This window comes from Acipenser ruthenus, chromosome 43, assembly GCF_902713425.1.
Source record: "Acipenser ruthenus chromosome 43, fAciRut3.2 maternal haplotype, whole genome shotgun sequence".
Taxonomy (NCBI): domain Eukaryota; kingdom Metazoa; phylum Chordata; class Actinopteri; order Acipenseriformes; family Acipenseridae; genus Acipenser; species Acipenser ruthenus.
The window spans coordinates 9848227-10136584 of record NC_081231.1 but is presented as its reverse complement, the minus strand read 5'-3'; the positions used below and the strand labels follow the sequence as shown (position 1 = coordinate 10136584).

Below are 288358 nucleotides of genomic sequence, written 5' to 3'. Positions count from 1 at the left end.
GCACGTTTGACTCACTCGGGGTTGGGTGTTCGAGAAGGGAGAACGGGTGAGAGAGAAGGAGAAATAAAAGCTAAAGTAAAGAATAACAATTGCTACAGCGTGCTGGAAGTGCCAGCACGGTACTTGTTTAAACGTTCGTCCGCTTGTTTTGTGTGTTAGTGCATTTTGTTTATATATTTATTTTGGCCTAAGTGCCGTGTCCTGTTTTTTGTGTTCTTTTGTTTTGTTTATTAAATGCTGAGCACAACCAAGTGCTCAGCTTCACCAACCTCGCTGTCTCTGTCTGTCTGTTTCTTCCGGGTCTGACGTGTCACCACTCAGCCAGCCTTGTGACAGAGCGTAACCTCACTTCCTGAATACACTGCACAACCAAGAAGGAAAGTCCCTGGAGAGCCTAGAGCCCAGTCTACAACTCTGCAATGTGCAATGGTGAAGCACGCCAACCTGAACTGAGAACTAATGGTTTACATCACAAGTTAGCATCAACTACCTGCAGCTAAAAAGAGCATCACCACTGAGGGACACACCAGTCATATCCAGGACATTATCGACGATTGGGGACTGACAAGTGATCTGAATAAGGCCAGACTGCTCTCTCTCACACTTGTAGACACAGTACTGGAGTGGACATCTGCATTGTCAGCTGAGACCAGGAAAATCTTTGAGAAACCATGCACTGCCTTAACAAGGAAATGCTCCAAGTATGGTGATCCCTGCACAGCCCTGCACACAGCCTGTCTCAGATAATGTAAGAAGGATGAGGACCTGAGAGACTTCTACAAGGAACTGAAACTCCTTTACTATGCAGGTGAAGCACATCCAGGGGACAATGTAGACAAGAGCTTCAAGCTGCTGTTCATACGTAACCTGTCTGCAGAGGTCAGAGTTGCCAGAGGAGTGAACATGGGAGGAAGGAAAGTGAAGAGAAGGAGCAGCACGGGAGGAAGGAGAGTGAAGAGAAGGAGCAGCACGGGAGGAAGGAGAGTGAAGAGAAGGAGCAGCACGGGAGGAAGGAGAGTGAAGAGAAGGAGCAGCACGGGAGGAAGGAGAGTGAAGAGAAGGAGCAAGGACGGGAGGAAGGAGAGTGAAGAGAAGGAGCAAGGACGGGAGGAAGGAGAGTGAAGAGAAGGAGCAAGGACGGGAGGAAGGAGAGTGAAGAGAAGAAGCGAGCACAGGAGGAAGGAGAGTGAAGAGAAGGAGCAGCACGGGAGGAAGGAGAGTGAAGAGAAGGAGCGAGCATGGGAGGAAGGAGAGTGAAGAGAAGGAGCGAGCATGGGAGGAAGGAGAGTGAAGAGAAGGAGCAGCACGGGAGGAAGGAGAGTGAAGAGAAGGAGCGAGCACGGGAGGAAGGAGAGTGAAGAGACGGAGCAGCATGGGAGGAAGGAGAGTGAAGAGAAGGAGCAGCACGGGAGGAAGGAGAGTGAAGAGAAGGAGCGAGCACGGGAGGAAGGAGAGTGAAGAGACGGAGCAGCATGGGAGGAAGGAGAGTGAAGAGAAGGAGCAGCATGGGAGGAAGGAGAGTGAAGAGAAGGAGCAGCACGGGAGGAAGGAGAGTGAAGAGAAGGAGCAGCACGGGAGGAAGGAGAGTGAAGAGAAGGAGCAGCACGGGAGGAAGGAGAGTGAAGAGAAGGAGCAGCACGGGAGGAAGGAGAGTGAAGAGAAGGAGCAGCACGGGAGGAAGGAGAGTGAAGAGAAGGAGCAAGGACGGGAGGAAGGAGAGTGAAGAGAAGGAGCAAGGACGGGAGGAAGGAGAGTGAAGAGAAGGAGCAGCACGGGAGGAAGGAGAGTGAAGAGAAGAAGCGAGCATGGGAGGAAGGAGAGTGAAGAGAAGGAGCAGCACGGGAGGAAGGAGAGTGAAGAGAAGAAGCGAGCACGGGAGGAAGGAGAGTGAAGAGAAGGAGCGAGCACGGGAGGAAGGAGAGTGAAGAGAAGGAGCAGCACGGGAGGAAGGAGAGTGAAGAGAAGGAGCAAGGACGGGAGGAAGGAGAGTGAAGAGAAGGAGCAGCACGGGAGGAAGGAGAGTGAAGAGAAGGAGCAGCATGGGAGGAAGGAGAGTGAAGAGAAGGAGCAGCACGGGAGGAAGGAGAGTGAAGAGAAGAAGCGAGCATGGGAGGAAGGAGAGTGAAGAGAAGGAGTAGCATGGGAGGAAGGAGAGTGAAGAGAAGGAGCGAGCACGGGAGGAAGGAGAGTGAAGAGAAGGAGCAGCACGGGAGGAAGGAGAGTGAAGAGAAGGAGCGAGCATGGGAGGAAGGAGAGTGAAGAGAAGAAGCGAGCATGGGAGGAAGGAGAGTGAAGAGAAGGAGTAGCATGGGAGGAAGGAGAGTGAAGAGAAAGAGCGTGCACTGGAGGAAGGAGAGTGAAGAGAAGGAGCGAGCATGGGAGGAAGGAGAGTGAAGAGAAGGAGCGAGCACGGGAGGAAGGAGAGTGAAGAGAAGGAGCGAGCACGGGAGGAAGGAGAGTGAAGAGAAGGAGCGAGCACGGGAGGAAGGAGAGTGAAGAGAAGGAGCAGCATGGGAGGAAGGAGAGTGAAGAGAAGGAGCAGCACGGGAGGAAGGAGAGTGAAGAGAAGGAGCGAGCACGGGAGGAAGGAGAGTGAAGAGACGGAGCAGCATGGGAGGAAGGAGAGTGAAGAGAAGGAGCAGCATGGGAGGAAGGAGAGTGAAGAGAAGGAGCAGCACGGGAGGAAGGAGAGTGAAGAGAAGGAGCAGCACAGGAGGAAGGAGAGTGAAGAGAAGGAGCAGCACGGGAGGAAGGAGAGTGAAGAGAAGGAGCAGCACAGGAGGAAGGAGAGTGAAGAGAAGGAGCAGCACGGGAGGAAGGAGAGTGAAGAGAAGGAGCAAGGACGGGAGGAAGGAGAGTGAAGAGAAGGAGCAAGGACGGGAGGAAGGAGAGTGAAGAGAAGGAGCAGCACGGGAGGAAGGAGAGTGAAGAGAAGAAGCGAGCATGGGAGGAAGGAGAGTGAAGAGAAGGAGCAGCACGGGAGGAAGGAGAGTGAAGAGAAGAAGCGAGCACGGGAGGAAGGAGAGTGAAGAGAAGGAGCGAGCACGGGAGGAAGGAGAGTGAAGAGAAGGAGCAGCACGGGAGGAAGGAGAGTGAAGAGAAGGAGCAAGGACGGGAGGAAGGAGAGTGAAGAGAAGGAGCAGCACGGGAGGAAGGAGAGTGAAGAGAAGGAGCAGCATGGGAGGAAGAAGAGTGAAGAGAAGGAGCAGCACGGGAGGAAGGAGAGTGAAGAGAAGAAGCGAGCATGGGAGGAAGGAGAGTGAAGAGAAGGAGTAGCATGGGAGGAAGGAGAGTGAAGAGAAGGAGCGAGCACGGGAGGAAGGAGAGTGAAGAGAAGGAGCAGCACGGGAGGAAGGAGAGTGAAGAGAAGGAGCGAGCATGGGAGGAAGGAGAGTGAAGAGAAGAAGCGAGCATGGGAGGAAGGAGAGTGAAGAGAAGGAGTAGCATGGGAGGAAGGAGAGTGAAGAGAAGGAGCGTGCACTGGAGGAAGGAGAGTGAAGAGAAGGAGCGAGCATGGGAGGAAGGAGAGTGAAGAGAAGGAGCGAGCACGGGAGGAAGGAGAGTGAAGAGAAGGAGCAGCACGGGAGGAAGGAGAGTGAAGAGAAGGCGCAGCATGGGAGGAAGGAGAGTGAAGAGAAGGAGCGAGCACGGGAGGAAGGAGAGTGAAGAGAAGGAGCGAGCATGGGAGGAAGGAGAGTGAAGAGAAGGAGCGAGCACGAGAGGAAGGAGAGTGTAGAGAAGGAGCGAGCATGGGAGGAAGGAGAGTGAAGAGAAGGAGCGAGCACGGGAGGAAGGAGAGTGAAGAGAAGGAGCGAGCACGGGAGGAAGGAGAGTGAAGAGAAGGAGCAGCACGGGAGGAAGGAGAGTGAAGAGAAGGAGCAGCACGGTAGGAAGGAGAGTGAAGAGAAGGAGCGAGCATGGGAGGAAGGAGAGTGAAGAGAAGGCATAACAAGTTGGCCAGTAGAGGATGAGCGGAGAGGGCGAGAGGGACTATAAGGAGACACGAGGGACTGGAGATAGGATTTGGGAAGTGTGATGAATAGAGCAATAGGCAAGAGCAAGGGTCTTAAATGTTTGCAAGCTGTAATAGTTTGAGATATTAGATTTTCAAGATTTTCAAACCCATACAAGCTCCCCTCACAGGGATGCTTAATAATTATAAGAACTAAAATAAATGAATAATCAATTGCAATATCGCAACAATTACGTCTTTACCTTTGTAGCACATGAAGGCTTTCTGAAGGTTGCAGGGTAAATCAATCCACTTTCCGTCTGAATTGACTGAAGCACAGAAGAGGTCTGCCCTCCAGTTGGAGTAGATGACATCATCGCTGTTAGACCACTGCCAGTTCTGTGTGTCATCACGATACAGCCCGATCCAGGAACCCCAGAGAGAAGCTCCTGTAATATTTAAGAGCTGCTTTGCTTCTTCCTGGCTGCGCACAGTGGCCAGGTCTGTGTGCTTCTCTCTACAGTAGCTCTGAGCTTCAGACCAGCTCGTCTCAGTTTCCACAAACACGTGTTTTCTGATCTGGTTGTACGCAGGCACACAAAACCCTGATAAACAAAAAAACAACATCATTAACACATCTCATTATGTCTAAAAGCAAAGCAAAACATTTAAATGAATCTCACAAATCCTGACTAATTTAGCTGTCATACTAAATTCAGCTTCTTTTCATATAATATTGCCATATAATCCAAACACAACATGCTTTGAAACAAAAGAAGGTAATGTGTAATAGATTTAAAACAAAAACATCGAACTGAGGGACAAACAAAACACGATTGGGAATCATTCACACAAGCACCCTGAGGTCACGCCTCGATCCCGCTCCTCCACCCCCACAGGTGCACTCGCTCACACGCACAGGCACTCAGGACATGACACAAAACACTCAGTACAGATCACTACAGTATAAACACAAATGTGATGCAGGTTCCGTTAACAAAACTAAAAAACAATAATAATAATTTTGCCGCCCCCTGAATTTCGTCGCCCTAGGCATTAGCAGACTCCGCCTATCACTAAGGCCAGGCCTGCCCCTCGGCCATAGTCTGCACGAGTATAATAATGATGCTAATTCAATAATTACTAGCTCACAGTCACGCATTCCCACGAGGTATTTAAAAATACAAAACACTAACAAATAAACGGCGGACGGAATCTCCCTCGTCCTTAAATCAAAACAGCGCCTTCATATCTAAAATATCTAAATCATAACAACAAGACATAAACATACAAATTAATAGAAAACATGCACAGGGGCGGGGAGTACCGCGTCACGAGGACATACGTAAAGCACACATAACATACATTAAGAACCACTATTGTTAGAGTATTCAAAACTGTTCAGTCATGAATTGCAACCATTAACTGAGAACTGAGCTAAGAATATAAATACAAGCTGATCATCTTAAAAAAGAGACAGAAATGTACGTCTTTTTAAATGAAGCAGTTGCTTTAAGGGTATTAACATAGAATTAAATCTGAAACCATTTATATTGATCCCAATTCAGATCATCAGACATTATGTCAATTCACACAGATAAACATTAAAAACAGATATATAATTTATACAATAGATGCCACTTATTAGCAACTCCAATAAAGACAACTTTTGGTTTTTAAATTTTTTTAAAAGGAACCAATCCTATCCTATGGTTTTTCTCTTAACAACTCTCAGATAATGACAACTTTTTGATGGCTACCAAGCAGCATCTACTATATATAAATAAAAAGCTGAATTCAGGAGTTGTAAAACTTACATTCCGTGGAAAATTGAAAAGGGAGATATTACTATTTTTTTTACTGTGTTGTCACAATTGAATGCATTTGTGACCCCTGGTCCTTGTTTCTTTTTTCAGGTCAAAAAAGTACCCTGGGTTGACGTTGTCAATACCTATTAGAATTTTGAATGCTTGAATAGAATCACTGTGTAGTCTTTTTTGTTCAAGACTGAATAGATTCAATTCTTTTAGCCTGTCTGCATACGACATGCCTTTTAAACCCGGGATAATTCTGGTCGCTCTTCTTTGCACTCTTTCTAGAGCAGCAATATCCTTTTTGTAACGAGGTGACCAGAACTGAACACAATATTCTAGGTGAGGTCTTACTAATGCATTGTAAAGTTTTAACATTACTTCCCTTGATTTAAATTCAACACTTTTCACAATATATCCGAGCATCTTGTTGGCCTTTTTTATAGCTTCCCCACATTATCTAGATGAAGACATTTCTGAGCCAACATAAACTCCTAGGTCTTTTTCATAGATTCCTTCTTCAATTTCAGTATCTCCTATATGATATTAATAATGCACATTTTTATTGCCTGCGTGCAGTACCTAACACTTCTCTATTAAATGTCATTTGCCATGTGTCTGCCCAGTTCTAAATGCTGTCTAGATCATTTTGAATGACAGCATTAGGCATGGATGGAAGTTCCCATGTTAAATCAGTGGAATTGACCATCTTGTGTAGATAGATTGAAGGTCTGTATCCTTACTAATTACCACCCGTGAATACCTATTTTATACACCTGTGTCTGGAGCCTAATTCATCACTTAATCATGTATTCACTTGTCAGCTCCAGCCACATTCCCATGTGATCTGACAGGGAGAAATGTAACCCCCTCCCTCCCTGCCAACCCCCACCCCCTACACACACACACACACACACACACACTGACACACACACACATGCACACACCCTGTGACAGGCAGACTGAACACCAGAGGGCTGGGAACCTCTCCAGATACATGGAAAATAATGTGTAACATACCAGCAGAGAATGTGGGAAATATCAAAGCAAACAGTGAGAAAAACAGAAATGAAGGAAACCCACCTGCCAGCAGAAGGATGAGGAACCCCCTCTTCTCCATCACAACAGACTCTGCATTAGAAACAGAAGACTTCCTATTAATCACCTTCATAGAGGGAAAGCCTCAAATATAAAAAACAGCAAAACAAAATAAAAACAGAATACTCAATCACATTGGAACCGCAATAGAAACGTTTATTTCACCTCAATAGAAATGTTTATTTTTATTTATTGAGGAATTACATTGCATATGTGTTCCATGTTCCAAGACTGCTGTTTACAAAATAAACACCACAGTATATTTGATAGGTCTGTGATACCACAGTGCTGAAGAGAAATAATGTAATTAGAACTGAATATTTTCATGTGTTCAGTTCAGTGTTCAGTATTGAAGAGTTTGATGCATGCCCGTGCTTAAACACATAACAATTCCTCATCTGCATTGCTTTCTTTAGGTTCATGATGTATTGCTGCTTTCACGGTAATGTTTTACTCATTAACAATTACAGTAGAACCTGCAATATCCGATTTAATAGAGACGAACAAAAAGGCAAAAACAAAACACTGTACATGGACAGGACGGGAAAACATGCTGTATTACAAAACAACGGATCCGCTTCTAACAGATGTGACAGCGGTCGTCATGGAAACGAGTTCAGAACCCCAGCACTGTCGATTTAAACATACATGAATGTGGACAGGTATATCGCATCTGTATCTGTACTGTGCCGGTACTGAAAAGTGAGTTAGGACAGAATATCGCATCTGTATCTGTACTGTACCGGTATTGAAAAGTGAGTTAGGACAGAATATCGCATCTGTATCTGTACTGTACCGGTACTGGAAAGTGAGTTAGGACAGAATATCGCATCTGTATCTGTACTGTACCGGTATTGAAAAGTGAGTTAGGACAGAATATCGCATCTGTATCTGTACTGTACCGGTATTGAAAAGTGAGTTAGGACAGAATATTGCATCTGTATCTGTACTGTACCAGTATTGAAAAGTGAGTTAGGACAGAATATCGCATCTGTATCTGTACTGTACCGGTATTGAAAAGTGAGTTAGGACAGAATATTGCATCTGTATCTGTATTGTACCGGTATTGAAAAGTGAGTTAGGACAGAATATTGCATCTGTATCTGTACTGTACCAGTATTGAAAAGTGAGTTAGGACAGAATATCGCATCTGTATCTGTACTGTACCGGTATTGAAAAGTGAGTTAGGACAGAATATCGCATCTGTATCTGTACTGTACCGGTATTGAAAAGTGAATTAGGACAGAATATTGCATCTGTATCTGTACTGTACCGGTACTGGAAAGTGAGTTAGGACAGAATATCGCATCTGTATCTGTATTGTACCGGTATTGAAAAGTGAGTTAGGACAGAATATTGCATCTGTATCTGTACTGTACCGGTATTGAAAAGTGAGTTAGGACAGAATATCGCATCTGTATCTGTACTGTACCGGTATTGAAAAGTGAATTAGGACAGAATATCGCATCTGTATCTGTACTGTACCGGTATTGAAAAGTGAATTAGGACAGAATATCGCATCTGTATCTGTACTGTACCGGTACTGAAAACTGAGTTAGGACAGAAAGTGGTTTCGTGCGGGTATATTCTATACCGAAACAAACTGTACCGATACAAGTGTGAACAGCGCTTAAAAACACTGTTGCGCTAGCTGATCTGATTGAGATCAGTCGATTGAATGGGACGTTATCAAGCAAAAATCATCCCATAGGAATGGGCCAGTAGGTACTACTAGCTTCTTAACCCCTAAATCTACCCCCTACCCGTAAACCTAATGTCTACAACTAACCTAATCTCTACCCCTAAACCTAACTGAGTTACTATTAAAGTTTACTATTATTTCAACACCGCTTGTTCAGCGCTCTCTAGCGTCTACTACATCCGACGCCCATTAAAGTGCTTGATCCGGACCTGCTCTACCTGTTAGCAGGCTAGTAGGTATCTACTGGCCCATTCCTATGGGATGATTTTTGCTTGACAATGCCCCATTCAATCGACTGATTTCAATCAGATCGGGTGGTTGTTCATAATAGTTAAACAAAAAAGCAAAACATGCATTCAGATTGGAACACTTATTAAAAAAGAAATACAAAGGACTTGAGTTTTTAAAAACTGTAAAGAATATGCATGCGTCCGCATCGGATGTCACTTAAACACGAGAACCGCCGTGGTTATACGCACACCTAAAACCAACGCAGCCAGTGATTATGACAGTTATATTTTAAACAACATCAATATTAAATAAAAGAAAATATATCATGCACGTCATATCAAACATCTGCACAGCGTAAACGCCATATTTAAATGAACAATTAAACGTAAAAGGGTTTATTTTCTAACTTACCACATATAAAGCACTACTTTGAAAAATGAAAAACTATAATAAAATAAACATTTCAAAAGAAAGTAGTGTGTAAACAGATATATGTACATACAAAATGTAAAATGAATGTATTTTGTAATTTAAAACGAAAGTAAAGTAGCATGTTGTCTCTGCGTGTCACTCTGTGTAGCTCTGAAGCCCGGTTGAGCTGCTGCAGCCTGACTGCAGCTTTGCAGTTTTTTTGCTCAATGTTTCTTCTGTAACGCTTTTCTCTTTTAAAATGTAAAGATATGCGGTTGTCCGTTCTTTACTTTTCCTAAATCCATGTATTAAATACCCTGATGGCGTTTGAAAGGCAGCATCTCAAAAATAAAAAAAAAAAGTTATAATAATCCCCTGTACCTAGAACAGCCAAAGCCGTCACTTTGACTGCCTTTTACAATACATGTTATTACTTTGAATATAACCTACAATATTATATATATATATATATATACACAAGCCTGTTGTTATCTCTATGGGGCCTGGCAGCCACCAATTCCTTCGTTTTGTACAAGGAATGCACCAGGAATATATCATCTTGAACTGCGCTTCAGCAGAAACATTTCCATCACAACACTGCAAAGCAGCAGACTGCTGCAGCTCAGCCTGGATTCAGTGCAACAGAGAGACACACGCGAGAGAAAACATATGCTACTTTCATTTGAAATTTTAAAAATACTTTCATTTTTACACTTTTGTATGTACATATTGCTGTTTACACACTAGTTTCCTTTGAAATGTTAATTTTATTATAGTTTTTCATTTTTATAGTGGTAACTTAGAAAATAAACCTGTTTATGTTTAATTGTTCATTTAAATACGGTGTTTCTGCTGTGCAGGTGTTTGATATGATGTGTTGTATCCGTTAGTTTGTCTTTCATTTTAATATTGATGATGTTTAAAATGTAACCATCTTAATAACTGCCTGCGGAGGTTTTAGGTACGAGTATAATAATGTCTATCTGAACTATGGTTGTTCATTACTGTTGACATCTTATGTCCAAAAGCAAAGTAAAACATTTGAATTAATCTCACAAATCCTGACCAATTTAACTATTGTACTAAATGCAGCTTCTTTTTATATAATATTGCCATATAATCCAAACACAACATGCTTTGAAACAAAAGCTAAAAATCGGTAGATTTATAGATTAAAAAAAAAAAAAAACGTTTTGCCTTAATTTTTAAATGAAGAAAACGTGATACAACAGGCCTATTTCTGATTTGGCTTGTCCAACGTGAATGTAGAGGCCTAAAGTATGTATCCTAGCAACGCGCTAATCTACCGTACTGGCATAAAAGAAGCGCACTCTCACACACTCAAGGTTTTAATGCAAACCGGCAAAAGGAGACTTCAAACTGGGTTCTGTTGCATCGATTCAAAAGATGACAGACTAGTCTAGTGCATTAACATTAAACCACAGCACCACCCACCACCCCAGACTGGAACCCAGGCCTCCAGAGAAAGTTGACAGACTAGTCTAGTGCATTAACATTAACCCACAGCACCACCTAGCCATCCAGATTGGAACCCAGGCCTCCAGCGAAAGGTGACAGACTAGTCTAGGTCATTAGCATTTACCCACAGCACCACCTAGCCATCCAGATTGGAACCCAGGCCTCCAGAGAAAGGTGACAGGCTAGTCCAGTGCATTAACATTAAACCACAGCACCACCTAGCCATCCAGATTGGAACCCAGGCCTCCAGAGAAAGATGATAGACTAGTCTAGTGCATTAACATTAACCCACAGCACCACCTAGCCATCCAGATTGGAACCCAGGCCTCCACAGAAAGATGACAGACTAGTCTAGTGCATTAACATTAACCCACAGCACCACCTAGCCATCCAGATTGGAACCCAGGCCTCCACAGAAAGATGACAGACTAGTCTAGTGCATTAACAATAGCCACCCATAACTATTACACACTCAATAGTGCTACATTTAGAAATACTAAAAGAAAGTATTTCTTAACATTAACATAAACCCAGTGCAGCACCTAGCCCCCCGCCCCTCCCCCCGCTAGGACCCCAGGCCTCCACAGCAAGGTGAAAGGCAGGACACCAGTATTGATTTGCAGACAGGTTGCTTTCCCCCATGTGACATATCTCGAGTGTTTTGCATGATCACATTTGAATCAAAGGTGAGCCACAGGTCTGGTGTGCTGTGGAGTGGCTTTGATTCAAATATGATAATGCAAAACAGTTTGTTCTTTTTTGCTTGTTCTTTTTTTTCTATATGCAGTGAATCGCAGAACCTTTATTGATTTATTTTTAAACGTTTTTTTAATGATTTTAAGTTATAGACCCAATTAAGGGATTATTTAACCATTCAACAGTTCACCTGGGTTTCCAAATGGCCAGTGTTAAGTTATATCCATTTATAAACAACAATGATAAGTACAAACGATTTACAAAGGATGTGTCGATAAGGACAGGGTATGACCCGGCTGTCAGGAGGCTCATCAATATGGTAACAATATCTCAGAAGGGTGATACAGCAAACCTGTGCAGGTACAGACCTATCAGCCTTACATCCAGGACATGTTACACTATGGAAACAATAATAAGACTATCCTCAGTATACAGTCACAACACTGAGGTCTGCTGATGGACTACAATCTGCACATTTTATAAAAGAAAATACAAGTCAGGCTGATCTAACTAATGGGCTTGAGAATCCCTTTAAATATCAATTGTGGCTAAGTCGCTTATTTTTAAACAAACTAATATTCCATAAGCTCCCATTGCCTCTGCTTGTGTTACCCCTGCTCTGTGGAGACATAAAGAGGACTGGTCTCCAATCCACCACCTTCAGAGGAATAGAAGAATAAAGAAATGAAAGAACATTTGAAAAATCACTGAGATGTGTGCTTACCGATTACTAGTGAGTGGAGTAGCTGCTCTCTGTCTCTGTGTCCTGCTCGTTCGATGTGAAGGTGCTGCTGTATTAACACCTGCACATGAATGAGATCACACTGTCAAACCCAACCCAACATGCAAATCAATACTGTGCAAGACATCGAGACATCTTTTATTATAGATTCACAAAGAAACCCATTCCCAATACAACCTGATTGCTGATCATTAACTTCATTTACTAATTAACTATCAACAATTTAAAAAACAAACCTTTACATATGTATCCATGGAAATACACAGTGGTATAAAAAACATATTCAGACAGGTCCCCTAGGTTTCAATATGACTAATGTTACACTATATCAATAAAATGATAAGTAATCAGTATTTACAAATAATTTGCTGAAACAAAAAAATACCTTCAGTAAATCTGACACTTTACCTACACATACCCTGAACCACCTAGCCTCCCAGATTGGAACCCAGGCCTCCAGAGAAAGATGACAGGCTAGTCTAGTGCATTAATATTAACCCACAGCACCACCTAGCCATCCAGATTGGAACCCAGGTCTCCAGAGAAAGGTGACAGGCTAGTCTAGTGCATTAAAATTAACCAACAGCACCACCTAGCCATCCAGATTTGAACCCAGGCCTCCAGAGAAAGGTGACAGACTAGTCTAGTGCATTGACATTAACCCACAGCACCACCTAGCCATCCAGATTGGAACCCAGGCCTCCACAGAAAGATGACAGACTAGTCTAGTGCATTAATATTAACCCACAGCACCACCTAGCCATCCAGATTGGAACCCAGGCCTCCACAGAAAGATGACAGACTAGTCTAGTGCATTAAAATTAACCAACAGCACCACCTAGCCATCCAGATTTGAACCCAGGCCTCCAGAGAAAGGTGACAGACTAGTCTAGTGCATTGACATTAACCCACAGCACCACCTAGCCATCCAGATTGGAACCCAGGCCTCCACAGAAAGGTGACAGACTATCCTGATGCATTAACAATAGCCATCCATAACTATTACACACTCAATAGTGCTACATTTAGAAATACTAAAAGAAAGTATTTCTTAACATTAACATAAACCCAGTGCAGCACCTAGCCCCCCGCCCCTCCTCACGCTAGGACCCCAGGCCTCCACAGCAAGGTGAAAGGCAGGACACCAGTTTTGATTTGCAGACAGGTTGCTTTCCCTCATGTGACATATCTCGAGTGTTTTGCATGATCACATTTGAATCAAAGGTGAGCCACAGGACCGGTCTGCTGTGGAGCGGCTTTGATTCAAATGTGATAATGCAGAACAGTCTGTTCTTTTTAGCTTGTTCTTTTTTTTCTATTCGCAGTGAATTGCAGAACCTTTAACACTTTGTATCCAGGATCCCCAAGCGAAGGGCTTGTAGACTATTCATTTATTTTTACAGTTATTTAATGATTTTAAGTATGGCTGTCAATTAATCGCAGTTAACTTCTGCGATTAATGCATAAATGTTTTTAGAGATTAATTATTTTAACGCGTATTAATCGCATTGCTGTGTCTTGAGCCTTTCGGCACACCGTACTTCAATCCGGCCGTGGCAGCATTGTATTGAGTGTCTGAGTGCAGTTATTGTTTAAATAGAAAGTTAGTCCCTGAACCTCTTAATGGAGCAAAGCACTAAAAATGAATGGGATTTTTTTTTTTTTTACGGCTCACTGGACAGAAAGACGCTTTCTTGTCTACTGTCAAAGTGAGTTCCAGTATCACACACGAGTACATCTAGTCTGCTGCGTGCTGAACACGCCTTCATCTCTCAAAATACACGAGCAGCTCTTCAGCTACAGATAACAACTAAAAACTAAACCCACCAGTTTCGATAGAAATGCAGGATCACTTCAAGCCCATATCAAGCGAAGAATGATCATGATACTAAATGAGTTAGGCTGCGTTGCTCCTTTTTTTCATGTAGTATGTAAAGCCTGACAATTGTTAGTTTGCAGTTTTTGGATATGATGACAGTGTTTTTTGTATGTTCTCTTCACAATTAACAGTTCATTTCCTAGAAGTGCTTACTATAGCTACATATTTATAATTTTATTAAACAAAAACTCATTTATTTCAGTTCACAATCACATTTAAAAATAGATCTCCTATGTATTATGTTTTCTGATCTCTGTGTGCTGCTGATCAAGCTTGAACCGCACATGTTATTGTGTTGGTTGTATTTGTAATTTCTAAATTCTTGCCCCTAGTACATTTTGGTGGTGCTCTCAAAGGGTACATTTCCTGGTTAAATAAATACATAAATAAATACATTTTAAACAATTTTATTTACAGTTAAGGATAATAAAAACAATAGCATCAGTAATAAAACACATTTAAATTCAATGGATGTAGTAATTGTTACAATTTAATATGCTGTCCCTGAGGCTGGAGACGTGGGGACAGCAACCGCTGTCCCTGAGGCTGGAGACGTGGGGACAGCAACCGCTGTCCCTGAGGCTGGAGACGTGGGGACAGCAACCGCTGCCCCTGAGGCTGGAGACGTGGGGACAGCAACCGCTGTCCCTGAGGCTGGAGACGTGGGGACAGCAACCGCTGTCCCTGAGGCTGGAGACGTGGGGACAGCAACCACTGCCCCTGAGGCTGGAGACGTGGGGACAGCAACCGCTGTCCCTGAGGCTGGAGACGTGGGGACAGCAACCGCTGTCCCTGAGGCTGGAGACGTGGGGACAGCAACCGCTGTACCTGAGGCTGGAGACGTGGGGACAGCAACCGCTGTACCTGAGGCTGGAGACGTGGGGACAGCAACCGTTGTCCCTGAGGCTGGAGACGTGGGGACAGCAACCGCTGTCCCTGAGACTGGAGACGTGGGGACAGCAACCGCTGTCCCTGAGGCTGGAGACGTGGGGACAGCAGCCGCTGTCCCTGAGGCTGGAGACGTGGGGACAGCAACCGCTGTCCCTGAGGCTGGAGACGTGGGGACAGCAACCGCTGTCCCTGAGGCTGGAGACGTGGGGACAGCAACCGCTGTCCCTGAGGCTGGAGACGTGGGGACAGCAATCGCTGTCCCTGAGGCTGGAGACGTGGGGACAAATTTGAACAGTAGTGCTGAGAGCAGTGATTCTTCATGTTGTATGGCTCTGTCCACTCTCTCTAGAAAGATCATGTAAGAATCGTGCAGGTTTTTAGGCAGTCTGATGCGTTGTGTGCATGGCTATCATTACATTGAAACCATTGCTCATCTTTTCGCACCCAGGCAACACAGTGACCGTGGCTGATTGTTTCCCTTTTGCGGGAATTACAACACTGTCATGCTTGAAATTGGGAAGTGCTGTATTAATTACAATATCATATTATTTTAATAAATTAATAAACAATATGGGGATAATGAATTCCGCATTTGAATTTTAAAATGGTGCTGTATGAATCTGGTGATACATAGAATATGCTATAATACATCAAATACAATACAGATATTCATATACAAATATATAAATATATTTAATAATATACACAAATAACACATGCACGCGATGCCTAGAAATGCAATATCATATCATTTTAATAAACTCATAAACCATATGGAATATGGGGGATAATTCCGTGTTTGAATTTTAAAATGGCGCCATATAAATGATACGGAGCACTATGTTTATTTTCTAATTCAGCACAAGTGACATTTCAGAGAAGTCATTTTTCGTATGAATAAACGTATAAAATGCATTCATTTCTTTACAAAATCATTTTCATTTAAGAATATTCTTTTAAAAACTGTCGACAGGATCATGTTATTATTTATGTTTGGTTGTCAACCAACATTTTGTTACTGTTAAACTTCCTACATAAAGCACAGATAAGTTAACAGTTTTAATAGCGACAGCAACATAGATTTGTTTGTGGAATGGAACGGTATCTTTGAACTCCGACCGTACCATAACAACAAAAGTGAGAGGGGGGAAATGAAAATCGTTTTTCCTAAATTATAAAAAAAATGTGTATTATTAGTTTCCCCAGTGTTGAAGCACAAACACAAAAATACTATTATCACAGATTACCAATTTTAATCCAGATAGAAACACAGATGTGACCCGTGTGGGCTGAACTATATATTCCATGTCTCCCTATTCAGTGCAATTGAACAGTCGCAAGGCACTCTGCCTAGCAATGACGTCAAGCAGCAGTGACGTCACACCGTTATCGTTGACGTTTAGTTTCTGTAAAACTAGTACCCCCAAAATATATATATATACCCCGTTGCACATGTACACCCCCGGGGACTGTGTGTATGCCAAGCATGGTTCTTTAATTTGCTATACTTTGAGATACAGGTGTATAAAAAAAGCATCTTAATCATTAAAAAAGAATGAAAGAAAAACAGCAGTTTTTTCGCAGCTCTGTATCTCAAAAAGTATTCAGCCAAGTGCTACCCCGTTCTCAGGGTTTGTTGAGCCTGTCAATCCGACCACACATAAACATTTTCATGCATATTGGTGGGGTTTCACTCCCCTTTTGAGCTGCTTGTAAAATCGACTTTAAACAGGACCTTCATTCAAACCTTAACGATGCCTGTGCGACCGCACAGACAGAACATAAAACAGCCATCTCCATTCTTAAAGAACAACACCTGATCACAAAACTGTGTGAAAAAAATCTACATATTTCAATAAGAAACTGGGATGTGATGATAAAGTAAATACAAGAAACTAAGGTTTACTTTACTGTTTTATTCATGCATTTGTTAAATATACACACTGGCAACTGTTTCTGTTTTTAAATCTTGTGAGGCATAATAACTAAAATAACAGTTATTCACATTTTGGTTTAGTGTAGACTCTTAGTTTAGATACTACAGTAATCCGCCATGATCAAGCTCTTCAGCAACGCTAGTTTATTATTGAACAGAGAAGATTAGTTCAGAGATTGCAGATCCCACCACAGTTTTCGTACACTGTGTTGTATGTGTTCCATGCACTGCCATTGCTGGTAGTGTCACGTGAGCTGTTCAGTGTGTTGATATGTAAATAAATCCTCTTCGTCTGCAGGGGGCGTATGAACTTCAACCTCCGTCTCGATCTCCTGTCTGTCACTCACCAGTGAATGCACGCATCAACACGGCAGACGGCTACTCTGTCACAAACAATAATATCTTTCTAAACAAGGTATTTAGGGGAGCTCCCTAATAAAAGCTGAATCTCAAAACAAGAATTGTGTGAATATAGTAATTGTTACAGCTGTGTGTAATGGTATTTAAAACAGGATTCATTCATCCACTTTTTGCATGTCCGCCCTTACTCTGGTCCCACCGCAGTCAGATATGAGACGGATTACTGTACTTTGCAATTATTTCTGTTTAGTGGAGTTATATACTTACAATGTGACATACTGCAGTAAGAATCAAAGTGTAATATGCATCATTTGGAACTAATTTTATTATTATTATTATTATTATTATTATTATTATTATTATTATTATTATTATTATTATTATTCCCTTCTTGTTTGAAAAGAAACAAACTGCAGTTATATCACTGACCTCTTGGTGTCTGTCTCTCTGTGAGTCCAAATAATTATCTCTACTGAAATTATTCAACAGTTTAGATACCATTCCTAAAACTGTGTATTAGGACACTTTTTCTTGCACTAATTAAACAAATTATATTCTAGCAAAAACACATATAAAATGTATAACCACGTGTGCTGTAGAGGTGAAATTAACCCACAGCACCAACTAGCCATCCAGATTGGAACCCAGGCCTCCAGAGAAAGATGACAGGCTAGTCTAGTGCATTAACATTAACCCACAGCACCACCTAGCCATCCAGATTGTAACCCAGGCCTCCAGAGAAAGATGACAGGCTAGTCTAGTGCATTAACATTAACCCACAGCACCACCTAGCCATCCAGATTGGAACCCAGGCCTCCAGAGAAAGATGACAGGCTATCCTGCTGCATTAACATTAACCCACAGCACCACCTAGCCATCCAGATTGGAACCCAGGCCTCCAGAGAAAGGTGACAGGCTAGTCTAGTGCATTAACATTAACCCACAGCACCACCTAGCCATCCAGATTGGAACCCAGGTCTCCAGAGAAAGGTGACAGGCTAGTCTAGTGCATTAACATTAACCCACAGCACCACCTAGCCATCCAGATTGGAACCCAGGCCTCCACAGAAAGATGACAGGCTATCCTGCTGCATTAACATTAACCCACAGCACCACCTAGCCATCCAGATTGGAACCCAGGCCTCCAGAGAAAGATGACAGGCTAGTCTAGTGCATTAACATTAACCCACAGCACCACCTAGCCATCCAGATTGGACCCCAGGTCTCCAGAGAAAGATGACAGGCTAGTCTAGTGCATTAACATTAACCCACAGCACCACCTAGCCATCCAGATTGGAACCCAGGCCTCCAGAGAAAGGTGACAGGCTATCCTGATGCATTAACAATAGCCACCCATAACTATTACACACTCAATAGTCCTACATTTAGAAATACTAAAAGAAGGTATTTCTTAACATTAACATAAACCCAGTGCAGCACCTAGCCCCCCGCCCCTCCCCCCGCTAGGACCCCAGGCCTCCGCAGCAAGGTGAAAGGCAGGACACCAGTTTTGATTTGCAGACAGGTTGCTTTCCCTCATGTGACATATCTCGAGTGTTTTGCATGATCACATTTGAATCAAAGGTGAGCCACAGGTCTGGTCTGCTGTGGAGCGGCTTTGATTCAAATGTGATAATGCAAAACAGTCTGTTCTTTTTAGCTTGTTCTTTTTTTTCTATTCGCAGTGAATCGCAGAACCTTTAACACTTTGTATCCAGGATCCACAAGCGAAGGGCTTGTAGACTATTCATTTATTTTTACACTTTTTTAATGATTAAGTTATAGCCCAATTAAGGGATTATTTAACTATTCAGACAGTTCACCTGGGTTTCAAAATCACCAGTGTTGAGTTATATACATTTATAAACAAAAATGATTAGTAAAAATGATTTACAAAGGATTTGTCGATAAGTACAGGGGGTGATCCGGCTGTCAGGAGGCTCATCAATACGGTAACAATATCTCAGAAGGGTGATACAGCAAACCTGGGCAGGTACAGACCTATCAGCCTTACATCCAGGACATGTTACACTATGGAAACAATAATAAGACTGTAACACGTGTGTTTTGTGTTTCTTTTTTTATTAGTAGTACTGTTTTGTTTTAGTTATTGATTGGTTTGTTTACATTCCTGTCCCCTATTGCACAGCTGCTGCCTGTCACACTGCTGGCTCCTTCATTGTGTGTCTGTTCCCCTCCCTCCACACACGCCGTGGAGGGAGGGGAACAATCTGTGCTCATCTACATCGGTACCTGTACTAGAAATTCACGGTAGTGGAGTGTGTGGAGCTGGTCCTTTTGGACTTCTTTCTTATTGTTGTAACCTAGTCGGTATTTTTCTTTCCTCTCTGCTAGCACTCTCGGCACCGCTGCAGCAGCGCCTCAGTCTGGTGCTTGTGTGGATGTGTGGGATTTTAAATATTGTGCGCGGCCGGCACATTGTTTTAAACTGTTTTGTTTAGTTTGTTGCATTATAGGAGTCTCAGGAGTGAGTTATTGAAGTATATTCCTACCATTGTATATTAATGCAATTAGCCATTTTCTCTGCTAAGTCGCTGTTAACTCGTACCTAGCTACTGTAGTTAGTTTTGTAAAATGAACTACACTGAGTTACATCAGGTTGTTTTATAGGGTTCTTTTGTATCTTAGTTTTGCTGTAGTTTTTGTTTTAGTTTAGAAACACTTATTATTTGTGTGATTGCACGTTTGTAATTGATACTGCTTCGTTTTGATTGCTGTGTTTATTTTATTATTGTTGGGTTTTATCTTAATTGATTTTCAGAGTGTTTTGGTTTGTTTTGGTTTTCATCATTTTGTTCTATTGTACTATCAGTTGACACTGACCTGCCTCTGCCCCCTCTCTGGGTTGTCTGGAATTGTGAAAGGGTTAAATTGTCTTTTGATTTTGTTAATATTATTTGTTGAATTTCTCCTCCTGTCTACAGTTCTTCTCTTCTGTAATAAAAGACTTGTTGATTTTTAACTTGCCTCTCTGGTATTTGTGACAAGGGAAGGACTCCTATTGAAAACACAATAAAAGAACCTGTGTGCTAAGCATAATATTTTTATTCAATTATTTTATATATACATTTTGGGATTCAATCCCAAATGGCGTAGCCGACTACAACAAGTATTTTAAATTAATTAAATTAATTAAATTAATTACTGTTATCCAGGGTTACAAAACTATCCTCAGTATACAGTCACAACACTGAGGTCTGCTGCTGGACTACAGTCTGCACGTTTTATAAAAGAAAATACAAGTCAGGCTGATCAGATTAATGTGATGGAAAATCCCTTTAAATATCAATTGTGGCTAAGTCGCTTATTTTTAAACAAACTAATATTCCATAAGCTCCCATTGCCTCTGCTTGTGTTATCCCTGCTCTGTGGACACATAAAGAGGACTGGTCTCCAATCCACCACCTTCAGAGCAATAGAAAAATAAAGAAATGAAAGAACATTTGAAAAATCACTGAGATGTGTGCTTACCGATTCCTAGTGAGTGGAGTAGCTGCTCTCTGTCTCTGTGTCCTGCTCGTTCGATGTGAAGGTGCTGCTGTATTAACACCTGCACATGAATGAGATCACACTGTCAAACCCAACCCAACATGCAAATCAATACTGTGCAAGACATCGAGACATCTTTTATTATAGATTCCCAAAGAAACCCATTCCCAATACAACCTGATTGCTGATCATTAACTTCATTTACTAATTAACTATCAACAATTAAAAAAAAACCTTTACATATGTATCCATGGAAATACACAGTGGTATAAAAACATATTCAGACAGGTCCCCTAGGTTTCAATATGACTAATGTTACACTATATCAATAAAATGATAAGTAATCAGTATTTACAAATAATTTGCTAAAACAAAAAAATACCTTCAGTAAATCTGACACTTTACCTACACATACCCTGAACCACCTAGCCATCCAGATTGGAACCCAGGCCTCCAGAGAGAGGTAACAGGCTAGTCTAGTGCATTAATATTAACCCACAGCACCACCTAGCCATTCAGATTGGAACCCAGATCACCACAGAAAGGTGACAGACTAGTCTAGTGCATTAACATTAACCCACAGCACCACCTAGCCATCCAGATTGGAACCCAGGCCTCCAGAGAAAGGTGACAGACTATCCTGATACATTAACAATAGTCATCCATTACTACTACACACTCAATAGTGCTATATTTAGAAATACTAAAAGAAAGTATTTTTTAACATTAACATAAACCCAGTGCAGCACCTAGCCCCCCGCCCCTCCCCCCGCTAGGACCCCAGGCCTCCACAGCAAGGTGAAAGGCAGGACACCAGTTTTGATTTGCAGACAGGTTGCTTTCCCCCATGTGACATATCTCGAGTGTTTTGCAAGATCACATTTGAATCAAAGGTGAGCCACAGGACTGGTCTGCTGTGGAGTGCCTTTGATTCAAATGTGATCATGCAGAACAGTCTGTTCTTTTTAGCTTGTTCTTTTTTTTCTATTCGCAGTGAATCACAGAACCTTTAACACTTTGTATCCAGGATCCACAAGCAAAGGGCTTGTAGACTATTCATTTATTTTTACAGTTTTTTTTAATGATTTTAAGTATGGCTGTCAATTAATCGCAGTTAACTTCTGCAATTAACGCGTAAATGTTTTTAGAGATTAATTATTTTAACACACGTTAATCACATTGCTGTGTCTTGAGCCTTTCGGCACACCGTACTTCAATCCCGGCCGTGGCAGCATGGTATTGAGTGTCTGAGTGCAGTTATTGTTTAAATAGAAAGTTAGTCACTGAACCTCTTAATGGAGCAAAGCACTAAAAATGAATGGGATATTTTTTTGACGGCTCACTGGACAGAAAGACGCTCACTTGTCTACTGTCAAAGTGAGTTCCAGTATCACACACGAGTACATCTAGTCTGCTGCGTGCTGAACACGCCTTCATCTCTCAAAATACACGAGCAGCTCTTCAGCTACAGACAATAACAACAACAAATTAAACCCACCAGTTTCGATAGAAATGCAGGATCGCTTCAAGCCCATATCAAGCGAAGAATGATCATGATAATAAATGAGTTAGGCTGCGTTGCTCCTTTTTTTCATGTAGTATGTAAAGCCTGACAATTGTTAGTTTGCAGTTTTTGGATATGATGACAGTGTTTTTTGTATGTTCTCTTCACAATTAACAGTTCATTTCCTAGAAGTGCTTACTATATCTACATATTTATAATTTTATTAAAAAAAACTAATTTATTTCAGTTCACAATCACATTTAAAAATAGATATCCTATGTATTGTGTTTTCTGATCTCTGTATGCTGCTGATCAAGCTTGAACCGCACATGTTATTGTGTTGGTTGTATTTGTAATTTCTAAATTGTTGCCCCTAGTACATTTTGGTGGTGGTCTCAATGGGTACATTTCCTGGTTAAATAAATACATAAATAAATACATTTTAAACAATTTTATTTACAGTTAAGGATAATGAAAACAATAGCATCAGTAATAAAACACATTTAAATTCAATGGATGTACTAATTGTAAAAATTTAATATGCAATTAAAACTGAGATTAACTAAAATATTTTTTTTTTAATCGTGAGATTAATCGCAATTATTATTATTTTTTAATCGCTTGACAGCCTAATTTTTATTCATAGGACCAATTAAGGGATTATTTAACTATTCAGACAGTTCACATAGGTTTCAAAATCACCAGTGTGGAGTAGTGGTTAGGGCTCTGGACTCTTGACCGGAGGGTCGTGGGTTCAATCCCAGGTGGGGGACACTGCTGTTGTACCCTTGAGCAAAGTACTTTACCTAAATTGCGCCAGTAAAAACCCAGCTGTATAAATGGGTAATTGTATGTAAAAATGTGTAAAAAAAATAATGTCTGGACGTCTGCTAAGAAATGAATAATAATAAAAATGATTGACAAAGGATTTGTCGATAAGGACAGGGGGTGACCCGGCTGTCAGGAGGCTCATAAATACGGTAACAATATCTCAGAAGGGTGATACAGCAAACCTGGGCAGGTACAGTCCTATCAGCCTTACATTCAGGACATGTTACACTATGGAAACAATAATAAGACTATCCTCAGTATACAGTCACAACACTGAGGTCTGCTGCTGGACTACAGTCTCCATGTTTTATAAAAGAAAATTCAAATCAGGCTGATCAGATTAATGTGATGGAAAATCCCTTTAAATATCAATTGTGGCTAAGCCGCTTATTTTTAAACAAACAAACTAATATTCCATAAGCTCCCATTGCCTCTGCTTGTGTTATCCCTGCTCTGTGGAGACATAAAGAGGACTGGTCTCCAATCCACCACCTTCAGAGCAATAGAAAAATAAAGAAATGAAAGCACATTTGAAAAATCACTGAGATGTGTGCTTACCGATTACTAGTGAGTGGAGTAGCTGCTCTCTGTCTCTGTGTCCTTCTCGTTCGATGTGAAGGTGCTGCTGTATTAACACCTGCACATTAATGAGATCACACTGTCCAACCCAAACCAACATGCAAATCAATACTGTGCAAGACATCGAGACAACTTTTATTATAGATTCACAAAGAAACCCATTCCCAATACAACTTGATTGCTGATCATTAACTTCATTTACTAATTAACTATCAACAATTAAAATAAAAACCTTTACATATGTATCCATGGAAATACACAGTGGCATAAAAAACATATTCAGACAGGTCCCCTAGGTTTCAATATGACTAATGTTACACTATATCAATAAAATGATAAGGAATCAGTATTTACAAATAATTTGCTGAAACAAAAAAATACCTTCAGTAACTCTGACACTTTACCTACACATACCCTGAACCACCCAGCCATCCAGATTGGATCCCAGGCCTCCAGAGAAAGATGACAGACTAGTCTAGTGCATTAACATTAACCCACAGCACCACCTAGCCATCCAGATTGGAACCCAGGCCTCCAGAGAAAGATGACAGACTAGTCTAGTGCATTAACATTAACCCACAGCACCACCTAGCCATCCAGCTAGGACACCAGGCCTCCAGAGAAAGATGGCAGGCTAGTCTAGTGCATTAACAATAGCCACCCATAACTATTACACACTCAATAGTGCTACATTTAGAAATACTAAAAGAAGGTATTTCTTAACATTAACATAAACCCAGTGCAGCACCTAGCCCCCCGCCCCTCCCCCCGCTAGGACCCCAGGCCTCCACAGCAAGGTGAAAGGCAGGACACCAGTTTTGATTTGCAGACAGGTTGCTTTCCCTCATGTGACATATCTCGAGTGTTTTGCATGATCCCATTTGAATCAAAGGTGAGCCACAGGACTGGTGTGCTGTGGAGTGCCTTTGATTCAAATGTGATAATGCAGAACAGTCTGTTCTTTTTTGCTTGTTCTTTTTTTCAATTTGCAGTGAATCGCAGAACCTTTAACTCTTTGTATCCAGGATCCACAAGCGATGGGCTTGTAGACTATTGATTTTCTTTTTACACTTTCTTTAATGATTTTAAGTTATAGACACAATTAAGGGATTCCTTAACTATTCAGACAGTTCACCTGGGTTTCCAAATGGCCAGTGTTATGTTATATCCATATATAAACAAAAATGATTTGTAAAGATGATTTACAAAGGATTTGTCGATGAGGACACGGGGTGACCCGGCTGTCAGGAGGCTCATAAATATGGTAACAATATCTCAGAAGGGTGATACAGCAAACCTGGGCAGGTACAGACCTATCAGCCTTACATCCAGGACATGTTACACTATGGAAACAATAATAAGACTGTAACACGTGTGTTTTGTGTTTCTTTTTTTATTAGTAGTACTGTTTTGTTTTAGTTATTGATTGGTTTGTTTACATTCCTGTCCCCTTTTGCACAGCTGCTGCTGGTAACACTGCTTGCTCCTTTATTGTGTGTCTGTTCCCCTCCCTACACACACGCCGTGGAGGGAGGGGAACAATCTGTGCTCATCTACATCGGTACCTGTACTAGAAATTGACGGTAGTGGAGTGTGTGGAGCTGGTCCTTTTGGACTTCTTTCTCATTGTTGTAACCTATTCAGTATTTTTTTTTCCTCTCTGCTAGCACTCTCGGCTCCGCTCCAGCAGCGCCTCAGTCTGGTGTTTGTGTGGATGTGTGGGATTTTAAATATTGTGCGCGGCCGGCACATTGTTTTAAACTGTTTTGTTTAGTTTGTTGCATTATAGGAGTCTCAGGAGAGTGTTATTGAAGTATAATCCTACCATTGTATATTTCTCTGCTAAGTCGCTGTTAACTTGTACCTAGCTACTATAGTTTGTTTTGTAAAATTAACTACACTGAGTTACATCAGGTTGTTTTATATGGGGCTTGTGTATCTTTTTTTTGCTGTAGTTTTTGTTTTAGTTTAGAAACACTTATTATTTGTGTGATTGCACGTTTGTAATTGATACTGCTTCGTTTTGATTGCTGTGTTTATTTTATTCTTGGGTTTTATCTTAATTGATTTTCAGAGTGTTTTGTTTTGTTTTGGTTTTCATGATTTTGTTCTATTGTGTTATCAGTTGACACTGACCTGCCTCTGCCCCCTCTCTGGGTTGTCTGGAATTGTGAAACGGTTAAATTGTCTTTTGAATTTGTTAATATTTTTTGCTGAATTTCTCCTCCTGTCTACAGCTCTTCTCTTCTGTAATAAAAGACTTGTTGATTTTTAACTTGCCTCTCTGGTATTTGTGACAAGTGAAGGACTCCTATTGAAAAGAAAAAAACCTGTGTGCTAAGAATAATATTTTTATTCAATTATTTTATATATACATTTTGGGATTCAATCCCAAATGGCGTAGTCGACTACAACAAGTATTTTAAATTAATTATGATTACTGTTATCCAGGGTTACAAAACTATCCTCAGTATACAGTCACAACACTGAGGTCTGCTGCTGGACTACAGTCTGCACGTTTTATAAAAGAAAATACAAGTCAGGCTGATCAAACTACAAATATCAATTGTGGCTAAGCTGCTTATTTTTAAACAAACAAACTAATATTCCATAAGATCCCATTGCCTCTGCTTGTGTTATCCCTGCTCTGTGGAGACATAAAGAGGACTGGTCTCCAATCCACCACCTTCAGAGCAGTAGAAAAATAAAGAAATGAAAGCACATTTGAAAAATCACTGAGATGTGTGCTTACCGATTCCTAGTGAGTGGAGTAGCTGCTCTCTGTCTCTGTGTCCTGCTCGTTCGATGTGAAGGTGCTGCTGTATTAACACCTGCACATGAATGAGATCACACTGTCAAACCAAACCCAACATGCAAATCAATACTGTGCAAGACATCGAGACATCTTTTATTGTAGATTCACAAAGAAACCCATTCCCAATACAACCTGATTGCTGATCATTAACTTCATTTACTAATTAACTATCAACAATTTTTAAAAAAAAACCTTTACATATGTATCCATGGAAATACACAGAGGCATAAAAAACATATTCAGACAGGTCCCTGAGGTTTCAATATGACTAATGTTACACTATATCAATAAAATGATAAGTAATCAGTATTTACAAATAATTTGCTGAAACAAAAAAATACCTTCAGTAAATCTGACACTTTACCTACACATACCCTGAACCACCTAGCCATTCAGATTGGAACCCAGATCACCAGAGAAAGATGACAGGCTAGTCTAGTGCATTAACATTAACCCACAGCACCACCTACCCATCCAGATTGGAACCCAGGCCTCCAGAGAAAGATGACAGGCTAGTCTAGTGCATTAACATTAACCAACAGCACCACCTAGCCATCCAGATTGGAACCCAGGCCTCCAGAGAAAGGTGACAGACTAGTCTAGTGCATTAACATTAACCCACAGCACCACCTAGCCATCCAGATTGGAACCCAGGCCTCCAGAGAAAGGTGACAGACTAGTCTAGTGCATTAACATTAACCCACAGCACCACCTAGCCATCCAGATTGGAACCCAGGCCTCCAGAGAAAGGTGACAGACTAGTCTAGTGCATTAACATTAACCCACAGCACCACCTAGCCATCCAGATTGGAACCCAGGCCTCCAGAGAAAGATGATAGACTAGTCTAGTGCATTAACATTAACCCACAGCACCACCTAGCCATCCAGATTGGAACCCAGGCCTCCAGAGAAAGGTGACAGGCTAGTCTAGTGCATTAACATTAACCCACAGCACCACCTAGCCATGCAGATTGGAACCCAGGCCTCCAGAGAAAGATGATAGACTAGTCTAGTGCATTAACATTAACCCACAGCACCACCTAGCCATCCAGATTGGAACCCAGGCCTCCAGAGAAAGGTGACAGGCTAGTCTAGTGCATTAACATTAACCCACAGCACCACCTAGCCATCCAGATTGGAACCCAGGCCTCCAGAGAAAGGTGACAGACTAGTCTAGTGCATTAACATTAACCCACAGCACCACCTAGCCATCCAGATTGGAACCCAGGCCTCCAGAGAAAGATGATAGACTAGTCTAGTGCATTAACATTAACCCACAGCACCATCTAGCCATCCAGATTGGAACCCAGGCCTCCAGAGAAAGGTGACAGGCTAGTCTAGTGCATTAACATTAACCCACAGCACCACCTAGCCATGCAGATTGGAACCCAGGCCTCCAGAGAAAGATGATAGACTAGTCTAGTGCATTAACATTAACCCACAGCACCACCTAGCCATCCAGATTGGAACCCAGGCCTCCAGAGAAAGGTGACAGGCTAGTCTAGTGCATTAACATTAACCCACAGCACCACCTAGCCATCCAGATTGGAACCCAGGCCTCCAGAGAAAGGTGACAGACTAGTCTAGTGCATTAACATTAACCCACAGCACCACCTACCCATCCAGATTGGAACCCAGGCCTCCACAGAAAGGTGACAGGCTAGTCTAGTGCATTAACAATAGCCACCCATAACTATTACACACTCAATAGTGCTACATTTAGAAATACTAAAAGAAAGTATTTCTTAACATTAACATAAGCCCAGTGCAGCACCTAGCCCCCCGCCCCTCCCCCCGCTAGGACCCCAGGCCTCCACAGCAAGGTGAAAGGCAGGACACCAGTATTGATTTGCAGACAGGTTGCTTTCCCTCATGTGACATATCTCGAGTGTTTTGCATGATCACATTTGAATCAAAGGTGAGCCACAGGACTGGTCTGCTGTGGAGTGCCTTTGATTCAAATGTGATAATGCAGAACAGTCTGTTCTTTTTTGCTTGTTCTTTTTTTTCTATTCGCAGTGAATTGCAGAACCTTTAACACTTTGTATCCAGGATCCACAAGCGAAGGGCTTGTAGACTATTCATTTATTTTTACAGTTTTTTTTAATGATTTTAAGTAGGGCTGTCAATTAATCGCAGTTAACTTCTGCAATTAACGCGTACATTTTTTTAGAGATTAATTATTTTAATGCGCGTTAATCACATTGCTGTGTCTTGAGCCTTTCGGCACACCGTACTTCAATCCCGGCCGTGGCAGCATGGTATTGAGTGTCTGAGTGCAGTTATTGTTTAAATAGAAAGTTAGTCACTGAACCTCTTAATGGAGCAAAGCACTAAAAATGAATGGGATTTTTTTTTTGACGGCTCACTGGACAGAAAGACGCTTACCTTTCTACTGTCAAAGTGAGTTCCAGTATCACACACGAGTACATCTAGTCTGCTGCGTGCTGAACACGCCTTCATCTCTCAAAATACACGAGCAGCTCTTCAGCTACAGACAATAACAACAACAAATTAAACCCACCAGTTTTGATAGAAATGCAGGATCGCTGCAAGCCCATATCAAGCGAAGAATGATCATGATAATAAATGAGTTAGGCTGCGTTGCTCCTTTTTTCATGTAGTATGTAAAGCCTGACAATTGTTAGTTTGCAGTTTTTGGATATGATGACAGTTTTTTTCGTATGTTCTCTTCACAATTAACAGTTCATTTCCTAGAAGTGCTTACTATAGCTACATATTTATAATTTTATTAAAAAATACTAATTTATTTCAGTTCACAATCAGATTTAAAATAGATATCCTATGTATTGTGTTTTCTGATCTCTGTGTGCTGCTGATCAAGCTTGAACCGCACATGTTATTGTGTTGGTTGTATTTGTAATTTCTAAATTCTTGCCCCTAGTACATTTTGGTGGTGCTCTCAAAGGGTACATTTCCTGGTTAAATAAATACATAAATAAATACATTTTAAACAATTTTATTTACAGTTAAGGATAATTAAAACAATAGCATCAGTAATAAAACACATTTAAATTCAATGGATGTAGTAATTGTAACAATTTAATATGCAATTAAAACTGAGATTTAAGATTAATTTTTTTAATCGTGATTATTTTTTTTAATCGCTTGACAGCCTCATTTTAAGTTATAGGCCCAATTAAGGGATTATTTAACTATTCAAAACATTTCTTCCTAATTGAGAATTGTTCAATAATGAGAGTAATTGAACTCTAATTAGATAATTGACATTTCTATTAATAGGCTACAGTGTGTATCCGTTTGCTGGTGTGCCGTCATGAGTTCGGAGTCTGAATCTGAAATCACACTGACACAGACAACATATTGTGTTATAAGTGAAGATAGCAACGAGGACTTTGTTTTAAATTTAGACCTTGAAGGTGGCATTAGAAAAATAAAAAGAATGAAAATAACAAAGGAGAAAGCGGAAAGTAAGCGTTTTGCTGCCCCTAAAACAGATGAAGAAGTTAATATCTTTGCAAGCGATCGATTTTCTGGAAGTACTCGCTCAAAATGTAAATGGGCTGTGAATCTGTTTGAAGTTTGGTTAAATGAAAGGAATTCAAAAGCTGACTTTAAATCTGAGATGCGTGTAATTAGTGGAGATTTAGTCAATATGGATCATGCTGCTTTGTCATACAGCCTTAGCTGTTTTGTGACAGAAGTAAGAAAATGTAACGGAGAGGAGTACGGTGGTAATTCACTATACGAACTTGTAATGTGTAGACAGCATTTTCTAAGACTGCAGGGACGCACTTTAAGTTTCTTAAATGACCCAGCAATGAAGCACAAGAACATATATTGTACTGAACTGTGTGCTGAAATTGGAAATCAATTATGTTTAAACGGTATAAAAGTATAGCTAATTGTTGTTTTAATTGCTGCTTATTAAAAAGACACGCGCTTTTTTGTCAATTATTTGTGACTGTGGTTTGTTAACGAATCCACAGTTTTCTGTGGATTCGTAGCTCAAAGTGTGTATTCGTTTATCAACAATTCATCTGCCCCGCACTCCCCTTCTCTTCAAAGCCACACTGCCACTTTAGTTAGACGATTCGTAGATATAATCTACTGAAAGATCAAAGGCTGACGTCACAGAAATTTTTTAAAAATGGGATAAACCACGGTAAGTGTTGAATCGGTAAAATAATCCACAGCATCTCGTGCCTAACGGCACTCGAAACGGAGGATTATTTTACCGAGTCAACACTTTCCGTGGTTTATCCCTTACAGACAGTTCACATGGGTTTCAAAATCACCAGTGTGGAGTACAAATGCTACACTATGGAAACAATAATAAGACTATCCTCAGTATACAGTCACAACACTGAGGTCTGCTGCTGGACTACAGTCTGCACGTTTTATAAAAGAAAACACAAGTCAGACTGATCAAACTAATGGGCTTGAGAATCCCTTTAAATATCAATTGTGGCTAAGTCGCTTATTTTTAAACAAACTAATATTCCATAAGCTCCCATTGCCTCTGCTTGTGTTATCCCTGCTCTGTGGAGACATAAAGAGGACTGGTCTCCAATCCACCACCTTCAGAGCAATAGAAAAATAAAGAAATGAAAGAACATTTGAAAAATCATTGAGATGTGTGCTTACCGATTCCTAGTGAGTGGAGTAGCTGCTCTCTGTCTCTGTGTCCTGCTCGTTCGATGTGAAGGTGCTGCTGTATTAACACCTGCACATGAATGAGATCACACTGTCAAACCCAACCCAACATGCAAATCAATACTGTGCAAGACATCGAGACATATTTTATTATAGATTCCAAAAGAACCCCATTCCCAATACAAACAGGGTGAATATTTATCTAATGAAGACTTTTTAGGTTTTTATTTTTAATTGATTTGTTTTTTCACCCCCCCCCCCCCCATTTTTTCACACATTGAAAGTGTTGAGTAGATTGTGTAAATCAAAGGGAAAAAAATCTCATTTAAATGCATCAAGATTTCAGGTTGTAACACAACAAACTGTGAAACTCGTCCAAGGGGGGGTGAATACTCACTATAGGCACTGTATATAGTGAAAAGTGTTGAATTAAAATCAAGGGAAGTAATGTTAAGACCTCACCTAGAATATTGTGGTCAGTTCTGGTCACCTCACTACAAAAAGGATAGAAAGAGTGCAAAGAAGTGCGACCAGAATTATTCCAGGTTTTAAAGCCATGTCGTATGCAGACAGGATCAAATAATTGAATCTATTCAGTCTTGAACAAAGAAGACTACGCGATGATCTGATTCAAGCAGGACTTTTTTTTTTACCTGAAAAAAGAAACAAGGACCAGGGGTCACAAATGGAGATTAGATAAAGGGGCATTCAGAACAGAAAATAGGAGGCACTTTTTTACACAGTGAATTGTGAGGGTCTGTAACCAACTCCCCAGTAATGTTGTTGAAGCTGACACCCAGGGAACCTTCACGAAGCTGCTTGATGAGATTCTGGGATCAATAAGCTACTAACAACCAAACGAGCAAGATGGGCCGAATGGCCTCCTCTCGTTTGAAAACTTTCTTATGTTCTAACCTGTGAGCTCCCCCACTCTGCCACTGGATCCATGTCTCACTGCCCAGCCAGTCTGTGACATCTCTTTTGGAGGCTGCCTGCAATGATGCACGAGGCAGGGGCAGCTTCAGGCTGGAATGAAGTGACTGTTTGTCCAGGAGGTCCCCCTCTGTCCCAGCAGGGAGTCTCCCTCAGAGGGGTGAGGCTCTACAGTGGCTGAGCCTTTGAGGAGGGGTGGCAAGAGCCCCCAGAGCAGAGACACACAGAACACCACACTTGTAGGTTTGCATTCAACAGGAGAATAGTTAGAGTGAAACCCTGCTTCAATGTTACCCCTCAGATTTTCACATGAATTGTTTTTCATTATACCACAGCTTTATAACAGATCTTTGCTTAATTCTAGCTGAATAAATACATCATCTGTGTGTGACTGCCAGGGGGTGCTGCAACCCCAAAAAGTTAGTCACAATAATAATAATAATAATAATAATAATAATATTAATTAATTAATTAATTAATTAATTAATTAATTAATTAATTAATTAATTAAGCAATAGAAAATAAGTCAGCATATTTTCCTTTCTACATGAATCTATGTATATAATCAGTTTATCATCATACAATATCAAACTTATCTAGAATTGTCTTTATTTTGCCATGTTCTTACCATGGTTTTCTTTTACAATTAACTTTTCTAAGCAGCAGAGCAGACCTCGTCATCTAAAGATGATTGAGGGCATGTTTGGTATCAAGCTGCTCACCTCAATCCGGGGCAGCAGTGTGGAGTAGTGATTAGTGCTCTGGACTCTTGACCAGAGGGTCATGGGTTCAATCCCATGTGGGGGACACTGCTGCTGTACCCTTGAGCAAGATGCTTTACGTAGATTGCTCCAGTAAAAAGCCAACTGTATAAATGGGTAATTGTACGTAAAAAAATAATGTGATATCTTGTAACAATTGTAAGTTGACCTGGATAAGGGCGTCTGCTAATAAATAAATAAATAAATAATAATAATCAATCTCCCCTTTTCAGAATTCCCTCTTGTCAGTTTAACAGGGGGTGCAGGGATGCATTCCAGTATTCAGGCTCAATTTAAACCCTGCCTGCCTTCACTTCCTCTCACTAACCACAGACACGTATTTCCTTCTCAGAAATGAATGCAGAGCAGAGCTGACTGCAGAAGTGTGTTCTGTTTAAACACTCTTTACATTGACTTTTGCTGGGCACATTAAAATTACTGCAGCATCGGAATATATTTTAAAAAAGAGAATAAAAAGGGGTTAGACCTGACCACTAGGATTGAACTCTAGTCATTACCATTGCAGGCATGGAGATTACACACACAGAGCAATGAACTGGGTGAGGAGGTGATTGAACTCTAGTCATTACCATTGCAGGCATGGAGATTACACACACAGAGCAATGAACTGGGTGAGGAGGTGATTGAACTCTAGTCATTACCATTGCAGGCATGGAGATTACACACACAGAGCAATGAACTGGGTGAGGAGGTGATTGAACTCTAGTCATTACCATTGCAGGCATGGAGATTACACACACAGAGCAATGAACTGGGTGAGGAGGTGATTGAACTCTAGTCATTACCATTGCAGGCATGGAGATTACACACACAGAGCAATGAACTGGGTGAGGAGGTGATTGAACTCTAGTCATTACCATTGCAGGCATGGAGATTACACACACAGAGCAATGAACTGGGTGAGGAGGTGATTGAACTCTAGTCATTACCATTGCAGGCATGGAGATTACACACACAGAGCAATGAACTGGGTGAGGAGGTGATTGAACTCTAGTCATTACCATTGCAGGCATTGAGATTACACACACACAGAGCAATGAACTGGGTGAGGAGGTGATTGAACTCTAGTCATTACCATTGCAGGCATGGAGATTACACACACAGAGCAATGAACTGGGTGAGGAGGTGATTGAACTCTAGTCATTACCATTGCAGGCATGGAGATTACACACACAGAGCAATGAACTGGGTGAGGAGGTGATTGAACTCTAGTCATTACCATTGCAGGCATGGAGATTACACACACAGAGCAATGAACTGGGTGAGGAGGTGATTTAACTCTAGTCATTACCATTGCAGGCATGGAGATTACACACACAGAGCAATGAACTGGGTGAGGAGGTGATTGAACTCTAGTCATTACCATTGCAGGCATGGAGATTACACACACAGAGCAATGAACTGGGTGAGGAGGTGATTGAACTCTAGTCATTACCATTGCAGGCATGGAGATTACACACACAGAGCAATGAACTGGGTGAGGAGGTGATTGAACTCTAGTCATTACCATTGCAGGCATGGAGATTACACACACAGAGCAATGAACTGGGTGAGGAGGTGATTGAACTCTAGTCATTACCATTGCAGGCATGGAGATTACACACACAGAGCAATGAACTGGGTGAGGAGGTGATTGAACTCTAGTCATTACCATTGCAGGCATGGAGATTACACACACAGAGCAATGAACTGGGTGAGGAGGTGATTGAACTCTAGTCATTACCATCGCAGGCATGGAGATTACACACACAGAGCAATGAACTGGGTGAGGAGGTGATTGAACTCTAGTCATTACCATTGCAGGCATGGAGATTACACACACACAGAGCAATGAACTGGGTGAGGAGGTGATTGAACTCTAGTCATTACCATTGCAGGCATGGAGATTACACACACAGAGCAATGAACTGGGTGAGGAGGTGATTGAACTCTAGTCATTACCATTGCAGGCATGGAGATTACACACACAGAGCAATGAACTGGGTGAGGAGGTGATTTAACTCTAGTCATTACCATTGCAGGCATGGAGATTACACACACAGAGCAATGAACTGGGTGAGGAGGTGATTGAACTCTAGTCATTACCATTGCAGGCATGGAGATTACACACACAGAGCAATGAACTGGGTGAGGAGGTGATTGAACTCTAGTCATTACCATTGCAGGCATGGAGATTACACACACACAGAGCAATGAACTGGGTGAGGAGGTGATTTAACTCTAGTCATTACCATTGCAGGCATGGAGATTACACACACAGAGCAATGAACTGGGTGAGGAGGTGATTGAACTCTAGTCATTACCATTGCAGGCATGGAGATTACACACACAGAGCAATGAACTGGGTGAGGAGGTGATTTAACTCTAGTCATTACCATTGCAGGCATGGAGATTACACACACAGAGCAATGAACTGGGTGAGGAGGTGATTGAACTCTAGTCATTACCATTGCAGGCATGGAGATTACACACACACAGAGCAATGAACTGGGTGAGGAGGTGATTTAACTCTAGTCATTACCATTGCAGGCATGGAGATTACACACACAGAGCAATGAACTGGGTGAGGAGGTGATTGAACTCTAGTCATTACCATTGCAGGCATGGAGATTACACACACAGAGCAATGAACTGGGTGAGGAGGTGATTGAACTCTAGTCATTACCATTGCAGGCATGGAGATTACACACACAGAGCAATGAACTGGGTGAGGAGGTGATTGAATCTAGTCATTACCATTGCAGGCATGGAGATTACACACACAGAGCAATGAACTGGGTGAGGAGGTGATTGAACTCTAGTCATTACCATTGCAGGCATGGAGATTACACACACAGAGCAATGAACTGGGTGAGGAGGTGATTGAACTCTAGTCATTACCATTGCAGGCATGGAGATTACACACACAGAGCAATGAACTGGGTGAGGAGGTGATTGAACTCTAGTCATTACCATTGCAGGCATGGAGATTACACACACAGAGCAATGAACTGGGTGAGGAGGTGATTTAACTCTAGTCATTACCATTGCAGGCATGGAGATTACACACACAGAGCAATGAACTGGGTGAGGAGGTGATTGAACTCTAGTCATTACCATTGCAGGCATGGAGATTACACACACAGAGCAATGAACTGGGTGAGGAGGTGATTGAACTCTAGTCATTACCATTGCAGGCATGGAGATTACACACACAGAGCAATGAACTGGGTGAGGAGGTGATTGAACTCTAGTCATTACCATCGCAGGCATGGAGATTACACACACAGAGCAATGAACTGGGTGATGAGGTGATTGAACTCTAGTCATTACCATCGCAGGCATGGAGATTACACACACAGAGCAATGAACTGGGTGATGAGGTGATTGAACTCTAGTCATTACCATTGCAGGCATGGAGATTACACACACACAGAGCAATGAACTGGGTGAGGAGGTGATTTAACTCTAGTCATTACCATTGCAGGCATGGAGATTACACACACAGAGCAATGAACTGGGTGAGGAGGTGATTGAACTCTAGTCATTACCATTGCAGGCATGGAGATTACACACACAGAGCAATGAACTGGGTGAGGAGGTGATTTAACTCTAGTCATTACCATTGCAGGCATGGAGATTACACACACAGAGCAATGAACTGGGTGAGGAGGTGATTGAACTCTAGTCATTACCATTGCAGGCATGGAGATTACACACACACAGAGCAATGAACTGGGTGAGGAGGTGATTTAACTCTAGTCATTACCATTGCAGGCATGGAGATTACACACACAGAGCAATGAACTGGGTGAGGAGGTGATTGAACTCTAGTCATTACCATTGCAGGCATGGAGATTACACACACAGAGCAATGAACTGGGTGAGGAGGTGATTGAACTCTAGTCATTACCATTGCAGGCATGGAGATTACACACACAGAGCAATGAACTGGGTGAGGAGGTGATTGAACTCTAGTCATTACCATTGCAGGCATGGAGATTACACACACAGAGCAATGAACTGGGTGAGGAGGTGATTGAACTCTAGTCATTACCATTGCAGGCATGGAGATTACACACACAGAGCAATGAACTGGGTGAGGAGGTGATTGAGCTCTAGTCATTACCATTGCAGGCATGGAGATTACACACACAGAGCAATGAACTGGGTGAGGAGGTGATTGAACTCTAGTCATTACCATTGCAGGCATGGAGATTACACACACAGAGCAATGAACTGGGTGAGGAGGTGATTGAACTCTAGTCATTACCATTGCAGGCATGGAGATTACACACACAGAGCAATGAACTGGGTGAGGAGGTGATTTAACTCTAGTCATTACCATTGCAGGCATGGAGATTACACACACAGAGCAATGAACTGGGTGAGGAGGTGATTTAACTCTAGTCATTACCATTGCAGGCATGGAGATTACACACACAGAGCAATGAACTGGGTGAGGAGGTGATTGAACTCTAGTCATTACCATTGCAGGCATGGAGATTACACACACAGAGCAATGAACTGGGTGAGGAGGTGATTGAACTCTAGTCATTACCATTGCAGGCATGGAGATTACACACACAGAGCAATGAACTGGGTGAGGAGGTGATTGAACTCTAGTCATTACCATTGCAGGCATGGAGATTACACACACAGAGCAATGAACTGGGTGAGGAGGGGATTTACAAAGAAAAGAAACAGGAAGATTCTTAGAAGTTACATTTTTTTGATGAGAGTTAATTACGTTTCACAAAATAACAAAGATTTTGTTTCGATCATCCATCAACTTTTTTTTTTACATTTTCCCATTAGTATCACAGTAGAAGATTGAAGGTATCATTTAAAAAGATAAATGGGTTAAACATAATAATCTAATTATTAGAAGACTTAAACACTAAACTCAAATGTTTGTGTCCATTCACTTTATTATGCAGCAGTTTAAACTAAGAATTAAAGAATGCTTTATATTGTGGATCACATTGTTTTTATGTGTGTATTGTATCACAAAAATATCAGTAATGCTGTTTGAAATATCTAGGCCCGCCCCTTTTTACTGAACTCATTTAAGGAGGAATGAACATTATCAAGCAATGCAGTCTAAACTGTACAATGTAAAAGCTGAACAGTGTTTAGGTGCCACCTACTGGATACATTGAAGCATTGCAAATTTGACGTTTGTAACTTTTGAAGGGCTACAAGCTAACGCCGCTCAAATAGAATATCGGTGTTATTAATAAAACCTGAGAGATGTCTCGTCATGTTTTAATAATAAACGCTTTCTGCAATGCACACATTCTGTAGGCTGCTTATTCACCTTCACTTGTGTTGCTTCTCCTGAATGAATACACTTGGTACAGACCGGGGACAACAACTACAGACCCAAATACAGCTTTACAGAAAGTACTGTTGGGCGCAGTAATATAAATGCAGAGTATTGTATGAGAATATTTACTTTTCCAATCCTTGCAGTCATAAGCAGTTAAACTACTCAAACATTTTAAAAATACTGTAACTGGACTGTTTAATCCAAACCTCTCACTCTCTGACCTATATGATCTGATTTCTTTATTCATTTAATACATTTAGTTTATTAACATGCTCTGTCACTCCACTGGGTAGTTATTCATATAATAAAAGCATTTCATTCAAAGAGCTTTAGTTTTCTAACGCCTCTCAGGGTTTTCTTGTGGAATGGGACGCTTTTTAATCACAATAAGACACCTTTAATTAACTCCTATTTATTTTAAAGAGGTAAACCACCTGTTCATTTTACAAAACTAGAACCAAACAGCTGAGTAATACACTGTATTTCAAGCCCTCTTCAGCTCTCTCAGTGTGTTTAGTTTTTCATGTTGTAATATTAACATGGCGTTTTGTCCTTTTTTAAATCAATAGCAGTTAATTAAAACCTGGAGGAAGCGCTTTGATAATGCGGCCCATCGAGTCTCACAGAGCAGCGCACTCCTTGGTGTGTCTCATTGCTGATTATTATTTTATTATTATTTATTTCTTAGCTGACGTCCTTATCCAGGGCGACTTACAATTGTTACAAGATATCACATTATTTTTACATACAATTACCCATTTATACAGTTGGGTTATTACTGGAGCAATCTAGGTAAAGTACCTTGCTCAAGGGTACAACAGCAGTGTCCCCACTGGGGATTGAACCCACAACCCTCTGGTCAAGAGTCCAGAGCCCTAACCACTCCTCCACACTGCTGCCCTGATGACTCTTCTGCTGCTGTGTTTAAGAGAAACTAAATAAAAGCATGGGGTAGAAATAGCAGAGGTTACTGCCTGGAAGTTTACTCGTAAAGAATGACCTTTCTGCGACCCTGTGCTGTATTTATCAAAAACAAGTTCACACGCCCTGAACCTCTAAGACTAGCGAAGAGAAAGCTATGAAACTGCGAGCATGCCTGCGCCATTGTGGATCTGTTTGTGACAGCGGGGCTGAACTTAAATTAACATGATATATTTCTAAAATATATAAATATCGGTACACCAAACACAGATTACATATCTGCAAAAAACTTCATCGGTGCTGCTGCCTTCAGCCACAGCGTCCCGGTTGATAATAGAGGGCTATACCAACTCCGGCATGGGTGAGGGGGTTACTTGAATTCAAATTGTATTCGCTGGGAAAAACTATATGAGCTATAAACACCTCAAATATGATGTTAAAATTTAAAGCGTTTTTATTAAAAGATCCCCTGTATCACGATTCATGTTGCATTCATATTAGATGAATTGTTAAACCGCGCTGATCAGTTTGTATTTTGTGATTGGTATATTCCTGGTTCTGTGGGAGACAGACCCGTTCAGACACTGAGGGAGAGCAGAGAGGAGGTGAGAGAGTCTGCATGGAGCTCTACAATGTGTTTATAAACTACAGAGCGCTGTTATATTGTATTATTTTGAAAGGTCCGGGTTGTAGTGTGGTAGGAGCGTGTTGTTTTATCCGTTCAGACACTGAGGGAGAGCAGAGAGGAGGTGAGAGAGTCTGCATGGAGCTCTACAATGTGTTTATAAACTACAGAGCGCTGTTATATTGTATTATTTTGAAAGGTCCGGGTTGTAGTGTGGTAGGAGCGCGTTGTTTTATCCGTTCAGACACTGAGGGAGAGCAGAGAGGAGGTGAGAGAGTCTGCATGGAGCTCTACAATGTGTTTATAAACTACAGAGCGCTGTTATATTGTATTATTTTGAAAGGTCCGGGTTGTAGTGTGGTAGGAGCGCGTTGTTTTATCCGTTCAGACACTGAGGGAGAGCAGAGAGGAGGTGAGAGAGTCTGCATGGAGCTCTACAATGTGTTTATAAACTACAGAGCGCTGTTATATTGTATTATTTTGAAAGGTCCGGGTTGTAGTGTGGTAGGAGCGCGTTGTTTTATCCGTTCAGACACTGAGGGAGAGCAGAGAGGAGGTGAGAGAGTCTGCATGGAGCTCTACAATGTGTTTATAAACTACAGAGCGCTGTTATATTGTATTATTTTGAAAGGTCCGGGTTGTAGTGTGGTAGGAGCGCGTTGTTTTATCCGTTCAGACACTGAGGGAGAGCAGAGAGGAGGTGAGAGAGTCTGCATGGAGCTCTACAATGTGTTTATAAACTACAGAGCGCTGTTATATTGTATTATTTTGAAAGGTCCGGGTTGTAGTGTGGTAGGAGCGCGTTGTTTTATCCGTTCAGACACTGAGGGAGAGCAGAGAGGAGGTGAGAGAGTCTGCATGGAGCTCTACAATGTGTTTATAAACTACAGAGCGCTGTTATATTGTATTATTTTGAAAGGTCCGGGTTGTAGTGTGGTAGGAGCGCGTTGTTTTATCCGTTCAGACACTGAGGGAGAGCAGAGAGGAGGTGAGAGAGTCTGCATGGAGCTCTACAATGTGTTTATAAACTACAGAGCGCTGTTATATTGTATTATTTTGAAAGGTCCGGGTTGTAGTGTGGTAGGAGCGCGTTGTTTTATCCGTTCAGACACTGAGGGAGAGCAGAGAGGAGGTGAGAGAGTCTGCATGGAGCTCTACAATGTGTTTATAAACTACAGAGCGCTGTTATATTGTATTATTTTGAAAGGTCCGGGTTGTAGTGTGGTAGGAGCGCGTTGTTTTATCCGTTCAGACACTGAGGGAGAGCAGAGAGGAGGTGAGAGAGTCTGCATGGAGCTCTACAATGTGTTTATAAACTACAGAGCGCTGTTATATTGTATTATTTTGAAAGGTCCGGGTTGTAGTGTGGTAGGAGCGCGTTGTTTTATCCGTTCAGACACTGAGGGAGAGCAGAGAGGAGGTGAGAGAGTCTGCATGGAGCTCTACAATGTGTTTATAAACTACAGAGCGCTGTTATATTGTATTATTTTGAAAGGTCCGGGTTGTAGTGTGGTAGGAGCGCGTTGTTTTTGTGTGTGTGTGTGTTGTATTTGTGAAGCGGCGTGTTTGTTTTTATTCATATCTCCTCAGTTGCAGTCTCCGTGCCGCGGGCTCAGTGCTGCACGAGTGGCGGGTTTGCAGACAGATTGAGCTCGTGTTGAAAACATCTAGCGGGTAAATGTTGTTGGTCGTCTGTCTATTTTTTGTCGTTGTTATTTTTCCTATTCATGAGACAGCGTGGAAGTTAGCCTAGCAATTGGGAATGTTTATATATATATATATATATATATATATATATATATATATATATATATATATATATATATATAAACATGTTTTTAAAATGAATAAAAGCAGTAAGTATCATCTTTATTGAGGGCTGGGAAGTAACAGCACGCTCGCTTGCAGAAAGCAGAGACATTGCTCTGCACACGTTGGCCGCGTTGTCATGAACACAAGCTATTAAGTCTGTGTTTTTCTGATTGATCGCTTCTGCTAAATTCACAGCTCTGTGTCTCTCCTAATTTTCGTGTCTTTAATACTTTTGACTCAAGTTGCCAGTTTTGTGTAATGTAATGGCAGGTGACTGTTAAACACGCTTCTTGTGCCATGCTTGTCCATACATTGGTAGTGATGGCCATTGAATTACACTCCTGACTCAAATCCTGTCCAAGCTTTTCCTTTGCTCGTTGGTGATCCAGAGTTATGAATTTGGAGATTGTCTTTCGACAGGGCATTTCATAGCCCGGAGCAAGATTCGCAATCAGATTTTTAAACGCAGCGCCCTCTACTATACTAACAGGGCTGATATCTCGTGTGACAGCATCCACTATCAGGCCTGTTATTTCTGTTGCTCTGACACTTTCTGGATCAACTTTCTTTCCACAATAAGCTGTCACTGAAGGTATTGCTTCCTTTTGTTTTTTCTTGTGTTCCTGCTGTCATGTTTTGTCGGATGCTGTCTTAAATGATCCTGCAGGTTCGTGGTGTTGCCACAGAAGTAGGGATGTCACAGTATCAAATTTTGACGGTATGGTAACCATCAAAAAATATACCACGGTTATTGTCGTACCGCGGTATCATGTCATTGTTCTGTAATCCGTGTTTAAATGGCTATTTAAAGAAATACCCTCTAGTCAAGTCATTTTTTAACAAGAAAAATAATTAATTTAATTTAAAGTTTTAAAACAAATACAGCACTCTGGTACTACAGTTCTGTCAGGCACTATCTAACTGGAAGTAGTGTTCACTCCAGCGCACACAGGCTCAGCAAAATACTGCTGCTTTTTTATTTCAAATTACTGTGGAGAAACACCAGAATATCAACATGTTCTGGGCTCAGTCTGGAACGATAGGGAGTAGTGACCACTGCAACTGAATACCCTCTTCATCTTTATCAGTTTGGACGGCATCCTATTAGTTAAGACAGGGGTTTTCAGCCGGAGGTACGCGTACCCTTGGGGGTCCTTCTAAGGGTCACAGGGGGTACGCAGGACGACTCAGAAATGCACAAATAAAAATTAAAGTAACGGAAAATTATGATCTTGAATTTTTTAACGGTATTATATATTCTCTAAACCATGGTGTATACTTATTTAATCTTTGTTTAGCAGCTCAAAGTGAACGGCTAATGAAAAAAAAAAACACACAGAATCTATCACGTCCTCATTTTCCACCTGCACGCATGCGCAATTTCAATTGCGTGGATCTCTACTCTGATAGACAGGTGAAGCAGGCGTTTGGCCATCGCGTGGATCTCCACTCTGATATACAGGTGAAGCAGGCGTCTGGCCATCGCGTGGATCTCCACTCTGATATACAGGTGAAGCAGGCGTCTGGCCATCGCGTGGATCTCCACTCTGATGTACAGGTGAAGCAGGCGTCTGGCCATCGCGTGGATCTCCACTCTGATAGACAGGTAAAGCAGGCGTCTGGCCATCGCGTGGATCTCCACTCTGATGTACAGGTGAAGCAGGCGTCTGGCCATCGCGTGGATCTCCACTCTGATATACAGGTGAAGCAGGCGTCTGGCCATCGCGTGGATCTCCACTCTGATGTACAGGTGAAGCAGGTGTCTGGCCATCGCGTGGATCTCCACTCTGATATACAGGTGAAGCAGGCGTCTGGCCATCGCGTGGATCTCCACTCTGATGTACAGGTGAAGCAGGCGTCTGGCCATCGCGTGGATCTCCACTCTGATGTACAGGTGAAGCAGGCGTCTGGCCATCGCGTGGATCTCCACTCTGATGTACAGGTGAAGCAGGCGTCTGGCGATCGCGTGGATCTCCACTCTGATATACAGGTGAAGCAGGCGTCTGGCCATCGCGTGGATCTCCACTCTGATGTACAGGTGAAGCAGGCGTCTGGCGATCGCGTGGATTTCCACTCTGATGTACAGGTGAAGCAGGCGTCTGGCGATCGTGTGGATCTCCACTCTGATAGACAGGTGAAGCAGGCGTCTGGCCATCGCGTGGATCTCCACTCTGATGTACAGGTGAAGCAGGCGTCTGGCCATCGCGTGGATCTCCACTCTGATAGACAGGTGAAGCAGGCGTCTGGCGATCGTGTGGATCTCCACTCTGATGTACAGGTGAAGCAGGCGTCTGGCGATTGTGCCTGGAGAGCGCTCTGTGCTGCTCATGATCCTTGCTGTTTTCAGCGTGTCGTATCAGTGAAGCACAGCGTTTCTGTGTTTTTCAGAAGTGTAAATGCTCTGGTAAACAGGAATAGTCATTGCAGTAATCATACTTTGACGGTTTTTGTTTATTACCACGGCTGCATTTTATTTACAGCAATAGTGACTGATTGAATATGTGTTCGGTGTTTGATACATTTCCTACTTTCAATAGAAAAAACCAAGGAAAACACAAGTCAGAAAGTGCAAAGCAACATAAAGTTATAGAGAGTCTCTTTGGATATTTTTTTTTAGTAATTAATTATAGTTTTATCTTGAGGTTAATGTTTTTGATATTGTAAACATTTTAAACGGCACACATAATTATGCTGAGGTGGGAAGTAAATCGTAACGTGACACACATTTACCGTGCAGACTATTTGGTATTATTTATAATGACTTTTCCCAATAGAAAGCGAAAAATTCCTAAATACTACCTTTTAATTCTTTGCATCCAAAGACATGTAATTAATAAACGGGAGAAAAAGGAAATGTGTTGACCAGATTATTCTGCCTTTTATTGCAACTGTGGAGCCATTCAGTGAGTGAATGGGGTACAGTTTCAAAAAAAGGTCGAAAGCCCCTGAGTTAAGAGAAGGAAAGTGTTAGAGTGTGTATTAGGACATGCAGCACCCGCCCACTGATCTCTCAGCAGAGTGCAAAACTTAATGATGAGAAGACGGCGCTTGCAATTAATTTTTTTCTGTTAACAGCAACGAACACAAAGGAAAGAAGAAATGTTAAGGTGGGTCTGACACCGTTGCAAAGTAAAGCGGCTAGGGGACTTTTTTTAAAATGGGAATAAAATTGTATTCATTAATTTGAATACATAAAACCAAAATCCCTACAACACTATCAACTTGAGGAGACGGCAACATCTTTACAATACCATTTAAAATAAAAAAGAAATAAATCAAATGCCTGTAGCATCTTAGACTTTGTTATATAGTAGTAAATCTAGACTTTTTACTGCATTTCTCTTGACCCATACAATAGATAATAGATGCTGTTACTTCTTTGGTTTGGTAAATTAATAGGAAGGCAGTGATGAAAAGTTACAGTGCCTTGTTCTTGCTGAGTATTTGTGTTTCATTTACTGACAATCACGTTTGCGAGCTATTATTGTTTAGTAGGGCGGTTTATATTAAATATGACGTCACTTATTTATTATAGCCTACTCGGATAGTCTCATGCATGGCAGCTTTCAGAACTTGAGATGTCTGTGTTCATTAGTTAGTTCTAATGGATACAGTGGCTCACCAACAGAGAAATGGTGAATACAAAAACGCACCCATATCACCTTAAACCATGTGAACTTGGTAATCATGGTATAGAAACATGGTTGCGGTTTCAAACCCGTGGCAGTTTATACCGCGGTTTAATGTAAAACTGGTATATTGTGACATCCCTACACAAAGCTCATTAAAACAACACAAACAGCGCGTTTTACCTTTCCATTTTGTACTTAAAAATAAATAAATAAAAAACTTCCGAACGTCTGACGGCATTATTTTAAATTACATTAAATTGACAATTTAACTAGTGAAACCATTCCTGAAATGCAGCCTACCTCTCCTCTAGTTTTTTTTTTTTTTTTTTGTCACACTTACTCTGAAAACGTTCGTGCTGTGTAGCGGGCGGGGAGGTTTTTTATTATTATTTAAAGGAACCAAAGGAAAGGCAAGGAATGAGAGTGTAGATTTACATTTTGCCAGTCCTAATAAAAAACGGCCCTATTAATGAATAAAAAGTGTTTTTTAAGCCTAAAGGTCTATTTCAACCATGCTCTGCTTGATTTGAAAAATAAAGAGAAAAGACGGTAAAATAAAAAATAAAGAACAGACCTCTGGATATTAAAGATTGGTGGCATTCCTGATGCTCCTTCCAGATAGTGTCCAGCGCGCTTCCAGATGTTGGTTTTAGGGCTCTCAACAGAATCATTATACCAATTTCAAAGTTAAGTTAATTACATTATATACATTATTAAAAATGTTACAAGCACTAATGGCAGCGTTAATTACAAAATATTTATCCTCATCGTTGATCTTTGTGGTTGTTTGGCTGATGGTATCAAAGCAATTGAAGGAAATGTTTTCTTGAACCTGAAGGTGACCTAGAGAACAGATTGTAATACTTCATTTCATTTTCTGTTTTCAGGACTGCCTTTCTTGGTGAAAGCCAAAGAACAAAGATGGAGTCTGTTCACAAACAGGAGGAGGTTCAGGAATTGGTACCTATCTGCATTAAACAGGAGATGCCTGAACTGGAGCCTGTCCACATTAAAGAGGAGACTGAACTGGAGCCTGTCCACATTAAAAAGGAGACTGAACTGGAGCCTGTCCACATTAAAGAAGAGACTGAAGTGGAGCCTGTCCACATTAAAGAGGAGACTGAACTGGAGCCTGTCCACATTAAAAAGGAGACTGAACTGGAGCCTGTCCACATTAAAAAGGAGACTGAACTGGAGCCTGTCCACATTAAAGAAGAGACTGAAGTGGAGCCTGTCCACATTAAAGAAGAGACTGAAGTGGAGCCTGTCCACATTAAAGAAGAGACTGAACTGGAGCCTGTCCACATGAAAGAAGAGGAGACTGAACTGGAGCCTGTCCACATTAAAGAAGAGACTGAACTGGAGCCTGTCCACATTAAAGAAGAGACTGAACTGGAGCCTGTCCACATCAAAGAAGAAGAGACTGAACTGGAGCCTGTCCACATTAAAGAAGAGAATGAACTGGAGCCTGTCCACATGAAAGAAGAGACTGAACTGGAGCCTGTCCACATTAAAGAAGAATCTATTTACTTTTTGTTGTTTAAGGATTCAGAAAACATATCCTGGCCAAAAATATCACATCAATGTATTAAATGTGGGAAGAGCTTCAGTCAGTTAGGAAACCTAAAAACACACCAGCAAATTCACACTGGAGAGAAGCCGTATCACTGTGTTGAATGTGGGGAGAGCTTCAGTCGGTTAGGACACCTTAAAACACACCAGCGAATTCACACTGGAGAGAAGCTGTATCACTGTACTGACTGTGGGAAGAGCTTCAGTCAGTTAGGAGACCGAAATAGACACCAGCAAATTCACACTGGAGAGAAGCAGCACCACTGTCCTGAATGTGGGGAGAGCTTCAGACAGTTAGGAAGCCTAAAAACACACCAGCGAATTCACACAGGAGAGAAGCCATATCACTGTACTGACTGTGGGAAGAGCTTCAGTCACTTAGGAAATCTAAAACGACACCAGCGAATTCACACTGGAGAGAAACCATATCACTGTATTGAATGTGAGAAGAGCTTCAGTCAGTTAGGAGACCTAAAAAGACACCAGCGAATTCACACTGGAAAGAAGACGTATCAGTGATTTGAATGTGTGCTGAATTTCACGGTCAGGACACCTAAAAACTAAGGGTGGGTATTGGGACTAGGAATCTGTATTGCAATACTGAAGACAATATTGCAATACATATTAGAATTAAACGCAGAATGATGTTGATTTTTAGCTACCAAACTAAGTCTACATATATAAACTGTGCTTTATGTCATTCTTTATGGAATTTAAAGGATTTGAGTGTAATATGACCAATTAAACTCTCCTATGAAATGCCCAATAACTATTTTTCTTGACTCCTCTGAAGTATGTACATGTGCTCCCAATTTGCTGGTTTGAAAGCTATTTAAAATTCTCTCAAACTGATTTTAAATGTAATTTCTATAATAAATAATATTTTGATTTCATTTTATATTAAATATGTTTTTCAAAACTGCATCCTATGACTGTGGCCATAAACACAGGTCTAAGCTGCTTTATATATCGGTCAGTGCAGAGACCCGGGGTTTGGAATGAACGACTGACCTTGCTTTGAAGATTTCATATATATTACAAAAGCATAAAGAAGTGCTACACATTTATTTAAAATAAAAAGACATACTGGTAAGTAATGTTATAAACGTCTGCTTTGCTTGTGTTTCTCACAACATAACAGTACCAGAACTGCTGTTTTTTTTATTTAATCTGATGAGATCAAATGCGGTAGGTGCAGGGAAAAAAAGATATTCAGAATATCGTGTAAAATTATATTGTCGAGAACTGTAGGCAGAGAGTCTTTAACCCTTTTGCGGTCCATTTGTTCAGCGCGTCTCAGGCGCGTCAGGTCCAGGTCTCACGCGCAGTTTATTTTAGACGCACTGTTTAAAAGTATTTTTTTCACAGTAAAACAGGTTTAAAAGGCACTGCATATCAACAGGACACTCAGTACTGCATGTCCAGCCTCGCCCCAGCCCTTGTTCGCTATATTTTTAAAATACCTCTTAATAGTACATACCGATAAATCATCTCTTGATCACTCATTTTTATCACCAAACTCCTCAATAATGCGATCCAAGTCATTATTTTATTACTATAACATCTAAAAAAAGCTCTGTAAATGTCTGTGATGTTCTTTGAGCGCTGGATGCAGAAGCAGCTATCTTGTTTGTTTATGTCCGTGTTATCTCTGTGTATTCATGAGATACTCCCTTTTTTTCCCCGGCTTCTCTCGGCTCCTATCTGTCTCACTCGGCCATTGAATGATTTTCTCGGCTTTTTCCAGAGAAAAAACGACTAGAGACCTGTTTTTTGTGTCTTTTTGATGATGTCGGACAGGGTCCGACGTTGGACCGGAAAGGGAAAATTGCGATGTCGGACCAGGTCTGATATAGGACTGCAATGGGTTAAAAATAAATGTGTTAACAATTCAAATTGAACAGATGATGAATAAAAAAAAAATAACTGAGCATTTGTGTAATTCGTAATTTTATTGGATGAAGAGCTCCAGATAAAAAGGTGGGAGGGGGAGGATGTGATATACTATACAGAGCATCGTGGGGATTGAAGTTATGCACTGGAGATGACCTCATAATCAAAAGGAATAGAAAAAAAAAGTAAAAAAAATAACCAAATCACCAAAGGCCACATTTACCCGCTAGATACTTTCAAAACAAGACAAATTTACCTGGAAAACAGCTAATCTGACAGCACTGATCAAGGGGGAGTAGCCTAAAAATCGCTTAGTTGAATTCGTATAATTTGTTTTAGAAAAACTATTTTAATTGGTGTTCCAGTACTTTTTAGATGTAGGGCTACACCACTGTCAGGTTGGTGGTGCCACCAGCATATTTGACTTCAGCCTTGCATAAACAACATACTGCAATGTTTGATGCTATACAGCCATCTGTGACAGAGTGTTTGCCGTGCGCAGGTGTGGTGACGTCACGGACCAGGAGCACAAAACCAAAACAATGAATGGCGGGTGAAAACTGAAACGCAACGGCGTTCAGTTATTTTATTAAATAATAAAACAAACAAAACAAAAGGGCATGTTGGCCAAACAAATAAAATAAACAAACCACAGATACGAGTACCTTCAGGATGGTTCACAGTAAGTAGCAATCGTTTTTTTATTTTCCACAGACTTGCATCTCTCCTCTGACCCTCTACCCTGAGCGCAGACAGCTGCAGGATTTTATATTTTGGCTGAGGGGTTAACTAGCTGTTAATTACACCTCAGCGATAGTCTGCACAAGTTTAATAAAGATGTGTGACTGTCAGCTGGTTAAATAAATCAGTAGCTAATCAGGCACGCATCCTCACAAGGTTTTTAAAATATATATGTAGTGGGTTACTACACGGCTTAAAAAGGGGTTAAATTGTTTGAACGGTCCTATGACCAAAAACCGACTACGCCACTTTGTGTTTAAAGAGGGCAAGGTCCTCTTGTAAACCTTAAAGTTCACTTTAGAATTCAAAATACTGAGGTTCTTTAATTGGGTAAGCAACAGCATGGTGCATGCAAGGAGGCAGAGACACAATTGAAGTTTCAAAAATAGTTTTATTTTTAAATAGCAAGTGGTAAAAACACAGGAATATTATTGTGCAAAATAAAGTTTCTAAAGTTAGAATAAATGTACTAATTGCAGACACAGCAATGCTATCAAACGCTCAAGATTCAACCAATTAACAGAGCTCTTAATGGATTTACAAATATTCAGTCTTAACTCAATCGGTGTGTCGAGGCAATATTATATTAACAGTATTCAATACAACCTTCATTACTTTGCAGGAGGAGAAATCTTCAAGCAGCAACTACAAAAGGTGAAACTCGATACAATAATACTACACAAATCAAAGTGAAATCAAATACAACAATATTACCCAAATCCCAATTAGTATTCAAATCAAAAAGATAAATTCCAAAACGTGCAAACTACCACTCACGTTTTCCCAATCCTTTACAAGTAGCTAGTATAGAGTATAAAATTTCAATATCAGTGGTGTATATCAGTTTTGCAGGTAACCTTTAATTTTAAATAGATTTTAAGAAAAACCCAATAGTTTAGAAACAATTATCTAGAGAACATCTTTTTGGAAGTTTAATACCTCTTATAAATCTATTGCACAATATCCACAGCGTCACAATATCTAAATCTATTAGTTTAAAATACAAAAAGGCAGTAGCATAGATACATATTAGTATTAGTATACCAAGGGGGGATGGTACCTTTTAAACCGTCTACCATACAGACTAAAACAATTCAAAAGCAAACCATAGCATACAGTACAAAGCAGTGCAGACCTGCAATCACTAGCAAGCGCTTCACAGAGCGGAGAGCGAGCAGTACTATATAACAAATAAACAAAACATTCAACACTCGCCTCGCAAGACAAGGCTTACCGCTACCGGAAATCAAACAGCGAAAACTCAGATGCGGTGCTGCAGCTCACAGGATGCTACTCAGCTGGATGCCGGCTTAGTTAGAATAGCTTTCTTTCAGCACGAAAAAGATCAATAAGAAAAACGACAAAAACAAATATGACGCTCCCTCTCACCTCTCACCTCTCACCTCTCACCTCTCACCTCTCACCTCTCACCTCTCACCTCTCACCTCTGCCCAATGCTTTCACAATGTGTTCCCCCTCCTCTGCTAGTTTCCTTCCCCATTTTTAAATGCCACGGGTGAGTATAGGCTTCCTGAAATTAAGCCAATAGCAGGGCAGCATCAGCGGTTGCCGAGGTGACAGGTACGCAAACTAATCAAGCACAGGCAGGCAGCATGAAAGCAGATTGCAAGGCTGGGTTAGAGACAGGACAACGTTGCAGAAATCCATAATGTCAGCACCTGAATGACAGTAAGAGTAGCAAAGAAAAAAACACACAAGCCTACCATGCCAATTGGCCTCTTAATTATACATATGAAAAAACCACTACATTACCAATTATCTTCCCACAAAGGACAGGGTGTTACTTCAGGACACTATGTGTCTGTTCTTGCTGTGGGTGCTACTGGAAAATGGGTGCATGCAAATGATGCACTTATTGAAGTCAAACCATGGTCAAGAAATGCAAAGGACATGTATATGGCCTTTTATGAAGAGATCTAATGCTTTACAAATGCCTTACATTGGCCTAAGTTCATAACACCACTATATCAAGGAGGATAATGTTTTTTTCCAGCATTAAAATGTGTTAGTATACTACCCTTTAGCACTGACATGCATATGTACCTTTTGAACCATTCATAACATTGTAGTTTTGTACCTACGTAAATATCAATATATCAAAACCTACCAAAATATACATATTGTTTTCACCACTGATGGATGTGCAACTGAAAGATTAAAATGTTTACACTTTCATTACTGTCAAAAAGTCCCTTACTTTAAAATCTTTTCTCATTTCTTTTATATTACTCTACTTATTACTCTCTTGTCTTGTCTGTCTGTCTGTCTGTTTGCCATACATATTCTCTAATATCTTTCCCTCACTTTATTCATTATTTTATTAAGTATAAAAAGAAGTGATCACTGTAACAAAAACATTGTCAATGTAAAAAGAAAGTTAGAAAAACCCAACAGCGTGTTTAACACTAGCACCGCCAGAGCCGCTTTTGAACGACTTTTGCAATTCAAATTTAAATATCTCTGCGTATGTGAATATCTCGTTGTGGCAATGTGCCCCGCCCCTGTGTGCATTTCTGTGTTATATGTTGTGTGTGTTAATGTTGGCTGCATGGGATATTGCGCGTGTGTTGGAAAGGTAACCATACAAATAATGCGCGGTGTAATTCAGAATGTACGTGACAACACGTCATTTCTCTTGTTAAATGTTTTTATCTGCATGGCAACGCATTAAGCTGTCCTCATGATATTCAGAGTCGTTCTTTTTCTACTTATTAAGCAGACACGTACCCTAAATGACTATGAATTGACTCATCTGCATTCGTACGGACGCTTTTTTCCACTTAAATCAGAACTGCATCGCAACGCAAGTCCTGAAAAGTACGGCAAACTCCTCGCGAGGAAAACTGCCCTGACTTGTGCGCGTGAACGCCGCCAGTGATCACTTATGTGTTTTTTTACCTCGTCACTGGTGGCAGAAGGAACCATTTCAAAATCACAACACCCAAGCATCTGGGTGCCTCACTTGCAGCAACCAGAGTGGCACTTCAGTATTCAAACAGAAATCTTGATTTCAGATTTTGAGGTTGTTTCAGCCTGACAAACTGCTTTTTATTAAAGGGGTTTACAGAAATTCACATTAAACTTGTTTTAGACAGTGAATTTGGTGGAATCCATACCAAAATATAAAGCAGTTGCTCACTATATCAGCAGATTCTTGCAGTCCCTGGTGTGATTGAATTGTACTTCCTGCAGTTAGTGAATCTGTACCTGATGATGGCTCTGGAGCGGAGGCTGGAAGTGCTTGTATTCCCATCAGAGGTGACTGTTTTTAACACTACCCAGCACATGTGAACTGCTGTGAGAAAGCTGCTTGTTTTCCAAACCGAGAATTGATTTCCACGACTGCAGAGATGGAGATATGACTCCTATTGCACAGCAATGTCAGCCATTCCAGGTTTTAAGAAGAGCTTGATTAGCTACAGTGTGGTGAACAAGCTCAAGTGTATTTTACTAAACCAGTGGGGGCCAAAACAGCAAACACTGCGATGCATTGTGGGGGATCTCAACGCGATCCGCGATCCACCCGTCAGCTGTGAGCAACAGTTATTAGCGGGATTTCATATAATAGCGTCCAATGCGTAACAGCAATAATGAAACAAAACAACCACAACAACAAACACCTAACAAACGCTCTACGCGGTATCTTTTAGGCACATGTGCGCCTAATTAAAAAAAAGATAGACGCGCACTTCAAAAGTTGAATATCTACAGATCTTTGTTTCCTTCCTTTCTTACACACACTTGTGCAGTTCAATACGTTTGCATCAACACAATTAAAATGGACGGTTGTTTGTTTTTAGCTGCCTGCTCGCATGCTCCTCAGAAGGCGCTGCTTGCTGTTCATGGCAGCGCGCTGAGCTGCCTCTCCGCACACTGCGTGTCGTTTTGAAGCGCTGTGTTTAAGATATTTTCATGTTTCAACTCCTGGCTCCCTGTTAAAATGCAGTCTGTCCTGCCATCAGTTCCCCTGCATCCTGATAAAACGAGAACAACATGGAGTGTTTTTATTTTTTTTTAACGCTGTCAAACTGAAGCCAGGGGAAATCTTTTATCCCCTGTTGGTTGAACTGTCGGTTGATAATTCAGTGAAACTGGCGGGTATGGGATTTGTAGTTTTTAATGTGTAATTAACAGTGGGCACCAATAAACTACATTCCCAGAGTGCATTGCGATTGAGCTTTGAGTTTAGATCCGACTGTGAGGTTCTTTTTTTCTCTTTTGTTTTATACTTTTCAGCTTTATAAATAAATCTCGTTAATTGTTTATAGTAACCCTTTAGGGATTTCTGGTCGCATCCGTGCGTCTAAATTAAAAAGTACGTTCACACATCATTGTGTTCGTCTCTCATATGCAGAAACCGGACCATAAAAACTATAACGAGTAGATCTATCGACGTTTGAATCAGACACAAGAACGAAATATCTACAAATATCTATTCTAACAAGTATACCGGTAGATCATTACTATAAGGGTCAGGCTGCACTCCCGATAGCTCTAGACGCATGTTCGGAACATTTTACATTCCTTAGTGTAAAGAATATTTATCAGATGTGATTGTCACTCTCCTCTTCAAACTGTCCGCCCAGCAAGTTCTCTCCTTCCCGCTGCTGGGTTGTTACCAAACCAGCTAATCAGAGCGCCCCTCTTGTCACCAAACCAGCCATTCAGAGCTCCCAGCTAGTCACCAAGCCAGCCAATAGGAACTCCCCTCTTGTCACCCAACCAGCCAATCGGAGCTCCCCTTTTGTCACCAAGCCAGCCAATCGGAGCTCCCCTCTTGTCACCAAGCCAGACAATCAGAGCTCCCATCTTGTCAGCCAGCCAGCCAATCGGAGTTCCCCAATCGGATACAGTCACTGTAATAAGTGAATTGCGCATTGAAGTGAATAAAGACAGACTCAGGGTGCGTTCACGGAGATCATTCTGTGCAGAATCTGACCAGTTTATCCAATGATCTTCTATGAACTGGTCAGATTCTGCACAGAATCCGCGCATAATGATCTCCGTGAACGTGCCCTTAATGTCTCCCTTTCACAGCTGCCCGGTTCAGCGCAGTTAATTCAGAAGCGGTTCATATATTAAGGAAGCGCAATGCTACCTTACATAAATACATAAATAAATTCAAATAAAAATAAAATAATAATAAAAAAAAATCACGTATATAGAGAACCATCACTCAACTATGTGTTAAAAAATGGTCATGTAAATGCGTGACAAAATAACACGTAATTACGAGAAATGAAATTATCACGTAACTACGTGTTAAAATGTATGTTTTTTTTTTTACCCCCGTGTTGTTTGAGTGGACGCGCTGTAAGCAGGATCCAGTCACTCTAATAACACGTGTACTGCCCTGAATCACGAGGAAATCCTTTACCAGCTTTGAAAAACGAAACTGTGCGATTGTAGTAGGGTCTTTTATTATTATTATTATTATTATTATTATTATTATTATTATTATTATTATTATTATTATGTGGTTTGATGTATTTGCTTCACTGGACCCCCCTAAACTACTTTCTCTCTTTCCTCTATGGAACTATACGAGCGAAACTCCGATTGGCTGAAGGACTGTCTGCCCAATGCACGCCCCCCCCCTGTTGCTTAGCAACCGCGTCTCCCGTTCCACGGCTCTGCTTGCCAGCGGCTCGCTGCTTGATCTCCCCGCCCTGCCAATCATCTACTGCCTTTATAAATGCGGAGGAATATTGTGAGAGGGAGAGCCGGACTTGTGAAGGAGATTCCGCGCTGCAGACTGGAGCTGGAACGCGGAGAGACTTTATGAAACTGATAGATCTGAGTATTTTATATAAACTGCAATAATATAATCTGTGGTAACTAGTTTAATTAACTTCACTATAAGAAACTGATCGATTTAGAGTTTGTTTTAATGTATCATCCCTATATATACTAGACAATTGTTATAGACTGTGAAGTGAAGGTGGCATTGTCATATGGTTTACATTATTGTCAATGTGTTTGAGATTTTTTAAAATAAGTATTACTAATAAAAAAAAAGCTTGTAAAGATTATTTTTGGTATATGATTAGGGAACCAACCACTCGAGTTCCTTGTCCTCGATAAACACAAGGTGGCGCAGTCACATTATTAACATCGATTTAGCTCTTCTAAAGACCTGTTCCACTCGTTCTGTCGAATCTCTCCAGAATGTTATTCCTCAAGTCTGTGTGTTAAAGTGAAAGGCAGATTGAAGTTATCTTGATCGTTGATCGCCGATGTGGGCAGACTGGCTCCGACTCCTGGTTCTGTTCTACTTTCTAATTCTTCAGCCCCGTTATCTGGAACAGCAGCGCCGCCTAAACTCTCGCTGACCAGTTGTTCAGGTTCTTTAGTTGTTGTCGTTACTTCATTTTTATAGGATTTAAACCCGTAATGTGATAGTCTCAATGTTTTCCAGCAGGCATTTTCCTTTTGTTTTATTCATTTCGCTGCACCGCTAAGTTTTTTCCATTTTCTCTCTCTCTCTCTCTCTCTCGCCGTCCTCCTAGTGCGATCACGGGGCAAGTGGATTTGATTTTAAACTGTAAAATAGCCATTTTTATTTACGTATTTATTTTAACCAGGCTGTCTCGGTCTATATCTGTGTGTCTGTCTGTCTCTCTCTGTGTGTTACTGATTGGTTTATTATTTTTTTCTTCAGATTAACGGATTGGCGTCGACTGGATCTTACTTTTTTTTTTTTTTTTTTTTGTAAATTCTCACAGATGTTTTAAATACAAGGTGAACATATTTACCATGTACGCTGAATAAAAATGACAATTTAAACACATCTGAACTGAATCTGTTCTGTTTCTTTCAGTATTTCTAAATCAGACTGAAGTAAATCTGTGCTTTGAGGAGGAGGGGGGATATGTAAACTAACTGGAGTGTGTACAGGGCCTGCAATCCTCCGCAGATCCCCACTCTGAGTTTCAAACAAAGTAGAGATATCATCCATTACAATTAAACAGGCAAGCTTAGACATACAAAAAAATCCCCTATTACCAGCGGTGTGGATCTGTAGTGCAGCACCAGCTGTCTCCCCCTCCCTCCCTCTCCCCCTCTCCTCTCTCCTCAGCGGTGTGGATTTGTAGTACAGCCCCAGCTGTCTCCCCCTCCCCTCTCTCTCCAGCGGTGTGGATCTGTAGTGCAGCCTCAGCTGTCTCCCCCTCCCTCCCTCTCCCCCCAGCGGTGTGGAGCTGTAGTGCAGCCCCAGCTGTCTCCCCCTCCCTCCCTCCCTCTCCCCCTCCCCTCTCTCCTCAGCGGTGTGGATCTGTAGTACAGCCCCAGCTGTCTCCCCCTCCCTCTCTCACCAGCGGTGTGGATCTGTAGTGCAGCCCAAGCTGTCTCCCCCTCCCTCCCTCTCCCCTCTCTCCTCAGCGGTGTGGATCTGTAGTACAGCCCCAGCTGTCTCTGTGAAGAATCTGCTCATGGTCCCAACAGGCTTGTTATTGTTGAGAATTATGTGGGAAGAATCACAATTGAAATGTCCAGTTTAAGGATACAATTCATTCATATGTGTAATGGTCTCATTTAATCAGCACTCTGCTGTCATGAATGTCCTTCTTTTTACGAGTTCAAGATTGCCGAGGTAAACAATTGAGCAGTAAATCACACAACACCGTTATATCTTTTATACATTTTATCAAGAAAGATAGAAAATAGATGCGCTACAAAAACAGAGCAGAAGATTCATATAAAAATAGCAGAAATCAGTTCACTGAGTTTAGCAATGAATAATATTCAGGGAGCATCTCAGCTTCAGTGTAAATATTGATTACATGGAAAATAATGCATTCATTTATTGTCTAGAAAGTCTATTATCATTATTTATTTCTTAGCAGACACCCTTATCCAGGGAGACTTACAGCTGTTACAAAATATCACAGTACAAAATTAGAGGGGGCAGGGAGGAGAGAGGAGAGAGGGAGAGTAGAGGGCAGGGTGGAGAGAGGGAGAGTAGAGAGGAAGGAGGAGAGAGGGAGAGTAGAGAAGGCAGGGTGGAGAGAGGGAGAGTAGAGAGGATGGAGGAGAGAGGGAGAGTAGAGAGGACGGAGGAGAGAGGGAGAGTAGAGAGGATGGAGGAGAGAGGGAGAGTAGAGAGGATGCAGGAGAGAGGGAGAGTAGACAGGGCAGAATGGAGAGAGGGAGAGTAGAGAGAATGGAGGAGAGAGGGAGAGTTGAGAGGATGGAGGAGAGAGGGAGAGTAGAGAGGGCAGGGTGGAGAGAGGGAGAGTTGGAAAGGGAGGGGATTAGCATATCAGAGGGAAGGGAGAGAGAAAGAGGAGGGGAGAGCCATAGGGGAGGCAGAGAGGAGAAGGGGAGAGGAGAGAAAGAGAGAGAAGGAGATGGAGAGAGGTGGAGGGGAAAGAGAGAGGGAGACAGGAAGGGAGAGTAGGAAAGGGTGTGTTGAGAAATAAAGAGGAGGGGCTCAGGGTAAGAGGGTGGAAGAGAGGATTTCTTCTCATCAGCCCAGAAGAGTGCAGAGAGAGTGTCAGTGAAAGTGAAGAGGAGATTGTCTGAGCTGTTTGAACAGTTTCCTGGTTCAGACAGCAATGTGTGTTTAATCTGCAGCGCTGACAGGGTCAGGGTCAGGGGACTCCAGCACAAGGGCTGTTACACAGTAAGTATAGAAGAATGGGTAGAGTTTCTCATTGGGATTGAACTCCATGTCAGTGAAAGTGTAGATGTGAGATCTGGTCTCCACATTGTAAAAGGAGAGCTGCCCTTCCTCATAATCCAGATACACCCCCAGCTTCTGGGGCTTCAGGCTTTGGGGGAGGGGGGTCTGGGGGTCAGTGAGAGCAGTGAACGCATCTCTATATCCATACCACCCCACAGTCCAGTAACCCTTCTGGGGGGTCATGTTGATCCCCCTCTTCCTCTTGGCAGACTCTCTGCTGACTCCTAATATCCACCGTGTATTCCCCCCCACCTGCACCTGCCAGTAGTGTCTCTCCGAGGTGAAGCTCTCCCTGCCCAGCACACAGGGCCAGACATCAAATCTCTCTGGATTGTCAGGGAGACTCTGCCATGTCACTCCCCATCTCACTTGTTTCCCCTCCGCAGACAGGATGAGCGTGGACTGTGCTGTATCAGGGTCCAGAGTCACATCAACTGTGGAGCAGAGAGGAGACATTATTATTATTATTATTATTATTATTATTATTATTATTATTTTTTACACAAAAAGGGTTAAAAAAAAAAAAACTGGCCTAACAGCCAAACCACAACCTAAAATAACCTTAAAATGACTTCTAAGACAGATTATTATTATTATTATTATTATTATTATTATTATTATTATTATTATTATGAGCAGTATTATTATTATAAAATAATATAAAAGAGGAACGAATGAAAGAAAGAAAGAAAGAAAGAAAGGGAAAGGTGACGAAGGCAGAAGGCGAGCATCTTACCTCAATTAAAATGAATCTTGAAATAATAATATTTTCTAGATATAAATATTAACTAAACCCCGAGATCGCCTCGTACAGTAAAGTCTCTTAAATCGAGCCGAGCCGAGCCGAGCCGGACCCGAGCCAAGCCCCCCCAGCGCGGGTGTGTTCACACTGCAGCTCAAAGAAGAAGCTGCACTGTGGAACGTGACGTCAGATTCCGCGGACACGCGCGCACAGAGGAGTGCTGTGGATTTGTTTTGAGAATGGATCCCGAGGTCGGACTGTCCCAAACGATAAAGTACCAAAAGATTTCACACGAATACACAAATATGGGTTTGTGTTTCACATGCTGCTGACTGCAAATACAAACCGAATAATTTCATTTCATATTATTAAAGTTCAATTGACTACTACTAATAATAACTTTAAAAAGTTACAGATAGTGTATAAAAAATGTCAGTAAACACGTCAGAAAAATAGATTTAAAGCAGGCCTGTTAAAAACAAAATCTAAACGAAACATTAAAGAGATTTTTCTGTACAGCTTGTTTTTATACATGCAATGTTAATAGATGGGATTTTTTAAAATGACCGAATTGAATGTGATTTTCAGATACTTTCACATTTCCAATATACGGAGCTTATTTCTTTAATTATTTATTTTCTGTTAAGGACTGGTTTATAAAGTAACCACAAAATAATATGCGTGATTACTGATCACTTTATTCATTAGAAAAAATGATAATGCTTTATATTACGTGGCATAAATTAATATTAAACTGATATTAAATGAATGTTAAATTGCATATTAAATTTACGTTCAATTATTCCTTGTTACTTTCCATTGACATTCAAGTCAGATTAACTGTATTTTCAATAAGGAGAAATTATTACATATTTTCAACGGTAACAAAACGTATTATAAATGGACGTGACGTGGCATTACATTATCAATCGATATTTGGTTAACATTTAGCAAGAAACCAGGTATTGCACATTTATTAAATATTAATTTAACATTCATTTAATATCTATCGCATATCTATTTAATATTAATTTATGCCACGCAATATAAAGCGTTACTGATAAATACATGAAACCCAGTTAATGAAGCAGCAGCAGACCTTGCAGTTCACACACTGTAAGGTTTGATTTGTCTCTGTTTGAAATGATCCCTGTCAGCGTTAAACAATTTAAAGGAGAAATACTTTCCAGAAGACAAGTCTCTGAATTCAACACATCGACGCCGGTCGCTGCAGGTCTGTGACCAAGAACTGCGTCCATTAAGACATAAGATTTACTTTTTCTGCGGTCTGATGCTTTTATTGTTATTATCTTTTATTTCTTTTTAATCCTGTTTTATTATTTTTATTTTTTTCCACGCAGGAGTTCAGAACTCCAGAGTTGTCATTTCCACAGAGCAGACACCCCCCCACACATCACCAGTAATATCAACGCTGAGATCGTCCGGGGCTGTGCTCTGATGCCCAGCGTCCACCTGGCACACCCCCCCACACTGAGCCCCTGGCAGCTGTACGACAGAGTGCACCTCAACCAGGAAGGCATCCGGGTCTTTGATAAATCCCTCAAGGATACAGCCATGGGCCACAGCCCAGCCCCCCCCCCCCCCCCCCAGTGCAGCATACAACCAGACAACGTTGCATACTATTTTTAACGTCTGTATTACAAGACAAAAAGTACTCCTCACACAGACTGCTATTCTCCATCGCGCGTCTTTTTTCAGGTCTTATAGGGCTCTATGGAATCTGTGTTAACGAGAGAACAGACGGAATCAAAAGAATATTAACGCGGAATTAAGCGATGTACGAAAAAAATGCATTTGGCAGAAGAGCATTAAGCTTGAGATTTACATATTTGAAGGGAACATGTGAAACTAATGGTCAGTACAGGCAGTGGTGTAACTTTGGTTTCAAAGTGGGTGAATGGGTGGCGGGGGGACGGTTTCTGTAGCTGGGTTATAAATGAGACGGGGTATTCTGTAAGGGATAAACAACGAGAAGGGATGAGTCAGTGAAAATAATTAATTCACCGTTCGAGTGTGTTAAATAAATGCAATCATGGAAAATAAATAGAAACCTTTTTAAGGGCTTAAACAATTAGACAACACTGTTTTTAACGTCTGTATTACAGGACAACAAGCACTCCTCACACAGACTGCTATTACAGCCGTCACTTTGAACAATACAATCCCAGTGTTCACACAGAGAAGATTTATGGTAGTGAAACCACGGGTATAGCAGTGATATAGAAATGATCAAGTTCAAAACTGAAAGTTATGAAACACGCCCTTCTGTTTGCTTTGGAGCGCCCCACACTGCACTAAAACAAATACAATTAGATAAAACAATACTTAATCCAATGAAGACGAACGCAAACCAAATGGAAAAAGTAGAAGCCTGTAGGTTTACGGTTGTGTGTTGTTCACCTTGCCCGAGGTGTGAATAAATTCATTTAAATTAACTGAATTACATTTTTTTTAAACGGTAAAAACGGAAATCTGGAAAAAAGGGAATCGGAACAAAATAACACCAGTTCCATAGGGCCCTAGTGTTAGTGCTGTACATTATTTCAGTAAAGTGAATAGCCTGTGTGATTCCATAGGGCCCTAGTGTTAGTGCTGTACATTATTTCAGTAAAGTGAATAGCCTGTGTGATTCCATAGGGCCCTAGTGTTAGTGCTGTACATTATTTCAGTAAAGTGAATAGCCTGTGTGATTCCATAGGGCCCTAGTGTTAGTGCTGTACATTATTTCAGTAAAGTGAATAGCCTGTGTGATTCCATAGGGCCCTAGTGTTAGTGCTGTACATTATTTCAGTAAAGTGAATAGCCTGTGTGATTCCATAGGGCCCTAGTGTTAGTACTGTACATTATTTCAGTAAAGTGAATAGCCTGTGTGATTCCATAGGGCCCTAGTGTTAGTGCTGTACATTATTTCAGTAAAGTGAATAGCCTGTGTGATTCCATAGGGCCCTAGTGTTAGTGCTGTACATTATTTCAGTAAAGTGAATAGCCTGTGTGATTCTATAGGGCCCTAGAGTTAGAGCTGTACATTATTTCAGTAAAGTGAATAGCCTGTGTGATTCCATAGGGCCCTAGTGTTAGTACTGTACATTATTTCAGTAAAGTGAATAGCCTGTGTGATTCCATAGGGCCCTAGTGTTAGTGCTGTACATTATTTCAGTAAAGTGAATAGCCTGTGTGATTCCATAGGGCCCTAGTGTTAGTGCTGTACATTATTTCAGTAAAGTGAATAGCCTGTGTGATTCCATAGGGCCCTAGTGTTAGTGCTGTACATTATTTCAGTAAAGTGAATAGCCTGTGTGATTCCATAGGGCCCTAGTGTTAGTGCTGTACATTATTTCAGTAAAGTGAATAGCCTGTGTGATTCCCTAGGGCCCTAGTGTTAGTGCTGTACATTATTTCAGTAAAGTGAATAGCCTGTGTGATTCCATAGGGCCCTAGTGTTAGTGCTGTACATTATTTCAGTAAAGTGAATAGCCTGTGTGATTCCATAGGGCACTAGTGTTAGTACTGTACATTATTTCAGTAAAGTGAATAGCCTGTGTGATTCCATAGGGCCCTAGTGTTAGTGCTGTACATTATTTCAGTAAAGTGAATAGCCTGTGTGATTACATAGGGCCCTAGTGTTAGTGCTGTACATTATTTCAGTAAAGTGAATAGCCTGTGTGATTCCATAGGGCCCTAGTGTTAGTGCTGTACATTATTTCAGTAAAGTGAATAGCCTGTGTGATTCCATAGGGCCCTAGTGTTAGTACTGTACATTATTTCAGTAAAGTGAATACCCTGTGTGATTCCATAGGGCCCTAGTGTTAGTGCTGTACATTATTTCAGTAAAGTGAATAGCCTGTGTGATTCCATAGGGCCCTAGTGTTAGTACTGTACATTATTTCAGTAAAGTGAATAGCCTGTGTGATTCCATAGGGCCCTAGTGTTAGTACTGTACATTATTTCAGTAAAGTGAATAGCCTGTGTGATTCCATAGGGCCCTAGTGTTAGTACTGTACATTATTTCAGTAAAGTGAATAGCCTGTGTGATTCCATAGGGCCCTAGTGTTAGTGCTGTACATTATTTCAGTAAAGTGAATAGCCTGTGTGATTCCATAGGGCCCTAGTGTTAGTGCTGTACATTATTTCAGTAAAGTGAATAGCCTGTGTGATTCCATAGGGCCCTAGAGTTAGAGCTGTACATTATTTCAGTAAAGTGAATAGCCTGTGTGATTCCATAGGGCCCTAGTGTTAGTACTGTACATTATTTCAGTAAAGTGAATAGCCTGTGTGATTCCATAGGGCCCTAGTGTTAGTACTGTACATTATTTCAGTAAAGTGAATAGCCTGTGTGATAACATAGGGCCCTAGTGTTAGTACTGTACATTATTTCAGTAAAGTGAATAGCCTGTGTGATTCCATAGGGCCCTAGTGTTAGTGCTGTACATTATTTCAGTAAAGTGAATAGCCTGTGTGATTCCATAGGGCCCTAGTGTTAGTGCTGTACATTATTTCAGTAAAGTGAATAGCCTGTGTGATTCCATAGGGCCCTAGTGTTAGTACTGTACATTATTTCAGTAAAGTGAATAGCCTGTGTGATTCCATAGGGCCCTAGTGTTAGTGCTGTACATTATTTCAGTAAAGTGAATAGCCTGTGTGATTCCATAGGGCCCTAGTGTTAGTGCTGTACATTATTTCAGTAAAGTGAATAGCCTGTGTGATTCCATAGGGCCCTAGAGTTAGAGCTGTACATTATTTCAGTAAAGTGAATAGCCTGTGTGATTCCATAGGGCCCTAGTGTTAGTGCTGTACATTATTTCAGTAAAGTAAATAGCCTGTGTGATTCCATAGGGCCCTAGTGTTAGTGCTGTACATTATTTCAGTAAAGTGAATAGCCTGTGTGATTCCATAGGGCCCTAGTGTTAGTGCTGTACATTATTTCAGTAAAGTGAATAGCCTGTGTGATTCCATAGGGCCCTAGAGTTAGTGCTGTACATAATTTCAGTAAAGTGAATAGCCTGTGTGATTCCATAGGGCCCTAGTGTTAGTGCTGTACATTATTTCAGTAAAGTGAATAGCCTGTGTGATTCCATAGGGCCCTAGTGTTAGTGCTGTACATTATTTCAGTAAAGTGAATAGCCTGTGTGATTCCATAGGGCCCTAGTGTTAGTACTGTACATTATTTCAGTAAAGTGAATAGCCTGTGTGATTCCATAGGGCCCTAGTGTTAGTACTGTACATTATTTCAGTAAAGTGAATAGCCTGTGTGATTCCATAGGGCCCTAGTGTTAGTACTGTACATTATTTCAGTAAAGTGAATAGCCTGTGTGATTCCATAGGGCCCTAGTGTTAGTACTGTACATTATTTTAGTAAAGTGAATAGCTTGTGTGATTCCATAGGGCCCTAGTGTTAGTACTGTACATTATTTCAGTAAAGTGAATAGCCTGTGTGATTCCATAGGGCCCTAGTGTTAGTACTGTACATTATTTCAGTAAAGTGAATAGCCTGTGTGATTCCATAGGACCCTAGTGTTAGTGCTGTACATTATTTCAGTAAAGTGAATAGCCTGTGTGATTCCATAGGGCCCTAGTGTTAGTGCTGTACATTATTTCAGTAAAGTGAATAGCCTGTGTGATTCCATAGGGCCCTAGTGTTAGTACTGTACATTATTTCAGTAAAGTGAATAGCCTGTGTGATTCCATAGGACCCTAGTGTTAGTGCTGTACATTATTTCAGTAAAGTGAATAGCCTGTGTGATTCCATAGGGCCCTAGTGTTAGTACTGTACATTATTTCAGTAAAGTGAATAGCCTGTGTGATTCCATAGGGCCCTAGTGTTAGTACTGTACATTATTTCAGTAAAGTGAATAGCCTGTGTGATTCCATAGGGCCCTAGTGTTAGTGCTGTACATTATTTCAGTAAAGTGAATAGCCTGTGTGATTCCATAGGACCCTAGTGTTAGTGCTGTACATTATTTCAGTAAAGTGAATAGCCTGTGTGATTCCATAGGGCCCTAGTGTTAGTGCTGTACATTATTTCAGTAAAGTGAATAGCCTGTGTGATTCCATAGGGCCCTAGTGTTAGTACTGTACATTATTTCAGTAAAGTGAATAGCCTGTGTGATTCCATAGGACCCTAGTGTTAGTGCTGTACGTTATTTCAGTAAAGTGAATAGCCTGTGTGATTCCATAGGGCCCTAGTGTTAGTGCTGTACATTATTTCAGTAAAGTGAATAGCCTGTGTGATTTCATAGGGCCCTAGTGTTAGCGCTGTACATTATTTCAGTAAAGTGAATAGCCTGTGTGATTCCATAGGGCCCTAGTGTTAGTACTGTACATTATTTCAGTAAAGTGAATAGCCTGTGTGATTCCATAGGGCCCTAGTGTTAGTACTGTACATTATTTCAGTAAAGTGAATAGCCTGTGTGATTCCATAGGGCCCTAGTGTTAGTACTGTACATTATTTCAGTAAAGTGAATAGACTGTGTGATTCCATAGGGCCCTAGTGTTAGTACTGTACATTATTTCAGGAAAGTGAATAGCCTGTGTGATTCCATAGGGCCCTAGTGTTAGTGCTGTACATTATTTCAGTAAAGTGAATAGACTGTGTGATTAAGGCACCTCACGGCTCCATTCACGCCACAGTAAAACACTGCAACACATTGGAAAAGAAAAACATGGAGCTACAGTTTATTTATTTATAAAAAGAACGGTGAATAAGATGTCTGTTACAAAGTGCGCACACCTTTTTATCTGTCCATATTTTATTGTGTGTTCAACAGGACATCTGCAATTACAGAACAGCTTTTAATTATTCAAGCGAGCTGAACCGAGAAGCCGTGAAAGAGAGGGACGCTGGGAAATGAAGTCTTTATTTTTTAATGTGAATGCGCAAGCGCCGTTGTGAAGGGGAGGGACTCTGGGAAATGAAGTCTTTATTTTTTCACGTGAATGGTCATGCGCCGTTGTGAGGGGGAGGGACGCTGGGAAATGAAGTCTTTATTTTTTCACGTGAATGCTCATGCGCCGTTGTGAAGGGGAGGGACGCTGGGAAATGAAGTCTTTATTTTTTCATGTGAATGCTCATGCGTCGTTGTGAAGGGGAGGGACTCTGGGAAATGAAGTCTTTATTTTTTCACGTGAATGCTCATGCGCCGCTGTGAAGGGGAGGGACGCTGGGAAATGAAGTCTTTATTTTTTCATGTGAATGCGCATGCGCCGCTGTGAAGGGGAGGGACGCTGGGAAATGAAGTCTTTATTTTTTCATGTGAATGCGCAGGCGCCGTTGTGAAGGGGAGGGACGCTGGGAAATGAAGTCTTTATTTTTTCATGTGAATGCGCAGGTGGTGCTGTGAAGGGGAGGGACGCTGGGAAATAAAGTGTTTATTTTTTCATGTGAATGCTCATGCGCCGCTGTGAAGGGGAGGGACTCTGGGAAATGAAGTCTTTATTTTTTCACGTGAATGCTCATGCGCCGTTGTGAAGGGGAGGGACGCTGGGAAATGAAGTCTTTATTTTTTCACGTGAATGCTCATGCGCCGTTGTGAAGGGGAGGGACGCTGGGAAATGAAGTCTTTATTTTTTCATGTGAATGCTCATGCGCCGCTGTGAAGGGGAGGGACGCTGGGAAATGAAGTCTTTATTTTTTCATGTGAATGCGCAGGCGCCGTTGTGAAGGGGAGGGACGCTGGGAAATGAAGTCTTTATTTTTTCATGTGAATGCGCAGGTGGTGCTGTGAAGGGGAGGGACGCTGGGAAATAAAGTGTTTATTTTTTCATGTGAATGCTCATGCGCCGCTGTGAAGGGGAGGGACGCTGGGAAATGAAGTCTTTATTTTTTCATGTGAATGCTCATGCGCCGTTGTGAAGGGGAGGGACGCTGGGAAATGAAGTCTTTATTTTTTCATGTGAATGCGCAGGCGCCGTTGTGAAGGGGAGGGACGCTGGGAAATGAAGTCTTTATTTTTTCATGTGAATGCTCATGCGCCGTTGTGAAGGGGAGGGACGCTGGGAAATGAAGTCTTTATTTTTTCATGTGAATGCTCATGCGCCGTTGTGAAGGGGAGGGACTCTGGGAAATGAAGTCTTTATTTTTTCATGTGAATGCGCAGGCGCCGTTGTGAAGGGGAGGGACGCTGGGAAATGAAGTCTTTATTTTTTCATGTGAATGCTCATGCGCCGTTGTGAAGGGGAGGGACGCTGGGAAATGAAGTCTTTATTTTTTCACGTGAATGCTCACGAGTGTTGTATCAGACAACGGCTTTGATTTTTAATGAAAAAAAATACATCAAGTTTTTTGGTTCTGGACATGTCTTGTCTGTCATGTTCGAGGCCCTACAGTTTACATGAGACTCACTGGATTAATTAGGCTGCCGTTTCAGCTCGTCTGGTCTCATTGGGTCTTCACAGTCCTTGTAGTCTCTATAAAGTAGAAACGTTGCTCTGGATACACGACTCGGACAGGTGTAACTTTGGAACAATACCTCAAGTTTTATTAGCGAGTCATGTAACGCTGCATACAAATCCGAACATGCTCTCCGTCTAAACCTAGCCCCGCGCCAACAGCACAGTTCCGTGCTGCGTAGTGACGCGGCTCAACATGATGCATAATGCATTATGTGACATTGTCACCGTGTTTTAAGTTTAATTTAAATAGAGTTGTTTTTTTTAATGTTTTTTCAATGTTGGATACACACACTTTTTATGGAGCTTCTGCAGAAATGGTACGTTGTAAAATCGACTATGAATGTTTATTTTGCTATTAAAATAGATTACATTTTAGTGCTAACGTAAAGGCCTCCTTTATGCTTTTATGTTTACCATTGGTACGCACTTTCAATAACAAACTGAGGTTAAAATAGGACTTAAAATAGTGGAAGTAAAATATAAAAATATGAGATGAGTGAAACATCAAATTTACGGCCGGTTAAATGATTAACAATGGGTTTAAACGTGTAGTCAATTAAACGTAGATTTACAGCCCTACAAACTACAATGAGGAATATTTTCATACCCTCCACACAGAGATCAGCCATTTCCAGACCCAGGGAAATGTCCTGCTCTGTGGGGATTTCAACACCAGAACAGGAACAGAGCCTGACTGTAGAAGCACACAAGATAACAGCCGTGTATTTGGACAAACCCCTCTGTACCTCACACCTACCTCAATCCACAGAAACAACCCTGATTGTATTGTGAACACAAATGGGAGGCAGTTAGTGCATCTCTTTCAAGCCTGGGGTCTGTACATCATTAATGGCAGGATCAGAGGGGACTCTTTAGGTAGATTCACATACTGCTCAGCTCTTGAGACTAGCGTAGTTGATTACGCCATCACTGACCTGGACCCCTCCTTTATTAATGCATTCACTGTCAGGCCACAGTCAAATTACTGTGTTCCTACAAAGAAAAGCACAGCCCAGTAACACACTAATACAGCCATGCAAGCTGTACCATCTGAACCATACTTATAAATGGGCTCCAAACAGCACAGAGGAATTCGATAAAGCAACTGGGTCTCCTGAAATCACTAACCTTACTGACACCTTCCAAATTATTATATTTGTTAGAGTTATTATTAATATAATAATTATGATCATTGTTATTATTTTTGTTATTGTAATTATATTTTTCATATGATATGTAATGTAATTGCTTTAGCAATACTGCTGATGTCTGTCATTCAAATAAAGCAACTTTGAATTGAATTCAATTGAGAAGACGGAGGGAGAGAGGGGAGGAGAGAGAGGGGAGTGGAGAGGGAGGGAGGGAGGGAGGCGAGAGATGGGAGCAGAGAGAGAGTGGAGATGAGAGGAGAGGGGAGAGAGGAGAGGGAGGGAGGGAGAGGAGACAGTGGCAGAGGAAGGAGAAAGAAGGGAGGAGAGGAGAGATGTGTGGAAGAGAGGTAAGAGGGAGGTAGAGGCTAGAGAGGAGAGAGAGGGGACAGAGGGATGGAGAGGATAGAGAGGGGAGAGGACAGAGGAGAGAGGGAGGTAGAGGGGAGAGGAGAGTAGGGAGAGGACAGAGAGGGGGAGAGGATAGAGAGGAGAGAGAGGGGGGAGAGGTAGGGAGAGGAGAGAGGGGTAGAGGAAAGGGAGGGGAGAGGGGGGAGGGGTATTTGCACATAAACATAATTAGGGCTTCGGATTTCTGTTTTTTCATCCTGAGCTTTCTCATCTACTTAAGAATCTAAGGAATTTGTGCTTCTCAATCACAACTGTACAATTGATTTAATTTACGTTTTTTTTTCTAAATGGGCTTTTAAATTGTAAGTCTTACTTTTTCATTGCAAAGCAGAAGCGACTCATCTTTATTAATGGCAATACAGTCACGCACAGCGATTGTAATAAAGTGAGTCCAGCATAAAATACTTTATTGTTCATTCTAGCTTTAATGAAGAGGAGTCTCTTATTAACATGTCGCGATCTCGTTTGCACGTCCTGCTTGTAAATGAAAAATGAAGGCTTGGCTGATTGAAAAGCCCATTTAGTTGTTTCACAGAATGAATCAAGTTTACTATGAACACGTTTCTCAGTTGTGATTGAGAGACACAAACTGCTTCACAGGATCAGATGAATTCTTAAAGCAGAGTAGAAAAGTCGGGTAAAACACTGACAATCAGAAGCCCAGCCTCGAGTATACACTGGGATATGCATCCCCACTGAGGAGAAGAAGAGAGGAGAGAAGGATAGAGGGAGGGGTACACTCATGAGAGGAGAGGTGCAGACAGGCTCCAGATTGTGATACTCTTAATAATGTGTAGAAAGAATGTCTGTACCAAGTTTCATCACAATCAGATCAGCAGTTCTCTAGATGCATGTCAAAGTGTAACATATGGAGCCCTGTAGTGTCTACATGTGATCTTCACAGGGAGTTCACAATCTGGGGCATTATAACTAAACAAACTTTCTCCTCTCCTTTTCAGTGTTTCCTTTGGGAGGCACACAAGGCTGGCGTTGCTGAGCTGGGAGTGCACAGTGAGGTTTAAATTCTGGGTCAGGATCATAGGTTTCTGTGTCATATTACACACATGAATGTGCATCAGGGCAGACTGAGGCTGATAGGCAGGATCGATATTTGGTTTTTAAAATGTGGAAACCCACGCTCACAAGCAGCACTGCTTAACTCTTTAAGGACCAAGCATTTATAATGTGGTTAACCCTTCAAAGACCAAGCAAGTTCTTTTCTTCTGAACACTCTGGGGAGCATTATAAAGCACTTCAGAAACCAGACAAGCTTTTCACTTTTTTTCAAAACGATATTTCATTTATTTTCTTTTTTAACGTTACGTATTTTTCTATTATTTTGTATTCTGCTTAGAGATACAAATATAAAAATGTCTTATTCTATGACCCGAGGGACCTTCCAATACTTCCTGAAAGTTTTGTTGAAAAATATTGATGTTTTTTTGGGCAAATTACAAAAGACACTGTTTCACCTGAAGTGATTGCAATGACAGAATACACGTTTATCCTCAGGGTCTTTAGAAGCAATAATGGACACTACTCTCGATTAATTACTCAAAATAAATATGTATAAATAAAATAATAGTTCTTCACTCCATTATTATCAGCAATAAGGACAAAATAATAAATAAATGTAGTTCCTGAAACATGAACCCTTATATCCACTCGTTTGATATTTAGAAATGTTGTAAAATCATATATATTAAAACACACGACAGAATAAATGTTCTAATATAACTATAAGTCAAATATATTGAATTTATAGTGTAGTATTTATAGTGTATTGCTGTAAACAAGTTCCTGTGTCATGTTTTGACTCTGTGTGCTGCTGTGAAATGCCTCTGTCCTTTACAAATTAAATGTCCGTCTCAGTGACGTCACACGAATAAACAACCAATCAGGCAGTGAAGTTCAACCCCTCCCCTATCCAATGACATGTGTTAACAAGCTGTACTGCAAAGTATGGTGTCCCAGCAAGTCAAAGAAACGAAGTGTGTTTTAATCGTGTTTACCTGGTCACGGGCCCAGAATGACACTTCAGTATGATCGTGTTACACCATCACATCCTTAAAGGGTTAATGGCAGTGTCAGAGACAACAACTAGAGTTTCTGAATGTTTAACTAGGAGTCCGGATTGCTGGTTATTACAATTTAACAAATCCTCTCACAGTCTCTGTTTATTTCAATATCCTATCACCACATTCCAGCCCTGGGGATTCAACAGCAAGAAACAAAACACTTCTTCACTGTATTAGTGCTGTTAAACACGTTAGCTTGACGACACAACAGTATCTATAGAAGGATATAACTGAGGGAACAAGATGTTATTTTAAGTGAAATGCTGAAGTAAATGTATTTTTTAAACTCATGTTTAAATGTAACGGCTCTCAAGCATCGACTCCTCCTCTCATCCGCGCTCAGTCTGTGAAGTGAAGCGTCAGTGAGCTTTCACAATGCCACTCCCCGGAACTACACCCCTCTTCTCTGAGTGGACAGCTAAACCGAGATCCCTGCTATCATTGGATGCTTCAAGTGTCCATTAAAGAAATGATTGATGTTATGAACTGGAGTGATTCCACCTATTGCTCTCCATTTTGTTTTATTAAATCTTGAAGCAGCCAATGATAGCGCTAGCAGGGAGGGACTTTTTAGTGAATTGGAACCCTCCGTCCTAAAGTGAAATATGGGGACTGGGATTTAGTTATGATCAGTGATAATAAGCTCAGTTACCCGGAGATCATTGAAAGATCTCAGAGACCATGAGACTCAATAGAAAACCAACAGAAAGGCAGGTATGAGTCACAGCCAGATAATACGCACCCTCGCTGCCTGGATGAAAAATGCTTTCCTGTTAGAAATGCACTGATGGTATGGAAGTCCGTATTTGTTTTTATGGGTGCGCGTGCGTAGCGGCGTTCCAGTTATGTGAACCCCTGCCTATTAGCATCCATGACATTTTTATGAACCATTTCAGAATGTTCCATTTAAAACTAAATAGCTGCACAACTAATATCTCATCGTTGTTATTTTTCAGACTCTTCATAGTGTGTAGAACAATTTGCGATCCTAATGAATATCACTACACTGTATCAGCATCATGCACATCCCTATTTAAAACAGAACATGTGTGAAGAGTCAGGCAGGTACACATGGAGGTGTGATGCAATCCACACACTGTGTGAAGAGTCAGGCAGGTACACATGGAGGTGTGACACAATCCTCACGCTGTGTGAAGAGTCAGGCAGGTACACATGGAGGTGTGACACAATCCTCACACTGTGTGAAGAGTCAGGCAGGTACACATGGAGGTGTGACACAATCCTCACACTGTGTGAAGAGTCAGGCAGGTACACATGGAGGTGTGACACAATCCTCACATTGTGTGAAGAGTCAGGCAGGTACACATGGAGGTGTGACACAATCCTCACACTGTGTGAAGAGTCAGGCAGGTACACATGGAGGTGTGACACAATCCTCACACTGTGTGAAGAGTCAGGCAGGTACACATGGAGGTGTGACACAATCCTCACACTGTGTGAAGAGTCAGGCAGGTACACATGGAGGTGTGACACAATCCTCACACTGTGTGAAGAGTCAGGCAGGTACACATGGAGGTGTGACACAATCCTCACACTGTGTGAAGAGTCAGGCAGGTACACATGGAGGTGTGACACAATCCTCACACTGTGTGAAGAGTCAGGCAGGTACACCTGGAGGTGTGACACAATCCTCACACTGTGTGAAGAGTCAGGCAGGTACACCTGGAGGTGTGACACAATCCTCACACTGTGTGAAGAGTCAGGCAGGTACACATGGAGGTGTGACACAATCCTCACACTGTGTGAAGAGTCAGGCAGGTACACATGGAGGTGTGACACAATCCTCACACTGTGTGAAGAGTCAGGCAGGTACACATGGAGGTGTGACACAATCCTCACACTGTGTGAAGAGTCAGGCAGGTACACATGGAGGTGTGACACAATCCTCACGCTGTGTGAAGAGTCAGGCAGGTACACATGGAGGTGTGACACAATCCTCACGCTGTGTGAAGAGTCAGGCAGGTACACATGGAGGTGTGACACAATCCTCACACTGTGTGAAGAGTCAGGCAGGTACACATGGAGGTGTGACACAATCCTCACACTGTGTGAAGAGTCAGGCAGGTACACATGGAGGTGTGACACAATCCTCACACTGTGTGAAGAGTCAGGCAGGTACACATGGAGGTGTGACACAATCCTCACACTGTGTTTTGCCATCGCCTTCATTTCTCAGTTAATTTATGCGAATAAAAATATCAAAACAATTGATATCATGTTGTAAAGATCTCTCTGCAATGTGTTTAGCACAGGAGATAGCAATGGTAAGAGTGTGTTTGTTATAAACACTAAGGCGTGTTCTGTAATAATTTATAAATTATACATTGCTGTTATTGTATAAGGCTGTAAGAGTTTAAATGGTAAGTAGATAAAAAATATTTTCGTTTAAATAAAATTAGTATACGTTTAAACCCCACTTGAGAAATAAAGAATGTGTTTCCTTATATTACGTCTTTTTCTACATCTGTAACTTACAGTAGTTTTGCCTTTTTACATTTGCGTCAACCCCCAATCCCCCTCCTCTCCTATCCTATCGTGGTGTTCTCTCATGTGATCGGTCCTCAACCAATCAAAGTGATGTGCATTAATCAACTATTTCCTCTAATGCGGTAGTAAAGACTGTAATAACACGTGTGAAAGTACTGTCAGGTGTACAGTTTGTTCAAGCAGTTTAGTTTATCGGGGAGGCTCCACTTGTACAATGCTGAACCACCTTCGACTGATGCATCCACAGAGCATCACTGAAGGATCAGTCACTGCAAGCCAGGCACGGATTACACAATTTACGCGCCCGCGGTCTTGTGACCCAGTAAAAGCTGAAAGGATATCAGAACTAAATGCAGAAATGATTGCACAAGATTGCTTGCCCATTCGCACAGTGGAAGGTGATGGATTTCGCCAGTTGCTGTCTTTCATTGAGCCCGATTACAAGGTACCATCATGTCTATTCGTACTAAATTGAATACACGTCTGTATGACACTGTGAAAACTAATTTGCAAGAAGCCCTAGATAAAGCTACACACATACGCTTGGCGACAGACTGCTGGTCATCAAGAGCACAAGATTCTTACATTTTGTTTCTCGCGCTCTACATCGCTGATGAATGGGAGTTTAAAACTGCAGTCTTGTGTACAACAGAAATAGAAGAACGTCATACATCTGACCTACTTGCCAATTTTGTTCAAAACGTAGCAGACTCTTGGAATCTTCACGGCAAAGTTGTAGCTGCTGTTCATGATAATGCTTCAAACGTGCGGAGGCTTGGAGAAATGAGCTGCAATGCTCAGGATCATGGTTGCACTGCACACTCGCTGCAGCTTGCAGTTCAGGCTGGTCTTAAAACTGACCACATCTCTCGCCTGCTTGGAGAAGCACGACATCTTGTGGGTCACTTTAAGCACAGCACTTGTACTTGGAACGCGCTTCAAGAACAGCAACACGTAATGAATCTTCCTCAACATCAGCTTGTTCAGCATGTTAAAACACGCTGGAACACCGACTTTCTCATGTTGGAGCGTCTCTTGGAACAAAGGTGGGCAGTTTGTGCTGTCTTCAGTGATAGGAGAATCACCAAGCTTACAGATGCCCGCACACTTGAAATGAAAGACGAGAGCTGGCAAATTGCTGAATATCTAGCAAGCACATTAAAGCCGCTGTACTGTGCTACAACTGTTCTGTCTGGCGAGACCACTTCAAATGTGTTTGCATCTTTCATACATCCACTAATGCATGGGTTAATTAGCAACCATCTCGTTGTTTCAAATGAAGATTTGCCTTCCATCAAAACGTTTGGGACGATAAAGAATGAAATGCACACAGCGATCTTCCCAGCCACTGAAAACACACTCGCAGCCGTCGACAACGAAGCCTCCACCTCTCAAACAGAGAGCGAAACAACCCCACCTGCAAAGAAAGGCTGTGAGGATCCCCGCTCAACTCTGTGTTTTCTTCTAGGGAGACAGCGCGAAGCTCCACCGGCATCAAATGTAAATGAACGAGAGCTTGAGCAGTACCTATGTGAACCCCATTTGGATGTTGAAAGTAACCCACTGAAGTGGTCGGCAGTGAATGATCACAAATACCTGCGACTGGCAAAAATTGGACGCAAATACCTCACCGTGTCAGCTATTTCAGTACCAGTCGAGAGACTTTTTTTAAAGGCTGGGAATATTGTGACAGAGCTGAGAAGTTCACTGGACCCAGAAAATGTTGACAAACTAGTTTTCTTGCAGAAGAATCTAAAAAGTGGATTTTACCGTTGAAGTACGCTATCTAAGTTTCTTCCCCTTACGTTTTCATTTTATTTTTTGTAAATTATTTGGTTATTTAGCAGACGCCTTTATCCAAGGCGACTTACAGAGACTCGGGTGTGTGAACTATGCATCAGCTGCAGAGTCACTTACAAGTGCGTCTCACCCGAAAGATGGAGCACAAGGAGGTTAAGTGACTTGCTCAGGGTCACACAGTGAGTCACTGGCTGAGGTGGGATTTGAACCGGGGACCTCCTGATTACAAGCCCTTTTCTTTAACCACTGGACCACACAGCCTGTAAATACATAACAAATGAAAGAAACTCTTTGATTTTGGACTAAAGTTTTCTGACATGGATTATTTGAAGTTTGAGGACTGCAGTTTAATGTAAAAAAGTTAAATGTATTCTCTGAAAAAAGGCACAAGACAAGTATAAAGGTAAGATCAGTTTTTCTTCATAATATATATTTATATATGCTTATTATGTTTGACTGTGTGAATCTGTCAGAAATACTTAAAATACAAAACAGATTAAAATGGGTCTTAAAATAATGCAAGTAAAATATACAAATGTGAAGTTACTGAAACATAAATTGTTTGCCCGTTTAAACGGTTAAACGACCGATTAACTCTGGGTTTAAACGTTTAGTCAATTAAACGTAGATTTACAGCCTTATTATTGGAACAACTGCAGACTTTTTATTATGACATGAACTGATCAATACTATAAAATAATAAAACATGCATGACCCATGTTGTTATTATTATGAAAAGCAATGGTTAGCTGTGTGTTTGTTGAAAACACTAAAGGGTGTTCTGTAACACTTCAAACCAGATAGGAGTTATAGAAATGAATAATAAATCAACAAGCATATCAGCCTCTAGCAAACAAGTAGTAAAGTGAACCAGTACCTGATGCAGCATGAATCTCTTCCCAGACTAGAAGTAAGAAAGAGCTGTCATTCATCTTCCCCGGGGACACCAGTGCAAGGTCTTTGTATTCCAACGACCAGAAGAATGGATAGAGTTTCTCATTGGGATTGAACTCCATGTCAGTGAAAGTGTAGATATGAGATCTGGTCTCCACATTGTAAAAGGAGAGCTGCCCTTCCTCATAATCCAGATACACCCGCAGCTTCTGGGGCTTCAGGCTCGGGGGGAGGGGGGTCTGGGGGTCAGTGAGAGCAGTGAACTCATCTTTATCTTCATCTCCACTCCACCCCACAGTCCAGTAACCCTGCTGGGGGGTCATGCTGAACTTCCCCTTCTTCGGGGCAGACTCTCTGCTGACTCCTAATCTCCAGAATGTATTCTCTCCCACCCCCAGCTCCCAGTAGTGTCTCCCTGAGGTGAAGCCCTCCTTGCCCAGCACACAGCGCCTGTAATCAAATCTCTGGGGATTGTTATGATCCTGCCTTTTCCTTCTCACTTGTTTCTCATCCACAGGCAGGGTGAGCCGGGGGTGTGCTGTATCGAGGTCCAGTGTCAAACTGTCAACTGTGAAGAAGTGAGGAGACAATAATAATAATAATAATAATAACAATAATAATAATAATAATAATAATAATCCATCCATTATCTATAACCGCTTAATCCTATAGAGGGTTGCGGTGAGCCGGAGCCTAACCTGACAGACACAGGGGTGCAAGGTCTACACCCTGGATTGGACGCCAGTCCATCGCAGGGCAACTAAGAGGCAATTTAGAGAGGCCAATCCACCTAGCCAGCATGTCTTTGGACTGTGGGAGGAAACCAGAGTACCTGGAGGAAACCCAGCGAACACGGGGAGAACATGCAAACTCCACACAGACAGACCCCTGAGTCCGGACTCAAACCCAGGACCCTGGAGCTATGAGGCAGCAGCGCTAACCACCACGCCACAGTGCCGCCCATAATAATAATAATAATAATAATAATAATAATAATAATAATAATAATAATAAAGTGAGTGTTTATAGTGTGCTCTCTGTATCAATTATATGGCCAGAGGTAAAAAAGCAATGTGGCAGAACACACCACACAATATACATACCTAGGCCTGACCATCAGTGCATCACGGAGCTTTAACCTGGCAGTGAATGCACTAAAAGAAAAAAGCCTGCAGAGCTTTTTATACCATCAAAAGGAGGCTTTATAAAATAAATCTACCTGTCAGAATCTGGCAAGAGTTATCCAGTACAAGGCCCTTCTAACCCAAGAGCTCAGCCCAGGGTCCTGAAGCTCAATGCACTAACCCACACTAACACTAACCAGCTTCAGGACAGCTCTGCTACAGCACTGCCAATCAGAGTCAACCAAACTGTAACACAAATCAAAAACTCCTATCTGGAACATTGGGACAAAGAAACAAAAACCCCAAATAAACTGGATTGCTATCGAGCCCTAAAAAGAGACTTTACTCTGGAGGGGATCTCTTCACTGTCAGAGATACAAAGCAGAGGCAGATCCTGACCAAGTACAGGCTCAGTGACCACAGCCTGGCCATTGAAAAAGGCCGACACAGGCAGACCTGGCTACCCAGAGAGAACAGGCTCTGTGGTCACTGTGAGACAGGAGAGGTCGAGACAGAGATGCACTTTCTCCTGCACTGTGAGAAATACAACCAAACAAGAGACAAATTCCTTAAAAAAAATGACTATTTCCCTCCCACACTTCCCACAATTGGCTGACCCAGAAAAACTGGCAGCCCTACTGGGAACGGGACACACAGCCCCACTGGCTGCCCAGTATGTGTGCGCCTGTCACAGCCTGAGGGACACACAGTGAACACTCTGCACAGGACGTTACTTCAATAACACTACTCTGAGTTACATTCTATATACCAGCGGTCATTATTATTATTATTATTATTATTATTATTATTATTATTATTAGTAGTAGTAGTAGCAGTATTAGTTTTGTTGTTATTGTTGTTGTAAATCTATTGTTCATATGATATGTAATGTAATTGTTTTGGCAATACTGCTGGTGTCCCATGCCAATAAAGGAGAGGGAGGGAGAGAGGGAGAGATGGGAGAGGGAGGGAGGGGAGAGAGGGGCAGATGAGAGAGTAGAGAGGGAGGGGAGGAGAGAGGGAGAGGAGAGTATGATGGAGGGAGGGAGAGGACAGACAGGTGAGGGGGACAGTGGAGAGGGACGGTAGGTAGGGAGGGAGAGTAAAGGTGAAGGAGGTACAGGGAGAGAGAGGGAAAGGGAGAGAGAGGAGATAGAAAGGAGGGTATGATCGTGGGAGGGAGAGGACAGAGGAGAGAGGGAGGGAGAGATAGAGGAGGGTATGGTGATGGGAGAGGAGAGAGATGGAAGAGGAGAAAAAGGAGAGGGAGGGAGAGAAGAGAGAGGAGGGTATGATGGAGGGAGGGAGAGGGAGAGGAGAGGGGAGGAGAGAGAGGAAGGACTAGTCACATGACACCCCCCCCACTTCTCCACATACACAGGAGAGAAGGGTTTTGTCGTGTGTGAAGTTGTGAGGGGGCTCGATTAGGGCGGGTTTGATAATTTAAAGCGATTTGCACCCCTGTCAAGGATGCTGGGTTCAGGATCAAAGGTTTCAGTGTCATCTTACACACATGAATGTGCATCAGGGCAGACTGAGGCTGACAGGCGGGATCGATATTTGGTTTTTAAAATGTGGAAACCCACGCTCACAAGCAGCACTGCTTAACTCTTTAAGGACCAAGCATTTATAATATGGTTAACCCTTTAAGGACCAATCATTTATAATGTGGTTAACCCTTTTTTGGTAGTAGTTGACTCTCTTCCTATAAAAATTCACTAAACTTCTATTTTTACAGTAGCATCTTGGAACTCTTATTTTCTTCTGAACACTCTGGGGAGCATTATAAAGCACTTCAGAAACCAGACAAGCTTTTCACTTTTTTTTTCAAAACGATATTTCGTTTCTTTTCTTTTTTAACGTTACGTATTTTTCTATTATTTTGTATTCTGCTTAGAGATACATGTATAAAAATGTCTTATTCTATGACCCGAGGGACCTTCCAATACTTCCTGAAAGTTTTGTTGAAAAATATTCATGTTTGGGCAAATTACAAGACACTGTTTCACCTGAGTGATTGCAATGACAGAACACACGTTTATCCTCAGGGTCTTTAGAAGCAATAATGGACACTACTCTCGATTATTTACTCAAAATAAAGATGTATAAATAAAATAATAGTTCTTCACTCCATTATTATCAGCAATAAGGACAAAATTAGCTGTGTATTTGTTGAAAACACTAAAGGGTGTTTGTAACACTTCAAACCAGATAGGAGTTATAGAAATGAATAATAAATCAACAAGCATATCAGCCTCTAGCAAACAAGTAGTAAAGTGAACCAGTACCTGATGCAGCAAGAATCCCTTCCCAGACTAGAAGTAAGAAAGAGCTGTCATTCATCTTCCCCGGGGACACCAGTGCAAGGTCTTTGTATTCCAACGACCAGAAGAATGGATAGAGTTTCTCATTGGGATTGAACTCCATGTCAGTGAAAGTGTAGATGTGAGATCTGGTCTCCACATTGTAAAAGGAGAGCTGCCCTTCCTCATAATCCAGATACACCCCCAGCTTCTGGGGCTTCAGGCTCGGGGGGAGGGGGGTCTGGGGGTCAGTGAGAGCAGTGAACTCATCTTTATCTTCATCTCCACTCCACCCCACAGTCCAGTAACCCTGCTGGGGGGTCATGCTGAACTTCCCCTTCTTCGGGGCAGACTCTCTGCTGACTCCTAATCTCCAGAATGTATTCTCTCCCACCCCCAGCTCCCAGTAGTGTCTCCCTGAGGTGAAGCCCTCCTTGCCCAGCACACAGCGCCTGTAATCAAATCTCTGGGGATTGTTATGATCCTGCCTTTTACTTTTCACTTGTTTCTCATCCACAGGCAGGGTGAGCCGGGGGTGTGCTGTATCGAGGTCCAGTGTCAAACTGTCAACTGTGAAGAAGTGAGGAGACAATAATAATAATAACAATAATAACAATATTATTATTAATAATAATAATAATAATAATAATAATAATAATAATAATAATAATAATAATCCATCCATTATCTGTAACCGCTTAATCCTATAGAGGGTTGCGGTGAGCCGGAGCCTAACCTGACAGACACAGGGGTGCAAGGTCTACACCCTGGATGGGATGCCAGTCCATCGCAGGGCAACTAAGAGGCAATTTAGAGAGGCCAATCCACCTAGCCAGCATGTCTTTGGACTGTGGGAGGAAACCAGAGTACCTGGAGGAAACCCAGCGAACACGGGGAGAACATGCAAACTCCACACAGACAGACCCCTGAGTCCAGACTCAAACCCAGGACCCTGGAGCTATGAGGCATCAGCGCTAACCACCACGCCACAGTGCCGCCCATAATAATAATAATAATAATAATAATAATAATAATAATAATAATAATAATAATAAAGTGAGTGTTTATAGTGCGCTCTCTGTATCAATTATATGGCCAGAGGTAAAAAAGCAACGTGGCAGAACACACCACACAATATACATACCTAGGCCTGACCATCAGTGCATCACGGAGCTTTAACCTGGCAGTGAATGCACTAAAAGAAAAAAGCCTGCAGAGCTTTTTATACCATCAAAAGGAGGCTTTATAAAATAAATCTACCTGTCAGAATCTGGCAAGAGTTATCCAGTACAAGGCCCTTCTAACCCAAGAGCTCAGCCCAGGGTCCTGAATCTCAATGCACTAACCCACACTAACACTAACCAGCTTCAGGACAGCTCTGCTACAGCACTGCCAATCAGAGTCAACCAAACTGTAACACAAATCAAAAACTCCTATCTGGAACATTGGGACAAAGAAACAAAAACCCCAAATAAACTGGATTGCTATCGAGCCCTAAAAAGAGACTTTACTCTGGAGGGGATCTCTTCACTGTCAGAGATACAAAGCAGAGGCAGATCCTGACCAAGTACAGGCTCAGTGACCACAGCCTGGCCATTGAAAAAGGCCGACACAGGCAGACCTGGCTACCCAGAGAGAACAGGCTCTGTGGTCACTGTGAGACAGGAGAGGTCGAGACAGAGATGCACTTTCTCCTGCACTGTGAGAAATACAACCAAACAAGAGACAAATTCCTTAAAAAAAATGACTATTTCCCTCCCACACTTCCCACAATTGGCTGACCCAGAAAAACTGGCAGCCCTACTGGGAACGGGACACACAGCCCCACTGGCTGCCCAGTATGTGTGCGCCTGTCACAGCCTGAGGGACACACAGTGAACACTCTGCACAGGACGTTACTTCAATAACACTACTCTGAGTTACATTCTATATACCAGCGGTCATTATTATTATTATTATTATTATTATTATTATTATTATTATTATTATTATTATTATTAGTAGTAGTAGCAGTATTAGTTTTGTTGTTATTGTTGTTGTAAATCTATTGTTCATATGATATGTAATGTAATTGTTTTGGCAATACTGCTGGTGTCCCATGCCAATAAAGGAGAGGGAGGGAGAGAGGGAGAGATGGGAGAGGGAGGGAGGGGAGAGAGGGGCAGATGAGAGAGTAGAGAGGGAGGGGAGGAGAGAGGGAGAGGAGAGTATGATGGAGGGAGGGAGAGGACAGACAGGTGAGGGGGACAGTGGAGAGGGACGGTAGGTAGGGAGGGAGAGTAAAGGTGAAGGAGGTACAGGGAGAGAGAGGGAAAGGGAGAGAGAGGAGATAGAAAGGAGGGTATGATCGTGGGAGGGAGAGGACAGAGGAGAGAGGGAGGGAGAGATAGAGGAGGGTATGGTGATGGGAGAGGAGAGAGATGGAAGAGGAGAAAAAGGAGAGGGAGGGAGAGAAGAGAGAGGAGGGTATGATGGAGGGAGGGAGAGGGAGAGGAGAGGGGAGGAGAGAGAGGAAGGACTAGTCACATGACACCCCCCCCACTTCTCCACATACACAGGAGAGAAGGGTTTTGTCGTGTGTGAAGTTGTGAGGGGGCTCGATTAGGGCGGGTTTGATAATTTAAAGCGATTTGCACCCCTGTCAAGGATGCTGGGTTCAGGATCAAAGGTTTCAGTGTCATCTTACACACATGAATGTGCATCAGGGCAGACTGAGGCTGACAGGCGGGATCGATATTTGGTTTTTAAAATGTGGAAACCCACGCTCACAAGCAGCACTGCTTAACTCTTTAAGGACCAAGCATTTATAATATGGTTAACCCTTTAAGGACCAATCATTTATAATGTGGTTAACCCTTTTTTGGTAGTAGTTGACTCTCTTCCTATAAAAATTCACTAAACTTCTATTTTTACAGTAGCATCTTGGAACTCTTATTTTCTTCTGAACACTCTGGGGAGCATTATAAAGCACTTCAGAAACCAGACAAGCTTTTCACTTTTTTTTTCAAAACGATATTTCGTTTCTTTTCTTTTTTAACGTTACGTATTTTTCTATTATTTTGTATTCTGCTTAGAGATACATGTATAAAAATGTCTTATTCTATGACCCGAGGGACCTTCCAATACTTCCTGAAAGTTTTGTTGAAAAATATTCATGTTTGGGCAAATTACAAGACACTGTTTCACCTGAGTGATTGCAATGACAGAACACACGTTTATCCTCAGGGTCTTTAGAAGCAATAATGGACACTACTCTCGATTATTTACTCAAAATAAAGATGTATAAATAAAATAATAGTTCTTCACTCCATTATTATCAGCAATAAGGACAAAATTAGCTGTGTATTTGTTGAAAACACTAAAGGGTGTTTGTAACACTTCAAACCAGATAGGAGTTATAGAAATGAATAATAAATCAACAAGCATATCAGCCTCTAGCAAACAAGTAGTAAAGTGAACCAGTACCTGATGCAGCAAGAATCCCTTCCCAGACTAGAAGTAAGAAAGAGCTGTCATTCATCTTCCCCGGGGACACCAGTGCAAGGTCTTTGTATTCCAACGACCAGAAGAATGGATAGAGTTTCTCATTGGGATTGAACTCCATGTCAGTGAAAGTGTAGATGTGAGATCTGGTCTCCACATTGTAAAAGGAGAGCTGCCCTTCCTCATAATCCAGATACACCCCCAGCTTCTGGGGCTTCAGGCTCGGGGGGAGGGGGGTCTGGGGGTCAGTGAGAGCAGTGAACTCATCTTTATCTTCATCTCCACTCCACCCCACAGTCCAGTAACCCTGCTGGGGGGTCATGCTGAACTTCCCCTTCTTCGGGGCAGACTCTCTGCTGACTCCTAATCTCCAGAATGTATTCTCTCCCACCCCCAGCTCCCAGTAGTGTCTCCCTGAGGTGAAGCCCTCCTTGCCCAGCACACAGCGCCTGTAATCAAATCTCTGGGGATTGTTATGATCCTGCCTTTTACTTTTCACTTGTTTCTCATCCACAGGCAGGGTGAGCCGGGGGTGTGCTGTATCGAGGTCCAGTGTCAAACTGTCAACTGTGAAGAAGTGAGGAGACAATAATAATAATAATAATAATAACAATAATAATAATAATAATAATAATAATAATAACAATAATAATAATAATAATAATAATAATAATAATAATAATAATAATAATAATAATAATAATAATCCATCCATTATCTGTAACCGCTTAATCCTATAGAGGGTTGCGGTGAGCCGGAGCCTAACCTGACAGACACAGGGGTGCAAGGTCTACACCCTGGATGGGACGCCAGTCCATCGCAGGGCAACTAAGAGGCAATTTAGAGAGGCCAATCCACCTAGCCAGCATGTCTTTGGACTGTGGGAGGAAACCAGAGTACCTGGAGGAAACCCAGCGAACACGGGGAGAACATGCAAACTCCACACAGACAGACCCCTGAGTCCGGACTCAAACCCAGGACCCTGGAGCTATGAGGCAGCAGCGCTAACCACCACGCCACAGTGCCGCCCATAATAATAATAATAATAATAATAATAATAATAATAATAATAATAATAATAATAATAATAAAGTGAGTGTTTATAGTGTGCTCTCTGTATCAATTATATGGCCAGAGGTAAAAAAGCAATGTGGCAGAACACACCACACAATATACATACCTAGGCCTGACCATCAGTGCATCACGGAGCTTTAACCTGGCAGTGAATGCACTAAAAGAAAAAAGCCTGCAGAGCTTTTTATACCATCAAAAGGAGGCTTTATAAAATAAATCTACCTGTCAGAATCTGGCAAGAGTTATCCAGTACAAGGCCCTTCTAACCCAAGAGCTCAGCCCAGGGTCCTGAAGCTCAATGCACTAACCCACACTAACACTAACCAGCTTCAGGACAGCACCGCTAAAGCACTGCCAATCAGAGTCAACCAAACTGTAACACAAATCAAAAACTCCTATCTGGAACATTGGGACAAAGAAACAAAAACCCAAAATAAACTGGATTGCTATCGAGCCCTAAAAAGAGACTTTACTCTGGAGGGGATCTCTTCACTGTCAGAGATACAAAGCAGAGGCAGATCCTGACCAAGTACAGGCTCAGTGACCACAGCCTGGCCATTGAAAAAGGCCGACACAGGCAGACCTGGCTACCCAGAGAGAACAGGCTCTGTGGTCACTGTGAGACAGGAGAGGTCGAGACAGAGATGCACTTTCTCCTGCACTGTGAGAAATACAACCAAACAAGAGACAAATTCCTTAAAAAAAATGACTATTTCCCACCCACACTTCCCACAATTGGCTGACCCAGAAAAACTGGCAGCCCTACTGGGAACGGGACACACAGCCCCACTGGCTGCCCAGTATGTGTGCGCCTGTAACAGCCTGAGGGACACACAGTGAACACTCTGCACAGGACGTTACTTCAATAACACTACTCTGAGTTACATTCTATATACCAGCGGTCATTATTATTATTATTATTATTATTATTATTATTATTAGTAGTAGTAGTAGCAGTATTAGTTTTGTTGTTATTGTTGTTGTAAATCTATTGTTCATATGATATGTAATGTAATTGTTTTGGCAATACTGCTGGTGTCCCATGCCAATAAAGGAGAGGGAGGGAGAGAGGGAGAGATGGGAGAGGGAGGGAGGGGAGAGAGGGGCAGATGAGAGAGTAGAGAGGGAGGGGAGGAGAGAGGGAGAGGAGAGTATGATGGAGGGAGGGAGAGGACAGACAGGTGAGGGGGACAGTGGAGAGGGACGGTAGGTAGGGAGGGAGAGTAAAGGTGAAGGAGGTACAGGGAGAGAGAGGGAAAGGGAGAGAGAGGAGATAGAAAGGAGGGTATGATCGTGGGAGGGAGAGGACAGAGGAGAGAGGGAGGGAGAGATAGAGGAGGGTATGGTGATGGGAGAGGAGAAAAAGGAGAGGGAGGGAGAGGAGAGAGAGGAGGGTATGATGGAGGGAGGGAGAGGGAGAGGAGAGGGGAGGAGAGAGAGGAAGGACTAGTCACATGACACCCCCCCACTCCTCCACATACACAGGAGAGAAGGGTTGTGTCGTGTGTGAAGTTGTGAGGGGGCTCGATTAGGGCGAGTTTGATCATTTTCAAAGTGATTTGCACCCCTGTCAAGGATGCTGGGTTCAGGATCAAAGGTTTCAGTGTCATCTTACACACATGAATGTGCATCAGGGCAGACTGAGGCTGATAGGCGGGATCGATATTTGGTTTTTAAAATGTGGAAACCCACGCTCACAAGCAGCACTGCTTAACTCTTTAAGGACCAAGCATTTATAATATGGTTAACCCTTTAAGGACCAATCATTTATAATGTGGTTAACCCTTTTTTGGTAGTAGTTGACACTCTTCCTATAAAAATTCACTAAACATCTATTTTTACAGTAGCATCTTGGAACTCTTATTTTCTTCTGAACACTCTGTGAAGCATTATAAAGCACTTCAGAAACCAGACAAGCTTTTCACTTTTTTTTCAAAACGATATTTCGTTTCTTTTCTTTTTTAACGTTACGTATTTTTCTATTATTTTGTATTCTGCTTAGAGATACATGTATAAAAATGTCTTATTCTATGACCCGAGGGACCATCCAATACTTCCTGAAAGTTTTGTTGAAAAATATTGATGTTTGGGCAAATTACAAAAGACACTGTTTCACCTGAGTGATTGCAATGACAGAATACACGTTTATCCTCAGGGTCTTTAGAAGCAATAATGGACACTACTCTCGATTATTTACTCAAAATAAATATCTATAAATAAAATAATAGTTCTTCACTCCATTATTATCAGCAATAAGGACAAAATATTAAATAAATGTAGTTCCTGAAACATGAACCCCTATATCCACTCGTTTGATATTTAGAAATGTTGTAAAAACATATACAGTGCCTATAGAAAGTCTACACCCCCTTTCAAAATGTTCACCTTTTGTTGCCTTATAGCCTGGAATTAAAATGCATACATTTTTTTTTCATTTATCTACACATCCTATCCCACAACTTCCAAGTGAAAAAAATATTCTAGAAATTTGTAGAAAATGAATTAAAAATAAATACTGAAATAGCTTGGTTGGATAAGTGTCCACTCCCCTTGTAGCAGCAATCCTAAATTAGCTCAGGTGTAACCAATCGCTTTTAAAATCACACACCAAGTTAAGTGGCCTCCACCTGTGTTAAATTGCAGTGATTCACATGATTTTAGGATAAATTCAGCAGTTCCTGTAGGTTCCCTGTGCTGGGTAGTGCATTTCAAAGCAAAGACTCAACCATGAGCACCAAGGAGCTTTCAAAAGAACTCTGGGACAAAGTTGTTGAAAGGCACAGATCACGGGATGGGTATAAAAAAATATCAAAGGCGTTGAATATCCCTTGGAGCACCTTCAAGATGGTTATTAAGAAGTGGAAGGTGTATGGCACCACCAAAACCCTGCCTAGATCAGGCCGTCCCTCCAAACTGGATGACCAAGCAAGAAGGAGACTGATCAGAGAGGCTACCAAGAGGCCAATGGCAACTTTGCAAGAGCTAAAGGCTTTTATGGCCAAGACTGGTCAAAGTGTGCATGTGACAACAATATCCCAAGCACTCCACAAATCTGGCCTGTATGGTAGGGTGGCAAGAAGGAAGCCATTACTCAAGAAAGCCCACCTTGAATCCCATTTGAAGTATGCAAAAAAACATTCAGGAGATTCTGTAGCCATGTGGCAAAAAGTTTTGTGGTCTGACGAAACTAAAATGGAACTTTTTGGCCTGAATGGAAAGCGTTATGTTTGGCGCAAACCTAACACAGCGCATCACCCAAAGAACACCATCCCTACTGTGAAGCATGGTGGTGGCAGCATCATGTTATGAGGATGTTTCTCATCGGCAGGGTCTGGGGCACTTGCCAGGATAGAAGGGAAAATGAATGGAGCAAAGTACAGAGAAGTCCTTGAGGAAAACCTGCTGCTCTCTGCAAGAAAGCTGAAACTGGGACGGAAGTTCACCTTTCAGCATAACAATGACCCAAAACACACAGCCAAAGCTACACTGGAGTGGCTAACGAACAAAAACGTAAATGTCCTTGAGTGGCCCAGTCAGAGCCCCAACCTAAATTCAATCGAAAATTTCTGGCATGACTTGAAGATTGCTGTCCATCAACGCTCCCCAAAGAACTTGACAGAGCTTGAACAGTTTTGTAAAGAAGAATGGTCAAATATTGCCAAATCTAGGTGTGCAAAGTTGGTAGAGATCTATCCCAAAAGACTCACAGCTGTAATTGCTGCCAAAGGTGCTTCCACCAAGTATTAACTCAGGGGGGTGGAGACTTATCCAATTATGATATTTCAGTTTGTATTTTTAATATATATTTTTTTTCTCAATAAAAACTTTTTTCCCCTTAACAGTGTGGAGTATGGTGTGTAGAGAAGTGGGAAAAAAATCATCATTTAAATGCATGAAACTGGGGTGTAGACTTTCTATAGGCACATGTGGCAATGTGCCCCGCCCCTGTGTGCATATTATGTGTTGTATGGTGCGTGCGTGTGTTAATGTTGGTGTATAGTCATTGGTACACGGGATATAAACGGGTCTGTGTTTCACGTGTATTTAAAAAGTGTAGATTTGTATTTAGGCACGAGGAGGGCACAAATCACTTCACGTGCTGGTTAAATGTAATATGTGAGCACGGGGTTGCACAGAATTAATTCACGTGCTGGGATTCAAGTGAATAATTAATTAGTAATTGAATCCCAGCACAACAGTATATATAGATGCACATTTCATTCAGTCGGGGTTAGGTGTTCGGTGAGTGGAGAACGGGATAGGAGACGGAGAAACTAAATAGTAAAAAAGTAAGAGCGTAAATATAAAGTGAATAACTGTCTCACTCACCGTGTTTCGTTTGTCTGTCTGTGCACTGTCTGTTCACTGTTTAGTCTGTTTTGTTTGTCTCTTTATTTTGGCATATAGTGCCGTGTCCTGTGTTTTTGTTTCAAACCTTTTATTTTCTGTTCTGTTTATTAAATGCTGAGCGAAAGCATTCGCTCAGCTTCACCAAACCACAAATCTCTGTCTGTTTATTTCCTGCTTCTGGTCTGACGCCACCCACTCCGGCCGTCTTTGTGACACGTGGTGTCATCGTGGGATAAACAGCGCCTTCAAGCGTCAGACCAGGAGAGGGGGTTTTGTGTTTAAAAAAAAAAAAAAAAAAAAAAAGTGAAAATGGAAGGCTGGAGAGACGGCTGCCGGGACCTGGAGGACCTCCTCGGGGGCCTCGAGGACCAAGGCTGGTGCATGGCCTGTGGAGTCTACGGACACACGGTGGCGATCTGCCCCTTCCAAGGTGAGGAGGAGGAGGAACCGGCCCAGGAGAGGAAGGTGGGGAGGAGGAGTAAGAAGAGAAGGGGGAAAGGAAAGCGGCAGCAGCAACAGCAACCACAACACCAGCCGGAGGAACAACAGCCCGGGTGTTACTGCTGCGCTGAGCCTGGGCATTCCAGCACCAACTGCCCCTGGTACCCCCTCGGACAGCTACCCCAACTATGCCCCATCTGCAGAGGTGAGCACTTCGTGGCCCACTGCCCTGTCCATTAGGAGAGGGAGGAGCAGGGGTCGCCTCAGTCTCCACCACCAGCAGGGGGGGGTAGACTGCTGCTCCCACCGCCCCAACCACAACTGCAACAGCGGCCAGAGGAGCCAGAGAACCTGTTCCCCTGGTGCACCTGGTGCGGAGAGGTGGATCACCGCTGGAGGGACTGCTCCGAGGTGCCACCGAGCTGGTGCGGGCGATGTGAGGAAGGGGGACACGACTGGTCGGGATGCCCCTATGCCAGCTCGCCAGTACCCGAGCGGGAGGAGCCAGAGCGTCCACAGCCCGAGCGGGAGGAGCCTGAGCGTCCACAGCCCAAGCGGGAGGAGCCTGAGCGTCCACAGCCCAAGCGGGAGGAGCCTGAGCGTCCACAGCCCGAGCGGGAGGAGCCTGAGCGTCCACAGCCCGAGCAGGAGGAGCCTGAGCGTCCACAGCCCGAGCGGGAGGAGCCTGAGCGTCCACAGCCCGAGCGGGAGGAGCCTGAGCGTCCACAGCCCAAGCGGGAGGAGCCCGAGCGTCCTACGTCTGAGTGGGGAGCCCGAACGTCCACAGCCCAAAAGGGAGGAGTCGGTACGTCCACAGCCCAAAAGGGAGGAGTCGGTGCGTCCACAGCCCAAAAGGGAGGAGTCGGTGCGTCCACAGCCCAAAAGGGAGGAGTCGGTGCGTCCACAGCCCGAAGAGAGGGAAGTCGGGGCTTCCACAGCCCTAGGACCCAAGCTGCCAGCAGAGGGAGAATGCCTGCTAGTTTCCCCGTCAAAAGCGGAGCCGCACCAGTTCCCTGCATGAGAGGCAGAGCAGCACCAGTCCCCTGGAAAAGGGGGAGACTACACGCTGCTCCCACCTCCATCGGCAGGAGACTACACGCTGCTCCCACCTTCACCGGCAGGAGCACAGCAGCCGGAGCTGCCTCTGCCTCCGCCACCTACACCGGCAGGAGCAGAGCAGCCGGAGCTGCCTCTGCCTCCGCCACCTCCACCGCCAGGAGCAGAGGAGCAGGAGCTGCCTCTGCCTCCGCCACTGCCAGAAGCAGAACAGCAGGAGCTGTCTCTGCTTGCCGTACCTCCACCACAGGGAGTACGGTGGCCGGAGCCCCAGAAAGGGGAGCTGTCGGCCACGAAGAAGGGGGAGGAGGTCTGGAGACCACCAACCCCAGCAGCAGTTTCGCTGCCGGAGATCGTGGGGGAGGTCCGGAGACCTGCTCCCACTGCAGCAGTTTCGCTGCCGGAGATCGTGGGGGAGGTCCGGAGACCTGCTCCCACTGCAGCACTTGTGCTGCAGAAGAGACTGTGGCCGGAGCCCCGGAAGAGGGAGCTGCCGGCTACGAAGAAGAGGGGAGGTCAGGAGACCATCCCCCAAGCAGCCTTTCCGCTGCCAGGACTGCCCCGGCTGAAGGAGTCAGTCTGGGAGCTGTCAGCACGTCTGCTGACAGCATGGCCAGTAGCAGCCTGGCTACTGGCAATATTGCCACCTGTGGGCCCCTGGAAGCCTCCCTTCCCAGCCCGAGACTTTGTCCTGGACTGCTGGATTTTTAAGGGGGGAGGTGGCCGTTGAGGCCATGTGTGCTGCGCACAGGGGGGGGTATATGTGGCAATGTGCCCCGCCCCTGTGTGCATATTATGTGTTGTATGGTGCATGCGTGTGTTAATGTTGGTGTATAGTCATTGGTACACGGGATATAAACGGGTCTGTGTTTCACGTGTGATTTAAATTGTAGATTTGTATTTAGGCACGAGGAGGGCACAAATCACTTCACGTGCTGGTTAAATGTAATATGTGAGCACGGGGTTGCACAGAATTAATTCACGTGCTGGGATTCAAGTGAATAATTAATTAGTAATTGAATCCCAGCACAACAGTATATATAGATGCACATTTCATTCAGTCGGGGTTAGGTGTTCGGTGAGTGGAGAACGGGATAGGAGACGGAGAAACTAAATAGTAAAAAAGTAAGAGCGTAAATATAAAGTGAATAACTGTCTCACTCACCGTGTTTCGTTTGTCTGTCTGTGCACTGTCTGTTCACTGTTTAGTCTGTTTTGTTTGTCTCTTTATTTTGGCGTATAGTGCCGTGTCCTGTGTTTTTGTTTCAAACCTTTTATTTTCTGTTCTGTTTATTAAATGCTGAGCGAAAGCATTCGCTCAGCTTCACCAAACTACAAATCTCTGTCTGTTTATTTCCTGCTTCTGGTCTGACGCCACCCACTCCGGCCGTCTTTGTGACAGCACATTATATTAAAACACGAGACAGAATAAATGTTCTATGAGTCGAATATATTGAATTCACAGTGTTTCCCGGTTATTTTCTTTGCTGTAAACAAGTTCCTGTGTCATGTTTTGTCTCTGTGTGTTGCTATGAAATGTCTCCGCCTTTACAAATGAAATTAAAAAAATTAGTATACGTTTAAACCGCACTTGAGAAATAAAGAATGTGTTTCCTTATATTACGTCTTTTTCTACATCTGAAACTTACAGTAGTTTTGCTTTTTTACGTTTGCGCCAACCCCCAATCCCCCTCCTCTCCTATCCTATCGTGGTGTTCTCTCATGTAATCGGTCCTCAACCAATCAAAGTGATGTGCATTAATCAACTATTTCCTCTAATGCGGAAGTAAAGACTGTAATAACACGTGTGAAAGTACTGTCAGGTGTACAGTTTGTTCAAGCAGTTTAGTTTATCGGGGAGGCTCCACTGGTACAATGCTGAACCACCTTCGACTGAGGCATCCACAGAACATCACTGAAGGATCAGTCACTGTAAGCCAGGCACGGATTACACAATTTACGCGCCCGCGGACTTGTGACCCAGTAAAAGCTGAAAGGATATCAGAACTAAATGCAGAAATGATTGCACGAGATTGCTTGCCCATTTGCACAGTGGAAGGTGATGGATTTCGCCAGTTGCTGTCTTTCATTGAGCCCGATTACAAGGTACCATCATGTCCATCCGTACTAAATCGAATACACAGTCTGTATGACACTGTGAAAACTAATTTGCAAGAAGCCCTAGATAAAGCTACACACATACGCTTGGCGACAGACTGCTGGTCATCAAGAGCACAAGATTCTTACATTTCGTTTCTCGCGCACTACATCGCTGATGAATGGGAGTTTAAAACTACAGTCTTGTATACAACAGAAATAGAAGAACGTCATACATCTGACCTACTTGCCAATTTTGTTCAAAACGTAGCAGAATCTTGGAATCTTCACGGCAAAGTTGTAGCTGCTGTTCATGATAATGCTTCAAACGTGCGGAGGCTTGGAGAAATGAGCTGCAATGCTCAGGATCATGGTTGCACTGCACACTCGCTGCAGCTTGCAGTTCAGGCTGGTCTTAAAACTGACTGCATCTCTCGCCTGCTTGGAGAAGCACGACATCTTGTGGGTCACTTTAAGCACAGCACTTGTGCTTGGAACGCGCTTCAAGAACAGCAACGAGTAATGAATCTTCCTCAACATCAGCTTGTTCAGCATGTTAAAACACGCTGGAACATCAACATTCTCATGTTGGAGCGTCTCTTGGAACAAAGGTGGGCAGTTTGTGCTGTCTTCAGTGATAGGAGAATCACCAGACTTACAGATGCCCGCACACTTGAAATAAAAGACGAGAGCTGGGAAATTGCTGAATCTCTAGCAAGCACATTAAAGCCGCTGTACTGTGCTACAACTGTTCTGTCTGGCGAGACCACTTCAAATGTGTTTGCATCTTTCATACATCCACTAATGCATGGGTTAATTAGCAACCATCTCGTTGTTTCAAATGAAGATTTGCCTTCCATCAAAGCGTTTGGGGCGATAAAGAATGAAATGCACACAGCGATCTTCCCAGCCACTGAAAACACACTCGCAGCCGTCGACAACGAAGCCTCCACCTCTCAAACAGAGAGCGAAACAACCCCACCTGCAAAGAAAGGCTGTGAGGATCCCCGCTCAACTCTGTGTTTTCTTCTAGGGAGACAGCGCGAAGCTCCACCGGCATCAAATGTAAATGAACGAGAGCTTGAGCAGTACCTATGTGAACCCCATTTGGATGTTGAAAGTAACCCACTGAAGTGGTCGGCAGTGAATGATCACAAATACCCGCGACTGGCAAAAATTGGACGCAAATACCTCACCGTGCCAGCTACTTCAGTACCAGTCGAGAGACTTTTTTAAAGGCTGGGAATATTGTGACAGAGCTGAGAAGTTCACTGGACCCAGAAAATGTTGACAAACTAGTTTTCTTGCAGAAGAATCTAAAAAGTGGATTTTACCGTTGAAGTACGCTATCTAAGTTTCTTCCCCTTACGTTTTCATTTTATTTTTTGTAAATTATTTGGTTATTTAGCAGACGCCTTTATCCAAGGCGACTTACAGAGACTCGGGTGTGTGAACTATGCATCAGCTGCAGAGTCACTTACAAGTGCGTCTCACCCGAAAGATGGAGCACAAGGAGGTTAAGTGACTTGCTCAGGGTCACACAATGAGTCACTGGCTGAGGTGGGATTTGAACCGGGGACCTCCTGATTACAAGCCCTTTTCTTTAACCACTGGACCACACAGCCTGTAAATACATAACAAATGAAAGAAACTCTTTGATTTTGGACTAAAGTTTTCGGAACTAAAGTTTTTTTGGACTAAAGTTTTCTGACATGGATTATTTGAAGTTTGAGGACTGCAGTTTAATGTAAAAAAGATAAATGTATTCTCTGAAAAAAGGCACAAGACAAGTATAAAGGTAAGATCAGTTTTTCTTCATATTATAAATTTATATATGCTTATTATGTTTGACTGTGTGAATCTGTCAGAAATACTTAAAATACAACACAGATTAAAATGGGTCTTAAAATAATGCAATGTGAAGTTACTAACACATAAATTGTTTGCCCGTTTAAACGGTTAAACGACCGATTAACTCTGGGTTTAAACGTTTAGTCAATTAAACGTAGATTTACAGCCTTATTATTGGAACAACTGCAGACTTTTTATTATGACATGAACTGATCAATACTATAAAATAATAAAACCTGCATGACCCATGTTGTTATTATTATTAAAAGCAATGGTTAGCTGTGTGTTTGTTGAAAACACTAAAGGGTGTTTGTAACACTTCAAACCAGATAGGAGTTATAGAAATGAATAATAAATCAACAAGCATATCAGCCTCTAGCAAACAAGTAGTAAAGTGAACCAGTACCTGATGCAGCAAGAATCCATTTCCAGACTAGAAGAAAGAAAAAGCTGTCATTCATCTTCCCCGGGGACACCAGTGCAAGGTCTTTGTATTCCAACGACCAGAAGAATGGATAGAGTTTCTCATTGGGATTGAACTCCATGTCAGTGAAAGTGTAGATGTGAGATCTGGTCTCCACATTGTAAAAGGAGAGCTGCCCTTCCTCATAATCCAGATACACCCCCAGCTTCTGGGGCTTCAGGCTCGGGGGGAGGGGGGTCTGGGGGTCAGTGAGAGCAGTGAACTCATCTTTATCTTCATCTCCACTCCACCCCACAGTCCAGTAACCCTGCTGGGGGGTCATGCTGAACTTCCCCTTCTTCGGGGCAGACTCTCTGCTGACTCCTAATCTCCAGAATGTATTCTCTCCCACCCCCAGCTCCCAGTAGTGTCTCCCTGAACTGAAGCCCTCCTTGCCCAGCACACAGCGCCTGTAATCAAATCTCTGGGGATTGTTATGATCCTGCCTTTTACTTTTCACGTGTTTCTCATCCACAGGCAGGGTGAGCCGGGGGTGTGCTGTATCGAGGTCCAGTGTCAAACTGTCAACTGTGAAGAAGTGAGGAGACAATAATAATAATAATAATAACAATAATAATAATAATAATAATAATAATAATAATAATAATAATAATAATAATAATAATAATAATAATAATAATCCATCCATTATCTGTAACCGCTTAATCCTATAGAGGGTTGCGGTGAGCCGGAGCCTAACCTGACAGACACAGGGGTGCAAGGTCTACACCCTGGATGGGACGCCAGTCCATCGCAGGGCAACTAAGAGGCAATTTAGAGAGGCCAATCCACCTAGCCAGCATGTCTTTGGACTGTGGGAGGAAACCAGAGTACCTGGAGGAAACCCAGCGAACACGGGGAGAACATGCAAACTCCACACAGACAGACCCGAGTCCGGACTCAAACCCAGGACCCTGGAGCTATGAGGCAGCAGCGCTAACCACCACGCCACAGTGCCGCCCATAATAATAATAATAATAATAATAATAATAATAATAATAATAATAATAATAATAATAATAAAGTGAGTGTTTATAGTGTGCTCTCTGTATCAATTATATGGCCAGAGGTAAAAAAGCAATGTGGCAGAACACACCACACAATATACATACCTAGGCCTGACCATCAGTGCATCACTGAGCTTTAACCTGGCAGTGAATGCACTAAAAGAAAAAAGCCTGCAGAGCTTTTTATACCATCAAAAGGAGGCTTTATAAAATAAATCTACCTGTCAGAATCTGGCAAGAGTTATCCAGTACAAGTCCCTTCTAACCCAAGAGCTCAGCCCAGGGTCCTGAATCTCAATGCACTAACCCACACTAACACTAACCAGCTTCAGGACAGCTCTGCTACAGCACTGCCAATCAGAGTCAACCAAACTGTAACACAAATCAAAAACTCCTATCTGGAACATTGGGACAAAGAAACAAAAACCCCAAATAAACTGGATTGCTATCGAGCCCTAAAAAGAGACTTTACTCTGGAGGGGATCTCTTCTCTGTCAGAGATACAAAGCAGAGGCAGATCCTGACCAAGTACAGGCTCAGTGACCACAGCCTGGCCATTGAAAAAGGCCGACACAGGCAGACCTGGCTACCCAGAGAGAACAGGCTCTGTGGTCACTGTGAGACAGGAGAGGTCGAGACAGAGATGCACTTTCTCCTGCACTGTGAGAAATACAACCAAACAAGAGACAAATTCCTTAAAAAAAATGACTATTTCCCTCCCACACTTCCCACAATTGGCTGACCCAGAAAAACTGTCAGTCCTACTGGGAACGGGACACACAGCCCCACTGGCTGCCCAGTATGTGTGCGCCTGTCACAGCCTGAGGGACACACAGTGAACACTCTGCACAGGACGTTACTTCAATAACACTACTCTGAGTTACATTCTATATACCAGCGGTCATTATTATTATTATTATTATTATTATTATTATTATTATTATTATTATTATTATTATTTTTGTTGTTATTGTTGTTGTAAATCTATTGTTCATATGATATGTAATGTAATTGTTTTGGCAATACTGCTGGTGTCCCATGCCAATAAAGGAGAGGGAGGGAGAGATGGGAGAGATGGGAGAGGGAGGGAGGGGAGAGAGGGGCAGATGAGAGAGTAGAGAGGGAGGGGAGGAGAGAGGGAGAGGAGAATATGATGGAGGGAGGGAGAGGACAGACAGGTGAGGGGGACAGTGGAGAGGGACGGTAGGTAGGGAGGGAGAGTAAAGGTGAAGGAGGTACAGGGAGAGAGGGAAGGGAGAGAGAGGAGATAGAAAGGAGGGTATGATTATTATTATTATTTATTTCTTAGCAGACGCCCTTATCCAGGGCGACTTACAATCGTAAGCAAATCGTATGATGGTGGGAGGGAGAGGAGAGAGGACAGAGGGAGGGAGAGATAGAGGAGGGTATGGTGATGGGAGAGGAGAGAGATGGAAGAGGAGAAAAAGGAGAGGGAGGGAGAGGAGAGAGAGGAGGGTATGATGGAGGGAGGGAGAGGGAGAGGAGAGGGGAGGAGAGAGAGGAAGGACTAGTCACATGACACCCCCCCACTCCTCCACATACACAGGAGAGAAGGGTTGTGTCGTGTGTGAAGTTGTGAGAGGGCTCGATTAGGGCGGGTTTGATAATTTAAAGCGATTTGCACCCCTGTCAAGGATGCTGGGTTCAGGATCAAAGGTTTCAGTGTCATCTTACACACATGAATGTGCATCAGGGCAGACTGAGGCTGATAGGCGGGATCGATATTTGGTTTTTAAACTGTGGAAGCCCACGCTAACAAGCAGCACTGCTTAACTCTTTAAGGACCAAGCATTTATAATGTGGTTAACCCTTTAAGGACCAAACATTCATAATGTGGTTAACCGTTTAAGGACCAAGCATTTATAATGTGGTTAACCCTTTAAGGACCAAACATTTATAATGTGGTTAACCGTTTAAGGACCAAGCATTTATAATGTGGTTAACCCTTTAAGGACCAAACATTTATAATGTGGTTAACCGTTTAAGGACCAATCATTTATAATGTGGTTAACCCTTTTTTGGTAGTAGTTGACTCTCTTCCTATAAAAATTCACTAAACATCTATTTTTACAGTAGCATCTTGGAACTCTTATTTTCTTCTGAACACTCTGTGAAGCATTATAAAGCACTTCAGAAACCAGACAAGCTTTTCACTTTTTTTTCAAAACGATATTTCGTTTCTTTTCTTTTTTAACGTTACGTATTTTTCTATTATTTTGTATTCTGCTTAGAGATACATGTATAAAAATGTCTTATTCTATGACCCGAGGGACCTTCCAATACTTCCTGAAAGTTTTGTTGAAAAATATTGATGTTTTTTGGGCAAATTACAAAAGACACTGTTTCACCTGAGTGATTGCAATGACAGAATACACGTTTATCCTCAGGGTCTTTAGAAGCAATAATGGACACTACTCTCGATTATTTACTCAAAATAAATATCTATAAATAAAATAATAGTTCTTCACTCCATTATTATCAGCAATAAGGACAAAATATTAAATAAATGTAGTTCCTGAAACATGAACCCCTATATCCACTCGTTTGATATTTAGAAATGTTGTAAAAACATATACAGTGCCTATAGAAAGTCTACACCCCCTTTCAAAATGTTCACCTTTTGTTGCCTTATAGCCTGGAATTAAAATGCATACATTTTTTTTTCATTTATCTACACATCCTACCCCACAACTTCCAAGTGAAAAAAATATTCTAGAAATTTGTAGAAAATGAATTAAAAATAAATACTGAAATAGCTTGGTTGGATAAGTGTCCACTCCCCTTGTAGCAGCAATCCTAAATTAGCTCAGGTGTAACCAATCGCTTTTAAAATCACACACCAAGTTAAGTGGCCTCCACCTGTGTTAAATTGCAGTGATTCACATGATTTTAGGATAAATTCAGCAGTTCCTGTAGGTTCCCTGTGCTGGGTAGTGCATTTCAAAGCAAAGACTCAACCATGAGCACCAAGGAGCTTTCAAAAGAACTCTGGGACAAAGTTGTTGAAAGGCACAGATCAGGGGATGGGTATAAAAAATATCAAAGGCCTTGAATATCCCTTGGAGCACGGTCAAGATGGTTATTAAGAAGTGGAAGGTGTATGGCACCACCAAAACCCTGCCTAGATCAGGCCATCCCTCCAAACTGCATGACCGAGTAAGAAGGAGACTGATCAGAGAGGCTACCAAGAGGCCAATGGCAACTTTGCAAGAGCTACAGGCTTTTATGGCCAAGACTGGTCAAAGTGTGCATGTGACAACAATATCCCAAGCACTCCACAGTGGAGAGGTAGGGGAAGAGAGGAGAGAGGTAAAGAGAGAGGGGGAGAGGAGAGGCAGGGGAAGAGAGGAGAGAGGTGAAGAGAGAGGGGGAGAGGAGAGGCAGGGGAAGAGAGGAGAGAGGTGAAGAGAGAGGGGGAGAGGAGAGGCAGGGGAAGAGGAGAGAGGTGAAGAGAGAGGGGAGAGGAGAAGCAGTAGAAGAAAGGGGAGAGGTGAAGAGAGAGGGGGAGATGAGAGGCAGGGGAAGAGAGGTGAGAGGTGAAGAGAGAGGAGGAGAGGAGAGGCAGGGGAAGAGAGGGGAGAGGTGAAGAGAGAGGGGGAGAGGAGAGGCAGGGGAAGAGAGGAGAGAGGTGAAGAGAGAGGGGGAGAGGAGAGGCAGGGGAAGAGAGGAGAGAGGTGAAGAGAGAGGGGGAGAGGAGAGGCAGGGGAAGAGGAGAGAGGTGAAGAGAGAGGGGAGAGGAGAAGCAGGGGAAGAAAGGGGAGAGGTGAAGAGAGAGGGGGAGATGAGAGGCAGGGGAAGAGAGGTGAGAGGTGAAGAGAGAGGAGGAGAGGAGAGGCAGGGGAAGAGAGGAGAGAGGTGAAGAGAGAGGGGGAGAGGAGAGGCAGGGGAAGAGGAGAGAGGTGAAGAGAGAGGGGGAGAGGAGAGGCAGGGGAAGAGAGGTGAGAGGTGAAGAGAGAGGGGGAGAGGAGAGGCAGGGGAAGAGAGGGGAGAGGTGAAGAGAGAGGGGAGAGGAGAGGCAGGGGAAGAGAGGTGAGAGGTGAAGAGAGAGGAGGAGAGGAGAGGCAGGGGAAGATGAGAGAGGTGAAGAGAGAGGGGGAGAGGAGAGGCAGGGGAAGAGAGGGGAGAGGTGAAGAGAGAGGTGGAGAGGAGGCAGGGGAAGAGAGGAGAGAGGTGAAGAGAGAGGGGGAGAGGAAAGGCAGGGGAAGATGAGAGAGGTGAAGAGAGAGGGGGAGAGGAGAGGCAGGGGAAGAGAGGAGAGAGGTGAAGAGAGAGGGGGAGAGGAGAGGCAGGGGAAGAGGGGGAGAGGTGAAGAGAGAGGGGGAGAAGAGAGGCAGGGGAAGAGAGGAGAGAGGTGAAGAGAGGGGGAGAGGAGAGGCAGGGAAAGATGAGAGAGGTGAAGAGAGAGGGGGAGAGGAGAGGCAGGGGAAGAGATGGGAGAGGTGAAGAGAGAGGTGGAGAGGAGAGAGGTGAAGAGAGGCAGGGGAAGAGAGGAGAGAGGTGAAGAGAGGCAGGGGAAGAGAGGAGAGAGGTGAAGAGAGAGGGGGAGAGGAGAGGCAGGGAAAGATGAGAGAGGTGAAGAGAGAGGGGGAGAGGAGAGGCAGGGGAAGAGATGGGAGAGGTGAAAAGAGAGGTGGAGAGGAGGCAGGGGAAGAGACAGGGAGAGGTGAAGAGAGAGGAGGAGAGGAGAGTCAGGGGAAGAGAGGAGAGAGGTGAAGAGAGAGGGGGAGAGGAGAGGCAGGGGAAGAGGGGGAGAGGTGAAGAGAGAGGGGGAGAAGAGAGGCAGGGGAAGAGAGGAGAGAGGTGAAGAAAGGGGGAGAGGAGAGGCAGGGGAAGAGAGGGAGAGGGAGGAAAGTAAAACAGAAGGAAGGAGAAGAGATGAGGGAGAAAAGGAGAGATGAAGAGGAGGAGAAGAGAGGGGGAGAGGTGAAGCAGGGGAAGAGGGAGAGGGAGGACAGTAAAACAGAGAAGGAAGGGGAAGAGATGAGGGAGAAAAGGAGAGATGAAGAGGAGGAGGAGGCGGTAGATAAAAGGGGAAGGGTGTAAGAGAGCGAGAGGGAGGACAGTAAGATGGGAAGAAAAGAGAGAGGGGAGAACATGACTTTAAAAAAACTGTAGAGCAGAGAGGAGATGCCCACTGTCAACGACCAAATTAAATCAGTTGTTGACAGTGGGCTGTCCCTCTGTACTAGAAAAAACTGTTATACCAAAAATCAATCAGAAATATCAGACTTCAGAAACACATAGTAAACTTAAAGAGTACCTGATGCCTTGTGAATCCACTGCCAGACTAGAAAAATGAAAGAAAAATAGATGAAATATTCTTAACAGTAGAATGCAACACCTGAAAATCAACAAAACTGCAACAGTGAGAAATACCTGAATCAGGGATGCATCTCCCAGCACCTGTGTGAAGAGATAAAGACAGAGTCGGCAAAGAATTGAATCAATATTCCAGCTGGAAGTACAGATGAATCTCTTTAAAGATCCAGTATCACAGTCTAAACTTCATAGTGTTGTTCATGCATTCATTTTCAATTATTAACAATGCTACCTTCCCTGTAAAAGTTCCCATGCTGTGTTCTGCTTGTGAAAGTTCCCATGCTGTGTTTTGCTTGTGAAAGTTCCCATGCTGTGTTTTGCTTGTGAAAGTTCCCATGCTGTGTTCTGCTTGTGAAAGTTCCCATGCTGTGTTTTGCTTGTGAAAGTTCCCATGCTGTGTTTTGCTTGTAAAAGTTCCTATGCTGTGTTTTGCTTGTGAAAGTTCCCATGCTGTGTTTTGCTTGTGAAAGTTCCCATGCTGTGTTTTGCTTGTGAAAGTTCCCATGCTGTGTTTTGCTTGTGAAAGTTCCCATGCTGTGTTTTGTGATTCTCTCGTTTCCCATTTCGGAGAGACTCGTCTCCTTGTTGGGTTCCCTGAGTGAATCCTTCATGGATTTTCAATCTCCATCCCGGAAATACAATTCCACCCGTCAAAGTGCAACTTGAAATAACATCGATAAAATACTGCCTCCTTGTCATTGGAGGAGAACGACACTCAGGCTAGCGCTGTTCTAAAATGACTAGTGAGGATATCAATACTGAGAATCATGTTTATTATAAACATTGCTGATTATTTATCAAGAGATGTCTTCTCAAGACAGGTGGTCCTGACCACAGTCGAGAATAAAAGGATAAATACAGACAAAATAAAATATAGAAATAATGTCTAGTCTACACAGTCAAAAGTGACAGTTATTAAAACTAATAACAACAACAATACACATTTATTAAAAAAGAAAGGTGAAATGCTGTTTTATTTATTTTAGAGACGCTTTTCAGAGTTAGTTGTTATTTTAATAATTCAGCTGTGTTTGTAAGTCTTTTTTTCGATTATTACAGTAACATAAAAACCTGAATTAATGAATAAAACGACAGCACACAGTGCCAGAATGATAGTTCAGAGAGACCAGGCTTCTGGTTTAGAAAAGGGCACGAGATGATAACTGCACACTGGTTCTGACTGATCTTGGTAATTCATGTTCTGTATACAATTACCCTTGCAGTAGCATTTACAGAAATAAAAAACGATTTAATAGTGTGTAAAATACAAAAAACATGTCTAAACCAACGGGCCATTGAGTTCACTCATCCCAGGTGACACGGCTGCACTTGAACCAGGCAGACCGTTTCCTAGCAGCCTGAGCAGCTACGTGTGGAAAAGTGAGCTCAGGGAAACTCTTCATTGAGAATAATAGGTGCATCTACTGAAGTTTATCATGGTGCTACCTGACTGGAAAGAATGAAGGCGCTAATTCAGGGACTGCAGCCAAAAATGAAAACAATAACACCAAGCTTTGAGTAATAATGATAGATACACTCATAGAAATACAGAGTGAAGCCAAAAATGAAAACACCACCAAGCTTCTGGACAGTAAAACTGCCAAAAAAGTCCTGAAAGTTATTTCAAGTGAAACAGCACAGCAAGGTCCAATACATCTTCCAGGTATTGTTATAACTTATATGAACGTGCAACAGGGCGAGCAGCCCTGTACATTGTTTTGTTTATTTTTAGAATGCAGTGTATTCTGTATTTGTTTTGTTTTATGATTTGTTTTATTGTATTTATATGACGGCGAGCGCCGTATGTTTTGTTATTGTTTGTATTTTGACGGCGTAGCCGGTTTGTTTTGTTTAGCCCCATCCACAACATAATTAAAACTCGTGCAGAAGGTGGCCATCTCCCGAATTAATTAGGTGATTTAATTTGTTGCTAATCGGGAGATGGTCACCTGTTATAAAAGCCTGCAGCTCTCTAGCTCGGTGTGGGTGTTTGGAGCGAGAGGAGAGAACGAGAGGAGAGAACGAGAGGAGAGAACGAGAGGAGAGAACGAGAGGAGAGAACGAGAGGAGAGAACGAGAGGAGAGAACGAGAGGAGAGAACGAGAGGAGAGAAACAAAACGAAACAAAACGAAACTTAAAACTCCAGGAACAGTGAAGGCATTTGCTCAGCCTGACCTGGGTTTTGTTATTTATTTTGTGTTCGAGATTTGTTTCTGTTTAACCTTTTTATTTCTGCTCTGCGAGCAAGTGTTTATTTTTGTTTAAATATTTATTTTTGGATTATTTAAATAAAACGGCGCCCGCGCCACTGCACCGTACCTTTTGTTTTGTTGTGCCTTCTTCTGGTCTGACGTCACCACTCGTCATCCCTGTCACAGAACGCTATTGTCTTTCAAACAGGAATGTGAGGATTCTGAGTTCTCTGTCATCAAGACAATCTTGTGCTTGGACTGTCAGAGATGAATTATAACATGTTGCAGGTTTGCCGTACTCACCAATATTCTGAGATTTCAGCATTCCCTAAAAAACAACGACAATTCAGTCAAGAGAGAAACAACTGAATGTGTACCAGCTGTCAATTCATTACACATTGCCCTGTGTTAATATATGTGACTGTCTGAGTGTTTTCTTTATCAATTCATTATACTTCATTATACATTGCCCTGTGTTAATATATATGTGCCATTTGACAGAGACTTGTAGTAGTTGACGTGTTTGTAAAATAGCACAGATATTAACACAGGGCAAAGTATTATTAAGTGCAGTTTAATAAAAGGATTGCTTGTCTGCTAATGAATAGAAATGATCATCTCCCTATCCCTGTGTGCTCCACTGTGACACAAAGCACATGTACAAGTATATAGCTGAGTTCTGCTGTGGGTTTATCTTGCTGCTCTCACCTTGTATGTCTTCTTCTTGATCAGGGCCCACATGATGAACTCCATGATGGGTAAGATGTTACTCAGCTTGCCTTGTTTCCACTCCTTCACCAGCTCTGCAAGACCCTGTTCCACAGCCTCCCCCGCTGAGACAGAGTTCTGGTTAAAGAGAAAATAGATTAGGGGATAAGGAGTGTTCACTCCAGACCACAGTGTGTCAGGAACTCCAGAGAAGGTTTTGGGCAACGTTTTAAAATGAATCACACAAGTATGTCAGTATCATACATCCCTGCCATGGCTGTGAATTCAAAACAGTAGAGCACTCTGCTATCTCCCTGTCAACACTGCATACCAATCTAAATGGAGCCTCACTGTGAAAAACTACCTGATATCAGAGGTGAAATTTACTAAATTCATCTATCCCCATTGTAGCAGCAAATGACTGCATGTGCTTACATTATAGCAGTGATTAACTCATGAATGAAAAATAAAAAGATATCCTGTTCAGAACAGATCACTAGCAGTGTGGGTGTGTAGGAATGAGATACAGGAACCTCTTTTGAGATGCACTCATGGACAGTGTGTTCAGAACAGATCACTAGCAGTGTGGGTGTGGAGGAATGAGATACAGGAACCTCTTTTGAGATGCACTCATGGACAGTATGTTCAGAACAGATCACTAGCAGTGTGGGTGTGGAGGAATGAGATACAGGAACCTCTTTTGAGATGCTCTCATGGACAGTATGTTCAGAACAGATCACTAGCAGTGTGGGTGTGGAGGAATGAGATACAGGAACCTCTTTTGAGATGCACTCATGGACAGTATGTTCAGAACAGATCACTAGCAGTGTGGGTGTGTAGGAATGAGATACAGGAACCTCTTTTGAGATGCACTCATGGACAGTATGTTCAGAACAGATCACTAGCAGTGTGGGTGTGTAGGAATGAGATACAGGAACCTCTTTTGAGATGCTCTCATGGACAGTATGTTCAGAACAGACCACTAGCAGTGTGGGTGTGTAGGAATGAGATACAGGAACCTCTTTTGAGATGCTGTCATGGACAGTGTGTTCAGAACAGATCACTAGCAGTGTGGGTGTGGAAGAATGAGATACAGGAACCTCTTTTGAGATGCTCTCATGGACAGTATGTTCAGAACAGATCACTAGCAGTGTGGGTGTGTAGGAATGAGATACAGGAACCTCTTTTGAGATGCTGTCATGGACAGTGTGTTCAGAACAGATCACTAGCAGTGTGGGTGTGGAGGAATGAGATACAGGAACCTCTTTTGAGATGCTCTCATGGACAGTATGTTCAGAACAGATCACTAGCAGTGTGGGTGTGTAGGAATGAGATACAGGAACCTCTTTTGAGATGCTGTCATGGACAGTATGTTCAGAACAGATCACTAGCAGTGTGGGTGTGGAGGAATGAGATACAGGAACCTCTTTTGAGATGCACTCATGGACAGTATGTTCAGAACAGATCACTAGCAGTGTGGGTGTGGAGGAATGAGATACAGGAACCTCTTTTGAGCTGCACTCATGGACAGTATGTTCAGAACAGATCACTAGCAGTGTTGGTGTGTACGAATGAGATACAGGAACCTCTTTTGAGATGCTCTCATGGACAGTATGTTCACAACAGATCATTAGCAGTGTGGGTGTGGAGGAATGAGATACAGGTGCCTCTTTTGAGATGCACTCATGGACAGTATGTTCAGAACAGATCACTAGCAGTGTGGGTGTGTAGGAATGAGATACAGGAACCTCTTTTGAGATGCACTCATGGACAGTATGTTCAGAACAGATCACTAGCAGTGTGGGTGTGGAGGAATGAGATACAGGAACCTCTTTTGAGATGCACTCATGGACAGTATGTTCACAACAGATCATTAGCAGTGTGGGTGTGGAGGAATGAGATACAGGTGCCTCTTTTGAGATGCACTCATGGACAGTATGTTCAGACCCAGCTGTTGAAATGTGTTAATATCACCTCTGGCACTGTCTTCAGCTCTCTTGCCCACTGCATAATGATGTCATGACCGTCCTTCAGTCTTTGCTCCTCCTCTTGGTCCAGCTCCTCCCCCTGTTTCTTCCCCGCCCCCTCACTCAGCTCCTCCCCCTCTGGTCCTGGGAGATCCTCTTTGTTTCTCAGCTCTGCTCCTTTTCTTTGCTCAACCTGTCCAGCACTCTGGCTTTGCTTTGGTGTCTATGAACACAACAAATCCAGACTAGATATCAGTGTTCTCAGGGCAGCAGCTCCCCTTCTCTGTGAAATCAGCCAGCAGAACAGAGGGGATAACACTTGCAATATCTAGCTCACTGACTGACTGATTAATTTGGTCGTCAGTCTGCATCCTCGTCACGTCCCTTATAATGGTTTACTTTTGTATGAGATGGTGAAGGCACATGCAAGCATGGGAAATTACAGCAAATACAACACATGGTAGAAGTATTATTCGGATCAAGCTGCTTACAATCAGGTGAGGGTCATTGGTGTTGATTGAGCTGATTTACCATCAGAGTGAAATGAGTGAAGAAACAGCTGCTTGGGTTTGTGCTGCTTTATTAGAACATGAAATCCACACAATTACTGTGCAAAGTGTGACTTTTTCTTCAAAGCATCTTCTTCAGTTGTTTCACTTGGAATGGTCAAACAGCCCAATCAAAACCAATGAGAACCACCAGTGATGAGCTTCATCTGAATAATTAAATCCCTTTATGCAGCACTATGTAATAATATGGGAAACTGCTAAATTACTCTGAAAAGTGTGACTTTAAGAGTATTACTTCTGTACTATATAAAAGAAAATTACATCTCCCTGACAACCTGATTGTCTGTGAACCTGATTCTCAGCTCTCACTGCACCCTGCCTGTGAACCTGATTCTCAGCTCTCACTGCACCCTGCCTGTGAACCTGATTCTCAGCTCTCACTGCCTGTGAACCTGATTCTCAGCTCTCACTGCCTGTGAACCTGATTCTCAGCTCTCACTGCACCCTGCCTGTGTACCTGGTTCTCAGCTCTCACTGCCTGTGAACCTGATTCTCAGCTCTCACTGCACCCTGTCTGTGAACCTGATTCTCAGCTCTCACTACCTGTGAACCTGATTCTCAGCTCTCACTGCCTGTGAACCTGATTCTCAGCTCTCACTGCCTGTGAACCTGATTCTCAACTCTCACTGCACCCTGCCTGTGAACCTGATTCTCAGCTCTCACTGCACCCTGCCTGTGAACCTGATTCTCAGCTCTCACTGCACCCTGCCTGTGAACCTGATTCTCAGCTCTCACTGCACCCTGCCTGTGAACCGGATACTCAGCTCTCACTGCACCCTGTCTGTGAACCTGATTCTCAGCTCTCACTGCCTGTGAACCTGATTCTCAGCTCTCACTGCACCCTGCCTGTGAACCTGATTCTCAGCTCTCACTGCACTCTATCTCCACTTCGAGCTTCATTCTCTGTGACTCTCTTTACCTGGACCAGCTTGTCCAAATCGCCAGCCCATTTCATGATGAAGCAGCGACACTCTTCCAGGCTGCACGTATCCTCACTGGACACAGGGGTAGGTATGGCAGAGTTCTGAAATCAATCAATAAGAAATCTTTAAAACAATGAATTTAACCACAAGCACTGCAGAAACCAGTGATTTTAATTTAAATTGAACAGGAATGAAACAACAAAGAAACTCCTAAACTGCACCTAACTGTTGCTGTCAAAGCTGCCTCTCTGTATCTTCAAGACACCGTTTAACTTCTTCGTTAGGTAAATGAAGGAGAGTCAACCCCAAAGACACACACACTCCCCTCACCCCTTCAAACACACACACACTCCCCTCACCCCTTCAAACACACACACACACACACTCCCCTCACCCCTTCAAACACACACACACTCCCCTCATCCCTTCAAACACACACACTCCCCTCACCCCTTCAAACACACACACACACACACTCCCCTCACCCCTTCAAACACACACACACACACCTCACCCCTTCAAACACACACACACTCCCCTCACCCCTTCAAACACACACACACACCCCTCACCCCTTCAAACACACACACACACACTCCCCTCACCCCTTCAAACACACACATACACACACTCCCCTCACCCCTTCAAACACACACACACACTCCCCTCACCCCTTCAAACACACACACTCCCCTCACCCCTTCAAACACACACACACACACACACACACACACACACTCCCCTCACCCCTCCCTCTCTCTACCTTCAAGACACTGTTTAACTCCTTTGTTAGCTCTGTATAATAATCTCATGTGTTTTCTGGTTTCATCTACAGGAGAGATGGCACGGAACGGCATCCCACAATTCAAGCTAAGATAGAACTCTTTGGCATTTCAAACAGCAGTAACTCATTTAAGACACAGATACTCACTGACTCTCGAGGTTAAACTGGTAGTACTGTAGTCAGGAATATTAGGCTGTAACAGGGCGAGCAGCCCTGTATATTGTTTATTTATTTTTAGATCGGGGTCTCCCCCTCCGCCCCTGTGCAGATTGTTTTGTATTGTTTATTTATTTTTTTTGTATTTAAATGTATGACGGCGAGCGCCGTATGTTTTGGTATTGTTTTGTATTTTGACGGCGTAGCCATTTGTTATTATTTAGTAACGTGGAGGGGAAGCCCCATCCACATGTTGTAATTAAAACCCGTGCAGATTGTGGCCGAGGGGTAATAGGATGATTTGCTAATTGGTTAAACCCCTCGGCCATGATATAAAAAGCCTGCAGCTCTCGGCACTCAAGGTGGGTGTTGTAGGTGCGGAGAGAGCGAGACGGAGATTGAAAACGAAAAACGAAACTAACCAAGGATAGCGTCAGTGAAGGCGATTGCCCAGCCTGACGGGTTGTAGTGTTCGTGACTTTATTTTGTTTAAACCTTTTATTTTGCTCTGTGAGCGAGTGTTTTGTGTTTGAATATTTTATTTATTTTTGGATTATTTAAATAAAACGGCGCAAGCCTTTTGAACTGCAGTACTTCCCCGGTGTCAGTATTTTTGTTCCTGCTTCTGCCTGACGTCAGACCACTCGTCATCCCTGTCACATAGGCATATAGAATGCAGATGGACACTACATTTGTTTATTAGAATTGGTGCCTCTGTGGGTTTGAATTGAACTGCTAGACTCTCTCAGTAGAGGCACAAAGATGAGCCGTGTGTGTGTTTTTGTGTTGCTGGGGTTTAAATGATTGAATAGCCTCTTCCCACAATCCTTTTCACAATCCTCAAATCACATGCCAGTGTTCTTTATTGCTTAATTACATTTAAAAATGGAATTCAATTAAACTTGGACTACACCTACTTGTTGCTGTCAATGCTTTTTCTACTCTGTTCCGTATTCTATACATGAACATCTTTGTTGGCTACATTAATTACCAATCCCCCCACCCCCTACACACACACCCCTCCCTCCGTACCTTCAAGACTCCTAAGCTTTTTGCTTTATCTGACACGATGACATGCTGACACCCCTCTTTAGCCCCTTTCTTCCCCCTCTGCCTCTCTTCTCTCCTGTAACCTCAGGACTCGCCTTTTCACCCCCCTCTCCACCTCTCTGTAATAACCAATACTGCTCACTCCTCTATCCCTCCTTCCCTCTCTCCCCTCCCTCTCTGTACCTTCACGACTCTGTTCATCTCCTTTGCCAGCTCCATGATGGAGTGTCGACACTCTTCCAGGCTCCATTCACCAACCTCTTGATGTCTGGACTTTCTATCAGACCCCTGTGGAATGAGTGAATAATTACAAACCTTCAGGATGGGTTCAGATCTTCACTATTCTACTGTAGATGCTCACATGCAGATTACTAAAATAGATTCATATATAAAACTACTGTAGTTTGGCATGGCTAATACAAGTTGTCAATTCAGTCAAGCTAGGAAAGGGCTAACAGAGGTGGGTTAGTGAAAACCCCTGTATAAAAGCATAGGTGATTACAGAAGGCTGCAGCATTGCTGGTGTGCAGGGAAAGCAGAGACACATGGGACTCAGATTGATCCAGAAGGCTGCAGCATTGCTGGTGTGCAGGGAAAGCAGAGACACATGGGACTCAGATTGATCCAGAAGGCTGCAGCATTGCTGGTGTGCAGGGAAAGCAGAGACACATGGGACTCAGATTGATCCAGAAGGCTGCAGCATTGCTGGTGTGCAGGGAAAGCAGAGACACATGGGACTCAGGTTTATCCAGAAGGCTGCAGCATTGCTGGTGGTGAGTAGCGAGTGTGTTCTATTTTATTGCTTGGTTTGAGAACTTGTTTATATATTTATGAGTATGTTTTGGTTTAAAGTGCAGGGAAGCAGAAACACACGGGACTTCTGGATATATTGCTGTGCTCGTGGGGGTGAGTAGATTAGCTCATTCTCATTTTTGTGTTATTTATTAAATCGCAGACTCACCATTGTTTATTTTCTCTTAGTGCTTGTTGTAATCATACAGTATTATACGTGGAGAAGTGTTGTGCACACAGAGTAGCTACCTTGTGCTTGGAGTCGGTTAAGGTATTCTCTGAGGATACTTGATTCTGTTTCATTACTTTTTAAACATTAAGCTGCTGTGTTTTAGCTACATTGTAGAATGCCTGTTTTCTACAAGGTTTTATATATTTGAAAGGAGAAAGAGCAGTACAATACATCTGCATGTATGTGAACAAGGTGGTCAGTTCTTTACATCCATTATGTTCCTTGTTTTTCAGTTTTGTATTAGATTTGTCATGGTTTTAATTCATGTTAAGGATTTTAATTCATGATAGCAATTTTATTTTGCGTGTCACTTAGTTTGAATTGATTTGATATTCACTTTGCTTGTTTTGTATTTGACATGTTGCACTGAGTCTTGATTAGATTTTATTAGAAGTTTACTTTTAAAGATTCGCACTACATACAAAAAGAAACGGTTACAATTGTATCCAACTTGTTGCATAAGAATCACTTCAAACACTATAAAAACCTTTGTCTTTCTAAATAAATCATTGGTTTTACTTATATACAGACGTGCTCAAATTTGTTGGTACCCCTCCACAAAAAACGAAGAATGCACAATTTTCTCTGAAATAACTTGAAACTGACAAAAGTAATTGGCATCCACCATTGTTTATTCCATATTTAATAGAAATCAGACTTTGCTTTTGATTTTTTATTCAACATAATATTGTAAATAATAAAACAAATGAAAATGGCATGGACAAAAATGATGGGACCGCTAACCTAATATTTTTTTGCACAACCTTTAGAGGCAATCACTGCAATCAAATGTTTTCTGTAGCTCTCAATGAGACTTCTGCACCTGTTAACAGGTAGTTTGGCCCACTCTTCCTGAGCTAACTGCTCCAGCTGTCTCAGGTTTGATGGGTGCCTTCTCCAGACTGCAAGTTTCAGCTCTTTCCATAGATGTTCGATAGGATTCAGATCAGGACTCATAGAAGGCCACTTCAGAATAGTCCAATGTTTTGTTCTTATCCATTCTTGGGTGCTTTTAGCTGTGTGTTTTGGGTCATTATCCTGTTGGAGGACCCATGACCTGCGACTGAGACAGAGCTTTCTGACACTGGGCAGTACGTTTCGCTCCAGAATGCCTTGATAGTCTTGAGATTTCATTGTGCCCTGCACAGATTCAAGGCACCCTGTGCCAGGCGCAGCAAAGCAGCCCCAAAACATAACCGAGCCTCCTCCATGTTTCACTGTAGGTATGGTGTTCTTTTCTTTGAAAGCTTCATTTTTTTGTCTGTGAACATAGAGCTGATGTGACTTGCCAAAAAGCTCCAGTTTTGACTCATCTGTCCAAAGGACATTCTCCCAGAAGGATTGTGGCTTGTCAATATGCATTTTAGCAAATTCCAGTCTGGCTTTTTATGTTTTTCTTTCAAAAGTGGAGTCCTCCTGGGTCTTCTTCCATGGAGCCCACTTTCGCTCAAAAAGCGACGGATGGTGCATTCAGAAACTGACGTACCTTCACCTTGGAGTTCAGCTTGTATCTCTTTAGCAGTTATCCTTGGTTCTTTTTCTACCATTCGCACTATCCTTCTGTTCAATCTGGGGTCGATTTTCCTCTTGCGGCCGCGCCCAGGGAGGTTGGCTACAGTTCCATGGACCTTAAACTTCTTAATAATATTTGCAACTGTTGTCACAGGAACATCAAGCTGCTTGGAGATGGTCTTGTAGCCTTTACCTTTACCATGCTTGTCTATTATTTTCTTTCTGATCTCCTAAGACAACTCTCTCCTTTGCTTTCTCTGGTCCATGTTCAGTGTGGTGCACACAATGATACCAAACAGCACAGTGACTGCTTTTCTCCATTTAAATAGGCTGAATGACTGATTACAAGATTGGAGACATGTGTGATACTAATTAAAGAAACTAATTAGTTTGAAATATCACTATAATCCAATTATTTATTATCTTTTCTAAGGGGTACCAACAAATGTGTCCAGGCCATTTTAGAATATCTTTGTAGAATAAGCAATAATTCATCTCTTTTCACAGCTTCTTTGCTTTATTCTATGACATACCAAAGGCATGCAAGTATACATGATAAAATAGCTTTTAATTTCATCACTTTTCAGGAGGAATGAAGCATTATTTCAATGAGCTGTAACTCATTGAAATTACAAATAAAGGGTGACCTATAGTACAGTAGATTAATAACAGCATGAATATCCTTTGAAGAAGAAACTCTTAATTGATGATATACATCGTGACACTTAACTACACCCACCCTTCTCATCTCTCTCTCTCTTTCCCAATTCTCTTTCACTCACAACCTCCCCTTTTCTTCCCCGCTGTCTTATTCATCCGTCATTTAACAATACCCCCCCCCCCCCCCCCTTGTACCTTGAAAACTCTCCTCAGCAAACCAGGAATCTGCAAAAGTAAAGTTCATTCACTGAGTTACTATAATATGAAAACAAGTGCATACAGTTCATTAAAAGTCTGATTTTAACATTCACTTGGGACCAGACTATTATCAATCATAAAATGAGTTTCATGGGGAGCTGTAATCTGGTTCAGCATCGAATGGGCATTTAACTCTATTGTACGCAGAAAAATACATTTTAGATAGAAATTCACAGAACAGCATTCTGGTTTAGTTTTACTTTGTTCCAGAGATCTCACACAGCTGCTCCTGACCTCACACAGCTGCTCCTCATCTCACACAGCTGCTCCTGACCTCACACAGCTGCTCCTCATCTCACACAGCTGCTCCTCATCTCACACAGCTGCTCCTGACCTCACACAGCTGCTCCTCATCTCACACAGCTGCTCCTCATCTCACACAGCTGCTCCTCACCTCACACAGCTGCTCCTCATCTCACACAGCTGCTCCTCATCTCACACAGCTGCTCCTGACCTCACACAGCTGCTCCTGATATCACACAGCTGCTCCTCATCTCACACAGCAGCTCCTCACCTCACACAGCTGTTCCTGACCTCACACAGCTGCTCCTCATCTCACACAGCTGCTCCTCATCTCACACAGCAGCTCCTCACCTCACACAGCTGCTCCTCATCTCACACAGCTGCTCCTCACCTCACACAGCTGCTCCTCATCTCACACAGCTGCTCCTCATCTCACACAGCAGCTCCTCACCTCACACAGCAGCTCCTCATCTCACACAGCTGCTCCTCATCTCACACAGCTGCTCCTCATCTCACACAGCAGCTCCTCACCTCACACAGCTGCTCCTCATCTCACACAGCTGCTCCTCATCTCACACAGCTGCTCCTGACCTCACACAGCTGCTCCTCATCTCACACAGCTGCTCCTCACCTCACACAGCTGCTCCTGACATCACACAGCTGCCCCTCATCTCACACAGCAGCTCCTCACCTCACACAGCTGCTCCTCATCTCACACAGCTGCTCCTCACCTCACACAGCTGCTCCTCACCTCACACAGCTGCTCCTCATCTCACACAGCTGCTCCTCACCTCACACAGCTGCTCCTCACCTCACACAGCTGCTCCTCATCTCACACAGCTGCTCCTCATCTCACACAGCAGCTCCTCACCTCACACAGCTGCTCCTGACCTCACACAGCTGCTCCTGATATCACACAGCTGCTCCTCATCTCACACAGCAGCTGATCACCTCACACAGCTGCTCCTGACCCCACACAGCTGCTCCTGACCTCACACAGCTGCTCCTGACATCACACAGCTGCTCCTGACATCACACAGCTGCCCCTCACCTCACACAGCTGCTCCTCATCTCACACAGCTGCTCCTCATCACACACAGCTGCCCCTCACCTCACACAGCTGCTCCTCATTACACACAGCTGCTACTGACCTCACACAGCTGCTCCTGATCTCACACAGCTGCTCCTCATCACACACAGCTGCTACTGACTTCACACAACTGCTCCTCATCTCACACAGAATACACACCTAGAATACTGTGGACAGCTCTGGTCCCCTTATCATAAAAAAGACATTGAGGCATTGGAGAGAGTACAGAGGAGAGCAACACGATTAATTCCAGGACTGAAGGGTATGTCATATGAAGATAGACTGAAAGAGCTGAATCTGTATAGCCTAGAAAGGAGAGCCAGAGGCGACTTAATAGAGGTATTTAAAATGGTCTAGGGTTTTAACAAAGTAACTGCTGAGAATTATTTTCACAGATCACAGAGAACAGAACCAGGGACCACGGGTGGAAGCTGAAGAAGAGCATATTCAGAACTGAGGGGAGAAGGTGCTTTTTCACAGAAAGGGTGGTGAACCATTGGAACAGCTGCTGGACAGAGTTGTTTAAGCAGATCCTTCAAGAACAGACTGGATGCTGTCATGAACAATACTGTATAACCCTCTCTGTGACCACAATAAGACCTTTAGTCTGTCTAGCCACGGATTCCCAGAGGTTTCATTTCCCGTGCTAACCTGGTTCGGGTTTTTTTTGTTTTTCCTCTCCTGAGCGCTAACGGACCACGCTGGCACCAAAGTGACCGAGCATAGGTGGGCCAAATGGCCTTTTCTCGTTCTTGAATTTCTTATGTTCGTATGATTTCACTGTCTAAACTTAAATGCCTGGTAAACACTTTATGAATACGGCCCTAAGCTTTCTCTGAAACAGCAGGTCTGTCCGTGTCTGAATACAAATAATATGTGGTCACAGTCAACCAGAATTTGATGATTACATTGTTCTTTAAATAGTGTGATTGGAAAAACAGATTTTTGCATATATTGTGGATTTTACATTGTTAAATCATAGACTTTTTACCAATGGAAACTAGAATCTCTTCTAATGATCAGTGTCACCATACCTTAGGGTTGCTGAGATTAGGTTTATTCCAACTCATGGACCTGGCATCACGTGCAGGGATTATACCCTTGTAGTCACGGCCGAAACTGCCAAAACTCTGAGAAACACTGAGGATTCCTGATGCACCTGTAACTGTGGAGACAGAGAGGGAGTGAGAGACTGAGGATTCCTGATGCACCTGTAACTGTGGAGACAGAGAGGGAGTGAGGGACTGAGGATTCCTGATGCACCTGAAACTGTGGAGACAGAGAGGAAGTGAGGGACTGAGGATTCCTGATGCACCTGTAACTGTGGAGACAGGGAGGGAGTGAGGGACTGAGGATTCCTGATGCACCTGTAACTGTGGAGACAGAGAGGAAGTGAGGGACTGAGGATTCCTGATGCACCTGTAACTGTGGAGACAGAGAGGGAGTGAGGGACTGAGGATTCTTGATGCACCTGAAACTGTGGAGACAGAGAGGGAGTGAGGGACTGAGGATTCCTGAGGCACCTGTAACTGTGGAGACAGAGAAGGAGTGAGGGACTGAGGATTCCTGATGCACCTGTAACTGTGGAGACAGAGAGGGAGTGAGGGACTGAGGATTACTGATGCATCTGAAACTGTGGAGACAGAGAGGGAGTGAGGGACTGAGGATTCCTGATGCACCTGTAACTGTGGAGACAGAGAGGGAGTGAGGGACTGAGGATTCCTGATGCACCTGTAACTGTGGAGACAGAGAGGGAGTGAGGGACTGAGGATTCCTGATGCATCTGAAACTGTGGAGACAGAGAGGGAGTGAGGGACTGAGGATTCCTGATGCACCTGTAACTGTGGAGACAGAGAGGGAGTGAGGGACTGAGGATTCCTGATGCACCTGTAACTGTGGAGACAGAGAGGGAGTGAGGGACTGAGGATTCCTGATGCACCTGTAACTGTGGAGACAGAGAGGGAGTGAGGGACGAGGATTCCTGATGCACCTGTAACTGTGGAGACAGAAAGGGAGTGAGGGACTGAGGATTCCTGATGCACCTGTAACTGTGGAGACAGAGAGGGAATGAGAGACTGTCTCAGAGAGAGATGAGAGAAAAGGAGTGAGGGACTGTCTCAGAAAGAGAGTAGTGAGAAAGGGAGGGAGTGAAGGATTGTCAGAGAGAAATGGAGGGAGTGAGGGATTGTCTGAGAGAGAAGAGAGAAAGAAATGGAGTGAGGGACTGCCACAGAGAGAAGAGAGAAAGGGAGGGAGTGGGGGATTGTCAGAGAGGAGAGAGAAATGGAGGGAGGGACTGACTGTCAGAGAGAGAAGAGAGATGCAGTGATGTAGGTAGAGACAGTGCAGGAGAGGTAACATTCATATTAGAAACAGTAACTGTGGAGACAGAGGCAGTGATGTAGGTAGAGACAGTGTAGGAGAGGTAACATTCATATTAGAAACAGTAACTGTGCAGACAGAGGCAGTGATGTAGGTAGAGACAGTGCAGGAGAGGTAACATTCATATTAGAAACAGTAACTGTGGAGACAGAGGCAGTGATGTAGGTAGAGACAGTGCAGGAGAGGAAACATTCATATTAGAAACAGTAACTGTGCAGACAGAGGCAGTGATGTAGGTAGAGACAGTGCAGGAGAGGTAACATTCATATTAGAAACAGTAACTGTGGAGACAGAGGCAGTGATGTAGGTAGAGACAGTGTAGGAGAGGTAACATTCATATTAGAAACAGTAACTGTGGAGACAGAGGCAGTGATGTAGGTAGAGACAGTGTAGGAGAGGTAACATTCATATTAGAAACAGTAACTGTGGAGACAGAGGCAGTGATGTAGGTAGAGACAGTGCAGGAGAGGTAACATTCATATTAGAAACAGTAACTGTGCAGACAGAGGCAGTGATGTAGGTAGAGACAGTGTAGGAGAGGTAACATTCATATTAGAAACAGTAACTGTGCAGACAGAGGCAGTGATGTAGGTAGAGACAGTGCAGGAGAGGTAACATTCATATTAGAAACAGTAACTGTGGAGACAGAGGCAGTGATGTAGGTAGAGACAGTGTAGGAGAGGTAACATTCATATTAGAAACAGTAACTGTGGAGACAGAGGCAGTGATGTAGGTAGAGACAGTGCAGGAGAGGTAACATTCATATTAGAAACAGTAACTGTGGAGACAGAGGCAGTGATGTAGGTAGAGACAGTGTAGGAGAGGTAACATTCATATTAGAAACAGTAACTGTGGAGACAGAGGCAGTGATGTAGGTAGAGACAGTGCAGGAGAGGTAACATTCATATTAGAAACAGTAACTGTGGAGACAGAGGCAGTGATGTAGGTAGAGACAGTGTAGGAGAGGTAACATTCATATTAGAAACAGTAACTGTGGAGACAGAGGCAGTGATGTAGGTAGAGACAGTGTAGGAGAGGTAACATTCATATTAGAAACAGTAACTGTGGAGACAGAGGCAGTGATGTAGGTAGAGACAGTGCAGGAGAGGTAACATTCATATTAGAAACAGTAACTGTGGAGACAGAGGCAGTGATGTAGGTAGAGACAGTGTAGGAGAGGTAACATTCATATTAGAAACAGTAACTGTGGAGACAGAGGCAGTGATGTAGGTAGAGACAGTGCAGGAGAGGTAACATTCATATTAGAAACAGTAACTGTGGAGACAGAGGCAGTGATGTAGGTAGAGACAGTGTAGGAGAGGTAACATTCATATTAGAAACAGTAACTGTGGAGACAGAGGCAGTGATGTAGGTAGAGACAGTGCAGGAGAGGTAACATTCATATTAGAAACAGTAACTGTGCAGACAGAGGCAGTGATGTAGGTAGAGACAGTGTAGGAGAGGTAACATTCATATTAGAAACAGTAACTGTGGAGACAGAGGCAGTGATGTAGGTAGAGACAGTGCAGGAGAGGTAACATTCATATTAGAAACAGTAACTGTGCAGACAGAGGCAGTGATGTAGGTAGAGACAGTGTAGGAGTGGTAACATTCATATTAGAAACAGTAACTGTGGAGACAGAGGCAGTGATGTAGGTAGAGACAGTGTAGGAGCGGTAACATTCATATTAGAAACAGTAACTGTGGAGACAGAGGCAGTGATGTAGGTAGAGACAGTGCAGGAGAGGTAACATTCATATTAGAAACAGTAACTGTGGAGACAGAGGCAGTGATGTAGGTAGAGACAGTGTAGGAGAGGTAACATTCATATTAGAAACAGTAACTGTGGAGACAGAGGCAGTGATGTAGGTAGAGACAGTGCAGGAGAGGTAACATTCATATTAGAAACAGTAACTGTGGAGACAGAGGCAGTGATGTAGGTAGAGACAGTGTAGGAGAGGTAACATTCATATTAGAAACAGGGCTGTATTCATCAGGCATGTTCATCTCTCAGGTGCTTGTAAAATAATGAGCTGTGCTTAAAACAAGTGGTTATTTTCCATCACATATTCATGAAGCATGTTGATCTCTACATGCATCCAGATCTGCTCTTCATTTTAGATGCAGCTAATCAAGATAGAATGTGTTAAACAAGGGCAGGGCGTGTTTGAGTCTTCATCTTCAGCTCTTTATAAGTGAAAACAAATACTTAGTGACTTCAATATAGTTTAAATAAGCACTTCAAATGTAATATTATATCAATAACTTTTAAAACGTAATAGCATAAACTTAAGTCTAAGAATGACTTAAACAAAAACAAAAAAACAGAAAACATGACCAAATATTTTAAATATTCCACTTAGTACATTAATAGGCACGATTCTCTATCAATCACACATTGTATATGACACAGGCTGGGGACACAGTGGGGATTATAGTGAATCTTGCTATTCAATGTTGCTATTTGACAGGGCAGAGGTCCCTCGGGTTGATTGTTCACTGAGGGCTGCGTTCGTAGCCAGTGGTGTGCCCGCTCCCCTGAAGCTGCAGGTTCATCTCCCCTGTCTGATACGCGCTTTCAAATATAGGTTTAAATATAAAGGAATAGTAGAGTGTTGCATCATTAACTATCTAGAACATGGCATCACAAGCACAGTAATACATTTCAATAGAAACAAGTATATATGTATATGTGGCAAAGCGCCCCGCCCCTGTGTGCATTTGTGTTCTGTGTTGTATGTTGCGTGTGTAAATGTTGGTGTATAGTCATTGGTACACGGGATATAAACGGGTCTGTGTTTCACGTGTATTTAAAAAGTGTATATTTGTATTTAGGCACGGGATTGCACATCACGCACGTGCATTTAAAATATAATATGTGAACACGGGGTTTCACGTAATTAATTCACGTGCTGGGATTCAAGTGAATAATTAATTAGTAATTGAATCCCAGCACAACAGTATATATAGATGCACATTTTCATTCAGTGGGGGTTGGGTGTTCGGAAGAGGAGAACGGGTGAGAGAGAGAGAGAGAGGAGAGTTAAAATAAGTAAAATCGTAAACATAAAGTGTTTGTACTCACCGTGTTTGTTTGTCTCCGTGCACCGTTTGTTAAGTGTTTAGTCCGTTTTGTTTATATGTTTCTTTTGGCTACCAGTGCCGTGTCCTGTTTTGTATTCCGTTGTTTAAACCTTTTATTTTGTTATTAAACGCTGAGTGCAGCCATTGCACTCAGCTCATCACAACCACCGTCTCTTTGTTTGAATTCCTTTCTGGTCTGACGCAACCCACTCTGGCCGTCTTTGTGACACGTGGTGTCATCGTGGGATAACCGCGCCTCCAAGCGTCAGACCAGGAGGGGTTTTGTTTAGAAAAAAAAAAAAAAAAAAAAAAAAAAAAGAGGCAATGGCAGAAGACGCCATCAAACTGCGGGGCTGGTTCCTGGAGAATGCTGGGCTGGAGGCCCAGTCTCTGCCCATGGTCGTCCGGGCTCTGTGGATGATGGACTGTGAGAGATGGGAGGCATATCAGGAGGAACACACCCCAAACACCTTGGAGGAAGGTGTGGAGTTTGTCCTCAGCTACCTGGAGGCAACCATAAATGGAACAGCAGCCCAGGTAGCAGGACCACCAGCAGAGGAGTACCTGCTGTCCCCATCTCCACCAGCAGAGGGTGAGTACCTGCTGTCCCCATCTCCACCAGCAGAGGGTGAATGCCTGCTGGTTTTGCCTCCACAGCCCAAGCGGGAGGAGCCTGAGCGTCCACAGCCCAAATGGGAGGAGCCTGAGCGTCCACAGCCCAAATGGGAGGAGCCTGAGCGTCCACAGCCCAAGCGGAAGGAGCCCGAACGTCCTACGCCTGAGTGGGAGGAGCCCGAACGTCCTACGCCTGAGTGGGAGGAGCCCGAACGTCCTACGCCTGAGTGGGAGGAGCCCGAACGTCCTACGCCTGAGTGGGAGGAGCCCGAACGTCCTACGCCTGAGTGGGAGGAGCCCGAACGTCCTACGCCTGAGTGGGGGGAGCCCGAACGTCCACAGCCCAAAAGGGAGGAGTCGGTGCGTCCACAGCCCAACAGGGAGGAGTCGGTGCGTCCACAGCCCAACAGGGAGGAGTCGGGGCGTCCACAGCCCAACAGGGAGGAGTCGGGGCATCCACAGCCCAACAGGGAGGAGTCGGGGCGTCCACAGCCCAAAAGGGAGGAGTCGGTGCGTCCACAGCCCGAAGAGAGGGAAGTCGGTGCGTCCACAGCCCTAGGACCCAAGCTGCCAGCAGAGGGAGAATGCCTGCTGGTCCCACCTCCACCAGCAGAGGGTGAATACCTGCTGGTGCCGTCCCAAGAGCCAGAAGGGGAGGGGTTACAGGCTCAACCCCCTGAAAATTTTTGGGGGGGAGAAGGGCAGGATGCTGGTGTCCCCCAGCAGCCTCTAGCTATGCTGCTGAAGGCAGCACGGCGCGCACATGCCCAGCCGCCACAGCAGAGGGAGCCAGCACCGCCACAGCCTCCCTCTGAGTGGCCAGCATCAGCCCCATCGCCTCTACCTCCGCCACCTCCACCAGCAGAGGGTGAATACCTGCTGGTTCCACCTCCACCGCAGTGGGAGGACTGCTGGCCCCTCCCACCTCCACCAGCAGAGGGTGAATACCTGCTGGTTCCACCACCGCCAGGAGCAGAGGAGCTGGAGCTGCCTCTGCCTCCACCACCGCCAGGAGCAGAGGAGCTGGAGCTGCCTCTGCCTCCACCACCGCCAGGAGCAGAGGAGCTGGAGCTGCCTCTGCCTCCACCACCACCAGGAGCAGAGGAGCTGGAGCTGCCTCTGCTTCCGCCACCGCCCGGAGCAGAGGAGCAGGAGCTGCCTCTGCTGCCCGTACCTCCACAGGGAGTACGGTGGCCGGAGCCCCAGAAAGGGGAGCTGCCGGCCACGAAGAAGGGGGACGAGGTCTGGAGACCACTTTCCCCAGCAGCAGTTTCGCTGCAGGAGTTCTTGTGGCCGGAGCCCCACAGGAGGGAGCTGCCGGCTACGAAGAAGGGGGAGGTCGGGGGACCACCTGCCCCCGCAGCTTTTTCGCTGCAGGACGGGACCAGCATGCTGTCAGCCGTGCCACTACCGGCAGGGGAGCTGACAGCATTTCCAGCCATGGGCCCACTGAAGCCTCCCTTCCCAGCCCGAGACTTTGGCCTGGACTGCTGGGTATTTAAGGGGGGAGGTGGCCGTTGAGGCCATGTGTGCTGCGCACAAGGGGGGGTATATGTGGCAAAGCGCCCCGCCCCTGTGTGCATTTGTGTTCTGTGTTGTATGTTGCGTGTGTAAATGTTGGTGTATAGTCATTGGTACACGGGATATAAACGGGTCTGTGTTTCACGTGTATTTAAAAAGTGTATATTTGTATTTAGGCACGGGATTGCACATCACGCACGTGCATTTAAAATATAATATGTGAACACGGGGTTTCACGTAATTAATTCACGTGCTGGGATTCAAGTGAATAATTAATTAGTAATTGAATCCCAGCACAACAGTATATATAGATGCACATTTTCATTCAGTGGGGGTTGGGTGTTCGGAAGAGGAGAACGGGTGAGAGAGAGAGAGAGAGGAGAGTTAAAATAAGTAAAATCGTAAACATAAAGTGTTTGTACTCACCGTGTTTGTTTGTCTCCGTGCACCGTTTGTTAAGTGTTTAGTCCGTTTTGTTTATATGTTTCTTTTGGCTACCAGTGCCGTGTCCTGTTTTGTATTCCGTTGTTTAAACCTTTTATTTTGTTATTAAACGCTGAGTGCAGCCATTGCACTCAGCTCATCACAACCACCGTCTCTTTGTTTGAATTCCTTTCTGGTCTGACGCAACCCACTCTGGCCGTCTTTGTGACAGTATATAAGACTGGACTTGCACTTCTTTAGATAATGCATAGAAATGGAGTTGATTTATATTTGAATCCTTTCAGATTGCAGGTTTGTGGAGTTCAGAATTGTAAATATCAGTGTTACTGTCGTGTGTTTCAGATTGCAGGTTTGTGGAGTTCAGAATTGTAAATATCAGTGTTACTGTCGTGTGTTTCAGATTGCAGGTTTGTGGAGTTTAGAATTGTAAATATCAGTGTTACTGTCGTGTGTTTCAGGTAAACTGACCCCAGATCAGTCGCTGTGGAACAATCACTCCAAGCCGATGTATCTGTCTAGATAGTTTCAGCACACATGCCCTGTCAGAATAGTTTAGGGGGTGGAATTACTGTATCAACATTCCTATCAGCTTTAACTCAGAGACCGAACTGCATCGTGTATCTGTGAATGAATACTGAACTGTGAAAAAGAGCCAGTGGTTAATATGGTGGTGATGGGTGGTGATGTCCTGATACCTGCTGCACAGGGAGAGTGAATCTACAGTGTGGAGGTTTTACTGTAGTGAAGTGAGAGCCAGTGGTTAATATGGTGGTGATGTCCTGATACCTGCTGCACAGGGAGAGTGAATCTACAGTGTGGAGGTTTTACAGTAGTTAAGTGAGAGCCAGTGGTTAATATGGTGGTGATGTCCTGATACCTGCTGCACAGGGAGAGTGAATCTACAGTGTGGAGGCAGGAGAAACTAGCTTCTATCACAGTCAAACACAAACCAAAAAACCTACAAAAAATGGGAACTTGCAAGAAAGTTCTTTTGCTAATCACAAGCAGTGTTTTTTTTTTTAAGATTTGGATATTATAACTGCAGTGTTCCACAATGGTGTTTATTTTTACACTACAATAGCATTCCTCACTGTCTGTTTACTGCATTCTCATATGGGAGACTTATACATTTACAATATCAATCAATCAATCTTTATTTTATATAGTGCCTTTCATAGTGGACCACCATCACAAAGCACTTTACAAGATGCAGTAACAACACGAAAATCCATAATACTTTAAATACAGAGAAATGCATCATACAAGATATACATTTTAAAAAAGTAATGTATAATACTTTAAATACAGTGGAAAGTGCATAATACATGAAATAGTAGCAGCAACACAGCAGCTAATAGCAGATATCAGGCTTAAAGAGCATAGATAGCAAGAGAGAACATGTGCGTCTTGAGAGTTGATTTAAAGCGAGCGAAAAAGGGCTTATACGTATACTGAAGTCTAGCAGATACATGTCTAGTCAGACAGACACTGAAAAGGCCCTTGTATTAAAAAGTCGGTCTACTGCACTAAGAAGTTTTGTTACTTTTACTCAAATGGTATCATTTATTGTTGGATATCAAAATACTTTTCTTTCATTCTTACCTGTTTCCACGTCTGCAGATTTCTTTTCCATTTTCTGTACTGATCATCCACACAACTGATTAGACACACAAAGACAGTGATATCAGGAATAATGTCCAGCCAACTGTGCTTATATATAAGAGAAACCTGCAATCCTCATTATAATCTAATGCAGCATAGGAAAGAGAGACACACTGAACACACTGCAGAGCTGTAAACAGTCCTGGTCTCAGGCAGGCCCACACATTGTTTGTAACAGAGTAAGACACTAATACAGTGCAATCAGTTATCCAAGGGCTGCTTTACAGTAAAGGAGGTAAGCAATTCTAACAGAATAAAACTAGCAGAACAATCTCATTAAGGAGAAGTCACATGACTGCTCTCTGTGTTCTTACAATACGGCCTGTGGTTGTTCCCTATTGGGGGAGGTTCAAAAGCAATCCTATGTAAAACATTTTCTTTAGTTAATATCTACGAATTCCCTCAATAAAACAGAACAATGTCTACTTACTTACCCTTAAAAGGTTTTGGGTGGCACACAACTTGTGATATCAGTACAAAAAGACTGCAGTTTTGAAGAGCCTTGTTATTAGGTTTTGTTTTCTTTTTATATAACCTGTGACTAATATAGAAACTGCAAAAGCAAAAGCCTGGCAAATATACTTCCTCCTTTCAGTGCGTGTCTCTTCGGGGCTCAGTGGTGCAGACAGACAGATATTCACAAACTTCTCATGCCTTTTACCAGTGGAGGCCAGGTTTCACCCTGCTACCCATAGAAAAATACTACAGTGCTGTCCAGAAACACTATAGTATCATACAGACCTGAATCAATTACAATTGTAATTGTTAATTCATATAAAAACACTACAGTACTGTCCAAAACACTATAGTGTCATATGTAACTTTTTTTTTTTATCAACTCAAAAACAGAACACACTTCTCCTTTTTTGCTGGGAAGCAGTCAGCTCTGCTCTGCGTTCATTTCTGAGAAGGAAATACGTGTCTGTGGCTAGTGAGAGGAAGTGAAGGCAAGGCAGGGTTTACAGACGTGCTCAAATTTGTTGGTACCCCTCCACAAAAAACGAAGAATGCACAATTTTCTCTGAAATAACTTGAAACTGACAAAAGTAATTGGCATCCACCATTGTTTATTCCATATTTAATAGAAATCAGACTTTGCTTTTGATTTTTTATTCAACATAATATTGTAAATAATAAAACAAATGAAAATGGCATGGACAAAAATGATGGGACCCTTAACCTAATATTTTGTTGCACAACCTTTAGAGGCAATCACTGCAATCAAACGTTTTCTGTAGCTCTCAATGAGACTTCTGCACCTGTTAACAGGTAGTTTGGCCCACTCTTCCTGAGCTAACTGCTCCAGCTGTCTCAGGTTTGATGGGTGCCTTCTCCAGACTGCAAGTTTCAGCTCTTTCCATAGATGTTCGATAGGATTCAGATCAGGACTCATAGAAGGCCACTTCAGAATAGTCCAATGTTTTGTTCTTATCCATTCTTGGGTGCTTTTAGCTGTGTGTTTTGGGTCATTATCCTGTTGGAGGACCCATGACCTGCGACTGAGACAGAGCTTTCTGACACTGGGCAGTACGTTTCGCTCCAGAATGCCTTGATAGTCTTGAGATTTCATTGTGCCCTGCACAGATTCAAGGCACCCTGTGCCAGGCGCAGCAAAGCAGCCCCAAAACATAACCGAGCCTCCTCCATGTTTCACTGTAGGTATGGTGTTCTTTTCTTTGAAAGCTTCATTTTTTCGTCTGTGAACATAGAGCTGATCTGTCCAAAGGACATTCTCCCAGAAGGATTGTGGCTTGTCAATATGCATTTTAGCAAATTCCAGTCTGGCTTTATGTTTTTCTGTCAAAAGTGGAGTCCTCCTGGGTCTTCTTCCATGGAGCCCACTTTCGCTCAAAAAGCGACGGATGGTGCGATCAGAAACTGACGTACCTTCACCTTGGAGTTCAGCTTGTATCTCTTTGGCAGTTATCCTTGGTTCTTTTTCTACCATTCGCACTATCCTTCTGTTCAATCTGGGGTCGATTTTCCTCTTGCGGCCGCGCCCAGGGAGGTTGGCTACAGTTCCATGGACCTTAAACTTCTTAATAATATTTGCAACTGTTGTCACAGGAACATCAAGCTGCTTGGAGATGGTCTTGTAGCCTTTACCTTTCCCATGCTTGTCTATTATTTTCTTTCTGATCTCCTCAGACAACTCTCTCCTTTGCTTTCTCTGGTCCATGTTCAGTGTGGTGCACACAATGATACCAAACAGCACAGTGACTACTTTTCTCCATTTAAATAGGCTGAATGACTGATTACAAGATTGGAGACATGTGTGATACTAATTAAAGAAACTAATTAGTTTGAAATATCACTATAATCCAATTATTTATTATCTTTTCTAAGGGGTACCAACAAATGTGTCCAGGCCATTTTAGAATATCTTTGTAGACTAAGCAATAATTCATCTCTTTTCACAGCTTCTTTGCTTTATTCTATGACATACCAAAGGCATGCAAGTATACATGATAAAATAGCTTTTAATTTCATCACTTTTCAGGAGGAATGAAGCATTATTTCAATGAGCTGTAAGGGTACCAACAAATTTGAGCACGTCTGTAAATTGAGCCTGAATACTGGAATGCAGCCCTGCACCCCCTGTTAAACTGACAAGAGGGGATTCTGAAAAGGGGAGCTGAGCTGCTTGATACCAAACATGCTCTCAATCATCTTTAGATGAGGGGGTCTGCTCTGCAGAGAGACTTGGTTCCAGTGGTAGAGTTCATGCTATACCAGCTCTGGATTAAAAACCTCCAGTGTTGCCAACACAGCAGCTTCATGAGCACCAAAATAAAAGTGTAGAAATATAAACTGAATGTTTATTTTAGTATCAGGGCCTTTGCATAATGAGGAAGTTTCAATGTTGTGATGACCTTTTTTTAACTGTCCCTGCAAGTACTTCCCCTCTCCAATGTCAAGATGACTTGTGTCTGTCAGCACAAGTACAGCAGTGATGCTCTTTTCAGGCTCTTCTATCTGGCCCTACCCCTGTTCATTCTATAACATATATTATTAAATGGATAGAAACAATTGGCGAAAATAATCGATTCTCCCCAGCCATTAGATATCTGGTGATAACACAACAGTGCGGAACTTCTTTCTGTGAAGCGGCGTAAATAAAATCAATACACCAACTGCAAGTGTACGCCTGGATAAACAAAACCACTCGAGTCAGTCAGCATGACAGCAATCCCTGAGATTAACTACAACACCACTCGAGTCAGCATGACAGCAATCCCTGAGATTAACTACAACACCACTCGAGTCAGCATGACAGCAATCCCTGAGATTAACTACAAAACCACTCGAGTCAGCATGACAGCAATCCCTGAGATTAACTACATCACCACTCGAGTCAGTCAGCATGACAGCAATCCCTGAGATTAACTACACCACCACTCGAGTCAGCATGACAGCAATCCCTGAGATTAACTACAACACCACTCAAGTCAGTCAGTATGACAGCAATCCCTGAGATTAACTACAACACCACTCGAGTCAGCATGACAGCAGTCCCTGAGATTAACTACAACACCACTCGAGTCAGTCAGCATGACAGCAATCCCTGAGATTAACTACAACACCACTCAAATCAGTCAGTATGACAGCAATCCCTGAGATTAACTACAACACAACTCGAGTCAGTCAGCATGACAGCAATCCCTGAGATTAACTACACCACCACTCGAGCCAGCATGACAGCAATCCCTGAGATTAACTACAACACCACTCGAGTCAGCATGACAGCAATCCCTGAGATTAACTACAACACCACTCGAGTCAGTCAGCATGACAGCAATCCCTGAGATTAACTACAACACCACTCGAGTCAGCATGACAGTAATCTCTGAGATTAACTACAACACCACTCGAGTCAGCATGACAGCAATCCCTGAGATTAACTACAACACCACTCGAGTCAGTCAGCATGACAGCAATCCCGGAGATTAACTACAACACCACTCGAGTCAGTCAGCATGACAGCAATCCCGGAGATTAACTACAACACCAATCGAGTCAGTCAGCATGACAGCAATCCCTGAGATTAACTACAACACCACTCGAGTCAGCATGACAGCAATCCCTGAGATTAACTACAACACCACTCGAGTCAGTCAGCATGACAGCAATCCCTGAGATTAACTACAAAACCACTCGAGTCAGCATGACAGCAATCCCTGAGATTAACTACAACACCACTCGAGTGAGTCAGCATGACAGCAATCCCTGAGATTAACTACAAAACAAAATGTCAACATCTCGCCATACTGAGGTAAATGAAGCAGATTTAGACAACCTAGAAATGAATACAACTGAGGGAAACACCAAGCACCAGACAGAATGGGCTATGAAAGTTTTCCATGACTGGCTAACTGAAAAGAACATTGACATTGATTTAAACAAAACGTCACACCAGCAGCAGCAGCGCCATCTACTGGACAAAACCCAGACATACACGTTGAAACAATGATCCAGTTCAATATCTACAAAGACTAAACAAGAAACTATTATCAAAGTCCCCGAAAAAGAAAATATTATACAAAACGGTTTTAAATCAATGTTTAATTGTTAATCTAACAATGTTAGTTACTGTGGAACTACTTCTCTCAGTGGAAGGGGAGACACATAACAAATATTAAAATAAAGTTTAAAGTCTTCTCCATTTACCAACAACACCACACTCACAGACCAATTTAACAATAGCAGTAATACACTCCAGGGTCTGTGTGTTATCATGAGATATATCACCACTTCCTGGGCGGTTGAAGGACTCCACTTCATCTAGTGCCTCACAACGCACCCAAGGCGTGGTGATATTACCTCATGATAACACACACACACCCTGTCGTGTATTACTGCTTAATTAGCAATAGGTTTAATAATAATAATAATAATAATAATAATAATAATAATAATAATAATAATAATAATAATTAATGTAGTCATTAGGGTTAGATGTCACACTCCTTTGTTGTCACTGTATTGATTTAGATATTCAGGTTGGATACCTCGGGATCCTTATTGAGAAGCCAGCGGAACTCCAGCGTTTCTCCGACCTAGCGAAGGAAGCGTTTGTCCAGGATAACCACTCCCGTGATGAGCGGCGATGCCATGACAACCTATGACATCACCCGCTCGGCTCAGTATACTTTAATAATAATAATAATAATAATGTCTTTATATAGCACCTTTCATAGTGGACCAACATCACAAAGCGCTTTAAGATGTAGTCTGTGAACTGTCACTTCCAATAGGACATTGATTTAACATCTCATCCACAGGATGGAGCACAAGCAGGTTCAGTGACTTGCTCAGGGTCACACAGCGAGTCAGGCAGCGGCAGTGGTGGGATGTGAACCCGTGACCTTCTAGTTACAAGGGATTTTAACCACTGAACCACACTGCCTCCTCCTCAGTCTTTTTTTTTGTAATACAGTATAACGTGTTATTGTTTACACAAAATAACATCAATAAGATTATCAGCTCAGCTGCTAGTGTGTACTAAACACAATCTCAAATATCAGTGAATAGATACAGAGACAAGCCGTGGCACCAGCAAGAGCTTCAAATGAAAGCACCAGTTAAAGTTTAAATAAATAAATAAATTACGACATGAAACAAAAATACATGTGGGTATATTTTAATCAAAAGTCCACACATCTATTATTTGGAGTATTTATCCAAATAATCTTACAGCGAATTCTTTCCAAATGAATCATTTTTGTTTCCCCCGAGTGGTAAGTAATGTAGCGTTTAACGCAGTAAGCAGAGAGAAGGAGACAACACGCTGCTTCCATGTTCAAAGCTTTATTTAAGATGCTATCCCACGCCACGCCTCGCCACGCCACGCCACGCCACGCCACGCCACGCCTCGCCTCGCCTCGCCTCGCCTCGCCACGCCACGCCACGCCACGCCACGCCACGCTTCGCAGCTTTCCCTAAATCAATAAGCGTACAACGCCCCCTTTTATAACTCAGCTCCGCCCCTTTATGCTAATCGAGTGCCGGAGCTAACAGCTATCCCATTGGCCCCCAGCCGCACACCAGGACCAATGGGTACACACAACTAACAGGCAATGACAGGGAGCAGGGCGCACCCTGCGTGCAGGACAGCTCGCACAGCCACAGAGACAGAGCGAACCCGCAGCTACAGGGAATACAGACGAGGGGAGGAACACAATACAGCGGTAATAACAGCACCCAGACAGGGGAGACAAGAGCGAATACACAACACGAAACACAAACACACGGACCGCTACAACACTACTGGATTTTACAAATCACCTATGCGAGTCTGCACCTCAAACACTCTGAAATATCATTTTACATTAATACGGCAGTTAGTATATAAATCCATTTCTAAAACGGGTCGCATTTTGTAATTTAAATACGTATGTGCTACCAAAACGTATTTTTGTTTCATGTCGTTATTAATGTATTTATTTATTTATTTGGTTAAACTGTAATCCAGCCTTCCATTTTAACTTCTTGAAGTTACCACATCGTGTCTATATGAATTACTGACGAGTAATATTGAGATTTGATTACACTAGCAGATCAACTGATAATGTATGGATGTTATTTTGAGAAAACAATAAAATATTAATATTAAAAATGAAACACTACAACATTTTATAAATAAATAAATTATACACCAGACTGTAGCACATTCGTTTACTCTTAATATCATAACAAATATACTTATTATAAATACGTACCTTCTTTTATTTGTTGGAAAAAGGTGTGGAACTGAAGTAAAGTGCTTTTAATACAGTGCTATTTGAGTATTTAAAATATGGTTATCTTCAAAATTAAAATATCAGCAACGGTGTTTTTAATTAAACGAAGCGCCTGACGCCGCTCGGAACTTTGGCATTTTTAAATCCTAACGGTCTCTGCTCAGCGGAGTGGAATGTTCAGGAGCCGGTTGCCTAGCAGCGTCTCCGCCTCCTTCTCTGCCCCGCCCCCTCTCTCCCTCTCTCGTTGCTCCAGCTAGGAGTTCACATTCAGCTTCCTTAGATTATATAGCGCCATTCTTTACTAACTTTTACAAATGAGCTTATTTCAGACCAGCTAACCTCTACGCATTTTGCGTTTCCGCTACGCATTTCGAGTTGGTAATACGCGGGTACGCTTTTATCAGAGATGCTACGCATTAATACGCAATCCATATTTCGCTTATCGTCCATGATGTTGCCTGTAGTTAAAGTGTTGAATCTAAAATCAGGGCCGGCAAGCAAGATAGATTAACCAATCAGGTTTTGAGTTTAGTTACGTAATAGAATAACCAATCAGGTTTTGAGTTTAGTTGACGATCCAACCACCGTTTAGAAAAAAAAGTTATCGTGGGTTGACTGACAGATATTCCCAGCACCCAGTTTCTTTATATAATCACTGCCCTGCTGCTGTAGCCTATCAGGCTTTGTTCAGCTGACACGCTTGTGTTTCAACTGCTAGTTTCGGACACACTGTAGGGAGTGTGAAGTACTGTGACTTGTGAGGAAATTATTTATTTCAAACTGGCTACGATGCCTTTTGTTTTTTAATTAATGCATTATTTAAGCATTCATTTTTGTCTGGGGTAAAAACCCCACTTGCGTTTTAAAGAAAAACGTGCTCGGTTTAGATAACTGCATCCAGGCCCGTATTAAGGTATTTGGGGGCCCAGGGCTACTAACATTTCAGGGGCCCCCTTGGAACCCCTCCCCCCATTAATACTGTACAATCAGCTGATGTTTATTTATTATTATTTATTTCTTAGCAGACAACCTTATCCAGGGCGACTTACAATTGTTACATGATATCACATTATTTCTACATACAATTACCCATTTATACAGTTGGGTTTTTACTGGAGAAATCTAGGTAAAGTACCTTGCTCAATGGTACAGCAGCAGTGTCCCCCACCTGGGACTGAACCCACGACCCTCTGGTCAAGAGTCCACAGCCCTAACCACTACTCCATGCTCTGCGCTCATGCACAATCTCATACAATACCACGTCATTCGAATAGGCAGTGGACAGCGTTACCACTCACATCACAGTAGCTATGGCATGCACAATAGTATGGTAGTCGGCACTACCACTAGCTCTCATTACCGACCGCATCGTTTCGAATTAAATCAACGCGAGTTGTAGTCGGTGGGACCATGTTATCAGGCAGCGCAGCATGATGTGACATTAGACAAAAACACAGTGTAGTCAGCGCTACTCTCAAGCCTCCTTAACAGTGCAGAGTATAAAGACACCGTTGACTTACCATTGCTTGATCTTATGCTTCTTGCTTTCAAACTTGAGAACTCCTTAATAATGTCTGTTAAGTCCATTTGGCGAAGCAGTTCATGTTCAATCGACGTGAGACTTAAATGATTCAGTTATTAACTTCAATAATTCAGTTATTCATTAAATTCTCACTGAGGCCAAAAAATTACTGTCTTTATTCCGGCAAATAAGGGGGCCCTTGCTCACCCAGTGCGATCTCACCTCCTCGGTTATCGGACCCCAACATGCCGTATTGGAGCTAGCAATAGCATTATCTGTTTCGTCAGTTTCTCCCGCCTTGGCAGTTCAATGGCTGGCTCTCATTTTTCTCCTCTGCTGTAGTGGCTGTGCACTCAGCGCTAACCGACTCGCCGCGCTCTGCTTGCTCCTCTGACTCAGGTGGCTCTTCCTCACTTTCATTCTTCTGACACTGACTTTTAAAGAGTTTAGTTAATTTTGGGGTACTGTTTACAGTATAACCTCCTCGGCTTTAGCTAGTTTGAGTTTATTGATTTTTGTTTTTGTTCACACCGCTCTTGTATTTCCGTGACATGTTTGCCGCTAACTACTCAGCTTAGCTTATTTTAGTTGAACGCCAGCTAGCATAAGATTTTTTTTTTATTGTGTCAAGTAACTATGGCATGCAAAAGGACACAAAATGTTTTAAAAATAGGCAAATTGTTTCGTTTAGTCCATGCTTTTTTTATAAGCCAACCGTTATCAGTTTGACTTTACAGGGGCTTAACACGGCCCTGACTGCATCGCATGCAAAGAAAATACAGCTGAATGAGGATTTTACGAGAATGGCGAGGGAGTAAGTACATTTATTATAATAATATAGTACAATATTGAAGTTTAATATTCTGTTTTTGGCTCGTTGTCCCGTTTTTCACAAACGCATGTTACCATACAGGCATGTCAGTAAAATTCGATTTTATAAAAATGAGCACAGCATTAACATTGTTAATGTGGTTAAGATACGTAAGGCTTCTGTTTACTTTGCAAGTAGCGTACAATTACAGTGTAGATAAATGCCGTTTCATTGTGCTTTAAACAAGTCATAAACGGCTGGTTTGTGATTTTATATTGAAGTTCAGTAAGATCATTAATGTAGCATTATGGATTTTGTTAACGGTAAAAAAAAATAAATAAATAATTATGTAAGGACTGGGAATAATCGACCCGCATAAGTGTAATCCTGTTTAACTGTATAGCTAAATATTTATGAAAAAACTGCCATATAAGTAAGCGTGTTAAAGTGGGACTTAATAAAACTACAACTAATAATAATAACGTAATATCAGAACTACTGATATATGCTTACTGATATTAACTTTTTATGAAGCGCTCACTGCAGATGAATGGGTCCAGTCTTTTTTGTTTTTGTCTGGATCAGAAGGAAACTAAACAAAAGAATCGGGCGTTACTGTAATGTTACCGCGCTCGGCATTTTGGTCATCTTCCACAGTAATGCTGAGTGTGAAAGAGTGTTCAGCTTGGAGACCAAAAACAAAACCCAACACAGAGCCAGCCTGAGCACAGACATGCTAAGATCACTGGTAACGCACAAAGTCATGATGTCAGCGAAGCAGCGAGTGTGTCACACACAAACCTTTCGTGACACCTTGCTCAGGAAAGCCAGGTCAGCCACCTATGAAGCTAAACATTCAAGATCTGAAAGTGCAGTTTGACCTGATGGATTCCTTTCTGTTCCTAACACTCACTTTGTGGATAGCTATTGCATTTGGTGCTGACTCAGTGACTATTTACAAGGGTTTGTTTTCCTTTTTTGAAAGTGCTTTGTTTCTCTGTTTTTAGAAGCTTATACATTTCAATGTTATGTTTTGACAGTAAATAAAATACCAACATACTACAAAAATGGCTATTTTCTGTACTTGAAATCATTTTCAGTTGGTATAAATTAAAAAGGTTTCATCTATACAAAGGTAAACAAAATTAAATTTAAACTGAAACAATCATAGCTAATCTCATTATTTTTTTACTGATAATTTCATCCTCAGAACTCTCCAGAGTGTAGCATTTAGCTGTTTGATACCCTAAAGCAATTCTGAGGGGAAGCCGAGATGTCCGCGTGAAAGAGTGCTACTCAAAAAGAAATGTCAAGGTTGGCAGGTCTGGGGCGTTGAGGTCACATTCCCTCTGGGCTCAATACAGCCTAAAGGCAGGAAAGGAAGAAAGCCTTTTCAGGGTCTTGGCCTCTGCAGAATCATTTCCACTAATTCTGTATATTCATATATATTTAGAGAAGCCATCTTCATATTTCTTTATTTAGTTCATGAAAATATGTAAATTAATATCGAGGGAAGACTTTTTCATTCAATTGTTAACATAAATGAAAAAGCTGCTGTAAATGAGCATTGTACAGTTTAATTTGAATGATCTTGAACAAAGCTTTTGGGATGATGTTTTTGCCGTTTAGACTCTTATTTTCAGGGTTATTAATCTCTGTCTCCAGCTCTTTTGTTTTGTAGAAACAGTTTATGGGCCGGACAGACGTGTGAAGGCCAGCGACGTGGAAGACCTCATCGCAGAGACACTGAGATTCACGCCTCACACAGGAGGAAAGGAACGACAGGTGAATCACGCTCATGTTCATTCAAATCTAAATGAACGTACCTTTTTACTTGTGCATGTACTTTCTCCAAACTGTCATTTTAACCCAACCCTTTTCTTTTCAAGGCAACTTCGTGGAACTGACAGTGAAGCCGGGCAATCATTCCTCTGAAGTGAGCTTTTGAATTCTTATAAACACTCTGGGTTTCAAGTTCAGTATCAGTTTTGGATGCATTTCTAATAAACCTCATGTGACCTCTCCACACCTGTGTGTGTGTGTGTGTGTGTGTGTGTGTGTGTGTGTGTGTGTGTGTTGCTGTGTACCCGGAGCTTTTGATATCTCCAGAATCCTCTCATGTAATTGGGTTAGTTGTGTGGTTGTCTTTATTGAAGAGGTCGCTGCTGTAGGAGAGCAGGATCGTGAGATTGGCAGGTAGGATAGTAGGGAGTACATTTACAAGAGGGATTCTAATTAACTGGGAATAAACTCATCATTTTGTGTCGTTGGCAATGTTCCCTGAAAGTAGTGTCAATGTTATTTCATAACATTAGTTACGAACGTTCTCGTAACGTTACTAAAACCTTCAAAAGTAATGTTCTTTAAACATTATTTAATGTTATCCTGACTTTCGAATAACATTCTCCTAACGTTCTGGGAACATCATTGTGTTAGCTGGGTTACTATCAAATCTATTACAGACACCTTGTGGTCATGATACGCAACTGCACATCATTACATTTGCTTAACATTCAATTTCTGCAGGTGTGTCACGTGATACTAGTGTCGCGTTTGCATAAACTAATGGTACAAACAAAAATATGTTTTAAAACAAACAGTTTTTATTTACTTTAACAACATAGAACAGCATAAACATTCTGCATGTGTAAATGTGATCGTGTAAAAGGTCTTTATGTACATAGAGCTAAATCGATGTTAATAATGTGACTGCGCCACCTTGTGGTTATTGAGGACGAGGACCTCAAATTACGCGATAATTTCCCATTACAAAATTACGCGACAGTAATCAAGTAATTGCTTGATATTATTATTATTATTATTATTATTATTATTATTATTATTATTATTATTATTATTTTAAGTATGGCTATGTAGGGTGACCAGACATCCAGATCAAATTAGCATAATCCAGATATTAGGGGCTTTGTCCCGCGTCCGGATCGAGGTACTGTCGGGACGCCATTTGACCAGATTTTTTAGAGTAAACGCTGAAAACCCAGATGAAAAATGTGACATTTTTATTTTCTCGTTAGGAAATTTCGTAGATGTGGCTGCTGTACTGTATGGAGGATAATTTGTGCCAAAATTAAAAAATAAATAAATAAAATTCGAAATAAATAACGAAATAAATACATACAAATATAAATAAATATAAAACGAAATAAATACGTAATATAAGTATTATTTCGTTTTTTTTATTTCTTTATTTCGTCTTTTCATTTTGGCACAATCTTTTCACCCTTGTATTTTGCGCTGCCGTCAATCATGCTCGATGGGCGGGACAGTAAGTGACTCGCTGATCTCCTAACTCTGCCTGGTGGTGGGCAGTTCGATTCCTTTTAGTGACTCCATTCATTTGATTCAGTTCAGTTTGGTGAATCGATTCATTTGATTCAGTTCAGTTTGGTGAATCGATTCATCTCTTTCATTTGATTCACTGATCCAATGACACAAAACCAATCAATGTAGACCGCATTAAGATTGTTTACGTAGGTTTATTTGAACCGGAAAGAACGAGTCGTTCACGAACTGCACATCACAAAAGCTAGGGAGAATCTATATTTGGTTGACTGGGTTCATAAACATTAAGTATAGTTTGAGAATAATAATAATAATATATATTTAGAATCCTGGAGATAACATAACAGTTTGAACCATTAGCATTGTTTAGCCATCAGTATCAATCTAATTTAATTTAATCTTTAAAAAATAAATAGTCAATTTCATTTCTTACGTGTTTTTTTTTCTATACATTTGGAGTCACCCATTGTTTTTTACAACAACAAAAAGAGAGTCTCGAACGAGTGGTATTTGTGGAACTAATCCGTGGTATTTATTCAGCACACAGCAAAACGCTGTTTGCCCAATTCCTCTTCTATCCAGTAAACCTTTAGGGATTAGTCATGTGATCAATCACACGTTGAAGCACACCCATAACCGCAACATGTACATTTTATATAAACAAAGTTTAAAAGTGTATATATTTAGTATTTACCACAGTAAAATAACATTTAGAAAATGTATATTTAATAATGTAAAATATAATAGACGTTTATGAACGTCATCCGTTAGAATGTGCAATATCCTCCTAAAAGGTCGTTGTATCGTAGCTGATACGTGTCACCTTGTGGACTAATTATTAAATTATAAAATAATTTATTAAAATTATAAAATTTAACCGTAGTTGTAAATCATCATGTATAAAATACATTCATTCCTCAAGGTCAAATATGTAATCACAAGTTATATAATTAAGCCTTGGGTACAATAACGTTACAATACCAGTAGATGTTTGTATTTTATTTATTTTGGAAATGAGGTGTATATCTCTACTATTATTATTATTATTTAGTAATTTGGCTGACTTTACTCAAGATGACTTAGAAGTATTAATCATAATTTGTGCAAAATAGTTAACTATAGATATGATTAATTTAGTATGTGTATAAAAAATAACAAACACACATAGGCTACAACTAGTAGTGATTCATTTTATTATTTATTTGTTTGGCAAACTTACACAAGGTTACGTACATAGTAAACTAAGAAGAACTGTAAGAAAAATAAATAATAATAATAATTCTGGTGCACAAACTTGTAATCTGAGTTCCTTACAGCGTGAAGCTGCTCTCTAAAATGTACACACCGTCTGGGTCATAGATACATAGCTCTGGTCTGGAGGATGTAACTGACGCCATTTTGGCTCACACAGAGTTCTTATCATGCACTAAGTAAGCGGGAATTTGGATCCAACATGGCACATACGGTCTTCAGTTTCATAACACTCAACGAGCTGAGACAGAGCCCGGTTTCCTTGTTACAACGAACAAATCAGCCAGACTCGAGAGGTAAGGAATCATTTCATGAGTTTTGATAGGCTGGTAACTCGACTCCTGTGCGCCACGCAGCTTGTTCATGGGGTGAATCAAAAGAACTGATTCAATGGGGACTCTGATCCGATTCCCATCGTTCACCTTAGTGAGTCGTTCAGAAAGAACGATTCGTTCATGAACTGCACATCACTAGTGAGGAGAGGACTCCCCGGGTAAAAATATCTTGGGACGTCCAGATTTTCCCGTCCCAGTTTGGTCTACCGCTGTGGACTCTTCTACTGTACTGTCTTCACTGGTACTGCGTAGAATTTGATGGCGAATTATCTGCAAGTTAGTTCTGCCACCTTCATCAATATGTTCATCAGTACATGCCAATATCTGCCCTATTCTTTCCAACAGCCAATCTACTCGACACAAAATAAAGTCATTTACCGACCCACATTCAACTTGATAAAAGCTCCCTAATCTTTTCTAGGATAAGACTCCTACAAGTCATGCTGCACACATTTGTAATGTATGGAATATTCACAGCATTGAAAAACTGTAGCCCTGACTGCACACCTCTCCGCACTACTACCAGGCAAAGAGAGGAGATCACCGAGTCACTTACTGTCCCGCCCATCGAACATGATTGACGGTAGCTCGAAATACAAGGGTGAAAAGATTGTGCCAAAATGAAGACGAAATAAAGAAAGAAATAAAAAATGAAATAAATATATAAATAAATAGATAAATTATTAAATCTATTTCAGTTTCTACTTATTTATGTATTTATTTCGTTTTATATTTATTTATTTATATTTGTATGTATTTATTTAATTTTTTTATTATTTTTTTTATTTCGAATTTTATTTATTTATTTATTTAATTTTGGCACAAATTATCCTCCATAGTACTGCCTCGGGGTGCAACAGCATACTCTACTGGTTTAGGGCGTGTTGTTTGAGTGAGTTGTTTGCATTGCGTCATGCGGCTATCCAATCACGTTAACCTGCACAGTCACGTGAAGCGGGATGTGTTGTGTGTTTTCCTGTGCGTCCGGTTTTACTGGTGAAGTGTCATGATGGTTGGTGTTGACGAGTCTGTCACTAAAAAGCAAAAAAGACAGCAAGTACCGAACGCAGTGGGGGAAAAATGGATTCAATCATATGACCATGTCCAAGTCATCCAATTAGGATTAGGATTATAATGAGGATTTCACGGACATTTCGCGGACCTGTTTAAACATGAATTACACCTAATATTTCAGAGCACTAAAAAAGTCTAAAATAGCGGTACTTGCTTCCTTACTAAAACAGAGTGCTGGCATTTGTTAAAAGGCAAGCATGCAACATCTCCCAACAGTTGCTGCCGACATTCTCTGTATGAGGTGGATTTGAACATGCATTGAGACTGCACGTCTGTGTAAACGGTGCTTACTTATTATATTAGTTTGGGATTCTACCTGTTGGTCCTGGTATTATGACGACTTTATTGAAACCAATGAGCGCAATATGTTCTGTCCGGAGTCTATTGGATAAATGAGCTGTCTTAATTGACGTGCTGCTTTAAAAGCCGGCTGCTGGATGGTGACTGGGTGTGCCCTTGACAGAGAGAGGTTGTGTTTGTGAACGCCAGGAAAAGACAGAGCGCCTTTGTTTGCTAAATTTAGTTAAGTTTTGTTTTTTTAGCGTTTATTCCAGTTTGATTGGAAAGTGAAATGTTCTATCCACGAATGAGTCGATCCGCGGAAGAGTCGTGATCCGTTAATGCTTGCTGTATGTGGTGAGAATAAAGCAGGTTTGTGTAGCTGAGAGTTTATGGTTAAATCGACGCTTGTAATATATTGGCTCTCTGTTTTTTCCTCGCGTAGGGCTACTATTTATTGTTTATGGGTTAATTGATTTTATGATGTATCTATTAATAGAATTGAAACCGGTAATTCTATTTTAATTATTGTATTAATTGTGCTGGTGGATATGTTTTGTCTGGGGGGTTAATGGAGTGTGAGCTTTGTCTATAGGATTTATCTTATAGTTATTCTTTATGGCACTGTCACTTTGTATACAGTTCATTTGTAAATTGTGGACCTTTTCATTTCTCAACCATTTTGCTTTGCTGTGTTAATGTTGTTTTTGTTCTTTTCTTTTTGCAAATTGTTGATTTATATTGTGTTCATGGTGTTATGTTATATGAGATTTTCCTTTATTTTGATTGTTTGATCTGTTAAATGGTTATTTTTATTTTGTTTGCACTGTGTTGATTTTATTTGAAAAGTGTGTAATTGAGTTGTTTGGGTTGTTCACTCTTTATTTTGGTCCTATATTGTATTGATGTGTTAAGTGAAGTGTCGTTTTAGAATTTGTTATCGACATTGTATCCTCTCTCTCTCTCTCTCCATTCCTTCTGTTCTTTTAAATTGTATTTTTTATTAAAGACATAATTGATTGAATTATCCTTGTTTGTACATTTGTCCTATCTGAGATCGGCTGTCCAATTGAAAAGAGCCTGGCCCTGGGTATTACAACTTGGCGTAGCCGGCAGGATTGGACTCTTTTTCTGTGCTGATCTCATTTAGGATAGGTGTAATATGTCTAATGAGGAAGCGGGGCCTAGTATAGCTTCTGGGTCAATGATGATGTTCCCGTTTATGATGGGGGCTTCATGGGCCCAAAGATTCAAAGGGGGTAATTGTAGTGTGGGGGATGTGAGTTTAGTAGAATGGAAGTCTAGTCTCGAAGCTATGTTCAGAATCTATGCATTACCGGAGACTAAGCAGTTGGATATTGTGCTCTCTAGTTTAGATGGGGAAGCAAAAAGGGAAATGCAGATTTTGCCAGATGAAAGCAAACGTACAGTAAAACAAGTATTTGAGAAATTAGAAGAACTGTATGGAGATAAGACAACTGCCTCGACCTTACGCTCCCTGTTTTTCAGCTGCAGGCAGAAATCAACAGAAAATATTAGGGAATTCTCATTACGTTTGCAAGAATTATTCTCCAGAATGAAGAAACGGGACTCCAGAGTGATTGGTGAGGAAGACATTTTAATCCGGGACCAGTTCTTGAGTGGTTTGCAGGACGTGATGTTGCGGCGAGAACTACGAGCAAAGATCTTGTTAAATGATGGGTTGTCTTTTACAGATATCCGAAGAGAAGCAGTGTTGCGTGTTGAGGCATTTGAGGGAGAAGAATCTACCGTATTGCAGTGTCAAAGCTCAGTTCAGCAAAAGTCTCAGACTGTGGTGGAAGAGATGCAATTGTTGAGAAGAGAATTGCGTGCTGAACTGCAGAGTGACATACAAGGTAAAATGAATGAACTGACCCAGAGTCTGTTAGGAGAATTGCGTGCGGAATTGCAGAGCTGGAGATCGACATCTATCCCTACAGAATCAAGAGCAGATGGAGTGAGGCCCTCTCATAATAGGATAGAAAGTCAGTATTCCACTAACCGTCGACAGTTTAATAGTTATGATCCCCAAGGAAGGCCAATCTGTAGACGTTGTCATCTGCCAGGACATATAGAACGCTATTGCGGGAGGCCAGTAAGTTCATCGACTGAGCCTTTAAACTAGCCCGTCCCACCTTGTTGGACCGAACGGTGGGCCATACTAGTCAAGGTCCAGAAATACCATTGATGGAGGGAGTGATTGGGGATAGCCCTATGGTGGAAGTTTTAATGGAAGGAATTACAGTACCATGTCTGCTGGACACAGGTTCTCAAGTTACCATGTTACGACAGAGTTTTTTTGAACAACACTTTGGGAAGCATGGAAAATATCTGCAAGACCCTACCGCTTGGCTCTCTTTACGTGCTGCTAATGGGTTAGCAATTCCCTATGAAGGTTGGGCTGTGATGGATATTGAGATTGGAAGTGCAAGAATTCCTCAACGAGGCATTTTGCTGGTACAAGATCATTGTTTGCCATCTACACCTGCCTTGTTAGGTATGAATATTATTCAGGAGTGTTGGGAGGAATTGTTCCAAAAGAAACAGACCAGTAAGCTTTAAGGACTGACATGTCTGAATGATTCTGGAAGAAAAGCTTGGGGACAGGTCTTGAAGGTATGTGCTAAGAGGGCTGGGTTTGCAGATAAAATTGGACGAGTTGGTTTTGTTCGTACGACTAACCGTTTTCCTCTCAAGATTCCAGGATTTAGCGACATGCTCATCCGAGGCCGAGCTAGAGCTGGTCCGGGAGGGCAGGATTACAGCTGTCTAGTGGAACCCTTGGTGGAGCAGCAGTCTTTACTGGTAGGCCGCAGTTTGAATACTGTGGAGAATGGACGACTATTTGTGCGGGTTAGGAATACGGGCAGCGAACCAGTTCTGTTACACAGCCATCAGAAATTAGGGGAATTGTTTTTAATTCAATCTGAGGAGGTGACTGAAGAACATGATGTTTTTATGGCGCAAATAGAACCAGGAATAGTAGACGTACGCCTGCTACAGACTGAAAAGGTTGCGTCAGGAGAAAGTGATTGTAATCATGATGCTTTTGATCTTTCAGATGTAGAATTAAGTGAGGAGCAGCGGATCCAATTGAAGCAGCTCCTGGATAAATATCGAGGTATTTTTTCCACCCATGAAGAAGATTATGGACGGACAGGCGCTGTGCGACATCAAATACGGACTGGAGATGCTGCTCCAGTGCGAGAAAGGTATAGACGGATACCGCCCAATCTTTTCGGAGAGGTGAGAACCCTGTTGCAGAGTATGCTAGGATCTGGGATAGTAAGGGAAAGTAGCAGCCCTTGGGCTGCTCCAATAGTTCTGGTCAAAAAAAAAGACGGGACTCTGCGATTTTGTGTCGACTATCGCAAGTTAAACCTAGTAACTCACAAAGATGCGTATCCTCTGCCCAGGATTGAAGAGTCTTTGACATCCCTGAGGAAAGCTTCTTGGTTTTCTACATTGGATCTCGCTAGTGGATTCTGGCAAGTAGAGATGGATCCACGAGATAGGGAAAAGACTGCTTTCACTACTCCCATGGGATTGTTTGAGTTTGAACGAATGCCTTTCGGCTTATGTAACGCCCCGGCCACATTCCAGCGGCTAATGGAGTGCTGCCTTGGAGAACAGAATTTTGAATCTTTGCTTATATATCTTGATGATGTTATAGTTTATTCTCCGGATTTTGTTTCCCACCTTAAACATCTCGAGTTTGTATTTTCTAGGTTGCAACATAATGGATTGAAGCTTAAACCATCTAAATGTTGCTTACTGAAGAAACATGTGCAGTATCTAGGGCACATTGTGTCGGAGAGTGGTGTTCAGGCTGACCCAAAGAAGATTGAGGTTGTCCAGCGTTGGAGCTCTCCGACAACTGTAAAGGAGCTTCGTTCATTTCTAGGCTTTGTGGGATATTACCGGCGTTATATTAAAAATTTCTCCCGGGTCGCAAGTCCCCTCCATGCTTTATTGTGTAATGTGTCGAAGAAAGGAAGAAAACCAGGGTCAGGGTTTGTTCCGTGGCAGTGGACCAAAGAGTGTGAAACTGCCTTTCAACAACTTAAACAGCTACTTACTGATGCCCCTATCCTGAACTTTGCAGATTTTACAGCTCCGTTCATTCTTTATACGGATGCGAGTAGCCAGGGTTTGGGGGCCGTGCTTTCCCAGAAACAAGATGGTTGTGAGAGAGTAATCGCTTATGCGAGTCGGAGTTTGCATCCCTCTGAGAAGAATGACGCCAATTATAGTTCTTTTAAGCTCGAGTTCTTGGCCCTTAAATGGGCTATTACTGAAAAGTTCCATGAATATTTGGCGGGCTCTCACTTTACCGTCTTCACTGATAATAATCCTCTGGCCCATCTACAGACTGCTAATTTGGGCGGAGTAGAACAACGGTGGGCAGCACAGCTGGCTAATTATAACTTTGATGTTAAATACCGACCAGGTAGAAGCAATGCTAATGCCGATGCTTTGTCCCGATACCCACCTGCTTCAATATTGGCTGAGATGGAAGATCGAGATGGATTGGAGGTTCCGGCATTTTGTCTAGTTGTGCCTGAAGTGGTTAAAGCTTGTTGCCATGGGGTGTCAAACTATGGACGGTCAGATAAGATTTTTTGTGGGGAAGTAGGAAGACAACTTTTTCCCACATGGACTGAAGCGGAGTTGCGAGAGGCTCAAAGTAACGATCCAGTGTTGAGTAGAGTGCTTTATTTTTTTCAGCGGGGTCATCGTCCGAATGCAAGAGAGAGATCTCAAGAGACGGAAGATGTGTTGAAGACCTTGCGCCAATGGGATCGATTTATTTTTAGAGATGGCATTTTGTATAGAACTAGGAGGGACCCTCGGGAGCAGGAGTTAAAGCACCAGCTTGTGTTGCCTGCCGTTTTTCGTCCTCAAGTGTGGGAGGACTATCATGAAAAGGCTGGACACTTTGGCGTGGACAAGACTTTTGCAGTGGTGAGTGCTCGTTTTTATTGGCTCAATTCCCTTCAAGATATTAATGATCGATGTGCGGCATGTCCTAGATGTCAACAGAGGAAGATGCCTGTAAGGCCAGATAGGGCCCCTCTTGTGTCCATTCAAACTTCCGCTCCATTAGAACTGGTTACACTAGATTATTTGAGTTTGGAATGTTCATCCGACGGGTGTCAGAATGTGTTGGTTATTACTGACCATTTTACTAAGTTTGCTTGGACAGTACCCACCCGAAATCAGACTGCAGTAACAACAGCGCGGGCTTTGTGGAAGTATGTCATTCAGCCATTTGGATGTCCGGTCCGTCTACATTCCGATCAAGGGGCGAACTTTGAATCTCACCTGATTAAAGAATTGTGTCGTTTATATGGAACTGTGAAAAGCCACACTACCCCTTACCATCCAGCAGGTAATGGAAGTTGTGAACGATTTAATCGGACCCTGCTGAACCTTTTAGGGACTTTGGAAGTGGAAAAGAAAGAGCATTGGACAGAGTACATTCAAGAGATGGCCCACGCCTACAATAATAGTGTGCACAGTACTACAGGCTATACTCCTTTCTTTCTGATGTTTGGAAGACATGGAAGGATGCCTATGGACCTGGTGATAAATCAAGATGTTGCTACAGGGCGTGGTTCATCAGACGAGTGGGTAAGCCAACACTATAAGCGACTGGAGTATGCTTATGTCACAGCAGGGAAGCAGGCGGAGAAGGCGAGAGATCGGCAGAAAGAACAGTATGATAAGAAGATAAGAGGGGTCCCATTGTTACCCGGAGAACGGGTGTTGGTTCGTAGGCAGGGAGTTACAGGTCGGGGTAAGTTAAGTGATTATTGGGAGAGTAATCCATACTTAATTGTTAAACAATCAAATCCCGATATCCCAGTTTATGTTCTTAAACCTGAACATGGTGAGGGTAGAGAGCGGGTTTTGCATAGGAACTTGATTCGCCCCTGTCTGCCTCAAATAGAACCATCTGTGGAGAGAGCACTGGGCCCCGTTGTCCAGGGTGTTGAGGGTAATGTGTTACGGGAGGGGAATGTGGGGGAAATGTTTGGGGGTTTCTTCCCTTTCTTAGGACTCCCAGTTGCAGAGCCTCCTCTGGATGGAGAAGTGGGGGATACTGGCCAAAGAATTGGAGCTACACCTCCCCCAGTTGACCCTGGGCCTAGTGTTGGAGGACCTGTATTGGCTGCGCGAAGGTCTGAACGTACAACAAAGGGGTTATTACCCTCGTGTTTCCGGGATTAGACTTTGATTGGTTTTTTGTTTTGTTTGGGGTATGTTTGTAGATGTGGTTATAATTTAATTGGTTATGTCGTGGGGACACTGACTAATCAGCAGGGAAGGATGTAAACGGTGCTTACTTATTATATTAGTTTGGGATTCTACCTGTTGGTCCTGGTATTATGACGACTTTATTGAAACCAATGAGCGCAATATGTTCTGTCCGGAGTCTATTGGATAAATGAGCTGTCTTAATTGACGTGCTGCTTTAAAAGCCGGCTGCTGGATGGTGACGGGGTGTGCCCTTGACAGAGAGAGGTTGTGTTTGTGAACGCCAGGAAAAGACAGAGCGCCTTTGTTTGCTAAATTTAGTTAAGTTTTGTTTTTAGCGTTTATTCCAGTTTGATTGGAAAGTGAAATGTTCTATCCACGAATGAGTTGATCCGCGGAAGAGTCGTGATCCGTTAATGCTTGCTGTATGTGGTGAGAATAAAGCAGGTTTGTGTAGCTGAGAGTTTATGGTTAAATCGACGCTTGTAATATATTGGCTCTCTGTTTTTTCCTCGCGTAGGGCTACTATTTATTGTTTATGGGTTAATTGATTTTATGATGTATCTATTAATAGAATTGAAACCGGTAATTCTATTTTAATTATTGTATTAATTGTGCTGGTGGATATGTTTTGTCTGGGGGGTTAATGGAGTGTGAGCTTTGTCTATAGGATTTATCTTATAGTTATTCTTTATGGCACTGTCACTTTGTATACAGTTCATTTGTAAATTGTGGACCTTTTCATTTCTCAACCATTTTGCTTTGCTGTGTTAATGTTGTTTTTGTTCTTTTCTTTTTGCAAATTGTTGATTTATATGGTGTTCATGGTGTTATGTTATATGAGATTTTCCTTTATTTTGATTGTTTGATCTGTTAAATGGTTATTTTTATTTTGTTTGCACTGTGTTGATTTTATTTGAAAAGTGTGTAATTGAGTTGTTTGGGTTGTTCACTCTTTATTTTGGTCCTATATTGTATTGATGTGTTAAGTGAAGTGTCGTTTTAGAATTTGTTATTGACATTGTATCCTCTCTCTCTCTCTCTCTCTCCATTCCTTCTGTTCTTTTAAATTGTATTTTTTATTAAAGACATAATTGATTGAATTATCCTTGTTTGTACATTTGTCCTATCTGAGATCGGCTGTCCAATTGAAAAGAGCCTGGCCCTGGGTATTACAACATTTTGAGAAGCCCGTTTTTAAAGATAATGCATTTTAAAAATAAACATTTTATAATTGTATATGCACAGCTAATAATCCCATGATATTTAGCATGTCTGTACACTTGCAGTACATAAACAAGCTGAAACAGTGTTATTCATTTGCAGGTTCCCCGTGTATCACCGGTGGTAAGAGGAGGTAAGTCAGCACAAGTATGTGTACAGACAGGGTCCTCGTCCACTACAGCACTGACAAGCATTTCTCATGACTCAAGGGTTCAACCCCAGCTTCTCTTCCACCTTCACAAACACTTCTTTATTCTGGTAATGGGGTCCATGACTAGCAGTAGTGTCCCTCGACCCCTCAGCACAACGCAGACTGGACAGGAAGTGACACGTCTGGGTAGAACACAAACACAAGAGAATCAATCGCAGAAGCATCCATTCTAACACACAGGGAAGGTTCAAACTAAATAGCTGCTACTGGTAGCCATGGAGACAATATTATGGGAATGAGGAATCCCAAGAGTGCAGCAGAAATGACAAGTTAAAGCACTTTCCGAGCTCATAGCACAGAAACAATACAAATCTTCAGCAGTGGCTCTCAGCACTACTCAGAACAATACAAACATCATACCAATCTAACAGCAAAATAAACTGTTACAATGGTATCTGAAGCTATTTGCTATTTAATATTGTCAGTATTTTTTAATATCATATCATTTGTTTGGGTATCTGCTGATTGACAGGACAGGTAGGTGGCCGCCACGAGGGAACCACAGTCCTAGTGTGGAGGAGCACAGACACAAACACATTGTAATGAAAATAATAAATACAAAAAGGCAAAACAAAACACAGTGGGGGAAAAACAGCCAATATTAAAAGTTTGCCTAAAAGTGGCTCAGCACTGCTCCCACTGTAAAGGAGGTCCCGCTGCAGGAACCTTCTCCCTGACACACCTAAATAAACTCTGGTGGGGTTAACATTCCCTGAATGAATCCCTGTTCTGAGCACTAACACAGCGCTGCCCCCACTACACACACACACACAGACACACAGACACGTGCGCTGCCCCCACTACACACACACACACAGACACACAGACACGTGCGCTGCCCCCACTACACACACACACACAGACACACAGACACGTGCGCTGCCCCCACTACACACACACACACAGACACACAGACACGTGCGCTGCCCCCACTACACACACACACACAGACACACAGACACGTGCGCTGCCCCCACTACACACACACACACAGACACACAGACACGTGTGCTGCCCCCACTACACACACACACACATCACAAGTGGTTGCTTTGTTTGCTCGCCCTGGTTCAGAAACACAGTCGTGACGATTCCCAGCCAATTCACCTCCAGTTTACTGACAAAGAACAACAACCAGAAAACAAAGGACTGGCTTTCCATCCCCTTTGTAAAGGCATGTGGCCAGGGTTAATTGATAAGCAATTACTCCATCAACACCTGGCCACATTCCACCCCTGACTCATTACCAAGTCAAAACAAAACAAATCCCATGTGCAGGGCTTTATACAGAGGAGGGGAGTGTGGAATCATTACTGAAGTGAAACTGATCAAGCCTGGTGTATCTCACTACTGTCACAGGGAACGCTCGGATCAGAACCAGGACCAAGCAGCAGGGGGAGTAGAGCTCTCCAGCCGAGCACAGCAACCTGGTGAGTTACTGACACACAGAGGAGACACCAACCCATTAGTCACACACAATAATAACAGTGAAGCTAGGAATCGACATTCATTTCTAAAATTGCATGAAACCAACACTGAAGACAATATATATTTTAAATGTCCCTCCAGATTCTGAAGACATCGTTTACAGTGCGATTGACACCAGCAAACACAACAATACAAAGAAAGGTAAGAATCTCTGTAAATTGTGTCTCTGAATTCCCAAGCTGAACATCCCTCTCACACTTCCCTAAACGATCAGTGATTGTAACCCATGACAGGTGTGAGTGGCTTCTGCTTGTTTTCTATATCAGTTCACATGTGCAGCTGCCCCTGGCTCTCATGGTGTAAGAGTGTCTCCTCTGAGCTCTTTGGTGAGCAACAGGACTGCGGAGCTGAGCTGCTCTGAAACCAGAAGACCCCCCGCAGTCTGTGGGGAACCCCTGAACACCAAGGGGGGCCCTGTCTGCTAAAACAGTGGGAGCTATTGATCCAATGGGTTTACTGTCCTGTTTGTATTAACAGTGTGTTTATTTTACCAGTCAAACCTGCAGAGACTGACACTGTGTACTCAGCTGTGAAAATAACTGCAGGTAAGAATCTCTGAAAGCTCTTTCCATTGCAACAATCTCTCTCTCTCTCTCTCTCTCTCTCTTTCTCTCTCTCTCTCTCTCTCTCTTTCTCTCTCTCTCTTTCTCTCTCTTTCTCTCTCTTTCTCTCTCTCTCTCTCTCTCTCTCTCTCTCTCTCTCTCTCTCTCTCTCTCTCTCTCTCTCTCTCTCTCTCATACAGAACCACATTTGCTCTGTGTGTCATTTCTTACTTAAAAAAAAAAACGGATTGCGTAATTGTAATTTTTGTAATCTGGATAAATGTAATCCGGCAGTGACATTTTCAGAAAAAAAACAGATAAAAACGATCCAGATAAAAGCAATCTCGATCACAAAATATTTTGGTCCAGATTACAAGTTTTGAAAAACCGGACCCTGATGTAGCTGATGAATGTAGGATTTAGACATGACTATGAGAGCTCTATTGAGAACAGGATGGAACAGAAAATGATACAAAACACTTCTAAACAAGACAAATAGATTAGTAAAGATAACTCTGACATGTCCTACACTGACTAAGTTTGTCCTTAAATTCTATAATATAATATTCAAAATAGCATTATGTGTTAAACTTGAACTCATGAAAGCAAGGGAATGCCACAGCACACATGACTAAGATGAATCCAGGTCATGCTTTAACATTGATACTGACACACTGTGATATCATTATACACTGTGGCCAGGGATATTCAACCTCCACAGTGGAACATCTTATCCAACTTTAACTGCAGACACTCCATCAAAAACTATAAGAAACTCAAGCAAGCAGGGAATGCCTTCATCAGTGTTATTATTATTATTATTATTATTATTATTATTATTATTATTATTGTTATTAATTTCTTAGCAGATGCCCTTATCCAGGGTGTCTTACAATTGTTAAAAGATATCACCTTGCTTTTGTTTTTACACATTATTTTTACATACAATTACCCATTTATACAGTTGGGTTTTTACTGGAGCAATCTAGGTAAAGTACCTTGCTCAAGGGTACAGCAGCAGTGTCCCCCACCTGGGATTGAACCCACAACCCTCCGGTCAAGAGTCCAGAGCCCTAACCACTACTCCACACTGCTGCTGTTATAACAAGCACCTGAAAATTACTACACTTCTTTTATGAATGTAACACACCCACTCAATAGCGGACTCTATCCCCCAGCAGCTAACAGCCCTGAGGTATTGTAATCTAAACTGTAAGCAGTGCTGGAGAGTATCTAGAACCCCTCCTCTCTGTGTCTCCTCCCTCTATTAATCAGGGTGCATTTCACAGGCAAACCCACAGCAGCTAACAGCCCTGAGGTATTGTAATCTAAACTGTAAGCAGTGCTGGAGAGTATCTAGAACCCCTCCTCTCTGTGTCTCCTCCCTCTATTAATCAGGGTGCATTTCACAGGCAAACCCACAGCAGATAATGCAGAGTCCATGTATGCCACAGTCCTCCCAAAGAAGAAAAGGAAGGCAAGTTTTTCTACAGTAACTTTCTCTTCCCTGCTCCTTAAATCATTTCCCCATCTCCCGTCCAGACCCTCAGGTCCAGCACTATTTATTTATTTATTTATTTATTATTTATTTCTTAGCAGACGCCCTTATCCAGGGCGACTTACAATCGTAAGCAAAAACATTTCAAGCGTTACAATACAAGTAATACAATAAGAGCAAGAAATACAATAACTTTTGTTCAAGTAAAGTACAAGTTTGACAAACCACAATTCAATAATACAGCAGGTAATAGTGATGGTTACATCAGGATATGATTAAATAGTGATAGTTACATCAGGATGTGAACACTAAACACTGTATTCAAACTCATTCCCTCCCAGTCATTCACCACTACCCACTAGAACCACAATCCCTCCCTCCCAGTCCTTCAGATATAACCACTAGAGCCATAATCCCTCCCTCCCAGTCATTCACCCCTACCCACTAGAGCCAGAATCTCTCCCTCCCAGTCATTCACCCCTACCCACTAGAGCCAGAATCCCTCCCTCCCAGTCATTCACCCCTACCCACTAGAGCCAGAATCTCTCCCTCCCAGCCATTCACCCCTACCCACTAGAGCCAGAATCCATCCCTCCCAGTCATTCACCCCTACCCACTAGAGCCACAATCCCTCCCTCCCAGTCATTCACCCCTACCCACTAGAGCCACAATCCCTCCCTCCCAGTCATTCACCCCTACCCACTAGAGCCACAATCCCTCCCTCCCAGTCCTTCAGCTATAACCACTTGAGACAAATGGCCTCCCTCTTAGTCCCTCCCTCCCATACAGCTCTCTTCAGCTTGTTTCAGTGTGTGAAGAGCTGACTATTTCCTCTCCTCTGTCTGACCCACATCAGTAAAGGAAGAGGGTCCCCAGGGATGAGAGCCAGCCTGAATCCAGAGACACTGAGAAGGGGAGCGTGTCAGAGATCACAGTCCCTCCTGAATTTAGAGAACATCCCTCGGATTCAGACCTGTTCCTGGCTATTGAATTGATTTGGCGCTTTAGGACAGAGTTACTGGGCCATTCTACAGATAAGAGAAATACATTGTGCTTTTACTCTACAGACCTGTGTGTCTTGGAGCTCTTCACACTTGTGATTTTTTTATTGGGGGGGGGGGGTTGGGGGTGCAATCATCACCAAAAAAAATAAAACTACAATAGTCATCAAAAAAAATAAAACTACAACAAGGAACCACCTGACTGACTTCCAACTTTACAGTTAGTTTTTAAAGAAAGTGGGCTTGATACCAGGAGGTTCCTTGTTCAAATCCCTGCTCAGCCACTAAGTCACTGTGTGTGACCCTGAGCAAGCCACTGAACCTCCTTGTGCTCCGTCCTTTGGATGAGATGTAAAACAAACAAGGTCCTATTGGAAGTGACTGTGCAGCAGTAGTTGTTGATGCATAGTTCACCCCCCCTAGTTTTTGTAAGACTCTTTGGATAAAAATGTCCCACAGTAAAAGCACAGCAAAGTTTAATAAAGCATAGGGAAGCACTGTAAATCACAGTGCAATCATGGTGAAGCATTGTAAAGCATAGGGAGATATGGTAAAGCACAGAGAAGCATTGTACAGCACAGAGAGGTATAGTAAAGCATATTCAAAACGAGAGTAAACTAACCCTTATAATAGTTTCCCATAGTAAATGCACATCAAAGTGTAATAAAGCACAGAGAAAGCATGGTAAACTGAGGCGGGGGGGGGGGGGGGGGGGGGGGAATAGAATGTTTTTTTAGAATGGTTCTAGTTTCCGAGTTGTTTTTAATCTCACAGGTTCTAGGTTACAGGGATTTTTGTTCTGGGTTCAAGGGGTCCTGTAATATTTTTTAGTGTATTTAAGTTCTAGGGTTTTGTGCTCTACTGTTCTGGACACATAATCATTCTTATATGGAGTGGTTCTAGTTTTTTCCACCTGTATTAACATTCTGTGGTTCTAGAGTGGAACTAGGTTTCCTGTTCTAGACATATGGTCATTTTTATATAATGTGATACTCATTTATTTTTTGAAGTGTAATAAAGTTCTGTGATTCTAGATTGACCCAAGGTTCCTTGTTATAGATTGTTCATGATACACGATTATTTTCATTTGTTTACATACAGTGATTCTCGGCTCTGTGGCTCTAATTCTAAAAAGCTGGTTCACACTTCAATCATAACGACTCATTTCAGAGCGCAGATTCGATTTTCTCTCCCTACCAGAGCGCCACACTACAATGGTTGTAGAGACATTCCTCTCTGGTTTTTATTTTAGTGTCTCTCAGACGACCCTGTAGGCCTGCATGTGCGAGTACTCCTTGTGGCTGGACTGGGACGCACAGACGAGCAGCGCGGCCATCATGAACTGCACCCCTCCCCGCGGCCCCCCATCCAGCAGCTCCACCCGGCTGTGCAGCAGCTGCACTCCAGCCATGAAGCACCCGACCGCCCCCAGCGTGCACAGCCCTGTGGGGAATCACAAAAACAAAAACCCTCTGAGTGACGTACACTGATCTGTCCAAAACTGTGCCAGTCTACATGGAGTCGTATGGGGACCTTCATTATAGCAAATATTTAGTTTTATTTTAAATAAATAAAATGGTATCATGCTTTTATTTTAAGTTAATTGGAGCTCAACAAAGTAGCAGACAGACAGTGAGCTAAATCACTAGCCTCTCATTCCTGCCTTTCACCTTCCTCTGGAGGCCTGGGTTCCAATCTGGGGGCTGGGTGGCACAGACAATCAAACCGCTGGCGATCGTGAAATATACCTGTTTATATATGCATATATATATATATATATAGTAAATATACCTGTTTATATATGCACATATATATATATATATATATAGTAAATATACCTGTTTATATATGCACATATATATATATATATATATATATATATATATACCTGTTTATATATATATATATATATATATATATATATATATATAGTATTTTCTTGGGGACCCCAGTTCTAGGGTTCTTATCTGCCCAGGAGGTGAAGGACTCTGGTCCCCATTGTGGAGTACATGCTGTGACAGGCACAGGCACACATAGCGATGAGCGCCCTGAAGAACATGAGCCCCAGACTGACGAACGGGAGCAGGAACTGACATCGCCACAGATCTGAAACACACAGGTCACATGTGATCAGGGGACAGCCCCAGGCTCTACACCCCCAGAATCTGATCCTCTCCGTATCTTCTGCTCAATAATGTTAATACCAAGTGTCATGACAATCGCATAAGCAGTTCTCCAAATATGTGAAAACAAACGACAGACAGACAGACAGACACCCGCATATCCCCAGAATCTGATATTATCAATAGCTTCTCACTAAAATATTATACCCAAGCAAAAGCACCCCACACTCGGAGAGAGCGCTCTTTTAGCTTCATGGCTCCGACTCTCTGGAACTCTCTCCCAGCTTCGGTGTGTGATGCTCCCACCATCACTCGCTTTAAATCAACTCTCAAGACCCACCTGTTCTCTCTTGCTTTCCATGCTCTTTAAACCTGATATCTGTTATTAGCTGTTGTCTAATTGGCTATTTCAGATTTTTCACTCTTATTTTTATGATTCTGTATGACACACACATCCACAATATTCAGAATTCACATCCAAGCCTTGTATTTAATGCACTATGCCTTGTCTTCCACTGTATTTAATGTGTTGCATTGTTTTTCACTGTATTTAATGTGTTATGTATTGCTTCTCACTATCTCATAAAGTGCTTTGTGATGGTGATCCACTATGAAATGCGATATATAAAATTAATATTGATTGATTGATTGAAAGTTGGATCAATGTAAAAACACAACATGGAACTGAATGATTAGGTTTGGAAAGGTGTGTGATTGAACTGGAATTGATCAATTACCAATTTTTTAACCAGTGTTTTCTTGTAAAAAATGGCCTGCGTCTTCAATTCGAGTATAGTATAGGATGCGTGTATTAGAATCACCAACAGAAGATGTGACTGTCCGAGTACACAAACAGCCACGTGACTGACTGGCAGTTGAAGGTTTCTGTAGTTATCCTGCGGAGCAGACACTCTCCTCCTCGAGGTAAATAAAGCAAGCTTACACTCAGCGCCCGGGTGTGTAGCTATGGCCGTGGTGCACTAGCCTCGATCTGGCGCTGCTGTGTTGAGACTCCCAGGGCACGCCCCCCAGCCAATCAGGACCTCCCGATCAGCTCAACTCCGGGCAAGCCTTCCTGTTTACCACAGCAGCAGTGTTTCGTTATGAGGCTCAGTTCTAATCAGACCCCCGTATTTTTGTACTTGCCAAGCAAAACCACAGTTCACAAAAAAGGTGAAAAACATGTGTGAGTAATCACAACTGGAAATGAGAAGCAGCTCATAACTGTAATGCTCTGTGTGACAGAGACGGCTGCAAACTGCCTCCATACATCGTGTTCTTATATGGGTAATGCATCTTTGTAAATGCATCTTTATTTGATTTTTGATTTTTTTCCTCAAGTTGAGGGTGGTAAATTTGGGCTGCATCTTAAATTTTTAGTAACCTGATGTATGGTAATTCCAGCCACAAATAAACAAATATTTGGCTCTTCATACTCATGCACATACACTAGGTACTGCAGGAGCGCTTGTGTTCAGACTGCACTGCACAGCTCATGATCCACCCCTCCTGCTCTGCACTGGACTTGCCTGAACTGACCACCATGTCACTGGATCCTCAGCTGATGACCTCGTTAGGACACACAGAAACGCGTTGGCCTGGGCCAGTCAGGGCCAGCCAGCACCAACCCGGCCCGTACTGGAAACGAGGCAATAGTGCTGCACATGGAGCAGGTGCCACAGCAGCAAGGACAGGCATGATAGTGCTGCACATGGAGCAGGACCACAACAGTAGGACAGGCATGATAGTGCTGCACATGGAGCAGGTGCACAGCAGCAAGGAAAGGCATGATAGTGCTGCACATGGAGCAGGTGCACAGCAGCAAGGACAGGCATGATAGTGCTGCACATGGAGCAGTTTGCACAGCAGCAAGGACAGGCATGATAGTGCTGCACATGGAGCAGGTGCACAGCAGCAAGGACAGGCATGATAGTGCTGCACATGGAGCAGGTGCACAGCAGCAAGGACAGGCATGATAGTGCTGCACATGGAGCAGGCATGCTGCTTCAGCTGCTCCAAGACATCAGCGTGGATCAGCAATGGCAAAACAAAGGGGCTGTTTGTTAAAGAATCGATGTGTTTATTTCCACAATGACTGTGGGGTCTTCCCCTGCAATGCACTGTATTTGTATTTTTTATGTTGATATTACACATTACTTTTTCTGGGTTAAATGCCCAGACTCAGCCAGTCTTGTCTGTGTTGTCACTTTACCTTTTAGAAGGTGCAGCTCCCCCTGGTGGGCACATAAAGAACACAATTAATTTTATACAGGGTGTTGGATTACAGAGCTACTGTCAAATCTAATACTGTACATAAACAAAGGTTTCATTTATTTAATACAACACTCCCCTTCCAGTGATTAGGAAACATCTTAATTCATTATTAACCACTAATGTCTATAACATTTATTGTTTGTTGTCTCAAACCCCAATACTTTGAGTTCAAATACATGCTGAAGGTGTATCATTAATAATGATATAAAACACCAGTGGAGTAAAGCAGTTTATTGATTACAGAATAGCTTACAAATACAGAAATAGTTCAGTAATGAACTTCAGTTAAAAAATGCAATCAATCAAATAAATCAAAGTATTAAATCAATCAATAAGTAATCAACCATTACAAAATCCTCCAGTCTCTGGTAATGCAGCACTATTCCAGTTCCACTCCAGTCTATGGTAATGCAGCACTATTCCAGTTCCACTCCAGTCTCTGGTAATGCAGCACTATTCCAGTTCCACTCCAGTCTCTGGTAATGCAGCACTATTCCAGTTCCACTCCAGTCTCTGGTAATGCAGCACTATTCCAGTTCCACTCCAGTCTCTGGTAATGCAGCACTATTCCAGTTCCACTCCAGTCTCTGGTAATGCAGCTCTATTCCAGTTCCACTCCAGTCTCTGGTAATGCAGCACTATTCCAGTTCCACTCCAGTCTATGGTAATGCAGCGCTATTCCAGTTCCACTCCAGTGTGCTGCACACGGCTGGAGAGCTCAATCCCCTCTGCTGACTGCTCCTGATCCTGATCCGAGGTTTTCCTGAGACAGATGTCAGAGACACACAAGGAGGGCTCAGAGTTTAACTGCAGCAATAACAGAAGATTTAAAGAATGATGACACTTCTAGGCTTCAGAGGAATCAAGTCCCATTGAAATCACAGAGTGCATTTCAGGGTAAAGAGCAGCTGTGTATCAACTGTAAAGACACTCTGTGGAGGCAGCAGCTCTGTGACATTACTGACAAAGGGTTATTATTAATACTCTAGATTGAAGAATCAAAGAATAACGCTTATGAGTCAAATATGTCAAAGCCTTAGATCTTTATCATCTGGAAACCAAAAAGCCAAATTAACCCCGTATAGCATCTTAGGACACAGGTCTAAGTGAAGGGTACTGTTAAGAGTTTGTAAGAGGGATTCTTAAAGAGCGAATCAGAAAGTTTCCATCTCCATTTTCAGTGCTGTAAAGGATGATGACAGGTAGAGATAGCGAGTGCTGCCCCCTGTCTGTACACATACTGGCTAATACTGACTTACCTTGACTTACCACCAGCGAGACACGGGGAACCTGGAAAAATATATACAGATTGTTCAGTTTGTTTCTTATAATGGTGTTAACAAAAATAAATACAAACTTCCAAGATGTTTATTTTGTAAATGAGCTGTGCATGTTTAATGATGAAATAATGATTCTTAATGAACGATCCCTAAGACTGGGCTGTGCTGTTTAAGAAGAAGCCTGCATGTGTGCTGTGACAGGCCAGGTGAAATGTGTGCACTGACTGGGAGTCTCACCTTGGATCCTGCAGTATTGAAGGAGCAGCAGAGTGAACACAATGAAATGAATCAGAGTGAAGCTCACTCTGTAGCCAATAGCAACAGCGCTGTGCCAGGACGCTGGGGGAAGGAAGGTACAGTATGAGTGTGTGCGAGTGACTTCCATACACCTTGACTGAGCTGATAGGGATTCAAAAACATTACCCTGCTCACACTCGCTCTATAGGAACAGCCTTCAGCCACTCTGTCACTCGAATGGCTGTCTGCTGTAACTGCATTTTATTTGAACCATCATTTTATAAGATACTCAGTCAGGGAATCAATGTGTTTTCATTTGATTGTTTGTCAAAAAGCAGAAAAGAATGATTGTTTAAAATGTAAATCAAAGCCATGCATGTAGCTAAAACATGAGTGGGAAATATACACCACTGAATTTACAAGGTATAAAAACAGTGTCTGTACTGTGCAGTATTTGTTCCCAATCCATTGTGTTGTAATCGCTGGTAATTCTGTGGTCTGTTCATTCTGTTTCTTCAGGGAATGGGAATATAATGGGATCATAATGTTACCTATTTTACTGTGAGATCACTTTCAATCATCAAGGACAGTCATTTAGGACGGGTTTGTAATCTTACTTTGCAGTTCAATGTGTAGCTCCTGGCTGCTCTTCTTCACTCCCTGAGACTCCACAGCACACGTGTAGCTCCCAGTGTGGCTCTTCTCAGTGCTGGCTATGCTGTACAGTGCAGAGTCAGTGCTGTTAGTCACAGGCTCCCCGTCTCTCACAATGGTGTAGTGGAGTTCAGGGCGGGGGGTTTTGTTCACTGCTGCCTCACAGGTCAGGTTAAGAGCCTCTCCCTCCTTCACTGTGGCTCCTGGAGATGCTGTCAGAGTCACCCTGGAGAACAGAGCTATGAAAAGATGACATGAAGACAGGTTAGTGTTTGTGAAGCTGTCTGACCAAGATATTCAAATCAATCAGAACCAGCATCTTCCAGAGTGGGATTCCCCAGAGCCCCCTGCTCCTTCGAGAGACAGAGGCAGTGCTGGAGTATAGAGGCTCCTTAGAGAGACAGAGGCAGTGCTGGAGTATAGAGGCTCCTTAGAGAGACAGAGGCAGTGCTGGAGTATAGAGGCTCCTTAGAGAGACAGAGGCAGTGCTGGAGTATAGAGGCTCCTTAGAGAGACAGAGGCAGTGCTGGAGTACAGAGACTCCTTAGAGAGACAGAGGCAGTGCTGGAGTACAGAGACTCCTTATTGTTTTTTCTGTAACGGTAACAGCAAATGTTTCAGTCAAGACAGGAACAAGCTATAAACACACCATTGAAACATCCCACAGCATCCTGCCCCCTCCCCTCCCTAGGTTCTAAACCCTTAGATATATTTGCACTGATAATCTGCAAGCCATTCAAACACAGCTATAAAGCATAATGAGTTGAGTACTCACTTACAACAGTGTTAGTCACGAGTTTAAACCACACTCTCAAATCATTAATACATATTTTTTTCTTGGTATTGAAAAATGAGCAACGAGATTATTATTTTTAAAATGGACAACATTCACTGTAAATAGAAATGCTTTGTCACAGTGTTCTATATAACATCACACAGTGTGGGAGAGTGGTACATGGGTTGTATATCAGTGTCTGTATTAGAAGGATCGTTTTCCCATGGTTTATGTTGGTGTTGATGTTTGGGGACTGTAATGGGGTACAATTACTGTAGTGAACCACTAGAGGTCATCACCACATTAGAAAGATACCTACCTGTGTTAATGATCTAATAAGGTAGAATTAACAAACCACTGAGAACAGGTGTTTTATTTAGTCGTTGATAGTTGTAATTAGCTGAATATTTAAACCTCGAGGGAACAGAGGTCAACGAAGGAGTTAGGAGTTGCTACATTTTCTGGAAAATCAATCAATCAATCAATCAATCAATCAATCAATCAGTGTGTACTTAAAGGGATTGTTTTGAGAATTTGTGTGTAAAGCTGTCCCGTTCTAATATCCTGTACTAATAGAATGATTTTGTTTTGTTTGTTCACTTTTCCTGTAATTGTTTAATAAAACTTTGCTTTGATTTATTTTCGAATCGTATTGTTCTTTTGTCATTTCCACACTGCCAGCCACGCTCCACAATCACTACAAGTGCAAAACAGACAGGAATATTTACAGCAGCTGACAAACAGGTACAAAAGAGAATCAGAAACAAATGAGACTGAAACTGAGAATCGGATAACGAATGATCATAATGGAGGCCTGTCTTATAATTGCTAGCGGTTGCAAACTAGGGTGGCCACCTGGCTACAGATTTACCGGACACTTTGAGACAGAACGGGATTTCAAACGTGTCCCTCAACTGAAAGCGATTAATGTGTAAATGAACCATTCGAGCTGGGCTTGGAGCTCCAGCTGCCGCCCTCTGTAGGACTGCTTCGACACGCCTGAAAAGGGTCTCATTTGCATATGCTGGAGCAAAGGACTATGGGAAGTCACTCGCGCAGTTGCGAGTACCCGTTCTTCTATTTCTTTACAAAAATGTATAAAGTGTAATTGTGTTAGATTTTAGAGTGTTGTGTCTGTTGTTGCTCCTGTTACCCCCTTATATCTGTGTGTGAAATGTAGGTCAGTCACCGTTGTGTCGCTGTTAGTCTGTGTGTGCCCCCTCCCCTCTGTGCTGCCTGTGGGTGATTGGTTTTTCCATTGTTTCAGTTTTTAGAGATGTGCTGTCCTTTGAAGGGTCCAGGTTAAAACAACTGCATATATGGACGATGTGTCACTAATTTACACCAACACATTGTTGGTACCTCGGATTAGTAATATCCCTGAGAAGTACTGCGTGGCGATGGGGGCAGGGATTAATAAGTACAAGAGCGAAGTCGTGTCTAAAAATTGGCAGGTAGATAGGGAACTGTCGGACATGTACCCTGTCAAAAAGGACAAAATCAAGATTCTGGGCCTCATTTTCGAGAACAATAGCTCGGGGGCCCAGAGCTGGACGGCGGCCATTAACCAGGTCCGTAAAAAGATTGGCGGATTTAGCACAAGATCCTTAACAATGACGGGTAGAGTATTAATAACCAAGTCTATACTGTTCCCCATCCTCTCTTATGTAGGAAAAATCTTTCCCCCAGACAGGACCACCAAAACAGTGGTGGACCGCATTATCCACCGCTTTATCTGGGGCAGCAAGATGGAGAGGGTAAAGCGAGCCACCATGAGTAAAGCTGACAAGAAGGGAGGTAAGGGGGTCCCGGACGTTGTGCAGCTCACCCGAGTGCAGGAGCTCACGCAAACTATCAAGAACATACAGGCCCTGCACAGGAAGGTATGTTACATGAATCGTTTCTATTTTGCCTCCTGTCTCAGGGCCTTGGGCCTCTGCACTACTGATAACTCCGTACCGTACTCCTGGGACCCCCATTGTATTATAGAACCTTAAGGGACACTATATATAAATTGGGCTTAGATAAAGCAAAATTGGCCTCCTGGGAATACAAGGCTGTAACTAAACATCTTGCCGGTTCCCAGGAAATTGAAAAAGTAGCTACTTTCTCCCTCACCCAAAACCAAAAAATCTGGGAGAATGTATCTCACAGCTGCCTCAGTAATGTCCAGAAGGATATAGCATGGAACACCGTCCACAGTGCACTCCCCACTCGAGCGTTCATGTTCAGGAGGGGACTAGCCCAAGTAGAAACATGCCCCTATGCAAAGTGCCGCAAGAGAGAAACACCAGCCTATATCTTCTGGGAGTGTGATGTGGCTGGCAGTGTCTGGCTCTCTGTCTCTGTCTTCCTAAACAGGTTTGCTGACACGGCCAAGATGACCGCTGAGACTGTGCTCTATGGGCCTGCGGGAGGAATCACTACCAGCACAGCTAAGTGTGTTTGGCGTGTCATCAATGTTGTCAAGCAGATCCTGTGGGAGGGCCGTCACGTCTGTGTCTACCACAAGCAGGAGCTAGACACTATCACCACGACCAGAAGGGCACAAACTCTTATTAAGGACTTTGTAATTCTGGACATCCGGACCCTCAGGAAGGACAAGGCCTGCGTGGAGTGGAGGATCGCCGGACTTCAGGACGTGAAGATGGAATAGCATCAAAAACTGGAACCGCGGGCTCCCGAGTGGCGCATCCAGTAAAGGCGCTCCTCGCAGGATGTGTCCTATAGCCTGGAGATCGCTGGTTCAAATCCAGGCTATGTCACAGCTGACCGTGACCGAGAGTTCCTAGGGGGCGGCGCACAATTGGCTGAGCGCTGCCCGGGTAGGGAGGGCTTAGGTCGGCAGGGGATTCCATGGCTCACCGCGCATCAGCGACCCCTGTGGCCGATAGGGCGCCTGTGGCTCTGCAGCGGAGCCGCCAGATCTGTGTTGTCCTCCGGCACTATAGGTCTGGTAGCATTGCTGTGGATCTGCAGTGCGAAAAATGATGGCTTGGAAGGAGCACGTTTCGGAGGACGCGTGTTTCAGCCTCCGTTTCCTGAGTCGGCGGGGGGGTTGCGAGCGGTGAGCCGGGGATACAGATAATAATTGGGCATGCTAAATTGGGGTGAAAACCGGGGTAAAAATAATTGGCGACGACTAAATTCAAAAAAAAAAAAAAAAAAAAACTGGAACCGCTAGCTCCTAGGAGCGGGACTACGGGGCACCGCTCAGCCTTTTATTTATTTTGTCATGCCAGCATTCCATCCTTTTTAGCTGGCATGACCGTTTTTGAACGGTGCCCTGGTTTTATGTAGTCTTTTTGTTTCAGTTTTATGGACTTTTGTTTGATTTATTTTGAATGTTTTATTTGATTTTGTTTTGTTTTGTTTTTTATGTATCTTAAAGATTTTTAATGTAAACTATTAAAAGTTACATTTTAAGTGTTTTAAAATTCTAGAATTTTAACACACGGTTTAACACACTTTCCCTTTGGCCCTGTCTCTTTTAGTTTTATAGTTTATTGTTCTGTTTTATGTTCACCTTTGAACTTTTTTTAAAAAAGCACTCCCAAGCACTGGTTTTTTATTGATAGTTCTTTTTTCCAGTCAATTTTAAAGCAGCACAGGTTTTATCATGTTGATTTTAATTTGTGTCTGTTTTAACCTTGTACAAAGCAGGATTGTCTTGGTGTTTTTAAATGTATTTCAGATGCTTTTAAAACAAAATGTATGTCTGTATGCATGAATGTCATCTTTAAAAGAAATGTAAAATGAATGAAAAGAATGGGTGTAAATGTAAAAAATGTAAAATCTCAATAAAAGAGTATAATCTGCTTCAAATAGTCTCTTCCACTGAACCCATGCAGGCAGAAATGCTACAATATTTTTCGACTTTAATAATTAAATTCTCATTGATGTCGATTTTGTTTTATTTCTGTGGTAGGTCTGATGTCTGCGTGAACAAGACACTGACAGTCTGACAGCCACTACCTTTGACCTTATTTCTGATTGGTCCATTGCGACGCGAACAGCGCGTAGCAAAATACAAATGAAACAAATGTATTTCTAGATTTGCTCGCTTCATTCATGCCGCTTGCTTCGCTTGTGTTGTGCATTACTCAGTTTAAATCAATAGTTTTCATTATGTTTGCTCGTGTCCGATGTGCATAGCTCTTTCAACATGCAAGCCCACGCCCATTGACGTGTTTGATTTGGCATTGCATGCTGCAGAGCTGCGCTTACACTCCGACTTTTAAGAATGTGTTTGTTAACATTTATGTATTTAGATTTTTTTTATTTACAGAACTGCTCCTTTAGTCATAGTCACACCCCCCTTAGTGACTCTCCACGGCCCACCAGGGGGGCGTGCCTCCCAGTTTGAGCACCACTGCTCTAGGCCAAGATCTCTTTCTGCATTATTACAGCTTCTACACTACTCAGGGTAAGAGAGTTACTCAGACCAGGAAGAGATTTCATATCAGAAAACTTTGCTAGAACCCGTTACTTCAACACCTGAGTTGTGTTGAGAACATTAACACAGCTGGAATAGACTCCAGTGTGAATGTATCTGTGAGACATTACAGACAGAGAAGGGGGTGAGGACTCTCTCTGTTAGAATGAACCTACCTCTCACTGACACCCGCACCTCTGCAGAGTCACATTAACACAGCTGGAATAGACTCCAGTGTGAATGTATCTGTGAGACATTACAGACAGAGAAGGGGTGAGGACTCTCTCTATTAGAATGAACCTACCTCTCACTGACACCCGCACCTCTGCAGAGTCACATTAACACAGCTGGAATAGACTCCAGTGTGAATGTATCTGTGAGACATTACAGACAGAGAAGGGGGTGAGGACTTTCTCTGTTAGAATGAACCTACCTCTCACTGACACCCGCACCTCTGCAGAGTCACATTAACACAGCTGGAATAGACTCCAGTGTGAATGTATCTGTGAGACATTACAGACAGAGAAGGGGGTGAGGACTCTCTCTGTTAGAATGAACCTACCTCTCACTGACACCCGCACCTCTGCAGAGTCACATTAACACAGCTGGAATAGACTCCAGTGTGAATGTATCTGTGAGATATTACAGACAGAGAAGGGGTGAGGACTCTCTCTGTTAGAATGAACCTACCTCTCACTGACACCCGCACCTCTGCAGAGTCACATTAACACAGCTGGAATAGACTCCAGTGTGAATGTATCTGTGAGATATTACAGACAGAGAAGGGGTGAGGACTCTCTCTGTTAGAATGAACCTACCTCTCACTGACACCCGCACCTCTGCAGAGTCACATTAACACAGCTGGAATAGACTCCAGTGTGAATGTATCTGTGAGACATTACAGACAGAGAAGGGGTGAGGACTCTCTCTGTTAGAATGAACCTACCTCTCACTGACACCCGCACCTCTGCAGAGTCGCCAGAGCCCCACCACCACCATGCTTTGCACATGTAGGACCCCTCGTCACTCTCTGAAGCACGATCCACACTCAGCTCTGCATCAGCCTGGGATCGTATCTCTTCATTATCTTTATAAAAGTCAACCCTGGTAATTTGAAAATTATAGCGGACATGACACCTCAGAGTCAGAGAGTCTCCCTCAATCACAGGCTGGGGGGGAGTCTGCAGGATCAGTCGTTCATCTGAAAAGACAGAGAGTTTAGATCAGCAGGGCTACAGCGTGAGAGATCTGGAGAACTGCAGAAAAAAAGACAATCCAGCTCTCAAGTGTGTGTGTGTGTGTGTGTGGATGCGTGTGTGTGTGTGGGTGTGGGTGTGGGTGTGTGGATGTGGGTGTGTGTGTGTGTGGATGTGGATGCGTGTGTGTGTGTGTGTGTGTGTGTGTGTGTGGGTAGGTGTGGATGTGTGTGAGTGTGTGTGGATGTGGATGCGTGTGTGGGTGTGGGTGTGTGTGGATGTGGATGCGTGTGTGGATGTGTGTGTGTGTGGGTGTGGGTGGATGTGGATGTGGGTGTGTGTGTGTGTGGATGTGGATGCGTGTGTGGGTGTGTGTGTGTGTATGTGGATACGTGTGTGGATGTGGGTGTGTGTGTGGATACGTGTGTGGATGTGTGTGTGTGTATGTGGATGCTTGTGTGGATGTGGGTGTGGGTGGGTGGGTGTGGGTGTGTGTGTGTGGATGTGGATGCTTGTGTGGATGTGGGTGTGGGTGTAAGGGTGTGTGTGGGTGGGTGTGGGTGTGGGGGTGTGTGTGTGGATGTGGATGCGTGTGTGGATGTGGGTGTGGGTGTGTGTGTGTGTGGATGTGGATGCGTGTGTGGATGTGGGTGTGTGTGTGTGGAAGTGGATGCTTGTGTGGATGTGTGTGTGGATGCATGTGTGGATGTGGGTGTGTGTGTGTGGATGTGGGTGTGGGTGTGGGTGTGGATGTGGATGCGTGTGTGGATTTGGGTGTGTGTGTGTGTGTGTGTGTATGTGTGTGTGGATGTGGATGCGTGTGTGGATGTGGGTATGTGTGTGTGGATGTGGATGCTTGTGTGGATGTGGGTGTGTGTGGGTGGGTGTGGGTGTGTGTGTGTGGATGCGTGTGTGTGTAGTGGATGTGGGTGTGTATGTGTGTGGATGTGGGTGTGTGTGTGGATGTGGATGCGTGTGTGGATGTGGGTGTGGGTGGGTGTGTGTGTGGATGTGGAAGCGTGTGTGGATGTGGGTGTGTGTGTGTGGATGTGCATGCGTGTGTGGATGTGGGTGTATGTGTGTGGATGTGGATGCTTGTGTGGATGTGGGTGTGTGTGTGTATGGGTGTGGGTGTGTGTGTAGGTGTGGATGTGTGTGTGTGTGTGTGGGTGTGGGTGGGTGTGTGTGGATGTGGATGCTTGTGTGGATGTGGATGTGGGTGTGGGTGTGTGTGTGGATGTGGATGCGTGTGTGGGTGGGTGGGTGGGTGTGGGTGTGTGTGTGTGTGTGGATGTGGATGCGTGTGTGTGTGTGTGGATGTGGATGCTTGTGTGGATGTGGGTGTGGGTGTGTGTGGGTGTGTGGGTGGGTGGGTGTGTGTGTGTGTGTGTGGATGCTTGTGTGGATGTGGGTGTAAGGGTGTGTGTGTGTGGGTGGGTGTGGGTGTGGGTGTGTTTGTGTGTGTGGATGCGTGTGTGTGTGTGGATGTGGATGCTTGTGTGGATGTGGGTGGGTGGGTGGGTGGGTGGGTGTGTGTGTGTGTGTGGATGTGGATGCTTGTGTGGATGTGGGTGTGGGTGTAAGGGTGTGTGTGTGTGGGTGGGTGTGGGTGTGGGGGTGTGTGTGGATGTGGATGCGTGTGTTGATGTGGGTGTGGGTGTGTGGATGTGGGTGTGTGTTGTGGGTGTGTGTGGATGTGGATGCTTGTGTGGATGTGTGTGTGTGTGTGTGGATGTGGATGCATGTGTGGATGTGGGTGTGTGTGTGTGGATGTGGGTGTGGGTGTGGATGTGGATGCGTGTGTGGATGTGGGTGTGTGTGTGTGGGTGGGTGTGGGTGTGTGTGGATGCGTGTGTGGATGTGGGTATGTGTGTGTGGATGTGGATGCTTGTGTGGATGTGGGTGTGTGTGTGTGTATGTGTGGGTGGGTGTGGGTGTGTGTGTGGATGTGTGTGTGTGTAGTGGATGTGGGTGTGTGTGTGTGGATGTGGATGTGGATGCGTGTGTGGATGTGGGTGTGTGTGTGTGTGTGGATGTGGATGCGTGTGTGGATGTGGATGTGGATGCGTGTGTGGATGTGGGTGTGTGTGTGTGTGGATGTGGGTGTGGATGTGGGTGTGTGTGTGTGTGTGGATGCGTGTGTGGATGTGGATGCGTGTGTGGATGTGGGTGTGTGTGTGTGTGGATGTGGATGCGTGTGTGGATGTGGGGGTGTGGGTGTGGGTGTGGGTGTGGGTATGGGTGTGGGTATGGGTGTGGGTGTGGGGGTGTGGGTGTGGGGGTGTGTGGGCGTGGGTGTGGGCGTGGGTGTGGATGCGTGTGTGGGTGTGGGTGTATGTGTGTGGATGTGGGTGTGGGTGTGGATGTGGGTGTGGGTGTGGGTGTGGTTTGGACCTAGTTTTGCTCCCCAATCATTTGAAGCCTCTGTAAATATGCTCATTTGCTCAGCTGTTACTTGAAAACAGCAATGTGAGCAGCAACAATTCATACTGACTGGAGATCCAGAGACAGCTTTACTCAAATCAGCAAGCCGATCAGTAGCTTACAATACCCTCTCAGCCAATCCGAGTGCAGGATTATTCAACAGTGTCTGAACATGACCTAGAATGTAAATGACTTACTGGACACAGTTAGATTGACAGTATTACTGCGCTCCTGTCCTGATGCAGACTCACACCAGTACACTCCACTGTGGTTATACTGAGTGGTATTAATTGTGCAACTGTGCCCATCTCTCCTGCTGTATTGATCACTGCACCCTGCCTCTTCACGTCCATCTCTGTACTGTTTAAACCTCCAGTCAGCAGAGCCCCCCTCCACCTCACAGCTCAGGGTGACTGTATCTCCTGGGAATATCTGTGACCAGGCAGGCTGCAGGGTTAGCACAGCCTGGGGACAGCCCTCTGAAACAGAGAACAGGATAGGATTAGGACACGTTCCCCTACAATCAGGTAGGAAACTGCAAGAGGAGAGAGATTCCAGTCCCTCAGCAGCACCTCTGGATGTTTTCGGTGACAAAATAATTAATGAGGAATCTTTCTCAATATGATTATGACCTTAAAAACAAACATATAAAGTGGAAGTCTGTGGTCAATGGGGCAGCAATGAGTCCAATTTACAGTAGCAGCTGCTGTCAATAAACTCACCAGACACAGCCAGTGTAACAGGATCACTGTGTTAATAAACTCACCAGACACAGTCAGTGTAACAGGATCACTGTGTTAATAAACGCACCAGACACAGTCAGTGTAACAGGATCGCTGTGTTAATAAACTCACCAGACACAGTCAGTGTAACAGGATCGCTGTGTTAATAAACTCACCAGACACAGTCAGTGTAACAGGATCACTGTGTTAATAAACGCACCAGACACAGTCAGTGTAACAGGATCGCTGTGTTAATAAACTCACCAGACACAGTCAGTGTAACAGGATCGCTGTGTTAATAAACTCACCAGACACAGTCAGTGTAACAGGATCGCTGTGTTAATAAACTCACCAGACACAGTCAGTGTAACAGGATCGCTGTGTTAATAAACTCACCAGACACAGTCAGTGTAACAGTATCACTGTGTTAATAAACTCACCAGACACAGTCAGTGTAACAGGATCGCTGTGTTAATAAACTCACCAGACACAGTCAGTGTAACAGGATCCCTGTGTTAATAAACTCACCAGACACAGTCAGTGTAACAGGATCGCTGTGTTAATAAACTCACCAGACACAGTTAATGTCACTTTATCACTGAGCTGTGAGTAGAGTGGCTGATCTCCTCTTTGTCCTCGACAGCAGTACTGGCCCTGGTCAGATACAGCAGCTGCAGTTATTGTGTAGCTGTCACCAGTTATACTGCGGCCAGCAGTCTGGAGCACTGGAGTGTCCTTGCTGTCTTTGTACCAGAGATATTTCCAGCCAGCAGAACCCCCCTCAACCCCACACCTCAGAGTGACTGTCTCCCCCGTGAATATCTCTGGGAATGGAGGCTCCAGGGTGAGTGTAGTCTGACGCAGCTCTGTAGAAACAGAGAAGATGACAGAATTAGGATCTCAGAGAGAGAGAGAGAGAGAGAGAGAGAGAGAGAGAGAGAGAGAATGAGAATGTTAGCGTGCAGTATCAATGGAGTCACCAGCATATGAGATTTCAACAGAAGGGTCAAATTACCGACAATACAAGTTGTTAGAAATTCTGCTTATATTCTGTAACTATATGAAATATTCATGATGAGACGTAAATCCCATGTCCTGTTGAAAGTGACTCTGCACAGCAGTCGTTGATGCATAGTTTACCCCCTAGTTTCTGGAGGACGCTTTGGATAAAAGGATCTGCTAAATAATGATTATTATATTTCAATTCATTGTAGCTGAACTGCAGTATCAAAGCAGGGGCAATGGAGCCACCACTAGGAGGCAGCACTGCATTCAGTAATCTGTGAGAGGGATTCATTTTTTAAATATCTAATATGACAGACCACGGTCAATCCAGATTTCAATGTGCATTTCTGTCATTTCTGACTGAAGCAGACAACAAATGAATACTAACCAGCATTTTTAACCCCATCTTCTTATTACCTTTACTGACATTATCACAGGTCCCTCTTATTGTGATGGGATGTTTGGCTCCTCCCCTGTTTTTTACATTAATGTGAGTTCAACCACAACACATGAAGTACAGGAAGCAGCAGAAACATTATCTGTCGTGATGTCTTTGAAATATCTGCATGTTCCAAACTGAAGTCTGAGAGACTAGAAACAATACAAGCTCTTCTACAAAAAGAACATGAGAAAATCACTGCCTGTCTGGTCACTGGAAATCCTAACAATTGTTCTCACTCATTTAAACGGAGTTACATCCAATACTGTGTTGCTTCAAATTGATGTATTCATCAAGAAGCACTTATGAAGTTGAATTGGTCAGCAGTCAGCCAATGTAATATTCTCATTCAAAAGCATTCCAGCAATACCACACACAGCCTCTAGTTGGAGCACAGTATGGCACTGTAATGGTGTTTGATGGAGTCATTTATTTATTTATTTTAACCAAGTTAAATTGTTATACTGGACAGAATAAAAGGAAAGCTGATTTCAGCTGATTTTTATTTTTTTTATTTTTATAGATGATCAGGAAGCAGGATGAGAATCTTTACCAGTATCATCACTTTGTGACTGCATTGCCACAGCCTATTTTCAACACACACACCTAACATGAAAAGTGTCATTTCTCAAACCAGCTTCATGCTTTTCAACCATGAATTGTAAATCCTGTTTTTAAACTGTGTTCACATTGTAAACTGTTCTCTTACCTTGATACTGTCTGGAGCAGCTCACTACAGTCAGCACTGAAAAACACAAGAGAGACAGTCAGGGACTAGACCCTTATAAAAGCACCACAGTCATGTTGCTGTTTCCAATGCTTTTACCATTGTTATACCATGCTCATCAGTTATAGGTGCCTGCCATACATACATGTAACATGTGCTAACACAGGGAGAAGTAAGAGCCAGCGCCATCTAGTGATCGCACACTTTTGATCAGGTTTCCTTCTCTTGTTTTGTTAGTAACACACTGCTGTGCACTACTTGGTGCTGGTGTATATAATAATATAAAGACACTCTAATCTAGCCTATATTAAATATGTATATGACAGGCAGCTCCTGAACTCATAGTCAAAGCACCTTAACACAGACTTACCAAATAATACAAACACAAGATTTGAGTCATTTCAATAAGAACCCTGTGAATGATTGTAAAGGTGAGGGAAGAGTAAAGCAAGACAATGTCACATGATAATAATCCTTCATTAACTTGGACACACGCATGGGGTTTAGTAAACTGACAGATCTGTAGCTGTAGTTCAGCATTCATACTGATTTCAGTGTTCATAGTGAAGAGAAGAAAGCAGACTTGAGTTGTGAATTCAGTTCAATAATGGGTGTGATAAGTGTAACAGGGAGAAGGCTGGGCACACACTGCTGACTACACACACTGCAGGTGAGCATCTTAACCCCTGTGCAATAGAGCCAGGCTCCTCTGCATGTGTGCTTATAGAGCACCGTGACACCTGCAGAGGCTTTTACGATTGAGGGGGGCGAAGCTTCCTCGTGCTATTTTTAGTGTTCCCACCAAACAAATGTTTTATGATTTCCATTACACGAGAGTAGATGTTAAAACTTCATGCTGATTTGAACTCGGCTCTCGCCAAGATAAGCACCAACTAAGACGTAGCTTTACAGTAAACTAATGTGATCCATATGTGTCTCCATCCATTTACGTCTCCTTCCATATGATGATGTAGATATCCTTCTGTCTGGTGTTAATGGCTGAAGTGTAATGCTGGCTCCAGGGATCAGCTTATTTTGCCTCCCTGGCGCATCAGCACACACAACGGCTGCAATGCTGGCTCCGGGGATCAACCATAGTGCGGCCTCCCCAGCGCATCAGCATGACAACCGTCTGGATTGAGCTAAGTAGGGTACATCTCTGGGGTTTTCAAGTGGGCACCTTCCATCCTCAGTGTTTCGTCGACTAGCCCACGACACCTCAAGAGGGCTAGACGGTGATTCTGGCGTCCCAGCATCACCCCCCTCCGTCCCCCACTCAACTCAGCCCAGCTTACTTACCTGTACATCAGCGTTTCTTTCTTTCTATTGTGCTTGAGATCCCCAGCCAGAATCTTTCCGTCTCAACCACAGCCAGTTGCTGCTCCTCTCTGCTGCTTCAGATAAGTTCTTCACTGTGCAACGCAACTCTTGGCCACTGAATCCGACGACTCTGAGAAACCGGGTTGTAGAGTGTGCCACGAATCCTCGACAACCCACTTCCACTGGGTAAACCCCGACTCTCCATCCTCGCTGTTCCGCTTCAGTGGCTAGTTGAGCATACCGCAGTTTCTTCCTCTCATACGCCTCATCTACAGCATCCTCCCATGGCACTGTTAACTCTACCAGGTGAACAAGGCGTGCTGATCCAGACCACAAGACAATATCTGGTCGAAGGTTAGTGGTGGCAATCTCAGGTGGAAAAATAAGCCGTTGACCAACACCTGCCAGCATTTTCCAGTCTCTAGCAGTTTCCAGTTGTCCTGGGCGAGGATTGGTTTTAACACCTTTTCTTGGTGGTTGCTCTCCTGGGCGGAGGAATGTTGTCTTTTGTGTGTAATGTTTTGATGGAACAGGTGACAACTTATTGGTCATGTTACGCTTGTCTTCCAATGCTAAGGCCAAACATCGCAGCACCTGGTCATGGCGCCAAGTAAACCGTCCTTTACAGTAAATCGCTTACAAAAAATCAAGTCCAGAAACTGTGTAGAGTAACCGGTGCCATTTACAGTATTTCACAGTAAATAAAGTTGGAACACAAGAGTCCAGACACGCCTGTATACTTACAGTTTACACCTATTCAATTACAAACACAAATGCACTCGCTGCATTGTTCAGATACTGATAAGCATGGTTTACAGCACTGACAGATATAACTTATTAAACCATTGCAGACTTTCTTTTTCGTTTGAATTCATGCTGTACAGGAAAACATGTGATCACATGAGCATTCCCTAGGGCTTTACAAGCATAGTAACAAGAAGGACAAGACAATCCATCCCATGATTCAATGCGTAATAACTACAGGCACCATTACTGGAGCCCACTAAGAGGTGGAGGGTAATACAAAACATTGGACAGACAACAAAAAAAAACTGACTTTTCTACAATTCTTAATGTTGTAAGAGAATTTAAGAACCAATCTATGCTTATGTGACAGTTCAGTGGACAGTCATTCTGTCATATATATACTTCAATATATGTGTGCATTTTATTTATTTATTTATTTTTTTTAAGAATTACACTAATTGGTAAACAGGAGTCCAAAAGACACTTGTATATATTTTTTTTTACGTATCTATTATTAGCAAAGGCAATTTCAATTTAACACCGTCTGACCCAATCTCCTGTGAAAAGCATGCAGACCTTATTTATATCACCTTCAGTAGCCAACCCCTATTAAACCTAGATTTGTATTGGACAATTCAAATACAAACTATGGTTATCAATACTTCAAAAGAGAAATCACAATACAATCATTTGTGGTGTCTAATACACCACAGTTTACATCTATATATATCTAACAGTAAACAGACCTCAAAGTTATGTTTGCTTGAGCTATAATCACAGCTGTCTGATTCTATAGGGATTATTGATGAATTTTATGATTAAGTATCTATGAAAAATTACAACTTAATTTTTTATGCAGTGTGTGTTTTTGTCCTTTCTATTCATTTCTATTTTTGAATTTTGTATGCGTTTTGTATAAATCTGTCTAGCTGGAGTCCATTTATAGCAGTTGTTATGCATGTGTAATGGTCTGTAATTGTATATATTTGTGTGATTCTTGTTTAACAGTCATGCGTGTGTAATGAGCTGTAATTGTGGCAAACATGACATCGGTACTGTACGTTTAACAGAGATCCACTTGCGTATAAAAGCTGAACAATTAGCTTGTTGAGGAGGCTTGCTGGAGGTCACTACGGGTGCTGTATGGAGGTTGGCGGTTCCTGTTTGCGATGCAGTCTGGATGGAAGGCATTGTGTGATGTCATCAGGAAGTTTGGAGCCGAGTGCTGTGACTGATGGCGTGTTCGAACGAAACAATTTGAAAGGGAAAACGTTTTCTATATTATCAGCGGCTGCATGAGGAAAACGTTAACTAAACTACTTGCCAAGTATTTGGAACAAACTACGTGCCGGAGGCCAGATGAACAAACAAGGTTAACTAACCTGTTTGTTCCAGCGGAACAGGTCGTACAGTTTGAAATTGGGGAGTTTGGTTTTAGGTCATTGAAAGGATTCCCGCATCGTTGTTTTGATTGCTAAAGGGAAATTGACATTTTTGTGACTGGTTCAATATCCAATTCAGTCGCTGTAAGGAAGAGAAAATAATTCGAATATAACTGACTTGCAGCATATTAAATGAACATTACTCTGTCTATCAGAACTGCTATAGAATTACCGCCAATCCTTGTGTGTTACAGACTCGTGTGTTATTTTCCGTACTTTATTATTTTTCTTCTATTTATTTTGTTTTGACCAGTAAATAATTATAAATATTGCGTTATAGTATACTGTTTTTTTTTTGTTTCTGTATTTTATTTTAGTAAATTGCTAATTAACTTTTGCTTTGTTGATTGATTGTTGGGTATGTATATTGCGTTGTGTGTGTGTTTGCCGAGACTATTGAAACCCGGCTTGCAGTTTAATAGTGTAAATTGGCTCGAGAGGGTATATTCCCGCAACCACTGGCGTTGATTACTAAAGAGGTGTCTTTGGTAACACGATGGTAAAGTTAGTTTGTCTCTTGGAAGGACCGTATTTAAAGCAGGTTTCCAATAGGGATGAAAAGCTTTTCATTGTTGTGTACTGTTTGTTACTACCATAGCAATTAACTGTTATTTTTTATGTTTGGTTAATTAATATTTTTTTTCTGTACATGTTTTGTTTCTTTGTTCTGTAAAACTTGTTTTTTTTATTTTGTTTATAATTTGGTTTCATTATTTTGGGGTAAATGGACTTAAAGCTGGAGCCATCTAATATATATATATATATATATATATATATATATATATATATATATATATATATATATATATATATATATATATATATATTACCTCATAAGCAACTTGTTTGATCATTCAATTAATTTCTAGTCCCCTTTTACTCTGGTTGATATAGGACTTGAATAGGATAATGGGCTTTCTGGTCCTGGTAATGTGGTTAAGTTAAATAATTTGATAGGACATTTATTACTATCTGGCACCCCAGAGCTTGACGCCGTTACAATATATCTGTGTGATTCTTGTTTATACTTTGAGGCCCTGATACTTTGATGCACTGAAGTGCATTAAACTGTTTTTGACTTTTTTTTTTTTTTTTTAAATATGTACAATAAAATACAATGATAACTGCACTTGGTTTCATCCCTGTGGAGTTGCCGATGTTCCCGTACATGTGGAATATTTTGGTGTGATGCATTTTACTGGATCACATGTTATGTGTTTTGAAACGTTTAAAAATCTTTAAAAAGAAACCTGGTAGTCGTGTGTTTATTGTTCATGCTCCTCCAAAGAGTGAATATTTACATTCTGATTTGATTAATGAGCATAATGGCTGTGGGGAGTAAAACTATTAAATACTGAAAAGGAAAAGTAGATTTTTTTACCACTTCTTGCTGCATATTTCACTTACAAATATTTTTTGAAAACGTTTAATTATTACAATAATCACCAGAGATTGTAACAGTGTCACAGTAACTGTTAACCTCTATCTACAGTATTAACCCAGTAAAGACACTGTTAACCTCTATCTACAGTATTAACCCAGTAAAGACACTGTTAACCTCTATACAATATTAACCCAGTAAAGACACTGTTAACCTCTATCTACAGTATTAACCCAGTAAAGACACTGTTAACCTCTATACAATATTAACCCAGTAAAGACACTGTTAACCTCTATCTACAGTATTGACCCAGTAAAGACACTGTTAACCTCTATACAATATTAACCCAGTAAAGACACTGTTAACCTCTATCTACAGTATTAACCCAGTAAAGACACTGTTAACCTCTATACAATATTGACCCAGTAAAGACACTGCTAACCTCTTGTGGCAGGATGACAGAGGTTTGAGGCTCAGAGACAGTGGAAGGGGCAAAATAATGATCTTTATTAAACAAAAATAATCAAATAGGCACAAGGGCCCAAACAAAAGGTTTAAACAAAATACAGAAATGTAGGCTGGGCATTAGCCTTCACTACAGTTTCTTTTTCAAAACTAAACAGCACAGCACACCAACAAACAAACTCACCGCAAAAACTCTTCTCCCTAACAAAGGGTTTCTGCTGCCTTTTATAGTCTGTGGCTGGAGCCCAATTAACTAATAATTAACAATTAAACACTTAAGGCTCCAGCCACAGTCTCGCATGCATTTTACAGGGAGGAATTTAACCCCCTCCCTGCCAATCCAAAACAAACCAAGAATCACAAAAACATAATGAAAACAGTAAAAATAACAACAAAACACAAATTTATAGGGGCGAGCTGGCACCCCATCACACCTCTATACAGTATTAACCCAGTAAAGACACTGTTTGGTGGTATCCGTTATTAAAATGACCTAAACAGTTATAATTGTACACTCCGATCCCGTTGAAACAGATATGTGATATAACGATTCTGCATACCTCTTTTTATAGCAATTATTTAAGAATCTATCTCTTAAAAAAATCTAAAACATGTAAAAGAATGAAAGTACCGGTAATGTTATTTTTAATCAGGAGTTGAGTGAAGGTGCTAAAATCTATTAGGAAAAATAAATACAATTACATTTTTAGTAATTAGAAATCTCTAGACTAGACGTGTTAGTGCTGATGGTGTTGTTGTTCAGTAACGTGTTCACAGTGTGTTCATGAAGTTTATTCAGAGTAATCAGTCTGCATCCAGTTTGATTTCTACATCTCGTCATTCAAACCGGAGACTAGCTGCTATCCCTGCTGTGCTGACTGTATCACCACTGACATTGACAGACAACATTCAGAGGGTGTGACGAGAACAGAGACCTTCTTTCATCAAGCAGAACAAGGTCAAATACAGAACATAAAACATATATATATATATATATATATATATATATATATATATATATATATATATATATATATATATATATATATAAAATTTGCACAATCACCCTGTGGCACAGTTATTTTCTCTGTTACACCCAAATAGAGGCTTGGTCTCTGTGCTTTACAAATATTTTATTCTTTATAAAACAGACCCCCTACCAAATTACCAGCATATGGAATAGTTAGCAAAATCTGAATTTACTCCAGACTGGGAACAAATATGGGATCGTATCTTTATATCCTCAAGAAATTTGGCACATCAATTAATACATTTTAAATTTGCCCACAGAGCTTATGCAACCTCACACAGAAGATACTAAATGAAAATATTGGGAGACCCCCTCTGTCATGGGTGTACACAGGGTGCAGTTGGCACCTATCTTCATATGTTTTGGGTGTGCCTCAAGGTCCAGCCCTTCTGGAAATTTGTTGTGTTAGTACTGTCTGGTCTGATTGATGATCAGGTGCTGCTGTGACCAGGAATACTCCTTCTGGGTGACGATTCACAACTTGAAATTCACAGAATGTCAAAACGCTTGTTTCTTGCTGGATTGACTGCAGCCAAGGTGGTGATCTTGAGGGCATGGGTAGAGCCTGATATTTCTCTTCTCAACGTTTGGTTATATTTTTTTCATGAGATTATTTTATTAGAAAGATCCACGGCGAGGCTACATTTAGACAGTTTGGCTACTCTAAATTCATGGTCGACGGCAGCTGATGTCATAGCTGAGCACATTCTCAACTGGGTTTCCCATTAGGCAAATTGCTCTACACACTGCTTTATGATATATTGTATTAATTTCTGTATGTCTGTATGCAATTGTATATTTAGTTTTGTCGTCATTTATTTTTTCGTTTCTTAGTGTGCTTTTTTTAGTTTTTTCCTTTTTTTTTTTTACAGTTGTCTGTTCTTTGCTATTATGCTAATGTTAAAACAATAACAAAATAATATATATTTTGAATGAATGAAATACAAGCCGCTGGTTTTCAGGTTCCTATAATTTATTGTACATCGCAATCAATTTTGCAATCTTAGAATCCTTGCAAACACATGCGTTTTATTCTTTAGCATGCTTCCTTGTCATTTACCGTGTTAGGCTATACTTTTACCATGGACCATGCAGTACCACACTTCCATTTCATTTACCATACATTGGCTTGTTTTACTACACTTTAACCATGACACTACCATGAAAACACAGTGCTCCTCACTTCCCTGTGCTTTACCATGTGCTTCCCTGCTTCACCATGCATACAGTATGTTTCACAATACTCCATTTCATCTACCTGGCTTGCACACTCTGCTTTTATCATGACATTTCCACAAGACACCACCTCAAAATACAGATTTTAAATTACGATCAAGTCTTCAAACCCAGAATCTTTCACTCCAACTGTCCCCAAACCAGATGGATAATCAGCAGCATGTTTAATAAAGCACCAGCAATAATACTTACATATCAGTCCAGCGAGTTCACAAGCCTGCATTCTGTCTGGAGACACTTTCAGAAAGCTGAGCTCAGTGTAGAAACTTTAGTTTAGAAGCTGTAGACATATCGGTTCCTCCCACTGTGCCTATTTATTAAATGACCACAAACCTATTTCTAATGCCTTTCTTTTGTCATCTGACAGAACATTAGCCACGTGATGTCATTTTCGGGAATATTTATTTTTACACTTGGCACCTAACAACTTCTTCATTATATTTAAGAAGTTTAAACTTCTGTTATCCAGCTGGCTGCTGTAAGCATGAACCCTCCAGAGTCTCGAATAGAAATGTAGGAACGTGCTGCCACTTAGTAGTTGGGGTGGGTTTAAAGTATTGTAACGATCTTCGCGTCGTCAGTGAAGTAAGACTCGGGGAGACCACATGGGATTCCAAACAAACTGACAGAACAGCGAATCCCTGTCTAGGGCCGGGGTTCACTCCAAAATAATAAAAAGTTCCTGCCCTCTCACTTCACGGTCTTCATCTCACTCTCCCTCACATGCACTCTCCTTTCTTCTCACACACTCTCATTCTCTTCAGACTCACTCTGGGTTCTTTCACTGCTTCACAGCTAGAGGCCTTCTCTCGTGCCTCCCTCACTGCTTCACAGCTAGAGGCCTTCTCTCGTGCCTTAGAATCTAAACAACTTCTTTATTGTATTTAAGATGATAAAACTTCCGTTAACCAGCTGGCTGCTGGAAAACAAGAACACTTTACTCAAAAACTAGTCTGGTAAAACCACTGTTCAACTGAGGAGATTAAAACATTTCTCTACACAGAGAGTGCTGACACACACACAAACACACACAGTACAAAACTATAGGAATGACACTATTGTTCTGTATAAATCTACACGTATATAAATGTTATATTGTTCAGTAGAAGTTTATAGGAATGTCTATCAAAACTTAGATTGAGTCTTGTCAATTGTACCTACACCTCAAAGCAGAAATCTGACAAATATTAATATATATATATATATATATATATATATATTACACACACATATACACACACACAGATACCACAGCTTTGCAACAGATCTTTGTTAATTCTAGCTGAATAAATAAATTAATGAATAAATAATTCCTGGGGGATGCTGCAACCCCAAAAAGTCAGTCACAATAATAATAATAATAATAATAATAATAATAAACTAAACAAAAGAAAATAAATCAACATATTTGTCTACTGCTTTACCTTTCTACATGAATCTGTGTATATAATCAGTTTATCATCATACAATATGAAACATATCTAGAATTGTCTTTATATTGACATGTTCCTACCATGGTTTTATTTTACAGTTAACTTTTCTAAGGAGCAGAGCAGACCCATCATCTAAAGATGATTGAGGGCATGTTTGGTATGAAGCTGCTCAGTTCAATCTCCCCTTTTCAGAATCCCCTCTTGGCAGTTTAACAGGGGGTGCAGGGGCTGCATTCCAGTATTCAGGCTCAATTTAAACCCTGCCTTGCCTTCACTTCCTCTCACTAACCACAGACACGTATTTCCTTCTCAGAAATGAACGCAGAGCTGACTGACTGCAGAAAAGGAGAAGTGTGTTCGTTTTTGAGCCGACATCTGCAGTGAACAACACTGTGAGGTCCACTTTGTATCTATAATACAGATCTATCTAGAGATCAATCTACAGTAAACCCTGTATTTACACACACTCATCTGCAGTGAACAGCACTGTGAGCTCCACTTTGTATCAATAATCTATTGTCAATGTAAAAAAAACAAGTTAGAAAAACGCAACAGCCGTTTAAAGGGGTGATATCAAACACAAAAGCCCAAGTTAGGAGAAGCAATTAGGCCAATCTTGTCAAGCATCAAGCAAATAGGCACACTTGGAAAGGTGCTGGGTCCCAAGATTCACACAATTCTTGCTTCTAACTTGGCGTCTTTTTTTGATCGCTTCGCTCCACTTGAAATGCTCTTTGCATGACTTGAAGTGACCGAGACACAAACACACCGAGACACACACCGAGAACCATTATTGAAGCACTATTCGTTTTTTATTTATTGAAAGGCTGCACTAAAACTCACCGGAGGGGGGTTATTAATCCCTGCTAATAAATAAATTATAATCAGTTATAGCCTAAAAATTTGATTCTCACACACACACTGTCTACAACATTGACATTTAATGAGTAGGGGGGTGGGGGACAAGAGGGGCGCTCCGATTGGCTGGCTGGGTGCAGCGGGAAGGTGAGTTTTAGCTTGCTGGGCAAACATTTTGAAGAAGAGAGCGAGAGCGGGAGTGTGAGAGAGAGAATCATATCTGATAAATATTCTTTTCACTAAGGTATGTAAAATGTTCCAAACATGTGTCTAAACGTCACAACAGCAGCAGCGCCATCTACTGGACAAAAACAGACATACATGTGAAAATGATCCAGTTCAATATTTACAAAGCCTAAACAAGAAACTATTAGCATAGCACAAAAAAAATATTATACAAAGCAGTTTGAAATCAAATGTTTAGTTGTTAATATAACCATTTTTAGTTAGTAATAAAGTTTAAAGTCTTCTTCATTTACAAACAACACACTCATAGACCCATTTAATAATAGCATTAATACACTCCAGGGTCTGTGTGTTATCATGAGATATATCACCACTTCCTGGGTGGTTGAAGAACTCCACTTCGTCTAGTGCCTCACAACGCACCCAAGGCGTGGTGATATTACCTCATGATAACACACACCCCCTGTCGTGTATTACTGCTTCATTAATGTAGTCATTAGGTTTAGATGTCACACTGTATTGATTTAGATATTCAGGTTGGATACCTCGGGATCCTTATTGAGAAGCCAGCGGAACTCCAGCGTTTCTTCGACCCAGCGAAGGAAGCGTTTGTCCCGGGTAACCACTCCCGTGATGAGCGGTGCTGCCATGACAACCTATGAAATCACCCGCACGTTCCGTATACTTCAGAACACTTCGAGTCATTTTTTGTAATACAGTAGTAACTTTTAGTTTTCACAAAATAACATAAATAAGATTATCAGCTTAGCTGCTAGTGTAGCGCCCCCCCCCCCCTCTCCCTAAAACACCGTTCGATACTTAACCAAGGATAACCCCTTTGGTTATCCCTAGAATTAAATTGACTATTTTAACTGACCAATTAAAGTAGAATTAATGACTATGCCAATTTGAAGCTAATATAAAACTCCAAATAAAATAACAGGTTCTTTAAAAATCAAGACAGCACAGTGTGTAAAGTGAGGACAACAAGGTGTAAAAACAACAAGAATTTTATTTAAACAAAATCACAGCTTTTACCTATAGCAGCAGATTTGATAGCAGCAACCTTTAAACTATAGCAGCAGATTATTAACCAAGAGCGATCCCATTAGACCCTAAGCACTAGAATACCTTGAACTAGATAACGTCACACCAACACTTCCAAATAAAAAAATAATAATTTTCACAGCACAATTCCAAAAGTAAAATCTTACACTTTTAAATAACACCCTTCAAAGCAAATAGTGGTTTCCACAAACACAATTCCAAACGATGAAATATCAAACCTTAAATAACACACTTTAAAAAAAAAACTAATAATCAGTGGTTTTCATAGAAAAAGAACAGAAAACTTCATGCAACCTAAATGCTTAAACCCTCCAATAGCCGCTATTTTAGTTCATACACAAGTTGATAAAGTGCAGGCGTGCAATCAACAGTTAACAGGCCTCTTATAACTATACATTGTAAACACATACACCATTACCGTTGGGATAATCAGGACAGAAACGCTACTCTAAAAGTCTAAAACAACCGCGAACACAGAAAAGAAATTTGTATACAGCGCTCGGATATTAAATCAAAATTCACAGGATCGTAATTACCAACTCAGAATACAGACAATGCACATTCTCTTTTGTAATCAACCCCATACAATTGCAACCGACATCTAAGAGCACGGGTGATACTTCACTGAAACTACTCCAATATAGAGCGGACCAAACTATTCAATATGAATAGTTTACCATTAACTTCTAGCGCTTTGGCCAATTCACAGCGCCTCATTATTACACTTCAAAAGTTACAGTCCTTACCCAACAGTCGTTCCCTGACCCGTGCTCTCAGCTCTCCGCTTACAAATCTCTCAAACCCGATCGCCCTCGCACTGATTAACCCCACCTGTTTTTATACAGCTGGCCCCATTACGAATTAGCACTGCTATTACTATGGAGACCAGTAGTCTCCCTGGGGTTTAAAGGGACAGTGCAACAGTAAAAATGATAAAAATCACACAATAAAACTCAATCTTATTACATTCAAAAAGATAAACAATACATCCATTGCACATCCGTTACAGTTCCACCTTCCAAAACACAGGGTGCGTTCACGACACTTTTTTTTTGCCGGCTAGATTGCAGATGGGAGTCTGCGCATAACGTCACGGTCTGTGCAGACGGAGAGTGGACAGCTTTGGAAGATGAACAACAGCTCTGAGCAGAACCAAAATGGAGTTGGTTTTGAGAGAAATTCTAATCGCAGAAGAAGAGGATGCAATCGAAGTACCCTTTGTGCTCCACCAGCTTAATAATGCACAGCATGATCAGAAAATGTATAGTAGAAACAGTCCCTGCTATAAAGAGATAATATAAACGTATGTTTTGTGATGTGAGACAAATTAATGAGTATTATAACGGGCAGGATTCCCCCCGCCCTCTCACAAAGGGGTTGTTAGACAGTACTGTATTTTGATCTGGGACAAAAAGTAGTTCAAATACCTGCACATATGGTCACATATCTCACTTCAACTACCTGTTATTAAAGCTGATTTATTCTCCTTAATTCAAAGCAGATTATTCCCTGTCCCTGATCGCCTTTCATCAATAACCTATTAGGTTGGCGCAGCGCAAACAGATGTCAAACATTCTGCGGATCAGGATACTACACTGCGCGTGCTTAAAACTGATACTGCCATGTAAGAACACCTGCGCGTCAAAGTTACAAACAGCGCGCCTATTTCGAGAATATGTTTTCTTTAGTACTATCAGAGGGCTATAGCACAGGTACAGTACATACCTTTTCAAGGAGGCTGTGTGGTCCAGTGGTTAAAGAAATGGGTTTGTAACCAGGAGGTCTCTAGTTCAAATCCCAGCTCAGCCACTGACTCACTGTGTGACCCTGAACAAGTCACTTCACCTCCTTGTGCTCCGTCTTTCGGGTGAGACGTAGTTGTAAGTGACTCTGCAGCTGATGCATAGTTCACACACCCTAGTCTCTGTAAGTCGCCTTGGACAAAGGCGTCTGCTACATAAATGTTCTTTTTTTCGAGTCGAGTCTTCTCGTTTTCTTCAATTCCTCCACCAGCTCGTTAAGGACGTTGCTTTTGCGCAGAACGGGCCTGGGAGTGAAAGTCTCCCTTGGCAACAGAACAACAACCGTGTCGTGTTGTGTGTGTTTTAAATGAAGTGAAAATTGGGGGTTAAACACCGGCCACACAAGAGGGACGGAATATTGAGTTTGTTTCGGACAGGACGCTGTTTGTCCTCTCTCCTTCACTTGTGAGCAGTTAAAACTAAGCGTTGAATATCAAATAAATAAATATATAAATAAATGCATAAATAAAAGCACTCTGTCCTGCTGCTGTCTTTCAGGGGGCGTGTCAGCTGCAGGTTCTTTTTATTTTAACTCCATAATTGCCAAATGGCCACATACAGAACAGCGAGTCTATCCCTATCTCATTTTGAAAGCAGATATTGTCTATTTGCTATCTACAAAGCCCACTAATAATCCTTGTTGTGCTATTTCTTTGAAAAGCGACTTAAACACCCATTTACACCACGGTGTTTGCTTTTTGTGGTTGATACAATTTCATTGAAGAATATAGGACTGATTTTTGGTTGTGCGTTTGTTTTAAATTGTTTTGTGATGAAACTTTTTACCGACTCCTTCCTTCATTATTATTATTATTATTATTATTATTATTATTGTGTATTTATTAGCAGTTATTACACAGTATCATCCTGTGTGTATCTATGCTGGGTTCCAATGCAGACTTTTAGAGGGACTTTTGCGCCGCTGTGTGACACCGCTATTCAAATATTTAGCATCACAAAGCGCAAGCAATGCTATTAAAACACAATACAAATATTTCAAAACATCCATCCTTTAGACTTCATTTTCATTTATAACACTATGTAACACAATTTTTGTTCCTTGGTAGTAAGTGTTATATCCTAATTGCTTATGCCTCAAAAGTATAGAAAATGGCTATTATTCCCCACAAACTTTGCTTTTGTGACCAGGACAGGAATGTTCCATTCACATCATGTGACAGTGTGACCTTTCAACTCTGCCAGCCCTGCCCTCTCTATTTTTATATAGACTTGAATGGAGTGAGGACGGCAGTCCTGCGCCCAGCTGTTAGGATTCTCCAGATGAGATCACAGCAGCTCACAGCCAGGTAAAGGTAGATTTAAAATAAGAACTTGATATTGGAGGAGCTGCAGAACACAGAAACACTCAGAATGATTGAAGCACAAACAGCGTGTATTAATAAGAGAAAGAGATTACAGTCACCTCTGAACATCCCTATTCTTGAATAAATGCTGTTAAAAAGAAACTAGAATAAATTGCTTTAAAAGTTTTTTTTTTTGTTTGTTTGATAAATTTAGCACTCCAGGAAGGTGAGGGACAATAGCTCTGGCTACACAAGGCTGGTGTCACACAAAAATGGGTCCCCTGTCGTACTGTACAGTACATTACATTTATTTCATGCATAAAGTCTCTTTCCAAAAAAAAAAACTCAAATTATTCATTTATACGGAGCAACACCTGGTGGACAAAATGAGTAAGAAGTAAATTATTTTTTTTAAACACAGGCTTTTTTTGTTAAATAAGGCTTTAAAATATTTCCTTCCCACTGATTAGATTTAGCTACCGTATTTTTTTCTTTAAAATATTTGCATTTCTCAAAAAAAGGATAAAAACAAGGGACCAAAATCTCTTCAACACAAGAAAAGGGGAGCCTGTGACCATGTTCCTCATGCTGGTAATCTGTATTAATCTGTGTAGGTATGCGGGCAAATGATCAGTGGAGCTGCGTTCTTACCAGAGGAATAAAGACCAGGAGAAAACAATGGATAGAGTTTCTCAGTGAAGGTGTCAGTGAAAGTGTAGATGTGAGATCTGGTCTCCACATTGTAAAAGGAGAGATGCCCTCCCTCATAATCCAGATACACCCCCATCTTCCGGGGCTTCGGGCTCAGGGGGAGGGGGGTCCGGGGGGCCCTGACGGCACTGAACAGATTATTTTCTTCATTCCACCAAATAACCCAGAATCCCTGCTGGGGTTTCTCAGTGATGCCCCCCTTCCTCTGAGAAGACTCTCTGGTGACTCCTAGTACCCAGCGTATCTTCTCCACCACCTCCACCTCCCAGTAGTGTCTCCCTGAGGTGAATCCCTCCCTGCCCAAGACATAACTCTTCTTATCAAATCTCTTTGGATTGTCAGGGAGAGGCTGTGGTTTATCTCCACATCTGACTTGTTTTCCATCCTCAGACAGGATGAGATAGGAGTGTGCTGTATCAGGGTCCAGAGTCACGTCAACTGTGGAGAAGAGAGTGGGGTTAAAACATACAGTGCCTTGCGAAAGTATTCGGCCCCCTTGAACTTTGCGACCTTTTGCCACATTTCAGGCTTCAAACATAAAGATATGAAACTGTAATTTTTTGTGAAGAATCAACAACAAGTGGGACACAATCATGAAGTGGAACGAAATTTATTGGATATTTCAAACTTTTTTAACAAATAAAAAACTGAAAAATTGGGCGTGCAAAATTATTCAGCCCCCTTAAGTTAATACTTTGTAGCGCCACCTTTTGCTGCGATTACAGCTGTAAGTCGCTTGGGGTATGTCTCTATCAGTTTTGCACATCGAGAGACTGAAATTTTTGCCCATTCCTCCTTGCAAAACAGCTCGAGCTCAGTGAGGTTGGATGGAGAGCATTTGTGAACAGCAGTTTTCAGTTCTTTCCACAGATTCTCGATTGGATTCAGGTCTGGACTTTGACTTGGCCATTCTAACACCTGGATATGTTTATTTGTGAACCATTCCATTGTAGATTTTGCTTTATGTTTTGGATCATTGTCTTGTTGGAAGACAAATCTCCGTCCCAGTCTCAGGTCTTTTGCAGACTCCATCAGGTTTTCTTCCAGAATGGTCCTGTATTTGGCTCCATCCATCTTCCCATCAATTTTAACCATCTTCCCTGTCCCTGCTGAAGAAAAGCAGGCCCAAACCATGATGCTGCCACCACCATGTTTGACAGTGGGGATGGTGTGTTCAGGGTGATGAGCTGTGTTGCTTTTACGCCAAACATAACGTTTTGCATTGTTGCCAAAAAGTTCGATTTTGGTTTCATCTGACCAGAGCACCTTCTTCCACATGTTTGGTGTGTCTCCCAGGTGGCTTGTGGCAAACTGTAAACGACACTTTTTATGGATATCTTTAAGAAATGGCTTTCTTCTTGCCACTCTTCCATAAAGGACAGATTTGTGCAGTATACGACTGATTGTTGTCCTATGGACAGAGTCTCCCACCTCAGCTGTAGATCTCTGCAGTTCATCCAGAGTGATCATGGGCCTCTTGGCTGCATCTCTGATCAGTCTTCTCCTTGTATGAGCTGAAAGTTTAGAGGGACGGCCAGGTCTTGGTAGATTTGCAGTGGTCTGATACTCCTTCCATTTCAATATTATCGCTTGCACAGTGCTCCTTGGGATGTTTAAAGCTTGGGAAATCTTTTTGTATCCAAATTCGGCTTTAAACTTCTCCACAACAGTATCTCGGACCTCCCTGGTGTGTTCCTTGTTCTTCATGATGCTCTCTGCGCTTTAAACGGACCTCTGAGACTATCACAGTGCAGGTGCATTTATACGGAGACTTGATTACACACAGGTGGATTCTATTTATCATCATTAGTCATTTAGGTCAACATTGGATCATTCAGAGATCCTCACTGAACTTCTGGAGAGAGTTTGCTGCACTGAAAGTAAAGGGGCTGAATAATTTTGCACGCCCAATTTTTCAGTTTTTTATTTGTTAAAAAAGTTTGAAATATCCAATAAATTTCGTTCCACTTCATGATTGTGTCCCACTTGTTGTTGATTCTTCACAAAAAATTACAGTTTCATATCTTTATGTTTGAAGCCTGAAATGTGGCAAAAGGTCGCAAAGTTCAAGGGGGCCGAATACTTTTGCAAGGCACTGTATCTAATATAACACACTGCACATGTCAGATACAAACATCCTGCTCCACAGATATAAACACAAAATCAGAGACGTCAGGATCATGGAAAAGAACGCTTGGAAAAATGGAAAATATACTCAGTGCTGAAGAAATCCCTTGTCAAGTCTTCACAAAATTGGATGGGCTGCAGATGAAAAACTGACCCCTCATGAAAAGCCTAGTGTTCTGATTAGGTGTTTGACAGAGGAATGGAGAAGGGTGTTACTGTACTACACACAGTATGATGACTAAAACATTGGAACTTGTTATTTTCATATTGTGGCCCTTCTGAAAACACAAAACATCTCTCACGGTATTCTTCATAAGTTTAGTTATTATGATCTGAAAGCAGGTTCTCAACTCTATCTAATGGAAGAAGAGGAGGAGGAGGACTATGTGGCTCAAATATTATTTGCACCAACCTGCTATAGTTGCTTTCATCAACTCCACCTTCCAGAATCCCTCGAGGTGGTCTTTGAGTCGAGACACAGCTTCCCTCAGAGTCCAGAAAGAGTCATCTATGTTATCAAAGAGCTGCTGAGCAGCAGGAGGGGCGCAGACAGACTGGAAACTCTACAGGGGGAGTGTGGAGAAAAGGATTCATCAGCCAAGCAGCACAGGGGCTGCAACACTGGACTGAGCAGCTGGGGAGGTCGTTCAGTGTGTACAGGAAATAATCAGGGGGACCCCAGAATCTTACAGAAAGACCAGCAACCAAACTGAACACAAGCATTGGCCGTGCTTTGAGCTAAATAAACCCTATTGTAAAAACAAACAGCAGTGCGTTTAAAAGTCCTGATACTGCACCCCCATTCAGTGCATCTGCATTGAAATGTGGTCTGACCTGCAGAAAGTGGATGTGATCTTCTGTCTCAGAAAGCTGCTCCATCTCAGCCTTCCTCTGTCTAAGCTCCTGGATCTCCTGCTCCAGTTGTTCCCTTTGCTCGTTGGCCCGACTCACTGCAGCCTTCTCTTTAGCTCCAATCAGCTCTCCCACCTCCGTCCTGATTCTCTCAATGGAGCGGATAAGCTCAGACAGGACCTGCTCGCTTTCAGCCCTTTCCTTGTGTGCTGAGAGCTAGTTAGAGGAGGGAGGGGATCAGTGACACACATCCCCTGACAATACTATGTCTTTGTAAAGCCGGGTCCACACCTGAGCGATCAGTTGCGCAACCCAATTGCTCCAGAAATTGTGCAACTCAGTTGCAAGCAATTGCTTTGTTCATATCTGAGCAATTACTTGTGCAACAAGGTTCCCGCGTCTTCAAGTTTCATTTTTTTTATGATAACTGAGGTGACGGTTTATTTTCTTTTACATTTTTATTCCATTCCAAGGTGAAGTAGTTTCTTTGGTTTTGACAACCGAGTTGACACGTTTTTTGTTTTTCCTCCCGTTTCTACAAGCTTAGAATCAGATTTATTTTTTGACAGCCGAGGTGTCACAGGTCGTAATGTGTGCAGTAATTAATGAGGGAGAGTTGGCTGTTATTATTTTTTCAACTGTTAATTTTAAATGCCATATTCCTAAAAGCAAAAATCAAAGCCGCGTAAAAGCTGGAGAAAACCGTTTAGTTTTTTTTTACCGCTGACACTTTTATAATTAGAGCTTCTTAATATGCAAGCGGTGCAGACAGCATTATAAGAACCAATCAGAGCTGGTGAATTGCCACGTGATCGCCTGTGTCTACAGAAGTCGCTCAGGAGGTTGCTTGGAAAGAAGAGCACAGCTCTACTTCAAGCAACTGATCGCTCAGGTGTGGACCCAGCTTTAAACTGTTCTCACACTCACCTTGAGAGACTCCACAGCCTGATTCAGTCTCTCCAGCCCTTTCAGTCTCTCCTCAATGAGATTTTCTATTTCCACCTGTCTCTCCCCCAGCTCCTTCTGCACAGAACAAGATGGGCAGAAACAGATACACAGCGATGCAATATTACTGAAGCAATACTGTAAAACAGAAACAGTAAAAATACTGTGCTATTATTATTATTATGGTAATGTACATGATATGATTGATTTGGCAAAGCATTGCTAATTTTAATAGAAACATCCTTTAAAAATGGTGTAGTAATAATAATAATAATAATAATAATAATAATAATATTATTGTCAGTGACATTGGCTGGACCAGTTTGTGTCTAACATTCACATATATGTTTACAGCAGTATATAAAACTACAGCAATTGCATTTTAAACATTATACCATGAAAAGTAGACCACTATGAAATGTGTACAAGAGATTCAACACTCTGTACACAGTATAGGAAGTCTTGACACTCTAGTTTAAACAGTGTACCTTTTTCTCCACCCTCCCTTTCGCTGATGAGACAATTGAATGGTCCGAGTGGTCGCTGTCTATGCACAGCGCGCAGATACAGCTCTGATCGGTTCTACAGTAAATCTCCAGCCATCTCTGGTGCTGTTTGCAAAGCTTCTGCTCGAAATCTCTGAGAGGCTGCACCAGCGCGTGCCTCTTCAACCCCGCGGTCTCGTAGTGTGGCTGCAGGTGCGCTTCGCAGTACGAGCCCCGGCACGTCAAACACGACCTGACCGCTCCGCGCTTTATCTCGCTGGGGCAGAAATCACAAGGCATGTCTCCGAGCTCAGCAGAGACAGGAGCGGGAGCGGGGGATTCCCTTAATAAAATAACATGGAAAACAACGCGTTCAAGCATTTTAAAATACCAACGTGGCTTCATATTGACAATGCAGTATATAGAGTACAAGGTCCTGTAGAAATCGTATGAATGAATCCCTTTGAAATGTTAAGCATGCATTTCACATGATATGCTAATAAAAGTTACATTCATTTTTGTAATACTTAAATGCACACCAAGTTTTGAAATAATGTAGCGTGCACGGGGGTAGGGGTCAGAGATGGTAGGTGAAGCAATCTAAACATGACGACATAAGCCTGATATCTGCTCCTGTTTTGTACAGCGGGATCGGCGCTATGCTTCAAAGCGGGAGGGTCCCGGGCTCGCGTCCGACCTCCGCCTGTGAGAAGCTCCTGCTTCTGGGAACAGAGATTCGCCACGATACATTCAAAATCACCCAATGAAAAATACACATTACATTTTAAACACACAGATATATTTCAAGCAAAGCTTACAACGCAACACACGTGATGCGGGTTCCGCTTTGTTCCAAACACAGTATCAGAACTGAAGTAGTTTGGAGAGGCTCTCACTGCGCGTCAAAGTTACAAACAGCGCGCCTATTTCGAGAATATATTTTCTTTAGTACTATCAGAGGGCTATAGCACAGGTACAGTACATACCTTTTCAAGTCGAGTCTTCTCGTTTTCTTCAATTCCTCCACCAGCTCGTTCGTTGCTTTTGCGCAGAACGGGCCTGGGTGTGAAAGTCTCCCGGCACTGGGGGCAGCTGTACACGCCGGTTTGGTCAATCTGGTCCCAGTAGCTCCCGATACAGTCCAGGCAGAAGCTGTGTCCGCACGGAATGGTTGCGGGCTCGGTGAAGAGGTCCAGACACACGGAGCAGGAGAACTTCTCCTTTGGAGATGCCGCTGTCGCCATCGCTGCTGTCCGTCAGGCAATAGAAACGGAACTTAAAACTGCAGGAAGTCAGACTAGCAGAGTTATGAAATGAGTTCACAAACACTGCGCAACGAGGCAGGGTTTGGCAACAGAAAAACAACCGTGTCGTGTTGCTGTGTTTTAAATGAAGTGAAAATGGGGATTAAACACCGGCCACCCAATAGGGACGGAATATTGAGTTTGTTTCGGACAGGACGCTGTTTGTTCGAGCCAGACTCTCTCTCCTTCACTTGTGCGCTGTTAAAACTAAGCGTTGTAGATCAAATAAATAAATAAATAAATAAATAAATAAATAAATACAAGCTCTCTGTCCTGCTGCTGTCTTTCAGGGGGCGTGTCAGCTGCAGGTTCTTTTCATTTTAACCCCATAATTGCCAACTGGCCACACACAGAACAGCGAGTCTATCCCTATCTCATTTTGAAAGCAGATATTGTCTATTTGCTATCTACAAAGCCCACTAATAATCCTTGTTGTGCTATTTCTTTGAAAAGCGACTTAAACACCCCTTTACACCGCTCTAATTGTTTTTTTTTGTGGTTGATACAATAACAGCATTGAAGAATATAGGCCTTTTTTTGGTTGTGCGTTTGTTTTAAATTGTTTTGTGCTTAAACTCCCGACTCCTCGCTTCATTATTATTATTATTATTATTATTACAAAGTATCACATGCATAGTTCATTGTGTGTGTGTGTTCTGCCATTGCCCAGTACAAAGTTACTCTGTGTTCTAAAACATGCACTTGTAACTATTTTTCTTTGGGCATAATTCCAACTCCTGTAAGCAGGGGTCCTGTGAACGCTGACTCGTTTCAAGTGGTCGCGTTTTTCTATACCTTGTATGGGCTGCACGATTTTGTTCAGAGGCGCGTTATTCTAGTTTCCTGTCCCGGCTCTTGTACATTCACTGAGGGTTGTGCTTAAAATCGCACGAGACAGCGGAAAAGGCTGAAGTCTGTCAGTAGTGATTTATTTAACTAGACATCAACAAAAACCTACTCGCCAGCTCTTAATTTAATATTCACAGTTTGTAAAAACGGATTCCAATTCTACATATATGTATTTCTTAGTAGATGCCCTTATCCAGGGCGACTTACAATTGTTACAAGATATCACGTTATTTTTTACATACAATTACCCATTTATACAGTTGGGCAATCTAGGTACAGTACCTTGCTCAAGGGTACAGCAGCAATGTCCCCCACCTGGGATTGAACCCACGACCCTCCGGTCAGGAGTCCAGAGCCCTAACCACTACTCCACACTGCTACCCTATGTGCATGTTGTGTATGTAATCAAAAATCTTCCAATTTTAATAGGAACAGATAAAATCCACTCCCTTTCTACTAATTCATTTCTATACCAACAAACATCACAAATGTGTTCAATCTTAAAGATTAAAATGTAATAAGTGTATTTATTATTAATCTTTAATACGAGGCTGCAGTTGGATTTTTATTTGCATCACAGCTTGTTATTTAGGGTGAGGGTTGGTTTGTCTTCAAATCCACTTTAAGCCACCGAATGTACCTATGGCAACCACTTCACTTCAATACAACTGCACTTTGATGAAAGAGACCAAAGGGACTTAAACAAAGGGATCATCATTCAACTTTGATAAATCGATTGGCATATGAGCTTAAAGGACAGAACAAAAACTGGGATGAAAATAATATGAGTGACGACCTGAACTTCAGCTTCCTAGATTTTATTGCGTGTACCTAGGCTAACCTATACAGATGTAAGCATGTCAATTTTACATTGTAAATAAGATGAGAATGACACACATCATTCTTACTTTAATACGATTAAGTAAATGTAGATTGTGTGAAGCTATACCCCTATAAAATGTACCACGGTTCTATAGTGTAGCTATACTATTATGATTATGGTTGTACTGCATTATTGTAACACAGGGAATTGTACATTGATGGTGTAGGACACATATATTATACAATACAATTGGACTTTCACAGATACCATCGTACCTTGTTCCAAAATCTAGTGGTACATTTTTATAGGGTTCCGTTCTAACAGTATTGTTGCAATAGAAACAAACGGATAATTGAAAGAAGCGGAGGGCAGGAAATTAATCGGAGAGTATCAAGCAATATTTTTAAAATACGCTGACATCAAGACCGTTCCCAGCAATGCTTGCAGATTGTCTTTTTTTTTTTACATACATTTCATACCGCAAAGTTAACGATTACTGCTTTTTTATATATTATATGGAAGCGTACGCGCTTTAATTAATGCTGCCTTTATAAATGTAATGATGATTAAATGGTTTATTTAGAACGCAATGTCGATGTATTCATTATTTTAAACACATAAATAAAACGGGCATATTACATACGACATTGACAATACAGAGAAAAGTAGATTCCGTAAACAAAAAAAAACGATTTCACATGGGTGTGATCAGAGCATCAATGTGAGGACTTGGAAATTGCGTCACTGTAGAGGCGGAGTTTAAGGTTGCCAGGCTTGGGATGTCAGCCTTGGGGTGTAAGGCCTGTGTCGTCCGCCTTGCAGGTACAGACGTGCTCAAATTTGTCAGTACCCCTCCACAAAAAACGAAGAATGCACAATTTACTCTGAAATAACTTGAAACTGACAGAAGTAATTGGCATCCACCATTGTTTATTCCATATTTAATAGAAATCAGACTTTGCTTTTGATTTTTTATTCAACATAATATTGTAAATAAGAAAACAAATGAAAATGGCATGGACAAAAATGATGGGACCTCTAACCTAATATTTTGTTGCACAACATTTAGAGGCAATCACTGCAATCAAGCGTTTTCTGTAGCTCTCAATGAGACTTCTGCACCTGTTAACAGGTAGTTTGGCCCACTCTTCCTGAGCAAACTGCTCCAGCTGTCTCAGGTTTGATGGGTGCCTTCTCCAGACTGCAAGTTTCAGCTCTTTCCATAGATGTTCGATAGGATTCAGATCAGGACTCATAGAAGGCCACTTCAGAATAGCCCAATGTTTTGTTCTTATCCATTCTTGGGTGCTTTTAGCTGTGTGTTTTGGGTCATTATCCTGTTGGAGGACCCATGACCTGCGACTGAGACAGAGCTTTCTGACACTGGGCAGTACGTTTCGCTCCAGAATGCCTTGATAGTCTTGAGATTTCATTGTGCCCTGCACAGATTCAAAGCACTGTGCCAGGCGCAGCAAAGCAGCCCCAAAACATAACCGAGCCTCCTCCATGTTTCACTGTAGGTATGGTGTCCTTTTCTTTGAAAGCTTCATTTTTTTCGTCTGTGAACATAGAGCTGATGTGACTTGCCAAAAAGCTCCAGTTTTTACTCATCTGTCCAAAGGACATTCTCCCAGAAGGATTGTGGCTTGCCAATATGCATTCTAGCAAATTCCAGTCTGGCTTTTTTATGTTTTTCTTTAAAAAATGGAGTCCTCCTGGGTCTTCTTCCATGGAGCCCACTTTCGCTCAAAAAGAAACGGATGGTGCGATCAGAAACTGATGTACCTTCACCTTGGAGTTCAGCTTGTATCTCTTTGGCAGTTGTCCTTGGTTCTTTTTCTACCATTCGCACTATCCTTCTGTTCAATCTGGGGTCGATTTTCCTCTTGCCACCGCGCCCAGGGAGGTTGGCTACAGTTCAATGGACCTTAAACTTCTTAATAATATTTGCAACTGTTGTCACAGGAACATCAAGCTGCTTGGAGATGGTCGTGTAGCCTTTACCTTTACCATGCTTGTCTATTATTTTCTTTCTGATCTCCTCAGACAACTCTCTCCTTTGCTTTCTCTGGTCCATGTTCAGTGTGGTGCACACAATGATACCAAACAGAAACAGTGACTACTTTGATCCATTTAAATAGTCCGAATGACTGATTACAAGATTGGAGACATGTGTGATATTAATTAAAGAAACTAATTAGTTTGAAATATCACTATAATCCAGTTATTTATTATCTTTTCTAAGGGGTACCAACAAATGTGTCCAGGCCATTTTAGAATATCTTTGTAGAATAAGCAATAATTCATCTCTTTTCACAGCTTCTTGGCTTTATTCTATGACATACCAAAGGCATGCACGTATACATGATAAAATAGCTTTTAATTTCATCACTTTTCAGGAGGAATGAAGCATTATTTCAATGAGCTGTAAGGGTACCAACAAATCTGAGCACGTCTGTATATACACTGTTGCTTTAGCCCGCTGCGCGGCCGGTCAGCTGTTGGAATGCCCCCAGTTTTGATGCTTACATCCGTACTTGACGAGTTTGCACAGCAGGATCTCGACTCAATTTCCAGCTTCAGCAGTTATCTGATTACATTGAGAAAAAACGGCCTGACTCGATTTCACACAACTCATGCTTTTATGAGTTTAATATATTACATGTAATATATACGCTGTTCTCAAAGAAATTAGTAAAATTTAAATGTAACATCAGGACTTACATTTTCATACATCTTTCTAACAGATCAGAATACAAGAACATGAGATTGTGCTGTGCCCTTACAATACTGGAAGTCACTGGATTCTTGTGGTATGTTATTATGTAACATTAACAAAATTCAACAGACACATTTTCATCGTTATCTACATTTTCTGTTTTGATTAAATTGTGTTTTGGTTACAACTAATATTTCTAAAATGTTATGTCTAGGTATTACACAATTCTCTTTATATATGGTTAAGTGAAGATGCAAGGTTATTGTAAATAAACAATATTAAAAGAATCTACTAACTTAACAGATTTAAATTCTCACTAACACGGCCACAACTGCTGCTGCTACCATTATAAAATACGGTATTTTGCAGATTGTGAATGTGTGAAAATACTGTGGTCCTGATTGATCCACTGGGCGAGGAGGACAAGTATAGCAGAGGTATTTTAAGAAACTGGAGGTTGGTATACATGTTATACAAGTGTTATATATGTTATATTATTAAATGTATCTTAAGCAGAATAAAAATGGATTCAGTTTACTATTGTGAAGTATCTCAAATGCACAGTTTACAGAAATTTGAAAAAATAACTAGTGCCTATGGTTAAGATTGAAATATAACTCCTGTCAAATAAACACTTGATTACAGCTATACATTGAATTGAATCCAGGCTGTAGTCCTGAGTTAGGAGTGCAGGTACACTCCGTAGAGCTGGAGTTGCAATGAGAATTCTAAAAAACTGTCTGTTTTCTAGGAGTTTCATGAGAGCTAATGTGGACACAGGAAATAAGACAGTTTGGAAATTGCAGACTTTCAAACACCAACTTCAGATGGATGGCAGCAGTTGTGGTGTTCTGATATTAAGTGTAAAAAGCTAACATTATTATCTTAAATCCTATCTTTGTGTGTTTAATTTTTACATTACATCTGTGCTTTGTTTTTCAGTTTGCAGAACAGTACCTTACAAGTGGATCAATTGATCAGGTGGAAACCAGCCCAGCATCTATAAGAGCACAAAGACTGGAGATTGCTGGCCTCCTTATGGAAAATCAGGGTAACACATTACTGTGTGAAGGTTTAAAACAACTGGAAGACTACCATGTAATTTGAACACTTATGAATATATAGCAGATTGAATGAGCAACATGAAAGGAAAGAACACAACAGTCCAGGACTGAACAATACAACTGAGAGAATCTATTGAGCCGTTATGCCTCATGCTTTTTGTAAAATGTGTATTATATTTGCAATAATGAAGGGCTGATATACAATACTGTGTTGAAAACCACAATCATGGCATTGCGTAGAACTCATCTCTCTGTGATACCTAATATAAATACAATCCCTAATTGCCCTTGTTTGATACTGGATAGTGTTTTTTTTTAAAGGACTGCATCAATAAACACTTCTTGTTCACAATATTATTCCTGAATGTAATTTCCATAGATGCTACATGTACATGTTGAACTATACTGCTTTAAAATGTGACAACTTTATATTTGAAAATGTTGATCAAAATAATTAGGGTTTTAAAATACTTGTTTTAATGTTTTAGTTTGTCTAATTTGTTTGCTTTATCACAGGTAACACAGATGAATACTGCATAATATGCAGCATGATGGACCTGCAGTCAGCCAACACCACAATTAACATGGTAAATATACCTGGATTATTACACAACGTGTGTATTAATAATTATTTATTTATTCTAGTAATTATATATAGTATTTAGTTGTTTCATAAGTAAGTGTATATTTGATAAATTTAACTTGTGTTTACTGAACCAGAAAAACTAATTACATCAAGACAAATAATGAATGTGATCTTCCTTGGTATTTTCTGATAACATTGAGAGTAGGTGTTGTGTGTTTTGGAATGATTGCGCTATTTCTATATAACTGGTGTCAGGGCATAATTTGCTGACACTAGATATCCCCTGGAAGATCACAGTATTCTTTATTTTTTTATTGTATATCTGCCACAGAATATACACAGTTATATATTTTAAGTGTAATAAACTATTAAATAATGACTCGTGTCATCTATAGCTGGGTAATATGTTTAGCAATCATCAAGTGGACAATATGTATTTATTTTACTTTTTCAGGTGCAATGTGATCACTGCAACAGATGAGCACACACTGAATGCACACCGTACTCTGCTGAAGAGTTATCAACAGACGGGCACACACTGAATGCACTCCATACTCTGCTGAAGAGTTATCAACAGACGGGCACACACTGAATGCACACTGTACTCTGCTGAAGAGTTATCAACAGACGGGCACACACTGAATGCACACCGTACTCTGCTGAAGAGTTATCAACAGACGGGAACACACTGAATGCACTCCGTACTCTGCTGAAGAGTTATCAACAGACGGGCACACACTGAATGCACATCGTACTCTGCTGAAGAGTTATCAACAGACGAGCACACACTGAATGCACACCGTACTCTGCTGAAGAGTTATCAACAGACGGGCACACACTGAATGCACACCGTACTCTGCTGAAGAGTCATCAACAGATGAGCACACACTGAATGCACACCGTACTCTGCTGAAGAGTTATCAACAGATGGGCACACACTGAATGCACTCCGTACTCTGCTGAAGAGTTATCAACAGACGGGCACACACTGAATGCACACCGTACTCTGCTGAAGAGTTATCAACAGACGGGCACACACTGAATGCACACCGTACTCTGCTGAAGAGTTATCAACAGACGGGCACACACTGAATGCACACCGTACTCTGCTGAAGAGTTATCAACAGACGGGCACACACTGAATGCACTCCGTACTCTGCTGAAGAGTTATCAACAGATGAGCACACACTGAATGCACTCCGTACTCTGCTGAAGAAAAAAGGCTGCCATCTTACTCTGGCATCCAGAGAGTTCAAACAACACTGGTACAAATAAGCATTTCTAGGTCTAAAATAACATCATGATGAGGAGATTACCAGTGCAAGGAATAGATGCAGTTCCAGTCCTCCCAACTCTACCGGTGGGAGTGAAAGTGAGCATTTCACTTCTTGATGGTCGAGTGAAATCCAGTCTAGTGGGTACAGCAGTGACTCTCCTTGGTGTCTGTGCCATCATTGAAGGCGGCTGAATGAAGTCTTCAACACACTCATCTGGAGGCTGGCTAGGTGATGCACTTACTTGTGGTCTTTGTGTAGCAGGTGAAGTTGAAGGTGGGCGAGGTACTGCTGCTGCAGCTGGCAGGGAGCTTTTTATTGTCTTTCTTGAACCCTTTTTGACGCACTATCATCAATGTCACTATCAGTGTCGCCAAACCGAATTCTACAAAACAAAATGAATATAAAAACTATTTTAATACTATACCCCTTCCATATTGATAACATTATCATATATATTTCACACATGGAGGGCATATACAAACAAATGATTTGCAAGGTTATTGTGTCTCATTTTTAATTCAATTCAATTCTTATATAATATAATCCATTTAAACAATGCTAATTGCATACCTGGCCGTCCTTTGTCTCTTTGGCTTTGTCACATCGTCTTCCTTTTCTGACTCCAAATCTGATGTTGAGCAAGTTAAGGAGTCTTAACTTCTGTCTTGCCTTCAGGTAATCATCTGGAAAAAAAATTAAAAGGATCTTTTGTTTATAAAATAAGGTTCCTGACCTAACTTTTTGCCAAGGGTTCAAACTAGACCTATATAACTGACACTTTCCTCCTTTGGATAGTAACTTTGCCAACTCTGATTAAAGGCATCTATTATTCAGCTGCAATATGGAATATACATGTCTACATATCCACAATACTTGGTTACTTCTTTATGAAAAAAAAACCCACAAATGGCGTGTTTGTGTGAAAATCCTGAGCTCATGTTTGGTCCAGCCCTGGCCAGGATCTTCTCTGTTCCTGACTGCTCTGTCAATTCTCTCCTCATCGGTGGAGTTTGTCCACCAGGCTATTCCATCCTTATACCACGTTGCGGGCACCACGTGGATAGTTTTATTGGTCACAAATTCAACTATAAGATACATATCTAAATTTAACACAAATAAAGAAGATTAGACCTACACATTCATTTTAAGCTTTTATACACTGGACCTGTTGTTTTAGCTTCCATTTTGGATACTGCTTTATATAACAATGTTATGCTGCTCTTTGCTGGTATTGCTATTTTGATCAGTCCAAGACTTTCTTCCACCTACTGTGACTATGCCCAAACATTACTAGAAATGTTTGTTAAGCACTCTGGCGAAATCTATGGGCAAGATCTTTTAGTATACAATGCTCATAAACATTGTACACTAAAAGAAACTGTCGAAATTCCGTAGCCTTCCGGTGATCAGCTTCACGTGGCGAGGTTTCCTTGCAAATTCTGCTGGTATGTAGGCACGCATATCTGTCAAACTAGTGGACAGTCTTTCAACAAGGCAGGCAGGCAGGCAGACGGCACTTGAGTGGTCCTTTTGTCCAAATATTTTTCAAGCGCCAAACAACCCCCAAACACACTAAATGCATATAATCCAAGGGAAACTGTGAGAGCAATCCAACAGGAATTCCACGAGCCCTTCGTTGCATTCACAACAGGTGGCGGAGTGTCACTGATATCATTCACCTGCATTTCATTTTCTTCAGTCACTCTTCTGAGCAGTCTGTCTTCATTTGCACAAGCCCTTCGTCTGAGAGTAGAACTGGAGAGCAACATCTTTCTGTTCATTATCGAAAACTAAAAACATGCACTCTTAAAAAACAACAACGTGGAAGACTATATCAATATAGAAAAGGTAGGACAGTATTTGAAGTTGCAATGAAGTTTTTCAGGACTAAAAGGTGTAACACATGCATATGATATACCGTAAATTACAATATTCAAACTTATGAAACAGGAAATTACACATTAAAATTAAAACACTTTCTTTTAAAAAAAGGACATGAGTTTGTAACTCAAAAGAATAAACCTGCAGCTGCATTATATGTTCCTTTAACACAGATACGGTAATAATAATAATAATAATAATAATAATAATAATAATAGAAAAAAAAACCTGTTTTAACACAAATCACATCAATCTGAACTGTGGCTGTTTGTTACCGTTAATATTTGAATTCCGTTCATGTTCACAAATCCTAACTCATTAAACTACTAAACTAAATTCAGTTTTTAAAAATATATAGGCACAACTGTATATAACGTTTCCATAAATAATCCAAACACTACTTTGAAACACAGTAGGTACAGATTTAACATGGGCACTATTTAATCTTTTAAAGGATCAGTACAATTAAGGTCAGACAATCAATAATCGCTGCATTGAATAATTGTTGCACCTTTAGTATATTATTTGCTCAAATGTATTGTTGAATATCTACAGATCTTTGTTTCCTGCCTTCCTTTCATAACACTTCAATACTTGCGCATCAACACAATTAAAATGGAGGGTTGTGTGTTTTTAGCTGCCTGCTCGCATGTTCCTCAGAAGGCGCTGCTTGCTGTTCATGGCAGCGCGCTGAGCTGCCTCTCCGCACACTGCGTGCCGTTTTGAAGCGCTGTGTTTAAGATATTTTCATGTTTGAACTCCTGGCTCCATGTTAAAAATGCAGTCTGGCCTGCCATCAGTTCCCCGCATCCTGATAAAACGGGCACAACATGGAGGGTTTTTTTTTTTTTTTTTTTTTAACGCTGTCAAATTGAAGCCAGGGGAAATCTTTTATCCACTGTTGGTTGAACTGTCGGTTGATACTTCAGTGAAACTGGCGGGTATGGGATTTGTAGTTTTTAATGTGTGATTAACAGTGGGCAGTGGACACCAATAAACTACATTCCCAGAGTGCATTACGATTGAGCTTTGAGTTTAGATCCGACTGCGACGTTCTTTTTCTCTTTTGTTTTTATACTTTTCAGCTTTAGAAATAAATCTCGTTTATTGTTTATAGTCATCCTTTAGGGATTTCTAGTCGCATCCGTGCGCCTAAATTAAAATGTGCGTTCACACAAGCATTGTGTTCGTCTCTCATATGCAGAAACCGGACCCATGAAAACTATAACGAGTAGATCTATCGACGTTTGAATCAGACACAAGAACGAAATATCTACAAATATCTATTCTTCCAAGTATACCGGTAGATCATTACTATAAGGTTCAGGCTGCACTCCCGATAGCTCTAGACGCATGCTCGGAACATTTTACACACCTTAGAGAAAAGAATATTTATCAGATATGATTCTCGATCTCCTCTTCAAAATGTCCTCCCAGCAAGTTCTCTTCTTCCCGCTGCACCCAGCCCCCCAATCGGAGCTCCCCGCTTGTCACCCAGCCAGCCAATCGGAGCTCCCCTCTAGTCACCCAGCCAGCCAATCGGAGCTCCCCTCTTGTCACCCAGCCAGCCAATCGGAGCTCCCCTCTAGTCACCCAGCCAGCCAATCGGAGTTCCACTCTTGTCACCAAACCAGCCAATCGGAGCTCCCCTCTTCTCACCCAGCCAGCCAATCAGAGCTCCCCTCTTGTCAACGAGCCAGCCAACTAAGAGCTCCCCTCTTGTCAACGAGCCAGCCAATCAGAGCTCCCCTCTTGTCAACGAGCCAGCCAATCGAAGCTCCTCTCTTGTCATCCAGCCAGCAAATCGGAGCTCCCCCCCTCTTGTCACTCAGCCAGCCAATCGGAGCTCTCCTCTTCTTTCCCACCCCTCTACTCATTAAATGTCAGTGTTGTAGACAGTGCGCGTGAGAATCAGATTATTAGGCTATAAATGATTATAATTATTATTTATTTATTAGCAGGGATTAATAATCCCCCTCTGGTGAATTTTAGCGGGCAGCAGCCTTCCAATAAATTATAAACAAATACAAGTGCTTCAATAATGGTTCTGTACGTTCTTTAAATATTTCAGATGTATTATTTTTAAAAATTATATTTGTATTGATCCCGCATTTGCCCCGTATTTGCACCGCATCCGCATTAGTATAAGATGGTTTGCATCGTGCGGCTCGATTCCTGGATGCACCGCATCACGTGTGCGGCTCCTGTGCGGGTTCGCCGGCATGAAAAGGAGTCCGCCCCGAATCCGCCTGCTGTCTGGGAATGTATTAACGAGCTGATTTAATTATTCTAGTATGTTCGTGTAAACTTGGAAAGGAGGTATTGTTCTAGAAACTTGAACAGCCTTAGCAAAAACACCGCTGCTTCTTAACTTTAAATATGAACAAACTGCTGACACCGCAGAACCTGTAGCGTGTTCACTGGAAATACCTTTGTGTCCTCCTTACGCAGGGAGGCTGCCTGTCACCGGGGGGAATGCATTGCTCAGATGCGCGGGATTCTGCAGCGGGTGTCGAGGCCGAGTGGGTAAGACGATGGACTGGGAATCCATTGGGGTCTCCCCGCGCAGGTTCCAATCCTGCTGGCAACGTGTAAATATTCCTTCTGTATTCCGTGCCATTGTATAATCTCACTCAAACCACAGCTAGGATGTCTAGGAATGTTTTTCATGTGGGCACAAATCTGAGCCTGAGCCTAAAACAGGCAGGGTATTCTAAAAATCTACAGCGATCGTTTGGTTATTTGTATTTTGGGGAAAAACAAAACGTTTAAATCAAAGTTTTATACTGTAAATAACAAATGATTGTAACACAATTTAAACTGGTATCATTGCAGATAGAACTACCTTTACACAATATAAACAAACTGGACAGTCAACAATATCGACTTTCTAAACTGAAGTGCACAGAACTCTAAATTGTAAACTAAAACCTAGGAATTATAACTAAACTGGAACACGACTGTGGGACAGTGTGGTTTTAAACACGTCTAAACGGTTACATTTTGTTACAACTGTCTTCCAATTTAAAAATGCGCGCCAAGAGGTAACAAGACAAACAGCTGCACAACAGCTGGCATAATAATAGGAGCATGCTATAGACCGCCAAATTCAGACGCTGAGCAAAATAATCTGTTATACAATGACATTCGAAATGCGTGTAGAAAAGGAGAAGCCATACTAATGGGGGATTTCAACTTCCCCTGTATAAAATGGGAAAACCCGATGGGGGGCACGACGGACGAAATTGAAATGGTGGAAATGACAAATGACTGCTTCCTAACGGAATTTGTCAAGGCACCGACTAGAGGGGAGGCATGCCTTGACTTAGTCTTTTCAAATAATGAAGACAGAATAACTAAAACAGAGGTCAGAGAGCCATTGGCAAACTCAGACCACAACATGGTCTCATTTGAAATATTTTTTAAAACAAACTACGAAGGTATGAAACAGAGACTAACAGAAGTAGATTGGAGTAAAATAGAGAAAACATCCACAGAAAAAGGGTGGCTGTTTTTTAAAAATGTAGTACTAGAGGCACAAAACAATTACATCCCAAAAGTAGACAAATCTAAATCTAAAACAAAATGGCCAAAATGGTTTAATAGATCAATTAAAAAAAAATATTCAGCGAAAAAAGGCACTTTACAGAGCGTTTAAAAGGGACCAAAAACAAAGCACACAGAAAGAGTACTTGGAACTGCAAACACAAGTCAAAAAGGAAGTTAGAAAGGCCAAGAGAGAGATAGAAATCAATATTGCTAAGGGGGCTAAAACCAATTCCAAAATGTTTTTCCAATATTATAACAGCAAGAGAACATTCAAAGAGGAGGTTAAATGTCTAAGAGACACAAATGGCAAAATCATAGATGAAGAAAAAAAAATAGCAAATATATTAAATGATTACTTTTCACAGGTTTTTACAAAGGAGGACACGGACAACATGCCCCACATGTCGACCTGTTCCTATCCAGTTTTAAATAACTTTAGCATAACAGAGGCAGAAGTGTTAAAGGGACTAGGAGCTCTTAAAATAAACAAATCCCCTGGGCCGGATGAGATCCTCCCAATAGTACTCAAAGAAATGAAAGAAGTTATTTACAAGCCGCTAACCAAGATCATGCAACAGTCTCTTGACACAGGGGTTGTACCAACAGACTGGAAAATAGCAAATGTAATACCAATCCACAAAAAGGGAGACAAAACCGAACCAGGTAACTACAGACCAATAAGCCTGACTTCTATTATATGTAAACTTATGGAAACTATAATAAGATCCAAAATGGAAAATTACTTATATGGTAACAATATCCTGGGAGACAGCCAGCATGGTTTTAGGAAAGGGAGATCATGTCTAACTAACCTACTTGACTTTTTTGAGGATGCAACATTGAAAATGGATAACTGCAAAGCATACGACATGGTTTATTTAGATTTCCAGAAAGCTTTTGACAAAGTCCCGCATAAAAGATTAATTCTCAAACTGAACGCAGTAGGGATTCAAGGAAATGCATGCACATGGATTAGGGAGTGGTTAACAGATAGAAAACAGAAAGTACTGATTAGAGGAGAAACCTCGAAATGGAGTGAGGTAACCAGTGGTGTACCACAGGGATCAGTATTAGGTCCTCTGCTATTCCTAATCTACATTAATGATTTAGATTCTGGTATAGTAAGCAAACTCGTTAAATTTGCAGACGACACAAAAATAGGAGGAGTGGCAGACACTGTTGAAGCAGCAAAGGTCATTCAAAATGATCTAGACAGCATTCAAAATTGGGCAGACACATGGCAAATGAAATTTAATAGAGAAAAGTGTAAAGTATTGCATGCAGGCAATAAAAATGTGCATTATAAATATCATATGGGAGATACTGAAATTGAAGAAGGGAACTATGAAAAAGACCTAGGAGTTTATGTTGACTCAGAAATGTCTTCATCTAGACAATGTGGGGAAGCTATAAAAAAGGCTAACAAGATGCTTGGATATATTGTGAGAAGTGTTGAATTTAAATCAAGGGAAGTAATGTTAAAACTCTACAATGCATTAGTAAGACCTCACCTAGAATATTGTGTTCAGTTCTGGTCACCTCGTTACAAAAAGGATATTGCTGCTCTAGAAAGAGTGCAAAGAAGAGCAACCAGAATTATCCCAGGTTTAAAAGGCATGTCGTATGCAGACAGGCTAAAAGAATTGAATCTATTCAGTCTTGAACAAAGAAGACTACGCGGCGATCTGATTCAAACATTCAAAATCCTAAAAGGTATAGACAATGTCAACCCGGGGGACTTCTTTGACTTGAAAAAAGAAAAAAGGACCAGGGGTCATAAATGGAGATTAGATAAAGGGGCATTCAGAACAGAAAATAGGAGGCACTTTTTTACACAGAGAATTGTGAGGGTCTGGAACCAACTCCCCAGTAATGTTGTTGAAGCTGACACCCTGGGATCCTTCAAGAAGCTGCTTGATGAGATTCTGGGATCAATAAGCTACTAACAACCAAACGAGCAAGATGGGCTGAATGGCCTCCTCTCGTTTGTAAACTTTCTTATGTTCTTATGTTCTAACAGAAACAGCGGGCAGGAAATGATCCAACCAATCAGAGACAGGCAAATAAAATTCTGCACGCCCTCGTCCACTATTACGTCTTTAACATTCTAACAAGTATTGCCCCGTTTTGTCCAATCACGAATGAGCCGGTGTGTCTAATAGCAGGAGCGCAGACGCGCATTTACTGTTGTGAGTTTCTGAACTGCATTGGAGATGTCTGGAAGAGGAAAGACCGGCGGTAAAACCCGTGCGAAGGCAAAGACTCGCTGCTCCAGGGCAGGACTGCAGTTAGTGGTGGGAAAAGTGAAACCTCCTGAACCACTAAACCCTCTGAATCATTTGGTTCGCAAAAAGAGTTACTGAGCCGAAGCACACGAGGCGCTTCATGCTTTTCAGTGCCGTCTCCTTGTAGATCTGCACAGCGCAATGCATTGAGTAAACACAGACCTCTATCTCCAGAGAAGGCATTTAGTAAAGTGGACAAACTGATGTTTCATACACTTTTGACAATATCAAGCGATTTCATTTTTAATTTTCTCGATTAATTGGGCATCTATACTTTATAAAGTAGAAAGGTGGAAAATAGTGGGCTCAAATCTCTGCAGTTTCCTTTTTTAAAGTTGTGTACTCTGTATCCTTTATACACGTATAATAGATCGGATGATTTTTTTTTACCAATAAATAAAATGCTTTTTTGGTTTGTTAATTTGAAAAAATTAATTTATGAAGTATAAAACAGAAAGTAGCACCTTGATTTTTTTTTTTTTTTTTTAAATCCTTTCAGCTTGAAACACCACACTGAGCACTGCTGACAAAAAGTACGTATTGGATTAATGCTAAACACCGTTCATGGGTCACATGACCTACTGGTTCAATGAACCACTGTTTGCTTCAATTGGTTCATGTGGGGTCGAATCAGCAGAGGATTCAGCACCATCACTAACTGTAGTTCCCAGTCGGTCGTGTCCACAGGCTGCTGCGGAAGGGAGACTATGCCCAGCGTGTCGGCGCTGGAGCCCCGGTCTATCTATCTCGAGTACCTGACTGCTGAAATCCTGGAGCTGTCCGGGAACGCCGCTCGGGACAACAAGGAAACCCGAATCATCCCGCGTCACCTGCAGCTCGCTGTCCGCAACGACAAGGAGCTCAACAAGCTGATGGGAGGCGTCACCATCGCTCAGGGCGGAGTACTGCTCAACATCCAGGCCGTGCTGCTGCCCAAGAAAACCGAGAAGCCAGCCAAGAAGTAAATCACTCGGACGCCGCTTTTAGATCTTATAAGCCCCAAAAGGCTCTTTTAAGAGCCACCCACTTTTCTATAAAAGCGCATCTTATCGGTTTATTTTTCTTGTCTGAATAATGCCAAAGCGTGAGAATTGCAGCAATGACTAGTGTGTGTGTGGCAGTGCAGCGTTACCATGTCTGTTTGCAGCGATATCAAACACACGCCTTGCCTCAGCGGGTGTAGCTCACGTTCCCCGCATCATTGACACGTTCTTTACAAAGAGACAATCTGATACAATATCAATGGACTGGTTTACTTTGTTTTCGATCGAGCTACACTGAAACATGCTTCCAGTTGGAAGTCCACCCCTCCCGTGTTTGTGTTTTATTGCGGGGATATACACTTACTCTTAGGACCAGAAAAGTGTCCAATCACGAAATCGTATTTTTATTTTCCTTGGTATTTTTTTTAAATTAAGTCTGATTTATAGTTTCTGAATGGGGCTATGTTCTTTAGTGTTAAGGGTACATGTTTGGTTTATGTATTTTCACTCGCCATAAATGAGTATAGCTTGTCTATTATTGAGCGTTTTCCGTAACAATTTTAAACACAGACTGCTTAATTTGAATGGAATGTATTTCTTAATACTGGGGAGAAGCAAGCAATGTTTTCCTGAATGACTATACTGTATTTATATAAGTATGAGATTCCAATAATTTTAAATAAAACAGCTGTAGTTTACACGGTTAGTGTTATATGTTGTTTTTAAGTTTCGCAATTGGAACATGTTTACATTATATTACGAGTGATTTTCGCTTTTTCTTCCCAACATCGTGTTTCTTTTAAAACCATCAAATAAATCTAGATGGAAAGAGAGGCTACATTTTAGACCAAAATAAAAATCTGATATCAGATATAAAAGAAACGTTTATTGTAGTTTGCCAGTATAGCAGATAGTTGTCATTGATCTAGAGCACAATGTTTGATTGCTGACTAGAGCAGCTAGACTAGAGCACAGTGTTTGATTGCTGACTATAGCAGCTAGACTAGAGCACAGTGTTTGATTGACTATAGCAGCTAGACTAGAGCACAGTGTTTGACTGACTATAGCAGCTAGACTAGAGCAGTGTTTGATTGACTATAGCAGCTAGACTAGAGCAGTGTTTGATTGACTATAGCAGCTAGACTAGAGCAGTGTTTGATTGACTATAGCAGCTAGACTAGAGCAGTGTTTGATTGACTATAGCAGCTAGACTAGAGCACAGTGTCTCTGTGAAGAATCTGCTCATGAACCCAACAGGCTTGTTATTGTTGAGAATTATGTGGGAAGAATCACAAAATGTCCAGTTTAAGGATACAATTCATTCATATGTGTAATGGTCTAATTTAATCATCACTCTGCTGTCATGAATGTCTTTCTTTTTACGAGTTCAAGATTGCCGAGGTAAACAATTGAGCAGTAAATCACACAACACCGTTATATCTTTTATACATTTTATCAAGAAAGATAGAAAATAGATGCACTACAAAAACAGAACAGAAGATTCATATCAAAATAGCAGAAATCAGTTCACTAAGTTTAGCAATGAATAATATTCAGGGAGCATCTCAGCTTCAGTGTAAATATTGATTACATGGAAAATAATGCATTCATCTATTGTCTAGAAAGTCTTTTATCATTATTTATTTATTATCAGACACCCTTATCCAGGGAGACTTACAGCTGTTACAAAATATCACAGTACAAAATTAGAGGGGGCATGGAGGAGAGAGGAGAGAGGGAGGAGAGAGGGAGAGTAGAGAGGGCAGGGTGGTGAGGGACAGTAGAGAAGGCAGGGTGGAGAGAGGGAGAGTAGAGAAGGCAGGGTGGAGAGAGGGAGAGTAGAGAGGATGGAGAGAGGGAGAGTAGAGGATGGAGGAGAGAGGGAGAGTAGAGAGGATGGTGGAGAGAGGGAGAGTAGAGAGGATGGAGGAGAGAGGGAGAGTAGAGAGGATGGAGGAGAGAGGGAGAGTAGAGAGGGCAGGGTGGAGAGAGGGAGAGTAGAGAGAATGGAGGAGAGAGGGAGAGTAGAGAAGGCAGGGAGGAGAGAGGGAGAGTAGAGAAGGCAGGGTGGAGAGAGGGAGAGTACAGAAGGCAGGGTGGAGAGAGGAAGAGTAGAGAGGATGGAGGAGAGAGGGAGAGTAGAGAAGACAGGGTGGAGAGAGGGAGAGTAGAGAGGGCAGGGTGGAGAGAGGGAGAGTAGAGAGGGCAGGGTGGAGAGGAGGAGAGTAGAGATGATGGAGGAGAGAGAGAGTAGAGAGGACAGAGGAGAGAGGGAGAGTAGAGAGGATGGAGAGAGGGAGAGGAGAGAGGGCAGGGTGGAGAGAGGGAGAGTAGAGAGGGCAGAGGAGAGAGGGAGAGTAGAGAGGATGGAGAGAGGGAGAGGAGAGAGGGCAGGGTGGAGAGAGGGAGACTGGGAAAGGGAGGGGATTAACATATCAGAGGAAAGAGAAAGAGAGGAGAGCCATAGGGGAGGCAGAGAGGAGAGCATAAGAGGAGAGAAAGAGGGATCTGGAGATGGAGAGGTGGATGGGAAAGAGAGAGGGAGACAGGAAGGGAGAGTAGGAAAGGAGGTGTAGAGAAATAAAGAGGAGGGGCTCAGGATAAGAGTATGGAAGAGAGAGGATTTCTTCTCATCAGCCCAGAAGAGTGGAGAGAGAGTGTCAGTGAAAGTGAAGAGGAGATTGTCTGAGCTGTTTGAATAGTTTCCTGGTTCAGACAGCAATGTGTGTTTAATCTGCAGCGCTGACAGGGTCAGGGGACTCCAGCACAAGGTCTGTATTCCAGTCCCCAGCATAGAAGAGTGGATAGAGTTTCTCATTGGGATTGAACTCCATGTCAGTGAAAGTGTAGATGTGAGATCTGGTCTCCACATTGTAAAAGGAGAGCTGCCCTTCCTCATAATCCAGATACACCCCCAGCTTCTGGGGCTTCAGACTCAGGGGGAGTGGGGTCGTGGGGTCAGTGAGAGTAGTGAACTCATCTCTATATCCCCACCACCTCACAGTCCAGTAACCCTGCTGGGGAGTCATGCTGAACTTTCCCTTCCTCTCGGCAGACTCTCTGCTGACTCCTAATCTCCACGATGCACTCCCCCCCACCTGCACCTGCCAGTAGTGTCTCCCCGAGGTGAAGCTCTCCCTGCCCAGCACACAGGGCCTGTAATCAAATCTCTCTGGATTGTCAGGGAGATCTTGCCGTGTCTCTCCCAGTCTCACTCGTTTCCCCTCTGCAGACAGGATGAGATTGGACTCTGCTGTATCAGAGTCCAGAGTCACATCAACTGTGGAGCAGAGTAGAGACATTATTATTATTATTATTATTATTATTATTATTATTATTATTATTATTATTATTATTATTATTATTATTATTATTATTAGCAGTGGTAATAAATGTATTATTATTACTAGTAGTATTCATATTCATATTATTAGTAGAATGTGGGCAGCAGTGTGGAGTAGTGGTTAGGGCTCTGGACTCTTGACCGGAGGGTCGTGGGTTCAATCACAAGTGGGGGACACTGCTGCTGTACCCTTGAGCAAGGTACTTTACCTAGATTGCTCCAGTAAAAACCCAACTGTATAAATGGGTAATTGAATGTAAAAATAATGTGATATCTTGTAACAATTGTAAGTTGCCCTGGATAAGTAAATAATTAATAATAATTGAGGAAGGAAGGATATGAAGGAGGGAGGGTATGAAGATCAATTAAAATTAATCTTACAATCATATTTACTAGATATAAATATTAACTAAACCCCAAGATCGCCTCGTACAGTAAAGTCTCTTAAATCGACAGGCTGAACTCAAGCTGCAGTTTGGAATTGCAGTTTGAATTGCGGCAGTGTTTTGAATTTGGAATTGTAGCAGTGTTTTGTTGTCATGGAAACCGCAGTGAACGCAATGAGCCGTGAGATACACCAGGGGTTCCGCACTCCTTGAGAAAATGTCAAATTAAAAACATTTGATATGTTTAAACCTGTAACACTATAAATAAACCCAAACTGTCCTTTACTCATCTGAATAAATATTGTGAAAGATGGAAATCACATAGAATGTGCACCGAGTGAAATTAATTTAATAAATAAAACGAATTGCAAAAACTAAACAGACCTTTTTTTTTCTCAAACCTTTAAATTAGGTACCTTTGTATAATTGAACATTTTAGAAATGCAGTTATTTTTCTCGGTCATCAAACACGAAAGAAGTGCATGTCTCTTATTATTCCCATTCATAAATACCAGAGCAGGAATCACTTTGAGTAAAACCAGCACAACGCGCACAAAAACATGACTCTGAAATCCGAATTTCTGAACAATGTGTAACTAAACCGTGCAGCCATTACCTCTCACGCTGAACTGTAACGCACAGAAGAGAGGAATACGCACAACAGAGAGGGAAACGAGAGCCGCGCACAACAGAGAGGGAAACGAGAGCCGCGCACAACAGAGAGGGAAAAGAGAGCCGCGCATAACAGAGAGGGAAACGAGAGAAGCACACAACAGAGAGGGAAACGAGAGCAGCGCACAACAGAGAGGGAAACGCGAGCCACGCACAACAGAGAGGGAAACGAGAGCCGCGCAACAGAGAGGGAAACGCGAGCCGCGCACAACAGAGATGGAAACGCGAGCCGCACACAACAGAGAGGGAAACGAGAGCCACGCAACAGAGAGGGAAACGAGAGCCGCACACAACAGAGAGGGAAACGAGAGCCGCACACAACAGAGAGGGAAACGAGAGCCGCACACAACAGAGAGGGAAACGAGAGCCGCACAACAGAGAGGGAAACGAGAGCCACGCAACAGAGAATGAAACGAGAGCCGCGCACAACAAAGAGGGAAACGAGAGCCGCACAACAGAGAGGGAAACGAGAGCCACACAACAGAGAGGGAAACGAGAGCCGTGCACAACAAAGAGGGAAACGAGAGCCGCACAACAGAGAGGGAAACGAGAGCCACGCAACAGAGAGGGAAACGAGAGCCGCACACAACAGAGAGGGAAACGAGAGCCGCACACAACAGAGAGGGAAACGAGAGCCACACAACAGAGAGGGAAACGAGAGCCGCGCAACATAGAGGGAAACACGAGCCGCGCACAACAGAGATGGAAACGCGAGCCGCGCACAACAGAGAGGGAAACGAGAGCCGCGCACAACAGAGAGGGAAACGAGAGCCACGCACAACAGAGAGGGAAACGAGAGCCACGCACAACAGAGAGGGAAACGAGAGCCGCACAACAGAGAGGGAAACGAGAGCCTCGCACAACAGAGAGGGAAACGAGAGCCGCGCACAACAGAGAGGGAAACGAGAGCCGCGCAACAGAGAGGGAAACGAGAGCCGCGCAACAGAGAGGGAAACGCGAGCCGCGCACAACAGAGAGGGAAACGAGAGCCGCGCACAACAGAGAGGGAAACGAGAGCCGCACACAACAGAGAGGGAAACGAGATCCGCACAACAGAGAGGGAAACGCGAGCCGCGCACAACAGAGAGGGAAACGAGAGCCGCGCACATCAGAGAGGGAAACGAGAGCCGCGCACAACAGAGAGGGAAACGAGAGCCGCGCGCAACAGAGAGGGAAACGAGAGCCGCGCACAACAGAGAGGGAAACGAGAGCCACACAACAGAGAGGGAAACGAGAGCCGCGCACAACAGAGAGGGAAACGAGAGCCACACAACAGAGAGGGAAACGAGAGACGCGCAACAGAGAGGGAAACGCGAGCCGCGCACAACAGAGAGGGAAATGAGAGCCGCGCACATCAGAGAGGGAAACGAGAGCCACGCAACAGAGAGGGAAACGCGAGCCGCGCAACAGAGAGGGAAACGAAATACAACCTCCCCCTCCCCCCCCCCCAAAAAAACCCTGCACAACTTACTTTTTTTGCCACTGTTCTGTACAACGAAATACAACTTGCAACATCCCGCCTGTGGAGCGAAGCTGCGCCACTTAACCAAAAATAAAACTTAAATCCCGAAAATAAATCCATCTGCAGCGAAATCTGAAAAACTGTGAACGAGCCAGAAATCAATAAAATAGCAGCATATCCAAACATTTTAATAAATCAGTTACCGGTATGTAGCGAGATGTATGAGTTTGATTAATAACTTGATTTAGTTAATATTGAAACACACATCAGAGTACTCAATGTTTTAAATGTTAATAGCTAATTAGTCACAAAAACGTATTCATCATAGGCATCAATTGAATTTTTAAATGAATGTTATCAAGTACAGGAGTTAGTATGAAAACGTTTCTACAAAAGAACAAACCCATTCCAGCTCCTCAAAGCTGAGCCCGCGGTACAAACCCATTCCAGCTCCTCAAAGCTGAGCCCGCGGTACAAACCCATTCCAGCTCCTCAAAGCTGAGCCCGCGGTACAAACCCATTCCAGCTCCTCAAAGCTGAGCCCGCGGTACAAACCCATTCCAGCTCCTCAAAGCTGAGCCCGCGGTACAAACCCATTCCAGCTCCTCAAAGCTGAGCCCGCGGTACAAACGCATTCAAACTCCTGCAGCTGCCTGTTGTGTTCTTTATACTTTGCAAAACGTATTCTTTGGAAGCGGAGTCGACATATTGTAATTTTATTAACACTGAACACACTGTTTACATCTGAAGCAGAGCGATCACATGACCTTAACCAGTGGCGGAGGAAGAGGAAGATGAGCCCCCCTCCCCAAACGTTAATTTAACCCTTATTTATAAACATCAAACACACCGAATCAAGTGTTCAATATTGAACTATATTTAATTGTCAGAATGTCAGCACGTATGAAACAGTGCGTCATAAGAACATCTTCTACTGACCAACTTTATTTGATTCTGCGTACATCTGAACATCCAACACGACACTATTTTTAATGATAAACGAACAGGTTTAATCACCAATCCTACCAGGATTCACCAATTCTGCGATCACAGAAATGATTACACAATTCACAATTCTAAACAGACATTGGCAGAAATTGTCTCGCATAGGAAACCGTTTTTATTACTATTATTATTATTATTATTATTATTATTATTATTATTAAATCAGAAATGCATGCATGTTGATTTGCTGTAGTTTATTTTGGTGCCGCAGCAGCACCCGACAGCTTCCGTCTAAACTACAGGATGAATCGCGCACGCAGAATATAACTGCGCATGTCTGTGCTGAATAGCACCCCAAAACCTTCCATGAAGACGAGCCTCGTACCAGCATCCCCCGTGGAAAAAAGTGAGGATAAGTAAGACAATAACGATACCTGTTGAAATGAGGGAGGATACAATCTGATTACTGGCACCGCACACCGGCAGCTACAGTGACACAAATGTGTAACATCTGCAAATATAAACGCGAAGGATATTATCATTGTTAATAAATAAATCAATCAATCAAAGCTTTGGAGCCGCTCCGAGTCTCGGAGTGCGTGGGCCCGTGTGCAGCTGCATCTGCTGCACCTGCTATTGATCCGCCCCTGACCATAACACTGCCCTACATCCCGCCTACAGAAAGGCAATCTGGAAGCTCTGATTTGTGTATTTCTTTGATTGACAGTCCGACAACACTGCCTCGCTACACTTTGTTTTTCTACAGTTTCAGCTGCCGCCGGCCCGGGCCTTTCACTATTAATAGAAAAAAATAAATACACTCGGAACGTCATTGCCCCCACGGCCCACCCGGGACTGTGTCGCGGCGCACCTTCACACTGCTGCTCAAAGAAGCAGCTGCCTGTGGAACGTGACGTCAGATTCCGCGGACACGCACGCACAGTGGAGTGCTGTGGATTTGTTTTGAGAATGGATCCCGAGGTCGGACTGTCCGAAACGATAAAGTACCAAAAGATTTCACACGAATACACAAATATGGGTTTGTGTTTCACATGCTGCTGACTGCAAATACAAACCGAATAATTTCATTTCATATTATTAAAGTTAGATTAACTACTACTACTAATAACTTTAAAAAGTTACAGATAGTATTTAAAAAATGTCACTAAACACGTCAGGAAAATAGATTTAAAGCAGGCCTATTAAAAAGAAAATCTAAACGAAACATTAAAGAGATTTTTCTGTACAGCTTGTTTTTACACATGCAATGTTAATAGATGGGATTTTTTAAAATGACCGAATTGAATGTGATTTTCAGATACTTTGCACATTTCCAATATACAGAGCTTATTTCTTTATTTATTTATTTTCTGTTAAGGACTGGTTTATAAAGTAACCACAAAATAATATGCGCGATTACTGATCACTTTATTCATTAGAAAAAATGATAATGCTTTATATTGCGTGGCATAAATTAATATTAAACTGATATTAAATGAATGTTAAATTGCATATTAAATTTACGTTCAATTATTCCTTGTTACTTTCCATTGACATTCAAGTCAGATTAACTGTATTTTCAATAAGGGGAAATTATTACATATTTTCAACGGTAACAAATCGTAATATAAATGGGCGTGACGTGCCATTACATTTTCAATCGATATTTGGGTAACATTTAGCAAGACACCAGCTTGTAGCATCAGCTGTGCAGCATAAGGAGCAGCGTGCTGCCTGCTGCACTTCATTGTGTGGCAGGAATCCTGGCTCGGTTATTACCATGTCTAATAAACATTCTTAAGACATTAAATAGAAAGGAATCAAATGGAATGGTTTCAAGGGTTTCGTGGTAAATGCTGAAAATTCAAAGTAACTATTCAATCCAGTGTGTTCTACTCAACACTGTGTTTAGCTGTTTTTTTGCAGCAGTTCTTAGTTACCTGGTTAATTGTTTAAGTGCTTTTATTGCAATGCCCTGGTTCTCATTTAATTAATGAGCTTTGTCTCATTAAAGCCATTTGGTCAATTTCTTGATAACAGGCACCTGACTGGTTTAGGGGGGAGGCAGTTTTTGTGGAGAGAGAAGGGTGTGGTGTTTGTTCGTTGGTTTGTTTGAAATCTATTCTAATCTACTGTGTTTTGAAGAAGAAAGAAAACACTCAGGAAAGAAAGAGTATCTCAGACTTTAATCCTGATTATAATTATCTTCTTGAGCTGAGTTTTGTTTTTATCCACCATCCAGTTTTCTGGGCCTCGTCTCACCAAGCTGTTCCTGTCTTCCTCTGGAAGGATTATTCAACCAATCTGTATGTCCAAAGGGCAATCGTTTGTTGGGAGGACTTTTCTTACACCAGAGGAACCCTAACTCCGATGCTGCATCATTTCCTGAACTCTGGCTGAGAGATTACCAATTTTAATATTTTCTGCTGCTGGTTTTATTTTTTTCTGCCCTGGGCAAGGACCATTTCAATAAGGACATTATTTTTTCTTTTTGGACATTTGTATTGGTGTGGGTGCGTTCTGCCCTGTGGAGAAGGTCTCTAATTGGATGATTTGTTGTTCATATTTGATTGTGTTTTGTTCTAATTGTGGATGTATTTTTCTTTGTTTGTTTTCTTTGGCAGACTCACAACCAGTATTTCTATTTCTATTGTGTTGTTCTCCACACCTCAATACACATTTATTACACTGATTACTGTCTTCTGCATTTTTATTCTTGGTTTCTGGCACTCAGCTCACCTACCTTTTAATTGTTTGTAATTATAGGTAGGAATACAATTTCTATCAACTAGTTAAAATAATTGATCTTCCGCCAGAGTTGAGATTGTTACACGCTATTGCATATTTATTAATTTAACATTAATTTAATATCTATCGCATATCTATTTAATATTAAATTTATGCCACGCAAGATAAAGCATTACCGAAAAATACATGGAACCCAGTTAATGAAGCAGCAGCAGACCTTGCAGTTCACACACTGTAAGGTTTGATTTGTCTCTGTTTAAAATGATCCCTGTTAAACAATTTAAAGGAGAAATACTTTCCAGAAGACAAGTCTCCGAATTCAACACATCGGCGCCGGTCGCTGCAGGTCTGTGACCAAGAACTGCGTCCATTAAGTCATCAGATTAACTTTTTTTGCGGTCTGACGCTTTTATTGTTATGATCGTTTATTTATTTTTTTAATCCTGTTTTATTATTTTTATTTTTTCACAACACTGTTTCGCGCTGCGGTTTAGTCCCATATTTCTCAATTCCTGTGAAATCTTTTGGTAGACTCTATCGTTTCAGGCAGTACGAGTTAACCGCTCCCCCAGCCTTGCTCAGCACAGAGCCAGTACCAGATATCTAGCGAGGCCAGAGTTTCACGGTTCCGGCTCGGCTCGACAAAATGACCCGTGTGAAACTAGCTGTACCGTGAGGGCTCGGCGCGGCTCTGGGTGCTCGTGTGAAAAGATTATTGGAGAGCCCTGCAGCTACTGAACCGAACCAACCTGGTGAGCCCCAGACACATCGCCATGCATACCGGCACCAATGCCCTGGACCAGTGCGGAGACATGGCCAAAGCAGTGAGGAAGGTGTCAGAGAGAGTCACGCAGGAGTTCAGACTCCAGAGTTGTCATTTCCACAGAGCAGACCCCCCACACACACATCACCAGTAATATCAACGCTGAGATCGTCCGGGGCTGTGCTCTGATGACCAGCGTCCACCTGGCACACCCCCCCACACTGAGCCCCTGGCAGCTGTATGACAGAGTGCACCTCAACCAGGAAGGCGTCTGGGTCTTTGATAAATCCCTCAAGGATACAGCCATGGGCCGCAGCCCAGCCAGCCCCCCCCAGCGCAGCATACAACCAGTGAGGAGACCCCCTGGAGCCACAGGACACACACCAGTGAGGAGACCCTCTGGAGCCACAGGACACACACCAGTGAGGAGACCCCCTGGAGCCACAGGACACACACCAGTGAGGAGACCCCCTGGAGCCACAGGACACACACCTGTGAGGAGACCCCCTGGAGCCACAGGACACACACCTGCGAGGGGCCACCCCACCCCTCACCCACACAGCACAGCCCAACACTGCCTGAGCCATTGCAACCCAGAGCAGCACAGCCCAGCCAGGACCAGCCAGACCCAGAGCCCCTCCGAGCACCAACCAGCCGCAGCACCAGCTCAGCTACACTGGAGCCCTCGCTCAGCCAGCACCCCCTGCCACCACTGAGCTGGGTGAGATAAAACAGCTCCTCAACACCCTCTGCTCAAGACTGCTGGACTGAGGGACCCGCAGCACTCGGGTAGGACACAGGAAACCCTAGTTTACCTGGGAAAATACTAGAAATGAATGTGATATGAATATGAAGAAAAACAATGTGTGTGTGTGTGCGTGTGTGTGTATCAGACACAGTATCACTGCACAGACACATCTACATATTTACTTAATGTTGTAATTTGCATTTTGTTTTACTATAAATAATAGAAATTTAAAAGAAAAAAAGAGAAAAGATGAGATCTCCTTCAATCAGCTGCTGAACATCCAGGGTCTGCACTCCTCGGTCTTCAGGCTGAAGAGCACAGACCCTGAGTTTGTTCTCAATAATATTGATATTATGATCCTATTAGAGACGTGGTGCCGTGCAGATGTGCCACTCACTGTCCCTCAGGCTACAGGGAGATCATAGTGCCCTCCCTGAAACACAGCACAGTCACACACGGCAGGGACTCGGGGGGGGGGGGAATACTAGTGTGGCACAGAGGGGAGCTCGCCCAATCCATCGGCTCAATTAAACAAGGACAGACACACACACGGCTCAAAATAAACAAAAACGCAGTCCAAGGTGAAACTGACGTTCACCTGTGTGCAGCCTACACCCCTCCCTCTGAATCCCCAAACTACAATGAGGATATTTTCATACCCTCCTGTGACAGAAATACAATGAGTTCTGGTGATAAATCTTCCTCCCGACCTGTGAGGGCGCTAAAGAACGGGAGGAGAAGTATCTGGAAGGGCTGGCCTGACAGTTCGTTTCCGGGACCGGGAAGTGGGTCAGCCTGGAAGGAAGCGAGACTCTGTTGTAAGACCGTATTGATTTGACAGGTAAACGAGGAGCAGCTGCAAGTAATAAGGCAGCTGCAACCGTTTACCTAGATATCATGCGGGATTACATATAGGGGCCAGGGTAACGCTGTTCTTTTCCTTCGTTTGGGTTAAGACAAGGACCGAGAAGGACGTAATAGAGAGCTGCTGTATTACTCTGTAAAGAGTTGCGTTTGTGTTTGTTTGTCGCTGTAAAATAACTGTCTGTGTTTTTGAAATCACCAGACAGCTAAAGCACATCCGGAGCTGTCGCCGTGGGCCAGCACAAGCCGGATCACCACATCACGAACCGTCACAAAATAAAAAGTGTATTCACTCACCACCAGCACGACTGCACGCACCCGAGACGGGTGAACGTGTTTTTGTTTCTTTTGCGAGGACTGTAAACCTGAGTTTTCATCCCCGCGCTCTACACATCGTTGTGTATTGCCGGGGCTTATTATTTATGGTCAATAGACCAGGAATTAAAATAAAATAAAGTTTTTCCCACTGGATTATCGTTGTCTGCCTGTCACTCCTGCACCGCATCACCGCTACACCTGTTCCCCTTACTAACCACTTTGCCACACCTCCACACAGAGATCAGCCATTTCCAGACCCAGGGAAATGTGCTGCCCTGTAGGGATTTCAACACCAGAACAGGAACAGAGCCTGACTGTAGAAGCACACAAGGTAACAGCCATGTATTTGGACAAACCCCTCTGTACCTCACACCTACCTCAATCCACAGAAACAACCCTGATTGTATTGTGAATACAAATGGAGGCAGTTAGTGCATCTCTGCCAAGCCTGGGGTCTGTACATCATTAATGGCAGGATCAGAGGGGACTCTTTAGGTAGATTCACATACTGCTCAGCTCTTGGGACTAGCGTAGCTGATTACGCCATCACTGACCTGGACCCCTCCTTTATTAATGCATTCACTGTCAGACCACAAACACCTCTGTCAGACCACAGTCAAATTACTTTGTTCCTACAAAGAACAGGACAGCCCAGTAACACACTAATACAGCCATGCAAGCTGTACCATCTGAACCATACTTATAAATGGGCTCCAAACAGCACAGAGGAATTCGATAAAGCAACTGGCTCTCCTGAAATCACTAACCTTCCTGACACCTCCCAAATCGCACAGTGCCAGCCTAATGTGAGAGGAGTAAATCTGGCAGTTAAACACATGAATGAAATATTAGAACAAACAGCAAGCAAGGCAAATCTCAAAAAAATGAACAAGTAAAAAACAATCAGAAGCACAAACCCAAAGAAAAATGGTTTGATGATGAATGTGAAACAATAAGGAAAAAACTAAGACAAGAATCAAATCAAAAACATCATCAACCACACAACCCAGATTTACACATCAGGTACTGCGAGACCCTAAAGCAACACAAACACACCCTGAAACAGAGCAAAGAGAAACACATGAACACAACCCTCACAGACACGGAGGAATCTATTAACCAAAATCAGTTCTGCGAATGTGGAACAATATGAACTCCACACAAAAACAAGAACTGACAATACAAGACAAGATGGCGCAAGGGATGAGGCCGAGAGACAGACTGCAGTTTAAACAAAAGACTTTTAATAAATAAGACACAAAATAAACAGGCAGGAGGGCCAAACAAAAAGGTTCTTAAACAAAAAGAAAGTAAACACAAAGCAAAAACTTACAAAAAATAAGGCTTCCCTACAAGAGGATTTTACAAGAGAGGAAGATTTAATTCAAGAAAAACTTAAATCATTAGAACTATCTATTAAAGACAACAAGAATCCACTGGACTTCCCAATCTCCCCACAGGAGCTAGCAGAGAAGCTCCAGGGACTCAAACCCAGGAAAGCCTGTGACCCGACAGCATCAGTACCGAGATGCTCAAACACAGCAGCCCTGAGCTGCAGGAGGCCCTGCTTAAATTATTCAACCTGGTACTACAGGAAGGCTGCTTCCCTGACATCTGGAACCAAGGGCTTATATCCCCAGTTTACAAAAGGAGACAAATTCAACCCCAACAACTACTGAGGCATCTGTGTGAGCAGCAACCTGGGGAAGGTATTCTGCAGTATCATCAATACCCGAATACTGGCCTTCCTTACCGAACACAGTGTCCTGAGTAAGAGTCAGATTGGATTTCTACCAAATTACCAATGACCATATTTACACCCCCACACCCTAATCAACAAACATGTACAACAACAAAATAAAGGAAACATTTTCTCTTGTTTTATAGACTTTAAAAAAGCATCTGATTCCATTTGGCATGAAGGTTTAAATGATAAAATTCTACAACGTGGTGTAGTGGGTAAAATGAGTGCGGAATAAAAATTGGCAACAAAAGAACAGAATTCTTCACAGAGGGTCGTGGAGTGAGACAGGGATGCAGTCTGAGTCCAACACTTCAATATTTACATCAATGAATTAGCAGTGGTGTTGGAGCAGTCTGCAGCCCCTGCCCTCACTCTACACGACAAACAAATTCAATTCCTGCTCTATGCAGATGACTTGGTCCTGCTGTTGCCCACAGAGCAGGGGCTACAGCAGAGCCTGTCACTGCTAGAGCAGTACTGTCACACCTGGGCCCTGACAGGAAACATGAAAAAGACCAGAATTATGATCTTAAAAAGGGCAAGATCTCAAAGAAACAGGTCTCGCTTCACTCTACACAACACCACCCTAGAACACACCACACAATATACATACCTAGGCCTGACCATCAGTGCGTCAGGGAGCTTTAACCCGGCAGTGAATGCACTAAAAGAAAAAGCCTGCAGAGCTTTTTATGCCATCAAAAGGAGGCTTTATAAAATAAATCTACCTGTCAGAATCTGGCAAGTTATCCATCCCAGTGTGCTATACAGAAGTGAGGTATGGAGTCCAGTCAGTCAACAAGATTATATAAAATGGGATAAACATCCAGTAGAAACCCTGCATGCTGAATTCTGCAAAAACATATTACAGGTAGAGCAGAAAACACCAAACCATGCATGCAGGGCTGAATTAGGCTGCTACCCACTGCTCAACAGCATGCAAAAAAGAGCACTACAATTCTGGATGCATCTAAACAGAAGTGAGACAGACTCCCTCCAGTACAAGGCCCTTCTAACCCAAGAGCTCAGCCCAGAAAAGAGTCTCCTCAGCCAGCTGGTCCTGAAGCTCACTACACTAACCCACACTAACACTAACCAGCTTCAGGACAGCTCTGCTACAGCACTGCCAATCAGAGTCAACCAAACTGTAACACAAATCAAAAACTCCTATCTGGAACATTGGGACAAAGAAACAAAAACCCCAAATAAACTGGATTGCTATCAAGCCCTAAAAAGAGACTTTACTCTGGAGGGGATCTCTTCACTGTCAGAGATACAAAGCAGAGGCAGATCATGACCAAGTACAGGCTCAGTGACCACAGCCTGGCCATTGAAAAAGGCCAACACAGGCAGACCTGGCTACCCAGAGAGAACAGGCTCTGTGGTCACTGAGACAGGAGAGATCGAGACAGAGATGCACTTTCTCCTACACTGTGAGAAATACAACCAAACAAGGGACACATTCCTTAAAAAAATGACTATTTCCCTCCCACACTTCCCACAATTGACTGACCCAGATAAACTGTCAGTCCTCCTGGGAGCGGGACACACAGCCCCACTGGCTGCCCAGTATGTAGCCGCCTGTCACAGCCTGAGGGACACACAGTGAGCACTCTGCACAGGGGGAGGCATTGCTGGGGAGGGAGGGAGGTATTTAATATGTGAGTACAGGGTTGCACAGAATTAGTTACGTGTCTGTCTGTCTGTCTGTCTTGTTCGTCTATTTAAGTTTTCTGTTTTGTTCAACCTTTTTATTTACTATAAACCGGTGCAAGCAAGCGCATTTACAATTTCATCCGTCCGGTCTGTGTTATTCATTTCCTGGTTATGACGTCAGCACTCAGCCAGACTGTCACAGGGGGTTATTCAGTACTCAGTGTTTCAATGTTTAATTCAGTGTCTGTGTCTTGTTCTATTCACTATTTGCATTTAAATATATGTTCATAGTGTTTATAAATGCTGTAGTTTTACGTTTATTATAATTATTATTGTTACTGTTATTATTAATATTAACTGTTATTGTACTGTGTAATGCTTTGGCAATACTGCCGATGTTAGTCATGCCAATAAAGCACCTTTGAATTTCAATTTGAGTGGAGGGAGGAAGAGAGAGGGAGGGAGAGAGAGGAGAGACAGCAAGGGAGGGGAGAGAGGAGAGGGGGAGAGGGAAAGAGGAGAGTGAGGGACAGAGGAGGGAGAGAGAGGAGAGGGGGGAGAGGGAAAGAGGAGAGTGAGGAGGAGAGGAGAGGGGGAGATGGAGGAGAGGGGAGAAAGGGAGTGAGAGGAGTGAATGACGGACAGGAGAGGGACGGAGGGAGGGGAGAGGGAGTGAGAGGAGGGAGGGAGGGTATGAGGGAGGGAAAGGAGGGAGAGATGAGAGAGGGAGGGAGGGAGGCAGGGGAGAGGAGAGGAGGGGCATTTGCACATACACATAATTAGAGCTTTTGGATTTCTGTTTTCTCACCCTGAGTTTTCTCATCTCCTTAAGAATTTAAGCAATTCGTGCTTCTCAATCACAACTGTACAACTGATTGAATTTACGTTTCTTTTTCTACTAAATGGGCTTTTAAATCTTACTTTTTCATTGCAAAGCAGAAGCGACTCCTCTTTATTAATGTCAATACAGTCACGCACAGCGATTGTAATAAAGTGTGTCCAGCATAAAATACTGTATTGTTCATTCTAGCTTTAATAAAGAGGAGTCTCTTATTAACATGTCGCGATCTCGTTTGCACGTCCTGCTTGTAATGAAAATGAAGGCTTGGCTGATTGAAAAGCCCATTTAGTTGTTTCACAGAATGAATCAAGTTTACTATGAACACGTTTCTCAGTTGTGATTGAGAGACACAAACTGCTTCACAGGGATCAGATGAATTCTTAAAGCAGAGTAGAAAAGTCGGGTAAAACACTGACAATCAGAAGCCCAGCCTCGAGTATACACTGGGATATGCATCCCCGCTGAGGAGAAGAGGAGAGGAGAGGTGAGAAGGATAGAGGGAGGGGGTACACTCATGAGAGGAGAGGTGCGGACAGGCTCCAGATTGGGACACTCTTAATAATGTGTATAAAGAATGTCTGTACCAAGTTTCATCACAATCAGATCAGCAGTTCTCTAGATGCATGTCAAAGTGTAACATATGGACCCCTGCAGTGTCTACATGTGATCTTCACTTCACAGTGAGTTCACAATCTGGGGCAGTATAACTAAACACACTTTCTCCTCTACTTTTCAGTGTTTCCTTTGGGAGGCACACGAGGCTGGCGTTGTTGAGCTGGGAGTGCACAGAGGTTTAAATGCTGGGTCAGGGTCATAGGTTTCAGTGTCATCTTACACACATGAATGTGCATCAGGGCAGACTGAGGCTGACAGGCGGGATCGATATTGGGTTTTTAAAATGTGGAAACAGCACTGCTTAACCCTTTAAAGGACCAAGCATTTATAATGTGGTTAACCCTTTAAGAACCAAGCATTTATAATGTGGTTAACTCTTTAAGGACCAAGCATTTATAATGTGGTTAACTCTTTAAGGATCAAGCATTTATAATGTGGTTAACCCTTTAAGGACCAAGCATTTATAATGTGGTTAACCCTTTAAGAACCAAGCATTTATAATGTGGTTAACCCTTTAAGGACCAAGCATTTATAATGTGGTTAACCCTTTAAAGGACCAAGCATTTATAATGTGGTTAACCCTTTAAGGACCAAGCATTTATAATGTGGCTAACCCTTTAAAGGACCAAGCATTTATAATGTGGTTAACCCTTTAAAGGACCAAGCATTTATAATGTGGTTAACCCTTTAAAGGACCAAGCATTTATAATGTGGTTAACCCTTTAAGAACCAAGCATTTATAATGTGGTTAACCCTTTAAGAACCAAGCATTTATAATGTGGTTAACCCTTTAAAGGACCAAGCATTTATAATGTGGTTAACCCTTTAAAGGAACAAGCATTTATAATGTGGTTAACCCTTTAAGAACCAAGCATTTATAATGTGGTTAACTCTTTAAGGACCAAGCATTTATAATGTGGTTAACTCTTTAAGGACCAAGCATTTATAATGTGGTTAACCCTTTAAGGACCAAGCATTTATAATGTGGTTAACCCTTTAAGGACCAAGCATTTATAATGTGGCTGACCCTTTAAAGGACCAAGCATTTATAATGTGGTTAACCCTTTAAAGGACCAAGCATTTATAATGTGGTTAACCCTTTAAGGACCAAGCATTTATAATGTGGCTAACCCTTTAAAGGACCAAGCATTTATAATGTGGTTAACCCTTTAAAGGACCAAGCATTTATAATGTGGTTAACCCTTTAAAGGACCAAGCATTTATAATGTGGTTAACCCTTTAAGGACCAAGCATTTATAATGTGGTTAACCCTTTAAAGGACCAAGCATTTATAATGTGGTTAACCCTTTAAGGACCAAGCATTTATAATGTGGTTAACCCTTTAAGGACCAAGCATTTATAATGTGGTTAACCCTTTAAAGGACCAAGCATGTATAATGTGGTTAACCCTTTAAGGACCAAGCATTTATAATGTGGTTAACCCTTTAAGGACCAAGCATTTATAATGTGGTTAACCCTTTAAAGGACCAATCATTTATAATGTGGTTAACCCTTTAAGGACCAAGCATTTATAATGTGGTTAACCCTTTAAGGACCAAGCATTTATAATGTGGTTAACCCTTTAAGGACCAAGCATTTATAATGTGGTTAACCCTTTAAGGACCAAGCATTTGTAATGTGGTTAACCCTTTAAAGGACCAAGCATGTATAATGTGGTTAACCCTTTAAGGACCAAGCATTTATAATGTGGTTAACCCTTTAAGGACCAAGCATTTATAATGTGGTTAACCCTTTAAAGGACCAAGCATTTATAATGTGGTTAACCCTTTAAGGACCAAGCATTTGTAATGTGGTTAACCCTTTAAAGGACCAAGCATGTATAATGTGGTTAACCCTTTAAGGACCAAGCATTTATAATGTGGTTAACCCTTTAAGGACCAAGCATTTATAATGTGGTTAACCCTTTAAAGGACCAAGCATTTATAATGTGGTTAACCCTTTAAGGACCAAGCATTTATAATGTGGTTAACCCTTTAAAGGACCAAGCAAGTTCTTTTCTTCTAAACACTCTGGGGAGCATTATAAAGCACTTCAGAAACCAGACAAGCTTTTCACTTTTTTTTCTAAATGATATTTTGTTTCTTTTCTTTTTTTAACGTTATGTATTTTTCTATTATGATCTATTGTGCTTAGAGATACATGTATAAAAATGTCTTATTCTATGACCCGAGGGACCTTCCAATACTTCCTGAAAGTTTTGTTGATGTTTGGGCAAATTACAAGACACTGTTTCACCTGAGTGATTGCAATGACAGAATACACGTTTATCCTCAGGGTCTTTAGAAGCAATAATGGACACTACTCTCGATTATTTACTAAAAATAAATATGTATAAATAAAATAATAGTTCTTTAATCCATTATTATCAGCAATAAGACAAAATAATAAATACATGTAGTTCCTGAAACATGAACCCTTATATCCACTCGTTTGATATTTAGAAATGTTGTAAAAACATATATATTAAAACACGAGACAGAATAAATGTTCTAATATAACTATAAGTCGAATATATTGAATTTATAGTGTTTCACGGTTATTTTCTTTGCTGTAAACAAGTTCCTCTGTCATGTTTTGTCTCTGTGTGTTGCCATGAAATGTCTCCGCCCTTTACAAATGAAATGCCCGTCTCAGTGACATCACACGAATAAACAACCAATCAGGCAGTGAAGTTCAACCCCTCCCCTATCCAACGACATGCGTTAACAAGCTGTACTGCAAAGTATGGTGTCCCAGCAAGTGAAAGAAACGAAGTGTGTTTTAATCGTGTTTACCTGATCACGGGCCCAGAATGACACTTCAGTATGATCGTGTTACACCATCACGCCCTTAAAGGGTTAATGGCAGTGTCAGAGGCAACAACTAGAGTTTCTGAATGTTTAACTATGCCACTCCCCGGAACTACATCCCTCTTCTCTGAGTGGACAGCTAAACCGAGATCCCTGCTATCATTGGATGCTTCAAGTGTCCATTAAAGAAATGACTGATGTTATGAACTGGAGTGATTCCACCTATCACTTTCCATTTTGTTTTATTAAATCTTGAAGCAGCCAATGATAGCACTAGCAGGGAGGGACTTTGGAACCCTCAGGCCTAAAGTGAAATATTGGGACTGGTATTTAGTTATGATCAGTGATAATAAGCTGAGTTACCCAGAGATCACTGACAGATCCCAGAGTGTAAAGAGTGAGAGAGAGAGAGAGAGAGAGAGAGAGAGAGAGAGAGAGAGAGAGAGAGAGAGAGAGAGAGAGAGAGAGAGAGAGAGAGAGAGAGAGAGAGGGGGGGGGGTAAAGGGGGAATACTGTAAGAAAGTTAGGCAAAAAGGGAAGGGAGAAAAAGAGGGGATACCAGATCCAAATTCTGAAACACCAATCAGATAAGTGGTTACCTAGATGTATGTAAAAGTGTAACACCTGGGAGAGAGGGAGAGAGAAAGAGGGGGTTAGTAGGGGAAAGGAAAGGGAGAAAGAGAGGGGGAGGGGCTGAGAGATGGTAGGTTAAAGAGAGATGGGTTAGGGGATGAGGGAGAGACTGGGGAGAGAGGGAGGGGAGAGACACAGGCTCCAGGTTATGATACTCTTACTAATTTGTTCTACAGAATGCCCGTACCAAGTTTCATCACAATTGGAAAGCGGTTCTATATCTAATATGTACCTGCCACTTGGGACAAGCACCCATGTGAGGAAAGGAGAGAGGATAGAGGGGAAAGGAAGATAGGAAGAGAGAAAGAGGGATTTTCAGAATAGATTTCAATTGAATCTGAACCATTATTCAGCCAAGCCACAGACTAACCCCTATTCTTAAATGACAATGCTGATGTGTTTAGAGAAACAGCCGGAGTACAAACAAAAGACTTGGGGCTTGAACCTCAAACCACTTCCAATGAACTACATGAGCTCTTTAAGACAGAGGAGGTGAAGAGAGAGGGGAGAGGAGAGGCAGGGGAAGAGAGGGGAGACAGTGAAATATAGAAGGAAGGGGAAGAGATGATGGAGAAAAGGAGAGATGAAGAGGAGGAGGAAGGGTGTAAGAGAGGGAGAGGGAGGACAGTAAGATGGGAAGAAAAGAGAGAGGGGAGAACATGGCTTTAAAAAAACTGTAGAGCAGAGAGGAGATGCCCACTGTCAAAGACCAAATTAAATCAGTTGTTGACAGTGGGCTGTCCCTCTGCACTAGAAAAAACTGTTATACCAAAAATCAATCAGAAATATCAGACTTCAGCAACACATAGTAAACTGAAGCCAAAAATGAAACAGTAACACCAACCTTCAGGACAGTAATACTGATAGATACACTGATAGCAATACTGATGAATATACTGATAGTAATAATGCCAAAAAAGTACTGCAAGTTATTTCAAGTGATCCGGTTCGATAGGAAACCGGTCCACTACATCTTGCAGGTATTGTTATAATTTATGAACGTGATACTGGCTCTTTTTTCCTCATTATTTTTTAATCAGCAAATCAAACAGTTACTGTCTTTCTTGTTCCACAAACAGGAATGTGATGATTCTGAGTTCTGTTTTCAAGACAATCTTGTGTTTGGACGGTCAGAGATGAAGTTTTACATGTTGCAGGTTTGCCGTACTCACCAATATTCTGAGATTTTAGCATCCTAGAGAACCACATCCGAGTGACAATTCCCTAAAAACAACAACAATAGTCAAGAGAGTGAATCAATGAATGAATGAATGAATGCATTCCAGCTGTCTGTGAGTGTCTTCTTTATCAATTCATTATACTTTGACCTGTGTTAATATATATGTGCCATTTGACAGAGACTTGTAGTAGTATTTGTCAAATAGCACAGATATTACCACAGGGCAAAGTATTATTAAGTGCAGTTTAATAAAAGGATTGCTTGTCTGCTAATGAATAGAAATGATCATCTCCCAATCCCTGTGTGCTCCACTGTGACACAAAGCACATGTACAAGTATATAGCTGAGTTCTGCTGTGGGTTTATCTTGCTGCTCTCACCTTGTCTGCCTTCTCCTTGATCAGGGCCCACATGATGAACGCCATGATGGGTAAGATGTTACTCTGCTTGCCTCGTTTCCACTCCTTCACCCGCTCTGCAAGATCCTGTTCCACAGCCTCCCCCACTGAGACAGATTTCTGGTTAAAGACAATAGAGATTAGAGGATAAGGGGTCTTCACTCCAGACCACAGTGTGTCAGGAACTCTAGAGAAGGATTTGGGTAATGTTTTGAAATGAATCACACAAACATGTCAGTATCATACATCCCTGCCATGGCTGTGAATTCAAAACAGTAGAGCACTCTGCTATCTCCCTGTCAACATTGCATACCAATCTAAATGGAGCCTCATTGTGAAAAACAACTTGATATCAGAGGCTAGATTTACTAAATGAATCTATCTACATTGTAGCATCAAATGACTGCATGTGCTTACATTATAGCAGTGATTAACTCATGAATGAAAAATAAAAAGATATCCTGTTCAGAACAGATCACTAGCAGTGTGGGTGTGGAGGAATGAGATACAGGAACCTCTTTTGAGATGCTCTCATGGACAGTATGTTCAGAACAGATCACTAGCAGTGTGGGTGTGTAGGAATGAGATACAGGAACCTCTTTTGAGATGCACTCATGGACAGTATGTTCAGAACAGATCACTAGCAGTGTGGGTGTGTAGGAATGAGATACAGGAACCTCTTTTGAGATGCACTCATGGACAGTATGTTCTGAACAGATCACTAGCAGTGTGGGTGTGTAGGAATGAGATACAGGAACCTCTTTTGAGATGCACTCATGGAGAGTGTGTTCAGAACAGATCACTAGCAGTGTGGGTGTGTAGGAATGAGATACAGGAACCTCTTTTGAGATGCTCTCATGGACAGTATGTTCAGAACAGATCACTAGCAGTGTGGGTGTGTAGGAATGAGATACAGGAACCTCTTTTGAGATGCCCTCATGGACAGTGTGTTTAGACCCAGCTGTTGAAATGTGTTAAAATCTTACCTCTGGCACTGTCTTCAGATCTCTTGCCCACTCCATGATGATGTCATGACCGTCCTTCAGTCTTTGCTCCTTCTCTTGGTTCAGCTCCTCCCCCTGGTTCTGCCCCGCCCCCTCACTCAGCTCCTCCCCCTCTGGTCCTGGGAGATCCTTTTTGTTTCTCAGTTCTGCCCCTTTTCTTGTCTCAACCGGCCCAGCACTCTGGCTTTGCTTTGGTGTCTATGAACAGAACACATCACAATATCAGTGTTCTCAGGGCAGCAGCTTCCCTTCTCTCAGCCAGTCCAGCTCTCTGGCTTTGACTCCCAGAGAGATCACAATTCGTTCTCTCACAGAAACACACAGTGAAGTTACAGGTTAACAATAGACTGCAATTGCAATACGTAGCTGTGACGGAAATATAATGAGTTCTGGTTGTAAATCTCCCTCTCGACCTGTGAGGGCACTAAGTAGCGAAAGGGAAAGGCTTTGGACAGGTTGGCCTGACAGTTCATTCCCTGGGTCGGGAGGTCAGTTAGTCTGGAAAAAGACAAGACTGGTGCAGGAATGTATTGACCTGGAAGGTAAACGAGTCAATAGAATCAGCTGCAATCATTTACCAAGGGGTCATGCATATTCGCATAAAAGGGGATGGAGAATTGTAAATCTTTTCCTTTGCTTGGTTTTTATTAAGAGACTGGAAGGACTGTAATTTGTTAGTAACTGTCTGTGTTTTTGAACCACCAGACGTCTAACATGAATACGGAGCTGTTGCCTTGGGACAGCACCAAACCAGATCACCATTGCACTAAAACTGTCACGAACTATAATAAATTGTTCACACCCACCTCAAGCACTACTGCATGCATCGGGACGGGTGATCGTGGCAAGTATTATTGTGGGGCAGATAACGTGTCTTTATTATTTAGGGCTGCAATCCCTGTTTTCTGTACTCCAGGTTTTACATATTGCTGTGTATTACCGGAGCTTATTATTTGGTCACCAGGCCTGTATTATAAGTAAAACAAACTCTGTCTGTGCAGAGGTGCAGTGCACTGCATCACCTCTGCACTGCATCACCTCTGCACCTGTACATAATCAGCAACCACACGTGGTGTCAGAACATGGGATGGATCGCAATGCACTAGCGGAGCTGCTGGAGGCGCTGGATAGGAGGAGCGCTACACTGCGCTCATTGAAAAGGTAGGGCTGGCACTTTCCACAGCACCAGCCCCTACCGTAACACCAGCAATGTTGACATCGAAGGCTCGGGCGATGAAGATGATGGCGGAGGATGACCCAGAGGCATACTTGGTGGCGTTTGAGAGGATAGCTACCACCGCGTCATGGCCGCGGGAGCTCTGGGCAAGCCAGCTGGGACCCTGCCTGATTGGGGAGGCTCAGGCAGCCTACCAGGCCATGAGCGACCTCAGCGCCACCAGTTATAACCTGGTCAAGCTGGCCATTCTCCACCGCCTCAACATTACGGCAGAGACCCACCGGGTACGGTTCAGGGAGTACCGAAGATCCTGGGAGACAAGCCCCAGGGTGGTTGCGGAGTGGTTGTATGACCACATGGTCCACTGGCTGACCCCAGAGAAGAAAACCAACCTGGAAATGGGGGAAGCTGTGGTGGTGGAGCAATTCTGCCATGTGGTCGGTGCCGATACCCAGGCCTGGATACGGTGCCACAACCCTGACACCCTGGAAGCCACTGTAAAACTGGCGGAGGATTATGAGCACTACCTGGTCTCCGCTCGGATTGGGATACTGTCGGTTCCCGCCCCTCGGAGCAGCCGACCCCCATCTCTCTGCTCCAACACCACCCCTACCATCAGTCCCGGGACCCAGACCTCCAAGACGCCTACCCCAATGGGCCCCCTTGCCTCCTCTTCATGGAGACCAAGGCTGGCCCCCAGCTGGGGTAGAGGTGCTGCCCCTGCCCCGCTGCCCTACCAGCAACGGGACAACTACATAACCAATGTTCCCTCTGTCCCCTCAACGTGTTTTAGGTGCAACCAACATGGACATCTGCCATGGAATGTGACGTGCTCTCATGTAATTGGGCACCTGAGATAGGTAAGCGCGGGGAAAATGGTCGGAAGGGGCCTTGTATGATTGATGTGGTTTTAGGCAATGTGAAAACCCACGCATTAGTGGACACAGGATGTGAGCAAATCTTGATTAGAACAGCTCTCTTGGGCAGTGTGTCGTGGCAGCCACGAGGTGAGGTGGCCATCTCCTGTATCCATGGAGACACGACGGCATGCCCCACACTAAAAGTATATTTATCGGTAGGACTGATAAAACATCACCTGGTAGAAGGGGCGGCGGAAAGGTTGCCACATCCAGTTATTCTGGGCCGAGACTGGCCAAAATTTAAAGAACTAATGCAAATAATGGCAGTCTCAGCTGCACACGTAAACATGGCAGAAGAAAAAGGAATAAATTGGTGATGTGTTTCCTTTTCAAGCCAAAACGTTTTCTCCCATTTTCCGTCCCAGAAAAACATACAAGGGGAGATGGACCGCAAAATGGGAGGGAGCATCCCTGAGACAAGGCTGGGGTCTGGTGGGAGAGTGCTTGAATGGTAACAAACGCCAGTCAAAAGGAGTCGGAACGCAGTGTGACCGAGAGGGCGAGGTTACTGGGCCATCCAGGGCAGATGCTACTCCAGCCTCTCTCAATATACCGGACATGTGGTACTCAAGCGCGGACATAGTGTTGGGCCAACATAATGACCCATCACTAGTGCACGCTTGGGGGCTGGTCCGGTTTATTGAAGGTAAGGATGTTGATGGCGCTGGGGCGCTAGTATATCCGCACTTCAATGTCAAGGGGCAATTACTATATAGGGTAAATCTAGCCACGGGCACAGGACAGCCTGTGGATGCAACATCGACAATGGATAATTGCAAAGCATACAACATGGTTTATTTAGATTTCCAGAAAGCTTTTGACAAAGTCCAGCATAAAAGATTAAATCTCAAACTGAACATAGTAGGGATTCAAGGAAATGCATGCACATTGATTAAGGAGTGGTTAACATGTGGAAAACAGAAAGTACTGATTAGAGGAGAAACCTCAAAATGGAGTGAGGTAACCAGTGGTGTACCACAAGGATCAGTATTAGGTCCTCTGCTATTCCTAATCTACATTAATGATTATGGAATAGTAAGCAAACTTGTTAAATTTGCAGACGACACAAAAATAGGAGGAGTGGCAGCAGCAAAGGTCATTGAAAATGATCTAGACAGCAATCAGAATTGGGCAGACACATGGCAAATGACATTTAATAGAGAAAAGTGTAAAGTGCTGCACACAGGCAACAAAAATGTGCATTATAAATATCATATGGGAGATACTGAAATTGAAGAAGGAATCTATGAAAAAGACCTAGGAGTTTATGTTGACTGAAATGTCTTCATCTAGACAATGTGAGGAAGCTATAAAAAAGGCCAACAAGATGCTCGGATATATTGTGAGAAGTGTTGAATTTAAATCAAGGGAAGTAATGTTAAAACTTTACAATGCATTAGTAAGACCTCATCTAGACTATTGTGCTCAGTTACAAAAAGGATATTGCTGCTCTAGAAAGAGTGCAAAGAAGAGCAACCAGAATTATCCCGGCTTTAAAAGGCATGTCGTATACAGACAGGCTAAAATAATTTAATCTATTCAGTCTTGAACAAAGAAGACTACGCGGTGATCTGATTCAAGCATTCAGAATCCTAAAAGGTATTGACAATGTCGACCCAGGGGACTTTTTCAACCTGAAAAAAGAAACAAGGACCAGGGGTCACAAATGGAGATTAGATAAAGGGGCATTCAAAACAGAAAATAGGAGGCACTTTTTTACACAGAGAATTGTGAGAGTCTGGAACCAACTCCCCAGTAATGTTGTTGAAGCTAACATCCTGGGATCCTTCAAGAAGCTTCAAGAAGCTTGATGAGATTATGGGATCAATAAGCTACTAACAACCAAACGAGCAAGATAGTTTGAATGGCCCCCTCTCGTTTGTAAACTTTCTTATGTGCTCACACAATTATTGGTTCCCCCGTCTTGTCGGACCGAGGTCATGAGGCTGGGGCATGATATCCCTTTTGTGGGGCACCTCGGAGCTGACAAGACAAGGAAGCGGATATTGGCTCGATTCTATTAGGTAGGTCTTAATACTGATGTGTTGAAATATGTAGCCACATGCCCAGACTGCCAGCGAGTAGCGCCGGGTCGAGTGCGCCCCGCCCCTTTGGTTCCACTGCCGATTATTTCCACTCCTTTTGAATGCATTGCAATGGACATAGTGGGCCCTTTGCTACCTTCTGACTCTGGGTATACGCATATATTAGTAGTGGTAGATTATGCAACACGATACCCGGAGGCAGTTCCATTGAGGTCCACTAGTGCTGCTGCAATAGCCACCGAGTTAGTACAGATTATGGCTAGAGTAGGGATCCCCAAACAGATCTTGACTGATCATGGAACCAATTTTCTGTCTAACACGTTACAGCAGGTATATAAAATATTAAAAATACGTCCCATCAGGACGTCTGTTTATCATCCACAGATGGACGGTCTGGTGGAATGTTTTAATCAGACCTTGAAGTCGATGCTGAGACAGTTTGTAACGCAAGAGCAGAAACACTTGGCATCGCTTCTCCCTTACCTCCTTTTTTCAGTGAAAGAGGTGCCGCAGAGTTCGACAGGGTTCTCCCCCTTCGAGCTCTTGTACGGCCGACAGCCTCGCGACATCCTCGATCTGTTGAGAGAGGGGTGGGAAGAGCACAAAGGCACGTCCAAAAATGTAGTGCAGCATGTGCTCCTACTAAGAGATCGCCTAGATTTGGTCGGTCGTTTGGCCCAGGACAACCTCAGATCGGCTCAGCACCGACAACAGCAGCATTACAACAAAAATGCACTAATTCGAACCTTTCGACCAGGAGACAAGGTAATGCTGCTACTTCCCTCATCAGAATCCAAGTTATGTGCTAAATGGCAGGGGCCATATGAAGTGATTCGGGCTATAGGAAAGGTGAATTATGAAATTAGACAGTCCGATCGCCGTAATGAACATGAAATTTATCATGTCAATTTATTAAAGCCTTGACAGGCAAGGGAGGTCTTGTTTATAGCCCCAGGCAACATAGAGGATGATTTAGGCCCCTGTCCAGAGACTCCTAGCACAAAAATCATTCCGATGGGGGAACAATTGGTTCCAGACCAGCAAACTGAGCTGCGTAAGCTTATTGAGGAATTCAGCTATGTTTTTCCTGACTTGCCCGGCAGGTCGATGAACTTTTAGACAGACTGGGTAAGGCGAGGTTTATCTCCACCTTGGACCTGAAGAAGGGATACTGGCAGATCCCTCTAACCCGCAGTTCTAGAAAGAAAACCGCATTTTCAACACCAGAGGGGCTGTTTCACTTTAAAACCATGCCGTTTGGGCTACATGGTGCGCCCGCTGCCTTTCAGAGACTGATGGACCAGGTTTTACGCCCACATCATGAATATGCAGCACCTGGCAAGAGCATTTGGCTAGGATTGCAGCTGTCCTTCAGTCTCTAAGGGTAGCCCGGCTGACAGCTAACTTGAGAAAATGTGCGTTTGCCAAGACAGAGACTCAATATTTGGGATTTTTAATGGGGATGGAAGGGTAAGACCTGTGGTCCCCAAAATCCAGGCTTTTGTTAACGCAGTGATCCCCAAAACCAAGACTCAGGTGAGGTCACTACTGGGATTAGCCAGTTATTACCGCCGCTTTATCCCCGAGTATGCCACAGTGTTTAACCCTTTAGTTGACCTCACCAAAAAGAGTGCTCCAAATTTAATTAAGTGGTCAGCTGAGTGTCAGGGGGCGTTTGATACTATTAAGCGTAGACTTTGCCAGGCCCCCACTCTTATCACACCAGATTTCACCAAAAGATTCATCCTCCACACCGACGGCTCGGATGTGGGTTTGGGTGCTGTCTTGTCTCAAAAGGTAGATGGAGTAGAACACCCGATACTGTACATCAGTAAAAAAAATGCTACCTTGGGAACGCAACTACTCTGTAGTCGAAAAGGAGTGTTTGGCCATCAAATGGGCTACTCACTCTTTACAATACTACCTGCTGGGACACTCATTTGATCTGGTCACAAACCACGCCCCACTCAAGTGGTTAAGCACAATGAAGGACAGCAATGCCCGGATAACTCGGTGGTATCTGGCGTTGGCGCCCTTCATGTACCATATGGTACACCGTGCGGGGAAAGACCACCAAAATGCGGATTATTTTTCCCGGGAGGGGGGAGTAATGAGAAAGACAGATTCAGCCGAGTGTTCCTTCAGCTCCACTCTGAGCGGTGGGATATGTGACGGAAATATAATGAGTTTGGGTTGTAAATCTCCCTCTCGACCTGTGAGGATACGAAGTAGCTAAAGGGAAAGGCTTTGGACAGGTTGTCCTGACAGTTCATTCCCTGGGTCGGGAAGTCAATCAGCCTGGAAAAAGACAAGACTCAGTTGCAGGAACGTATTGACCTGGAAGGTAAACGAGTCAATAGAGTCAGCTGCAATTGTTTACCAAGAGGTCATGCATAATCGCATAAAAGGGGCCGGAGAATTGTAAATCTTTTCCTTCGCTTGGTTTTTATTAAGAGACTGGAAGGACCGTGAGAGACACCGAGACTTGTGTGTTAAAAGAAATATTCGTGAGTGTTTTGTTTTGTTTGTAATTTGTTAGTAACTGTGTTTTTGAACCACCAGACAGCTAACACGAATCCGGAGCTGTCACCTTGGGCCAGCCCCAAACCGGATCACCATTGCACTAAAACTGTCACGAACTATAAACTAAAACTGTCACAAACACTACTGCACGCACTGGGACGGGGGATCGGGGAAGATAACGTGTCTTTATTATTTAGGGCTGCAATCCCTGTTTTTCTGTACTCCGGGTTTTACATATTGCTGTGTATTACCGAAGCTTATTATTTGGTCACCAGGATTAAAAATAAAACAAACTATTTTCCATACCGGATTACAAATCTCTGTCTGTTTATTCCTGCACTGCATCACCTCTGCACCTGTACATAATCAGCAACCACTGGCTGATTAATTTGGTCTGCAAACTGCATCCTTGTTTACTGTTGTATGAGATGCTCAAGGCACAGGAAAACACTATCATGGTATAAGAGTAGTATTAGCATGGGAAACTGCAATATTATTGTGCACATTTACTGTGGTACACTTACATGAGGGGCATTCTGTAATATATAAAATAAATTACATCTCCCTGACACCCAACTGTCACTGCAACCTGCCTGTGAACCTGATTCTCAGCTCTCACTGCACCCTGCCTGTGAACCTGATTCTCAGCTCTCACTGCACCCTGCCTGTGAACCTGATTCTCAGCTCTCACTGCACTCTGTCTTCACTTCGATCTTAATTCTCTGCGTCTCTCTTTACCTGGGCCAGCTTGTCCAACTCGTCAGTCCATTTCATGATGAAGCAGCGACACTCTTCCAGGCTGCACGTATCCTCACTGGACACAGGGGTAGGTATGGCAGAGTTCTGAAATCAATCAATAAGAAATCATTCAAATAGGGAATTTAACCACAAGCACTGCAGAAACCAGTTTAGCTGAATTTGAAACCAGTGAGACTAGCTGAAACCAGTTTAGTTGAATTTGAACAGGAATGAAACAGTCTCCTCAGCTGTTTCAATGACACCCCACCTCTGCCCCTCCCCTCCTCCTCTACTCTCCATACCTTGAAGACTCTCCTTTGCCACTGCTCCATGATCAAGTGCTTTCACCCTCTTCTCTGCACCTGTCCCCTCCCTCTGTGTAACTGTCTGCAATAACCAAGCAACCAACTCCCCTCTCTATCCCCATCCCACCTTCTCTCTGCCCCCTCCCCTCCCTCTCTGTACCTTCAAGACTCTGTTCAGCTCCTTTGCCAGCTCCATGATGGAGTGTCGACACTCTTCCAGGCTCCATTCACCAACCTCTTGATGTCTGGACTTTCTATCAGACCCCCCCTGTGGAATGAGTGAATAATTACAAACATTCAGGATGGGTTCAGATCTTCACTATTCTACTGTAGATGCTCACATGCATATTATTAAAATAGATTCATATACAAAACTACTGTGGGTTAATAACATTATTATTATTATTATTATTATTATTATTTATTTCTTAGCAGACGCCCTTATCCAGGGTGACTTACAATCATAAGCAAATACATTTCAAGTATCACAGTACAAGTAATAATACAATTAAGAGCAAGATAAACACAATGACTTTGGTTCAAGCAAGTAGAAGTGTGACAAAATACGATTCAATAATACATCAGATAACAGTGTCAGTGATAGTTACATCAGGATATGATTAAATACAAAATACTACAGATTAACACTTGGCAGATTACAGTACTCAGAAGTACAGGATTAAATGCTGTAAAATAGGGGGCAGATAAGAGCAAGTAAAGCACATTTAAGGAAGGGTGATAAGTGTCCCAGGGGAAGAAGAGAGGAGTTTTACAGGTGCTTTCTGAAGAGGTGAGTCTTGAGGAGGCGCCAGATATTAACAGGATTAATATCCTTTGAATAAGAAACTCTTAATTGATAATATACAGCATGACACTTAACTACACCCACACTTTTCATCTCTCTCTCTTTTCCCAATTCTCTTTCACTCACAATCTCCCCTTTTGTTTCCCCCCTGTCTCATTCACCTGCCAATTAACAATCCCCCTCCACCCCCCACCCCTCATTCTGTAACTTAAACTCTCCTCATCAAACCAGGAATCTGCAAAAGAAAAGTTCATTCATTTAATTACTGTAGTATGAAAACAAGTACATACAATACATTAAAAGTCTGATTATAACATTCATTCGGAACCAGACTACTCTCAGTCATAAAATGAGTTTCACTGGGAGCTGTAATCTGGTTCAGCATCGAATGGGCATTTAACTGTATTGTATACCATAAAATACATTTTAGACAAAATTCACAGAAAAACATTCTGGTTTAGTTTTACTTTGTTTGTTCATCCACAGTGGCTCCTGACCTCACACAGCTGCTCCTCATCTCACACAGCTGCTCCTCACCTCACACAGCTGCTCCTAATCTCACACAGCTGCTCCTCATCTCACACAGCTGCTCCTAATCTCACACAGCTGCTCCTCATCTCACACAGCTGCTCCTCATCTCACACCGCTGCTCCTCATCTCACACAGCTGCTCCTCACCTCACACCGCTGCTCCTGACCTCACACAGCTGCTCCTGACCTCACACAGCTGCTCCTGACCTCACACAGCTGCTCCTGACCTCACACAGCTGCTCCTCACCTCACACAGCTGCTCCTCATTTTACGCAGCTGCTCCTCATCTCACACAGCTGCTCCTGACCTCACACAGCTGCTCCTCACCTCACACAGCTGCTCCTCACCTCACACAGCTGCTCCTCACCTAACACAGCTGCTCCTCACCTCACACAGCTGCTCCTCATCTCACACCGCTGCTCCTCATCTCACACCGCTGTTCCTCATCTTACAGAGCTGCTCCTGACCTCACACAGATAAGTCACAGTTTGCTCCCATTCCGTGTGCTGCACAGGGTCTTCAAACACACACTGAAGTTCTGGTATAGAGCGAGTGCACTCAGTGGAACTGAAGCCAGTGGCCTGCCACAGCCTGAGTCAGTCTACAGTGTCATCTTTACACAGCAAGCATGGACAAGATAGAGAAACACTGCACTGCAAAGAGGAGGGTGAAAGAAACTGCTGGTTGATTAAAGATGAAGGGCCATATTCATAAAGCATGTTTACCTCTTAAATGTGTTTAAGTAAAATTGATTGGTACACATAGTTAATATAGAGTTAGTTTGTATGTTTTCACTTTTGTTTTATTATTTGCTTGTTTCTGTCAAATCATGTATGTTTGAATCCAGTCAACAACTCTAAAAATAAAGGAGCCATCCCACGGGACTGAAATTGAGAATGTTGTTCCTATATTTAAAAAGGGAGATAAATTTCTGGGAACTACAGACCTATAAGTTTAACATGAATTATATGTAAAACCATGGAAACTATAATAAGGACCAAAATGCAGGAATATTTATATAGTATCAACATTATAGGAGACAGCCAGCATGGCTTTAGGAAGGGTAGATCTTGTTTAACTAATTTCTTTCAGCAGGAGACTACTAGAGTGCATTCTCCTATATAAATGAACTGGACCTAATCAGTAAGATGTGCAAATTTGCAGATGACACAAACCTGGGAGGGGCAGCCAACTCCCAATCAGCAACTTTAATAATACAAAGAGATTTAGACAGGATTCAAGCTTGGCACCAAAGTGAGCGAGCATCAGTGAGCCAAATGTTCATATGATTTCACTGTTTAAAGTTAAATGCCTGGTAAACACTTTATGAACACGGCCCTAAGCTTTCTCTGAAACAGCAGTCTGCTCGTGTCTGATTACAAATGATATGTGGTCACATCAACCAGAATTTGATGATTACATTGTTCTTTAAATAGTGTGATTGGAAAACTGGATTCTTGCATGTATTGTGGATTTTAAAATGTTTAAATCATAGACTTTTTACCAATGGAAACTAGAATCTCTTCTAATGATCAGTGTCACCATACCTTAGGGTTGCTGAGATCAGGTCTTTTCCAACTCATGGACTTGGCATTACGTACAGGGATTATACTCTTATAGTCACAGTCGAAACTGCCAAAACTCTGAGAAACAATGAGGATTCCTGATGCACCTGTAACTGTGGAGACAGAGAGGGAGTGAGAGACTGAGGATTCCTGATGCACCTGTAACTGTGGAGACAGAGAGGGAGTGAGAGACTGAGGATTCCTGATGCACCTGTAACTGTGGAAACAGAGAGGGCATGAGAGAGGAGAGAAAGGGAGGGGCTGTCAGAGAGAGAAGAAAGGGAGGGAGGGATTGTCAGAGATAGAAGAGAAAGGGAGGGAGTGATGGACTGTCAGAGAGAGAGAAGAGAGATGCAGTGATGTAGGTAGAGACAGTGCAGGAGAGGTAACATTCATATTAGAAACAGTAACTGTGGAGACAGAGGCACTGATGTAGGTAGAGACAGTGTAGGAGAGGTAACATTCATATTAGAAACAGTAACTGTGGAGACAGAGGCAGTGATGTAGGTAGAGACAGTGTAGGAGAGGTAACATTCATATTAGAAACAGTAACTGTGGAGACAGAGGCAGTGATGTAGGTAGAGACAGTGTAGGAGAGGTAACATTCATATTAGAAACAGTAACTGTGGAGACAGAGGCAGTGATGTAGGTAGAGACAGTGTAGGAGAGGTAACATTCATATTAGAAACAGTAACTGTGGAGACAGAGGCAGTGATGTAGGTAGAGACAGTGTAGGAGAGGTAACATTCATATTAGAAACAGTAACTGTGGAGACAGAGGCAGCGATGTAGGTAGAGACAGTGTAGGAGAGGTAACATTCATATTAGAAACAGGGCTGTATTCATCAGGCATGTTCATCTCTCAGGTGCTTGTAAAATATTGAGCTGTGCTTAAAACAAGTGGTTATTTTCCGTCACATATTCATGAAGCATGCTGATCTCTACATGCATCCAGATCTGCTCTTCATTTTAGATGCGGATAACCAAGATAGAATGTGTTAAACAAGGGCAGGGCTTGTTTGAGTCTTCATCTTCAGCTCTTGATGAGTGAAAACAAATACTTAGTGACAACTTCATTATAGTTCTCATTTAAATAAGCACTTCAAATGTAATATTATAGCAATTACTTTTTGAAACTTCAAATCATAAACTTAAGTCTAAGGATGACTTAAATAAAATAAAAAACATAACCAAAAATGTTATATATTCTCTATCAATCACACATTGTATATGACACAGGCTGGGGATACAGTGGGGATTATAGTGAATTTTGCTATTCAATGTTGCTATTTGACAGGGCAGCGGTCCCTCGGGTTGATTGTTCACTGAGGGCTGCGTTCGTAGCCAGCGGTGTGCTCGCTCCCCTGAAGCTGCAGGTTCATCTCCCCTGTCTGATACACGCTTTCAAACATAGGTTTAAATATAAAGGAATTGTTACTGTCGTGCATTTCAGATTGCAGGTTTATGGAGTTCAGAATTGTAAATATCAGTGTTACTGTGGTGTGTTTCAGATTGCAGGTTTGTGGAGTTTAGAATTGTAAATATCAGTGTTACTGTCGTGCGTTCAGATTGCAGGTTTGTGGAGTTTAGAATTGTAAATATCAGTGTTACTGTCGTGCGTTTCAGATTGCAGGTTTGTGGAGTTCAGAATTGCAAATATCAGTGTTACTGTCGTGCGTTCAGATTGCAGGTTTGTGGAGTTTAGAATTGTAAATATCAGTGTTACTGTCGTGCGTTTCAGATTGCAGGTTTGTGGAGTTCAGAATTGTAAATATCAGTGTTACTGTCGTGCGTTTCAGATTGCAGGTTTGTGGAGTTCAGAATTGTAAATATCAGTGTTACTGTCGTGTGTTTCAGATTGCAGGTTTGTGGAGTTCAGAATTGTAAATATCAGTGTTACTGTCGTGTGTTTCAGATTGCAGGTTTGTGGAGTTTAGAATTGTAAATATCAGTGTTACTGTCGTGCGTTCAGATTGCAGGTTTGTGGAGTTTAGAATTGTAAATATCATTGTTACTGTCGTGCGTTTCAGATTGCAGGTTTGTGGAGTTCAGAATTGTAAATATCAGTGTTACTGTCGTGCGTTTCAGATTGCAGGTTTGTGGAGTTCAGAATTGTAAATATCAGTGTTACTGTCGTGCGTTTCAGATTGCAGGTTTGTGGAGTTCAGAATTGTAAATATCAGTGTTACTGTCGTGTGTTTCAGATTGCAGGTTTGTGGAGTTCAGAATTGTAAATATCAGTGTTACTGTCGTGCGTTTCAGATTGCAGGTTTGTGGAGTTCAGAATTGTAAATATCAGTGTTACTGTCGTGCGTTTCAGATTGCAGGTTTGTGGAGTTCAGAATTGTAAATATCAGTGTTACTGTCGTGTGTTTCAGATTGCAGGTGTGTGGAGTTCAGAATTGTAAATATCAGTGTTACTGTGGTGTGTTTCAGATTGCAGGTTTGTGGAGTTCAGAATTGTAAATATCAGTGTTACTGTCGTGTGTTTCAGATTGCAGGTTTGTGGAGTTCAGAATTGTAAATATCAGTGTTACTGTCGTGTGTTTCAGATTGCAGGTTTGTGGAGTTCAGAATTGTAAATATCAGTGTTACTGTCGTGTGTTTCAGATTGCAGGTTTGTGGAGTTCAGAATTGTAAATATCAGTGTTACTGTCGTGTGTTTCAGATTGCAGGTTTGTGGAGTTCAGAATTGTAAATCAGTGTTACTGTCGTGTGTTTCAGATTGCAGGTTTGTGGAGTTCAGAATTGTAAATATCAGTGTTACTGTCGTGTGTTTCAGGTAAACTGACCCCAGATCAGTTGCTGTGGAACAATCACTCCAAGCCGATGTATCTGTCTAGATAGTTTCAGTACACATGCCCTGTCAGAATAGTTTAGGGGTGGAATTACTGTATCAACATTCCTATCAGCTTTAACTCAGAGAACAAACTGCATCGTGTATCTGTGAATGAATATTGAACTGTGAAAAAGAGCCAGTGGTTAATATGGTGGTGATGGCTGGTGATGTCCTGATACCTGCTGCACAGGGAGAGTGAATCTACAGTGTGGAGGTTTTACTGTAGTGAAGTGAGAGCCAGTGGTTAATATGGTGGTGATGTCCTGATACCTGCTGCACAGGGAGAGTGAATCTACAGTGTGGAGGTTTTACTGTAGTGAAGTGAGAGCCAGTGGTTAATATGGTGGTGATGGCTGGTGATGTCCTGATACCTGCTGCACAGGGAGAGTGAATCTACAGTGTGGAGGTTTTACTGTAGTGAAGTGAGAGCCAGTGGTTAATATGGTGGTGATGTCTTGATACCTGTGTTAAAACATGTTTCTGCTGGACTAAGAAGTTCTGTTACTTTTACTCAAATTGTATTATTTATTGTTGTAGATCAAAAGACAGACAGTTTGTTTTCATTCTTACCTGTTTCCACGTCTGCAGGTTTCTTTTCCATCTTCTGTACTGATCATCCACACAGCTGATTAGACAAACAAAGACAGTGATATCAGGAATAATGTCCTGCCAGCTGTACTGAGCATATATAAGAGACATTTGAAATACTCATAGCCTGTGGGCATGTAAAATCCTCCATATTTGACTGTAATATAGCTTTAAACCCTGTGAGTGTACAATCCTCCCTATCTAACTGTAATACAGCTTTAAACCCTGTGAGTGTGCAATCCTCCCTATCTAACTGTAATATAGCTAATCCTGTGAGTGTACAATCCTCCCTATCTAACTGTAATACAGCTTTAAACCCTGTGAGTGTGCAATCCTCCCTATCTAACTGTAATATAGCTAATCCTGTGAGTGTACGATCCTCCCTATCTAACTGTAATATAGCTAATCCTGTGAGTGTACAATCCTCCCTATCTAACTGTAATACAGCTTTAAACCCTGTGAGTGTGCAATCCTCCCTATCTAACTGTAATATAGCTAATCCTGTGAGTGTACAATCCTCCCTATCTAACTGTAATATAGCTAATCCTGTGAGTGTACAATCCTCCCTATCTAACTGTAATACAGCTTTAAACCCTGTGAGTGTGCAATCCTCCCTATCTAACTGTAATATAGCTAATCCTGTGAGTGTACAATCCTCCCTATCTAACTGTAATATATATTTGAATCCCTCGAGCAAGAACAATCCTGCGTATCTAATTGTAATTTCTCTTTAAATCTCGCGAGCGTGTGCAATCCTCCCTGTCTGCGGAGTCTCTGGTAGAAATGTAGGAATTTGCTCCCACTCAGTAGTTGGGGTGGGTTAAAAGCACAGAAGTCCTGGCTAAGAGAACACCCCTCGGGAAGCAAGTGAAGTGTTCTCTTAACCCAAGTGTTCTCTTAGACAGAATTGACCACCGGACAGAATATGCCAAGTCCAATCACGATATGAATCAATAAATACAAATGTATTTATTACTTATGTCATGACGCACGTGCATCAACCTATGAAATTAACAGAATAAGTAAGAGAAAAGCAATAGGCAAGCATATGATAATAATAATAATAATAATAATAATAATAATAATAATAATAATAATAATAATAATAAAAATAATAATAATAATAATAATAATAATAATAATAATAATAATAATAAATAAATTAACTGACAAACTCTTGTTAATAAAATAACTGACAAACTCAATTCACAAACACCCCTACATATGGTAAAAATGCAGCAGCGTCTCTAACAGTAATTATAAATATGAGAATTAATTTTAACACAATGGTTATTAACACAGCACTGCCCTGCACACACGTTAACAATAAGATTACTCTTGAGATAACAAGTTTGTTCTGAAAAGATTGACTAAACCATTTGAATTTGAGTTTCTTACAAAACAGTATGTATCACTTTTGAATCGGTCGCAACGAATCGCTAGCGGTGCCAAAAAGATGTTATTTTAGGCGCAGTTCCTGTTCCTTTAGGCGGAGCGTTTCCAATGGGAAAATTCCATGTGAAAATCCTGTGTTCTCTGAGGCGAAGTGTACTCTTAGGAGGTGTTCCTGTATGTGGAGATGATTGTATTCAGAACAAATCAATGCCAGATACAAGTCAAGAAGGAGGGGCATTGCATAAGTGACTGCACTGGGAAAAGGGTTAAATCAACGTGAATTGAGTATCCATTACATTATTATTATGCTTAATCTATGATACATTGCTAAAATTCTAATTGTTCTTTCTTTGTGTGATGCTGAGTTAATTCATGCTTTCTTCTAGACTTGACTCTTGCCATGCTGCATTTGCTGGGCTTCCCCATCACACCTCATCACGTCTGCAGCTTGTTCAGAATGCAGCTGCTGGGGTTCTCATATCACTCCTGTGCTGGCCTCACTGCACTGGCTCCCAGTGTGTTTTAGAATTGACATATACAGCACTAAATGCGCATTTTAAGTTCAGGTAATGCTGGCGTTTTGTGCCTCCCAAAGGTAAAAGTGAACAGGAGAGGAGAAAGGAAGTGCATTTTAATGTGAATAAATACTTACTTTTATAGATTAGGTTTTTAAACTTGACCTACAAATATAATTGTATCTCTGGTATTTGCTTATTTTTGTAATTTTGTCTTTTATCGATCTTTCCTATTCATTTTCTGTTTTCTTCATTTCTTTTGATTTATTATTATTATTATTATTATTATTATTATTATTATTATTATTATTATTATTATTATTATTATTATCATTAGTAGTAGTGTTATTTAATGTTACTTTGCAAAATTGTAATACTTCTTGTAGTAAGTTTAATAAAATAAGTTTTCAGAGACGCAGGGTGAATTTTATTTTTTATCACCTTGTTTGTCTTTTGCAGACAGGAAGTGAGCGCCAACCACAAAACCAGCGAGCAACTTCCTGTAAAGGGGAGAGAGAGAGAGAGAGAGAGAGAGAGAGAGAGAGAGAGAGAGAGAGAGAGAGAGAGAGAGAGAGAGAGAGAGAGAGAGAGAGAGAGAGAGGTATTTTGGCTACTATTTGGCATTAGGATCATATTACAATTACACATAAACAAATAGCATTTAAATGATTTTAATGCAATGTTTTCAACACATATCAAGGAAGGAAGAAGCCATTTCCAGAGAGAAACGTGCTGTTCAATTCCCAGTGTGCACTGTGTTTTTGTATCAATACATTTTATTAACATGTAGGCAGAAGAGCAAGACAAACAGAAAGTCAGGACCTGTATAATCGAGTGTAAGTGTTGCGCAGTTACACCAGACTGCGGGACTGCAGTGAGATCTCTAAACTACATGCTCTGCATTCTGCTCCACACCCCGTTCACATGACTGAATCACTGAGAGGACAGTCTTACTCACATTACTAACAGATCAACAGAAAGTCAGGACCTGTATAACCGAGTGTAAGTGTTGCGCAGTTACACCAGACTGCGGGACTGCAGTGAGATCTCTAAACTGCATACTCTGCATTCTGCTCCACACCCCGTTCACATGACTGAATCACTGAGAGGACAGTCTTACTCACATTACTAACAGATCAACAGAAAGTCAGGACCTGTATAATCGAGTGTAAGTGTTGTGCAGTTACACCAGACTGAGGGACTGCAGTGAGATCTCTAAACTGCATGCTCTGCATTCTGCTTCAAACCCCGTTCACATGACTGAATCACTGAGAGGACAGTCTTACTCACATTACTAACAGATCAACAGAAAGTCAGGACCTGTATAATCGAGTGTAAGTGTTGTGCAGTTACACCAGACTGAGGGACTGCAGTGAGATCTCTAAACTACATGCTCTGCATTGTGCTTCAGACCCCGTTCACATGACTGAATCACTGAGAGGACAGTCTTACTCACATTACTAACCCATCAATAGCGATAGATTTCCATCACATATTTTATGACATTTTTACAGAAAAAAAAACCTATGAATACCTTTAACTTAATATAAATCTGTGTATATAAAGAGTGAAACCATTTTAGATCTCTACCTTGTTGTCTTGTTGACACGGCCGCACTGCGCACCAGGAAATCAACTTCCTCCCCACGCTGACAGGAAATGATGACGCACAGGAACTGCAAGCCCCAGCGCGGCAACCAAACCACCACCCCCGCCTCCCCTGAACTGAAACAGTTCAACTAACCACTGGTCCCTCCCTTTAAAGGGTAGCTAACCATCTTTAAAATCCATTCTTTCACCTCTTATTAGCTTTATTATCATTATCACTGGTCCCTCCCTTTAAAGGAGGGCTGATCATCTTTAAAATCCATTCTCTCACCTCTTATTAGCTTTATTAACATGATCACTGGTCCTCCTTCCTTTAAAGAAACAGCTTTGATAGAAATGCTCAGGTAATTCAGGATAAGAGATATATCCCATTTGGTAATGGTTACATTTTTATTTTAGCGAACCAGGTTTATGATAATAACCAAACAATCCTCTCTTCTCCACAGTGGATGTAACTCTGGACCCTGATACAGCACACCCTGTCTGCAGATGGGAAGTGAGTGAGACTGGGAGAGACAAGGCAGGATCTCCCTGACAATCCAGAGAGATTTGGTCGCTTGTCCTGTGTGCTGGGCAGGGAGGGCTTCACCTCGGGGAGACAATACTGGCAGGTGCAGGTGGGGGAGATTAAGGGCCAGCAGAGAGTCTGTCCAGAGGAAGGGGGGGTTCAGCATGACACCCCAGCGGGGTTACTGGACTGTGTGGAGGTGGAGTGGAGATGGGTTCACTGCTCTCACTGACCCCCAGACCCCCCTCCCCCAGAGCCTGAAGCCCCAGAAGCTGGGGGTGCATCTGGATTATGAGGAAGGGCAGTTCTCCTTTTACAATGTGGAGACCAGATCTCACATCTACACCTTCAATGACATGGAGTTCAATCCCAATGAGAAGCTCTATCCACTCTTCTGTACTTACAGTAATACAGACCTTGTGCTGGAGTCCCCTGACCCTGTCAGCGCTGCAGATTAAACACACATAGCTGTCTGAACCAGGAACCTATTCAAACAGCTCAGACAATCTCCTCTTCACTTCCACTGACACTCTGTGCTCTTTGGGCTGATGATAGTGAAGACCTTGTCATTGTCAACACTAGCCATGCTTACAGGCAAGAGTGGCAAGTCCTTTGCCTCGCCATTCCAGATTTATACGTGGAACAGGTGAAGGAAATGGCATCAAACAAAGCAATGACAAGGGCAGTGTGACTGATTTTAGTATCAGAATCCCTCTTCCTCCTTCCTTCCAATCCCCTCTCCCTTTACCACTCGTCCTCTCTAACCTTCCCCCCTCTCTCCATCTCCAATTGTGACATCATTAAAATCCTGAGAATCTGCAGCCTGTATGTAACTGTGTTCCAACTGGAATGAAAGCTGGTTTGAACATTCCTTACCACAGAATCAGGATCGCGCTCCTCTTTCTAGCACTTGATATATTCAACTGCATTTTACAGGGTAGCATTACCAATCTCATTGTGGTTGATGAGAAAAATATACCGATGCACAATGAAAATGCAACAGTCTAAGTTTTACATCAATAGTTCAATGGGCACATACACAATGTTATTTACATTTTACATAGTGAGCAGGTAGGTTTGTTGATTGTTTGAGTAGTATTGTTCTTAGGATAACAAAATACTGAGCTCAAGTCATGTGATTTCATAAAAATGCCAGGTGCTCAGTGTTTGGTATTTGAGTTGAGTTAAAATCGCCCAAATAAGTTGAAAATCTGTATAACTAGCCATTTGAAAAGACATGATTTTAGTTAACACTAGAACCGCTGAGATTTCAGACTACATACAACCACCACACCCTCAAAATGTGCGGCTCCATTTTAAAACAGCTTCGATATGAAAATGAAAAACAATCGAATACAACTTAATATTTTTATTTCTGAACATCATACATATCATTTTCAGAGCAGAAACACAGTATTTACATTGAAAATTAAACTTTTTTTTCAAAAAGAGCACATACAAATAAACATGAATAACTGTAATTAAATAAACTTTACGCAATAGACTTCTGTGTGAACAGGTATAGAAAGCTGCATGCACATGTAAAATTATAAAACACAAATAACTAGTTATAAAAGTAGCATAAAAGCGCTTTGAGTGAAACAGAGTTTAAAGGCTCTGCCTGTCTGTTCAGAGTTCTATTACAGCTTTCTCAGTACAATCTATGCAGAAAACACGCTTCTCAACTGTACCAGTGCATTTGCCACAAATTTGCCTTTTCACAACGGGCGCAGACAACCATGGGAGGATGCTGTAGATGAGGCATATGAGAGGAAGAAACTGCGGTATGCTCAACTAGCCACTGAAGCGGAACAGCGAGGATGGAGAGTTCGGGTTTACCCAGTGGAAGTGGGTTGTCGAGGATTTGTGGCACACTCTACAACCCGGTTTCTTAGAGACGTCGGAGTCAGTGGCCAAGAGTTGCGTCGCACAGTGAAGAACTTATCTGAAGCAGCAGAGAGGAGCAGCAACTGGCTGTGGTTGAGACGGAAAGATTCTGGCTGGGGATCTTAAGCACAATAGAAAGAAATAAACGCTGATGTACAGGTAAGTAAGCTGGGCTGAGTTGAGTGGGGGATGGAGGGGGTGATGCTGGGATGCCAGAATCACCGTCGAGCCCTCTTGAGGTGTCGTGGGCTAGTCGACAAAACACTGAGGATGGAAGGTGCCCACTTGAAGACCCCACAGATGTACCCTACTTAGCTCAATCCAGACGGTTGTCATGCTGATGCGCTGGGGAGGCCGCACTGTGGTTGATCCCCAGAGCCAGCATCGCAGCCGTTGTGTGTGCTGATGTGCCGGGGAGGCAAAATAAGCGATCACAGGAGACAGCATGACACTTCAGCCATTAATACCAGACAGAAGGATATCTACATCATCATATGGAAGGAAACGTAAATGGATGGAGACACATATGTTAGCTACATCTTAGTTGGTGCTTATCTTGACGAGAGCCGAGTTCAAATCAGCATGAAGTTTTAACATCTATTCTCGTGTAATGGAAATCATGAAGATCTGGATACGTCCAGTGACTGCTGTGAATAGTGCAGCTGGCAACAAGGGAAAGACCTTGTGACAGCCTGGAGAGGCAGCTGACAGGAGGAAAGAGACCCCATTGGGGCTGGTAAGGGTTAGCTACCCTTGTCTGCAGTACCCAGCTCTGTGTTTACAGGATGCTGGAGACACCCGCCCAAGGCTTCTAAGAAATTAAAGAGAAAAAAACCCCTAGAGTCTGCGAGAGCGGGGGCGGAAGATGACTCAACGTTGGACAACACGGTTAACGACTTAGGAACGGAAACCGATATGAGTATGGAGAGTACTTCACAAAAGACTAGTTCAAGATCTGCAGTTAGCAAAGACATGGAACTCCAGGTTTGTGTCTGCGGCTGGAGCAAGGCGACAACGGTCAGGGGTTTGAAGATTCATCAAGGGAGAATGAAATGCTTGAGGGAGAATGAAATGCTTGAGGGAGAAGGGACAAGGGCCTCGCATTGATCAGTACTTCTTACGAAGTCAGTCAAGTCAGTCGAATGAAATCCAGCGACAGGAAGCAAACCACAGTTCGCAGGATATCAGCACCCCTGTCATAGATGTGAGGAGGACTTGCATGGACACAGTTAGTGATGAACCTAATGATCCTTGTGAACCCGGTCAGACAAACCAGCATAAGAGAGAAAAGAACCTCAACGGGCACAAGCCTGGAGTTAAATGGCCAAGAGCTTGTGAGAAAACTGCATGGGACACAGTAAACACAGATCTCTGCGTCGCATTGGAAAGATTAAGTGGAACAGTTGAAAAGAAGCTGGATAAATTTGGGGACATCATCTACGCATATGGAAGTGAGAGGTTTGGAGTTGAAAAAAGGAAGGAAAAAGTACAAACTATTCCTGGAAAGTCTAGACGGCAGCAGGAGATTGAACGCTTAGTTAGAGAAAGGAGACAGCTGAGGAAGCAATGGAGAAGAGCAGAACAAAGTCAGAAGGAGGGACTCAATCTCTTACAAAGGGTCATAAAAGATAAGCTTGCAACATTGCGCAGAGCTGAGCGCCTACAGAAATGCTACAAAAAAGAAGTTATTCACCAGTGAGAAGAATGGCCCACTAAAAGCATCTAAGGTTGAGCTGGAGAGATATTTGGAGGAAACACATACAGATTCAAAAAGGCAGGAGCCTATGTCAATTCCGTCAGTCATCCCACCTATTAATCCACCAGAATACCAAATGGAGGACTGTGCACCTAAGTGGAAAGAAGTAGAGCAAGCTGTGAAAAAAGCAAGGGCTTCATCATCTCCAGGGCCTAATGGAGTTCCGTACAGAGTGTACAAGAGTGCTTCAGGAGTTCTACGAATTCTGTGGAAATTGATGAAAGTGGCATGGGAAAAACAGGTTGTACCAAGAGCATGGTGCCGAGCAGGTGGAGTCTTTATACCTAAAGAAAAAGATTCTACAAGCATCAGTCTGTTTCGTCCTATTTCCCTATTAAACGTAGAAGGCAAGATGCAAAGGCTGCCCTTCGAATTGATGATATCATGGGGTAAGTTCAGCATGGAAGAGGGGGTCTTGGTCTCAGTTCAGCTCCTCCTACATGGCACAAGGCAGCCCCAGCTCAAAGAAGGAAGCTGGTAGTCAATGAGGTGCAAAAGCAGGAGGAGAGGATGAGGTGTAAACAGGCCGTTTCCCAGGCCATGCAGGGAGAATGGATGAGATGGGAGAGTGTGGAACAACGCAAGATTGGCTGGCAAGACCTATGGTCAATGGAACAGAGCAGAATCAGTTTCCTCATCATGTCAACATATGATGTTCTCCCATCACCACAGAACCTAAACCTCTGGGTAGGAGAGGATCCCTCATGTCCTTTGTGTTCATCACCTGCAGCATGAAGTTTTAACATCTACTCTCGTGTAATGGAAATCATCTGTTTTTATTCCATTTGCCAGTCGGCTTTCATGTCTCTTATCAAAATGTTTCTGCCGTAGCTTCAGGGCTAGCTGCAAAATGAAGTCCCTCCAAGTGCTTGTGTTGCCGGTGCACTCCTTGTACAAAACCAAAGCGTTGATGTCTGCCAGGTACAAAACATTATAAAAAACAGCCACAGGTCACCTGCGAGTACCAACTTTGACAGAATACAGCCGTGCCATTTGATCCAGTACATCTACACCGTACTTCGTTGTGTTGTAAAATGCAACAGTCTCTGGCTTTCGTTTAGCATCAGTCCCGATGGTCACTGATCTGTGCAGACCTCAGAATACGCACATTTTTTTTTTTTTTTGCACCGTCACAATCATAGTGGCACAGTCGTTCTGCCTGAGAAATGTAGTGTAAATAATAATAATAATAATAATAATAATAATAATATATGATGTGTAGAATGACTTTCATCAGTGTTTCAAGCACTCAGCAGGATTATAATACGTTATTTCAGAATGACTTTGATTTTATTACAAAGCCCAGACTAAATTGTCGGCTGTATTGTATTGATTTCAATATGCCGCATAAACTGCGGAACTGGCGGTTGAAGAAGCAAGTGCTTATATCCTATTCATTTTTACAATTCTGCATGTTTACGATTATGCTTTACCAGACCCCTTTGTGCTTTACAGTGCTTCACTACGCTTTACCATACCTCTGTGTACTTTACAATGCTTCCCCATGCTTTATTACACTTTGCTGTAGACAGCTTAATACATTTTAGAAAGTTGTGTAACTCTGTATTGTATATGAAATTAATGACTCGGTTAAATTATAAGTGGTTTTTTTATTATTATTATTTGTGTTTACTATCAAAATAGAAATCAAAAAAACCATTTGCAATGAAAGAAAGTGCGTTTTATTATTTAACCGGCAACAATAACATAAATACACAAGACAGTGAACTCAGTCTCGTATGAGTCGAAGAATGAAAGCAGTTTGTTGTTCAATATTTTTGTTTTTAATTCATTGCTATAATACCGTATTTACCTTACGTCCTCCTCCTCTCCCTCTCTCTCTCTCTCTCTCTCTCTCTCTCTCTCTCTCTCTCTCTCTCAAGCTTCCGGTTGTCAGCAAAGGCGTCTGGGACTTCGAGGAGCAAACAGCCGGCCACAGTGCCTCTGGGAGTAGTAGTTGTTAAGCGAATCGTAGCGTTGGTGTGATTGAAAGGTAGTAAAGGCGTAGAAAAACAAAACTGACGCTTGTCAGGAGATATGGAGAAGCAAGAGCAGATACATTTAATAGAACATAATAATAATAAAGCAGGTACATCGGGACAGAGAGAGAAACACAAAGTCAGAGAGCTCATGTTAACGTCATTTTGTAAATGTATGTTCTGTATTTATTACATCATGACAGTTTAATGTACCCGGTTGCACTTTGTGAAAATGAATAACACTTGAGTGTATAATCGCTGTGCATCTCATTTCATATTGTACTTTTAGTAAACTATTTAATTATGAATCCTGCATTGTAACACCTGTAAATCGCCTTGGATAAAGGCGCGGCTGTGATTGATTCTGGCAACACGACACGGTTGTTGTTGTTATTATTTTCTTTCTTTCTTTCTTTCTTTCTTTCTTTCTTTCTTTCTTTCTTTCTTTCTTTCGTTCTTTCTTTCTTAGCAGACGCCCTTATCCTTATTTTTGTTCTGTTGCCAAACCCCGCCTCGCTGCGCAGTGTTTGTGAACTCATTTCATAACTCCGCTAGTCTGACTTCCTGCAGTTTTCAGTTTCGTTTCTCTTGCTTTCTCCCTAACGAACAGCAGCGATGGTGACAGCGACGTCTCCAGAGGAGAAGTTCTCCTGCTCCGTGTGTCTGGACCTCTTCACCGAGCCCGCAACCATTCCGTGGGGACACAGCTTCTGTCTGGACTGTATCGGGAGCTACTGGGACCAGAGTGACCAAACCGGCGTGTACAGCTGCCCCCAGTGCCGGGAGACTTTCACTCCCAGACCCGTTCTGCGCAAAAACAACATCATTAACGAAATTGAAGAAAACGAGAAGACTCGACTCGAAAAGGTATGTACGTTACCTGTGCTATAGCCCTCTGATAGTACTAAAGAAAATATATTCTCGAAATCGGTAAAGGCCTACTCTTTGTAACTTTGACGTGCAATGACAGCCTCTCCAAACTATTACTGTTCTGATACTGTGTTATGGAACGAGGCGAAACCCTTGCGTTGGAAGCTATGTTTAAAATATCGCTATGTACTTAAAATGTAATATGTGTTTTTCATTGGTGATTTTGAATACATTTTAAAACATGGTGATGACGTGGAACTTTACTTACCTCACACTTTGCTTCAGCGTATACTTCATTAAAATGCGTGTCACCCCCTATCTGATTGTTCAAAGTGATTCGTTATTTAAGTTGCTCTGATCTGCTACTATTTTATAAACTAAATATATGGTATTAGGAAACCACCACTTCATTAGCACAATGTCTGTCCTTTTCTGTGCATGCACTTGATGTATTTTGCTACCTGAAATGGGGCTGTGATTCACTGCTGCTATAATTAACAATCAGAAACAAGAACTACGGTAGAAAACGAATCTATAGATACACAGTATATATGTCATGATTACCAGATGAAGAGATGAAACACAGGGTCAGATTGATTAAACGCACACATAAGCACATTTCTCTGGCTTTTTATTTTTCAGAAGACACTACTCTTTATTTACACTTCCATCCAAACTGCAGCCGAGGGGGAAATACCTTTTTAAACTTCTAGTACAGCCTAGTTGTCTACAAAGCTCTGGTATTTACATACTTTTCCAGTATTTGTTTATGAATGCCTGCATTTCGTTTCTGTTCTACGTTTTAAACCAGTATATTTAATTGGTCTTTTCTTTGCTAACCGTTTGTCAGATTGAGTCGACTATACCCTCTGTTTGGGTTGCCTGTGACATTTTGATGTCTTTGATGTGTTTTTGTTTGTTGTGTGTGTGTGTGTGTGTGTGTGTAATAAATATATATATATATATATATATATATATATATATATATATATATATATATATATATATATATATATATATAATTTGCAGCTTTGTGCAAATAAAAAAAAATATATACTGTATTCCTTCGAATTTAAGACGCAGCCCAAATTTATTACCCTCAATTTGAGGAAAAAATAAAACATGAAATAAATATGAATTTACAAAGATACAACCTCAATTGCGCTGTTGTATTGGTCGAAACTGACACAAAACAGTGTTGTTGTAGATTAACCACAGAGCTTGTTTATTGTGCTGCGTCCTGAATAATACTTCAGATGGCGTTTCACTCACTCACTCACGGCATCACACATCCTGGCACAGCAAGCACGACACAACAGCATCAGGCAACATGTAACCCAGCAACCACAACAGCATCAGGCAACATGTAACCCAGCAACCACAACAGCATCAGGCAACATGTAACCCAGAAACCACAACAGCATCAGGGAACATGTAACCCAGCAACCACAACAGCATCAGGCAACATGTAACCCAGAAACCACAACAGCATCAGGGAACATGTAACCCAGCAACCACAACAGCAGAAAAAGAAATCCCCAAAACATCTGTTTGGGAGGGGATATTTTTGATCGTGGAAAACTGTAAAATGTTTTCGCACTTTCTTTTGTGACCTTTCAGTATACCGTATCTTTCTCCTGTTGAACTGTAACTTGATTGAGACCATAGGCACCTAACCCATAGAGCACAGGGGAGGCAAGTGATATATTTTGCCACTCTATTTTTTGCTCAGTGTATACACACTATTATATGTTTTGTTTTGGTTCAGCCTTTTAAACAGTTTAAAATGTAATACAAAAAACAGAGTCATTCAGAAGACGTCGTAAGTCCAATATTGATAAAAAAAAATTTAAAAAATCAATAAAACGCACCCTACACGAACATTGGTTTGACCCACAGTCCGAAATGCACTGTTTACTACAGAAGAGAGGCAGTTTGGCTACTACAAAATATTAATTAAATATAGGCTAGGTACAGTGATGTAGTCGAGGGTATCTGCAGGTAAACGGCGTTAACCCACTTTGAATTTGGGCAATATAGCGTTTACCCACTTCTCATATAAGAGATAGAGAGTTTACTCACTTCTCATATAAGAGATAGAGAGTTTACCCACTTCTCATGTAAGAGATAGAGAGTTTACCCACTTCTACTCTCCTCAAATCCTGTGCTAAAGACAAGATATTTTGACAGTGAGTGTCTGCGTTGTGTTGCGAGACTGACAGCTGAGAGCTCTCACTCAGAACTGCAGTGTGACTACTGGACTGCATGTTGTGTGTGTGTAAAAATGTACTAAAACATGAATAGCCAAAAATAAACTGATTTATAAGGGATTGTGGCAAAGTGCCCCGTCCCTGTGTGCATTTGTGTGTTGCGTGCGTATGTTAATGTTGGTGTATAGATTGGTACACGGGATATAAACGGGTCTGTGTTTCACGTGTATTTAAATAGTGTATATTTGTATTTAGGCACGAGGAGAGCACAAATCACTTCACGTGCTGGTTAAATGTAATATGTGAGCACGGGGTTGCACAGAATTAATTCACGTGCTGGGATTCAAGTGAATAATTAATTAGTAATTGAATCCCAGCACAATAGTATATATAGACGCACATTTCTTGCACTCAGGGTTGGGTGTTCGGAAGAGGAGAACGGGTGAGAGAGAGAGGAGTAAAAGTAAAGTGAAGAAAGAGCGTAAATATAAGTGTTTGTTCTCACCGTGTTTGTTTGTCTCCGTGCACCGTTTGTTTAGTGTTAGTCCGTTTTTGTATGTCTGTTTATTTTGGCGCAAGTGCCGTGTCCTGTTTTGTGCTGTTTACAACCGTTTTATTTGTTAAATAAACGCTGAGTGCAGCCATTGCACTCAGCTCATCACAACCACTGTCTTTGTTTGGATTCCTTTCTGGTCTGACGCAACCCACTCTGGCCGTCTTTGTGACAGGGATACAGAGTTTACTCACTTCTACTCTCCTCAAATCCTGTGCTAAAGACAAGATATTTTAACAGTGAGTGTCTACGTTGTGTTGCGAGACTGACAGCTGAGAGCTCTCACTCAGAACTGCAGCGTGACTACTGGACTGCATGTTGTGTGTGTGTAAAAATGTACTAAAACATGAACAGCCAAAAATAAACTGATTTATTATTGAGATTATGACTGGAGTTACATGAGATTACAACATCAATAAGTGCATTAGTATTGTAATACAATTACCATGCCATTAAATTCAGCAAACCACGCAGAAGTTAGAATTGAATATCGGAGCTCTTCAGCACGGCTCTTTTGGCCCACAGACAGACAAACGTGGTAAAGTATGGCCTGTATTGGTTAATTCATTATCCGGATTATGAATTCTGGATTATGAAAGTTGAAAATCAAAAAATAATATAAAATCAGGAAGAATTTAACATTTTTTGAAAGACTGAAAATGTCGTCCGTATCATGAACATAATAATCATAGAACAAACATACGTTTAATTCAGATATAGCAGCCTGATAAGATTTTCATTTGAAATACTGTAGTTTTAGAAACATTTATAAAGACTAAGGTGTCTGCAACCAGGCGTTGTCAGCACAGTACTTTGAATTCACCGTTTGAAAGCCTCCTCAGCTTCCCAAGCTGGTGAGTTTTTCTGCTTATATGGTGGAGCCATGGCGAGCACATCCTTCCTTTAAGAGCTTTCAAGCTCTAAAACAGAGATAGAAGATAGAACAGAGATAGTGCAGTTTCCTGAGCTTCACAACATTGTATATTTTCTCCAGGGGTTGCAGCGTTTTCTTGCATGTTTGTATATGGAGGGCTTGGGAGGATTTTAAATCATTAAAAAAAGCTCCAGAAAACCTCTTCAAATCCATGTTTACCTTCAAATCCATATTTACCTAAAAAATGTAATGAGGAAGTCAGCAGGTTTGCGTTGCTGCGGGGCTGTGAACTGGTTTAAGTTCAACTACAACTCTAAATAGAATGGTGTTAGCACTAGGAATAATCTGAAGCACTGCTATTTCAGAATAACAGGAGCCTGTTTTTACTGTAGTGAAGTAAGCTAGAATGTTTTTTTTTCATTCAAAATTTGTCATTCTTTATTCAAAATTGAATCTTTTTTCATTTAGTACTTGCCAATTATTTGTTATTTTTCTCCCAGTTTGTCATATCCAATTATTTTTAGGCTCGGCTCACCGCTACCACCCCTGCGCTGACTCGGGAGGGCGAAGATGAACACACACTGTCCTCCGAAGTGTGTGCCGTCAGCTGACCACTTTTTTCACACTGCGGACTCACCGTGCAGCCACCCAAGAGCTACAGCGTCGGAGGACAACGCAGCTCTCGGGCAGCTTACAGGCAAGCCCGCAGGCACCCGGCCAGACTACAGGGGTCGCTGCTGTGCGGTGAGCTGAGGACACCCTGGCCGACCTAAACCCTCCCCAATGCCTGTATTTGAAATTTTTAATTGTTTTTATGCTAAATGCCCCGTCTGTTTTCTCTCTACATTTCTGCATTTGTTGGGAGAAATGCGTGACTTTTGTTGAATTGCTTTCTGATTTTGTTTTAAATTAGAACCCAAGATTTTCTTTTTCAAAGGCATAACCTTTGTTTGGACTTGTTTTGCCATACTTACTGGTCTGGATTTTGAAAAAAATTACATGCATTTTCAGTTTTAATTGTATTTTATTTAATTAGTTTAACAGCAGTGTTCCATGAACAGTAATTGGTTGCACTCGAGCCCCTCCTCCTTCCCTGTGTGCCTTCTGATCCAGCGATCGAGGCTTGTTTATTTATTTATTTTTTTAAAGACCCGCTTACATTTTTTTTGTACAGAATAACATACCCTTGTGTATGGGCTGCATTGTTTACTAATCAGGGTGCAGTTTTACTGAAATCTCTGATAGAAATCAGGCACGTCCATCACACTGGTAGGTTAGCATTTAAAAAAAAACAAATTTCATTTAACATCAGTAAGTACTTAAGCCTAATAATTAAAAAATACCATTTATTTTCTGTTTTCATAGGTATATTATGACCCTGTCTCAGATGGGGGTACGCGGTAGACTAGATTTTTTGGAAAGGGGTACGGAGCCTAAAAGGTTTGAAAACCACTGGCATGATACATTATATACAAGGTTAGGATGTGAAAAGAAAACTCATTGGATGCGTAAAAGTAAAATAGTAGCAGCAACACAGCAGCTAATAGCAGAGATCAGGCTTAAAGAGCATGGAAAGCAAAAGAGAACAGGTGGGTCTTGAGAGCTGATTGAAAGCGAGCGACGGTGGGAGCATCACGCACCGAAGCTGGAAGTACCATTGGCATTTAAAAATGTAAGGATTTTTACCAAGTTGTTTTACTAAAGAATCCCCCTATAATATGCAATGCATGCCTAAAATATCAAGAAAACTCACACAGCCGATTTGATTTGTACAGGAAATGGTATATACTACATTATATGTACTGCCTTATCAATAATCTGCTTTATCAATATGAAGTCCTGTTGGTATTTTAAAATGCTTGAAGGGTTTATTTTCCATGTTATTTTATGAAGGGAATCCCCAGCTCCCGCTCCTGTCTCTGCTGAGCTCGGAGACGTGCCTTGTGATTTCTGCCCCAGCGAGATAAAGCGCGGAGCGGTCAGGTCGTGTTTGACGTGCCGGGGCTCGTACTGCGAAGCGCACCTGCAGCCACACTACGAGACCGCGGGGTTGAAGAGGCACGCGCTGGTCCAGCCTCTCAGAGATTTGGAGCAGAAGCTTTGCAAACAGCACCAGAGATTGCTGGAGCTTTACTGTAGAACCGATCAGAGCTGTATCTGCATGACCTGTGCTCTCAAAGATCATCAGAATCACGCTGCTATCCTAGCAGAGGAGGGGAGAGTGGAGAAACAGGTATGCATTAGAAACAGGACTGTATTTCTTTTTATGGTAAAAACATATTATTTATAAACATAATATTCATTAAAGCAGAAAAATAGGCATTCACATTCAATCAAAATTAATAATTCTCTAGTTAGTATGCAAATAATGTTTCTAAATATTTAAATGCTTACCTGTGAACTATAACGCTGTCCAACAGGTGCTTCGGACTTTGAGCCAGTCCATTCAATAGGGGCAGCCGGACTGGCAGGCTGACAGTACAGATTGACAACATTGCAATGCATTGGCGGTTATCTCTTGACTATTTATTTAAATGATGTTCTATCCCCTCAATCTGCTTTGAAATGGACTCACCCCAAACTTGATGTTACCACTATAACTTGACTATCTTCAGTGAATTAACAAACTATTTTACTGTCAAAGAGCAGCAAACATAATTTTTTTATTTATACTTTGTATCCACATTATTATTATTAATATTATACAAGTAGTAATGGTACGACAGCGTCTGTCACTTTAATAAGCCCCGCCCCTTTTGATTGATTTATGACCCCCAAGCCCCGCCCCTTTCACACCTTCTGATTGATTTATGACCCTAAGCCTCGCCCCTTTCACATCTTTTGATTGATTTATGACCTTAAGCCCCGCCCCCTTCCACGTCCCTGAGTGGTTTATGACCCTTAAGCTCCTCCCCTTTTTCCAACGGTTTGATTGATTTATGACCCTTAAGCCCCTCCCCCTTTTCCCACGCTTTGATTGATTTATGACCCTTAAGCACCTCCCCTTTTTCCCACGCTTTGAGTGATTTATGGCTCTAAAGCCTCGCCCCTTTTTCCCACGCTTTGAGTGATTTATGGCTCTAAAGCCTCGCCCCTTTTTCCCACGCTTTGAGTGATTTATGACCCATCCCTTTTTTACCGTACATCCGTCAAAAATAGCCCTACCTAAAAATGGCATCTGTTGTATCCTTATTTTATAGACTATTACAAAGAAAAGGTAGAAAGAAAGAAGAGAAAGCAAGTTGTATTAGTGCGTTGTTTAAAAAATAACGTATGAAAATGTAATTTAGAAAAAATGTTAGCCGGTGGAGGACTTTGACCCCCCACGTCCTTATTGCAGAGAGCGGGTACAGCGCAGGCATGTTTGGACATGTTGTAGGGTATGACGCTATCTATGGGAGGGGCTTGTATAAGGGTTCTAATAAAAAGGAGTTTCTTATTTGAGGTTCATACTGCTTAAAAGAGAAGAATCATTAGCATGGATTCCGCAGCATTTGGCTATATTTCAGACAGCTCTTGCGACGAGTGGTTTGATTTTGATTATGTTCCAGAGAATAGGGATGCTGAAGATCCCGAGGCGCCGTGGCAATGGTGTGTATCTGAAAAGTGTGTTTTCTACCTTCTTACGATCTGCCGAACCAGAGTCTACCTACCACCCCTCCTACGGAGCCGGAGATTCCAACCGAACCTGTCTTTACACCGTTGTCTCACGCTCTTCCTACAGAACCCCCGGAGGATCACGACGACCCCGACAGCCTTTACGGAGTGACATTCACAAGAATCCTCAAGATTGTCAAGGGCCTTCTGGCCTCTCTACTGGAAGTGATCATAGACCGGGATCTGCAGAAAAATTGCGCCGGTTGCGCCGTGGACCACCCCAGCCAGAGACATCATAGCTGTCTCTTTGAAGCAGACTACGGTTATTTCAACAAGAGGTTTGAAGAACTAATAGCTAAAATACACGTACCTTGGTTAAAGATTCTGGTTTCTAAGGCTCTTCATCTACTCGATTTTTTCCTACCTCTGAACAAGATTCAGAAGCTGGTTGAGGATTGTTTAATTGAACTGAGACCTGAACCTTACATAAAAGAGAAGCTCCAGCAGCTGCAACAGGACCTGGATGAAAGGACTCAAGAAGTGGTTAACAAGATAACTAGATCTTTCTATCACAGAAACTTTACAGAACCCCAGGCTCCTCTGACTTATTACAGGGTTTTTGACTTTGAAGATGGGGAACCGCATGACTCGGGACAGAATGCAGAGTGAGTTGGAGGGTCTTCTGTTTGAACTCGTAGTTGACAAATTGGCTTCCCGGGCCCTCTTTAAAAACCCCTTGTCTGTCGATGTAAAACGTTTCACTGAGCTAAAAAGAGCTACGCTTGAAATACACGCCTTGGTGGATCCTAAATATTGGGCTGAAATGATTGCTGATTCTGTAAAATGTGAAATACCTTTAAATGTTTTTCTAACGGCGATGATCCCTGAAATGTTTTACACTGTGTACCCCTGTAAATGGGAGTATTTACTGGTGTTGTATACATACGTGTCTGAAGCTTGTCTTTATCATCTCGTCAATGGTCTGAATACAGATATCTCTAGAGCTGTAAAAGATACTGTGTCTTGTTTAATGCATTACTATGAAAGGCAATGTCGCCTGTTTATGCGTCGTTTAAAGTATCCAATCATAATTGTTAATCTGTATACTGTGTGAATAAACCCTTTTGTACTTTACAATCACCGAATTTGTTTGACTTTTTTTCTGAAGGGATGACTCTTCAGCAAATGAAACGAATTTACTATGATGTTTCAAATCCTGGTGGGTTTGGAGGGCAACAGTCTCTACAGAGAGTTCTTAGGGAGGAGGGGTGTAGGGTTAGTGATAAGGATATAGCTGAATGGTTATCTGAACAAGACACTTACACCCTACATAAACCCTCTAGAATAAACTTTAAAAGAAACAGCGTATTTGTATCTAATATTGACGATCAATGGCAGGCTGATTTAGTAGATATGTCTAGTCTGTCAAAGAAAAATAACCGCAACAAGTTTATGTTAACATGCATAGATGTTTTATCCAAATTTGCATGGGTTCAACCTCTAAAAAACAAAACAGCTGGGTGTGTGACAAAGGCTTTCAAGAAAATCCTTGAAAGCGGTCGTTCACCCAAAAATTTGCAAACTGATAAAGGTAAAGAATTTTTAAAGAAGTCCTTTCAAAACTTGTTAAAAAATATATAGTATTGCACACTTTACCACCGGTAATGAATTAAAAGCCTCTGTTGTTGAAAGGTATAATAGGACTCTAAAGACTAAAATGTGGAAATATTTTACAGCCTTCAACACTCATAAGTATTTAGATAAGCTAAAATAATTGGTTCGCTCTTATAATAATTCTTACCATAGAAGTATTAAAATGAAACCTTCAGAAGTTAATGAAGACAATTCCTTTAAAGTTTTTAAGAATCTATATACTCAGGAATTCCCGTACAAACCACCTAAATTCAAGTTTCAGATTGGGGATGCTGTTAGAGTATCAAAATTAAGGGCCCCCTTTATAAAAGGTTATGAGCAGACATACACGGATGAGATTTTTAATATATACGAACGATTGCCTAGGAAGCCCCCTGTATACAGGCTGAAGGATTATGACGGAGAGGAAATAAATGGGACCTTCTACGAGCTTGAATTACAGAAGATAAAAGGGACGGAAGATAGACTGTTTACGGTAGAGAAAATCTTAGCCAAGAAAAAAGAAAAAGGTACAAAGTATTGTCTTATAAAGTGGCGGGGTTGGCCGGACAAATTTAACAGCTGGATCAAGGCCAAGCAGCTGCAGAATATTAAGGGGACTCCATCATTGTAGATTTCATTACACCGTGGCTACTGACAAGATGGATCAAACCTCCTTTTATGTGACTCTACCCAGTAACGCCTCAAAGGATATATTTCCGAAGAACACTATAGCCGATTTTACTATACGGTTATCAAAACCTGTGAATCTACAAGGAAAATGAGAAGTTGGATTAGCAGAGATCCAATACCCTTATACGTGGGAAAATATAAGTGATGCGGAGAATAGATTTTTTACCCATAGTATAGATACGCATGTTAAAACAGTATTTAAAATAGCCGCCAGTTATTATGATTCTGTAAAGGAATTAATCAACGCTATGAATAATGCTTTTCGAGATAGATTGATAGACATAGAGTTATTATACAAATCTGTAGAAAGAAAAGTTTATATACATGGAGATGCCAAATTGTACCTGTATACAGAGGGTCAATTAGGAAGGTTCTATGAAGCCGCCGCTGAGAAAGCTTATAAGAGGGGGGTTTATCCTGCAGACATTAGAGCCGGATTTTACACTTTGTATGTATACACCGATATAATAACCCATCAAGCAGTGGGGGATAGCTACGTCCCCCTTCTAAGATGTGTACCTATTAATGGATCCCCCAATGAAATAGTAACAATAACTTATGACCGACCTCATTATGTAGCTGTCAGTAAGAATTGTTTTGACACTATAACTTTGCAACTTAAGACGGATCAAAACAGTCTTGTTCCATTTCGTTTTGGGAAGGTGTCACAAAGACGGCCGGAGTGGGTGGCGTCAGACCAGATGCAGGAAATAAACAGACAGAGATTTGGGGTTTGGTGAGGCTGAGCGCGTGATCGCGCTCAGCATTTAATAACAGAACAGAAAATGAAAGGTTTTAAACAACAAAACACAGCACACGGCACTTGAGGCCAAAATAAATAGACAAACAAAACGGACTACACAGACAAACAAACACGGTGAGCAGATACTCTAACTATTTACGTTTACAATTTACAATTACCTCCGTCTCCAATCCCGTTCTCCACTCACCGAACACCCAACCACGACTGAATGAAAATGTGCATCTATATATACTGTTGTGCTGGGATTCAATTACTAATTAATTATTCACTTGAATCCCAGCACGTGAATTAATTCTGTGCAACCCCGTGCTCACATATTACATTTAACCAGCACGTGAAGTGATTTATGCCCTCCTCATGCCTAAATACAAATCTACCTTTTTAAATCACACGTGAAACACAGACCCGTTTATATCCCGTGTACCAATCTATATACCGACATTAACACACGCACGCAACATACAACACATAACACACAAATACACACAGGGGCGGGGCGCATTGCCACAGAAGGTCATAGTGAAGGTCCACTTCAGACCTGTTAAACAGTCTCTTTATATATAATTGAAAAGAATATGAAAATTAGGGTCTATGGAGATTCTAACCCCTATATACAATATTATAAAAATCAAGCTGGAAATGGGATGCCAGGGTTTACTGGGGCTCCGGTAATGTACGGGGCAGGGATCGGGGGTATATTCAGAGGGCTTTTTAGAAAAGCTATGCCTTTACTTAGGAGGGGTTTTGATATAGCTAAACCTCATTTAAAGTCAGCGGCTAAAAATATTGTGAAGGACGTGGTGTCGAACGTGATAACATCCTACGCTACTCACAACCATGAGGACCCCCAATCAGGATCGGGGTTAATGGTGATGTCAAGAGGCTATAGAAAAAAACGTCCCAGTCCTCCAGGAGCTCGAAGCCGATCCCGTAAAAGGGCTAGACGAGCACCTTCTAAAGCATTAAGCAGCAGGTCGCGGAGGAAGAGGTCTGTTAAAAAAACGAAGGCACGTCGTAAAAAGAAAACTAGAAACATCTTTTAAAACATGGCTCTAGTTCATCATTTATCTCAAGAATGTGTAAAATCTGAACTGGATTTATTCACCGTACCTTACACCCAGACAAGTATAGATAAAAGCTTTTATGTTGAAATACCACCGCTCTCAGCCCTTTCGGACACCGCCCCTCTTGAATTTTATATTGCAGGAAACGGGGAGGATTATCTGGACTTGAATAACACTCTTTTAAGACTTTCTTGTAAAATCACAAAAGCAGACAACACTGATCTAGATGTTAATAGCCCTGTAAGCATTATCAACTATCCTATAGCTACAATTTTCTCACAAGTAGACGTTTCCTTAGGCGAAAGATTAATTAGCCAGAGTAGTAGCACATATCCTTATAGAAGTCTTATAGAAGTCTTGCTCAATTATGGTAAGGAAACCTTGGAATCTCAATTTTCGGCTGGGATGTATTTTAAAGACACCGCTGGCAATATGGATGTTGGAGATCCTGCAGGGGCAAACGAAGGCTTAAGACAAAGAGGTGTTTATACCCGAAGAAGTCACATATTTGAACTTTTAGGACCACTACATTCTGATATTTTTTTCATGAAAAACTCATGTTAAACGGCATTGATGTAAAAATTAAAATGTTTAGGGCTAGTGATAAGGTTTTGTTTAATGGCAGGCGATGCAAACCAGTACAAACTTCACCTTTTAGAAGCCTCTCTTTATGTCAAGAAAGTTAAAGTGTCTCCGGATGTGAAAATAGGACATGCTCAGGCCTTGATGACTTCAAGTGCTAAATATCCTATTGAAAGGGTCGCTGTCAAGATTTATAGCATTCCTAGAGGACTCAGAGTTAGTAATCAAGAAAACATGTTTCTGGGGCAACTGCCTAAATTTGTAGTCATAGGTTTAACAGATAACGATGCCTTTAGTGGTGATTATGTAAAAAATCCTTTTAACTTTAAACATTTTGATGCCAACTTTATAGCATTGTATGTTGATGGAGAACAAATACCCGCAAAACCTTTTCAACCCAACTATGCGAATACGCACAACTCTGTTAGAGAGTATTATAGTTTAATACAAGCCACTGGAAGACATCTGAAAGACAAACCTCTGATTATCGATCGTTCCGATTACTCTAGGGGGTACACCCTTTATGCTTTTGATTTAACCCCCGACCAAGAAGCAGGGGATCACTTTTCTCTAGTTAAAACAGGAAACATGCGTCTTTAAATGCACTTTTCTGTTCCGCTGCCGGACACTGTAAACCTAATCATCTATGCTGTGTTTGAGAACGTCATAGAGGTCTCCCAACAAAGAGCTGTTCTCTTTGATTACTGATTAAATGAAATTGAGTCATTTAACGTGCCCATGAATACTTTACAACTTACCTCGATACTAACTAGTAACCCTTTTACACAAAAGAGTTTTTATGGGGTTTTAGCATGTGACCAACTGCCTAAGGGTAAAATTAAAAAAAATCCTGCTTTGATCATCGTGAACACTCATCCTCAGAATTACCCAGGGGAACATTGGCTGGGCCTTTATTTAAAAGATGGGAACGGTGAATTTGACTCATACGGTTACCCCCCGGATTTCGGATATTTTCCTAAAACTATTATGGAATTTTTATTCAAAAACTCTACACAGACTGTATTTAACAACCAACAGCTGCAAGGACCAAAGACCGCTACATGTGGACATTGTGTTTTTTTCTTATATCATCGTTCTAAAGGTCTTGCCTACCATGAAATCCTGAAATTATATAGTGAAAATGTTGATAAAAACGATTATATGGTCTACAATTTCATTCAAAAAATATATCCCTCTAAATCAAAATATATCTGTGATGATGTGTGTGTGCAGTGTGTAAATTCCTGCCAGGCTTTTAAAAACAAATGTTTTAAATGTTAAATAAAAACGCTGTTTGAGACAATAAATCCTTAAACAATATATTTTTTATTGACTGTAGTCATTTAAAAAATCAACAAGTATATTTGACACATGCATATGTACATAAAAAGCAAACATTGAAAATACACAAGAAAAAAGATTTACAAATTAATAGTCTTCCCAGTCATTTTTTCTCTTTTTCCTCCTTCTGGAGCTCTTAAGAGGGTTCATTTTAAAGGCCTGCACACGGCTGCGGGTCTGGGTATTAGGGATCACAGAATTAGGGATATTTATGCATGCTAGACCCTCTAGGAATTCATCCCAACCTGCTGGGGCCCTACGATCTGTAACATTACTGACCCCGGTAACTGTTTTAATTAAATCAACCACATGGGTTCCTCTCACCACATTACCCCGTAAAATAAACTCTCCTTGATCATTCCACGAAGTAGTACTAGAGTTCTGGATCATGGCCTGTAAAATAAATTTAGCATTCCTCTTGGATCTGTGAGGGACGCTTCTCATAACATAATCCTCTATCTGAGAAACTTTCTCTTGTACAGTACTCTGTCCATCTTGAGGAGGGGCCTGGGGCCCAGTTGTATTATCAGTGACAGCATCATTAGGAGGGGTTAACAGTGTTAAAGTATTAGTTTCTTTTTCATCCTGTTTAATCAAGGTCAGATACCTTTGTAAAAAAGCAGTATATAGTTTAATTTTTTCATAATCGCTAATATCAGTTCTCAGTAACACACTTTTCATATCGTTATCAAGACGGCTTTCCACTGCTTTTCTAATAGGTTTAGGAGAAGTGGAGGGGCCTTGTCGTAGTCTGTCAATCTGTTGTTGGGGTACGAGGTACATTTTCTGAGCATACTCCATACTTTTAACGTCTTGCTGTTAAAAGATCTGATAAAAAAAGGGATGGCAATGCCTAACAAAGAACCTATAAAACCTCCTTTTTGGTTTACTGTTTTTCTCTTCTTTTTTAGAGGTTGTTTCTTATTACATAACTTCTTTATTACAACTTTTTCTTTTTTAAGTCTTTTTAATTGGGCTTTGGTCAAAGGAATATTCCCCCTTAAAGTTTTTATGGCTATTTCAACAATAGATTTGATAAGATCATCAGAGGCCTCTTGTAAAACGATTCTTCTCTGGGGAGAAGACCCGCTGACTAACCTTTTAAAGAGGGGGAGGTTTCTTTTTATTCTAGCCGACATGTTGTCTGCTGTTGATAAAATAATCTTTTTAAGTATCTACAACCCTTTATAACCTCTTAGCCTTAGGTTTTTTCATAATATAGGTAGCAGGCCAATCAGGTTGGAACAAACCTGTTCGTAACCGATAATCTTCAGGGGTCTGTGCTTTTAAATCTACCAAGAGATAACCGTACGGTTGTTTTGTCGCATCTTCAAAAGCTTCTAAAAAGAAATTAGAGTTTTGCGGGTACATCTGTCTCGCTGGGGTGTTAATCTGCAGCTTGTCTCTGGGATTTTTAAAAATAATCATGTAATTAGCATTTAAGTTTATGGTACGACTCATTTTACCCTGAAAAAACAAATTTTGTACTAGATATAATATACATAAATTCCTATGGTGCGTGTATTTTGTAAAGGCTTTCTGTATTTCATCATTTTCACTAGCTACCTCCATCAAATCGTCAATAATGATTTAATTGACTTTGTTAGGGGGGGAGTAAGGAATCATCACAAAGAGAGGCAGGTATACCTTCAACACATTTTAAATTGTGAAATTTACAAGCTAATTCATCGTATAATTTTTGCCAGCAACTATAACAGTATATTATATTCTCAGGAATTTGTGACAGAACCTGTGAAGAGTTTTCTAAAAGTTTTTTCCCGATATGATTGCTGCAAAAGGGATGGAAAGACGTACATCAAAACCTCCTTCAGTATCCATAGGGCAATGTGGTGTAGTCAGACTTCAATACTCTCTTATTGTACACAATCTGAAAAGTTTTCCTGTGTGGTCTATTTTCTAGCTGAAACTCTTTATTTCTGTGAATTTGGGTCCCTTCAATCAAGATTTTTTCAGGAGGGGTGTCTCGATCAGGACTCACGAAATTCTGAACCAAATCTTTCAGAGATGAGAGATTAATAGTTTTGGAGTTTTCGTAATTAAGGGTTATGCCCTTAATTTTCAGACATGTTTTGCCGTCCTTTGTTTTATAGCTGTATGTTTTAGGACCCCCTGAAACAAATTCTGTAATGTAATCACCCGGTTTAAGCTCGCTGGTCAATTCCCCCAGATAATCACCTAGCGGAGGGTTCCAATCTCCTGGTTTGCTCACAAAGATTACAGAGTCGGTGTCATGGTAAAGGCACCTTCTCTGTAGGCGATCCATCAGGTTATACAGTTCTAAACGAGCGTATGCGGTTGTAAAGGCCGCGATAAAGATGTTTACATTACCAGGGGGTGTGTACGTGTCAGAAGCGTAGCGCCACTGCACTTGGGCCATGTTTTCACCGACAAAGAAAAAATGGGAAACATTATAGCGTTTTGAAAACACATACTTAAAAAATTCTGCAGGGTTTCTAACCAAAGTCGTGGATAAAGGATTTGTTTTCTGCCAGAACTTCCCCCAAAGACTGTTGAGAAACAGTTTGGAAATCTGTCTTTTGGCAGGGTTCACTGTAATGTTCTCAGGGTCTAGGGCTATACCTTCTTTGAGAAGGTAATCGCTGATGTACTTCTCTTTGCTCTGGTCATCAACGCATTGAGATGGGTACCCAGAACTCTCTTGCTTACCCTTCAGATGGGCATTGATATACCCTGTAAACAGAGTATCAGAAGTCTGAGAGAAATGCCAAATTTCATGGATTTTAGTCACCGTATAACCCTTCTCAAGGGCTTTGAACACCTCCACAGAACACCAGACTCCTGTTAAGGATCTTTCAGCCTCATCATGGGTGCACGATTCTGTCTGATTTAGTGTCTCTGTACAAGTGCAACAAAGGGTGAACATCAGTTTACCACAGATTCTAGAGGGGAGCACCGGAAAATACAGACCCCTAGGGGGCAACACTGTTAATTTAAACAGACCAAAGTAATTACTCAAATCCTCAAAGTCGTGATAAATTATGGTGGGATGTTCTATGGGATACGTCTTGGTCTTGTTGACAAAGGGGTACCCTAGTACTCTATCCTCTCGTTTTCTTTAGCTACATAATGCAACGTGATAGCATTCGTACGGCCTCCGAATAAGGATTGGCGAGGATTAAGGCGTTCTGGACCCTCATATTTACTCACAAAAGTCTGAACCGACGGATCCTGCTTTTTTAAAGCATTCCATTCATGTTCCCATATCACCCGTACATCTAGACCATAGACCTTTTTCAGCATCTTAACCTTCGCGTTAAAATGCTGGAACATCGTCCCGCACGATTCCTTAGTTAAAGGATGGCTGTCATTAGAGTCGTAACACACGGCGCAGCCATGGTAGAAACAGCCTGCAAATTCATAGGCTGTAGGAACACCCTCTACAACCGCGTAACCATCCACAAAATATCTCCCAAACTGTTTCTCACCATCGTTCAAAGCGTGCTGAATGTATATATTTTCAGTTTCAGCAACATACAACAGCCACTGTATTGAAGCATTTGAAAAACTCTTCTGTTGCTTTGCATAATTATCAGCGGGTACAATACCTATTGTGTTCTGAGGCAGAAATCTGGTCCTGTACATAGCCATGCACAAGGAGGCGATTGTAGTGCACTGGAAGGGGTCAATCTCGCCTACTTTGTAAACTTCTGTTTTGAAACGAATACACGCTTCTTTTAAAATCTCGACATCGTTCTTACAGTAAAACACCATCTCCTTTTTGAAATCAAACACGCCGTCCTTAACGGTCGCATACCATGCATAAAAGTCCTCATGGTCTTTAGCCATCATCTGGTGAATACCGTAGTACTTAGGATCCGGGTACGGGCCCACATAGGTCTGGTTTTCAGCAGTATTGAAGAAATGTGGGAAATAGATGATGTACTAGATGATTCATGAGCAGATAACCATCATAACCTTTTGAGTTATGCGCTATAAAAGTATAGTCTTTATATCTGTAATTACGGTATCTCTGAAAGAAGGCCTTCACACAATCCTCTCCATCCCAAGACCATTCAATACCACCCAAATGGATGCAATGCAGATAATTGGGTACATGAACACCATCCTCCTGTCTACATTCAAAATCATAGAAGACGTAATTCGTAGACACTTCAGGGGCCCTGAGAGGGGATATGAAGCATTTATGTGGGGAGTCAGGGTCCAGCAGGACCTTACATGTCCTACACTGCACTGCTAAACACATATGCTTTTTTGGTTTATCAGGATTGATGGTGACTAACCTACAACAAGATTCACACAATTTCAAGGTATCACAATGTGAAAACATCAGATCTAAAGTAACAGTGGAAGGGGTCCAAGCAGCCTTATGAGAATCATAACAAGATTGTGAACGACAATTTCTATGACACTCATCACATTTAACTTTCCCCTGAGGATCCGGAACACAGGAGTCTTGAAAGCAAACATTGCAATAGTTCTCACATTGATGGCCTGCCTTGTTGCTATAGACAGTGTAGCAGTGCTTACACATGTAACGGGCACCCAGAAAAGCCTTCAAATTTACAATGCCGTAATAATGCTGGTCATGAAAAAACAGAAACACCGTTTTTGCTTTAAGCTGGGGGGTTGTTTCGTATCTTGCAAAAGTATCTGTTTCAGGACATCTGTGAACCACTACGATTTTAACTTCAAGAAGCTGTTCAAATTTAGAAATGTCTGCAAATGAAACCATCTGATCTTTAGTCAAACCCACTGCTTCTTGCAATTTTAACCTCTCAACCATACATGCACTATGCGTTCTATCACCTTTAGGAAGCATCAAACCCGCTAAACAGTAAGAAAAGCACAGCTGATCGTCTTTGTTATAACAGATGATGAGATGTTGGGCTTTCTTTTTAATGATATCGCTGTTCATAATGGTTGATAAACCACGCCGCACTCCCCCGCCTCGGGGGCAACGGATAACATTCATTACAAGCATCAGGGTCTCATCAGCCAGAATTGAACTATGACTTTGCAGTAGGGATTCAATATGGAGGATAAATTCATCAATAGACAGAGTAGCACCAGTCATGTTTAGAAATACTGGGATATCCAGCGAATCAGCCCTTAACTCTAGGTGTACAACATTGTCAGGTTTCAGGGTTTCCCTAATTGAGGCTATCATACTTTCTAAAACCTCATTGTGGCAAAGTGCCCCGCCCCTGTGTGCATTTGTGTGTTCTGTGTATGTATGTATGCGTGCGTGTGTTAATGTCGGTGTATAGATTGGTACACGGGATATAAACGGGTCTGTGTTTCACGTGTATTTAGAAAGTGTAGATTTGTATTTAGGCACGAGGAGAGCACAAATCACTTCACGTGCTGGTTAAATGTAATATGTGAGCACGGGGTTGCACAGAATTAATTCACGTGCTGGGATTCAAGTGAATAATTAATTAGTAATTGAATCCCAGCACAATAGTATATATAGACACACATTTCTTGCACTCAGGGTTGGTGTTCGGTGAGTGGAGAACGAGTGTGGAGAAGGAGAGTTAAAATAAGAACGGAAGAACGTAAATATAAAGTAAATAGTGTTTTCACTCACCGTGTTTGTTCGTCCCTGTTTGTTAGTGTCTGTCCGTTTTGTCTACCTGTTTATTTTGGCGTGAAGTGCCGTGTCCTGTTTTTGTCTGTTCAAACCTTTTATTTTCTGTGCTGTTTTATTAAATGCTGAGCGAAACCATTCGCTCAGCTCCACCAAAACCCCAAGTCTCTGTCTGTTTACTCCCTGCTTCTGGTCTGACGCCACCCACTCCGGCCGTCTATGTGACACGTGGTGTCCTGCGTGGGATCGACAGCGCCTCCAGGACTCAGGCCAGAGCAGGAACCGCATTTTTTTGAAAAAAAAAAAAAAGTGTTGGATTAAAAAAAAATATATATATAAATAAATAAAATGGGATGGAAGGAGGATAAAGAGGTGAAGGACAGGGAGGAGGAGTGCCGCCTAAGGGCCAGACATCCACGGCGATCTAACAAGCCAACGCCGGGGTGCCTCCTCTGCGACCAGGATCATCTGTTCGCCAACTGTCCCTTCCGCAGTTATGGGGAGGAGCCTGAGCGTCCACAGCCCAAGTGGGAGGAGCCTGAGCGTCCACAGCCCAAGTGGGAGGAGCCTGAGCGTCCACAGCCCGAGTGGGAGGAGCCTGAGCATCCACTGCCCAAATGGGAGGAGCCCAAGCGGAAGGAGCCCGAATGTCCTACGCCTGAGTGGGAGGAGCCCGAATGTCCTACGCCTGAGTGGGAGGAGCCCGAATGTCCTACGCCTGAGTGGGAGGAGCCCGAATGTCCTACGCCTGAGTGGGAGGAGCCCGAACGTCCTACGCCTGAGTGGGAGGAGCCCGAACGTCCTACGCCTGAGTGGGGGGAGCCCGAACGTCCACAGCCCAACAGGGAGGAGTCGGGGCGTCCACAGCCCAACAGGGAGGAGTCGGGGCGTCCACAGCCCAACAGGGAGGAGTCGGGGCGTCCACAGCCCAACAGGGAGGAGTCGGGGCGTCCACAGCCCAACAGGGAGGAGTCGGTGCGTCCACAGCCCAACAGGGAGGAGTCGGGGCGTCCACAGCCCAACAGGGAGGAGTCGGGGCGTCCACAGCCCAAAAGGGAGGAGTCGGTGCGTCCACAGCCCAAAGGGAGGCAAGTCGGGGCTTCCACAGCCCTGGGACCCAAGCCACCAGCAGAGGGAAAATGCCTGCTGGTTCAGCCCCAAGAGCCAGAAGGGGAGGAGTTACAGGCTCAACCCCCTGAAAATTTTTGGGGGGGAGAAGGGCAGGATGCTGGTGTCCCCCAGCAGCCTCTCGCTATGCTGCTGAAGGCAGCACGGCGTGCACATGCCCAGCCGCCACAGCAGAGGGAGCCAGCACCGCCAGGAGCAGAGGAGCAGGAGCTGCCTCTGCCTCCACCACCTCCAAGAGCAGAGGAGCAGGAGCTGCCTCTGCCTCCACCACCTCCAGGAGCAGAGGAGCAGGAGCTGCCTCTGCCTCCGCCACCACCACCGCAAGGAGCAGAGGAGCAGGAGCTGCCTCTGCCTCCGCCACCACCACCGCAAGGAGCAGAGGAGCAGGAGCTGCCTCTGCCTCCACCACCTCCAGGAGCAGAGGAGCAGGAGCTGCCTCTGCCTCCGCCACCACCACCGCAAGGAGCAGAGGAGCAGGAGCTGCCTCTGCCTCCGCCACCACCACCGCAAGGAGCAGAGGAGCTGGAGCTGCCTCTGCCTCCACCACCGCCAGGAGCAGAGGAGCTGGAGCTGCCTCTGCCTCCACCACCGCCAGGAGCAGAGGAGCTGGAGCTGCCTCTGCCTCCACCACCGCCCGGAGCAGAGGAGCAGGAGCTGCCTCTGCTGCCCGTACCTCCGCAGGGAGTACGGTGGCCGGAGCCCCAGAAAGGGGAGCTGCCGGCCACGAAGAAGGGGGAGGAGGTCTGGAGACCACTTTCCCCAGCAGCAGTTTCGCTGCAGGAGTTCTTGTGGCCGGAGCCCCACAGGAGGGAGCTGCCGGCTACGAAGAAGGGGGAGGTCGGGGGACCACCTGCCCCCGCAGCTTTTTCGCTGCAGGACGGGACCAACAGGCTGTCAGCCGTGCCACTACCGGCAGGGGTGCTGACAGCATTGCCAGCCAAGGGCCCACTGAAGCCTCCCTTCCCAGCCCGAGACTTTGTTCTGGACTGCTGGGTTTTTAAGGGGGGAGGTGGCCGTTGAGGCCATGTGTGCTGCGCACAAGGGGGGGTATATGTGGCAAAGTGCCCCGCCCCTGTGTGCATTTGTGTGTTCTGTGTATGTATGTATGCGTGCGTGTGTTAATGTCGGTGTATAGATTGGTACACGGGATATAAACGGGTCTGTGTTTCACGTGTATTTAGAAAGTGTAGATTTGTATTTAGGCAAGAGGAGAGCACAAATCACTTCACGTGCTGGTTAAATGTAATATGTGAGCACGGGGTTGCACAGAATTAATTCACGTGCTGGGATTCAAGTGAATAATTAATTAGTAATTGAATCCCAGCACAATAGTATATATAGACACACATTTCTTGCACTCAGGGTTGGTGTTCGGTGAGTGGAGAATGAGTGTGGAGAAGGAGAGTTAAAATAAGAACGGAAGAACGTAAATATAAAGTAAATAGTGTTTTCACTCACCGTGTTTGTTCGTCCCTGTTTGTTAGTGTCTGTCCGTTTTGTCTACCTGTTTATTTTGGCGTGAAGTGCCGTGTCCTGTTTTTGTCTGTTCAAACCTTTTATTTTCTGTGCTGTTTTATTAAATGCTGAGCGAAACCATTCGCTCAGCTCCACCAAAACCCCAAGTCTCTGTCTGTTTACTCCCTGCTTCTGGTCTGACGCCACCCACTCCGGCCGTCTTTGTGACACTCATGCATTACCACAAACATTTCACCATAAGAACCAAGATCATACAGCCGTCTGAAATTAAACCTGTACCTCAACTCTGTGTTATTAAAGCGAGGGCGTTGAATAATCTGTAACCCATTCTCAGTGTTTTCAACAGATGACTCTTCTGAAGAGTTCATACTAGCGCTATCAATCGAAGAAAAAGATTCCTGACTACTATCAGCATCCGCATCTCTTATAAGACCGCCTCCTTGGATCGGTAGAGTACCATGCCTTGACATACCCGAAGTACCAGGTCTTTGATTATCGACAGTGCAGGGTTCAGACAATTTTGAAGTACCAGGTCTTTCATTATCGACAGTGCAAGGGTCAGACAATTTTGAAGTACCAGGTCTTTCATTATCGACAGTGCAGGGGTCAGACAATTTTGAAGTACCAGGTCTTTCATTATCGACAGTGCATGCAGCAGACAATTTTGCTAAAGCAGCATCCAAACACTCTAGATCATACAAAGGATTAACTACAGAGCTTTCAACTTTTACAGTAATAGGAGTACATGGGGGGTTTCTTCATTCAAATCAGGTAATGGAATGTTTGCACACGTTTCAGAAACCAGTTGTGTTATATCTTCAAGATTACAAGGAGGGCAATTTAAATCAGATACCAAACTATTGCTAAGATCTAAATTAGATGCATCATCTAGAACAGGTCTTAGAGAGGTATTAACAGTAGTCTTTTTAGCATTAAGCAGGGTATGAACATCGGCAGCATTGTCCCTCTTCATTCTATCTTTTTTAGACATTCTTATCAGACATGTTTTTTAATGATCTTAACACAGGTATAAGTTGTTCAATGTTACCTTCTAGGAGTTGTAAGATAAGGCTGAGACAGTTAAGATTATCTGAGACAAGGAACGGCGGTGAATCAGTCTGGGTAGCTACAGAGACCTTCTTCAGACGGGGGTCATCAATGATTAATATCCTTTCAGCGGTTTTGTAGATCTTAGAGCTTCCAGGTAAAACAGAGGATGCGCAAGAGTATCGGAGGGTACGTCCTCTCTTCTTTTGTGGGGCTGAATAAGAGAAAGACATACAGGCTTGTAGAGTTGGCAAAAAAAAAATAAATAAATAAATAAAGAAAGAAAGAAAGAAAGAAAGAGGTCTTAATATACGTACCGTGAGAGGTGTCTCTAGAACAGTTGAAATGGGTTGTAGGGGTTTCTACCGGTCCGTGTATGGTTTCTTTAGGACTGTCAGTAATTAGTTTTCTCTTGACCCCTGCATCACCAGGGGATGCTGGGGTTTTGCAGAACTTGGAGGAACTGGGCAGTGTTGGGGGTGCTCCAACTGCTCCGGGTCTACAAGACTTTTTCCTTTGTGGGGCTGTATAAGATAAAAACAAAGAGACTTATTGAGATGTGCACTTTAAATAAATAAATAAATAAAGAAAGAGGTCTTAATATACGTACCGTGAGAGGTGTCTCTAGAACAGTTGAAATGGGTTGTAGGGGTTTCTACCGGTCCGTGTATGGTTTCTTTAGGATGTGTAGGAGTCTTCTTAGGACTGTCAGTAATTAGTTTTCTCTTGACCCCTGCATCACCAGGGGATGCTGGGGTTTTGCAGAACTTGGAGGAACTGGGCAGTGTTGGGGGTGCTCCAACTGCTCCGGGTCTACAAGACTTTTTCCTTTTGGGGCTGTATAAGATAAAAACAAAGAGACTTATTGATATGTGCACTTTAAATAAATAAATAAATAAATAAATAAATAAATATTAATACACGCACCATGAGATTTTGCCGGGGGATTTATAAAGCGATCTTTAGGTGTGACTGCTGATCCATGAGAGTCTTTTTTAGGGTGTGCTGGAGGCTTCTTAGCACTCAGTTTACCCTTAATGGGGGGGGGCCTGGTTTGTTGACAACAAAGTCTTCCAAAGTCCAGACTTTATCAGGATCTGAAGGGTTTAATTGTACATCTTTGACAGGCTTTGAAAGAGGTGCGGCATCTATAGTTTTAAAAAGAAATTGTATTAGAGAAGAGCAGCATTATATATATATATATATATATATATATATATATATATATATATATATATATATATATATATATATATATATATATATATATATATATATATATATATACACACACACACACAGAGACATTAAAACTCTGAGAGGAAAAAAAAACAACACTTACTGATATTAGTATCTACTAAAGCCTCTAACTCAGCCACTACAAGACGTTCCTGACTGGGGCTACATATGTTATCGGCCAGGAAATGGAATGAATCGTCGACTGCTGAAGCATCAGAGGAATATTTAGCTGTAAAAATAAATAAATAAATAAATAAATAAATAAATAAATAAATAAATAAGTTAAAAGGGCCAGAAAAAATAAATAAAAAGACTTACTAATATTGCTGATAATTTCTGAAAATATTTCATAATCTTGGGATGCTGTACAGAGAGAACCGGGCCGGAGATCACACGATACAGCTGTGAAATCTGAGGGTGATTGCGTTATAAGAAAAAAATTAAAAAATAAATAAATAAATAAAGTATATAGGATTTAAAATGTTCACAATATTGAAACATATGTAAGGGGCTTAAGAAGTGTTAATTGAAACTCTCCAAATGAATAAAGACTGCTAATACACTGTGACCATCATGGATGATATTGTGGTAACATCTATCAATGTCTAAATACATTTTAAATCGTTTTTAGAGTACCTTACACATATCCAGGTCGCAGCCACTGCAATATTCAATTCAAACAGCAGATGGCAGTAGGCGGCATGCTTAATACTGCAGCATTTAAACATTTTTAACAGAAAAATATTATTCTTAGTCCTAAACACGTCGTGTATGGTTTTAAACCAAGCACAATAAGACAAATAATATTGTGGTAACATCTATCAACGTCTAAAAAAATACAGACAAAACGAGTACTAAGTAACCAAAACATAAATCACTCAAAGCTTTCAAATACGCTTTTTATACAATATTTATTTTGAAAATAATTAGAAACCGATGCTCACATATTAAAAACGAGCTACAGACACAAGTCTGCGGCTTGCTTAACCCTGCAGCATTGATACAGTTTAACAGAATAAATATTATTCTTGTACCTAACCACGTCGTGTATGGTTTTAAACCAAGCACATTAAGACAAATAATATTGTGGTAACATCTATCAATGTCTAAATACATTTTAAATCGTTTTTAGAGTACCTTACACATATCCAGGTCGCAGCCACTGCAATATTCAATTCAAACAGCAGATGGCAGTAGGCGGCATGCTTAATACTACAGCATTTAAACATTTTTAACAGAAAAATATTATTCTTAGTCCTAAACACGTCGTGTATGGTTTTAAAATAATCACAATAAGCCAAAGAACGTATTGGTAACATCTACCAATGTCTAAAATACATTTTAAATCGTTTTTTAGAGTTCTCTGTAAAGTTAATAGAAACCAGTATGCAAATACAGGGCATTATGGGTAGGGTCCTAAAATACCCTAAAACCTTTACAATTCAGCCTGTGCTAACCTTTATTGGATTCAAAAACAACTTTTAATCGTTTTTTAGAACATGTTGTAATATTAAAATCAACCATTAGATGGATACATGTTAATTATAGAATTGACACAGCTACCTACCACGGCCTGGAAATCCAACCTAAATGTAGGGCCCCGGCGCATTTGAGACTTGCAATTATGGGTTAATTTTCGGTGTAATATGTGTATAATATACTGATTATGAGATTTTTTTTTCAATGTTTAGGGACTCTCTGTATGTTAATAATCCCTGGTTATTGTTACGGAGGATCTCGAACATAGTAAAAAATGTTTAGGGACTCTCTGTATGGTAATAACCCCTGGTTATTGTTACGGAGGGTCTCGAACATAGTCAAACAATGTTTATGGACTCTCTGTATGGTAGTAATCCTTGGTTGCTGTTACGGAGGGTCTCGAACATAGTCAAAAAACAATGCACTACAATACAACTTGCTTTCTCTTTTTTCTTTCTGTCTTTTCTTTGTAATAGTCTATAAAAAAAGGGTACAACAGACTCAATTTTTAGGGAGGGCTATTTTTGACGGATGTCTGGTAAAAAGGGACGGGTCATAAATCACTCAAAGTGTGGGAAAAAGAGGAGGGGCTTAAGGATCATAAATCAATCAAAGCGTGGGGAAAAGGGGAGGGGCTTAAGGGTCATAAATCACTCAGAGGTGTGGAAAGGGGCGTGGCTTACGGTCATAAATCAACCAATGGGGCGGGGCTTGGTGTCACAAATCAATCAAAATGGGTGAAAGGGGTGGGGCTTAGGGTCTGAAATAAATCAATCAAAAGGGGCGGGGCTTAGAAAAGTGACATAAGCTGTCGTGCCTTTACTACTCTGAACACCTTGTGGCCTCGCTGTCGGAGCCTGACTCACTTTGGGCCCCTGGCTCTACCAATAAACTCTGTGAGGCCACGGACACTCTATCAAGCCTTGAAAAATCTATGTATAATATTTGACAAAACCAATGCTGTGGATTGGAACTATACGGTCCACACCTACCTGAGTCAGTTACCCAAATCAGTAAATACTATTCAGCTAGGGTTATTCTACCTTTGTTCTTAACATTGTGATTTAGGAACCCAGCTTACAAAGCTTTCACTACAGGGTATGGTTTGTCTTTCTGATTTCTCTAAGACATGTAAAACAAATATACAATCCTTTACACACTTAAGAAAACAACACAGCCTATGCTATATTCAACTTATTTCAAATGAGCCATTACCCAGAAACGTGTTTATCAGTTTCATTATGATGTTACTGTTTACAACTTATTTCCAAGTTTTTTAGTTTCACTTTTATCGTGTCTGCAATGATACAATGCAAATGTTTTTTTTTTTTGTTTTTTTTTTATAAATATATTGTACATAGTAATTACTAATGAAAATGCTTTAGTTATGAACTCTAAAACTTATATTACTATCGTTCCACAGGCAGCAGCTACAGCTTCTGGTTTTAATATCATAAGAGTGCCCGGTGCAGGTCTGCAAGCAGGATCCAGTGGCAGACAGCAATGAGAACACAACATGCTTTAAAATACATTGCTAACAAATACTCTCGAGGCACAAGTGCAGCTTTTGTGAATTGTTTTATACACATAATGGTATTCTGATAATTAATTTGGTGTCTGCTCATAATTGGGTGGTTTGTCAAAGGAAACATCATTTTGTGTAGGACTACATATTGAATGTTTTGCTTTCATCAGCTGGGGCGCGTGGGACCTGCACTGACTCAGTGTAGAGACCATGCTGCTCATTCGAAGGGCCTCATTTGCTAAGCAGCAGTAATTCGCACAGAATTGCGGGAGGGGCACTGAAATGGTGTCACCCTGTTTACTGACTAATTAGAAGCAAAAACACCAGTGTGGTAAGATAGCGATGCCAGGTAATATATTTTAAATAAACACTTAGAACAGTGTTGTGTTTTAAAATAAAATCTATAAAACTACAAACTAATACCTTTATGGTAAAACTAAAATATAAATAAAGCAAGTGTTTAAAAAGAAAAGACAAATAAAATATAGAAAAATCTCTCGTGCAATTTCAAACAAGCAAGTGCATGCAGGAGAGAAAGAACAAAGACAATAACGGTGTTTTAAATGAATGTAAAACAACTTTACAAATCTAATAAACAGATGCACAAATACTTTCTATCTTAATTAAATTACAGAGTGCTTGTGGTGTGCACGGTATTGCATGTAAATTAGTCAGATACTGCGCATGTAAACGCGCTCTGGATGCAAGCACAGTGCTGACATGTCATTTCCTAAAATTATATTAAGCGAGGTTTGGGGTAAATATAGAAAGAAAAAAGGGAGTGTATATTTGAGCACTAGTACAACAAGACCATGTACGGAATTAAAATGGACTATAGAATAGTCTTTTTTTGTAGCAATTTAATTGGTTTAAAAGCAAACGAGATTATCCATAAACTAATGTTAACAGAATATAAATATAAAAAGAGAATTTCGACAAAAGCTGCCGGGAAGCACTGTCGCTGCTGATTGCTTGTTTCTACGCGCTTTGAAAAGGGGGTCTCGTCTTCCAGAATATCAATTATAATGTGCGCCATCAAAAATAAAAATAAAGTTTCTACAGAAAATGATTTCAGCAAGCTAAAACACCACACGAACACTTGTCATAGGACACTTTCTATATTGGCTTGCTAGCTTACAATTGGCTGCTGGTCCGCGGCGGTGCGGCACTGAGCGCTGGTTTAACATGTTACAGGTGTTACACACCAGCGCCAGTAGGCACTGAGTGCTTTTCACCTGTAGCGACAGTGTGTCACTGACGCTGGCATGCGTATCGGGTGGTGTTTTTATGGTGGGTAAAGGTTTTAACGTTAACTGAATTGCTCTGTTACCAGCTTTCGATATCCCAGTTAAGTAAACACGTCACAGTTCCATACTGCTGCTGATGCATTCATCAAATAGCGGTGCAGCATATTCTGAATGGTTTTACAGTAGCAGCAATGGACGTGAGACTACTCTCAGATCATTGAAAAAAAAGTCATGCTTGGGCTTTACAATGGAGACGGTGTAAGAACGCAGTTTAACTCTTTATTGTAGACTAGAGCGTCCATTCGAATGCATCTCACTTGATACACTTAGAATCTCGAGTTCGGTTTAATGCATTTCACCTGCTTTCCACAAAGAATGACACTTTGTATCAAATATAAACCAATGAACACAAAGCTAAACAAGCATCAAATTCCTGTGAATGCCCATCCCCAGTAGCGTATAGGCAGGTATATTTCGAGCCGTTTCTCTTCTCTTGGGTCATTGAACCGAACCAGCTCAGAACCGAACCCACACCTGATCCGGGCTACAGTGTAAATTCCAGGTAAAAAGTTAATATATATATATATATATATATATATATATATATATATATATATATATATATATATATATATATATATATATATATATATGGATAGATATATCCTCTCATATATATATATATAATCTTCTCTCATTTGTTTAAGCAAATAGGAGAACTTAAGAAAAAAAACGCAATGTTATATTTGTAGCCTAATTATAATATCTCATAAAAAATTAAAGAAAATGTTCCAGTAAACGTTACTCATATAATAATCTTAAATATTACTTAAACCATTTTGGTACATTTACTAAGATCACTTCAAGTGTGAGCTCTCTGCATAACTAATAATAAATTGATGTGAAAAAGCGATGTAATATTGGTGCTTAATTACCATGCAAACACTTTGAATTCTAATACTAATAATGATAAATGCTTCTGTGTTTTGACCTATTAGTGTATTTGAAGTCTTTTTGTATGAATTTATTTTTATTTTTCTGCAATCCCTAAACGCTCACTAATTTGCTGTTTCTGTTCTGGGCTGGGCTGCCACTTGTACAGTTATCATATAACCCTCCTTAAAGCACGTTTTAAAAAAAAATATTTATTTATTTGCCAGATAGTTTCAGTGGCATTGCAAGGAAAATGTAACCGGCAGACGCAAATAAATCAAATGAAATGAAATCACAAAAATAAGTTCAAGTTAACTTGTGTTTTAAGATAAAGAATAACGCGGCGATGGGCAACGCAGAATCGGACCGCCGTGAGCAGGAGGCGCAAAAGATCATCAACTTCATCCCAGGAGTCAACTTGGTTTACAACGCCACCCGCAGCGCCGTGTACGCCGCGAAGGGAGACGGGCCAGAGGTGGCCAAGAGTGGCATCGCGGTAGTCGGGGGGCTGGCTGGAGGGCCGGCTGGTGGGGTGTTAGCCACAGTCGGGGCAGCGGCCCTTGATGATGCACTAAAGAATAAGGATTAAGAAGAGCGGTTAAGGGAGAGGAGGGTGACCCCACACTCCCACTTTCTTCTATGCACACACCACACTCATTTCCTAATATATGAACACAATATGCAATGTCTGTACCTATGTGACGTTTTTAGAGAATATTTCAATAAAATGAGATTCTGTCACAGCGCCTTCTTATGGAGTGGTGTGTTTTGAAACAATGGTCTGATTAGGTTGGGTATTAGTTCAGCAGAGGGTTCCGTCTTGGTCAATAAGTGTAATGTAATGACAATGAAGCGTGTTGTAGAACAGTTGCTGAAAACTTAAAAAAAAATCAGATATGGTCTCATGTTTTCATTTTTCCGTTCACAATTAGAAAACTGAAAAAATCGTGTTTTGGTGAAAATTTCCATAACTTTGTTTTTTGGTGTATTAAAACATAAAACAAACAAAATAATTAGTCAAAATTACACCTTTTTTAACTCGTTAAAAAAGGAAAACGAATCAACGGTTTAACTTGAAAATAGTTTCTATTTGTGCAATGAAAGGGTCATAGTCAGCCTGCACCATAACGGCGCGGGAGAACTGCAGACACGTGGAAACGAAAAACAAATCAAATACAAAAAGGGTTTGTTGTTATTTTAAGTATTATTCATTTTTATTATTTACATATTTAAAACGGTACGCACGTGTGTAGTAGGGTCATCATCATTATCATTATTATTATTATTATTATTATTATTATTATTATTATTATTATTATTATTATTATTATTATTATGGTGCATGTGTGTTTTATATGATATTTGTCTCGAGGATGGTTTGATGTATTTTGATTTCTCTTCTGCACGTCCTGAGAGCAAAGGGGAGAGCTACACAATAACAATGGATACTTAATGAGTGGATAAACAATGTTAATGCCGCCCTATTTTTTGGATTATGAATATTATTTACCGTTTGGAGATGATTTTCCTCTATACCGGGTAATTTGGTGACGGTCCCTTACAGCGAGCTCATGCCCTCTCTATTTGGCACGGTAGCAGCGCTGCTCTGTTGCTGTAGTCCTTTTCACCGTAAGTCTTTATCGCCTCTAAACATATTTGGTTTCTGAATATATTCTGAGATACTTTTTTAAAACGCAAGACCCGCGTAAACGGCTGACTTACATGCTTTCTAATATACTGCAAATAAATAGGCAGGCACGCTAATTTAAAGAGCGCTGTTTGGGCTGTTTCTTCTCGCGTAGCGCCCTGTTGTAGTTTGTTTATTTAAATGGTTTACAAACAAAACAAAACAAAAAAAACGCCTTTCGTTTTATTTATCTTCGGTGTTCCAACCACCGCTTCTGAATTTCTCAGTTAGTGTAAGGTCTGAAAAACGTCGCTTACAAATGCAGTGTATAACCGATATTCATGTAAACAAGCGCGCCCTGTGTGTGTACAGAGAGAAGACACACATGAAAGCGGTGATGATCAGCGGCGTCACGCAGCTACAATTGTTGGGGGGCACAGTCAAAAAGCAAGTACTTCTGTTATCAATGGTGAGTATTTAATGTATTTAAAAGACACATGTACATGGTAATTACGCTCCAGGTCTACTGACTGACTTCTCTCTGCTTCAGCTGCAATTACAATTAGGTCATTCAAGAAATGTTGTGTCATCATTGTTCTTAGATGATTTTACACAAACTTTAGAGCGGAGAAGTTTCTCTCATTAGTGCGCTCTAATGTTCTTAATTCTAGTTGCTGAGCCCATTGTGCTGATAGCTGTTCATAGGCATTTCTGATGTCAAATTGCCATTTTTAAACGTTTTCTGCATGTTTTTATTTATTTATTAGCAGACACCCTTATCCAGGGCAACTTATAATTCTCGCAATTCTCATCTCTCGCTGACCTGGGGATCTCTGGCACTGCTCTGGCCTGGTTCTCCTCCTACCTCTCCAACCGCACTTACCATCGTCACTTTCACCTTGACGACCTTATTTCTTAAACAGTCGCATATTTCAAGTTACTTATACAATAACCCACTGCACTATAGTATTAGATACACTGGTTGAAATGTACTGTTTGAATTGAATTACTGTTTGAAATGTGCATTTATATGGAAAGAAATGAAAGCAAAGCAGGCGAAATGCATCAAACTGAACTAGAGATTCCAAGTGTATCAAGTGAGATGCATTCGAATGGACGCCCTAGTCTACAATAAAGAGTTAAACTGCATTCTTACACCGTCTCCACTGTAAAGCCCAAGCATGACTTTTTTTTCAATGATCTGAGAGTAGTCTCACGTCCATTGCTGCTACTGTAAAACCATTCAGAATATGCTGCACCGCTATTTGATGAATGCATCAGCAGCAGTATGGAACTGTGACACGTTTACTTAACTGGGATATCGAAAGCTGGTAACAGAGCAATTCAGTTAACGTTAAAACCTTTACCCACTATAAAAACACTAAGGTTTCAGTGAAAACGAGAGCATGACGTCACACGCTTTATTACAAACAATGAGACTTATAGTGGAACAGCATTTTCGAGTTTGTTATAAACCAGTGGCGTGCTTTAAAAAATAAAGGCATGGTACATGGTGTATAATACAAGTCGTTGTGAACCTTTGCTTTTCTTCATGCATGGTTTATTTTCTCTGAATAATGAGTAACAGCGCAATTCCTCGTATATAACTCGTACTCAGCATATCTGCCATGCTGATCGTCGCTCAGCACAGCTCTAATACATTTCATTGAACTAGTTAAATGTCAGCCACGCTGGAAATGCAGTTCAGGAGTTTTTCAGTACAGTTAATCAGGCCGAAACGCACAATCAATATTTGTGTTTTTCATTCGATATTTGACTGGACATTCATTTAATAATACGGTACAACCCCAGAAAAGCAAACCCTTAGTTATCTGAAAGTTAAACGTGTCCCGAGAGCGGTCTGGTTAAGTGTCTTTTGGACACGTGAGAAGGTGCACTTGTACAATGCCATCGCTCTCTTACTCTGAGCTTTCTCCATCCTGTGTCGGCGGTACAGACACACGAGGAGGGAGAGCTGAACACCTTGTGGCCTCGCTGTCGGAGCCTGACTCACTTTGGGCCCCTGGCTCTACCAATAAACTCTGTGAGGCCACGGACACTCTATCAAGCCTTGACAAATCTATGTATAATATTTGACAAAACCAATGCTGTGGATTGGAACTATACGGTCCACACCTACCTGAGTCAGTTACCCGAATCAGTAAATACTATTCAGCTAGGGTTATTCTACCTTTGTTCTTAACATTGTGATTTAGGAACCCAGCTTACAAAGCTTTCACTACAGGGTATGGTTTGTCTTTCTGATTTCTCTAAGGCATGTAAAACAAATATACAATCCTTTACACACTTAAAAAAACAACACAGCCTATGCTATATTCAACTTATTTCAAATGAGCCATTTCCCAGAAACGTGTTTATCAGTTTCATTATGATGTTACTGTTTACAACTTATTTCCAAGTTTTTTAGTTTCACTTTTATCGTGTCTGCAATGATACAATGCAAATGTTTTTTTATATATATATATATTGTACATAGTAATTACTAATGAAAATGCTTTAGTTATGAACTCTAACACTTATATTACTATCGTTGCACAGGCAGCAGCTACAGCTTCTGGTTTTAATATCATAAGAGTGCCCGGTGCAGGTCTGCAAGCAGGATCCAGTGGCAGACAGCAATGAGAACACAACATGCTTTAAAATACATTGCTAACAAATACTCTCGAGGCACAAGTGCAGCTTTTGTGAATTGTTTTATACACATAACGGTATTCTGATAATTAATTTGGTGTCTGCTCATAATTTGGTGGTTTGTCAAAGGAAACATCATTTTGTGTAGGACTACATATTGAATGTTTTGCTTTCATCAGCTGGGGCGCGTGGGACCTGCCCTGACTCAGTGTAGAGACCATGCTGCTCATTCGAAGGGCCTCATTTGCTAAGCAGCAGTAATTCGCACAGAATTGCGGGAGGGACACTGAAATGGTGTCACCCTGTTTACTGACTAATTAGAAGCAAAAACACCAGTGCGGTAAGATAGCGATGCCAGGTAATATATTTTAAATAAACACTTAGAACAGTTTTTTGTTCTAAAGTAAAATCTATAAAACTACAAACCAATACCTTTATGGTAAAACTAAAATATAAATAAAGCAAGTGTTTAAAAAGAAAAGACAAATAAAATATAGAAAAATCTCTCGTGCAATTTCAAACAAGCAAGTGCATGCAGGAGAGAAAGAACAAAGACAATAACGGTGTTTTAAATGAATGTAAAACAACTTTACAAATCTAATAAACAGATGCACAAATACTTTCTATCTTAATTAAATTACAGAGTGCTTGTGGTGTGCACGGTATTGCATGTAAATTAGTCAGATACTGCGCATGTAAACGCGCTCTGGATGCACAGTGCTGACATGTCATTTCCTAAAATTATATTAAGCGAGGTTTGGGGTAAATATAGAAAGAAAAAAAGGGAGTGTATATTTGAGCACTAGTACAACAAGACCATGTACGGAATTAAAATCGACTATAGAATAGTCTTTTTTGTAGCAATTTAAGTGGTTTAAAAGCAAACAAGATTATCCATAAACTAATGTTAACAGAATATAAATATAAAAAGAAAATTTCGACAAAAGTTGCCGGGAAGCACTGTCGCTGCTGATTGCTTGTTTCTACGCGCTTTGAAAAGGGGGTCTCGTCTTCCAGAATATCACTTACAATGTGCGCCATCAAAAATAAAAATAAAGTTTCTACAGAAAATGATTTCAGCAAGCTAAAACACCACACGAACACTTGTCATAGGACACTTTCTATATTGGCTTGCTAGCTTACAATTGGCTGCTGGTCCGCGGCGGTGCGGCACTGAGCGCTGGTTTAACATGTTACAGGTGTTACACACCAGCGCCAGTAGGCACTGAGCGCTTTTCACCTCCAGCGACAGTGTGTCACTGACGCTGGCATGCGTATCGGGTGGTGTTTTTATGGTGGGTAAAGGTTTTAACGTTAACTGAATTGCTCTGTTACCAGCTTTCGATATCCCAGTTAAGTAAACACGTCACAGTTCCATACTGCTGCTGATGCATTCATCAAATAGCGGTGCAGCATATTCTGAATGGTTTTACAGTAGCAGCAA

At 42.2% G+C, this 288358-nt stretch overlaps 3 protein-coding genes and 4 long non-coding RNA genes across 13 annotated transcripts; 2 read left to right on the top strand and 5 right to left on the bottom strand.

Annotated features, from left to right (window-relative positions):
• Positions 1-56932: 56932 nt before the first annotated feature.
• On the bottom strand, positions 56933-246782 carry LOC117965865 (uncharacterized). 7 transcript variants are annotated; one of them, XM_059011947.1, is made up of 17 exons: positions 246643-246782; positions 245494-245552; positions 243125-243179; positions 239699-239829; positions 112312-112341; positions 109104-109208; positions 106927-107031; positions 105446-105661; positions 103472-103609; positions 103067-103091; positions 100628-100654; positions 100512-100538; positions 94167-94751; positions 82874-83458; positions 79394-79978; positions 75965-76549; positions 56933-58425 (listed from the first exon to the last, which is right to left on the bottom strand). In XM_059011947.1, the coding sequence occupies exons 3-17, from the start codon at positions 243153-243155 to the stop codon at positions 57872-57874; spliced, it is 3729 nt and encodes a 1242-aa protein (XP_058867930.1). In that variant the 5' UTR covers positions 243156-243179; positions 245494-245552; positions 246643-246782; the 3' UTR covers positions 56933-57871. The 7 variants fall into 7 exon arrangements, with proteins under 7 accessions (XP_058867930.1, XP_058867932.1, XP_058867933.1 ...); XM_059011949.1 differs by lacking the exons at positions 103472-103609; positions 105446-105661; positions 106927-107031; positions 109104-109208; positions 112312-112341 and adding exons at positions 228087-228224; positions 229091-229306; positions 236512-236616; positions 236977-237084; XM_059011950.1 differs by lacking the exon at positions 112312-112341.
• LOC131709424 (uncharacterized) lies at positions 146337-149959 on the top strand. The gene is made up of 4 exons (XR_009311531.1): positions 146337-146369; positions 147807-147877; positions 148017-148480; positions 149890-149959. It is a non-coding gene; the product is annotated as an uncharacterized LOC131709424 (long non-coding RNA).
• Positions 152235-154644, bottom strand: LOC117404726 (claudin domain-containing protein 1-like). The gene is made up of 3 exons (XM_059012185.1): positions 154629-154644; positions 152948-153082; positions 152235-152422 (listed from the first exon to the last, which is right to left on the bottom strand). Exons 1-3 carry the CDS (start codon positions 154642-154644, stop codon positions 152235-152237), a joined length of 339 nt encoding a protein of 112 aa, XP_058868168.1.
• Positions 167880-182870, bottom strand: LOC131709425 (uncharacterized). The gene is made up of 3 exons (XR_009311532.1): positions 181180-182870; positions 169250-169285; positions 167880-167962 (listed from the first exon to the last, which is right to left on the bottom strand). It is a non-coding gene; the product is annotated as an uncharacterized LOC131709425 (long non-coding RNA).
• Positions 183154-197625, bottom strand: LOC117968503 (E3 ubiquitin-protein ligase TRIM39-like). The gene is made up of 6 exons (XM_059011955.1): positions 197523-197625; positions 188663-189002; positions 188157-188252; positions 187212-187445; positions 186790-186940; positions 183154-184688 (listed from the first exon to the last, which is right to left on the bottom strand). The coding sequence occupies exons 2-6, from the start codon at positions 188957-188959 to the stop codon at positions 184141-184143; spliced, it is 1326 nt and encodes a 441-aa protein (XP_058867938.1). The 5' UTR covers positions 188960-189002; positions 197523-197625; the 3' UTR covers positions 183154-184140.
• On the top strand, positions 195068-196639 carry LOC131709423 (uncharacterized). Its single transcript, XR_009311530.1, has 3 exons — positions 195068-195405; positions 195935-196005; positions 196459-196639. It is a non-coding gene; the product is annotated as an uncharacterized LOC131709423 (long non-coding RNA).
• LOC131709422 (uncharacterized) lies at positions 197642-199253 on the bottom strand. Its single transcript, XR_009311528.1, has 3 exons — positions 198961-199253; positions 197852-197964; positions 197642-197663 (listed from the first exon to the last, which is right to left on the bottom strand). It is a non-coding gene; the product is annotated as an uncharacterized LOC131709422 (long non-coding RNA).
• Positions 246783-288358: the final 41576 nt, after the last annotated feature.

Coding starts and splice junctions, on each gene's coding strand:
- LOC117404726 (XM_059012185.1), bottom strand. Junction 152,423..152,947: donor CAGAGTCCTTCACCTCCTGG/GCAGATAAGAAC, acceptor TGTGATTCCCCA/CAGGGCTGTGCACGCTGGGG.
- LOC117968503 (XM_059011955.1), bottom strand. CDS start 188,959: ATGCCTTGTGATTTCTGCCCCAGCGAGATAAAGCGCGGAGCGGTCAGG. Junction 187,446..188,156: donor AGGCTGTGGAGTCTCTCAAG/GTGAGTGTGAGA, acceptor TCCTCTAACTAG/CTCTCAGCACACAAGGAAAG. Junction 186,941..187,211: donor ATCACATCCACTTTCTGCAG/GTCAGACCACAT, acceptor CTCCCCCTGTAG/AGTTTCCAGTCTGTCTGCGC.
- LOC117965865 (XM_059011947.1), bottom strand. CDS start 243,155: ATGGAAAAGAAACCTGCAGACGTGGAAACAG. Junction 112,342..239,698: donor CTGATCTCAGCAACCCTAAG/GTATGGTGACAC, acceptor TTACTTTTGCAG/ATTCCTGGTTTGCTGAGGAG. Junction 58,426..75,964: donor AGAGATTCATGCTGCATCAG/GTACTGGTTCAC, acceptor TCTGCTCCACAG/TTGATGTGACTCTGGACCCT.